The 254996-nt window shown below is 42.8% G+C and overlaps 2 protein-coding genes and 1 pseudogene across 23 annotated transcripts; 2 read left to right on the top strand and 1 right to left on the bottom strand.

Moving 5' to 3' along the window:
- Positions 1 to 21837: 21837 nt before the first annotated feature.
- ADIPOQ (adiponectin, C1Q and collagen domain containing) lies at positions 21838 to 32392 on the top strand. 2 transcript variants are annotated; one of them, XM_014843352.3, is made up of 3 exons: positions 21838 to 21992; positions 29023 to 29229; positions 30100 to 32392. In XM_014843352.3, exons 2-3 carry the CDS (start codon positions 29031 to 29033, stop codon positions 30618 to 30620), a joined length of 720 nt encoding a protein of 239 aa, XP_014698838.2. In that variant the 5' UTR covers positions 21838 to 21992; positions 29023 to 29030; the 3' UTR covers positions 30621 to 32392. The 2 variants fall into 2 exon arrangements, with proteins under 2 accessions (XP_014698838.2, XP_070365360.1); XM_070509259.1 differs by having other exon boundaries at positions 21984 to 22248.
- Positions 32393 to 75201: 42809 nt separating this feature from the next.
- Positions 75202 to 188762, top strand: ST6GAL1 (ST6 beta-galactoside alpha-2,6-sialyltransferase 1). Of its 21 annotated transcripts, XM_070509245.1 has the most exons (11): positions 75490 to 75810; positions 77263 to 77459; positions 78148 to 78260; positions 101367 to 101496; positions 161463 to 161598; positions 165366 to 166022; positions 166740 to 166928; positions 168943 to 169040; positions 181666 to 181764; positions 182968 to 183142; positions 185815 to 188762. In XM_070509245.1, exons 6-11 carry the CDS (start codon positions 165416 to 165418, stop codon positions 186054 to 186056), a joined length of 1410 nt encoding a protein of 469 aa, XP_070365346.1. In that variant the 5' UTR covers positions 75490 to 75810; positions 77263 to 77459; positions 78148 to 78260; positions 101367 to 101496; positions 161463 to 161598; positions 165366 to 165415; the 3' UTR covers positions 186057 to 188762. The 21 variants fall into 21 exon arrangements, with proteins under 21 accessions (XP_070365350.1, XP_014698843.1, XP_014698844.1 ...); XM_070509249.1 differs by lacking the exon at positions 166740 to 166928 and having other exon boundaries at positions 75202 to 75810; XM_070509251.1 differs by lacking the exons at positions 78148 to 78260; positions 166740 to 166928 and adding an exon at positions 76198 to 76410 and having other exon boundaries at positions 75350 to 75810.
- A 29404-nt stretch (positions 188763 to 218166) lies between these two features.
- LOC106832586 (large ribosomal subunit protein uL24-like) lies at positions 218167 to 218594 on the bottom strand (annotated as a pseudogene).
- Positions 218595 to 254996: the final 36402 nt, after the last annotated feature.

The raw sequence follows: 254996 nt of genomic DNA, 5'->3' as shown, positions 1-254996 counted from the left end.
AGACCCTGTGGTTAATAAATGATCACATGAGCAAGAAGTGGCAAATACATTGGAAGACTAGGTAAGACGCATGCACTCCAGAGGGCAGAAAAAAAGCTCAACAAAGAGTCGGGGTCACTGCATCAGTGAAGTTTTTAGAGATCCAGTTTGGGGCAAGCTGGGACATATCCTCCCATCCCCACCAAATTAGGACAAATTATTATCTTACATCTCACACAATGAAGAAGAAAGCACAATGCCTGTCAGGCCTTTTGTATTCTGGAGGCAGCATATTCCATATTTAGAAATACTACTGTCACTTGTTAATGACAAGGAAAACTGCCAGCAGGAAAGGGTTCTGTAGCAGATTCAGGTGGAGGGGCAAGCATCCTTGCTGCTTGGGCAATACAACCAGTGTGCTGTACAACCAGGGAGACTCCATGGTATGAGAGTTGGGTGAGAAAAGATGCCACATGGAGAAGAACAGAATCATAACCTAAACCCCTGGGGTCCTGACACAAATCTATGCCACCTGCAGCGGCAAATCATTCAGAAAAGAGGTCCTTAGGTGCTATTCGGCCCTGGTAGAGACTGAGCATCTAACCATGTGACATCATGTGACCAAGTGTCCAGATTTGTCCATCAGGTTCTGTTAAACTCACCGAGCCTTAAGGTTGGGTGGAACCAGTAGCATTCCATCAGAAGATGGAAGTGGTAAGTCTGGGAACAGCCATGTGCAGGGCCAGAGAACACAAGACAGCTGCATGAGCAGGTGGCCCAGGCTCCCATGTCACCAACCACTTTGTACCAGTGCCTCTCTCTCAGCTCACATTTATGACTGTGTATTAGTTTTCTATTGCTGCATAATAATATTACCACAAACCTAGCGGCTTAAAACAACATGTATTTATTATTTCATAGTTGTTGTGTCAGGACTTGGGGCATGGCTTGGCTGGGTCCTCCTCTTCAGATTTTCACAAAACTGCAATCCAGGCATTGGCTAGGGCTGTGATGTTATCTGAGGATCAACTGAGGGGAGATTCACTTCCAGGCTCACGTGGTTATTGTCAGAATCCACTTCCTTGCAGACTTCCATATTGAGGGGTTTGGTTTCTTGTTGGCTGTTGGCCAGAGGCCCCCTTCAGCTCCTTGTCACATGTCTCTTTCCATATGGCAGCTCACAACATGGCCACTTGCTTTTCGAAACCAACAAGGCACAGTGAGTGTCCTTGCAACATGGGTGTTACCATCAGATGCAGTGTATCACATACACAGAGTGACATACATCCCATCACCTTTGAAATTCCATTAATTAGAAGCAAGTCACAAGACTTGCGCACACTGAAGGGGGGAGGATTACCCAAGGAGTGAACATGTGGAGGCAGGGCTCACGGGGGCCATCCTAGAGTCTGCCTGCCACAGACTGCATGGAGGGTTCCCATGAGCAGCTGACAGAGGAGGAAAAAGGCTAAGCTTGGCTTGTGGATGGGTGAGTTGGTCTGTGGGTGCAAGACTAAAATGGACAGCTGTGTCTTGCCGCCTCACCTAGGCTTGGCCCTCAGGGACTGGAGTGAGGGGGTATTCTCCTAATGACAGCATCAGACAGTGCATCAGGTCATCCGCTTCGTGAAGGGAGAGAAGTGGCCCGAGGCAAGGATGCACAGAGACTTGTAGGTAGTGATGAATAGCTTGGTCAATTGTTCAGGGACTTGAAAGGAGAAAAAACTGGAAGATTGGGGATGAAGGTGTGTGGGGAAGAGGCATGTGGCAAATGGACCAAGGCACTGGGCATGGAGTGTGAACATCTTTGTAATATATGTTAATGCCCAGCAGACAGCATCTCCCATGGGAGAGGCACTAATCAACCAATCAAACAGAAAGACTCTTCCAGTTGTCCTCAGCCAGCCTCTGCCCTGGGCCACCCTCGTGTTGGTACAGTGAGATCAGTGGTGGCAGAGATGGACGCTGTGCATGAGTCTGTCAGCAGGGGCTGGTCTAGCTACTGCATTGCTCAAAGTCCAACCTGCCACATCCATAAACCAGTGAGAAGCTCTCCTCTCCCCTCAAAGCACCATCTCTCAAGGAGACCTACTAACATTTTCCCCACAAAGGAAGAAAACCTCACTTGCTGCCCCCAGAAATGAATTTCTACACTCTAAATTGTCCGAAAAAGTCCTTACTCCCTGGAATAATGTTTCTCAAAGGGTGACTCAAGGCCATAGCTTCAGAATCACTTGAGGGGCTTGTCACAAGTGCGGATTTCCAGGCCCTGCCTCAACCTATTGAATCAGAACCTCTAGGTTTGGTGTCTGGGAATCTGAATTTGTGGAATATGGAGGTTTTGGTCAGTGGCCTTTGACTACAATTCAATATTCTAACTAAATTTCTCCCAGAAAACAATCCAGTTGTTATGAGATGGGGAAAGAAAATGTAACCTTAGGAGTATCCAAATTGAAAAATCACTTTACCGTATCAGTAGGACAAAACTGTTACTCAGTTATCAATCCAGAAACACATTTATAGGGTTCCCCGTGAGCCTGGCACGGTGCTCGAGGTTGTGGTGGGGATTAAAAGCATAAAGTTTAGATATGGAGGAAAAAGTCCACACACGTAAAACCTCAGAACTGAAAGATAGGCCCAGAGGGTTGTTCCAGCCCCTTCTGTTGACAGACAGGCAGACAGAGGATCAATTTCACATGACTTTTCCGCGGCAGAACTGGGTCTCCTGAGCCTGGCTCACTAAGGAGGGTCTGATGAAATGTCACTGGGAGTGATGACAACAGCGAGGGCTCTAGGAATTCAGAGGGGCCTCGGGGCACTGTGCGAGGGAGGAGGAGTGGGGGCCTTGGACTGGTTCCTGAGATGAGATGAGACTTCAGAAGCCAAATGCAGACTCGGGGGCATCAGGCCCCGGGGGAGGGAGGTCTCAAAGGTTCTGAGATCAGGAATATCAGGACCTCACGACTGTCTAGCACTCTACAAAGCTCTGGCACATACGACATTACCACCCCGGTTCATTTCTTCACCACCTTTAACCTGGGGTTGCTGAGCACAATAACTCTGGGCAAGGCACAGAGGGACTCCAGCAACACAAGTCTCAAAGATGACAGGAGGGACTCTGGCAGCCACTGAGGGATGTGGAGACAGGGCCTCTGGAGACAGCTGGGCGGAAGGGACCTTGTGCCCAGAGGGAGTTACAGACTCAGAGAGGGCTTGGGCAGGGAAGAGTAGAGCGCAACCCGAGGGGTGGGACACAGCAGCGCAAGACAAGGAGGGAAGCAGGCACTGTGGTTTGGGACAGCCTCCTCATTTGAGGCCTGACCCCTGTGACCAGGAGGCCTAGGGAGACTGGGAGAAAGATCAGGCCCCCGGGGAAGGGCGCTGGCAGCAGGCAGCAGGCAGCTTTGTAGGGGCAGCACAGTGCGGGGGGTGGGATCGAGGCAAAGCCCCAGGCCTGGCAGAGGGCCAGAGCACTAGGACAGAAATCACGGCCGCAGGCCCATCCCTGAGACTGAGCAACTCGTGCCAGTCACGTGGGTAATAAAAGGAGGACCCAGGAACCCCTGAAAACCACTTAGCTGCCTCTAAGGGAGCACGTTCAGTGATGATTGGGAGCCTAGCTTGAGAGGTTTATGGATGGAGTGGAAGGAAATGAGATTGAGAGAGGGAGGTGGGCCTCAAATGCTGGGCTGAGCAGTGTGGCCTGTATGCTGGTGTAGGTGGCAGGAGCTGCTGGAGGTCAGCATCCGGTGTCATTCTCATAGCTGGGACAACATCTGAACAAAGAATGCCATTGCTGTCCTGGGGATGTGTGAGTTTTCCCCAGCAATTTATACAGTCTGGGCTCATCTCTTTTCTCTTGTGGTGCACAAGTGGAAGAACGGAGAATGGTGGGCGTGCTGATATTGCTCAGCTCAGTACTAACAGAGCTGGCTGTTGAAATTTGGACGGACCCAGAGTCAAGGCCCTTAGGGAACACAGCACAAGGGGCAGAGAAGTGGGAGACGATGCGAGGGGCCAGTGAGCCAGGACTGCAGAAATGTTTTCTGAATGTATGAGAGGAAAAAAATAAGATCAAATATATGCACTTATATACATATAAGGACATGGTTATAAGGCTTTATGTGTGTGGTGGACTTATTCCTTTTAACATCTGCTTACTCAACTGTGTGTGTAAAATACATTAAATTGGCTTCAATTTGAGTGCTGATTTTTTTCTTTCAGCCTGAAATAAGCTTCTGCATGAAGCATGCAAAAATTGCTGGCTTGGGTAATACTCCTTTTTTCATATCAAATATTTTGAGAGTTTATGTTGATTATTGATTTTCTAAGTTTAGTGCAAGGTGATTTTGATTTTTATAAGAAAGATACACACGTCCAAGATATACTCATCTAAATGTACGAATTTAAACTCTGGTTCACAGAGCAAAACTTTGCAAAAGGTCCTGATCCAGCCAAGTAACCTAGATCAGTCCTGAGACTCCTTCCCTGAAATCTAGGTTGCTAGTGGGACCGATTAGGCAGAAATTAGCCCTGTGGTTTCACGCCCACCAGGTGGCAGTCATTAGGTGGCAGTAGCGCAGTGATTAAGTGCCGGCGCTTGAGGTCCTAGAGATCCACAGCCAAGCCAAGCTCCTCCCGTTTGGAGCAATTATCTACCCTCAAGGTACCCTAAATTCTTAATTTTGAATTTTACAAAGTGGAGGCGACACCTTATATAGTCTCCCTGCGACAATTCAGGGAGAGGGACCTCCCAGCACAGCGCCTGGCTCATGTAATTTCTCTCATGTTAGCACAATGGCACCGGCCAGTGTTCTTCCGCACGAGTAGGAGAAAGCTCTGGGCTCAGGTCCTTAGGCAGAGCAGCTCCAGCTCCCCAGGCAAAATGACCGTGTTTATATGCTAGAAATTGCCCTAAAATTCGCATATACAATGTTTTCCTTTCTTTTCCATTAGATGAGAGAAAAATCTGCAAGGAACCAAAACAAAAATATAGATCAACCATTGAAAACCTGGGCAGGAAGAAGCTGCCTGCCAACTAGCAGGATCCAGAGTGTTTCCATTCCGCCATCTAGCGGACAAGAAGGGAAAAGAGAAATTTAGAGCAAAATACTTGATCTTGATTTCCTTGTCGACGTCTGTAACTTACCAGAAATGTTTCCTGATTAGTACAATTTAAACTCTCCATTGAGTTAACTTATTAAGAGATTCATTTAACTTTTTTAAAGCGAAAAAACCTAGTATTCTAAACTTTAGGCGCTAAAACTAAGTTCCCTAAAATGTTTATATTTACAAACTATGAGTTTCGAGAATACTCTGCGGTAGGAAGAGAGAATGCTTCTTATCATCATGGATTTTTCTGGCCCACTTTCCCCGTTTATATGATCCATCTGTACATAACACTCTTTGCATTCATTTTGGCACATAGACTAGGAGTAGCCCAGAGCCTCGGAAGGGTATGTCTTCGCCAAAATACTGAGCGGAATCAGTGGGAAAATAAAATCATTCATTTTCCAAAATGTACACTAATTTAAAATGTTAGTGTAACCAAGATGAATATTCGTTAAGGCCTGTGTGCTTGAATTCATCTTTTGCTAGTGTGTGTATGCACACATTTCCTCTGTTTTTATTTCTAAGGTAATTTCCTTATGTGTCTATGAGGATTTCCATTCTGTCTGGAATGAAGACATTGGCAGCCAACTCTCCCTAAAAAGCTAGTGATAGCAGCATACCTGAGGTAACCAGTGCTGTTCCGAGACTAGTTACTCTGGTTACTACTAATAATGGTAATAGCAGGTGCTATTTATTGGGGCTCCTGTGATGCGCCAGGCACCATTCCTGATGTACATACACAATGCAAATCTCCCCCCAAACTCCCCCAAATAGATATTATCTTCACTTTAGATGAAAAGCTGATGCTTGTGACCCAATTAGGGGAGGAAGAACTATTCCACTACCCTCTAGGTCCTTCTGGATGGGCTAAGAATTAAATTGACATGAAACAGAAGAACAGGAGAAAATTGAAGTTTAATAACATGTATACATGGGAGAAACACAAAAAATCTGAATAACTTGCTGAAATGGCAGAAGCCACCACCTTAAATACCATCTTCAGCTAAGACAAAGGAGGATGTTGGGGGTAGTGGTTTGGGACTTCAGAGGGGAGGAGTGCAACTCACATGGAGATGGAAAAGCAAATGTTTAATAAACAAATGTTTGCGGGGCCATCTGTAGACAATGTGATGAGAGAGAGAGAGAAAGGGAAGAGAGAGAGGGAGGGAGAGAGACCTCTGATAAAAATGGGCTTAGCAAGGATCCTCCCAGTCTTCCATACCCAGAGTTATCTATGGTGATGGCCTGTACTGGGACAGGCTTTCTATCTTAAATTCTTTTAGGCAGTTAGGGGAAAGGTCAAAGTTTCTTTCAGTCTTTTGTCCCTAAAAATAATCAAGCCAAAGAGACACCTGTTGGGGCGGCCAATTCTGATCCCCCACAGCCGCCATGAGCAAACCCTGGCTGTGCCCAGAGCCTGACGGTGGTGAATAATCACTGACTGGCTGGCTGACCCTTCCAAGTCAGTCTCCTTTCCTGGAAAACGGGAAGCTTTAACTAAGGGGTGTTCTCTAAGGCTCTGCCTGATTCTAAGAATTCCTCTGCTAGGAACTGCAGGGTTTCCAGAGGTGAAAAGATTTTGTCCCTGCTGCCAAGTAGCCCAGGGTTCAATGGAAGAAACAACACTGTGGGCACACACAGAGTGGGTGTAGCATATGTTAGAGCAGGTGCCCTGGAAGGGGTGGTATGGCAGGCATCTGTGTGACCTCCCACCACCTTCCACAAAACACCTTTCTCCACTCTGTCCCCACCTTCTTGCTCAGTCCTTCCTCCCATGTCCCTACCATTTCCCTCTGCTTCTCTTTCTTTTCTTTCTCCCTCTGCCCTGCCCTAGGGTAGTTTTCTAACTGTGAGTTTTAATTCATCAGTAGGTCATAAACTTAATTCCATGAGTCTGGATCAGCATTTAAAAAAATGAAATAACAATACAAACCATTAAAGGCCATCACTCACAGTGAGGGTAATACTGTTGGGTAAAACTTGTTTTTTTTCTTTTTGGCGAGGAAGATTCTCCCCAAGCTTCCATCTGTGGCCAGTCTTTCTTTATTTTGTATGTGGGTTGCTGCCTCTGCATGGCCACTGAGAGATGGTGTAGGAACCAAACCCGTGCTACCAAAGCCGAGAATGCCGAACCCAACCACTAGGCCACCAGGGCCGGCCCCTAAAACTTGTTTTAGTATGTGTGTTTGCATGTGTGTGTACACTGTGTCAAGAGGTAAACTTTATATCTTATTTTAAGACATTAAGAAAACCCTGCTCTAGACTAAAATGGGGGCCCACACCTTCACCTGTGGCAATACCAGCAAGGAGGCTATCTGTGATGACAGTTCCCAGCAGGGAGGTGGCATCTGGGTCTTGACAGCACTGGGAGCATCATTCCTCTTTCCAGCTCAGGCAAATCCTTACCTGGAGGCAGGGAGCGACCTAGATGACCCTGAAATAATACAGTCAACAAGCCGTGCATGTGAGAGCCCCTCTGTGCCAGCCATGTGTGGGGCTGATGTCCCCTCCTGCTCCTGCAGGGCCCACAGTAGAGAAGGGAGAAGCGGCAGCACCAGGTCATCAGTTTACCCAGGTGCCATCTACCCTGCGGAGTGGCTGGACCATGCTGTCAGGTCTCTCAGATCCCGCGTTGCCTCCCAGCCCTGCCCACCCCAGGCTGGGGGTGTCCGATGGCTGACGGAGACCTCAGGGCCTGGCCTACCTCCAGCTTCCCCACGGTGGCTATGGGGTCCCTGGCACCCGCATTGTCTTGGGCGCTGAGGTCGCAGACCCTGGGACGCGGCCCTTCCGTTCACGCGGCGGGTGGTCAAGGGCGTGCTTCTCCCTCCCTCCCTCACAGCCTTTAGGCAGGACCGCCACCGCTCCGTCCTCACTGCCCCTGGAGTAAGGGGCCCGGGTGGGATGACCGCCCTAAAGAGGCGTCTCTCGGGGTGACTGCGGAGGCCCCGCGTCACATCTGGAGGAGGGCGGTGGGAGGGACCTCCCTGAGCCATGTCTGCCCCGCCCTCCCCGCCCTCCCCGCCTCACCCCTACCACGTCCTGGGAACCAGAATTGAACAGACTTTGCTTCAGTCTGAGAGGACTGTGTCCCTCCGCCCAGAAACCCTCAGGCGCCGGGGTGGGGGGGGTTTCTGGAGGCCTCGAGGAGGGGGCTGCCCAGCTGCCCCCGCGCCCTCGTGTTGCTCAGACAGCCCAGCTGACCCACTTAGGGGAGGGCCTGGGCCCCAGCTCGCCGCAACGTGGGGACCTGTAGGCAGCACGTGGGGGCTGCCACTTAGTCGCTGCCTGCTCCTGAGACAACTGTGCCCAACAGCAGGCTCCTCCCGCTCCCTCTCCTCGGCCTTTCCCCTGCCCAGAATGCCCTCCCTCCCCACCCCTGCCCACCTTCAGAGCCTCCCCCCACCCTCCCCTGAATTCTCCCCCAGGGGAAGCTCTCTCCTCGCTCAGGTTCCTGCGCTGTGGATTCCCACCCGACCCGCAGCTGGGTCCGCCTCGCCTGCCGGCACCCTGCGCTGACTGGGGAGCAGGGCGAGGCAGAGACACCGTCTGACTTAGCGTGTGGGGTAAAGAACAGGAATGCTGCAGGATCCCGCCCCAGTGCTTACAGGTCAGAGAACAGGGCCCAGTGAGCATCCCCTCTCATCTCAGTTTCTCGGCTGTAAAATGGGGCTGAGGCCCTTACAGGGTTGTGTGAGGCTTAACTTTGACAAACGGCTGACATCCCGGCAGGCCCAGAGCAGCGCTCAGTATTGGTGGGGGTTGCTGTTCTCCAGAGAGTCCAACAGCCCCTGGTACATAACAGGTGCACAGCGGCGCGACTGATTGGTTAATAAATCAGTTCACTGGAGAGAGGCAGGATGTGCTCCTCCTTCTGGTTTTCCCACGGGGAGAGCAGTGACACGTGGCAGAGGCTGCCAAGGAGATGGGAGACAGGCAGTAACCAGGGCAGAGGAACCGAGGCAGGCAGAGAGGAGGGTGGGAAGGAAGGAGAGAAGTAAGGAGGGAAGGCAGGACGGTGGTCAAGCACAAAAGACGATGAGCGTTTTCTTGGAGGACAAGAAGGTAGGGCCATGAGCACCCTGTGGACACGTCTTCTCGGTCAGGTACAGAATTTCGAGCTGGGAAAGGGAACCTGGAGATCACCACCCGCCTCCCCCGCCCGGCCCCAGGTGAAGCAGCCCAGGTCCTGGGGGGGCAGGGTTAGAGATGGTAGAATGGCTTCCTCCAACAGGCACTGCCTGCTACATCCTGCCATGGGCAGCAGGGCCCCTCCCCCCCTCGCCCCCACAGCGGGCCCAAATTCTTGCCTTCTTTCCCCAAGGCTGCTCCGGCAGGGAGTTTGTCTCCGTGGAAACTTTTGACGATTGTGAAGGTGCAGAAGATACGGAACAGGAGAGCAGTGCTCTGAGTGCAATTTATTTCCTTCTTCCCTCTTTCATACTCTCCCTCGCTCCTAGTCATCAGCTTCTCCTGCCTCCTCTTCCGCTCCCGTTCCCCCCCCCACTCCTGTTCCTGATTCTCATCCGTAAGGATTTGGCCTAATCCAGGAGGCTGAGGTCACTGGCTCTGCAGAGTGGCTCAGCCCATACCAGCCCAGCATGCCCCACATCACTCATCTCCTTAGCAAAGCACGGTTTCTGGTCATGACTAGGGGGCTCCTGCTGGGATCCTCAGTGACCCGGTGGAGAGCTGGGGTGGGCCCTGCCCTGCCAGTGGGAATCATCGTGTGTCCTGGGCCTGGGCACCCCTGCACTGCTAACTCTTAGGGTGCACCACTGTCCCCTCCCTTCCAGCTCTCAGGACTTTTCCAATTGGACGACAGTTATGAAGGCTGTTCCTCCAAACCTGCTCTGGAAACGGGAGAAAGCATCCAGGGAGAGAGAGACGACGATGAAGAGGAAACCTGAGTGTGAAAGAGGAAAGGACAGTAAGCAAGCGAATGTCAGCCATGGCTTCTCTGACTTTCTTCTTGGAATTTCGGGGCAACAAACAAAACTGAGGAGACCTCAGGGTGTCCACTCGCCCCTGCGAGGAGATGACTAGTTTCTGGGCAAAAGCAGTGTGGGCGAGGGAAGGATGCCCGAGGCCTCCTCCCCAGAGAACTGACAGTTCTTTATTTTCAAGATTGCTTAGCTTTAGAATTACTATCAGTCAGGGTCCAAACACTGATAGAGACACCATGCTGATTATTTTAATGGAAAGAATTTAGTATAAAGAATTATGACTCAACTGTTGGAGGACTAAAAAGGTGAAAAAAAAGGTACTGAAGTATCATGGAGATTTAACTGCAAGAAGCAGCTGCCAGCCCAAGGCTGAGGGAACAAAGGGAAGAGGTTGGAGGTGGCCTGCGTGGCTCAGGCCCTCCCTCTGAGGAGGAGGCACTGCCCGGTGGGACAGGAGCCCCAGGAGCTCGAAGGTCTTGTGGATCTGGACACAGAACTCTGAGGGGGGGCCCTGCCAGCTGGTGCTGGTGTCTGAGGAGGTGTGATGAGGCTGGTTATGGAAGTGTTGGGAGAATGGCAAACTGCAGCTACTGGAACCAACTGTTGCTGTCAGGGTGAAGAGCAGTTGCTAGGGGAATGCTGACAGGAACCTGGGCACACAGGGTCCCTCTCCTCTCCTCCAGCCTCTGGTCAGTCTGCGCGATGGGCCAAGCCTGACCGGGAGCAGCTGGCAAAGGAGGCAAGTGGCCCCACACCAGGACGCAGAGAACAGAAGGGCGGGCTGGAAGCTGAGAAATCACAGCCAATAACCAGCACTCTGAACTCTGGAGTTACTTGGTTTTAGAGTTAGTTTTGGGTTTAGTTAGTTTGGGAATTGTTAGGGTCACTTTTCACTGGACTTGGGATCTGGCTGAGTCTTCAGTCCCCTGATGAGTTTCTGGAATTGAGTGGGCCAACAAACACCGAGAGGAGTGTCTCCCATGAGACTCGAGAAAATCACTTTGGAATTCAAAAAGAACAAAAATAAGTGTCTCAGTTTGTTCATAAGAAAGCCCTTTGAATACGTGACCAAAAAAGGGCAGAGACTAAGGGACAGACTGTCAGGGAGGGGCTCCTTGGCACCATCGTCCAGCAGAGTGTTCTTCTTTGGAATTTTTCAGAAAGTAGGATAAAAACAGTTTTTTAGGTATGTTATGGGGCCACCTTCTCCCACCCCCTTTCCTAACAACAAAATATCTTTGTTTATAGATACAGGATATATTTTAAAATTTTTCAGAAAGTTACTGTCTTGTGGTTGCTCTATGGAGGGCAGGATCACCTCCGGCCCAGCCACATTGTTCTGATGCACATATGACTCAGGAGGATATGAAAAGGTCTCTTACTCACAGGATGAGGCTTGGTGGGCAGGGCACCCAAGCTGGTTGGAAGTGGCTTGGGTAAAGGGACAGGTGAGTGGCTTTGGTTTTATTGTGGTTGGGGTGGGTCCAGAGTGGAATTTCCACGCACAGGCAGGGATTTGTGTGGTTTGAACGTTCCCTCTAGCACTGAAGGAAGGAATAGGCATGCTTTCTTATCAGCTCGCCCAAATGTGGGGCAAAAGGGGAGAGAGAGGTGGGATTTGAAAGTTGTTGGTAGTTACACATCAAAAATGGAGCCAGACTCTCTATTACAGCTAAGCTATGTTGTGGGGCTACTCTCTCCTTGCCCACCCCATGTCTAAGTGACAAAGTATCTTTCTTGGGAGATAGAGTATGTTTCAAATTGGTAGACTACAATTGTTATTTGCACAATAAAATAAAGTTCTTCCCAAATCCATAGGAAATCTTATTTCCTTCTCTCTCTTTGTCCAACCCATATTGCTCCATTTTGACCATAAGAACATTTATTTATTTGTCTATGTATTCACTCATTTCATTCAACACCTATTTCCTGAGCACCCTTGCCGTAAGGAAGGTGCTGGCACCAGGAGAGACCAGGGAGGCACGAAGATGAGTGAGAAGCTCTTAGACCAGTACAGACATGGAAACAGATCATCACAACATGGTGTGACAAGTAGTATGGGGGCTCAGAACCCTGCCACTGACTCTTCGTGATGCAGTCAGGGAAGGGGTGATGTCTGAGCTGGGTCTCCTGGAGCAAGCATTTTGTCCAGGTGAGAAGAAGGAGAAGGGCGTCCTGGTCTTGCACAGGCCCAGAGGCGGGGAGGAGCCATGCACGGCAGGGAGGATGCATTGACAGAGCTCGCCGGGCCACAGGGTTCAGAAAGGCGCTAACATTAAGGGCTGGCCCTGGTGCTTGGCAGACATGGCCTCATTTGGACCTCAAGGCCGGTCTGTGAGAGAGTAGGAAGCAACCGCAGGAGTCAGTGCTCTTCCTGACCTTACTGTTCCAACCACAGTTCACCAGGCCCTCTGACTTGCCATTTCTGGAATTCTCCAGCTTATTCCTGGCTTTATTGTGGTCTATCCACTCCTTCCTACTTACCGTTGGAGGTGAGTCCTTCCCTCCTCCACCTTTTGATTCCTGCTTCTTAAACATCCATAGGGAAGGAGGGTTGAGATCAGCCAGCTGTGAAGTGCAGGTGACATCAGAGGAGGAAGAGAAGAGGAGAGCAGAGGAGAGCTGCTGTGTGGTCTCTGAAGGGAGTTCTGCAGACCAACACTGTGGGGAGTGGGCTCTTGGCATAATTGATCATGATCCCCTCCATCCACATTCAGCAACGATTGAAAGGTTGTGGAGATGGCCTTCCCAAAGTGGGGGCCTGCTTTAGATCCAACCCAGGCTTGTGAATCAGCAGATTGGGATTTTTTTTAAAGCACAGAGCCCTTTGCTGCAATAACAGCATTGGACATGACTACCCAGTCGAAAGAAAGGATAGTCCTGCACCGTCTATGATGGCATATTTTCACATTTTTTATAATACATGTTTATCCAGTCAGTCTTGAATATAGGTTTCTCAGCAGACTTCTCTGCTTCAGTCCCTCCAGTTACCTTATCAATCACAATATACACATTTCTCAATGAGAGTATGTAACAATTAGAGCTGGATGGAAGAATCTTCAAGATTCTCACTATTGCAATAGTCAGAAAACACAACACTTGGATCCCTTAAACACTTTTGACCATTGACTAGCCAGTCACCCACTACAGAAACAGCCCACAGCTTTCTCAATCCTTTGGACCTCAGTCGTTTTCTGAATCTACAAAAATGGCCACACTTGATGGTGCTGGCAGAGTGCAAAGTGTTGATATCTCTCCGGCCTCCCAGGAGGAACCTCTCCACAAATGTCACGTCCCAGGTGGGCCACCAGAGGAGCCACTTCAATCCCAGTCATCACTGCTGATGTTCTGGGGCGCTGCCCCCAGGTACTCCAGGATGGGCCACTCTGACCTTCCCATCTGGCCCATTGGTCCTTGTGTCCTCTTCTCCGGGACCTTGCACACAGTAGCCACTCAGGAAATAGTGGCTGAATGAATTGTGATTGCAGTAAGATTTTAAAGCCCTTTGAAAGTAAGAAAAGAAAAATAAAGGATGACTCTTCTGTGGGTACAGCTGTTGTCATCTTCCCGTTTGTTTAGATGAGAAAGAATACAGAACAAGGAGATCAAAATCTCCTCAAACTTTTGGAAGAATTGTTCATATTCTCCATGGTTTTATAATATTGCCTGTCGTCTTCTAGAGACAACATGCTCTGACCAAAGAGGTTGGACTGGAGGCAGGCTTGATTCTGTAAAATTTGGTGGTGTTCTGAATGTATACTAAATGCTGGCTGGGCATCGTGCAATATTTAGAGAAAATAGAAATCATCTAAATCAGTATTTTCCAGATGTGTTTTTCAGAACCAGTAAGAGAATACAAGAGATGAGCAATTTTCTCGCTCAAGTTGTGACATAGGAAAAAAAGAAAACATTTACCCAGGCACAGAAATACTATAGGGAGGAAACCTGCATACTTTTATTAACCCTTTCATTTCACAAACTCTTTGACTGCAGAGCTCTTTTCTTTGTGGAATGCCACATGCCGTGTCTGTTAGTGAGGTGCTGCAAGAAAGAGACCCAACAATATAATGATTTAAACACTAAGTTTATTTCTATCTCATGTAACAGTCCAGGGCAGGTAGGGAGACTGCTCTGTTCCATACACTTAGTCACGATTCCCAGGCTTCTTCCGTCTGATGGCTCTGCCATCCCCTAGAATAGCATCTTTGTCTGTATGGTCAAAACTGGGTCACAAGCCTATAGTTAATAATATGTATTGTATACTTGAAAATTGCTGAGAGTAGATCTTAAGTGTTCTTACTACTCTCCCCCACCGAAAGAATTACCTATGTGAGGTGATGGAGGTATTAATTATCTTCATCTTGGTAGTCACTCCACAATATGTATGTATAGCAAATCATTGTGTTGTAAACTTTAAATATATACAATCATATTTGTCAATTATTCCTCAATAAAATTGGAAAGAATACATAGTTTCATGTACACACACATGCCGGGAGCCGTGGCTACATCATTTGATGGGCTGTTTGACAGGGTCCAGCCGATTAACGCCTAGGGGTGCAGGGTCGCCCCTTGGTGAAGAATAACCGGCCAGCCCCTCATATAGTTCTGAAACCTGTGCTGCTTCTAATTGCCCTTCATTCCTTTTCCTTTCTTAACCTCCAGTTTTCACTCCTTTGGGTGGCTGCTTGGGAGGCACTACCTCCTGGGAAAATTAGATATAGTAAGAGAATGTGACCTCCTGCAGGTAACTTTCAAGATATTTTTCAGTTAATTATTGGAGGAGCACACAGTCCCATTTGAGACAATCAGAAAGAAATCCTGCCCAGATAAGATGTCGAATTAGGTTTATGGCTTCTGTCTGGTTAATGTTTCCTTCTCCCTCCAGTTCTTTGTCTAAATATATATATGCATCATCCTTCTAAGTTTGCTGGTTAATTGGATGATCAAGAAGTATCTATATATTATTCTTGACCTTCTGCTTTCTGTTAAAATGTTTAGGAGAGGTTTTCTCCTAAAAGCAATAAATAATAAACAATTGATGAGTAGAAGGGCCGAGGGGTGCAAGAATGCCCCTCGGTGAAGAATGGCCGGCCGACACCCCTGATATTTTCTGAATTATATGCATGCTTTCTATCAAGGTTATGTCTATACTTATTTCTGTTTTTTATTCTTGAAGATATATACTTTAGCTTAGCTTTTCAGCCCTTTACTTTACTAACAAAATGATACTTTCTCCGGCAGTGTACTTAAGGGACCGTTAGCTCCACAATCTAAAAGACAAAGGAATGCTTCCACCCACTAAAGGGCACGAAAAAGTAAAGATGTTTAACTGCCCGCTGAGAATGCAGATAGCCCTGGGGATAAGACACCCTGGAGTCGCCTTTTGTTCCCATTAACCATCTACACTAATGGCATAAATGATTGAGGGAGGCAGGAATGGCTCCACCAGGATGCAACCAGACGGACTGCTGTCCTGTCCGGAGGCCTGGACCTTCTCTCTTTGATTTAACTTTACCATGAATTACAACAGATGCCTAGGTACCTATCTCCTTTAGCTTAGAGACAACAAACAGTAGTTAATTGCGGAGAAGACTACCATTAACCTTATGCTATATAGAATGGAATGCTAATAAATATTCTTGTGCTCGATTTTTTTTACTTCCTTATCTCGCTGAGAATATTTGTAGAACCATTTCTGTACTAATCCTGAAAAATATATAAACGACACTTGTGCACAGTAAAGTCGGACTTGCTAACACCAACCCAAGTCTCATGTCCTCTTTATTTTCCCCTCCCTCAGTTTTTCGCTGACGCCATCTCTCCCGCGGGAACCTGGACTCTGCCGAGGCTGGACCCCGGCACACACACAAAACCCACAAAAATCTCTCCCCCATACTGGGTCATGGGCATATCTGTGTTCTAGTTCACAGGTAGAGAAGAATTTGAAGGATCACATGTGCACTCTTTTAAGACTCGGCCTGGAAGTAGCACATATCACCTTCTCTCACATTCTGTTAGTCATATGGTAACTTCTAGGTTCAAGGAGAGCTAGGAATTATAGTCCCTAATAATGGAGACCATTTTCCAGCTACCAGTCCATTAATATGTATCATGGCCACCCAATCAGCCTGCAGTAAAGCAGAGACTAGGATCCAACTCTTCCAACTCCTGATCCAGAGTTCTCATTGCTACACTAGCATTTCTGTACTCAGCAAATACATATGGAGTCCTCCTGTATGCCAGGTTCCATGTCAGAGTACGAGCCTGGAAGTTTTATAAAACACAGTCTCCTAATTACACAATTACTTTAGTATCAGGCTTTATTAATGGATAAACGTTCAGATGTGACTTTAATAGTCATATTTTATAGCTTTTCATCATGCTGCTTTTATTGGCCAAGAGGATACATACTCTTGATGAGGAATAAACACACACAATGAACAGCATTGAGAATCCTGATATAGACCCCAGTGCATTTGAAAAGCGAGTATATGAAAATGACATTTCAAATTAGAACTGAAAAGATAAATATGCATTAAAATGAGTGTTGGGTTCACTAAGAATATAGGAAAATAATAAAGCTGCATTTTATCTCATGTTTTAAAACAGGAGGAATTGCTTATGCAAGACTCCAGACGAGGACCAGATTTTCCTCAGCTGAAGCAGGAAAACTCACACGACCCTACCCAGCCTGGAAATCCCCTACTTATGTACCAGTAGATAGTGGACCAATCAAAGACTGACAACTGTACTTGACAGGCAATCCGAAAGCTTCCCTCTCTTCTAAAACTCCCACCCTGAACGAACGCTCACCAAAGACTGTCTTAGGACTTCCTCTTTTCGGTCTAGAAAACTCACCTTTCAGGCTCCTTCCAGTCCCCACTGGAGTGAAAGTGATGACAGTGACTCCCTCACAGTAGTAAGCTTTGAATACACAGCCTTTGATTAACTCTATAGGTGATCTCGTTCTTTTGACAAAATAATTACAGGTTGGTCAAACAGTGAATTAAAAGAAAATGAAATCATGAACATTCTAGAAGAAAACAAATTTTAAAGAAAGACTTTGGCATGGGAAGAACCTTTCAGGCAAAACACAAAATCCAGAAGCCAAAAGGCAAATGTTAAAAAATTAGGCTAAAGAGGAAGTGGAAGATTTTTGTATAAAACATTTTTTAAAGGCAAAAGATACATAAATTTTCAAAACATATAATAAAAGATTAATTTCCTTGATATACACAGAATTTTTAAAAATTAATAGAAATAGCTCAACAGGAAAAATAGACAAAGGAAATAAATAAACACACAATTCACAGGAAAATAAATGCAAATAACTAATAAACACAGAAAAGTAACTCATCCTCACACTTAATAGAAGAAATAGAAATTAAAATGAGATACTTTAAAAAATCTGTAAGAATATCAAATATTTAAATGTTTGACAGTATATTAGTGAACATAAGGAAACAGGTGCTCTGATACCATTGGGAGCAGAATACATCACTAGTGAATTTTTGAAAGTCAATTTACGACAACTATAAAAATTTAAGATGTACGTCCTCCTTGATCCTGTAATTCCACCTCTAGAAATTTATCCTACATGTTTGCTCACACAAATGAACAAAGATACATATATTTAGGGATATTCAGGTTTTCATGTATAGGATTTTGTTTGGACATTCTGTTCATTTCTTTGGGATAAATGTTCAGGAGTATGACTGCTGTTTAATCTTTTAAGCTGCCAAACTATTTTCCAGAATGGCTGTACCATTTTCCATCCCCAGTGGCAAAGTAGGAGTGGTCCATTTTCATTGTGTCCTTTCTCAAATTTAGTAGCCTCACTATTTTTTATTATTTTTCTATCTTTAAAAAATTTTGTGCTCTCTACTTTCCCCACTTTTTTTTTTTTTAAAGCATACAAAGTCTATAGTTTACAGAAGAGTTCACTTTTGGTGTTGTACATTCTATGGGTTTTGACAAATGGATAATAACATGTATCTACCATTACAGTATTTCTTACTGTATTTAATTTTAGCCATTCTAGTAGGTGTATAGTGACACCTCATTGTGATTTTAATTTGCATTTCTCTAGTGGCTAATAATGTTGAACATCTTTTCATGTGCTTACTTGCCATCCATGTATCCTATTTTGTGAAATACCTTTCATGTCTGTTGCCCATTTTCTAATTGGATTTTTTTTTAATGTTTAGTTTTGAGAGTTCTTTATATAATCTAGATACAAATCTCTTGTCAGATATATAGTTTGCAAATATTTTCTCCCAGTCTATACCTTGTCTTTTCGTCCAATGAACAGGGTCTTTCACAGAGCAGAAGTTTTAATTTTCATGAGGTCTCATTTACCAGTTTTTAAAAAATGGGTCATGCCTTTGGTGTCGTGCGTAAGAACTCTTTACCTAGCTGTACTTCCCTCTATTAGTTTCCTAGGGTTGCCATAACAAATCACCACAAACTTGGTGACTTACAGAACAGAAAATTGTTTTCACTTCCTACTGTGGCAGGATATTCATTATTTATTTTCATGTATGCTATTTCCTGTCATCTCTCTAAATATAATAATAAGACTTATTCTTCAGTTTTGCCCCACTCATTTTTTTGCTATTAGCTTTGTTTTCTTGGCTGTAAATTCTTCTATTTGTTGAAGTTGTGGGCAGTGTCAGATCATGTCTCTTGTTACTTAGCGTTATATACGCTTTTTTTTTTTTTAAAGGTTGGCCCTGAGCTAACATCTGCTGCCAATCTTTTTTTTTTTTCCTTCTTTTTCTTCTTCCTCCCAAAGCACCCCAGTACATAGTTGTATATTCTAGTTTTAGGTCCTAGTTCTGCTATGTGAGACGCTGCCTCAGCATGGCTGCCTCAGCCTGGTGCACTAACTTAACCACTCAGCCATGGGGCTAGCCCCTATATCTACTTTGCTATAATCCCCTTTGTATTCCTTAAGCTGGGTGTCTGAAATGACATATCCTAGACTCCCTTGCGAGATGAGTTCCAGTTAGATTCTGCAGATGGGAGACAATTGTGCAGATTGAAAAGGGAAGATGGGAGAAGCCATTGTGTTTCAGGCTGTGCCCTTGGCAGTGTCAGTGGCCCCAGCTCCTGTTCAGTGCAGTGGTGGAGCCTCCAGCAGTACTAGCAAGTGAGTGCAGGTTTCTAAGCCACAGCCCAGGGGCAGAGCTGCTTCCTGATCGCTGGGCAACACCCGCTCCCTCCTTTTGTTTCTCCAGCTTTTCCAAAATTATTGTGGCAAATTCCTTGACTAAAACAGTATTTTGGTGTCAGGAATGGCCCAAGGACACAGGCTTTCGAAGATGTGAACAGGGTTGCTTATCTGAACTGGCCTTCTTGCCAGTGGAAGTGGGTTACTGTGAGTCTAAAGCACCAGTGGCAAAACGTACTTAAATTAGTATAGAAGATCGCCTCTGATGAAGTGCAATTGTAGCCAAGTCTTTGGAAGAGATGAAGGAATTTTTTTCTTTCTTGCTGCATCTAGGAATCTGGGATGGAGTGAAGGCTGCAAGGTGTGCTTACTCTGCCATCTTGCTCCAATCTTCTGTATTATTTTTCAAAACACAGTGATTATGCTTAGTTATTCCAATCACAATTACTTTTTAAAAATCACAATTAAGCAAAAATATATGACAGTACTTAGCCAAACTTATGGGAAACTTAATTATGTGTCCTGCTGTTTCAATATTCCAGTTCACATACTGACAGGAGACTGAGCTGTAGCCATGATACCTGGAGGAAACGATTACCTTTATTTGATTATTTCATTCTAGGTAGTAACACTTCTATACTGGGAAAAAGACTAGCCTCAAGGCATTTCTGGCTGAACGTTTTTAAGTTACAATCTCTAAACCAGTATGCCACAGAATTGCGTCTTTCCACATGAAGGCCTTAGTGGTGGATGGCAGATTTCCCTGAGGCCTCAAAATGACAGGATTTCACAATGTCACTGGCTGACAGCCAGACCCAGTACAGTCTTGGCGTGATTTCTGCAGCTAAAGTCATTCCACCTTGTGCAATAGTTAAAGTCTGCTGTAACCAGCAGCATTCCCATAAGGTCGGAAGAAGATACTTTCTGTGCCAACCCCAAAGCTGTCCTGAAGTACAGGCATGACTCTTGGGGTCTCATAGGCCATCAGGAGAGGTGAAGGACATGAGGTATTAGAAGGCACATGGGTTTTGTAGTCAGACAGATCTGGGTTCAAACTTGGGATCTGTGCCTTGGACAAATCCCTTCACCTCATTGAATTCCAAATACCTGATCTGTAAAATGGGAGACAATCGTGGCTCTCACCAAAGGAAGATTAACTATGCTCACTCATTCATTGACTCAACATTTATCATTGCCTACCTTGTACCAGATCTTATTCTAGGGGTTAAGGGACACAACATTGCAGAGGCAAAGGGCCTGTTCTCATCAAGTTTACATTCTAGTAAAGAGAAACAGATGGGAACACAAACCAAAAATAAATACGAAAATGCCACAGTAAAAATAAAGCAGTAATGTAATGAGAGTTGCTGCAGTTTCTCTGTGGTTCCTCCTCAGTCCCATTTTGGTAATGGTAGAACGTCATTTTCATAGGCCCCTTGTCTAAGCCAGTGGGCCCTTCGAAGGGGACTCAAGACTCCAATCTCTATGGCCTGATGTATCTTCTCTAGACATATTTGCAGGAGGCCAAGGCCTTAGATCAGACTTTTACTTTACTTTGCTGGTGGACTTTCAGGTTCTCTGTGGCCAGTGGAGGTGGTATTTGGGGGCAGGCAGAGGCTTGCCCAGCCTCTGCCTGTGAACATTCTGTTTCTGAAGGTATTGTAGAAGTTGTTGCTGGGATCCTGAGCCCTTGCCAGGGTCATGATTTAATGCATCAGAATTCATGGCTTGCAAGAACCACCTCTGATCCTTCTCTTCAAAAACGGAATGTGGGTTTGCCAAGAAAGAGTCAAGGTGATGAATGTTACCACTTCAAGCTTAGGCCTTCTAGGAACCTTAAGTGGGTGGCAGCTTCTGGTCCTCTAGGCCACTCCTAGCTCAGAGGTGGATTAGGCATGTGTTTAAGGCACTGGCAAAATGAGGACTCACAGACACATAAAAAATTGGCTTTAAAAACCTTATCCTGAACTTCGGAACTAGAAAATCTTGAAAGATGGTGTTCTATTATCACATTTTGTGTAAGTTTTCTGTTGTATTGAATTTGACTAGGAGTGGGGCTCCATAATCTTTTGGAATTCGAAGCTCTAAAGGTCTTAATCTGGCCCTGCCCCACACCACCCTAGAGACGTCCCCTCATCTCAGTTCTCAGAAGTAACACACAAAGTCTTTCCGAAATCTGGGATCCAGGCTGGAGAGTGGAGGGTGTGCTCTATTTCTTACTCTCTTGGAGTCCTCTCTGACTGTTCTCCCTTCTGAAGTGCTCAATGTCTGAACCACACAATCTCACACTTAATCATGCGTAATGAACAGGAGTGCAATGGTGGTAATTGGTGCCCCTGAATTATTACAGCAAATCTATAGGGGAGAGAGAGGTCTCCTGGCTCACTGGGCAGTTTATTTTACGTGAGGAAGTTTCTCCCTCACATGTAGAAATATCTTGTTTTCCTGCTTCTGGTCTTGACCCTTGCCCCAACTTCTGTTGCTGTTAGGAGGCAAAAATAAGGGCCAAGGTCTGGGAATACAAGTGTTGTGACTGAAGCTCCACTTGGCCTCCCAAGTCCAAGCTGAGTTGCACCAGGTTCCCTGGGGTGGAGACCTGAGGCAGCTGCCAGGGGCAAGTGCCCACCCATTGGTCTCTGGCCCTCATGAATTGGCCAATGGGAAGGGACAATGGTGAGGTGGGGACTGCCTGCCTCCATGAGTACCAGGCTGCTGAGGCTGGACCATCTCCTCCTCACTTCCATCCTGACTGCAGCGTGTGGTCTGATTCTACACTGGGGGTAAGAGCAATTTGATTAAAGTTCCAGGCTGGGCTGGGGGTGGCTGTCCTGCAGTGGAACCTCTGGCTGGGGTGTGCCCAGGCTTTCTTGTTATAGCAGGGTGGGGATGGATGCTCTACCCAGGCAAAACCCTGGCCAGGGCAGCACTGGTGGAGGCAGATAGGCCTTGGGCTTCTTCCTCGATTCTCCCACAGCTCCAGGAGAAAGGGCTGTTCCTCTGGTCAGACTGCCTGGGACCATCCCGAATGTTGCCTGGGTAAGCAGGATGCTGACCCAGAAAAAAGATTGGGGTCAGTGAGATGGGAGGGAAGGTGCAGTGATAGAGTCCAATTAGATAAGAGGAGAAAGGGATCAATCACTTCTTAGCTTGACCATGGAGACAAAGAAAGAAGCAGGTGAAGAGGCAGCTTGAGAAAAACCTGAGCTCTGATCTCAGACTGGGTTAGGAAGCCAGCTCTGCTGCTTGATTCCACTCAGCAAAAATTTGTTGAGCAGATTCCACGTGCCAGACACTGGGTCGGGTTTATGAGATACAAAGATGAGTGAGATGTGGTGGTTGTCTATAGATCTGGGGGTGTCTGTAGGTATGGGGTTATCTACACAGATGCGGGGTATCTCACAGGGTGATGAGAGGTTCAAATGAGATAAAGTGAGCAAGGGGCCTGGCATCTACTGGAACTTGTGAAAAATCCTATTTTTAGAAGACATTTTCTGACAGAAACAACCAGATCTACCTGGCCTTTGCCAAGCCCAATCCTGCTTACCCCAGTGAGCCCAGCATTTGAAGCATCCTGGTTGTTTTTAGCTGTAGATGCAGAAGGTCGGAGTGGGAAGGATTTTAGAGACCAGGCCAGCACTCATGTGCCAGAGGATGTGGGTCTCTGGTTGGGAGACGTCCTGGTTTTCAGATCAAGCCTCACAAGGGATGCAGCTGCCTCATTCCTGGTGCCTTCCTCCATTATGAGAAAGACCAGCTCCTCCTGACAAGGTTGAGGAGCGCTTTATACTGGTGGGATATGCCCAAAGGAGCGTTAAGAGCATCAGCTTTGTTCTTGACGCAGTGCAGTGGAAAGGGAGCCCTGTACCTAACTGGCGGCCTTGTTTCCTCCCTCCCTTAAGTCTGAGAAGAGACACAGGCATTGCTCTGTGTTCTTTCTAAAGTGGCTGCAGGGACAAATTTTTCCCTTACTCCTTTTCAAGCCAGGAGACACTTGGCTGAGGTCAGGAGGTAGAAGCTTTGGAGTAGAAGCTTTCAATCAGGAATTCCTTCATGTGAAGAGAGACTGATCCTAAAAATGTGGTGGAGGGATGCTCTGCTTTACTAGTTCCTTGAGAATACGCATGTGTGTGTGTGTGTGTGTGTGTGTTGGGCTTGGGAATGCTGACAGCTCTCCCAGGGCTGAGTGAAATACTGTCTCCCAGGTAATCCTCCTGGGAACCGGACAGAGCTGAGTTGATTCCTGGTTCTGCCATTTATTATTAGGTTGCACCATGTGGCATTGCTGATATTCTACCATTCTGACCTTTAAAAACAGCAATTTAGTATAATTCAACCCCACAGTTGCATGATTTTAAGCCAGCATCTTGGTGTCTTCGAGTCTCAGATTCTTCTATAGAGTGGAGTCAAAAGCAGGGCTATGGGGAGGATTGGATGAAATAAGATCTGGAAGTGCCTTATGCAATTTATACTACAAAGCACTCTTGCCAATTTCAAAGTGTTTTCATGTCCCTGATCTGACACGATCTCATTTAGCAGATTAAGAAGCTGAGCCGGACAAACCTTTTTAAAGCCGGTGTAACGTGTTGGAAAGCTCACTGGTTTGGAAGTCAGGATGGCAATCTCTCAGGGATCATTGCCTTAATCTCTCAGTTTTCCCATCTCTAAAGTTGGGGTCATTTTCCTTGCTTCATGGAGTTCTTGTAAAGATTAAAATAAATAATGTGTAAAACTCCCACTGTGGGTGCTGTCTTCTCTGAGGACCTAATAAATGCGTCCCTGTCCTTCCTCACAGCCTTCCATTTGCGAAAGCAGAGCAGGGGGGAGATGATTTTGGGAGTCCCTTTTGTCCCTCAGGGACTTTATGAACTGTCCTTTCATGCCCTTTCCTGCTGGAAAGATTGGCACTGGGTTTAGTGACCTCTTTCCCCCATTCTGCTGTCTGCAGCCAGTCCCAAAGGCGACTCCCTCCTTGAATTTCACAAGGTTTTGCTGTTGTTACTGAAATTTCAGCAGGCCAAAATGGAATTCCTCATACATTTTCACGTGTGAAATGAGAGATCCTCTGGCCCTTTAGGATGCAGAGAACATTATACTCACTCCCTGGTATAATTTTAAAAGTGAGCACCATGAAAGCCAGTGCAGTGGAAAAGAACTCAGGCTTGGACTTCAAAAGGCGCCTCTGCACTCTTTTCCTTGTCATCCTTGGCCAGAAGTTACTAAGCCTCTCCGGTCCTCGGATTTCTCTTGTGGGAACTGAGTCCTGCCTCCTGGAATTGTAGAGGTGAAGTGAGATTAAAGGGGTGGTGGAGGTACAGGGGTGGTCCTTAGCAGGTAGTCCATAAACATTTGTTTGCTTCCCTTCTCTTCACCTATATTTGGAATACTTTATAAGTTTACAAAACACTTCTTCATACTTTTAGTCAATTAGTTCTCACAATAATATTGTGAAATAGGCTAGGTAAGGATTACTGTCATTAATAATCATATTTGCAGACAAAGAGCATGAGTTCTGGGAGATGCGGTGGGGGCAGGTAAGTCACCCAGTGAGTTAATGGTGGAGCCTAGACTAGAAACCAGGTCACTTGCATCATAATCTGGAGAGCTTTTCACAGTATTCTGTCCCCCATCCTATGGAGTGAATATTAAAAGGCAGATGTGTGACCCTGGTGCTTTTCCCCTCTGGCTATGCCGAAGAGTCCATTGTTGGCTTTGGAAAACCAGAGTTGGGTTTCCAGCTCCTCTACTTCTACCTCTGGGATCTTGGACAAATCACGTAACCTTCCTGAAACCCGCTTTCCTCATCTCTAAAATGGGTACAGTCATAGTTCACCTTGATTGAGCACTGACATGTGCCAGGCACTGTTCTAAGTGCTTTATGTGGATTATGCCACTTATCCTCCAACAAACGGATGACTGAAACGTGTAACAGGTAAGAACAAATTATTTTCACTAAGCACTGAGATCACCGAGCATGTGTTTCCTTTTGTCCCTCATACTGTCTCTCAAAATGATTGTGAGAATTAAATGAGATATCAAGAGGTAAGGACTTTACAAATGACATTCTACACAGACAAAGCATTGTAAGTAGAACTTGGGATTTACCTTCATGATCCTCGTAAAAGCTTTCTTTACAGGCACAACTGAGTCTTAGATTATAGTCTGAGATTACAATCTCATTTAATAAAGTTTTCCCCTATAGAAATAGCAGTTTTCCGAAATCAAAGTGTAATGACTGCTATACCTAAATAAAGAGCACAAATCATTTTGGAATACATTTTTTGAAAATTGGGCACCTCTGTACTGACCTTCAATTGTTATCAATTGCTGATTTTCTTATCCAGAGCCACGTTAGAAGGCAACCTTCTTCTTCAATTGGAATCTGTTCTTAGCATCGGAAACTTCCTAGAATCATGTACCCATCTCCCCTCACTCCTCCTTTTAGTACCTCCACCCCATGCCACTGTCATGGAACCCAGACTGGTTGTCCCTGTTAGTGGAGAAATCTGTCCACCACATGGAAGTGTTGAGGACAGAATGCCTTCCCTTGGGCTGGGAGAGTAGAATCTTGATTTTTTTTTTTTAAGGTATGCCTTTTTTGGTGAGGAGGCTTGGTCCTGAGCTAACATCTGTTGCCAATCTTTCTCTCTTTTTTTTCCTCCCCAAAGCCACTGTACATAGTTGTATATCCTGCTTGTAAGTCCTTCTAGTTCTTCTATGTGGGATGCTGCTGCAGCATGGCTTGATGAGCAGTGTGTAGGTCTGTGCCCAGGATCCAAACTGGCGAACCCCCAACCGCTGAAGCGGAGCCTGCAAACTTTACCACTATGCAACCAGGCTGGCCTCCAGAATCTTAATTTTTAAAAGAGGAGGAGGAACAGAGAATTCTAGAGACCTTCTGACTTTTCACTCCCTCCAGTGGTTTGGAGTATGCCCCCAATTACCCTTTATCTTTGGGGCCTTCTGTAGATGCCTCCACCTCATTTTCTGTATTCTCTCCTCCTGTCCTCCGTGGAAAAGAACACAGCCTCATAGATTCTGCCCTCACCATTTCTGGAGAAAGCAAGCACAGAGCCTCTCAGAGGTCTTCTCAGGAATTTGATTGCTAACCCCTTAAGGAGCTAGGATAGAGGTGACAAATATGGGGAAAGTTTAAAGACATGAAATCTTAAAAGTTTCAGAACAAGTATTCTTCCTACATACAAAAAGTGCTTGGCTGGTCTCTCCTCCTTGGCTTCTCATCTAACTCGCCTCTTTTTTCTTATCTTGGGACAAGCCAAGACTAAGCTATGACTTCTATTTCCAGCAGCTATTGGGAACGCCCTTCCAAGCTCTCCAAATCCAGTAGAGGGCAACAAAGGTACCTGTAGATGGTAAGAGTGAGCCTTAGCTAGAGACTCATGACCACCAAGGGGCAGCATCCGCCTCCATCAGCTCCTGTCTCTGCTGCTGTGTCGCCTCAGTCTCTCTGTCTCCCCTCCTCTCTGCCTGACAGTCTCATTCTCTATTCTCACTTTACTTGTAAGATCCTGTTAGAACTTGATAGTTGATAAATGATGCATCAGATCAATAGAGAGGGAAAAGATTAATTTAATAAGGTATCTTTAAACAGCTAGTTTACAAATAGGGAGAAATTGAGTATTTTAGATCACAATTTACACCAAAACAAAATATCAGAGATGGATTAAGGAGTGAAATTTAAAATATATCAAACAACAAAGGAAAATAAAATAGAATTTTAACCAAACCCTCGCATGAATAAGGACTGTTTAACACTTAGAAGCAGAGAAAAATATCAAGAGTTGACTACATAAAAACTAAAACTTCTGTCACCTAAAAATCAGGATAAATGAAACAAAATAATCTGCACTCTAGAGAAAATAGTCACAGCCTATGTGACAAAGTGTTTGTATAAAGAGCTCACACAAATCATTGTGTCCCTAATAAATTAAGTGACAAAAACAACTAAGAGAGGTATCTTGAATGGGGACATTAAATTAGGATAGGAAATTAAATTAGGAAATAGACCTTTAATAAAATGTATGACTCATTAATGATCACAGTAGGGAAGTGCCATTTCTTTAGTTTGCTAAACTAACAACAACAAAAATGGTGTTTAATGATAATATCCGAAGTTGATAAAGTAGTTAGGTAGTGATGTGCACACTCACACACTGCTGGGGGACAGTAGAACAAACTGCAATTTGGGAATATGCATCAAGAGCCTTAAAAATGTCCATACTTCTTGTCCAGTAATTTTACTTGTGGGACTATGTCATAACAGAACAAGAATTTGGGGATAAACTATATGCTAAGGATATTTGTTATAGATTTTAAAACAATATCTTAAAGTGGAAGTAAGCTAAAAGTTCAACAAAATGGAAGTGCTGAAGCGTATTTTGGTTAAATCCATGTGATGGACTAGCACACACACATTTAAAATGATGATTATAAAAACTAGAAAATGACCAGGAAAAGATAGGGGAATAAAATTTCTATGTAAAGTGTGTTTTCCACTATGTTTAAAAACAAATAGAGAAATTCTTAGGATTGGGGATTGTTTTGTTTTTTGTAGTTTCCAAAGTGTTTATATTACTATTTTAATGAACACATGAGCATGTATTTGTGCATGTGTATATATGTGTATACGAAAGATGAGTTGATTGTGTCACATGGAGAGGGCATTATAGAGCCCCAGGTAATGGATGGGATTAGGGTGGGATTCCAGACACCATGTACATCTTTGGGGTAAGATTGCTAATTAAGATCTTGCCTGCATTCCTTACAAAGAGGCTATTTCCTGAAGCCAAACTCAATTTTGGAGACTTTGTGTAATCTATGAGACAAGCAAGCTGATGAAAAATAGTGAGTTTAGGGTAAAAAAGTACACATGGACTGTGTTTTGTTTAGAATCAGGTGCTTGGGATTAACCAACTTTCGAACTCCACAGAGGGTCTTAGTGATGCCTGTGGTCCAGGATCCTAGGACATATTTCCCCCTCTGTGGTGCTTTCTCTCAATTCCCTGGCAAGACAGGGATTGGGAGACTAAGAGTCTGGCAATCAGGCGTGGCAGGATAAGATCACTCTAATATCAGAGGTAGATGCTGGGAGGGGACAAGAGTCCCTATGCACGTAAAGGACTGCCTTCTGGGAGGGGGACCTAGAGAAGCAGTCTGAGACAGGGAGTCTCTTGGCCACCTATGCCACTTGAGCTTTGTGAATACATATTTCAAATGTACTCTACCCTCCCTGCTTCTTTCCCTCTTCCTTTCTCCTTTTCTTCCCTCTTCCTACCCTCCTCTCTCTGGCTCTCTTGCTCTTTCTTTTTTTCATTATAAATACTTATTTAATCCCTACTCTCTACTGGGAGGGTGTTAGGCTTTGCCCCCAGTGCTTGTAGTTTAATGGAGGAAGGAGGCAAGCCAATCAGGCATCCCAGTACACTGCAAGAAGAGCAATGGTGAGGGCCCTGGGTGACACAGAGGTGGGACAACCAACCCAGGTTGGGGAGGGAGGACCAGGAGGAGTTCCTGAAAGAGCTGACGTCCCAACTGTGTCCTAAAGGCTGAGTAAGGATCAGGCAGGTGAGAAGGTGTAAGTAAGGGTGGCCCAGGCAAAGGGTCAGTGGATATTCTCATGGGACAATGTGTCTCTGGTTGTCTGACTAGCTCAAGGAAAGACTATGTGTGTGTGTGCTTGTGTGTACATGTGTGTGCATGTATGTGTATGTATGTATATGTATGTGTGTGTTTGGGTTGGGTGTGCTGTTTGGGGTCTGCTCTCATGGCTGACAGTGCAGATTTGGATTCCAGGACTCAGGATGCTGTTGCTCCAAGCTGTTCTATTGCTACTAGTCCTGCCGAGTCCGGGTGAGGTTACCACGACTGAAGAGACTCTGCCCAAGGGGGGCTGTGCAGGTTGGATGGCAGGCATCCCAGGGCATCCTGGCCACAATGGGACCCCAGGCCGTGATGGCAGAGATGGCACCCCTGGCGAGAAGGGTGAGAAAGGAGATCCAGGTAAGAACAAGGTTTTTGGCTTCCTCCATCACAGACGTCTCCTGGGTATAGGAGGGCTTCTAGAATTGGACTAGGGCATTAGTTATCGACTCAGACCTAGTTATGGGGAAGAAGCAAAGCTTTTTTATGTGACTTACGAGCAACCTGAAGTGAATTCTGGGTTGGCTTTCTGGTGCTGAGAATAGATGTTATCTGTAAAACCAGTGCCATTGACTCTGCTCTATCTACATCACCCTCCCCATCTCCTTTCCCACCCCCACTTCCATCCATCCCTATTCCCAATCTGTTTATATTCTTATTTCTCCTCATTTCCACTTAATTCCCATTCCATTCAGTGGCATTCAACCACACCATGAACACCTCCTGCAGCTCACAGTCCTTCTCTTGGAGAACTCTTGGTCTACTCACGAAGACAAATCTAATGCACAAGGCTCTGTTAGAGGTTACTACAAGGAAGTTCACTCCAAATATGCCAAGTCCAACGTGGACAAATGTCCAAGGTATAGAACAGAGAGAAAATGCCCTCAATGCAGGCCTGGATTAAAAATGAAGGCTTCAAAGAGGAGGCAGGGCAGAGGGAACAGAAGAGCAAAAGTACGGTTGGTTGAGCCAGCACATAAAGGGTTGGGGGCATGGAGGGTCTATGATGGAGACTTATAGGAGAGAAGGTTAGCAATGAATTGATGGGATTCTGCTGGGGGGATGTGGAAAGAGGACGTGAAACTCTCCCCTTTGGGAGCTCCCATTGGTTCCTTGCTCTGTAAGTCAAACAGGTTGTGAGAAGGCTCCATAGGGACAGTGTTTTAGGCTGGACCTAACCTAGGCAGGAGTTCTGTCCCTTGTAGTCACTGAAGTCTGCTCCTTCTCTAGGTCTTGTTGGGCCTAAGGGTGATGCTGGTGAAACTGGAGTGCCTGGAGTTGAAGGTCCCAGAGGCTTTCCGGGAATCCCAGGCAGGAAAGGAGAAGCTGGAGAAAGTTCCTATGTATACCGCTCAGCATTCAGTGTAGGATTGGAGACCCGAGTCACCGTCCCCAATGTTCCCATTCGTTTTACCAAGATCTTCTACAATCAGCAAAACCACTATGATGGCAGCACGGGCAAATTCCACTGCAACATTCCTGGGCTGTACTACTTCTCCTACCACATCACAGTCTACTTGAAGGATGTGAAGGTCAGCCTCTACAAGAAGGACAAGGCTGTGCTCTTCACCTATGACCAGTACCAGGACAAGAACTTGGACCAGGCCTCAGGCTCTGTTCTCCTCTATCTGGAGAAGGGCGACCAAGTCTGGCTCCAGGTGTATGGGGATGGAGATCATAATGGGCTCTATGCTGATAATGTCAATGACTCCACCTTCACAGGCTTCCTTCTCTACCACGACACCAACTGATTACCACTAACTCAGAGCCTCCACCAGGCCAAACAGCCCAAAAGTCAAAGAACAGTCCACAGGTTTCCATTGTAGTTAGGAGAATGATTTTATTATCTAGTTGGAGGGCTCTGAACATTAGTCACTCATTTACTCATTCATTCATTTACCAAGTACCTTTAAAAAAATCATATATTGTGTTCCCAGTCCTGAAGAAGACATATTCCCTGGCCTCAAGAGTCTGGATGTATTGGCAATGAGAGGATGGTAACATTTACTGGGGAGTTTCAGATACATGACAAGATAAACTACAAGAAAGTCTTCGACAATGCTATTCTGTGCCCCCTGTTTCTCCTGATGTTCATGCCAGTCCTGTGAGGTACACAGGAAAGATATTATTCTTCTCTTTTTATACTTTGGGTCCTGAGGCTGAGACAGTTAAGTGAATACCTAAGGTCACATAGGTATTCACTGGCGGAGCTAGAAATCAAACCCAGGGCTGTGGCCCTTTTCCACTAGCCTGGGTCCTTTTTACAGAATATACGGCCTCTTTGGGGATGTTGGTAGGGGTCTCCCACCTAGCTCACCTGGCTCACCTTTGAATTTGCCTTCATCGTACGTTAAGCCTTTCCCCCAGCAGAGCTCCCTCAGAGAAGGTGGTTCTATGACTAGGTCTCATCCCAGAGGGATGAATCAGTGGCCCCTGCGCTATTCTGTACTCCTCTTCTCCGTGTCTTTCCTTATACTCTTCCCTCTGGCCCAGAAAGCCAACTCCATCTCCAAGTGCTGAAATCCTCCCTGTTCCTCAAGGCCACCTGGTCGAGAAGCTTCTCTGATGAGACAGCTCTTTCCTGCAAACCTTCCTCGCACACTGTTCCCCTGTGACCCTCCGCATGTGACCCTGGAGGAGAATCCTGGGTATGGGAGACAGCCTCCCACCAGGCCAGGGACAACTGCCTGGGGAGGACTGTGTTTCCTTTCCCTCTGAGTCTCCCGGCAGGTTTACGACAAATGCCTCACGAAGACCAGTCTCTTGAATCTCACATCTACCCAGAATTGACTCCATTTCAGTCTCTCCATGTAACTAATCCTTATCTACAAAAAACATTTTTATTTTAGGAACTCCCTGATTGTGAGCATCCAATCTTTGCTCCACTGAACAGTTGAATCTTTTCCACTGGGGTTAGGGATGATCATGCCTTCCAGAACACTTAAAGAATTTTCCCTCAAGGAGGTAGCTTGAGTCTGTGATGAAAAACCCACAAAGGAGTTCGGAAACCATTCTTTCCTTGAGTACCAGCTGGATCTGGGAAGACGGGCCTTCTGAGTCTATTCTTGTTCTTTAACAATTCCACAAAAAGAAAGAAGAAAAGAAAATGATAACAATCTGAAGTGATGGATATGTTAATTAGCTTGTTTGTGGTGATTATTTTACAATGTGTATGTATCTTCAAATTCTACATCTTAAATATACGCAATTTTTTACTGTCAAATATTCTTCAAAAAAATTACAGATCGTTGATAGTAATAAACAGCTTCTCAGGAGAGAATAGCTTGAGTAACACTCTTCAAAGATTTTAGCAAAAGCAGAATTAATAGGATTCTGGATAAATATAGAAGTGGAAAACCTATTTTTTGCTTACGGTTTTAAATTCTGAATGATTCCCTTTTATACGTGTACTGCTGTTCATTAACTATTATTTCTACATATAGAGCTTTGTCTCTTAAAATGCTTACCTATCATTATTTTCAAGTAAAGATACTGTCCAGCATTAAAAGCAGAAGCACTTGCATCACGTGCCTTTTGTTTTCATTTTTGGAGAAAGACATGGGGGTTAGAGAGGAACAAAGCGATAAACCTTGTGTTAGGCAAGATTCTACGTTGTAAACGACAGAAAATCCAACTCAAACTAACCTAAGGAAAAAAAGGTATTTCCTTGCATAATGGGAAATATCAGAGCTGTTCTGTCTTCAGGTAAGGCTTGAACTAGTGGCTCAAGCGATATCATCCAAGACCCTTTTCTGTCTGTGTTTCCACTCTGCATTCAGTGGGGTAGGCGTCCCTTTCAGGCTCTATACTGTCTAGTTCTAGGCTCTCCCTCATGATATCAAAAAGACTGTAACCTGGGTAATTGTAGGGCTCACTTCATTTGTTTCCCTTCTCTTACGGATCATAGTCCTGCACTACCTGTTGTCCAATATCTGAAATTTATTTTTCGTCTATTTCCTCCAGTTTTCTAGTTGCTTATGGTGGGAGGATAATTCCAGACTCCATTAATCTGTCATGGTTGGAAATGCAACCCCAGAGTTTTAATGATATTTCATCAGTTACAGTTCCAGCTTATAAATCTTTCGTTCTTTTTGCCTTCAGTACTATGAATAAGAAGACTTTAGAAAGTTAGTAATGGTATCATCATACACTTAGTATTGTGTTGTTAATGAAGTATAAAGGCACTTGCTTTTATGTAAGTTTCTGGTCATTTATCAGTGGAAGAACCATTTAACAATATTTTTTGATTTTTTTCTGATTACAAAGATAATGCATTTTCATCACAAAAAATTGGAAAGTACAGGACAGTTTCAAGGAAAAATAAAATTCAATCATAATTCTGCTTCCAAGAGACTATTACAGTAAACATTTTGTTCTACCAGTTCTTTTGTGTATATACATATATACATATATAAGTTGATAGTGATTTCTTAAGCTACAGTATTGGGGGACAGGGTAGGGTATCACAAATAACCCTCAAACTATAATTTAAACCAAAATTGTCAGAATGCTTTAGAATATAGTTTGAAGGTAAAGTAATTTAGTTTAGTGGATATTTTACATGTAAACAACCTATGCAATATATACATATATCGAATCATTATGTTGTACATCTGAAGCTAATATAGTGTCAAATGTCAATTATATCTCAATTTAAAAAAGCCCAGTGTGTTAGAGGAACGAATGTTAGCTTTCGCTATGGTACAAGGATAGTCTTTTCTAGGGTTAGGCTGACTCTTCCTTGGTTCACTTGCTCAAAAACTGAAGGAACTGTGGACTTTGTTTTCAACAAGTCTAACCACGTGTGACAAAGAGATAGCTGATTCTTTTTAGCCTAATCCCCATGCCTAGGAGTAGAAGGTCAGCATCTCCAATAATAAAAGAAATGCACATTAAAAATGAAAAAAAAAAAAAAAAACCCCAACCTTTGTTTGGGTTCTCAACACTTTTGGATTTGTGGCGTACGTTGCATTCTAGAAATTTTGGCAGCACTCAAGGAGAGCTTGCTGACTAAGTCAGGGGTCACTCCTCAGCAGTGGTGGCTCCTGTGAGTGTAAAAGCACCCTTCACTAGCACACTAATTATTTGGTTGCCTTCTATACCGCTTCACAGTTTGAGAACGCGAGGTTCCATGACTTTGCTCTCCTACCTAATTTCCAGTAAATGGATCTTAGTGAGATGAATCTGCTTAGGGAGTGGCGTTTTCCGAAATGTGTAATTTTCACAGCAGAAAAAGAGGTGTTTGAATGAAGAACCTCAGGGAGTCAGGTTAAGAATGGGATTATTTCTACAAGGTGATGCCTGTGCTGGGCTTAACTTCTTAAGAGCTTTCTTTTGGACTTTACCAAAAGCCTCGTTTCAAGCATTTCTTAAGGTTTGCTCTTCCTGCAATGTTTTAATTTCCTTAAATTTCTTGAGCCACTTAGTACAGTCTTTTGTTGTGGTGTAGGGGACAAGAAAGGGACAGGGCAGTCAAATAAGGTGAGGCTTGCCCTAAATCAACCTCCAGTGTTTGTGGAGAGGAAACAGTAAGCTGTGTGGCTTGTGTTCAGAAGTGTCTGACAGGGAACAGGAGGCCTGTGGCAAAGCTGAGAGAAGCTGCAAAGCCACTCCACTCACAAGAGGGCCAAGTGGAGTCACCTAAGACACAATGTTTGCTTTTCCTGTATTTCTCCTGGAGGAAACAGACCATTTAAAAGGGACAGGAGGAAGAGGAAATTTGGATTACATAATACAGTTGTTAAAAAATTGGAATCACACTGAACATTCAGCGTTTGCCCTGCCTTGTTAAGTAAATTGAATATTTTTCTATGTCATGGAATACAGTTTGTAAATGTGATTTTTATATGGATGCACAGCGTTCCACCATACAGATATTTCTCAGCCAGCCAGGGACCACTGCTATAATGGAATACCAGAAACTGGGTGACTAAAACAATAGGAGTTTATTTCTCACTGTTCTGGAGGTTGGCATGTCTGAGATGAGGGTGCCAGCACGGTTGACTTCTGGGGAGGGCCCTCTTCCTGATTTGCAGATGGCTGTCACTCATGTGGTGGAGAGAGTGAGTTTATCTCTCTGTGTCTCTTCTTATAAGGGCACTAATCCCATTCATGAGGGCTCTATCATCGTGACCTAATTACCTCCCACAGGCCCCAACTCCAAATACCACAATACAGGGGATTAGGCCTCAATAGATGAATTTTAGAAGGACACAAACATTCAGTCTATCGCAGGGTGTCACAGTGATTTATTTGGATGTTTATACCTAGAAATGAAACATGCTGGCAGATGTGTGTATAGATGGGGCAAAATGCTTGACTATTGACTATTTTGAAGAATGGTGTCAGAGCCCAAATAACTTGGAAGTCTCCACCCTGGGCTGGTTGGCTGAATATTAATTACGGCTGGAAAATAGAGATGAGGAGAATGGCTCACAGACTTATGGCTGTGTTTGAATGATGTTATTAACAGAGTAAACTTTATAAAACCCAGGCTTATGAAAGCTGAACTGTTTTCTATGATTTGAGCTTGTAGAAAACTTCCTTAATATGCCACTCCTGCACACACAGCTGTTGACTGGCTGAGGTCTGGCAAAGGGCGAGCCAGTGCTCAGTGAAGAGTTGAAGTAGCCGTTTTTTCTCAGATTCACACATTTCTTTCGACTTATTGGCAGCAAGATATTATCTGGTTCATAGTCTTGCTTACTTGGCAGACACCTTTTTTTTAGTAAACATGAATACATTAAATCTGAATCCTAAAGACAAAGACCTCACTGTTTTCTTTATTCATGACACAATCACAGTCACAAAAAAGGAAGCATGAATTCTGGTATTCAAATGAAGAAAAAGTTCTATGGAGTTGTTTTCCCATCCTGGAAAACTTTCTCTCAGAGAATAATTTTATGATGATGGTTCTATGAGCAATGATACAATGCTGTAAATGTTTGCATGCCAAACTCCTTTCAACGAGGCAGTGTTTTCTCTGGAAACTGGAAATTGTGACACAGTCCGGGCAATAGCATACTCCCTGTCCTCAGGAATAAAGGGGAGGAGCGCTGAGTGGCACTCAGATGTAATAGAGATTTAAGGTATTTCCAAGTAGTAACCTGATCAAATATAAATAAAAATATGCCACGATTTCCAAGATACAGCAGAAGAAGTTACCATTACATCCCGTCTTTTCCTATTATAGTTCAGTCTCATAAAAAATGCACATTTATTGAGAGAGATGTCTTTGAAACGTGTAGGGAATTACAGCCCTCACAGTGAGCACGAGAACTGAGATGTGAATCTGTTGTTTCCCTTGTTGTTCTTCAGTTATCTTCTTTGGACACAAGCTTCTCACCAGGCTGTGTATTATCCGTTGTATAAAGACGGATATTTTTCATTCTGTATAGCCACTGATGCAAGCCAACTACAAAATCCTTAAAAAGGGATCGTCAAGGGTAATTCTAATAGATTTGGCTGTTGCCTTAAGCACTGGCAGAGACTACCGGAACTCACTGATACTTGCATGCTCCTCTATATTTCCCCGCCTCCCCTGTAGTTAGGTGGGCCCCATGACTAGGTCCGGCCAATGGAATTGGAGCAGAGGTGGGTGTCACTTCCAGGCTGAAGTAATTAAGTGTCTCATGTGCCTTCCCACATACTGTGTTCTCCTTCCATAGTGACAGTGGAGGCCAAATGTTAGTGATGGATGATGGTCGAGTCACAGGGTGAAAGGAGCCTGTATCCCTGAATTACCCTTTAGAGGAGAGTCTCCTTAAAGAGTTTCCCAATTCATGACTATAACTTGCAAGAAATAAACCTTTATTTCGTTAAGATTTATTGTGTTATGAAATTTAAGGAGGGCATTTATTACTGCTGCCAGCATTTCTTATTCCTTTAGAATCCAACTTCCCACCTCCACTGTCAACTCTTAGGTAAACTCAATACTCTGTGTTTCCGCAAGACAAAACACAGCAAGTTCCTCGATACAGTCCTGAAAACAAACATTTAACTGTCAAAGAATGCATCTGATATCAAGCTTTTTTGTTCAAACTATCGATGTCACATTTCTCATAAATTTGGTGAGAGGATTTATCTTGCTAAAACTGATCTTTAAAATACTTTATATATTATTTTGGGGATATAGTATGATGATTTTTCTGATTCTTGCTTTATATGATTAAATTAAATATATCAATTTCATTGTGTTCTTTTTTTTAAGAATTAGTTCCTTTTAATTTGGACAAATAGATATAGATAATTTGTTTGGATTACTGTTATATTGAATAATTAGTAAATATATTCCATTGGTTATGTAATTACTGGCTCACAAGAGAGGATAGACTAGGAAAAAATTCTAATTAATTGTATACACTGTGCTAAAACAAGAGTGTGTATGAAAGAAGTTGACTGCACATCATGAAAGGATTTTAGACATTAAATGCTTTATGAAGAAATTCCCACAACAGCAAATGTTACAAACATGGTAATATATTTGAATATAATGATTTAGAAATGACAATAGAATATCAATTTGAATTGTTTTCCAAATATTAATTAATTGCTTAGGCATTTTCAAAACTATTGGTTAAGATACATCAATGTAAGATGAAATTTACAACTTTTATCTCTAGAATGACTCCTGGCTTATTTCCTTCACCCCTTTAATGCCTGCAATTCTGTTCATCAACCACCTATCAATGAGCATTTATTTATATATTTATTTTCCTATTTATTTATTTTTTTATTGCAGTGACATTGGATTCTAAAATTTTATAACTTTCAAGTGTACATCATAACATATTTCGAATTCTGTGTAGATTACATCATGTTCACCACCTAAAGACCAATTACAATCCATCACCACACACGTGTGCCTAATCACCCCTTCCGTCCTTCTTCCTCCTCCCTTCCCCTCTGGTAACCACCAATCCAATCTCTGTTTCTATGTGTTTGTTTGCCTTTGTTTTTATCTTCTACTTATGAGTGAGATCACATGGTATTTGACTTTCTCCCTCTGTCTTATTTCACTCAGCATAATACCCTCAAGGTACATTCATGTTGTCACAAATGGTCGGATTTCATCATTGCTTATGGCTGAGTAGTATTCCATTGTGTATAAATACCACATCTTCTTTATCCATTTGTCCCTTGATGGGCACCTAGGTTGTTTCCAAGTCTTGACTATTGTGAATAATGCTGCAATGAACATAGGGGTGCAAGTATCTTTATGCCTTTGCATTTTCAAGTTCTTTGGGTAAATACCCAGCAGTGGAATACCTGGATCACATCATAGATCTATTCTTAATTTTCTGAGGAATCTCCATACTGTTTTCCATAGTGGCTGCACCAGTTTGCACCCCCACAGTAGTATATGAGGGCTCCCTTCTCTCCACATCCTCTCCAACACTTGTTGTTTCCTGTCTTGTTAATTATAGCCATTCTGACCGGAGTGAGGTGATACCTCATTGTAGTTTTGATTTGCATTTCCCTGATAGCTAATGATGTTGAATAGCTTTTCATGTGCCAGTGGGCCATCTGTATACTTTCTTTGGAGAAATCTCTGTTCAGATCTTTTGCCCATTTTTTAATTGTGTTGTTGGCTTTTTTGTTGTTGAGATATATGAGTTCTTTGTATACTTTGGATATTAACCGTTTATCTGATATATGGTTTGCAAATATCTTTTCCCAATTGTTAGGTTGTCTTTTCATTTTGTTGATGGTTTACTATGCTGTGCGGAAGATTTTAGTTTGATGTAGTCCCATTTGTTTATTTTTTCTATTGTTTCCCTTGCCCGGTCAGACATGGTATTTGAAAAAATGCTAAGACTGATGTCAAAGAGCATACTGCCTATGTTTTCTTCTAGAAGTCTCGTGGTTTCAGGTCTTACATTCAAGATTTTAATCCATTTTGAGTTGATTTTTATGCATGGCATAAGGTAATGGTCTACTTTCATTCTTTTGCATGTGGCTGTCCAGTTTTCCCAACACCATTTATTGAAGAGACTCTCCTTTCTCCATTATATGTTCTTGGCTCCCTCATTGAAAATTAGCTGTCCATAGTTGTGTAGGTTTATTTCTGGACTCTCAATTCTGTTCCATTGGTCTGTGTGTCTGTTTTTGTGCCAGAACCATGCTGTTTTGGTTACTGTGGCTTTGTAGTATATTTTGAAATCAGGGAATGTGATATCTCCAGCTTTGTTCTTTTTCCTCAGGATTCCTTTGGCTATTTGGGGTCTTCTGTTGTTCCATATGAATTTTAGGATTCTCTGTTCTATTTCTGTGAAAAATGTTGTTGGAACTTTGATAGGGATTGAATTGAATCTATAGATTGCTTTAGGAAGTATTGACATTTTAACTGTGTTAATTCTTCCAACCCAAGAGCACGGAATATCTTTTCATTTCTTTGTGTCTACCTCAATTTATTTCAACAATGTTTTATAGTTTTTGGTGTACAGATCTTTCACCTATTTGGCTAAGTTTATTCCTAGGTATTTTATTCTTTTTGTTGCAACTGTAAATGGGATTGTAGTCTAAATTTCTCTTTCTGTTACTTCATTGTTAGTGTATAGAAACTGATTTTTGTATGTTGATTTTGTATCCTGCGACTTGACTGTATTCATTTATTACTTCTAAAAGTTTTTTAGTGGGGTCTTTAGGGTTTTCTATATATAAAGTCATTTTGTCTGCAAAGAGTGACAGTTTCACTTCTTGTTTTCCAATGTGGATTCCTTTTATTTCTTTTTCTTGCCTGATTCCTCTGGCTAGGACTTCCAATACTGTGTTAAATAAGAGTGGTGACAGAGGGCATCCTGTCTGGTTCCTGTTCTTAGAGGGATAGCTTTCAGTTTTTCCCCGGTTGAGAATGATATTTGCTGTGGGTTTGTCATATATGGCCTTTATTATGTTGAGGTATTTTCCTTCTATACCCATTTTATTTAGAGTTTTTATCATAAATGGATGCTGTATCTTGTCAAATGCTTTCTCTGCATCTATTGAGATGATCCTGTGATTTTTATTCTTCATTTTGTTAATGTGGTGTATCATGTTGAGAGATTTGTGGATGTTGAACCATCCCTGCATCCCTGGAATGAAACCCACTTGATCATGATGTGTGATCTTTTTAATGTATTGTTGTATTTGATTTGCTAGTATTTTGTTGAGGATTTTTGCATTGCTGTTCATCAGTGATATTGGCCTGTAATTTTCTTTTTTTGTGTTGTCCTTATCTGGTTTCAGTATCAGGATAGTGTTGGCTTCGTAGAATGAGTTAGGAAGCCTTCCCTCCTCTTCAATTTTTTGGAAGAGTTTGAGAAGGGTGGGTATTAAATCTTCTTTGAAGGTTTGGTAGAACTCACCAGGGAAGCTGTCTGGTTCTGGACTTTTATTTTTTGGGAAGTTTTTGATTACTGTTTCAATCTCCTTACTGGTGATTGGTCTATTCAAATTCTCTACTTCTTGATTCAGTTTTGGAAGGTTGTATGATTCTAAGAATTTATCCATTTCTTCTAGATTATCCAATTTTTTGGCGGACAGCTTTTCATAGTATTCTCTTATAATCTTTTGTATTTCTGAGGTGTCTGTTGTAATTTCTCCTCTTTGATTTCTAATTTTATTTATTTGAGGCTTCTCTCTTTTTTTCTTGGTGAGTCTAGCTGAAAGTTTGTCAATTTTGTTTATCTTTTCAAAGAACCAGCTCTATGTTTCATTGATTGTTTTCTTTTTTCTTCTTTTAGTCTCTATTGCACTTATTTCTGCTCTGATTTTTATTATTTCCTTCCTTCTGCTGATTTTGGGCTTTGTTTGTTCTTCCTTTTCCAGTTCCTTTAGGTGCACTGTTAGATTGTTTATTTGGGATTTTTCTTGTTTGTTGTGGTAGGCTTGAATTGCTATAAACTTCCCTCTTAGTACTGCTTTTGCTGTAGCCCACAGATTTTGGCACATTGTATTTTCATCTTCATTTGTCTCCAGGTATTTTTTGATTTCTTCTTTGATTTCTTCATTGACCCAATCATTGTTCAGTAGCATTTTGTTTAATTTTCACATTTTTGTGGCTTTTCTGGTTTTCTTCCTGTAGCTGATTTTTAGTTTCATACCATTATGGTCAGAAAACTTGCTTGGTATTATTTTGATCTTCTTAAATTTATTGAGATATGTTTTGTGGCCTAATATGTGATCAGTCCTGGAGAATGTTCCATGTACATTTGAAAAGAATATGTATTCTGCAATTTTTGTATGGAATGTTCTATATATATCTACTAGGTCCATCTGGTCTAATGTGTTGTTTAAGGCCAGTGTTTCCTTATTGATCTTCTGTTTGGATGATCTATCCATTGGTGTAAGTGGAGGGTTAAAGACTCCTACTATTATTGTGTTACTGTCTATTTCTCTTTTTATGTCTGTTAATAATTGCTTTATATATTTAAGTGCTCCTATGTTGGGTGCATAGATATTTATAAGTGTTATATCCTGTTGTTGGATTGTTCCCTTTATCATTATGTAGTGCCCTTCTTTGTCTCTTGTTAAGTTTTTGTTTTAAAGTCTATTTTGTCTGATATAAGTATTGCCACCCCAGCTTTCTTTTCTTTGCCATTTGCATGGAGTATCTTTTTCCATCCCTTCACTTTCAGTCTGTGAATGTCTTTAGGTCTGGAGTGTGTCTCTTGTTTGCAGCATATAAATGGGTCTTGTTATTTTATCCAATCGGCCACCTATGCCTTTTATTTTGAGGAAGATTAGCCCTGAGCTAACATCTGCTGCCAATCCTCCTCTTTTTGCTGAGGAAGACTGGCCCTGAGCTAACATCTGTGCCCATCTTCCTCTACTTTATATGTGGGATGCCTACCACAGCATGGCTCGTCAAGCGGTGCCATGTCTGCACCAGGGATCTGAACTGGCAAATCCTGGGCTGCCGAAGCAGAATGTGTGCACTTAACCACTGTGCCACTGGGCCGGCTCCATGCTCTGCCTTTTGATTGGAGCATTTAGTCCATTGACATTTAAAGTAGCTATTGATAAATATGTATTTATTGCCATTTTGCTACTTGTTTTCTGGATATTTTAGTAGTTCTTCTCTGTTCCTTTCTTCTCTCTTGTTCTCTTCCCTTGTCATTTGATGGCTTTCTTTAGCAATATGTTTGATTTCTTTCCTCTTACTTGTTTATTTATTATAGGTTTCTAGTTTGTAATTACTATGAGGTTCCTATATAATATTCTACGTATATAGCAACCTATATTGAGTTGATAGTCTCTTTAGCTTGACCTCTTTCTAAAAGCTCTACTCTTTCATTCTCCTCCTCCCACATTTATTTTTTTGAAATCATATCTAATTTCTTATTTTGTGTGTTTCTATCCATTACCCTCTTATCATTGAAATAGGTAATTTTAGTAATTTTGTCTTTTAACCTTCATACTATCTTCATAGGTGGTTAATCTGCTAACTTTACCGTATTTTTGCCTTTCAGGTCATTTTATTGCCTGTTTTTTTTCTTTTTGATAATTTTCTTATCACTTTTTGTGGTATTCTCTTTCCCACTTAAATAAGTCTCTTCAGCATTTTTTGTAGAACTGGTTTCTTTGTGATAAACTCCTTTAATTTTTGCTTTATCTCTCTTTCCATTCTGAATGATAACCTTGCTGGATAGGGCATTCTTGCTGTCGGTTTTTTCCTTTCAGCACTTTAAATAAGTCATGCCACTCTCTTCTAGCCTGTAGGGTTTCAGCTGAGAAGTCTGCTGATAGTCTTGTGGGCTTTCTTTTGTATGCCACTTGTTGCCTTTCTCTTGGTGCTTTTAGGATTCTCCCTTTATCTTTCATTTTGGACATTTTAATTATATGTGTCTTGGTGTGGGCCTCTTTAGGTTTATCTTGTTTGGGGCTCTCTGTGCTTCCTGTACTTGGATATCTGTTTCCTTCCTCAGATTAAGAAACTTTTCAGCTATTATTTCTTCAAATAGGTTCTCTGCCCCTTTGTCTCTCTCTTCTCCTTCTGGGACACCTATAATATGAATGTTAGTGTGCTTGATATTGTCCCAGAGTTCTCTTAGACTGTTCTCATTCTTTTTAAGTCTTTTTTCTTTTATATGTTCATCTTGGGTGGTTTCCTCTAGTATTTTGTCCAGCTCACTGATCCATTCTTCTGTATCATCTACTCTGCTATTGAGTCTCTCTGGTGAATTTTTCATTTCCAGTATTGTAGTCTTCATTTCCAGTTGATTCTTTTTTATATTTTCCAGTTCTTTGTTGATATTCTCATGGTGTTTATCCATTCTTCTCCCAATATCAGTGAGCATCCTTATGAGTTTTTGTTTGAACTCTTTGTCAGGTAGATTGCTTATTTCTGTTTCATTTAGTTCTGGGGTTTTGTCCTGTTCCCTTGCTTGGAACATATTCCTTTCCTCTTCATTATGCCTCTTTCTCTGTGCTTATATCTATGTATTAAGTGAGTCAGCTATGTCTCCTGATCTTGGAGAAATGGCCTTATGTGAGAGATGTCTTTTCAGGCCCAGCAGCGTGCTACCCTCTCATCACCAGTCCAAATGATCCAGAAGTGATGCCTGTGTGGGCTACTTCTGTCCTTCTGCTGTGGTAGGGTTGCTCTCACTGCAGGTACCCAGGGAGTCTAGTCTTCCCTTCCCTGGCCGGCTGTTTGTAAATCAGGTTTGGGGAGCTCCAGCACCATTGTCTACAAGCTTGGATAGCACACTCTTGTTTCAGTTTTCCTGTTAATTGAGTAGGCCTCCAAGGTAGCTGGTTGCTAAGCTCAGGGGCTTACAGTTGCTGTAGGCCTCAGGCCTGCAAGGCTGTCGTCAGCTTTCTTAGGATTGCAGCTCAGTGGGGCTTGCCCTAGGCATGGGAGCACCCAATTGTTTCAGTCTTTGGAAGGTGGGGCTGATCCTCTTCATAGCTGTTTGTGAAGCACAGGTCTTCTGCCACTGATAAGCCCCACCTCCCACAGGTGCACACACACTGTCAACACCTTCCTGGCCCATGCACACTTCCCAACCCCCTGGAGCGTACCCAGTCACCCCACTGCAGAGGCCCTCACCTCTCCACCCACACCCCGCAACAGTTCACCTGATCCTCACACAGGCCCTGCCCCACAGAGGTGACACACATGCCTCCCTGTAAAGGATCAAGGTGCTGAGCCTATGCATGCTGAGAAGTAGCCAGAGGGCTTACTGTTGGGTGAGGCTGGTCCCTAGGGTGGGCAGCCTGCCCTGGCTGAAATGGATTAAATCTCTGCTCTAGTGGGTGGGGCAGACTCCTGGGCTAACAGGCCAGGGGAAGAACTCCAGTGGCACCTGCCAGTGTCTGTGTCAGCACACCTGTACTAGGTCACAATGATGGCTGCCACAAATGTCTCAGTCTCTGGAAAGGTCTCACCTCTCACCAAGATGCACCCAGAGCCTACCAGGTGTGCCTCTTTTCCCCAAAGGACTGTTCATCTTTCTTTCTGGTGATTTTAAGTTGCTCTCTGAGATGGGTGAATTTGTACATGGGCCCTTTAAGAGCTGGCTTTATTCTGCTTATGTTGGTAGTCATTAGTAGCCAGTGAAACCAGATAGTAGGACACTCATCTCAGTTGTGCTGAGTCTGAAGGATGCTTATAGCAGTAACATGCCCCTACTAAAGTCCCCACTTCTCCAGGGATGGCTGCCTACCTTAGGGTGGCTCCCACCTGGCTGGCTATGAAACTCTGCAGCTGGTAAAGTTGGCTTTTTTTCTTTCCAGAAGGAATTTCTGCCTCTTCTGCCTCAGTCAGCACTGTCCCATGTTTTGAGGGTTCTTTTTATCCAGTTTTCAGTTCTGTCTCTGGGGTAATTTTTCTAAGAATAGTTGTAACCTGGTTGTGTTCATGGGAGGAGGTGAGTTCAGAGTCCCCTATGCTGTCACCTTGATGAGATCTCCCCTTACTGTGTTCTGAAATGAGTGCTGTAACTTTCAGTTGTCTCTTAGATACATTTGAGAAATCCTGTAGTCTTCCTAAGGCTAGAAAGCACGTGTAATAACTAGATGGTCTTGAAACATAAAATAATGATACTGTTTCCATTCATTCATTTATACATTCAACAAAAAAATATTGACCACTTACTATTAGACAATATCTGTGCTGGGCAGAGTACAACTGTGCTGTCCAATTTAGTAACCACTAACCACACGTGGCTTCATAAATTTAAGTTTAAATTAATGTAAATTTAAAAAATCAGGGGCCAGTTCCATGGTCAAGTGGTTAAGTTCATGTGCTCTACTTCAGTGGCCAGGGCTTTGGCCAGTTCTGGCCCTGGGCATGGACATGGCACTGCTCATCAAGCCATGCTGAGGTGGCGTCCCACATAGCACAACCAGAAGGACCTACAACTAGGATATACAACTATGTGCTGGGGGGCTTTGGGGAGAAGAAGAAAAAGAAGATTGACAACAATTGTTAGCTCAGGTACCAATCTTTAAAAAAAAATCAGTTCTTCCATCACTCTAACCATATTTCAAGTGCTCAATAGCTACATGTAGCTAGCAGCTACCTTATTGGATAGCACAGAAGAATAGTACCATCATCCAGAAAGTTCTACTAGACGGTACTTATCTAGAAGGAAGATAGACATATAAACTTATATTTCCCCCTTAATTTAATAATTGTTTCCATAAAAATGAATAAAATATGGTTAGGAGCTAAGAGGGGGAGATGCTGCCAGAGAAGTCAGGAAGTCTGTGTGTTGGAGCTAACATTTGAACTGGTCTTAAAAGATGAGAAGGAATTTGCTAAAATGAGAAGGAGCAAGGGAGGACATGCCACTAAGAGCGGAGAGCAGATACCAAGTCATAAAGCACCAAGAGGCTGATAGGCAAAGCGAGAAGTTCAATGTGGCTGGAGAGAAACCTGCATAAGAGAAAAGACCAGAGGTGAGGCTGGGTGTGGCAAGAGCAGGCAAAGAGAGACTGATGGGGTAGGAAGTATTTGGACTTTATCTTTTGGTGATGGGAAGCCAACAAAAACCTTTTAAGCAGGAGCATAATATAATAAGACTGGAATTGTATTAAGGTCACTTGCCAGCATTATTGATGTTAAAAGACTAGATTGGAGGCTATGTGTTATGGATCCCAGCAGTGAAGACAAAAGTAGTAGTAACTGAGTTGAAGAGGAAAGACTCAATTCTAGAGATATTTCTATATTAGAATTATAAAGTTAGGATATAATTATAGACTAACTTTTGCTGCTTAATTCAACAGAAGTGTTGGTATGAGTCAGGTGAAAGGAGAAGTGTGAGTGTGTGTTAGGTGGGGGTGGGTGTCTCAGCTCTACTCACAGAAAACGAACAGACAGGGCTTGGCACACACCTCTATCTTACCACACTAGGGCTGTGCTCTTGAGAAAGTGGCCTGAATATCAGTTCATTGCAGAAAACCCTTTGTGACCTTCCTGACATTTGGAGTTACAAGAAGCCCACTTCCTCTTAGGAAGTCCTTTAGTTAAAAGGACTCTTTGGATGTTACCTCTGTATTGAGAATTATTGCCTTTTAATGCACTTGTTTTGTCATCTTAAATATCCATTGTGTACTCTGAGGTTTTTTAGCTCAGGGCTGTGCATGTGTTGAGGCATGATGTGATGAGTAACAGGGGGTGAGATATTTGGAATTCGTGTAAACATGAGCCTTATGAAAATGTCTAAGGCTGATAGGTGCCTGTTGGTGAAGAGCTTTTAGGAGTTGATCACAGCTGATGAGAACCTGGTTCCTCAATAAGGATGAGATTCCTGATTTACTGTTCAGTCTATCTAAGTAAATTTTCAGGTCACTTATGGTTTCTCAGAAGGAGTGAGAAGTGTTTACAGTAGAGTACACTGGCCAGACCAACCAGACACACCACTTCCCTTTGTCAGCTTATCACTGGGCCTGGTTTCCTCTCCAACTGGGTAAACTTCCTTTTCTTATCCCTGTTTTCTCTCAAAATCAGCACTTTCCTAATGATTTCCTGTTTCTGACCAAAGTCTTCCTGAGATCACATGTGAAATCAAGCAGGAGAAATTAGTCAGGCTGCCATGGCGAGAGAATTTGAAGTCCCAAAATGTGTCTCGGTTATGGAAAGTTCAAGAATTAGAAGAAGGTGGAATGTGGGGGCCCTCAGCCTGCTGTCCGTTCCTTCCCCACAGGACTATCTGTGGTGACAGGAGACACTCAGCTTTCCAAGCAAGTTTCTGCACACAGCCCAGTGGAAAAACAGCCTTTAAGCCCCTCCTCTTAAATAGAAAAGGATTAAAATTAGAAATAAACGTTTCTCATTTGAGAATGTCAAGCAGCTTCTAATTAGTGTAGTCTCTAAAATTGAAGGCTAAAAATGCTTCAAAGGCTAAAAATGCTACATTTCTGTTGCCTCCTTTATGCCATGGTATTTTTTCCTGACCACTAACAATTTTATTGCAGGAAGAGCCTTCTAAGTATCACAAATTTGATAGCTTATTTTTCTGACGTGCAGAATAAGTCTTTTTGTTTTGTTCTGTTTTGAATACTTTTGTTACATTGTTCATAATCTTACCATAAATCTAGTGGGAAAACTGATGATGAATTCAAACTCTGTTTGTTGATGTAAAACGTTAAGTAGTAAGTTTGCTAATCCTTTCTTACAGGTGCTTTCTATGAAAACCTGTAAAAACTTAATTTGTCATGGGGTTAAGATGAACACTTTACTTTGTCACCTTTTTCTTTCATGGTAAGGAAGATTGGCCCTGAGCTAACATCTGTTGCCAAACTTCCTCTTTTTTATCTCCCCAAAGCCCTAGTACATAGTTGTGTATCCTAGTTGTAAGTTACTCTGGTTCTGCTCTGTGGGACGCCACCACAGCATGGCCTGATGAGTGGTGTGTAGGTCTGCACCCAGGATCCCAACCAGTGGACACTGGGCCACCGAGGCGGAGCATGAGAAATTAACCACTAGGCCACAGTGCCAGCCCCTTGTTACCTTCTTATAGCAGTAGAAATAAAAGTGATTCTGGTCGTTTTCCTGAATATTAAACATAATGGAAAACTCTCACTTTGTTTAAATTGGTTTTGACAGCCCCCAGATCGTCCTGGCCTCTATTCATATTAACACACAGTGGCTGAACTGGTGATGCTTCCTGAGACAGGTTGTACTAGACAAGTAATGAGCTGGGGTCAGTTCAACAGCCAAAGGATCAATCAAAAAGTATCAGTACACCAAAAATATAATAATTTTGATGTGCATAAACATACAAGGTTCTTCATTGTAGCAATGTTTGTATAATAGCCTAAATGCCCATAATAGAGAATTAGTCAATGAATTCTAGTAGCTCTAACAGAGTAGAATACCATGCAGGCAGTAATCAGGATAATGCAGTTCTATATTCATTATCATGAAAAATTTCTATAAATATTTTTTAGTGAAAAATATATCATTTACATGAAATATATAGATATTACATATATTTATATAAATTTAACATTATACAAGTGTGCGTGTGTGTTTTGGGAGACCACTGCAAAGATTTCCAACAAAATATTAGCAGGAGTTACTTCTGGGGGTTAGTATTTTGTTCTTTTAAATTTTTCGTACTGTTCTATAGTCCTTGAATTGGCTACATAAAATTTTCTACTATAATAGAAAAAAACCAATAAAGGTATTTTAACATCTTTGTTTGTTTTATCACTCTTCATGAGAGCAGGCAGCTTGGAGAGAGGAAACCCAGGAGAGGAATGGGGGTGGGTCATTCCTGCGGTGACAGAGGGAAGCCTCCGCTATAAACCGGAAGTGGGTGTGATCGTCCCCATTGACAGACCTGTACAAGGAAGCTGAGGCCTTCCCAGCACATTCTTTCCCACTTTCTATTGGACGTCCTACCCAACTACTTGATGTTCCAAGTGGGCGACGTTTGAAATTTTCTGTCTTTTAATTAATTTATTTATTTTTAAAGATTGGCACCTAAGCTAACACTCTGTGCCCAGGATCCAAACTGGAGAAACTCTGGGCCACTGAAGTGGAGCACGTGAACTTAATCAATAGGCCCCAGGCCGGCCCCAATTTTATGCCTTTTTATCTGCCTAGAATGGCTTCTTACCTAGCTGACTTTCATAAGTACTTCAAATATCACCTCCATTTTGAAACCTTCCTGGGCTGCTCCAGGTAGATATGGAATTGCAAATATTTGTTTATACATCAGTTAACTGAGCTAGATTGTGGATGTCCAGTGACAACCACGGTGATGGTGATCATTCCTTGTGATCCTAACCGTAAAAGAACCGGAAAAAGCACCCTGTGGTATAAAGAATGGTGAATGCTATGGGTGGTAGGAAGACAGGATAGGAAATACTGCAGTCACAAACAGTCGGGGACAGATAAATGGTTATGCTGCTCAGCCTCTATGCAGGGTAGGAGAAGAAAAATGCTCAAAATGTCAATCCTGAAGTTTCATAAAATATTTAAATACATGAAAAGTCCCTAAACTTTGTCTATAATAAGTTCAAGATAGTATTTTTCACCTATTATATTAAGAACAATCACATAGTTTTAAAACACAGCACATTGGTGGTATTATGCCGAAACAGGAACTTTTAAAGCTGATTGGAGTGTACATTGGTACTTTCAGAAGGCGATTTGGCAGTATCTGTCAAATTTTAAATCCATTCATTTTCAGCCAAGCCATTCTACTTTTAAGAATCTATCCTGCCTCTATCCATACGCATGTGTGAAATGGCATGTACACAGTTACTGACAGCATTTTTTGTAGTAGCAAAAGTTGTGCAAGAAAGGGTTAAATAAATTGTTAAACATCCATGCAGTGGAAGACTCCGTAGTGTTTAAAAAGGATAAAGCGGCTTCAAGTGTACTGGCCTGGAATGATCTCTAAGATGCAGTTTTAAATGAAAACAGCAAAGTGTATAACAGCATATACAATCCGTTAAAATTGTGAATAAAAAGGGATGTATATATATGTATATATAGTCTTAGTCCATTTGGGCTGCTTTAATCATAGACTGGGTGGCCCACAAGCAACAGAAATTTATTCCTCACAGTTTTGGAGGCTGGAAGTCTGAGATCAGGGTGCCAGCAGGTCGGGTTCTGGCATGGACCCTTTTCCAGGTTGCAGACTGCTGACTTCTTGTGTCCTCACATGGTGGAAAGAGAGTAGGTTAGTTATCTGGCCTCTTCTCATAAGGGCACTAATCCCATTCATGAGGACTCCACCCCCATTCATGATCTAATTACCTCCCAGAGGCCCCACCTCCAAATACTATCACTTTGGGAATTAGATTTCAACATATGAATTTTGGGAGGGAAACAAAATTCAGTCATAACACACACGTATACTGCACTCAAAGATATACATACACGTGTTGGTTTGCCAGGGCTGTCACAACAAAGTACCACAGACCGAGTGCCTTGAACAACAGAAAGTTACTTCTCACAGTTCTGGGGGCTAGAAGTTCGAGATCATGGTTTTGCAGGGTTGGTTTCTTCTGAAGCCTCTCTTCTTGGCTTCTAGACGGCGTCTTCTGCCATTGCCTTCATCTTGTCTTTCCTCTGTGTCTGCCTGTGTCCTAACCTCTTCTAATAAGGACACCAGTCATAGTGGATTAGGGCCCACCCTAGTGACCTCATTTGACCTTAATTACCTCTTAAAGATCCTATTTCCAAATTCAATCACTTTCTGAAGTACTAAGGGTTTGGTCTTCAACAAGAAGGAGGGAAGGGAGGAGGGAGAATGACGCAATTCAGCCCATGACAGTAATGTACGCAATATAGTCTAGTATAGCTGTTAGAGGGCTACACAACCAATGGTGGCCATGTTGGCTCCTGCGGGAGAGAACTGTTGGACCAGGATCAGACAAGGAGAAAGACAACACTTTCAATCCTTTTGTACCTTTTGAAGTATCCCATGCAGGCAATACCTATTTAAAAACTTAATTAGGTAAAAATAAGGGAGAAAATTGGAGTCTCTCAATCCTTTCCTTTTTGTCTGCATTTTAAACATTGCTTTTTTCTTTGCTGAAAATGAATGGTTTATGCATTAAAATCAGCCTGAAAGGTTTGGCTCTGAATCCTTTTGCATTTCTCTAACCTAGGAAATCATTGTTTTGTGCAATTCCCAGCAACAACCTGCTGTGACTTATCCCACATAAACTACCTAGTAATCTATCTTGGAACAGATTCCTTTACGTCAATGGGACGATGGTACAAATCCTTCTTATGGATCTCCCATCACAGCCAGTATAACTCCTTTAAAGTCAGATCCTGTCACTCCTCTGTTCAAAACCCTGCAAAGGCTCCTGTTTTACTCGGAGCAAATGCAAAGTCCAGAGTGTGGCTACAAAGCCTGTGTGATCTGCTCCTCGTTCCTAGTGACGCCCTGTGCTCTCTGCCCCTTGCTCACTGGCCCAGCCACCCTGGCCCCAGCTGCACCTGGAGGCTCCCACCTGAGGGCTCTGCTGTAGCTATGGGATTGCTGTCCCTCAGATGCCCATCGGTCTGCACCTTTCAGATTTGTTCCATCTCCATTCCTTAAGGACACCTCTCTGCCTCGGCCACTGTGTTTACATCTGCAACCTGGCCCCTCCCTCCACCCTTCTTCACTCCCTCAGTCCTGATTCCTCTTAATGCTCAAAATTTTTCTGTAGCACTCATCTCCTTTTATTGTCTGTCTTCTCCACTAGAATGTAAGCTCTATGAGGGTAAGAATCTTCGCCTGTCTTGTTCACAGACGAATCTCAAGCACCTAGAATTGTGCCTGGCACATCGTAGGCACTCAATAAATATCTTGAATGAATGACTAGTAACCATGTGCCTTTCTTGAGCCTAAGGAAAGAGCCTCTGTGTCCTAGGCCTCTGTCCTGCCAAACCCCTCATCATGAAACACAAGCCTCTATTTAGTATGATGAACAACAATTATAGTAACCTCACCTCAAATGTTAGGCCCCCTGCTAGGCACTTTACCTGTTGTCTCGCCTTGTGATTTCGGTATTAAAATGTGCTCATTTTACAAATGAAAGCTGTAGGAGAGGAAGAACATTTCCTCTACCCTGTGGGTCCTTCTGGCAGGGCTACAAATTAAATTGACTTGAGACAGAATAACAGGAGAAAATCAAACAAAGCTTTATAACATGTCTACATGGGAGACACTGAGGAAAACTGAGTAACTTGCCAAAACGGCAGAGGCTGTTTTCTTAAATACTGTCTTCAGCCAAAGACAGAGGAGGGTGTTGAGGGTAGTGGTTTGGGGTTTTAAAGGAGAAGAAAGTGACTCACAAGGAAATGGAAAAGTGAATGTTTGGTAAATAGAACTTTGATAAGAGTGGGCTTAGCAAGGATCCTCCCAGTCTACCGGATACCCAGAGTTGTCTATGGTGATGGCCTGTCCTGGGGACAGGCCTTTATCTTAAATTTCCTTTAGTCAGTTATGGGAAAGGTCAAAGATTCTTTCAGAGTCTTTTGTTCTTAAGAATAATCAAGGCAAGGCAAAGAGACACATTTTGGGGTGGCCAATTCTGATCTCCCACAAGGCTTGTAAATGAGAAGCAACCAGCTCAGGATTACCAATTAAGCAAGAGCCCCAGGCATTTTACATAAGACTTTCTGTCATAAATTGAGACCTTTCTGGAAGCACCTCTGTCCCTCCCTCATCTTCTCTCTCAGCCACTAACTGGCTGCCCATCCGCCTTCCTGAAAATAAAATCTGCTTTCCCCTTTAACAGGAATTTAATGAGAGAGGCGGGAGTGGTTAACTGACGGCTATGGTCATCTCAGATAAATTTCATGATAGAATCAGATTTGTGCAGAAGTTTCATTCAACAAACATTTATGAAACTCCTGCTGGGCACCTGGCAACATGCTGGTCTCTGGCTTCTTACGATGACCCTCCAGGAGACTTGCAGAGAATCACACAAATCACTCCTCAAACCCCACCTCTATTTTAATTTAAATTTTCCTGGGCAAGGGCAAACCTGGTCAGTGTGAGCCCCAAATCTGGATGAGCAACGGATGTCCAAGGCTCAGGAAGCCTCCACCTTCTTGATAGCCATCGCTTTTCTTTTTTGCTGGCAAAGATTCGCCCTGAGCTAACATCTGTTGCCAATCTTCCTCTCCTTATTTTCCTCCTGAAAGCCCCAGTACATAGTTGTATATCCTAGTTGTAAATCCTTCTAGTTCTTCTACATGAGCCACTGCCACACAGCATGACTACTGACAGACGAGTGGTGGGGTTCTGAGCCCAGGAACCAAACGCAGACCGGTGAAGTGGAGGACACTGAACTTTAACCACTAGGCCATCTGGGCTGGCTCATGGTACTCTTGGTTTTAAATTATTTCAGGTAGGAGTGGGAGTCAGATATGATCTAACACGGCAGAAAAATCCCCCAAATGTCTCTTACCAGGGAAGGTCTTATGCAACTTCTTTAGAAGTAAATCACCTACCTAATTATGGATACCTGGGGCTATAATTACAGATAAAGAGCATTTCCAAAGTCTGAAGTTCTTCCTGCTTCCTTCTCTAAAGCCCCACTGGCAAACCTCCTGGGCTGTCAGGATTCTGCAGAGGTGGGCGAAGCAGGCTGGAAGGAGTAGGCCTGACCACGAAGCCCTGAAGCCTGGGAGAGTGCGGGATGGCAGTCATGGAGATGTCTAGATGTCCCTCCAAGGGAAGCCTTGCTGCCCGGCTGCAGGACTGGTGAGCAGACAGGCTCCAGTGGTCAGCTCTGTCAGATTCTGCCTCGGATGTACAGTGGCCTCACGGGTGGCCACGCCCCTCTGGGCAGCCTGTGTCCAGAGACTGAGCAGAGTGAGATAACCTCTGTGTGTATCTGAGACACTGACAGTCCTCGCTCCAGAGCTCCCATCAGGTTCACAGAGCTTGTTAGGCCCGCATCATAGTTTAACTTGTTCCTCGGCCTGATCCTGCCCTCTCCCTCTTCCTTTCATAGGTGTTGATCCCTAATAAACATAGTGCACCCCCAAACTCCATTTCAGAGTCTGCTTCCAGAAAATCCAACCTTGATGATGGGTCAGGGTGGGGAGTGCCTTGAGAGCTGGCCTGGTTTGCGTCTCTAAGCTCATCTCGTGCAGCTCTGAGCTCAGCCAACACCTCTCCCATACCTACCAGCTGAGGGGGGCTTTTCCTGTTGCTTTAGGCACCAGGGCCTGGAAAACAGCAGGCAGTAATAACCTCCCTTCTAAAGAGAGCTGCCAATTTAAGTACAGCTGCCTTCCTGGGGCTTATTAAGAGATGGCAAACCAGCCCTGCGGCCCCCAGCAATGACCACATACACCCTCCCGCCAAGCCTGGGGAGGAGAGAGGGTGGAGGGGAGATGGGGGATTGTCAAAGGCAAAGAGCAGAGTATGCTGTTCATGATGAGGAAGGTCAAGTGGACGTGCCTCACCTTGGAGGGCTGTGCACTGGGCCAGGTCACCCAGCAGAGGGGCAGATGGCTGAGCGTGAGCCATGGTGGGTGGAGGAGTTGAGCCAAGCTGGATCTCCCATCTGGGCGCTCTCAGAAGAGTTCTCATGTGAGCCCACGACAGACTAGCACTTGGACATCTGCCACACAGGGGACGAATGGGCCAGCCAGCGTCAGCAAGAGAGGCAGTGACTGCAGACAGGATTACATAATGGCCAGTTAGAGAGAGGACTTTGTCCCCCTTCCCCCCCTCCTGGCTGTCCCTCACTGGAAGTGCTGGTCGTCATCAGAATCCCAGCTCCAGCCTGTATAGGTGAGTCTGAAGTTTTAAACTACCTTTAATAAACCAGAAAGAAGGATTTGAAAGCCTGCGGTTGAAGACAGTAATTGAAAAAGAAAAGAATTTTGTGTTTATGTCCCACGAGATCAAATTTTAGAATTATGCCACCCTCCTTAAACTTCAACTGGATCACCTGCCACCTCATATGTCTTCAGAAAAGCTTGGGAACATCAGGAGGGTGTCATCTCTACTCTGTCCCTCCAGCCTAGGATCTTTGATGGACTATAGATCCATTCTTCTCCTTTTCCCTTCAGTCTCAGCAGTAACAGCGGTTGGTTGAGCATTTACCATTCAGCAGGCAGCATTTTAAATTTTAAATTCTTGATGTGTATTAACTCATGCTGTGTTCACAACCAACTCTCTGAGGTATACACTACTGCTCTCCATATTTTCAGAAGAGGAGATTATGGTACAGAGAACGTGAGTAGCTCGTCAAGTCTCTTATCTAGTGTCTTAGTTAGCTCCTGCTGCTATAACAAATACCACAGCCTGGGTGGCTTAAACAACAAATATTTATTTTTCATAGTCTGAAGCTAGGAAGTCCAAGACCAGGGTGTTGGCAGATTGCGTGTCTAGTGAGCACCTGCTTCCTGGTTTGTAGACACCTGTCCTCTCCTTGTATCTTCAAATGGTGGAGGGAAGGAAGGAGAGGGAGAGAGGGAGAGAGAAGAGCAAGCTTTCTTGTCTCTTTTCAAAAGGGCACTAATCCCATCATAAGAGCTTCACCCTCACTCATGATCTAATCATCTCCCAAAGGCCCCACCTCCAAAGACCATCACTTTGGGGATGAGGGTTTCAACATATGAATTTTGGGAGGACACATTCAGTCTATAGCACTTAGCAAATGGCAGTGACTAGAATTGAGTTGGATAGTTCGGTTCCAAAGGCCTTAGGGGCTTGCCTTCTACACCCCTCTGTCTCCTGTCCTCTGAAAATCCTGTCCACTAGAAAATCCTGTCCTCTGGCATTCTTGGGGGATCTTGTTCTACTGTTTAAATCTCGCTTTTCTGAATTTTGAATTTCCACTTCACCTCTGGCCTTCTTCCCACCCATCGAATAATATGACTCTTCTAACTTCTGCCCCACCTCAAGCTTGTTGCTTAAAGAGCAGCTGCTTGATTTAAAGTCAAACTCTCCTTGACTCCCCCTCTTTCTCTAGAACTGCTCCCAGCTGGTCAGTAATGACCCAGTTGATGTCTTTATAATATTTGTTGCCATTGACCCCTCCCTTCTTGAATAATCTGCCTGGCTCAGTTTCTGTGACACCACTCCCTGTGAGATTTCCCTTCCTCCTGGACACTCTTTTTCTGACTCATAGATTGGTTTCTAGCTGTCTTGCTATGTTTTCCTGTCGGTGCAAGCCTGGACTCCATCCTGAGCATTCTCAGGGTAATTCTCTCCCTTTGTAATACTTTTCTTTCCTGGGCCTTCCATTACTGCAGCAATGCAAACCCTGTATTTTCAGACAGCTGCACTTCAAACCCATAGGTCTTTGCCTAATGGTCTGCTCCACCACAGCATCCCTCAGGCAACCTAAACTTGACGTTTCCAAGACTGACACATCATCTTTCCTTTAAAGCCTGTTCTGGACATAATCCCCGTCAGGAGAATAATTCCGGGACTGGACCAAGACTCTCAACCCTCACCAACCATGTGCCAAGTTCTATCACTTCTACCTCTTGAACTAGTGAAAGTTTGGGTCTCTGGTTCCTTTTCCACTCTTAAAATCATCAAGGATCCCCAAAGCTTCTATGTATGTGAGCACTTTTTAGAAATATTTACTGTATTTGAAAGGAAAATGGAGAACTTTTGAAATATTTATTTGAGATAACAATAGACCCATCGCATATTATCATGAATAAAAGATTCTTATGAAAATAACCCTATTTCCCAAGACAAAAAAAGTTAACGAGAAAAGTTGCATTGTTTTTCATTGTTGCAAATCTCTTTAATGTCTAGTTTAATAGAAGACAGCTGGATTATGGTATCTGCTTCTGCATCAATCTGTTGCAACACATCATTTGGGTTGAAGTATATGGAGAAAATCCAGCTTTGCCCTGATGAGTATTTGGAAAAGGGAAGGGTGTTTTAACAGCTTTTTCAAATAATTGTAGATAGTTTTCTTTGATCTACACCAAAGCACAAGAGAGAGTTTCTTAAAGTTTAGCTGCAATGTGGATTCTGAAGCCGGGCAGTGAGCTTTTTGTACTTGGTTATATTAAAATGTGTCGGTCTATTTTATACTGGGAATGGATCTTTTTACCCATGTATGATTTTTTTATATTGTACCTTGGGTTTTTGGAAATATCGGTTCACTACGTTATGCACGCCCTTCAAATGTTGACACGCTTTCGTCTACGATATTAAATAATCACATTTGATGTTATTATCACTGTATTAGTTTCCTAGGGCTCCTGTAACAAAGTATCACAAACGGAGTGGCTTAAAACAACAGAAATTCATTCTCTCACATTTCTGGAGGCCAGAAGTCCGATGTGGAGGGTTTGGCAGGGTTGGTTCTTTCCTGAGGCACTGAGGGAGAACCTGTTCCATGCCCATCTCCTAGCTTTTGGGAGTTGCCAGCAATTCTTGATGTTTCTTGGCTTGATTTGACCTGACATGACTTGACTTCAATCTCTACCTGCATCTTCACATGGCCTCCTTCCCTGTGTGTGTCCCTGTCCACCTATCCAAATCTCTTTTTACTTCTAAGGACACCAGTGATTGCATTAAGGGCTCAAGCTAATCCAGTATGATCTCTTTTAAAATTGATCATATCTGCAAAGACCCTACTTCCCAAGAAGTTCTCATTCACAGGTATCAGCAGTTAGGATTTCAATATGTCTTTTGGGGAGACACCAATCAACCCATAGCAATCACCACATCAGAAAATTCTTTAAGAATTAGGAAGCTGCCATGTTCACAGTGATGGATGCAAGTTTTCCAAAGTTCTAATTTTTGCCTGAAAACTCAAATTTCGTTATTGGTAACAAATACAGCTAGGAACAAATATGACCACAAAAACAAGGACAAGTTGTTTTCCTTAAAGTGGCAGGTTCACTTTGTTCATGGTCAAGAAAATGTCTCCCAGTTCTCGAGTCTGAATAATCTTAGTTTATCAGTCATTTTTTTCAGGTGAAAATGATGTTCCACCAAAATAGTGGTCAGTTTGGCTCATAACTTACTTGAAAATGTATTTTTCTTTGAGACAACCATTGTCTTTTTCTCTGCAACTGACGTGCTTTGTGTATTCTTTCTATTGCATCATACAGAATATTAAAAAGAGGTGTACTCAAAAGCCAAGATTTAATGAAGTTAATAATTTTCATAGTTTCATCAAGGACATTTTAAAGAGACACTGACACTTTTTTCTGTGAGTGTATGATGGTGAAGAATGCAAGATTATTAGTGGGCATTGGTGCCTTCTTGATTGTGCTAAGACACTGGCAGTTTTGCCCATTATTGCTTTTGCACTATTAGTGCAAATATTGATACAGGGAAAAAGTCAAATATTGCTTTAATATTATTGTGAAAGTAGTTTTTTTTTTTTTGAGGAAGATTAGCCCTGAGCTAACATCTGCTGCCAATCCTCTTCTTTTTGCTAAAGAAGACTGGCCCTGAGCTAACATCCATGCCCATCTTCCTCCACTTTATATGTGGGAACACCTACCACAGCATGGCTTGCCAAGCCCGCACCCAGGATCCAAACCGGCAAACCCTGGGCCACTGAAGCAGAATGGGTGAACTTAACCACTGCGCCACGCCACCAGGTCGGCCCCAATGTAAAAGTAGTTTTGACCTGGCAGCCCACCTGAAAGGGTTTCTGGGACCCCTAGTGGTCTATGGATCACACTCTTGAGAACCATAGTCCTAGACAGCTCTCTACCAACTCTGCCTCTGCCGCAGGGCCCATCAGTTCTTAGAAGGACTGTTGCAATAATCTTCACCAGTTCTCTGTCTCTAGAATTTTCCTTCTAACTAGTCCTGTGCACAGCAGCCACTGAGAGCTCAGAAAGGCAGACAGCAGCACATCGCTCCTCTGCTTCCAATGGGTTCCTGTTGACTTCCAAGCCCAAATTCCTTGGCATGGCATGGCATAGGAGGTAGTCTCTGATCTAACAATGACTTACCTTCCCACCTCTTCTCCAGCCGCATTCCCACATGCCATTCAATTCAGGAACACCAGTTATTTTAATCCATCATGTGGTTCCCTGCCTGACTAAGCCTTTCTTTAAAAGTCAACTTCTGTCCCCTTCTAGGAAGCCTTCCTTGACTGCCTTTTTGGATTAGCAGCTTTCTCTTCTCTATGTTTCTGTGCTATCATATATTTAATGCTATTGTAACATTTCTAATGATGTACTGTTGTAGCAGTGAATAATAACAATTACCATTATTATAATCACAAACATTTATTTACTACTTATTATTTGCTAGACATGGTGTCAAGCACTTTAAGTGCAGTACAATTTCTAACATATCTATTACTCACATTGAGACATGAGTCCTTTAACCCCAGGGTGCAGGAGGTAAGATAACAAAATAGTGAAATGCATGGTTCTTAAAGTCTAGGAGATGTGAGTCCACATCTCAGCTTCAAGCTATGTGAACTCAAGTTTCTCATTTCCCTTTCTCAAAAATTTTTGCCTTTACCAAGGTGACATATCTTATACAGAACAAGGAAGAAAGCAACAAATGACCCCCAAATCCTACTACTCAGAAATAAAATCATTATTTGAGAACATGATTATAGGTATTTCCTAGTGGATTCATATGCTGGAATGATAGATGAATAAACAAAAAATTATAGCTATAGTATTATATTCCTATATTCCATATTCTATTGTTTAAAAGTAAAAAATATAACCATAACAATAAAAAGCTAGTGAAATGCAAGGCATTGCTGAAATACAGATAAGTATTTCTTCATGACAAGGGATATTGGGGTATTGGTGGTGCCTTTAAACCCCTCTACAGTAGGGCCCCAGCTCGGGCCCAGCAGGCTGGGAATTGACTCACACAGGTGCTTTGCTTGGCTGCACACAGTTTATTTAAAGAAATAGAAGCTGAATGCCTTGGTGGGGGCAGGGGCGTACACACTCTAATTTACCGGATTTCTGCTCACCCTTTTTTTGTCTCACACTGGCCACTTCACATGCTCACTGAGCCATAAGAAAGGGTGAGGATGAAGCACATGGGCTGGGGAGCCAGACTGCTTGGGTTTGAATTCTGATTCCATCATTTGCTAGCACTGGGGCTTTGGGTAGCTTAGTTAACATCTCCGTGTTTCATTTCTTCTTTTGTAAAATGAGGCCATAATAGACTCTTCTTTATGGGATTATTGACAGGATTAAATAAATTAATATGTGTACAGAGCTTAGAGCAGTAAACATATGGTAAATAATCAATAAACATTTGCTATTATTACTTGCTATCTGGCTCCTGTGCTAAGGTTAAGGAAAAAAAAGGATTATAAAAACGACTAAAAATTGGCATTACTATGCTTTTAAAAACAACATATTTTGATTTTAGATACCACCAACTGATGGCCTACTAGAAAATACGACTATTGTGCTCTTCCCACCTCCCTCTCCCCTCCTACCAGTTTTTGCTCTTTAATTGTTTTAAATCTTATTGAGTTCTTTCCCTCAATATTCATTACAATGACCTCAGGTCTTCCTTCCAGGGAAATAATCTGATGTTCAGCTGCATCTATTCTGTTACTTGTTTATTTTTCTAAGTTATTTGTTAGATGCGAAGTAGGATTTTGCTATGCACTTTGTTTCTTCAGCGCTTTAACCTCCCTTTTTATCTCATGCTGTTATTTTATCCTTTTGTCTTGGTGGTCTTATTTTATTAAAGTCGCATTCTTCATTAGAATATCTACGTCTGAAGAGTGATGAATCCATGATGAGTATTCTTCTGTTCCTTGGTTTGGGCTATGTTTTCTTCCAGATTGGATTAATTTTTTTCTCTATATGGAGTGCTTTCATGGCTTCTGCCCTTTCTCTTTTTTATTTAGCCTGACATTAACATGGATTATTTGGTTTGATCCAAAATATGGGTGGTTTCTCCTTGAAACCCTTCCTGTCTTATCTAAAACTCAATTGTCTTCCTTTCAGAACTATAGCTTGAGAGCTGCGAGTTGCTTGCTGTCTACTTTCCTTTAGTTTTAGGGCATGAGGAAGGGATGGGGCTGCGTGCAGCCCTTGCTGGAGGATCCGGGACCTGTGCTTTTCTGAGATCCCATTAAAACGTCCAGTTCTATTACCCATGCCATCCAGCTGGGTGTGTACCCCACTCCTACGGGCTTGCCCCCATCTAGCAGTGATCTGGAAACTGGCAAGCCCTGGGTGCCCTTCTTCACTCCACCGTGGTCCTGCAGTGATAGATAGGAGCTTCTGCTTCCAAGCATCTTCTCTTGACTTTTCTCCAAGCTGCCTCTTCAACCCTCTCAGTCATATTCTCTCCAGTTTGGAACAGGGGGTGGGGCAATTCCTGAAAATCATCAGGATTTTTCTATTTCATCTATTTTCCTCCATACTTCTTCTAGATAAGGTAAGAAGGAGATCATGATGCACGTGGCAGGCACCACAACAAAACTCTGTTCCTTTCTTGGACAACTTCTTTTCAACATTCATGGCATAAGGTTGAACCTCTTTCCTTGTTACTGCTGGTGAGTTGTTAAAAATATCTTTATTTTGTGTTCATTTGGGAAGATATTTTCAATGAATACAGAATTCTTGGTTGCCAGGTGATCCCTGTTCCTTCCACCAGTACCTTAAAGATGTTTCACTGTCTTCTGATCTCCATAGTTTCTAGTAAGAATTCAGCAGTGATTCAAATGGGTCTTCCGCTATGTGATGTATCATTTTTTCCCTCTAGCTGCTTTCAAAAACTTCTCCTTAAGCCATTATTTCTTCAAGCTTTTTTTTCTAGCCTCATTCTCTGTTTCTTCCACTTTTAGAATTCAAAATGCATGTAGGTAGACATTTTCATATTGTCTTACAGGTCCCTGAGACTCTGTTCATATTTTTCAATGTTTTATTTTCTTTCTGTTCTTCAGATTGGAAAATTTCTATTGATCTCTCTTCAAATTCTTTGACTCTATCTTTGTCAAGTTCATCCAGAGAATTTTAAATTTTAAATATTATATTTTTTAGTTCTAGAAATTCCATTGGTTCTGTTTAAATATAGTTTCTATTTCTTTGAGATTTCCTGCCTTTCATTCATTGAAAGTATATTTTCATTGACTTCACTGAGCATGATTGTGAAAGCTGCTTCGTGATCCTTATCTGCTAATTCTGACATCTGGATCGTTTTAGGGCTGGCCTCAGTTCACTGTCTGTTCTCCTAAGCCTTGACCATATTCTCTGGTTCTTTGTATGTTGAGTAATTTTGAATTATATCTTAGACATTATGAATTTGATGTTGTGGAGATTCTAGATCCTATTATATTCCTCTGAAGTGTTGATGCTGTGTTTTAGCAAGCAAATAAACTTAGGTGGATTCAAATTGCAAAACTACCCTTTGGGGAGCGGCTCAACTCTCAGCTCATTTCCTCTGTCTTTAGCTGTAGCTGCTTTGAATCAGCTGTATGCGTGGGTGCTTCAGGATCTGACAGAAAATTGGTCAGAGTTTATACACAGAATTGGGGGCTTTCTCTCTTTGGATCATTTCTTTCTAATATTTCCCCAACCCTCTTACTGTCCAGCATATTCCATCCTCTGGTTCTTTAGACCAGAAAGACTATAGATTTTTTATCAGAGTTTTAGCCATCTCACATGGTGCTGACCACAGCCTGTTCCCAGGCTAAAAACTACAAAATTGGGAAACTCACCCCTTGTCACTACATTCTTCCAGATTCGACTCCCTTCCAGATTCTGTCTGCTTCTCTTCACTCTCTTGCACCTTCAGGTTGTTGTTTTTTGCGTTTTGTCCAGAGTTTATAGCTGTTATCTGTGGGAGAGAAGGGTCTGGTAGTTGCTTATTGGTCCATATCAAAAGTGGAAATTGCTGGTGATTTCTTTTCACTATTTTTTTGCTTTTACTTTTGCTGTTCATTCTATAAACGTTGGGGGAGAGGGATCTACTAATCTAGAGTCATTTTGCCATCTTTACCCAGAAATTCTCTTGTGCAAATGTCTTATGCTTTCTGAGCCTCAGCATTATAACCCATAAAATGGGGGAAACAGTCCCTTCTTTGTGAAGTTGTTGTAAGAGTTAAATGGGATATTTCAGGTAAAGCTTTTTAGCACAGGACTTGGCAGTTAAGATTATTACCATTATCTTTGGTGTCTGTATCCCACCCCTAACATTGTGCCTGATGTAAGAGGTAAGTAATGATTGTTGAATAAATGAATTAGCTGCATGAAAATGGAGAAGGAAGAGAATGGATATAAGAAATGGTGGAATTACAGGAAAACTGAGGAGATACTTCAAGGCTGGCATTTCTGGGCAGGTAGCAGACACAGGCCGGCGGCCAGGGAGCTCATCCCTCTGGCCAGGCTTCTATTACACAAGGTGTTCTCTCTAACTAGTGCGGTGATTCATTATGCAAGCTGCAGCATGAGGCCCAGCCTTTGGAACTAGGTGAAGAGTCTCTACTACCCGCTTTTTCACACTTTCCAGGAGGCACAAAAGAATTTGGGGGGATTTTTGGAGCCTGAGGGGCATTCACCTGGTTTGTGAGCAGTGGAGGAAATGCCTGAAAACTGCATTTATGCGGAGCAGTATCAGAGACAAAAGGAAGAGGGTTGGGGATGGGGGCGCCTCTCATTGTCCTGACTTTAGGGAGGAATTATTCCCCATGCGAGAGGGCTGAAGTGCCAACCCTCAGCAGGCAGTTACATACTCCAAGACCATAACGGTGTCTACCAGTACTGAGGGGTTAGGGTGTTCGGGCACGGGCAGTGGCCATGCTGCCACTTGTAGTATCTGTCGGGTCACTCTGAGAGGACGGCAGAGTGAGCAAGGTCCTGTGCCAGGGGAAACTTCACCTGAAAAAGTGCAATAAGACTTTAAAAACTATTATTAATTAAACTGTGCACCTAAAGATGGTTGAATGGCAAATTTTGCTATATTTTACCACAATTAAAAACAAACGAAATTATTAAAAGATAGGGCTGGGCTGCTGGCGTCGTGGTTGTTTGTGCACTCCACTTTGGGGGCCCAGGGTTCACCTGTTCGGCTCCTGGGTGTGGACCTACACACCGCTCATCAAGCCATGCTGTGGTGGCGTCCCACATAGAGGAACTAGAGGGACTTACAACTAGGATATACAGCTATGTGCTGGGGCTTTGGGGAGGAAAAAGAAGAAAGGAAGAAGATTGGCAAGAGATGTTAGCTCAGGGCCAATCTTCCTGGAAAAAAAAAAAAGGTCATACAATTAATTCCTTAAAAAAAATACATGCACATTTTAGACAATTTGAAAAATTGAGAAAGATTTAAAGAAACAAAATTACTTCTATTTCTTCCTTCTAACATTTTGGTAATTTCTTTTCCTTTTTTTTTTATATACAAATACATTTCTTACTTAGTTGAGATTGTACTGTCTATAATGTGTGGGTTTTTTGTGCAATTTATTGTAATCTGAGCATATTTGTCACTAAGTATTGTTTGAAAATATCATTTTAATGGATTCAAAGTAATGCACTTTATGGATTCATCAAATTGTATTTGTCTCTGTGGCTACTTGGGCTGTTTCCAATATTTTGAAGAAAAAATAACACTATAACAAATGTCTTTAAACATAAGTCTTTGTCTGAGAGATCTTCTGAAAGTGTAAAAAATGTTCTTCTCTTTCTTTCATCCGCGCAGATCCTGTGCTTCCTGAAATACCTGGCCCAGGTGTGTCTCTGCTAGGAAACCTGCAAAATTTCAGCCTGCAAAAATTCCTTTCTTCTCTAAATCCAATTGCATTCATTCATTCATTCATCAAATATCATTTGATAGCGTATCAAGTATGTATATGTTCATCAAATATTAATTTCTTCTCTAATAATGTGATTGCTTAGTATAATTACAGCTAATGTCCATTGAGTACTTACTCTGTGCTGGCATTTGTTTTTTTTTAGGAAGATTAACCCTGAGCTAACATCTGCTGCCAATCCTCCTCTTTTTGCTGAGGAAGACTGGCCCTGAGCTAACATCCGTGCCCATCTTCCTCCACTTTATATGTGGGACGCCTGCCACAGCATGGCTTGCCAAGCAGTGCCATGTCCGCACCCAGGATTTGAACCGGCAAACCCCAGGCCGCCAAGAAGCGGAATGTGCGAACTTAACCGCTGCACCACTGGGCCAGCCCCTGTGCTGGCATTTTTTAAAGTACTTTATATGGATTATCTCATTTCATCTTTACAATACTATTTGTGTTTTACTTACGGGAAAGTTGAGGCACAGAGAAATTAAGTAACTTGTCCAAGGTTGCTCAGCTATTCCTTGGGTGACCTGGGATTCAATCCCAGTCATCATGGCTCCAGAGTCCATTAATTGCGTGAACAATTATACATGCTGCCTCAACTGGACTGTTCTAGGGCCTGGAGATGGAACAGTGGACAAAGCAAGTATACTTCCTGTCCTGTGGAGCTGACTTAAAGCCTGGGTGCCCCACTTAGCTCTGGATCCTGGAGATCTTGAGCTGTTCCCTCATGGCTGTCTGTGGGTAACTCCTGCTTCTACATCCTGTGCACTCCTGCAGGGCTGGGGCCCTGTCTCCTCCTGCCCTGCACCCCCAAGAAGCATACAGCTAGTGCCCAAGGGCTACTCAGCAATGCCTTTAGACTGATAGGTGGAAGGGAGCAGAAAGAGATCTCAGCACCTAGAAGCCAGCTTTTGCTTTGAGCTCTGTCACTGGGCCACACAGGAGAGGTTTCTCTACCACCCTGGTGTCCGTTTCCTCATGAGGGAAACAAGATAATCTTTGATACTCTATGAATGTAGTAAAATCTCCCAGGAATACCGTAGGTTTTTCTCACATGGTGATGAGCAGCCAATAGCACAAGATCCTCCTGTGGTCTCTAGCTCTCTGATTCAGTCCAAGGCCTAAAATTTCAGGGTTAAACGTGAGAAAGCTGTCTCCACATTGCTTCTTTCTCAGTATGCCCAGCTGTGAGCAGGAATCTTTAGAAGCTAAAAAACAGTGCTAATTGCCTCATGGACATGTGTCTGTTTCATAAAGTAGGCGTCCTAAAGGAGGCGTCTGTTTGGGCTGCCATAACAAAATACTGTAGACTGGGTGGCCTATAAAGAATATAAACTTATTTCTCACAGTTCTCGAGTCTGAGAAGTCCACAATCAAGGCACCAGCAGATTCAGCATGTGGTGAGGCCAGCTTCCTCGTTCATAGATGGCCATCTTTTTGCTGAGTCCTCACTTGGTGGAAGGGGCAAAGGAGCTTTCTCAGGCAGCTTTATAGGGGCATGCGTCCCACTCATGAGGGCTCCACCCTCATGGCCTAATTGTCTCCCAACGGCTCCACCTTCTAACACCATCACCTTCGGCATTAGATTTCCAATTTGAATTTTGGGGGGATGTAAACATTCAATCTACAATAGGAGGTAATCACAGTTATAATGTTTAATTTTTAATGGGACTAAAAGAAGAAAGAAAAGAAGAAGGAAGAGGAGAAGAAAGTTTCTTACGCGAGGCCATAAACATTTGTTTTTTTTTCTGAATTGGCCTTAGGGTTAAAAAAGTTAGTTGTTCACCTCCTTTTTATTGGGTTCACATCTAATAATTATAATGGCTACCATCTTTTGAGTACTTGTTTGATGCCTGGCACTGCACATAATGGCATTGTTGCTGATCCTTACTATGATCCTTCAAGGAATACAGCACCCCTGTTTCACAGGCTCGGAGGGGTGAAGGGCCTTTCTCAAAGCCACCTGGCTAATGAAAAGCAAGGCAGGGACCAAACGCCGCCTTGCTTGGCCCCAAAGTCTGCTGAAGCCCCATCATAACACAGAGTTTGCTACTGTCTCATCAGCTATTTAAGGAATGAGCTGTGTCATCTGATGGCGAGGCACACCACAGAGGCGTGGCCTTTTTGGAGTTTTATTGAAGACCTTGGAGAGGATCAGAGAGGAAAATGTCAGCTGAGAGGAGCAAGCCTGCTTCCTGGCCATGGATGGAGCCAGGAGGAACTGCCACTTCTCCACCCCTGTGATCCTGGGTCCAAATTTGGGGAATGGCTAAGTGAGGAGAGAAGATTCTGAACTGAAGCAATTCACTTCTCTGAATCTTTAAAGAGAATTTTGTCCTGATTTGTGCATTTATTTATATAAAACAAAGAGTGCTTCTGCGAAATAGCTAATGAGTGTTTTAGTTGAAAGAGTATTTAGTTATACATGTAATGAATGAAAAATACATGTGGTCCCAGGAAATTCTGCAGGTGTTTATAAGACTTTAGAGAAGGAAGAGATCATTTTGGACTTAAGGCTTCCTGGACAAGCTTAGGGTTGAACTAGACCTTAGAGGAGGGTAGGAGGGTTGTGTTCATGAAGGCAGAGCGAGATGAAGGGGTCATTTCAGAGGAATGAAAAAATAAAGGCAAGTCCTAGTGGCAGAGATAATGAGAGATGAGTCAAGTGATCCCCACATCACTTTGCCTCCAAGGAAAAACTGATGAGCATAGTGGTTAAAGAGTGGCTTTGAAGTCATGCACGTGTTCGTTCAGTCCCAGCTTTGTCAATTACAAGACATGTGGCCTTTGGCCAATACTCAAGCTCCTTAAGCCTCAGTTACTTTGCTTCCAAATGCAGTGAATGACGCACATTGCACAGGCTCTTTATGAGGATTAACTACCACATAGTTCAGTTCCTGGTTCAGTAATTTGAGGAAGTCATTATTATCTCTCAGATCATTCTGGAATATCCAGATGCTAATCTTAACATGCTCTATTTCACCTCAGTAATCAAGAACTGAGAATTATAATTTTTTCTAGCTCATAAGATCTAAGCAGCAGTAAAGCTACCTCACCCTCTAGGCTAAAAACACTGGGGTAAACAAAACGTATTATCAGAAGTCCAGCTTCTGTCTCAGATGAGTGACTTCCTTCTTCCCAGCAACGATAACATTCCACTAGGCTTCTGGTCATTCTCTACCATCTCCATTTATCACTTTATGTGTTTTTCTTAGCCCTTTGAAGAGACAGGCTGAAAACCCAGCCTAATGATCCCTGACCACTATGGAAAGTCAGAAAATAATGAGCAGGGCCAGATTCCTCTCAGGAGCCTCATTATGGGAGACTGGCCCACAGCAATTACTGCTTTTTCTTAAGTCTTTGGTTCTCTCTATATTTTCTGGGCTGCCTTGTAGCCCCTTATTAGCATTTACAACAGAGTCAGAAGATGTGGGCTCTAGTCCAGACTCTGCTGCTTATTAGCTAGGCGATCTTCCGCAGGCCATTTGAGTCTCTGGGCCTCAATTGAGTTATCTGGTAAAATAGAGACCAATTGAAAGATGTATAGGGAAGTGTCTTGGAAGCCCTCTAAATGAGGAACACAGTGGGTAGGTTAAAATGAAACAGGTGCCCTGTGCCCCTTTCTCCTTCCCCAACCATCAGATGAGGCCTAGATGCTGCAAATAAAAATCCCTTCTGTGTAGTTCACTCCAAATGTAGACTTATGACCTTTGCACCTATTTTGGGAAAGGAAGTAAATTTCCTAGTAGCCACTCTTCCTGTGAGTTTGAGAAAGGCCTCACAGAGGAACTGGCCAAAGAGATGTGATAGATGATATCCCTTGCTCCCTGGAATTACAGGCCACTTGATGGGACCCCAAGCCAATTTGATACAACCCTTTTATAACAATGGCTATATTGAATACAAGTGCCTCTTCTCATCCCCAAGGACTCACAAACACACACACATTTCCTGCCTCAGTGGGCTTGCCCTGGTGTCCTTGGCTTCTGGATGGAGTCATTCAGAGACCTTCAGGTCATGACCTTGTGGTGCTCTGAGCCATTTAGGTTAGAGAGATGTAGGCTGTGATTATCATTATAGACCACCTACTTGCTAATTGAACTCATCAAGGAAGGTTGTAATGCATAATGCCACATCATTCAGGGGCTACTTCCTGCACTGAACCTTGCCAGTGCTCCCCAAATCCCTATCTGATTTCCCTTGCACTTAGACATTGGCAGAGCTGGTTACTGGTTAATTCAAATCACCAATCTCCTTCACCAGCTACTGATAGGGAATGCTGTGGTTGTCCATTCAGAATTCTCATGGGAAGCTACCAAAGGTTTTGCATTGTACGTTATACAAAGAGAGGTTGGAAAATTGATGCAGTTTCCAGGAGCCATTTGAACTCTGGGAACTATCCCAGTGATGGGGAAATGTGGCCTTTTCCAAAGGTTATTGCCCTGCTGTTGGTGGTCAAATGACTACTGGTGATAATCACCAAGAATGTGGCTGAGGCTGCAGCCACGTCTCCACTGTCTACAGCTCCTAGTCTCTTCGCAAAGGGTTCCTCATCCAGGGTAGTATTGGGAGAGAAGTCTCCCCTGGTCATGGAGCACTGCCTCGCTCAGGCGTGGCTGGTGGCTCTTTAACCTGCAGAGGAACTTTTCTGAGACAAGTTAGAAAGAGCCTTAGAAGTCACCTAGAGACTTGTCTGCAAATCCTGCTGACCATCAACACTTCCTGAAGAGTATGTTCACCATTACAGACACCCAGGGTCATCCCCAGAACCACTGAATCTTGGGGAGAAAATAGAATTTATATTTTTAACAACTTCAGCAGGTGATTCCAAAGGTCGGCCAGGTTTGGGAACAACTCATTTAGCCCAACTGCCCTTGTTTCATAAAGCAGGAAAGGGTAAGTGCCTTGGCTGAGGTCTGCAAGCTGGATCGTGAGAGCTGGGAGTAGAATTCACGTCTGTTGACTTCTAGATTGGTGCACTGTCTGTTGTGTGGCCTCTCTCATAAAACATTAGCTCTCTTTGGGGAGAGATGGTAAAATACCTGTGGGTGAAGCACAATAAGCAATGACATAATCCTTTGAATGTCTAAGTCACCGAATTCAGCACTGGCCATTAGCTTACTGTAATTAATCAAACGCCTCGGTTAAGAATCCCGCTTCACCACTTATTCCTGCGTGACTCTGGTTAAGTCACTTACCTCTTACTTTCTTCGCCTATAAAATATGAATAACAAAATTAATAGTATCTACTTAACAGGGTTGCTACACGGGTCCAGTGACGGAATGTTTGAACAGTGCTTATTGCAGTGCCTGGCATGTGGCAGGTGCTCAGTAACTGTTAGCTATTATTTTTGGAGCATTTACCAGGTACCAGACACTATCCTAAGAGCTTTATGGATGCCATCCCTAACGTCACAGCACTTCTGTGAAGCAGGCATTCTTGATCAAGCCATCCCAATGAGGAGATGAGGAGGATTGACTGAGCTTCTACTCCTGTACTGGTCATTTGAAATGAGGCATTTTGTAACCTCTGTCCACAGAGCGACATGTAGAAATATGTCATGGTGAAGATATCCTCCTGAAGGTAACGATTGGGAAAGTTTTGTAAATCTGACTAAAGCTCCTTGGAGCCTGACCCTTGTTCGTCTTGGTGTCTTCTATTCATCCCGGTGTTCCTTGACCTAGCCTAGATCCTTTTTTGGCCCACAGTGCTCAATACATTCTTGTCAAATAGAATTAAATATCATCTTTTCAAGTTGATCAGACACTTCCTCCCAAAGAACATTTTTGTCCTGGGTCATCCATCTTGAATTTCTTACTTCTTAATGTCTTATCTTGGCATTCAAATCCCTTCACAATAGAGTTTCAATCCACGTTTCTTCCCATCATGCATGCAGTAAATGTTTATTGCAGAACTTATACAGTGCAAAAACTGAGAACAACCTTAACGTCTAGCCTCAGGAGAACGGTTGAATAATTTATGATGCACTCATATTGCTAATAGCCAGCACTTACTTGGTGCTTACCATGCCATGTATTGTTCTAAGCACTTTTCATGGAATTAACTTGTTTAATCTTTAGAACCACTCTGTGAGGTAGATACTACTATCCTCAATTTACAGGTAAGGAAATAGAGCAGAGAGGTTAAAAATTTGTCCAAGGTCGCACAGCTAGGAGGTAGCAGAGTCAGGACTCAAACTCAGGCAACCTGACTCCAGAGTCAGTACGCTCAGCCGCTAAACTCAGTTGTCTCTGGTACGGCCAATAAGTGGTGTAAGAAACCACTAATAACTAATAAGTAAGAATGTTTGCCTTGCATCTAATCAAGGCTGAAGTGAACGAATAAATTTATTGTTATATATAGGAAAAGCTTATGATATACTCTAAATGGAGAAGAAAAGCAGGATATCACTTATAAATATTAAGATCTCAACTACAGAAAGCTGAAGAAAACTGCACAGGAAATAACTAGAAGAAAGTAGGTCAAAAGGTTAATTCTGCTTGTGGCCCATGAGATGACAAATTTTTTCCCCTTGCTTCTTTATATTTCTCCGACTTTTCTAAATTTCCTAAAGCAACCTTTATCTGTTAAATCAGGGGGAAAAGCCCTATTTAAAATAGATTTTTAAAAACAAGAGACTGTACAGAGATCGGTTTGGGACAAATCATCAACAGGCGTCAAACACTGATTTTTTTCCCCCCAAACATTTGTTAATTTCAAAGACATTTCATAGACCCACACGCTCTCTTGCACAAAGCCTGACCCTTACTGCAGGTTATTCTGGCAGTCATCCTCAGGTCATAAATACTCAGGAGGCAGCTTCCACTTAGGTTCTGAAAGAAGTCTCTTAAAAGAATCCAATTTCCTGAATCTTTTTGAGAAAATTTATTACAAGGATCTTTGATTTCTCTGTATTGCCCCTGTATTTCCTGCCATTGCTGGTGCATCTGGTCTTCTGGGCATAGCTTATGAGTCCTGCCCCCAGGCAGCAGGGCAGCAGTGGCCTGTGAAGTGTCACTGACAGTTTGATGGGCTTGTCCAGCCTTTTGCAGCCCTGGGTACAGACACTGTACAAAGGAAAGAGGCCTGGGTTTCAAGGCACAGCTCAACACTTACTAATAGACTTCAAGCAAGTCACTTTACCTCTGAGCCTCAGCGTTCTCGTCTGTCGATGGAGATGATAAAGAGTCATACCTACCTCACAGGTTATTGTGAGTCTGAAGAGGGCTCAGGTGGGATAAAGTCTGTGCCAGCTGTTTGTAAACGTAAAGATCTATATTCATGTCAACTGTCTTTCTTTAATTTTTGTAGCTTCCCATTTTGTTTCTCACACCTTTTTGAGTCACTGACAGAGGCTAATTAAAATTACTTAAAATTAAAATTAATTAATGTTAAAATTAAGGGAGACATCTAGAGGAAGGACCTGGGACGGGGAGGGAGCTGGAGGAGCATCTCGGGAGGGCGAGGGATGTTGAGGAGGGAGTGTAGAAACGTGAGACAGTGACTGTCAGGAGCAGAACTTTGGAGAAAGGGGTGTTGTAAGCAGGGATCCAGGAAGCCTTGTCTCTGGGTGTTTGGTGTCACGCCATCTTGTCTCCTTGAGAAACTTTCTGTAGGGACCTCTCTCACTTTTTAACGTTCTTGGACTGAGATTTGTAGTCGAGCTCTTGCTCTGTATGCATTAATCTCACGCTAAGATAAGCGTTAAGGCAAGAACAGGAAGAGTAGCTAAGGATGACTTACTATGCTAGAGTTCCAGAATAATCCCCTTCCCCCAAGTGAGGATTATGCAAGAACATTCACATAGACTGCCTCGCACCCAGCAGATGTCCAGTGCACGGAAATTATTTTTATTACTGAGAACCAAGCGATATTTTGCTAAACCATGGGTGATTGGAGAATGGAGACTGGGTTTCTCCTCGTATCTCCTAGGACAGGGCTGACAGTGAAGTTGATTGGGTGAAGTGCAGTCCAGCCACACATGTGCCCACACAGTATGTCCCTTCTCTGACCCACCCTGATCACACCACACCCATACTCTACTCTGAAGTCCTGGAGCCACCAGGCCACTGCTTGCTGTACTAGGGGCTGTGTGGCCAGCCATTTCCCCTGTCGTGTGGCTGTGGGCTTCCCATGAGGCCTCTTTAGTGTCTAGCCTCCGCCCTCTAGTGTTCCTCTGCCTTGCCCTCACTCCAGGCTCCACTGGCCTATCTGTGCAGGGACTGCAGGAGCAGTCCCTGGGTGCTTAACTTAGAGATGCTGTTACTCCATTTCTATTTTCTGTCTTGGGTTCTATACACTTAGCTGTCCATAAGTATCTTTATCCTTGAAGCTGGCAGCACTGAGGACCAAGGTAGAAGGCGCAGACAACCCACAGAGCAGTTCCTTTAACCCCCAGCCTACCCTTATATTGGACAACAGTGCTGACAGTAAGCAGAGAAGAACTGTGAGAGCTGGTTAAGGGTCTCGATGAGCATCTATAGTAGGGTGAGAAAGAAGGGTTTGGGAGGATATTTTCAACTGCCTGTGCCTCCTTTTCCCTCCACAAGACTTCATAATAACACCACCTCTAATTCAAGAATGTTATGAAAATATTGTTTGCGAGTGGATCACTGCAAATGTTATAAAGTAGGGCATTATTTGTATTAACCAGTAAACTGCCTAAAATGATGACCAAGAAAGGCATTACCTAAAATATTATTCATGGACAAAGGCTGAGGTCATGGAGGATGGGGTCGGGCAGGGGGTTAAGACGGTGTCCAGAGGGAAATATGTATCTGGACTTCTAAGGAAAACAAACGGTCAAGGCAGGGGCCCAGAGACAATGGGTAGGCAAGCCTCATAAACAGGTTGGGGAGGACGGGACTGTCCCCCACCTAATGGTCCAGGCTCCTGCCTCTCACTTACAGGTCAGAAGGCCCCAATTGGCGAGGGAGGAACAGCCCCCAACAAGAGTAACTCCACAGCTGGAAATTTGCCAGGGACACTCCTACTTGCCTGCTCATCTGCCCGGAGACCCAGAAACTTCTTGGGCTTATCATGTTGTCTGTGGTCATGTCAGTCCTGCAAGCTAAGAATACAGAGTGAATTTTTTCCCCTGTTTTCTCCATAATTTGGTTGGAGTTCTTCTGGTAAAGAGAACTGTGGAGTGGGGACTGGAGCACCTTCTAAGAAAGCCTCTCCTCTGTTTCTTGTTCTTGGTTCTTAAGCAGTGTTGACAGAAAAGTGATGCTGAGGAAGGAAATGATTAAGGCTTTTAATGAATGTGGAAATTCTGGCTCTTTCATTTCCAAGGTGACTTCAATTTCCTCATCCACACAATGTGGCTAAGGCCACCACCTATTTTATGACCAGGAGAGACGATATAATAAGCAAAGGGCTTTTGCTAGCATTATTTGGATGTCCTTTTTCATTCTCTCTGTCCTTGCCACAGCTCCTACTATATCTCCACTGACGGCAGCTTCCAAGCTGGTCTGTGCACTCCGTGCTTGCAGTCTCTGCACCTGCCATCCATTTCCCAGGAACCTGCCAGAGAAATCAGTGTAAAACGCAAAGACACATGTCATGCCCCTGCACAAAAATCTTTTAATAGCTTCCAATTTTTTGCAGAATAAAGTCTAAAATCTTCATCGTAGCATCCTCCCAGAAATAGTCTTCAGAGTTTGTCTGCTTCCACTCATTCACTCATATACTTTACTGTTACGAGCGCCTTCTAAATGCTGGACACTAAGCTAAGCACTTCACAGAGATCATTTCACACAATCCTGAAAACAACACTATCTTTACTATCCATCATACAGAAGAGGAAAGGGAGGCTCAGAGAGGTTGAGGAACTCACACAAGAGCGCACAACTAGTTGGTCAGAGAGATTCGAATTCACTGTGTTTGGCATCCCCTCCAACTGGAGCTCTTTGTACTGAGCAATAATGCCTTCTCAGGGGCTGGGGAAGGCCAGCAGGACGGCAGGAGACATCCTGGGGGAGGATCTGGGGAGGGAGGAAACAGCACCTGGAAGAAGGGTGTTGGGGATGAGAGGAGGGTGCCATCTCCCCTTTCGCAGGTTGTTGGTAGGGAGCGGCCACCTCCATTTGGAGAGAGAGTTTTGGACCTGGGCTTCATGCCCTCTCAGTGTGCACCTGACCTTGTGTTTCGGGAGGACGCAGGCTACCTTCCACTCTCCAGGTCTCCTCTCCCCCGCCTCAACCCCTTCCCTTCAAACAGGGAGCCTGGTGCTAAGTGGGTGCTCAATAGACACGATCTTTGCCTCTGGCAGACACATCCTCTCTACAGGGACTGGAGCGGTGGCTTCCGGCCGCTTCTGACCCTCCTTTGGGGGATCTTCTGTCTTGGGGAAGTGGCCCGGGGCTACCAGGAGCGGTCAGTACGCGCTCAACAAGCAGTTTCCTCACCTTTCGCTGGAGCCCCGGGGAAAGGAAGGAATCTGCTCCCTTCACCACCCTCCCTGAGCTCTCCTGCCCCCGCCTGCAGACAGCCTGGGTGGAAGTCTCTGCGAGCAGGCTCGCCGACACTCCCTCTCTTCTGTGATTGCCCTTCGAGAGCACTTAGTACTGTCACGCCCGAGGTTGAGAGGTTCTTGCCAAACCCTGTGATGTTGTTTCACGTTCTATAGAAGAATTCGAGGCTTCAGAGAGGTTAAGTGATTTGCTCAGAGTCATGCAGTCAGTAGCAGAGCCAGGATTTACGGTTCCCGCTTGTTAGGACAAAAAGCCCGAGAGTGCTGAATTCAACCCTCTGGGGTGTGGAGCAGAGCCAGCATTTGGGGATCCTTGCCCCGCCCCGCTGGCCCTCCCCCTCGTCCCTCGGTCAGCCTTCCTTGAGAGGAAGCAGGGTCCCAGCATCACGCTGTACTCTAACCAGGGACCCCTGTAGGCCCGAGGCCGGCTCGCTAGCAACCTCCACAGGGCCCGGCCGGTTTGGGGCGCGGTGTGCCGGGGACCCACCCCGTCTTCCCGACTATTTGCATAACGGAGGCGACTCGCTTCCCCCGTCCCGCCGCCGCGCTCTTCTTCCTTCCTTCCCGGGTGTCCTCCACCCCTCGTCTCCTGTGCCCTGCTCCATCCCAGCAGACCCCTCCTCCCGGGACTCCCGCGCGGGGCTCCCAGCTCCTGGGCTCTCCGGAGCCCGGAGGCACCTGGGGGAGGGGAGTTCTGGGCAAGGCCGGGCTGAGGAAGACGCCGGGGGCACTGCCCGGCGCTAACAAAGGGAGCCGGCTGCCGGGCGGCTCGGGCGCGGAGCGGGCGGAGCAGCCGCAGCCTTGGCGGCCGAGAACGCGGCGAGTGAGTAGGGGCGCGGCGGGCGGCGGCGCGGCCCGGGCCCCCGGGAGGAGTGATGTGGAGGGGCGCAGGAGGGGAGCGGAGAGGCGGGGCCCGCGGCGCGCCTAGGGCGCAGGGAATCAGTGTCCATCGCCGCCTCAGCCGCTTTTGCCGCGAGGGCTGGCCACGTTTTGGCTGGAGATGGCTGTGTATTTGTCCCGGCCGAGGGGTCGCCCTGGCCTCTTCCGGGCTCCGCAAGCCTGAGGACCCACAACAAACCCACGTGCGCGCGGCCCTCCAGGACCCCGGCTTTCTCAATGGCACCGTCAGTATGGGGGGTGGGGGTGGTGGGGAGAGGGGAGGAAATTGCACAGTCCCGGTTGCTTCAGAGCCCGCCGGCTGGATTTACAGACCCGGAAACTGAGGCCCGCGGCGGGGGTGGGCACAGGCACCACAACAAACGCACAGGCACCACAACAAACGCACGTGCGCCCAGCCCTGGGAACTGGGCGCGCCGGAAGCCCTTTGGAGCAGCCCTGCGGAACTGGGCTTTTATCTCCGCGAGGGAGGGAGCGGCCCAGGGGGCGCCACTTGCTGGAGGAGGACGACAGAGACATCTAAAAGGTACCACTTGGGCATCAGACCAAACCGCCAGACTTAAAAAGACAAAAACGAAAGACGAAAGCAGCTACAAAAGGATTACCCAAGGCCGAGAGTCTGTCCCCGGCCAAGGTGCATTACTTGATGTAACCTGGACAACCCTTCACTTCCACTTCACGGAGATTTCTTGGAGATGGGAATTGAATTAAGGGTCTGTGGGTCTCCCTCCAGAAACAGACTGCGCCTAGCGCACCATTGTCCCTGCACTCCGGCGCCGGCCTCTGTTGGCAGATCGTGAGCGCCTCCGCAGTCCGATTTAAACTGCGCCCTGCGCAGTCTTGGGTCTGGCTTGCGCTTTACCTTGTAGGTCCACATGCCTAGGCAGCCCGGGTGTCATTGGCCCCTTTTGGCTTGTTATGTATTTTTACAAGCAAGGCCAGCCGAGGCCTCTTGTTGTAGGTGGGGATGCTATTATTTTCAGTTTTATCAGAGTTTATTTGAGAGAAATGCCAAGGTCCAGAAAGGCCTCTTGTTTGTTTTGCTTTTTCTTTGCTTACATATGCTCAGCTCAGCTTTGCAGATTTTAGTTAATCAGACCTGTTCAGGCAGCCGTGAGATGGTTGGGGGATGATCTGGCCTCTTAGGTGACGGTGTTGGTGCAGGAGCGCGCCCCTACGCTGGAGGCAGTGGGTGGGTGGTGTGCGCACGGAAGGAGGTGCCCCTGCCTGATGTGCTTGCTGAGCTGGGGCTGCGGCTTCACCTTGGTCAGCACCGCTGGAGATTAACCTGTCCCTGGGGAGAAATGGAGGGGCGCCAGCTCTATACCACTGACACTGAGAATCCAGAGGGCATACGGTGAACTCTCTTATTTTACAGGTGGGAAACCAAGGCCTGGAGAGTTCAGCCACTTGTCCAAGTTTAAACCGAGTGAAATCAGCAAGAGAGAGAGGACGTGAGCATGGGTCTCCCAACTCCCACACTGCACCACCGTGCCAGCAGCTGAGGCAAAACCAGGGTTCTGTGGTTGGCTTGAAAGGCAGTGGCCTTAGGCAGAATAGAGTTAAACAAAGAAGGTAATTCAGATTGAAGGCTGCACCCTTCCATTATCCCTTTCAGGAGTTCTTTATTCATTTGAGAAAAGATAGATTTAATAATTCCTTACTCTCCTTCTAACCTTTCATAACTTTAGTTATTTTTCTCCCCTGACTGCGCCCTTCCCCTCAAATGGGAATAGGTCCAACTGTGGAGCCGTAGATGTTTTGCCTCTCATTCCTGGGCTAGGAGGCCTTTGTTTGGGCATAAGCAGGGGCTGTTGACATCAGGCCAACTGAGAAGAAAGTGTCTCTTAGTGGGCTACTCCTGAGCCACTTGTGTGAGAACAAAGCATTGTTTTCATCGATTTTATTAATTTATTTTTAATGAGAGTTCCACAGAAGTACCTGCTTATTTTTGTATTTGGCAGAGGAAAAGTGGAAAAACCAAAAGAACACTTCAAGTCCTGGCTTCCCCAAAGCTGATGTGCTGTTTCACCCTGTGCTTATCTCCTCGCTACACTTGTTTCTTTTCTCAGAGTTTCTAGGGTGTTTCATCACCCTCCCCCCACCTCCCCCCCCCACCCCCCCCCCAGGAAACTTAGCCCTGAGGTAACATCTGCTGCCAATCCTCTTCTTTTTGCTGAGGAAGATTGGCCCTGAGCTAACATCTGTTCCTGTCTTCCTCTGTTTTATACATGGGATGCCTGCCCCATCATGGCTTGATAAGTGGTGTTGGTCTGTGCCTGGGATCCAAACCAGGGAACCTGGGACACCGAAGCAGAGTGTGTGAACTTAACTGCTGTGCCACCTGGCGGGCCCCCAGGATGTTTCATTTTTGAGGTAATTCCGCGTGGCACTTGAGTATAGTTTTCTCATCAGGATGCTTGCCCTGTAAGGAACTTCAGAAATTGGCCACACTCTTTTATTTTTCCAGTTGGGAAAACTGAGGCCCAGAGAGAAGAAATTACTTGCCTAAGGACACACAGTGAGGTGTCTGCTCTTAGTGCCTGTTTTTGTGTGAAAGGGAAACTGTTGCATCAAGCCAGCTGTTGTTGGCACCCCAGAGTAAAGTCAAAGTTATGATGGTTGTTATAACAACACCCTTTAAGTCAGAGAATGAATTCCTTAAGGATTTAAATAGGTTTTGGTTATTAAACAAAGCTGTGGATCCCAATGGTAGATATGGTGAGGAGTATTATAGTTATCATGGGGGATCAGTTTTCTTTAGTATTTACGAAATGGTCCGCTTTCCACTTGCCCTGGGCTCCCACATATTCCTCTGCCTTGTGCTTCCCCAGTAAGGAGCTGCTTTGTATCATGATCAAGCGAAAGGCAGCGAGAAGTCAGAAGAGAGAGACTCCACTGAGCCCTTTATGCTACTTACTCTTGGGCTCCAGTTTCCTTCTGTGTACATCAAGGGTCCCTCCTGCCCGGTCTGTGCACAGGCTGTTCTAGTGGAGTGGAAGATGCTCAGGCCAGAGAGTCAGAGGAGCGGGTTTGGGTCCTCTCTCCTCTCTCTTGTGTTCCTTGAGAACCAGCTGTCTGTGTCCATGTTGTGTAATGTGAGGGGAAGAATGTGTATGTATCTCCTGGTGGTGTTGTGGGTTTTAAGTCACGTGATACATGCGGAGGACAGTTCAGATCTCTGGGCAAGCTTTGGGTGCTCACCAGCTTTTTAAGGGGTAGAGAAGGATGGTGGGAGAATAGCAACCCCACAGGGTAACCCTGTGCTCACATTAGGAGACCCTACCTGGCTACAAAGAGGTGTGTATGTCTCCCAAATTGTAAAGGGGGCCTTTGGATAGTTGTGAAGTGTGTGTGACTCTGAGGTAAACAAACCTATTAAAAAACAAGTCAAAAACAAAACCAGACCTTTCAAAGCCCAAGAGTGTGCAATCTAAAGTTCCATTCATTCATTCCACGTTTACTGACAAGCAGGCAGGCTGGGAGTCGGGGGGAGCCTGTGCGTGGCCTGGAGTTACAAAGAACCAGACACATTCTTTGCCCCACTACCCTTGCTCAGAGCACATTTGGATCACCCCTTAGAAATTGCTGTCAGGAGCCCACAGAGAATAGATCTAATTTATCTCAATATTGACCTCTGGGGGGAGAGTCCCCTTTTCTTCATGAGTGAAGTCAAGAGCAGGTGGTAAATGAGAGAGTGGGAGAAGGAAGGCTTCAAAGAGAATGTGGCTCTCTACAGTGTGAGGATGTGGTTGTTTAAAAAAATGACAGGAATAGTTCATTAATGAAATTCACAGTACTCTTCTGGAACATCTGAGAATTTGCTCAGACCTGGTATCAGTGGTTTGTTCAATAAGAACTGAATTGGGGAAAAATAACATTTTTCTGGCCTGTCTGCTTGTATGCTGAAACTACATGATGGCATTCTGGCTCCGATAGATGTAGTTTTTATAGGCTTATCTGTATGAGTAACATAGCAATGCAGTTTCATCACATTAAAATACTGGGGTGATTTTCTAAGTCGTTACTAAAAGGGTCAGGTTAGTCTTCAGAATCAATTTGGTGATTTAAATTTTATTTATCATTCTGATTATAAAAATACAGCATGCTCATTTAGAACAATTTGGAAAGTACAAAAAAGTACAGAGAAACAGAAAAAACTTCTGTTATTCAAAGGCAACCACTGTTAACATTTGGCATTTTTCCCTCTGACTTTTTTTTTTAAATGGATTTATTTTCTCTGAATGGTTGAGAATAAACTGTATGTGCAGTTATCTCTATCCTTTCTTGTGTAAGATTCTCATATATACATATCATAGTTGACATTCGAATTAAAGCTGCATCTTTTCATTCATCACCAATATCAGCCGCTCAGCATCTCCAAGGTCACGTGGTCCATGGGATCTGATCCCTTCAGTGATCATTTCAGATGAGGGCCTGTAGAGGAAGGAGCCTTCAACTTCCTCCCCCTTTCCCACTCCTGCTCAAGTGTTCCAACACCAGCCATTTTTATTTTATTTTAGAAGAAATCTAAAGTCTAAGGTGGAGGGAGAAGGGCCCTGCATGTGGCCTTGGGTTCTAATCCTGCCCGTGTGACCTCCAGCAACTTTACATTAACAGTTTCCATCTGTATTAAATAAGCAACTCCAGGATCATTTATTAATCCAGTGCTCACATATTCGAGTGCCCACTCTAAACCAAAGATGCATAAGAAGAGTTCAGCTTTTAAGGAGCTCACAGTCCAGTGGAGGAGGCAAGGCTAACAAGAGACTAGTGCAGAATGTGGGACCACGGAGGAGGGCAGCCGCCCAGGACTGGAGCAGGGGGGATGTCTTCCTAGATGAGGGCCACCGTGGGAGACTCCAACCACTTCTGATTTTTCCCTATTGTAATCAACACCGTGATTAACACGTTTGTGAACAAATCTCTGCCCGTATTCCAGATAATTTCCATAGGAGAGCAAGTGACTTCTGAATTTCTTTGAGACCATTTATAAAAATTTGGCGAGTATCAAATGAGGTAATCCATGTGACAGCCCAAGCAGCTCAGCATTAGTTGGACCTGAATCAGGACTTGAATCCAGCCTTCCCTCCCCGAAAGGCAGAGTTTCCATGTGGAATTAAGGTCACAGACTGACAGTCCCACTGCGCCAGGATTCATTCAGGGAGTGTGGCCACCAGTCTCTCATTCCCAAGATGTGGTTATTGCTTAGAAGAGCACCGAGTGCACAGAGCACCCCAAGCTTTGGATCTCTCCCTCTCCCCTCGCACTTAGTCCCTTCCCTCTGATTGATGGATGAGGGTGAGGAAGTCTGGAGAAGCGAGGGCCCTGCCAGCTGTGTCTGAGTAACAGGCCCTCTCTGAGGCCCCTTTTCTTCCTGGGAATAGGTGGATTTCCCTTTCCGCTTCTAATTTTGATGAGTCTTGGTCTCCTCTAACTACCTATTGCAGCCATGGAGAAATTTTTGACTCAACTACAAGGGGAAAGTTGATTTAATTTAGTAATTAAGTTAAAGCCCTCTCTTTAATCTGCTGGGACTCCCATTATGCCAGAGCCTGCTCTGTGACTTGTGGTCTCAGGCTGTCACTAGCTAGCTGTGTGGCCTTGGGCAGGATGTATTCCACCCTGGATGTGCCACCTCAGGGACTCACTCAGCTCTCTAGGCCCCTTCTGGCTCTGAGATCATCAAGTTGCAAGGGGGAAAAGGTATATATAAGGTCAGGGGGCTTCTTCACCCAAATAAGAAATGGAATCTGTTTGGTTTTAGAATATTCAAATAGGGTAAGAAATTGACCCCCTCACCTTTTGCTGTTTCCCTCAATCCCCCTTCTCTCCGGAGTACTGTTTGCAGTTTGTGGTGATCCTTCAGCCCCTTTTGTATGCATTTATGTATGTGTTCATGGTTATATGCGGATGCATTTTAAAAGCTTAGTAAATGCATTACGTTATAACTGCCACAAACCAGTCTTTTCCAGTTTACTATATTAGTTGGTGTTCTTTCCAATCAATATGTATCTTATTCTTTTTTCATAGCTGCATCGCGTTCTATATTATGGATGTGTTTACTTACCCAGCCTTCTGTTGATGGATATTTATCTATTTTCATAAAAATATATTTCTAAGTGTATTTAGAACTTGGATATATAGAGCAATGGTTGTAAAATGTCAGTGGTTAAATGCAGCCAGTCTATCAAGCTCTGGAAAGGGTGGTGAGAGAATGGGCCCAGGGACGGAGGACCACACCCTGGAAGGCTGGATTGAAGGGCTCCTGGGAAGCTACTAAGAGGCTGATTGTTTGGATGGAAGGTTATTTTTGGACAGAGCCTGCCTCGTTGGGTGCCCTCGGCTGCAGATGCTGCATCGTCACCGTCTCCTATTCCTTCCACCACCCCTGGCACTTCCAAGTTTGTTTCTGTTCCCAGGGTCAGTGGGGACCTAGTGGGAGGACTGGAACTTGAGTGATAGTGAGGGAGGAGAGAGAAGCAAAGGACTATTTGATCTCAGGCTCCGGAGGAGGGAATGTGCCGGTCTGCTCCACTCTGTCTGGTTGTTCAGAACCATCTGGAGTGTTACATCGCCCTGCGTCTGATACTGATCATGATAAAATGAAGCAAAGCCAGAAATGAGCTACTTGGAAGACAGAGGTTTAGGGCACCGTATTGGAGGTGGAATAAATGTGGAAACTGGGGCTTTCTAGCCTACAGGAGATAAAATAAGAAGCCTCTTCTTCATGTGGAAGAAGGATTTGAGTCACACTGAGTGGCTGCTGTGGAGGGGGAGAACCAATTTAGGGTGGGGGAAATGTTGCAAGAGGGCAGTTAAGGAAGAACTTACTAAACAGAATCGTGTAATGAGCTATGGCAGGAGGCAGCAAACTCGCTGTCATGCAGGTATCTGAGCACAAGTTGCAAGCGGACTTCCTTGCCATCAGAGGCTTCCTGCTTTGCAGAGAGGTTGACCTAAATGCCTGCTAAGGCCCCTCCCAACTTTGAAAGCCTGTGACTGTAGGGCAAGAAGCAGAGAGATACAAAATAGGACTGAAGGGCTGGGACAAGTGACGGACGATGACTGGAGCAGTTTCACCTGCTCTGCAAAGGTGGAATAAAATGGAAACCTTCAAAGGAGGCCTAACCATTGTTTTCCCTGGATCTTGGCAACCCTCCTCCTGTTCTGTCCTTGGCTTCAGCTCTGCTTGACTTTATATTCATAAATTATTTCCACAAGAATAAATATATCACATACACTTTAGATGACCAGGAAGTCTGGCAACCAGAAAAGAACTACATGTCCCAGGAGGATGATTGTAAATTTTTTTCATTACAGTCTTTCTAAATTTGTATCCGTCTCCTGGTTTCCCTAGCACAGTGCTGAGACGTCACTCAGCTTTAATTTTAGGAACACTCTACCCTTTGCAGCCTGTGGAAGGTCCTGTGAGCTGGAGTTGACAGCGCCTGTGAGCTGGAGTTGACAGCGCGCACCATGTTTAATGCTTGTCCTTTTCTTTCCTGTGGATGAGGACTTAGTCACAACCAAGTCTTGGTGAGGGAAACATGGCAAGTTTACCATCTTCTGGACCTTGACTGTGCACCTGGCCCTGATGAGGCACTACGTATGTTCTCTCCTCCAGTCCTCATGGCAACGCTTGGGGTCTTGGTTTCATTAGCTCCATTTTGCAGATGAGAAAACTGAGCTTCAGAGACGAGGAGAGACTCACCCAAAGATTCACGGCTGCTAAGTAGTGAAGCTGGCGTTGGGTGTGGCTCTTTCCCTACATCGTGTTACAGGTTTTCCCACTGCTAGTAATTCTCAGTCCTTTGGGTTTGAGAAGTGCTTCATCTTCGTGTTTCTTTGGGGGCTTGGCTGAATTTCTCCTTACAGGGGCTGATGGAAACTTTCTACCATTCCCCTAAGAACATATGAATGAAAGACTCCTGGGACAGTCATGTGTGACTGGCTTGGCATTTGGATCCAGCCTGCGTTTGCTCATTGCCTTTTTGGTAAGAGTTGTTTGCATCAAGCCTGGAGTTGTTTACATCAAGCCTGGTTTTTTGTTTTTTTGTTTTTGCTTGCCCTTTAAAGCTATGATATCCACCTGTACTCGTTATCTGGTTATGACTGGGAACAAGCACACTGGTAGTGAGCATGGCCACAGATTGGTGGGCACTACTGCTTGGCCACCGTAACTGCCTTTAGCTTATAAATGGAACTCACTATCGGCGTTGTTAAGGGCTTATCTTGCAGCTGTGCTTCTAGGCAATTAAACAGTTTCTTCTCTTATAAAGTTTATTCAACGTTAATTTGCTCATTAAATATTTGTTGAATGGCTATTATGTGCTAGGCGTTGGAAATATATACATAAAAAACACACATTGTAGATATGTACACACATATTCAGTGTGACTAGCGAGGCCTTGGAAGTAAGTGGCAGACAAACTTCCTCTGTCACCCTCTTCCTCTTTTCTGAGTCCTTGCTTTGTTCATGCATTCAACAAACATTGAGTGCTTGCTGTAGCCCAGGCACAATGCTCATATTTTTCTTTTTAAAGATTGGCGCCTGAGCTAACAACTGTTGCCAATCTTTTTTTTTTTTCCTTGCTTTTTTTCCCTAAATCCCCCCGGTACGTAGTTGTATATTTTAGATGTGGGTCCTTCTACTTGTAGCATGTGGGATGCTGCCTCAACATGGCCTGATGAGCAGTGCCATGTCAGTGCCCAGGATCCAAACTGGTGAAACCCTGGGCTGCCAAAGTGGAGCTTGTAAACTTAACCACTTGGCCATGGGGTCGGCCCCTCAGTTTTAGAACATAGACTTAACTATTCCTATAGTTTTGTTCCTTCAAGAACATAGCTGGAGGTGGACACGCAGGTATTAATTACAACATAGTGTGATGAATATTATGATTTGGCTGTACACAGAGGTTGGGAAGAAGGTACAGTGAATTTGGGAAAGCTTTCTGCAGGAGGTGATACCTAAGCTGGGTCCTAGAGGGCAGTAGCTGTTAGCCTCTGGGAAAAGGGCATTTGAAGGAGAAGGGTCTGCAGGAGCGAAGGTGTGGTGTGAAGAATGGCTCGCTGCGTGTACGAGGGAACCACTAGCAGGTTGATGTTCCTGGAGAAGAACACATAAGGCAGGAAGTAGTGGGAGATGGGGCTGGAACCATTAGACACCTTATCTCATGTAATTGTCATAACGTCCCTATGTGGCATGTGCTGTTATCACCACCATTTGATAAATGAGGAAACCAAAGGCAGAAGGAGGTTTGGTGACTTATTCGCAGTCTGATGGCAAGTCAGTTGAGGTGCTTGGAGTTGAATGTGGGCCTGCTCAGCCCCCACAACAGTACCTGCAGGGGCAGGTTGGGAAGGTCTGGCTTGCTGGCTAAGGTGCTTGTTCCTTCTCTATTAATCTTTCAAGGGTAATACCCTGGCTGAATCCTCTTCCTTTCAGCTGACTCATGGCTTACATTGGGACCATGGATCTGGTGTTGAAGGCCTCTTCTGAGTCTTGGTTCTTGTTTTTGCCCTCCTTTTTTATTCAGAAAATCAGTAGTCCAGAAATCTTCAAAGAAAACCTTTATGTGCCCAATCGTGTGTGACAAGGGAGAAGGAGAAGATTCATCCCCTTTCTCAAGAGTCCCAGGTTCCTTTAGTAGCTCAGGTATTACCTATGAATCCTTTAGTTCAGAGAAGCCCTTTGGGGAGTGGAGAGGGAGCTATCAGTGTGGGCTGGAAGAGTCTGGAGCAGGTGGGCCTGGAGCTGTCCCTTTGAGGATGAGTGGCATCAGGAAAGTAGAAGTCATGATATATGAGTAAAATTATTCTGTCCCACCCAATGATAAATGAGATACCTTTGATCTACTCTCCTCACACCCCTCCCCCTGCAAAGGGAATTTCTGGGTCAGAGTTCGTTCTTGGGTTGGAGAGGCAGTAAGGGTATCGTTCATTCACTCAAAATAAAGTTTGTTGAAAATCATCAATTGAGCGCTCAAAGACAAGATGATGAAACTACAGAATGAAATAAAAAGGGCAATTACAGAGCTAAGGAAAAAATTGAGGATACAAATATCATTAGAGAAAAAGTTAATAAAGGAACAAAGTAGAATCCATTGAAAATTAGATTACTAACAGAGAGGGAAGGCTCAAGGAAAATCACAGTACGTGCTGAGAAAAAAAGATAAAGAAATTAATCAGAGATCTAAAGGTCCTAGAAACATAATCCCTCAGAAGGGTAACTGGGGTATCTGTGGAGGCCCCAAGTCACTTCTCCTCATGCTCCGTTGACCGAAACTCAGTCACATGGACACACCTGGCTGCAAAGGAGGCTGGGAAGATGTCTCCAGCTGGGTGCCTGTGTGCCCTCTTACAACTCCGGTTTGGGGAAGGCCTTGTATTACCAAAAGGAAGATGAAGAAAATGGATATTGGGAGCCATTCATCTCCAAATGGCATGGGAAAAGGTCATGTTGGCCTCAGACGTCATCTGCAGCAGAAGAAAAACTTGAGAACATACAGAGTTTTGAGGGAAAGGCAGAGTGACTGGAGACTTTTATGCTCAGTTAAATCACTCTGCAAGGATAAGGCAGGTAGCCATTCTCATATGTGCAAGAACTCAGGGAATATAGCACATATGAGCCCTTCTGGAAAACTTGTTTGATGATGAAAAAGATTAATCAAAAGCACACTTAATGAGGCGTGGTTGAAGGTCATTTGGTGAGCCCTTGAGCCACTCAAATAGAGAAAAGCTAAGCAAGGGTGGGCAGTGAGGCTAAGGAATAGAATGTGATGAAGTGAAAAGAATGTATCGGGGATGGAGAGCTGATGGGAGAGGTGGGAGGAGCTTTCCCTCTCAGACTGTCTAAATGGTGTTAAAGTGAGGTCTTCAACCTTTCAATTAATTTTTTTCTTAAACTTGGTGGGATCTTTAAAGAAATAATATCTGTTTTGGTGGAAAACATTTATTCAAAGTTCATCTTTGTTTTACTTTTATGAGAAAGTAACAAAATAAAATTTAAAAATAAAGAATACCTATTATATTAAACAATTCCATGCATCCTGCTTTCATGCTTTCTTTTATCCTCCACACTTGTATCCATACGTTAATGTAGAGACGTGAAGAAGGGAGGGATCTTGGGTGACTTTTAGCTCTATATAATTTTTTGCATTGATTGATCTTTTAAAAAAAATAATGAGCTGATCTTAGTGAACAAAACCAGTAAGGCTAATCTAATAGGTGTCATTAGAGGCCTGCCCCGTGGCCGAGTGGTTAAGTTCGCACGCTCCATTTTGGTGGCCCAGGGTTTCGCCGGTTCGGATGCTGGGCGTGGACGTGGCACTGCTCATCTAGGCCAAGCTGAGGCGGTGTCCCACATGCCACAACTGGAAGGACCCACAACTAAAAAAATATACAACTGTGTACTGGGGGGCTTTGGGGAGAAAAAGGAAAAATAAAATCTTTAAAAACAAAATAAAATAAAAGGTCTCATTAAATACTAATCCTCAGAGTGTGGAGAGCAAGGTGGGAGATAGAAATAGATGAGCAAGACGTTGGTTTTTCATGGGGAAGTTGGTGAGTCAGTTATGTAAACACTGGACTCTAGGAGCAACAAAACACTTGTCAATCAGATGACCAATGGGGTGTTGGGGCCCAGAGGACAATGGGGAAGCTTTCACAGAGGAGACAAATTTGAACTGGATTTTGAAGGATGAGAAGAATTCTGATAGGTCGAGAAAGGACATTCCTGGCGTACGGGGCAGCGGGAACACAAACTTGGAGGAGTGAAAGTATGCGGCACGTCTGGGTAACCGTGAGTCATTTGTTATGGTTGGACAACAAAGGATGAATGAAAGAGTAGCTAGAGTTCCTTAAGTGCCCATCGTGTTCCAGGGATGACACACACATATCCATAGGCTGCCCAACAACCCTGTAGAATGGGTAAAATGATCCCTTCTGGACAGATGGGGAAACTGAAGTTAAGAGAGAGATTTATCTGCCCAAATTCACACAGTGGTGAGACTATGATTTGAACCCCCCGAGCTGCCTGCACGCCAAAGCCCATGGTTTCTCTGCTGTGCTATGGTTTGCAGTGCACAGAAGACCTGAACTAGCCACCTTTGTGAAACGTAAAATATAAAAATACAAATAAATACAAAAATATTTTCATAGGTAAATGTTTTATATATTTACATATATATGGACCTATGAAATGTAAATATGTTTTACATGTAAATTTTATAGGTAAGCTTTTAGGGAAATATGAAAGGCTAAATTATGGTTCATACTCTGCTGTCCAGCAGCTGTGGGGCCCCGAGCTACTTAATCCTAATTTGAATTTCTTTATCCATGAAAGGGGATCATAATCGTGGGACTGGCTACCTTCAGATTTGTTTTTATGTTCAAATTAGATCATAGATGTGAAAAGATGAGAGAGTATAAAAGAGCCACACAGAAGGGTTTGTTGTTGCTGACACAGCCCTTGCTCTTCTGAGAACTTACAGACATCTGTTAGAGCACCCACAGGTGTCTGTAAAAACTCCCACAGGCATGGACGGGGTCCCTGCAGGCTTGCAACAAACAACTTGGTCAACAGGCAAGAAGCTGTGCTCTCCTGACTCAGATAACCAGCTGGGGGCTGTGGTGGGAGGCAGTGGAGTGGGAGGGAGGCAGGCACTCGGGCTGGCTTCATCACCGCCGGGCTAGAGAAGGCTCCTGCCTGCCTTCCTGGTTGCTGGGAAAGTCTGGGCCAGAGAGTTGAGTCGGGACAGCTGTCAACAGCTTGGTGAGTTATACTGGGCAGAGGAGGGTGTTCCAGACGTGCTAGGCTACAGGAAGGAATGTCGAGCTGCCAGGCGAGCAGGCCTCTGCCAGGTCTGTCTGGTACAGGCTCATGGTCTGGAAAAGGGACAGGAGAGACAGAGTTGTCAGGGACTCTGGAGCAGTCTTTATTCTCCAGGAGTACTGATGAGGACACGGCAGGGCCTGGCCTCTAAGAAAGTGGGCTCTGACACAGCACATCACCATGGGCTGGCAGCCAGACCTCAGCCCTGAGCTAGAGTGGCCTGGGGCGACTTACCTTGGCTCCAGGAAGGATCTGGATTGTTCTAGGGTCTGGATAGGGCCTGATGTGCCACTAGGGGTCCAAAAGCCCTGTGATGTGTGTGTGTGGTGTGTGTGGCGGATGAGTGGGGTTTTAGAGAGCCAAGCTTCTCCTTACTGCTGAAGAGATCAGTCATTCTTCATCCCGCTGGTCTCTGCTATGATGACACAGCCTTAGCTCAGCATCACTCGGGATGAGCCCCTCAAATTCATAGCACCCGGAGGAAAGAGAAGACCTTCTGTCTCTTACCCTGTGCTTACTATGTTATATGGAGTTAGCCATGTTCGACAGTAGCCTCCTGGATGGCAGGATGCTGACTGGCTTCTCTACACAGCCGGGGCCCAGTGCAGTGCCCAGCCCTTCGGAGGCCTCATGGAGTGAGCTCAGCCTTCCCGATGCTCGCCATCTGCCCACTGAGACCAGGACGCATTCCACCACCAGTGAGCATGAGCACTGCTCTCCAGGGAGGGTCAAGGTGTGTGAGCACAGTGGGGGCTGCAGGAGCCTGTAGTGGGGAACACTCTGCCCTCCTGCCCCACTGGACAGTTCTTTTTCTACTTGTCACTTCCAGTCTTGGGAGTAAGAGCCAAGAAGAAGATGAAACAGGGAATATTCTCTCCACTGCTCCATGGAGCTGAGCCCTGGCGGGGAGGCAGATTTGGCACTTGGCTCGTCTTCTCATTATCCTCTTGGGAACTAGGGTCATAGGGCTTTGTCCCAGGTAAGAGAGGGAGGACAGCCTTGAGGGAGCTCCCACAAAAGCAGTTAGGCTGAATCATCCTGTATCTGAGCTTTGTCAATTGTTTGGTGTTGGGAGGATGTTGGCCCAGGGCCTGGGCTGGGGGTGGTTAATGACAGTGTGAGGAATAATTCTCCAGAAGATGCTGCCTGCCAGAGGGCTTGTGGCAGTTCCTTTTTTGCTCTACACAATGAACATCTTATTTTGGCCTATAAATTTGGAGGACAGGAAAGAACAGGTAGGGAGGAGATGGATGGAAGGCACCGCCCAGGGAAATGCTTCTGCACAAGTCCTATCCTTGTCTCCCTAGCCAGTCCTGGTGACTCACAGTGGAGGCAACTCTCTGCCTTCCCCGTCACCATCTACAGGGTCACCTTTCTCAGAGAGCGCTTGTCATATGGGAGAAAAAAGCCATACGCTTTGCAGCCAGACAGACTTGAGTTTCATTCCAGATGTGCCACTTCTCAGCTTTGAGAACTTGGGAACTTAACTTCTCGCACTCTCAGGTTCTCATCTGTCACCTGTATTAATCATTCCTATCTCACAGCGTTAGTGTGAGGACCGTATAGTGCTTCTTCACCTGGTACTGGCGCAGAATTAGTGAGCAATACATGGTAGCTATTTTTAATATCATAGCACTTGTTAATGGTCATTCTCAGTTATGGGTCACCTAGTGGGCCAGACACTCTGCTAGAAGATACGGGAGCTCCAGCCTCTCCCTGGAGGAGCCCCGTCCAGGAGGAGAGACGGGCGTGTGTGATCAGGGCCCAGATGAAGGGGAGCTGCATGAGTTGCTGCCCGGGCAAGAGGCAGGGGCAGTGCGGGGTCAGGGAAGAAGAAGTGAGACCCCTGAGGGAGGAGTTTTCCAGCCAGTTAGGGTGGGGAGGGGTGGGGAGAACAGCAGGGGCAGATAGAAAGAGGCTTACAACTGGGATATGGCATTAGATCCATCCATTAGTGGGGGGCAGGAGCTGACAGTAGGGGCTCCCGCAACAGGTGAGCCCACGGGGTTTACACCCTCTGCCGGCATTCAAGCCCACGCGGTTTAGCTCAGGATGGAGTCTGCAGTCTTTTTCCAGCAGGTGGGTGGACATGGACAGGAACCCCGCCAGGCTTGCTTGGGGAACAGGGTGTTGAGGTGGCACTTGTCATCACAGAGATCTCTCCAAGCTCAGGGCTAGGATCCGGGGTGGACCTCCCCAGAGGGAGTAGTACAGATTACCAGACAGGAATTACCTGGTAATTGTGGAATCTAATAAAATGCAGGCTCCAGGTAGTGTCGACTGGAGAAGCCTTCACAAAACACTGGCACAGAACGGTGGTTATTAAATTGAGACATGGGGAGAGTGGGTGGGAGGGGTGACCAGCGAATTCTGCAGTTGTTAGGAAGCCCAGTGATGCCATGTGCAGTGCTCAATGTCACAAAAGAAAGAACTAGACGAGACCTCTTTGATATTCAAAGATACACATTTGTGGTTTCAGTTGTCTGCAAACGACTTCAAAACCCTATGATGTACACAAATTGGATGAATCATTTGGATGAGATAAAAACAAAGTTATATTTTCTAGAAAGATGGTGTATGTCACTTAGCTGGTGATAAAAATAAATATAGCCGCTTTCATTTACTTAACTCTTACCACGTCCACGCATGTTATGTGCTGCACAGGTGTCTCATTTAACTGTGGCTAAATCCAACTGTCTCTCTCCACCGTGCCTGCTCCACACAGCTGACTCTGGCCGTGGAAAAGCATGACCATCCTGACTGGTCCCGCCCTAGTTCAGGATCGTGATCCTTGTGTGGACTTTGGGGTTGTCCGTCAGATCATCTCTCTCCATTTCCTTGGTCCAGTGGTTCTCAGCTTTGGCTCCTGTTAGCATTACCAGGGGGACATTAAAAAAAGTTCTGCTGTCTGAATTCCACCCAAAACTAATGAAATCAGAGTCTTTGTGGAGTGGACCTGGGCATCAGTATCCTTTTTGAAAGCCCTGCAGTTGGTTCCAACGGGGCAGCCTTCATTGGGAACCCCTGCTATTCTCTCTCATCTAGATGACTGTTCCACACCTTCTTTCTCTTCAAACCTTGAACTCCTCCTTTCCCATCCTGACTCTCGGTCAGAACCTAGTTTCTCACCTACCTGAAAAAATAATGGCAATCAGAGGAGAACTTTCACACCTTTCCACCACCAAATCTATGCCCATATATTCTGCTTTCTGCCTATTACTGTGGATGATGAATTGTGTCTGCTCCTATTAGGACCAACCCCTCCACTTGTGCACTGTATCCTATTCCCTTACTTAATTTAGGGCACGACTCCAGCAATTCTCCCTTCTTTTTCCCATGTTTCTCTCTCTCTTCCCATCTATCTACAGCTGTTGTTTCTCCCATTGCTACCCATCCACACGCATATGCACATGCACATCTTCTCCTGACCTCATCTACCCCTCCAGCTATTGACTCATTTCCCTGCTCTTTGAAAGAATCGTCTGCACTTGCTCCCTGCAGTTCCTCTCCTCTGATTGTTTAAACCCAGCCTAATTAGTGTTTTGCCTCCATCACTCCACAGAAACTACCCCTGTCTGGTTCACCAGTGACTTCTGTATTGTCAAATCCAATGGTCAAATCTCAGCCCTTGTCTTGATTTATCAGCAGCATTTGATGTAGTTGCTTCTTCCATTCCCCTTGAAAAAGTTTCTTCTATTGGCTTCTGGAATCTCTCTCTCTTTGGTTCTCTTCTTCTCTCACTGGCATGTCCTTCTCAGTTTATCTTGTCAGCTCCTCTTTATTTGTTCACGTTGGAGAGCCCCACGGAGTAGCCCTCGGCCTCGGCCTCTCTGTCTCCTCAATGCCTGGTGATCTCCTCATATGCTGACAACCCTCCATTGTATCTCCATCCCAGGCCTTTTGAATGCCGCTCCCACATCTCCAATCATCTACACAACAAGTTTCCTTAGTGTCTAACGACGTCTCAATGATGATGAAGTCAAGACTGAATGGCTGCTTCTCTCTCTCAAACAGCCATTGCTCTTCAGTAAACGACAACTTCTGTTTCCAGTTGCTAGGGCTTAAAACTCTAGCATCACTTTTGACTCTCATTCTCTCGTGCTGCAGCTGTTTGTCAGCAAACCATGTCAGCCGTCCTTGCAAAATAGATCAAGAAATGGACTTCTTGTTTGATCCACCAAATTCATGCTGGTCCAACTAGATCCATCTCTGCCTTTTATTTTTAGAACAGCTTCAAAACTGGGCCTCCTGCTTCCATTCTTGCTTCCAGGGTCTCTGCTCGGAACAGCAACTAGAGTGATCATTTTGGAAGATGTAGTATCATGTCATTTTTCTGCTCAAAAACCAACAAAGCCTTCCCATTTCACTCAAAGTCAAAGTTCTTAGAAAGGCCTACGAGGTTCTGCGTGATCTGGCCCTCAGGTCCTCACAGACTTTGTCTCCTAGTCTCCTCTGCCTCTTTCATTTTATTTCATTTCACTAACCTGGCTCTGTAAACATACAGCACATTATTACCTCAGAGCCTTTGCATTTGCTGTTCCCTTCAGTTGGAACACATTTTCTTCATATATTCTCATTGTTTTCTCCTTCTCTTCCTTCAGGTTTCTATTTAAATGTCGCCTCATGAGAAAGGCTATTGTGAACACTTCATGTGAGATAATAATCGGGCACCTGCCTGCTCCTGAGTCACACCTGGCTCTCTCTTTCCGTTTTATCTTGCTTTTTTTGTTATTCAGTAGCACATGTGGCCATCTGACTTATTTACTCTGTGTCTCTTCTCACTAGGAAGTTATTTCCATAAGAGCAGGGATTTCATCTCTTTTGTTCATAATTATTTTCCTAGGACCCAGAGCAATGCCTGAGGAATAAAAAACACAATACATAATTGTTGGCTGAATTTAACTAAATCCTCACAACACTTTAAAATTAGTTGGAATCACCCACGATTTATAGGTGAGGAAATTGAGGCTCAGAGAGGTTAAGTAACTTTTTCAACATATCACAGCTCACTGGCATAGAACTGGAAGTCAAACCTTCCAAGTGCCTATGCCAGTTCACTGTCTCCCTGTTGAGCTGGGCCTCCCGCCAGCACCCACATCTCGACCTGCCTCATTTTGTCCACATCTCATTGCAAGCAAGCGGCCCCAGAGTAACAAAATCCCTGTGAAAATGCCCCCAGTGTGACTGGAGGTGTGGGAGGTGCACGGGAAATGCATGCACACACTCCCTTATCTGCAATTTCCAAATCCAAGAATCTGTGAAAACCAAGGTTTATTCTTACCCTACTTGGTGGCAAGACCTGACCTGGATTGATGTGAGGCTATTTATAAATCTTTATTTAACCTACTTAGTATAAATATTTGTTTTGCTGCAGAAATATGAATTCCGATAATTATGAAGAGCCACCCTGACCGTGCTGCAGGCGTTACTTCATGTATAGTTTAGGCAATATATTACTTTTGTAAAATAGAAAGAATTCCGAATTCTGATGCTTACCAGGCCCCTTAAATTCCTGATAAGCGATTTTGAACCTGTGTTAATGCTTTCCTAAATGTCTGGCATTTGAAACTATGGCTATAAAAAATTTTTTTTTTCCTGGTAGCTAAAATTTCTTTTAAAGGATCTTTCCAGGAACATGCTCAACTGTAAGATCTGATTAAGATCAGGCACAGTGGGCCAAGCTGAGGAAGGCATGCGTGAGATGCCTTTCTAAAACCAAGCGAATGAATTGAAGTCTGCATGCTGAACCATGAGGCCACCCCTCCTCCACCTTCTTTTTCTGTTGGTTCCCACAGTGCCGGCAAGCTAGCATTATATGCCCCTTTTCCCCAGTCATGAGATTAGAGGACTCTCTGCATAAATTTAGCAGCCCAAGAGAAAAGGCCTGTAGATGTTGACATTTAGAGTTCTTCAAATAAAATGGACACATTGCTCTCAGTCTGCCCCTGGTAAGATCCACCCATCCAGCACCTCTGCCAACGCATAGGGAGCTTCCACTCAGCCTTCAGTGTCTCACTTCAAAATTTAAAAAGACAGCTAAGTATCATCGGATATTTGAGAAAAGTTTAAAACGTGAATAACAAAACCCAACAGGGATGAACAATAACAACAACTTAAAAAGAAACTCACAAGAAATAGAGACAATGTAGGGAGCAGAAGAAAACTTCACAAAAACTGTAATTATTAGTGTCATAGAGACAAGAGAAGATATCACATTAATAAAATAAAGACCGTGTGCAACAAAAGGAGTATTCAGAGAATAAGAAAGAGCTCCTGGAAATTAAAAGTAGGATAGCAGAAATAAATGAATCAGTAAAGGGTTTGGAATATAAAGTTGAAAAATCTTATAGAAAGTCAAACAATAAAAGGCTATAAAATGAAATATAAGAAAGGGTCATTCTAAGACATTCAACATCTGGATAGCAGGACTTATAGAAAAAGAAAATAGAGACAGTGGAGGGGAATAATTATCAAAGAAATAATACAAGAAAAATTGTGAGAACCAAAGGATGTAGGCTTCTAGATTGAAAAACTCACTTGAGTGTCTAGGGCTATAAGTGAAAAAAGACACACACAAAAGCATATCATTGTGGGGGGGAAAAAGAAACCTAGACGAAAAGCTTATAGACACAAGAAAAGAATCAAAACAAACCTCAAACTGATTACAAATAAGAATAGAAATCTGATTGTATGGCAACACCAGAAACTGGAAGACAGTGGAGCCATACCTTTAAAATTCTGAGAGGAATTTATTTCCAACTGAGAATTTATATCTAGACAAATTATTAATCAAATGTGAAGGTAGAATAATGTTGTTTTGGTGACGTAGTGGTTAAGTTCGTATGCTCTGCTTTGGTGGCCTGGGGTTCGCAGGTTTGGATCCTGGGCATGGACCTACATACCACTCATGAAGCCATGCTGTGGCAGCATCCCACATACAAAATACGGGAAGATTGGCACAGATGTTAGCTCAGGGCCAATCTTCCTCACCAAAAAAAAAAGAAAGAATAATGTTGTTTTCAGATATGAGAAGTCTCAGCTATTTTACCTCCCTTACATCCTTTCTGAGGAAGTTACTATAGACATGTTCTTCCAAAATTAGGGAGTAAATTAAGACAGAAGAAACAGGTTCTTCCCTTAAGCCCAGAGAACAACCAGCTCAGGTTGGAGTAGGAGGACAGAGGGTTCCAGGAGGGAGAGCTTCAAGAAATTAAAAAAAGGAACTAGAGGCCAGCCCCCTAGCCGAGTAGTTAAGTTCATGTGCTCCGTTTTGGCGGCCCAGGGTTTCACCAGTTTGGATCCTTGGCGTGGACCTAGCACCGCTCATCAAGCTATGCTGAGGTGGAATCCCACATAGCACAACCAGAAGGACTTGCAATTAGAATATGCAACTACTTACTGGGGGGCTTTGGGGAGAAGAAGAAGAAGAAGAAGAAAAAAGAAGATTGGCAACAGATGTTAGCTCAGGTGCCAATCTTTGGGAAAAAAAAAGAACTATTGGAAAGTCGAAGGCTGAATTAGTGACAGGCACATAAAAAATTAAGCAAACAAACAAAAGAGGCAATCACGGACTCCAGAAATGACAACTAAGGAATATATGTGAAAGGAATTAATCATAACACACTATATGGCTCAGCCGTGAGCAATCATTTATCTGGTCATAATAAAGTAATTTCTAGGGGCCGGCCCTGTGGCCGAGTGGTTAAGTTCCCGCGCTTTGCTTGGCGGCCCAGGGTTTCGCTGGTTTGGATCCTGGGTGCGGACATAGCACCACTCGTCAGGCCATGCTGAGGTGGCGTCGCACATGCCACAACTAGAAGGATGCAGAACTGAAATATACAACTATGTGCTGGGGGGATTTGGGGAGAAAAAGGAGGGGAAAAAAAAGATCGGCAAGTTAGTTCAGGTGCCAATCTTTAAAAAAAAAAAGAAAAGTAATTTCTAGTGTTGACTTAATAAGAAATGGTATAACTATATTAGGAGAATGTGGGAAGTAGAAGAGGTATGTCGGATGGTGGTAAAAGAGCCAAATCCTCATTTTCTGTAGTAGGAAGTCCATGAAAAATATCAAACATTGAAGAAAAACAGCCATTTAAGCATGCTGTGTAGATACGCTCAAGTCACTCTAGAATTAGATGAGTTGCAAGTTATCGCATTGGGCAGCAGGGGGCAAGGAGGGGCAGGGCATATGGCAGTCACAGAAGAGCTTCTCTTACCTGGTTCTCTGAAAATAGATTCTTACATCATTTCTCTTGTTGTCAGAACTCGTGTGTTCAGTGCTCAATTCATCTTTAATTTCAGCTCTTTTATTGAAAGGGCTTGGCCTGGCTCTACCCTAACGCTGGAGGGAAGAAAGGCCTCAGGGAGACAGGCCACTGTGTGGAATTGTGGCTTGTCCCTTACCAGCTTTGTGCCTTAAGCTCGGTTTCCTTACCTGAAAATGGAGAAAACACTCCTTGCCTCATTGGATTGTGTGAGGAGTAAATAAATAACTTAGTGCATAAAGTGCCCTGCACAGACTACTTGCTAAAAACTTTAGAGAAAAATAATAATAAAGCAACACTGTGGTGTAGGACAGGAGCCCCATAATGTTGGGGCTGGACCCCACAGAGGAACCATCCAGAAGAGGGGAGAGCTCTGGGAGAGGAGGGGAGGGCAGAAGTAATCCAGGAAGTCTCCAGATTTTAGCAGAAGTTCTCATTGTATTTTGAGTGCAGCGTCTTCTGATCTGACTGCAGGGCTCAGCAAAGTTGTGGAGACCCAGATCCTGGGATGTTTTATGCACAAGGATCGATAAAAGCTCTTAGCTGATTTAGCTTCCATATCCAAAGACGATCAGCACAACTGCTCACACCCCAGATCATGTGGAATAATTGGTCGGGGTTATCTTTTACCCCAGGGCTCCTGTGTGCCTTGTGGTGATTGCTTATTTAAGCCAGGGACCTGGGGCCAGACACTTACCCCTGTGACAGGCTAACCCATTCTCTGACTCACAACCAGCCCTTTAGTAATGGTCCGCGGGGTGCTGGGCCATGAAATTCTTAGGGTGTGTGTTCTTAGCTCATTTTATGGAACTTTTTGGGGTTCTTTGGTTCTTGGTGGGCTCTCTAAATCCTGGCTCTGGTCTGTGGTCCCTGCCTCACACATTATTCACCTGAAGGAAACTCTTGCTAGAGGTATGAGGGAGTTAATGAGGCCAAGGCAGCCTCTCATTTATCTGCTGTCTTCCTGATAATCATCTTCTGAAGCTTCTGGGTCTGACTGAGGGTGGAGGAGAAAGGGGATTAGCTGAGGAGCTGCCAGGTGGGGGACAATGCAGGCAGCAGTGAGGGCAGGAAGAGAGAAAGCAGAGAATAGGCTCCGAGCGCGAGGAAGGAGTTGAGCCAACCTTTGGCTGGTTAGGCCTGTGGAGAAAAGTAATGAAACTAAAATTTAGATGTCAAGCCAGTGACCCTTGTGGGATAGGAGGTAGGTCAGGGAGCAGGAGACACACAGATTACAGTGAGGTCATGAATTAAATGGGCACCGTATTAAAACTGCAAGAAAGCACGTGAGGATATAGGTGGCTCCGGAGCAAGGAGGATGCAAGGGGACCCTGTGATCAGCTGATTTGTAACACTGATAAGGTGATAGGAGGACTTAGTATGCATCTCTGTTATTATTTATTTCTCATGTTACTACAAAGTACAATTTATACTTGCAATCCAGGATTGGGACATTTAGTTGTCTTATCTGTCAAAAGCCCAGCCACAAACTTTGGAAGGAAGTTTAAAAAAAAAGGCTTTGAGCAGCCATCATGGATGTCCAGAGCCCTACCACGAAGCCGTCCTTGGGTGATGGGACAGACCCTCTGCTCTCACTCAGCTCCATTAGATTTCAGTGTGGCAGGGCTGGCTGGGACCCCAGAGCCTCGTTAATCAGGCTCTTCAGGGGTTTATTGGTGGGACTCCTGGGGAAGCTAACAGAAATAAAAAGTAGGAACTACAGATGAGCCTCACTGCCACTAGGAAGTCACCAAGTATCTGTTCTCTCTAGGGCTGCACAGTTTCCTGTCTGCCTCTCTCTGGGCCTCTGCTCTTCTCTTTGTAGGCCAACTTCCTCTCCTTCTGCAGGGCCCCACCATCCTGTCACTTGGTCTTGTGCACGGCATTTGCTTCTCATGGTGCCCTTACTATTTTTCCTTAAAGCTCCTGGGTCTACCACCAGCTGACTTTAGTCTTTTTTCATAGTTGCATTTTAAAAGTGTTTGATTGTTCCAACTCCCTTATTTATGGGTGAGTTGCTTTTAAGTCAAAGTTCCACTCTTTGTCCATCAGGGGAGTCCCAAGCGTGTGAGTGGGTGGGGAACAGGGTAGGCAGGTAGAATGACTTGCCTATTTTAGTAATGTTGGAAGTCTGCAAGCCATCTTCCAAAGGATTTAAAAAGCACTAATGGAACCCCACATTCCCATACTGGTCTGCAGATTGCTGTGGCTGGAGTGCGGGGTGCCTGGGGTGGAGTGGCAAGTTTCCTCAGGGTCTTTGCCTGGGTCACAGGGCCACAGAAATCTATTAAGTCTGTTTAGACAGATTTCTTGGTGAATTATCCATCTCCCACTGAAGGTTTGGCCTGACTAAAAGGAGGGATATGAGAGGCTGGCTAGAGAGAGATGGATAGTGGGGGCCTCCTTCCTGTTAAGGAGGCAGGTGAGTCTGCAGTCCGGTAGTCTTTCTACCCCCGGAGTACCTTGCTCCTGTTCCCTCGGGAATGCTCCTTACTGGCAGGCTCCCAGGCGGCCACCAGTTCAGCTGTGTTTACAGCTAGACATCTCTTCCTGGATTGGCCCACTTTCCCCACAGTGACTCTGGTTCCTGGTGTTTTGTTGGCATTAATTATAAAAAGCAGCAAAGTGCCCAGTTGCCGCAAGTGACTTTTTATTTTTCCATCTCACCTGATGCCTTTGTCATTTGCACTGTTCTGCCCTGAATCTTTGTGAGACCTTGACATTTCCACCCCTTCCACCTTCAGCTTCAGTTTCATCTGATGTTAGTTCCTATCAGCATCTGCCCTCTCACGGGATGACTCTTGTTTGTCTTAGGATCTCAGAGTCTTTTCCTCCTGGACACCGTCCTTGTGTATTACCACTCCTTCTTTGTTCCACAGTGGATTTATCACTTTTTTCCTCACCAATTCTTACTCATGCACCCCCTAACCCCATGCTTGATTAGGGGACCTCATTTTATCATCATAGATCTGATCTTAGACTTGGGCTGAGCTGAGGGGGAGTGAGAAATGAAAACCCAGATTCCTGGAACTCCACACTCATTTCCACTAGAAATGTTACACATGGTGACCAAGGATGTGGGTGAGGGAGGGACTAGGGGGCTGGGGAGAGGAGTGTTGGAGGAACGGGCACATTTCTCCATTGCTGGGAGGAGTTTAGATGGTACAGTAATCCTGGAGGTAGCCTGCCAAGACGGTTCAAAAGCCTGAGAAATTTGGAATCTCTTTGACCCAGCAGTTTGTCTTCTAAGACTGTGCATTAAGGAAATAACCAGGGATTTCACCAAAGATTTAGTTTTAAGCACTATTTGTAACTAGCAAAAAAAGTTGGAAATGATTTAAATGTCCAGTCTTTGGGGGCAGGGTACAATTTATGCTACAGTCACGTAAGGACATCTTATGTAGCCATTAAAATGATGCTGCAGATGACTGCCGATGACACAGCCCTAAACCATGCCCAGCTTTATTTAATCTCTGTAAAATATCCAGATAATAAAATAAAACCAGGAAGGGTGTGTAATCTGTAGTTATCTTGGGTGGAGAAAAAACAGTTAACATTTTTCCTTCTTTTGACTTAATTATATTTTCTTAAATTTCTTTGGCACTAGGAAAAACAATAACTACTTTAAAAACAAATACTACCCACCCAGGCAGCTATAATAACTTTATGGGCTGGAGATTTAGGCTCAGTTAAAAATGCTCCCCAAATGAATTAGAAATTGAATTCACATTTGTAACATTATTATTATTATTTTTTTGCTGAGGAAGATTTGTGCTGAACTAACATCCATGCCAATCTTCCTCTATTTTTTAGTATGTGGGTTGCCAGAACAGCATGGCTGCTAACAGCAGTGTAGGTCTGTGCCCGGGAACCGAACCCAGACCACTGAAGCAGAGCATGCTGAACTTAACCACTAGGCTACCGGGGCTGACCCCACATTTGTAACATTATAAATGACATCCTGTAGATCAAAGGGAGACTGTGAGCAAGTTTGATGTATTTGTTGATTGAAATCAGTGGTCCACAAGCCTTATCTAAACAGAAGACTTGGGGCTGGAATGGTAGTTTTCTTATTCCTGCTTTTATTATGAGCAAAAGCAAGTGGCACAAGGATTCAGTGACTACAGTAGTTTGCTTTGCTTAATCCACAGCTCACTCTGAAATTGCCCAGGAGTAGGTCTGGGTGAACAGACGGCTAGGTTGAGCCCTGGGAAGGAGGCTGGCTCCTTCAGGTGAGGGGTGTAGTTCCAGAGGCTCTGAAGTGGCAGGAGTGACCGGGGCTGGGAGTGGGAGGAGCAAGGGTGCACAGCCTCCTGCCTGGATCGACATTTGTGTCTCTGGTGCTCAACCCGTAACTTTGCTTTGTTTTTTTTACCCCTGCAGGCAGGGTAGAGCCCGCTGTGCAGAGCTCTGTGGTGAGCAGCCCAGAGAAGAAGCAGGGAAGCCATGGAGCCCAGCTGAAATGAACTGGCCTCCCTGAGCCTTCTCAAGCCCTGGTCTGTCCAGCGCTGAGGTAAGACCCCTGGAATCCCAGCTTGGGGACAGAGAGAGCAGAATGCCTCGTGTGGTGAGGTGGTGTACACCTCCTCTAAGGCTTTGGAAAGAAGGAGCAGTTGTTTCTGGTTCAACCCACCAGGAGACAAGGCCATTTGGTGGCCAAAGAGGCTTTGAGTTTTCTGAGCTGGTCTGTTGGAATCTTAATTGGGAGTTGTATTTTCTTAGTTGCTTGTGAAATGTGATCTCCAAAGGGAGTAAGTTTCTCCTCCAGGTAAGACTGCACCAGATTCAGGTGAATGCATAACTTAGGTGTGCCTTCTCTGTTCTGCAAGGGAAGTCGAGCTGTTGGGAAACACACTCTCTCTCCCTCTCTCCCTTCAACCAAAGGAGACAGTGACAGAAATTATGTGACGAGGTTATTGCAAAACATTCCACTAAGCTCACTAAAAAGACTTTCCTTACCTAGATATGTTGTGATTTTAAAGGTAGTATGTGTTCCTACGACATTTGAGATAATACTGATGTGGAAGAAAACAAAACATGTTTGAAATCCTACCCCTGTTAACAATCGTTCAGGTAGTTCTCATTAACATTGCTCTTGAATCTTCCACAGCACATGGACTTCTCTAGCATGCGACGAGAGAGGTGAGGCAGAAAGAACACTCAAATAGGAGCCACAAGAACTTGCCTCTAGTCTGGAGGTTTTTCAGAGCCGGTTTTCAAATAGGAATTTTGCAAACTGGCTTTTAAAGATTGTTGGCAGCTTGAAATTGGCCATGGTGGGAAAATTTGCACTATGGAAATTAACCATTGCTGCAAACCAGGGCTTGTTTATTTGGAAGGATCAGATTACCAGCACACCACCTGTCCAGGTGCTTGCTCCACCACCAACAGGCTGGGGGGGTTGGGGTAAGTCACTTCACTTGTGCATCCTTCTGCTTCCTCTTCTGTGATCAGTATGTGCTCTATAAGCATTAGTTGAATGAATGAATGAATGAGATTTCCGTCCTTATCTTACATAAGATGGTTGTAAGGGTCCTGTAAGACAGTGAGGACGAAATGTTTTGCATACTGTGAGGCTTCCTGCCCCCGTAGGAGGTTTAGTTGATTGGGAAACCTTTGGTTTATTGACAGAGAGAAGTCAGCTGGCTTCTTGGGGAGTCTGTGAATTACTGACACCCTTTGATAAAGGCAGATGAAAACTCTCCATTTACAGACTGACATCTGGGGCAAATTTCCTTCCTGGAATAATCAAGAAGTTAGAGCAGTGTGAAAAGAAAGCCCCAGTGCTGCTAGATGTAAGAGCCAGGACTGAAATGAGAGCTTTTGACTCATGAGCTTTAAGGGGTGGTGATGGTGGGGCGGGTGTCGAGGGGTGAGAGAGGGGAGGAGGAGGAGAAGGGGCACTTCCTGCCAAATGTGAAATTTAAACAAAAGCCTTTTTCTTCAAGGCCCTGCTGTCAGCAGATTAGAGCTAATTAAATTAGCGGAATGGAGCTGCAGCCTCTGCCCTTCACCCTCTACTTTCTGAACCTCTTGGCCCCCTCTCCGCACCTCCTTCCTGTATCCTGAAGGAGGGGATGGGCGCAGGTGGGGCATCAGTTAAGCACCAGTTTATCTTTGTAGAATTGTAGTTCAGAAAATTATAAAGGTGGCGAGGACTATAGAAGCCATCTGGTCTCACACCCTTATCTTAAGAAGTCAGGTCGCATAGCTGTCTGAAGTGTATTATGTGCTCCTAGGGAGGCTGGCAACCAGGCTAGGGGCCATAGAACACTGCTCCTGAGCCCACCTGATCACTGAGCCCTTGCGTGGGACTGGCAAGGGGACTTGGTAGATGGGTCCCAGGTGCTAGCCCTGCCTATACCCATCTCAGCCGCTCCCCTGTATCTGCTGCCGCAGCCCCAGGACTCTTCATGAGTACACTTCATGAGTGCTTCTGTGGTGTGCTTGGAATTAAGCCCTCTTGCTCCTCTGGGGTTTGGCCTTCCAGGTAAGTGAAACCAGCTGAGAAGTTCTTCCCTGAGGACCTTTATGTGTATGTATGAGGAAGGGAAGGGAAGGGTGTTGACTGAGCTCAGGAGGGCTCCAGGCACTATGCTTTGTGCTCTGTTTGTATGAGCTCATTTAATTCTGCCACGACCTAACAACGTAGGTATTTCTATCCCCATGTGGCAGATGTGGAAATTGAGTCTCGCAGAGGTTCAGAGACTTGCCCAAGATTTCACAGCTCACAAGCAACAGGGATGTAAGCTACGCTTGCCTGTGACTGCCACAGCTTCTGAAAGTTAGTGAATGCTCTTTACAGCAGTACTTGCCTACGTGGGCAGGAGTTCCCAAATCCAGTTCCGACAAGCAGGGTCCCTTCCCTCGGGGAACATCTTTCCAACTCTGAAGCTATGCGAACAGCTGCAGCTCAAAGTGCTTGGAGTTTTACAAAAGACCGCACTGTTCCTTGCAAATCACAAGGGCTCTTCCTTGTATAGTAAGATAGCATCAGAGCTGGGAGCATCCATTAAAGTTCTTTAACGTCGTCCCCTCATTCATGTGACACCCCAGGAGGTGAAGTGGCGTGCTGGTGGCTCCCGGTCTCTCACCCAGAGCTGGGGTCTTCCCAGTCTCTTGACTCTCAGAGCTCCTTCCAGGGGGACATACTGAGAGGGATGTTTGGTTTTCCTTCCTGTTTGGGTAAGAGATTATTTCTCTGGCAAGAGGGATTTAATTCAATCCCAAAGATATGCACTGAAAGCCTACTGTGTGCCCACCCAAATATCCTGGCTTGTTTGGACAAGAGATTCTGGCCCAGCCTTGGGCATACAGGTGTGACAACGGACACAGGGAGGAGCTCCTCTGCGTCAAGACTGTATATGACATACATTTGCCTGCAACCACTCATCTCCAGCCTTTCCTGCAAGAATTCTAAAGGGTGAAATTATGTCTCAAATTGCCCTGTGTGTCTCAGGGTTCTCAGACTTTTCGAAATAGAGTTTTAAGTGCTCAACCTGCTAACTGGGGAACAAAGAAACAAATAGTGGGTCAGAGGAAGATCCTTGTAGAGGCTGGGGCTGAGGAGAGGAGGCAGAGTGGCAGAGGGAGCAATTTGAGTTGGTACTGCCAGGTGGGGGAGGTGTCCTTGCCTGCAGAGTTGGAGTCGATGGGGGAGCTGAGTGTCCAGGTTCATGGATAAGCAAGAGTCCCTTTCATCTGTGGCAGCTTCTTAATGAGAAAAATCTCACTTCAGGGGGCTCAGAATGTGAATCAGGGCTGAAAGAGTTCCTTGGAGAGCTTGTTGGTTGGCTTTCACATCCTGCATCTGAGGAAATGGAAGCTCAGAAAAGGGTAAGGTCTTGCTTATGACACAAGTGGAACTGGAGTCTCTTTCCTAAATGTCTAGTCAGTGTCCTTCACATCAAACCCTCTGGCTGCAGAGGGAAGAATGTCCTGGGGAGCAGGTACAGCCCTCTTCCTGCCTGAGCCTGTCTGGTCTAGTACCTGGGATGGGCTGGGTTTGACTGTTGGAGGAATTTATGGTCATGGCACCCTGGAAGGGAGAGGTCCAGAGGTCCCTTGGCTTCTCAATGATGCCAGCCTCTCACCCTCCTTCTTTCAGATACTTCCTAGAGGTCTGGCTCAGGCCAGGGGCTATCACCTGTGACTTCATGCTGGGAATTTGCCATTGTTGGAAGGCATCACAATACAGAGAAAGTGCCCCAGCTTTGGAGATACTTGACCTGGGCTTAAGCTTGGCTTGACCATAGCTGCTTGACTGCCTGGCCTTTCTGACCCAGTTCCCTTATCTGTAAAATGGGTTGAATAATATTTACCTTGAGCGAAGATTAATAATTATTTATATAACATTCCTCCCATAAAGTAGATGTCTGTTAAGTGGTACCCACTATTATTATTTTTTTTTGCTCCTGAAACATTATGTATATTTATTATTTGAAATGAATTTTGATCTTTCTAGTCTACCTTTTTCATTAACTTTTAAAACTTTTTGTTGGTTCATAATAGTTTAGATCATTGTGAAATTTTAGTTGTATATTATTTCTTGTCCGTCACCATGTAAGTTCTCCCCTTTCCCCCTGTGCCCACCCCTCATCCCCTTCCCCTAGTAACCACTGAACTGTTTTCTTTGTCCATGTGTTTGTTTATATTCTACATATGAGTGAAATCATATTGTGTTTGTCTTTCTCAGTCTGGCTTATTTCGCTTAGCATAGTTCCCATCAGGTCCTTCCATGTTGTTGGAAATGGGATGAATTTGTCTTTTTTATGGCTGAGTAGTATTCCATTGAATATATACACCACATCTTCTTTATCTAATCATCAGTCGACAGGCACTTGGATTGCTTCCATATCTTGGCTATTGTGAATAGTGCTGATATGAACATAGGGGTGCATATGTTACTTTGGATTGTTGATTTCAACTTGTTTCTGTAGACACCCAGTAGTGCGATAGCTGGGTCATATGATAGTTCCATTTTTAGTTTTTTGAGGAATCTCCATACTGTTTTCCATAGTGGCTGCACCAGTTTGCATTCCCACCAGCATTGTATGAGGGTTCCCTTTTCTCCAACGTCTCCAACATTTGTTGTTTTCAGTCTTAGCGATTATAGCCATTTTAACAAGCGTAAGGTGGTATCTTAGTGTAGTTTTGATTTGCATTTCCATGATTATTAGTGATGTTGAACATCTTTTCATGTGCTTATTGGCCATCTGTATCTTCTTTGGAAAAATGTGTGTTCATATCCTCCACCTATTTTTTGGTTGGGCCGTTTGTTCTTTTGTTGTTCAGTTGTGAGTTCCTTATATATTATGGAGATTAATCCCTTGTCAGATATATGATTTGCAAATATTTTCTCTCACTTGGTGGGTTGTCTTTTTGTTTTGAGCCTAGTTTCTTTTGCCTTGCAGAAGCTCTTTAGTCTGATGAACTCCCACTTGTTTATTTTTTCTTTTGTTTCCCTTTTCTGAGAAGACATGATATTTGAAAAGATTCTTTTAAATTCGATGTCAGAGTGTACTACCCATGTTATCTTCCAGGAGTTTTATGGTTTCAGGACTTATCTTCAAGTCTTTGATCCATTTTGAGTTTATTTTTGTGTATGGCATGAGATAATGGTCTACTTTCATTCTTTTGCATGCGGTTGTCCAGATTTCTCAACGCCATTTTTTGAAGAGACTATCTTTTCTCCATTGTATGTTCTTGGCACCTTTATCAAAGATTAGCTGTCTGTAGATGTGCAGTTTTATTTCTGGGCTTTCAGTTCTGTTCCACTGATCTTTGTGCCTGTTTTTGTATCAGTACCATGCTGTTTTGATCACTATGGCTTTGTAGTTCATTTTGAAGTCAGGGATTGTGATGCCTCCAGCTTAGTTCTTTTTTCTCACTATTGCTTTAGCAGTTCAGGGTCTTTGGTTGCCCCATATGAATTTTAGGGTTCTTTGTTCTATTTCCGTGAAGAATGTCATTGGGATTCTGATTGGGATTGCATTGAATCTGTAGATTGCTTTGGGTAGTATGGACATTTTAACTGTGTTTATTCTTCCAATCCATGTTCTTGGAATCTCTTTCCATCTCTTTATGTCATCATCTATTTCTTTCAATAATGTCTTATAGTTTTCATTGTATAAGTCTTTGACCTCCTTGGTTAAATTTATTCCTAGATATTTTATTCTTTTTGTTGTGATTGTAAATGGAATTGTGTCCTTGAGTTCTCTTTCTGTAAGTTTGTTATTAGAGTATAGAAGTGCAACTGATTTTTGTTAGTTAATTTTGTACCCTGCAACTTTACTGTAGTTGTTAATTATTTCTAATAGTTTTCTGATGGTTTCTTTAGGGTTTTGTATATGTAAGATCATGTTGTCTGCAAACAGCAAGAGTTTCACTTCTTCACTCCCTATTTGCATTCCTTTTATTCCTTTCTCTTGCCTAATTGCTCTGGCCAAAACCTCCAGTACTATGTTGAATAAGAGAGGTAATAGTGGGCATCCTTGTCTTGTTCCTGTTCTCAGAGGGATGGCATTCAGTTTTTCCCCATTGAGTATGTTTACTGTGGGTTTGTCATATATGGCCTTTATTATGTTGAGGTAATTTCCTTCTATCCCCATTTTGTTAAGAATTTTTACCCTAAATGGCTGTTGGATCTTGTCAAATGCTTTCTCTGTGTCTATTGAGATGATCATGTGGTTTTTATTCCTCATTTTGTTATTGTGGTGTGTCACAGTGATTGATTTGCAGATGTTGAACCATGCTGGTGTCCCTGGTAGAAATCCCACTTGATTATGATGTATGATTTTTTTGATGTTTTGCTATATTCAGGTTGCCAATATTTTGTTGAGGATTTTTGCATCTATGTTTGTTTGTTTGTTTTTGTTTTTAGTAATGATATTTTTGTTATAGAATAATTTTGCAAGTATGTCTTATTTTTCTAACTTTACACTTCATATATCTTTGAATTAATATTAAAAGACTCAATTTGAGATTATTAAAAAAATAGCCAAGTATTGTCTCATAGTAACATTCTTTTGTTCTTTGAATGGTGGAGAGGTTGAAGCAGTAAGTGATTTATACATACTTAGAACAGTGCCTCCCAAACTTTGATATGCATATGAATCACTTGGGAATTTTGTTAAAAGGCAGTATGTGATTCTTTATGTTTGGGGTGGGGCCTGAGAGTCTGCATTTCTTTCTTTTTTATTGCAGTAACATTGGATTATAACATTATATAGCTTTCAGATGTGCATCATAATATATTTCGAATTCTGTGTAGATTACATCATGTTCACCACCCAAAAACTAATTATAGTGCATCCCCTCACAGGTGAGCCTAATCACCCCTTTTGCCCTCCCTCCTCACCCTTCCCCTCCGGTAACCACCAATCCAATCTCCATTGCTATGTGTTTGTTTGTTGTTGTTTTTATCTTCTACTTATGGGTGAGATCATATGGTATTTGACTTTCTCCCTCTGACTTATTTCACTTAGCATAATACCCTCAAGTTCCATCCATGTTGTCACAAATGGTCGGATTTCATCATTTCTTATGGCTGAGTAGTATTCCATTATGTGTATATACCACATCTTCTTTATCCATTCGTCCCTTGGTGGGCACCTAGGTTGCTTCCAAGTCTTGGCTATTGTGAATAATGCTGCAGTGAACATAGGGGTGCATGTATCTTTATGCATTTGTGTTTTCAAGTTCTTTGGATAAATACCCAGCAGTGGAATACTTGGATCATTTGGTAGATCTATTCTTAATTTTCTGAGGATACTCCATACTGCTTTCCATAGTGGTTGCACCAGTTTGCACTGCCACCAGCAGTGTATGAGGGTTCCCTTCTCTCCACATCCTCTCCAGCATTTGTTGTTTCCTGTCTTGTTAATTATAGCCATTCTGACTGGAGTGAGGTGATACCTCATTGTAGTTTTGATTTGCATTTCCCTGATAGCTAATGATGTTGAGCATCTTTTCATATGCCTGTTGGCCATTTGTATATCTTCTTTGGAGAAATCTCTGTTCAGATCCTTTGCCCATTTTTTAATTGTGTTGTTGGTGTTTTTGTTGTTGAGCTGTATGAGTTCTTTGTATATTTTGGATATTAACCCCTTATCTGATATACGGTTTGCAAATATCTTTTCCCATTTTGTTGATAGTTTCCTTTGCTGTGCAGAAGCTTTTTAGTTTGATGTCATTTGTTCATTTTTTCTTTTGTTTCCCTTGCCCAGTCAGACATGGTACTTGAAAATATGCTGCTAAGACTGATGTCAAGCAGCGTAATGGCTATGTTTTCTTCTAGAAGTTTCATGGTTTTGGGTCTTACATTCAAGTCTTTAATCCATTTTGAGTTGATTTTTGTACATGGTGTAAGGTCATGGCCTACTTTCATTCTTTTGCATGTGGCTGTCCAGTTTTCCCAACACCATTTATTGAAGAGACTCTCCTTTCTCCATTGTATACTCTTGGCTCCCTTGTCAAATATTAGCTGTCCATAGATGTGTAGGTTTATTTCCGGGCTCTCAATTCTGTTCCATTGGTCTGTGTGTCTGTTTTTGTCACCGTACCATGCTGTTTTGTTTACCATGGCTTTGTAGTATATTTTGAAATCAGGGAGTATGATACCTCCAGCTTTGTTCTTTTTTCTCAGGAATCCTTTGGCTATTTGGGGACTTTTGTTGTTCCATATGCATCTATGTTCATCAGCAATATTGGCCTATAGTTTTCCTTTTTTGTGTTGCCCTTGTCAGACTTTGGTATCAGAGTGATGTTGGCCTCATAGGATGTGTGGATGTGTTAGGAAGCATTCCATGTTCCCTAATTTTTTGGAATAGCTTGAGAAGGATAGATATTAAACCCTCTCTGAAAGGTTGGCAGAATTCTCCAGGGAAGCCGTCTGGTCCTGGGCTTTTATTTTTTGGGGTGCTTTTGATTACTGTTTCAATCTCTTTCCTTGTGATTGGTTTATTCAGATTATCTGTTTCTTCTTGATTCAGCTTTGGGAGATTGTAAGAGTCTAAGAATTTAACCATTTCCTCTAGATTGTCCATTTTGTTGGCATATAGCTTTCGTAGTATTCTCTTATAATCCTTTGTATTTCTGTGATATCTGTTGTTATTTCTCCTCTTTCACTTCTAATTTTATTTATCTGAGCTTTCTCTTTTTTTTTTCTTTGTAAGTCTGTCTAGGGGTCTGTCAATTTTGTTTATCCTCTCAAAGAATCAGCTCTTTGTTTTGCTGATCCTTTCTACTACCTTTTTTTTGTTTCAATTGCATTTATTTCTGCTCTGCTTTTTATTATTTCTCTCCTGCTGACTTTGGGCTTCATTTGTTCTTCTTTTTCTAATTCACCTAGGTGTAGTTTGAGATCACCTATTTGGGATTTTTCTTGTTAAGGTGAGCCTGTATTGCAATGAATTTCCCTCTTAGTACTGCTTTTGCTGCATTCCATATGAGTTGGTATGGTACATTTTCATTTTCATTTGTCTCTAGATGTTTTTTGATTTCTCCTTTAATTTCTTCAATGATCCATTTGTTGTTCACTAGCATGTCGTTTAGTCTCCACATCTTTGTCCCTTTCTCAGCTTTTTTCTTGTAATTAATTTCTAGCTTTATAGCATTGTGATTGGAAAAGATGCTTGTTTTATCATTTCAATCTTTAATTTATTGAGGCTTGCCTTGTTTCCCAACATATGGTCTATCTTTGACAATGTTCCATGTGCACTTGGGAAGAACGTATATTCTGCTGTTTTTGGATGGAGTGTTCTGTATATGTCTATTGGGTCCAACTAGTCTGGCTTTTCATTTAATTACACTGTTTCCTTGTTGATTTTCTGTCTGGATGATTTACCCATTGATGTGAGTGGAGTGTTGAGGTCCCCTACTATTACTGTGTTATTTTGAATATCTCCTTTTAGGTTTGTTAATAGTTGCTTTATGTACTTTGGTGCTCCTGTGTTGGATGCCTAGATATTTATAAGTGTTACATCTTCTTGCCAGAGTGTCCCTTTGATCATTATATACTGCCCCTCTTTGTCTCTCTTGTCTTATCTTGAAGTCTACTTTGTCTGATATAAGTATTGTGACACCTGCTTTCTTTTGTTTGCCATTAGTATCATCTTCCATCCCTTCACTCTGAGCCTGTGTTTGTCGTTGGAGCTGAGATGGGTTTCCTGGAGGCAGCATATTGTTGGGTCTTGTTCTTTAATCTATCTCACCACTCTGTGTCTTTTTATTGGAGAATTCAATCCATTTACATTTAGGGTGATTATCAATATATGAGGGTTTAACGCTGCCATTTTATCACTTGTTTTCTAGTTCTCCTGCATTTCCTTTGTTTCTTGTCCCATGTGTTTTGGTCTACCAATTGAGTTACGTAGTTTTTTATGTTGGTTTCTTTGTTTTCTCCTTATTTATTATGTGTGTCTTCATTTTTTTTTTTGTTTAATGGTTACCATGGGGTTTGTATGCAAAATCTTGTAGATAAGATAGTACACTTTCTGATGGCCTCTTATTTCCTTAGACTAACTGATTTAGACCCTTTCCTCTTCCCCTCCTTTGTTGTTTTGGTCACATCTCATTCCATCCTGTGTTGTGAGTTTGTGGTTAAAAGGACAAGATTATCTTTGTTTTTGTTGTTTTCCTTCCCTTTATCTTTAATGTTATACTTGAGTATTTGCTAACTTGTTCTACTGTATAGCTACAATTTTCTGATTTTTCTACCTCTTTATCACCTTACTCCATGCTTTGTAACCCCTTACTCCCTTTTTTTACCCCCCAGGTATGAGGGCTTTCTTGAGGATTTCTTGTAGGGTGTGACTCATGGATATGAACTCCCTTAGCTTTTGTTTATCTGGGAAAGCTTTTAGTTTTCCATCATATCTGAAGGATATTTTGAATGGATAGAGTATTCTTGGCTGAAAGTTTTTGTCCTTCAAAAATTTGAATATGTAACTCCAGTCTCTCCTAGCCTGTAAGGTTTCTGCAGAGAAATCTGCTGAAAGCCTGATAGGGGTTCCTTTGTAAGTTATTTTCTTCTGCCTTGCTGCCTTTAGTATTTTTTCTTTGTCGTTTACTTTTGCCAGTTTTACTACTATATGCTTTGCAGTAGGTCTTTCTACATTGACATTTTTAGGAGATCTGGTAGCTTCTTTCACATTGATTTCCATCTCTTTCCCCAGGTTTAGGAAGTTCTCTGCTATTATTTCTTTGAACAAGCTTTCTGCTCCATTCTCCTCTTCTTCCTCTTGAATACCTATAATTTCTACGTTGCATTTCCTAATTGAGTCAGATATTTCTCAGAGACTTTCTTCATTTCTTTTTAGTCTTACTTCTTTCTCCTCCTCTATCTGGAGTGTTTCAATATGTCTGTCCTTGCTTATGCTGATTTACTCCTCTATTCAAGCATTCAGGGAATCCATATTTTGTTTTGTCTCATCCACTGTGTCTTTCATCTCTAATATTTCCAATTGGTTCTTCTTTGTAGTTTCAATCTCTTTTGTGAAGTAGCTCCTGATCTCATTGAATTGTTTCTCTACATTCTCTTTTAACTTGTTGAGATTTTTGATGATACCTATTTTAAATTCTCTGTCTTTTAGATTACATATTTCTCTGTCTTCAGGACTGATTTCTAGGTACTTGTCATTTCTCTCTGGTCTGGAGATTTAATATAATTTTTGATACTGCTAGAGGGCATGGCTCTGTTTTTCTGCATTCTTTTATTATTGATTGCTGTTACTACCTATCACCACTGGGTGGGGGAAAGAGCTGCATATTCTGAGCTCCTGTGTTCCACCAAGATCCTAGGTGCTGGAGCTAGCGCTGACGAGTGGGGGAAAAGGGCACTTTCTTCTGCATGCTCTGATGGGCTGGCTCGCTCTGCCCTCACTGTCTGTTCTCCTGGAGTGTTGGCTTGATGAAGTCACCCCCACAATAGCTTCTACCTCAGTAGGGGGCTTCCCCCTAGGCTGTGAGGGACCCTGGGGATCGTTGATGTTCCTGCTAATGGGGGGTCCCTCCCCACTTCCTTCCCTCTTGGAGGCCACGTGCAGTCCCAGATTGCAATCTTTTGAGTGGGGAGTGAAGTTTTCTCTTACCCTATCCCACCTTCTCCGAGGGGGGCTCCCGCCTCTCCACCCTCTAATGTATGGCTGCGTGGGTCTCTCAGATGTTTTTTCTGTTGCATAGATGTCCTCTCTTGGAGTATGAATGTCTTTTTCATTGTATCATGGAGGGGAGAGATCACTGGTAGAGCTCACTCCGCCATATCTTCCAACTTTGAGGTATAATTGACAGACAAAAATCTGCACGTATTTAAATTGCACAATTTGATGAGTTTTGACTTATTTATACGCTCATGGAATGCCCCCCCGCTGTCAAGTTAATGAACATAATTATTACACTCCAAAGTTTCCTCCTTCACCTTATCCCTCTCTCCTGCTTCTCTCTATGCCCTTCCCCCATTCCCAGGCAACCACTAATCTGCTTTCTATCACTATAGCTTAGTTTGCATTTTCTAGAACTTTCCATAAATAATATGATACAGCATGTGCTCTTCTTACATTAGCGTAATTATTTTGGTATTTGTGTGTATCAATAGTTCATTCCTTTATTGCTGAATAGTGTCCCATTGTATGGAAAGACCACAATTTATTTATCCATTCATCTGTAGCCAGACGTTTGGGTTATTTCCAATTTTTGGCTATTAAAATAAAGCCACTATAAGCATTTGTGAAAAAATGTTTGTGGGGACATATGCATTCTTTTCTCTTGGGTAAATCCCTAGGAGTAGAATGACTGGGTTATATAGTAGGTATATGTGTAACTTTTTAAGCTACCACCTGTTTTCTAGAGTGATTGTACCATTTTCCATTGCCATCAGCAGTGTGTGAGAGTTCCAGGTGCCCCACTTCTTTGCCAACACTTGATACGCTTGGTCTTTATAATTCTAGCTATTATAATAGGTGTGTGGTGATATCCTGTTGCTTTATTTGCATTTCCCTAAAGATTAATGATGTTAATCATCTTTTCATGAGCTTACTTGCCATCTGCATATCTCCTTTGGTGAAATGTCTGTTCAGATATTTTGCCCATTTTATAAAAATTTGGGATTGTCTTCTTATGACTGAGTTGTAAGAGTTCTTTATATATTCTACAAACTAATCCTTTATTGTAGATGTTTGCAAATATATTTTCCAATTCTGTGGCTTGCATGTGGAGATAGTACCAAGTAAACTGATAGTTAAATTCAGTTGAATAAGTGTTATGCACAGGAAGTACAAAGGAAGATCAGTAATCTTAGGATAGGAAGTTAGGGAAGCTTCTTGGAAGAGAACATATGTGAATTGAGTCTTAAAGAAAATTAAAAGCTAGCTAGGTAGTGGAAGGGCAATCTAGGTAGAAGTTTGTGCAAAGGCACCGAGATATAGAATGTCATTGTTCATGCAAAATTGGAAGTAATTTGATTGGAATGCTGGGATTTTGGAGTAGAAGGATGTGGACTGGAATCCCAGCTGCCCTGCTTACTGGCTGTGCATCTCTCATTTTTTTTTAACCTTTTTATTTTGAAACAATTATAGATTCTCTGGTAGTTGCAAAGATAGTACAGAGGTGTCCAGTGCATCTGTCATTTAGTTTCTTCCACTGGTTTCATCTTACATAATTATAGTACAATATCAAAACCAGGAATAGGAGACTGGTACGATGTATATATAGTTCTTTGTAATTTTCTCACATGTGTAGATTAGTGGAGCCACCACTGCAATCAAGATATAGAACTGTCCCCATCACCACAAAGATCTCCCTTATGCCACCCCTTCATTATTACACCAGCCCGGCCCCTCCCCTGTTTTTCATCTCTATAATTTTGTCATTTTGAGAATGTTCTATAAACAGAATCATACAATATGCAACCTTCTGAGAGTGGCTTGTTTTCACTCATCATAATGCATTTTGGGTCTACCCAGGTCGCTGAGAGTGTCGGCAGTTTGCTCTTTTTTATTGCTGAGTGGTATTCCATGGTATGGATGTACCACATTTTCACTATGGACCTATTGAAGGACATTTTGGTGGTTTTCAGTTTTTGACTATTACAAATAAAGCTGCTATGAACAACTGTGTACAGGTTTTTGTGCAGACATAAATTCTTGTTTTTATGGGATAAATGCCCAGGGCTGTAATTGCTGAGTTGTATGGAAAGTATGTTAATTTTTTAAGAAACTGCAAAACTATTTTCTAGAGTGGCTGTACCATTTTCCACTCCCACCAGCAAAGTAGGAGAGATCCACTTTCTCCACTTCCTTGTCAGCATTTGGCGGTGTCATATTTTTATTTTAGCCCTTGTAATAGGTGGGCAGTGGTATCTCATTATGGTCTTAAATTGCTTTTCTCTAGTAGCTAATTGTGTGACTGTTAACCATTTCTGCTCCTTAAGTCTGGCTCTGTGAATCTAGACCCCAGCCTGTACTTTTTAAGTGTGAGAAGCAAGGGGACATAGTGCTGTCGGTCTCCTGCCCCTGTTTCTGGAGCTGCCCCAGAAGTCTGACTTCTTTTGTCCTTTGGCCCAGCTGGCCAGTTTCAGGAGATCCTTCTTCATTGTCCTGGGTGACTCCTGGAAAGTGATATTTTGTAGATCTGCATAATTTTCCAGGGAGGATTTTTTTTTTTCCCTATAGATGAGCAAAGAACCTGTAAATGTTGATTTTTTTACTTGCTGTGGGGTAAGTTCTCTCTCTACCCTGTCCCTCCCTGGTGTCAGTGTGCCAGCATCTGTACTTACTGGCAGTTGAGATGAAGAAACCTCTGGAGCTGGCCCAGGAGGACTGTTTTCTCAATGTTTGGAAGTCCAAAGTGCCAAGGGAAGCTGCCATGGCCTCAGGCTCTCTCTACACTCAGCATCTTCTTATTCTTTCTGCTTTTAGGTAGAGAGGCAAATTTAATGCTCTGGAAAAAATAATGATAGTAGCTAACAATTGTATAGGACTTATTATATACCAGGTACTAAGTACTTTATATATATTAACTCATTTAATCCCCACAACAACCCTAAGAATTAAGTAGTATTAATATCTCCATTTTATAAAAAAGGAAACTGAGGCCCAGAGAGGTCTCATAGCTAGTAAGTGGCTAAGTTGGGATTGGCACCCAGACAGTCTGACACCCAAGTCCATCCTCTTAGTCATTACGCTATACCGTCTGTGTGCCAGGGTAGATAGAAGCTTGTGTGGTATGCACCTTGCTATGTGAACCTGAAGGGCCTCAGGCTCTCCCCTGAGAAGCATGTGGGAGGAGGAGGAGGGCTTGCCATGGGTGTTCCCTGGGGCATCAGCACTTTGTGATGTTGAAATGGGAAACAGAGTAGGTGAGAGGTGCTTTCCCAGCAGGAATGGGCATTCTTTGGAAGCCTGCACTGGGCATGGGCTGTCCAGGTGTGAGTGGGGCTCAGCCTCTGAAGACACAGATCTGTTCCCTGAGCCTGCTGTGCACTGAGGACTGGCTCACACACACTATGGGAAGAGGCTAGAGGAGGATGACATGGAGGCCCTGACCTTGGGGGACAGGACAGCACATGACCACACTGGCCCCCAGACTCTGAACCACCTGCCTGTGCAATAGTAACCTTGTCCTTGCACTGTAGGGACCCCCGCCTCACTCCCACCCATCAGGGATAACTGGGAAGGAGTGTTGGCTTTCTAGCCTGACAGATCTGGGTTCCAGTTGCAAAGCCTGAGTTTCCTCACCTGTAAACAGGGCAATAACAATACCTGGCCTATAGACTGTTGTGGGGGCTGAGTGTGGGTGGTGTAGTGAATTGCCCTAAAGAACTGTAGTTCCCTCTCCTTTCCACGGGGCTCTTTACAATCATCAATACCCAGCTGCATGGCAGTGCTGCACTGCAAGGAAGCAGGGTGTCTCTGTACCTTGCCCCAATTCAATCAGTGAACAGTGTCCATTCACTCATTCAGCATTCAACCAACTTTTAAAATGAGCACCTGCTGTGTGTTTGCTTCTGTACCAGTCATGATGAACACAAGAGTCATGGGTCTTGACTCAAGTAGCATATGGTACACAGAGGTAAATATTAGTTAAATAGTAACACAAACAAGTAATAAAATCATGTATTGTAGGATGCTGTGAAGGAAGTTCCGGGGTGCCATGTGAGCGAACCACAGTCTGAGGCCAACGATGCCACCTCAGGGAGATGATTCTGACCTGAGTTCTGATTCCTCAGCCTTGAACTGCTTAAGAGGCCCATGTGGAACATTCTGTAGGATCAGTTCACTTTATAGACTGGCCTGATGCCTGGCCACCCCAGAGCTCTCCCCAACTCAACAACCCAGACTATTCTGTGAGATTACCCGTACTCAACCGTTCACAGCTGCTGCTGATCTCATGGGGACTGAGACTTAGCTCAGAGCCACACATTACAGGGCTGGGTCATCTTTTTTTGCTGTTTGTTTGTTTTGAGTTGTGCTCATGACTTAGTCAACTTATGACCCAACTGGACACAGTGCACCATTGTGGTAGTTATGATCATCACACAGATGTTTTTTAAAACAACTTTACTGAGGTAGAGTCTATATCCTATGAAATTAACTTGCTTTAAGTGTAAATTCCATGATTTTTTTTTAGTAAATTGAGTTGTGCAACCATTCCCACAACCTAGTTTTAGAATATTTCCATCATTGGTAGGGTCATCTTTACATGGAAAAGGCCAGAAAATTATTTTTCATGGAAATACTTCCATAATTATTTTTTCTGGAATTAGTTCTGTGCTCTCAACAGGAGGATCTTATTAATTAATTCAGTTAGTATTTACTGAGAGCCTGCTGGAGCCCACAGTTGGGCTAGGGGCAAAAGGGAATAAAGAGAGAAGCAAGTGGAGATTTTTGCTTCCCTGCAGCTGACAAGCTTCCTACTGAACATACTGTCAAATGGAACGACTCGCATGAATGGGTCTCCTGGCAGCTGCAGGGCAGGTGTTTATTGTCTACCCTGTGGTTCTTAATTGAGGGAAAGGCAAGCACCTTTCTTTTGTAATACCTGGTATTGCATTGAAATTGTTGGCCAAGCAGAAAGAGGGAAGTGTGCTCACCAACATCTGCAAACAGCTCCAGGCTTCGGCAAGCCTGGATGCAGGATCTGGGAAGACGGGAGAGTGGGTGTATTGTTTACAGTGCAATCGACAGGGGGAATTGGGGTGAGGGTGTGCCGACGGAAGAAAGGAGCACGAGCATTTGCACACGCATTTGCGTGTGGTGGGGTGTTGCTTGGACGCTTTGGGGGTATGGTTGGGAGTGCAATCTTGTATGCTAGACTGAGGAATTTGGACTTAGTGGAGCAAACACAGAAGACACCATTTTAAGTCTCCAAGGAGGGGTGTGATCATTCAGAGCTGGACTTGGGAGAGTAATCTTGCATGAGGAGAGAGAGGGGAAGTGGGCCTGGGTTAGGAGGTTTTGGTGAGCATCCTAATATTAGGTGATATGGACATGATATGGGCAGGACAGTAGGGCAAAGGAGGAAGAACTGGGTGGGAGAGAAGATTCTGCCAGGAGACAGGAGAAAATCTCTCTGTCCCAACTTTCCTGGGTCCATACCTGCCTGCCCACCTGCCTATTGCACTTCAACCATCCCCTCAAACTTGGCCTGTCCAAATCCAGACTCAGGTGGCCTCCCCACACCATGGTTTCCCCTTGCCTGACAGGCTTTTCTCTCCCCATCCCACTCCTCGTGCCCAGGAGGAAAGGGGGAAGCCAGAGAGAAGCAAAACATGGTGCCCATGGAAGGCTGTGCCAGAGGAGGTAGTGGAGAGAGATTTCCAGAGAGGGAGATGCCAGATGCTGAAGAGGTGAGTGAGGATGGGCACTGAAGCAGGGCTGGCGTCTCAGGGCTGGTACTAGTGGGAGGCAAGCGAGGTGCCTGGGGTGCAAAATTGAAGGAGGCCCTCACATTCAGGTGCCAACCCAGTGCTTGCACAATCCTGAGAGTGAGGGCCTCCTCCAGTTTTGCACCCCAGGGGCCTCCCTGGCCTTGCCTAGTCCCGGGCTAGGTTCCTGGAGAGAACTGGGAGGTTGCTGGTGACCTTGGAGAAAGCAATAGCTTTCAAAGGGTTAAGGACCGAGGGTGGGGCTGTTTCTTCAGAAGAAAGCTTTCCATAGGAAGCTTCCTGAAGGTGCTGGCAGCCCACTTGTCTCCCTCCTCCCCACCCCAAGACAGCCCCTTAGAGTTTCCACACACTCTCTAGGATTCCTGGAGCACAGTTTGAAGACCATCAATCAAATCCGACCTCCCCTCTTCCCGCAGAGAATTCTGAGACCCAGAGAAGTACATGACTTGTCCAGTGTGACCTTAGAGGTCTTCCTTTAATTTCCCTTGATTGATCATCTTCAATTGTTTTACATTCTCTTTTTAGTCTTCCTCCAGTCTTCCCCCCACCGTAACTATGGGAAATGGAAGCCAAGTTGATCCTCAGGGTCTCATCTGTATTTGAAGACAGAGATCTAACTCTGAGAAGTCCATTTATTGAGTGCCTGCTATGTCCGAGCATTATTTTAGGTGCCTTTTTAGGTATATAGATTATTTAATTTTGATAAGAATTTTCCAAAGTATATGTCATTACTACATTTTCCTGATGGGGAGACTGAGGCTCAGAGAGAACAAATGGCTTGCTTAAATTTGCATGGCTACTAACTGGTGCTGCTGGATCTGATGCCTGTGTTCTCCCTCCACACCACATATTTCTCTGTTTCTCCTATTGACTGAGTGTCTTGGGGCCAGGCCCTATTTTTGGTGCTGATACAGATAAACACAAAAATCCTGCTGAGACCTACCCCGCTTGTCCTCCTGCTTGTGAGGGGAGATCAGCTTGCTCCTCATAAGGTCTCCTGTCGCAGGTGGCTCTGGGCTGCCTGTGGTGCTGCTGTGTTTTTTGGCTTTTGCTGAGATGAAATCTGTGGCCCAGTTCACTCCTCAGCCAACAGGTCACATGGACTCCTTTCTCTCTGCCTCTGGGTCTCTGAAACATTCCACTGAAACTACCCATAGGCAATATAGGCAGTTTATTCTATAAAGAGCTTGACCATCCTCCCTCCCAACACACACATGGTTTTTCCTGCCTTTCTTAGCTTTTATCACCAGCAGTTTCCGTCAGCCATCACCCCCTAGCAGAACTCTATTTCAGTTCCATGATTTAGCCCTGATAAAGGCAAGTTATCTTGGCCTCCTCTGCCCTAAGCTCCAGTGAGAATTTGGACCCAGTGTTTTCACTTGTCACTTTAGGCTGTTTGCCAGAGTTTGTGGAAAAAGGCCTGTATTATTAATGCCCTTGCTGGGAACAGCTGCGCCCTGCCAGCTTGTCATGCGAGCCCTCTGAAAAGCCCCGGGCTACAAGACCCACAGCTCTCTGGGGCCCACAGCTCTCCAGTGGGAAATATGATCCTATCCTACAGAAACTGCCAACAGCCAAGGAGGCAACTTGGAAGGCACTGGTCAGGTCTCACCTAGGAATTCACAGCAGCCCAGTGAGTATCTTGTTGGGCTGATTCCATCCTGGTGTCGTAGTGGGACCCGCTATTTATGGAGGTCTTTTAGTCTGATGTCCCCCTCCCCCAGAAGACAAAAATGAGGATATTAATAATCAGTTTAATATTGAGAGACCCATTATTCCTTGTGTGGACACTATGCTGGCCACTTGAAATAATCCTCAGAACTAGTCTTTGGGGTGGGGCTTATCTCTATTTGATAGATGAGAAAATAGCCCCCAAGAGATCAAGTGAATTACCCAAGGTCATGCAGGGAGCAAAGGGTGGGGGTGGGATTTGAACTCAGGTTGATCTCACGCTCCTTTCGTGACATTGTGAGCCACTAGACACAAAATATTTCCCCGGCTCCCCTTCAGGTTGTCCTTGCAGCTGGTCCCAACTCCTCCATCTTTCATCTTTGTCTCTTTCCAGCACTCTGAAAACATTTCCTGGAGCTTGGTATTCCAGTGGGTACTTGACTAGAGTTCAATATCAGCCAGACCAGAGGTTGGGGAGTAAGATGGTGGGGCTACAGGCCAGACCTGGGATGAGGAAAAATGGTCTCTGGCACCTTCTCCATCAACTGACATGTCTCCTTTTCACCTCTTCATGCCTCATCAAAGCTCCTTTTTGGTGCCAGGAGCTCAACAATGAGTTTAGAGAAAATAATCCAATAACGTCCGTTGCATGCTTAGCAAACCTCCACCAGTTCCAGTTTCTTGCAGGACAAACTGGAACTAGAAACACTTAGGTCTGGAGCAGATAATCCAGTTGAACCCCGTTTCCCATCGCTGCAGCCCTTATAGCCTCACAGCTTCCCATGGCTCATGGTTGGCCCTCAATAATTATTAGTGGTAAGTATTATGGTATGAATTGATTGAAAGGATATCTTATTATGCAACCATTTTCATCTTTTGAAAGTTCATTAGTCTTAGAACTAGATCTTCAAGATAGAAGTCAAGAGAAGTAGATTCTGGGTCAGTGAATCTATATTCTAAAACTCTACATTTAGAACAATCTGCAAATGGAATGAGTTGCCCTCAAAGGTCCCTGTTGCTTGTAGTCAACAGTAGGTGACACCACATATCAGGTGTGCTGGTGGAGGGGTCGGTTCTTCAAGGACCCAGTGCCGGATCAGAGTCTGCCTTATGCATGCACTGAGAAGGCCCTCGGCATGTTAAGGTTCCAGCAGAGGTGGAGTGGAGCAGCTATGCAAAGTCGGGAAGGATCCCAACCTGGGGAGGGAAAGCAGGAAGGAGGGATGGCAGGGGCCGAAGTGAGTAGATATTTTGGGGCCACCGCTCCCTGCTTTGTGTCCTGGGCAACCTGTACTGCAGTCTCCTCAGTAGCTTCTGAGCCTCTAGACTTCCAGTTCTGTCACCAGGGTGCTGAGCACTTTGTGTTCCTCAGGGACTGATGATGGGCAGATGTCTTTCTATCTCTTATCAGTATCCCTTGGTCTTCCTTGTCTTTGTTTTTAAGTTCTCAAGGTGCATCCTGTGAGCATGGAAATTATAGAATGTATTTGGGGAATTTTGTCCCATTGGAACCCAGAGAAAGGGTTGACTGCTACCCTGGTCCATTAACCTTGTGTTTCCAACCTCAGCCTGGATGACAAAACTCAGCACAAGCTTTCTTATAGACTGAGAGAAATCCATCTATAAGACCCTGATAGAAGCTGAAGGAAACCTACTGAATGATTGCCTTGGCTACTTCCATTCTAAGACCCATGATAATCACTGCCACTTTGAACACTGATTGTGTGCTGGGTGTTTTACATATCTTGTTTAATCCTCCTAATAACCCTATGATGTAGTTAACACTATCTCTGTTTTACAGATTAATAAACTGAAGCCTAGAGAATTCAACTAAGTCGCCCTAGGTGACAGAGCTAACAAGCAATGGAGTTGGACTTCAAACCTCGATCTATGTGACTCACAAATTAAAACTTAATGTGCCCATATTATTTTGCCTCATTGGAATAATAGGAAGTTTTGCTTCCCTGGATGAGGAAGAAACTTAAGGATTGGTCACTCTGACTGGTGGTAGAAAGCCAAGCTAGTATAGAGTGTATCAAAGGGATGGCAGCTCCTACATTCACATTTGAAGTCATCCCTAACCCTTATTAATGTGAATAACCGTGACCTTCCTCAAGTCATCTTTTGGTGATTGCAGCAGAGACGGATTTCTGCTTACTGCTGACTCTCACTGAGGCTCCATTAATGCTAAGAATGGTGGCTGACTATGTTGGGGAACATATGTTTACAACAGGCTGGGGCTCTGTGGCCAGGATGTTGAGGGCGAGGAATTTGACTGGTCTTGAGGAGTGATGACAGTTGGGAAGATGAAGTGAGAGGAAAGGAGTGTGAGCTGCGCACCATTTAATCAACCTTGAGCTTGAGATCAAAGAGTACCTGTGTGTATTAACCTGGATAAGGAGACCCTCTGAGGCCCCATCTCTGTCTGCCAACACAAGGAGATTGCATCTTCTGGTATATAGATCTGATGTGTTAGGGAAACAAAAATCCTCCAAGACTGGCAGAGGGATTTGAGGGCTTTCTCCAACTCAAGCTTTATGTTCTGTAACCATGAATAGACCTTAGTTTTTGGTTTTATATCACTTGCATACTCATGTTAAGATGGAGGGTCCTCCCCTTTTTGATTGCCTGTCTGTCGTCTCTTCTTCCAGCAGCTCCTCTGGGCTTCAGTTTGAGCTGCACCTCTCACATGCTGCCATTTCTCTCCTCTGTTATCCCTGACCACTGACAAAGCCCCAGTGGCCTGCCTCACTTCTCCACCTTCTGTTCAAAAACCCTGCTCACATCTCCTTTCCTTTTTGAAGGCTTCTGGCTGTAGCCAGCCTTCCCCTAAGAGTCCCCATCTTCATTTCTAACTCTAGCCAAGATGGTGGTCTTTTTCTTGGAGCTCCTTGTGTAAATGTGGTCAATATTATGTAGCTTGCTCTTTCGTTATAGAGATCTCCTTAGATTTATGAAGCTAATTTGTTTTCTGCCTCAGGTGTACTGTTTGTTTCTCAAAACTCCTTGAGGGCATGGACTGTAGTTTATGTGGAGGTAGTGATGATTATATTTTAATTTCAGTGTCTAGCAGGTAATAGGTAGCCAATAAAATTGTTTTTTTCATTTCTTCAAATGATGTTTGTTAGATACTGACCAGGGTCTGGGCACTGGACACAGGCATTAGGTATACGGAGCTAATTATTACTTGGTGGTTGAAATGTTTACAGTTTTAAGGGAAGACAGACAGGTTAGCAAATTAAACTTAGATTTTAATTTCATTTGAGCTATAGTTGAGGCTTAAGTAAAATTTATTGAGAGCTCAGATGAGAAATAATGGGAAAAGAGAAATGGAGACAGATAAAAGAAATGTTTTGAGCGTAGAAATAGTAGAACTTTGTTTCCTATTTAGTTTGATTCAAAACCTTTTAAGGGCTTGTTCTAGGGGCAATGAGGTGCCCGGATGAACAAGTAATCCAGAGCTCTCAGGGTGAAGGATGAGTTAAATATGGGGCAAGAAAGAAGGAAAAGTTGAAGATACCAAGCTTTGCAAGACAGTAAGAGACGGAGAGGGTGCAGGAGAGGATAATAGTTATTAACACACATAGGCTGCTTGTTACTACATACAGGGTCATTCACATGAATTGCCTCATTGTTTCCTCCTTATAACCCTAAGGGGTAGGTCCTGTTATTTTCTGCATTTTCCAGGTGAAGAAACATGCTCAGAGCGGTGGAGTAACTAGTTTAAGATCACATAGCTGGGAATTGGTGGAGTCAGGTTTAAACCCAGGAGCTCTTGCTCCACAGTAAACACCCATGCAGCTGGGTGGAGAAAAACTCAAGCAGCTGATCAAGAACTTCCAAAGGGCCCTCGGTGCTGATAACTCCCCCATGTATACCTCCAGCCTGGACCTTTCTCCTGACCTCTATGATTTCCTACCAGGCTACCTATTTAACACTCCACTCAACAGTCTAATCTCAAACTCAGAATACCCAAAACTAGACTCCTGATCTCTTCCCCTCCAGATCTCTCTTCTCTCATCTTCCCCTTTCTGTTGAAAGCAGCATCATCCTTTCAGCTGCCTGGGCCCCAAACTTTGGAATCATCCTTGACCCTTTCTTTCACACCCACAGCCAATCATCAAGCTTGATTTTCGAAGGATGTGTAAAATATACCCACTTCTCACCACCTCTCCTGCAACTACCTGGTCCAAGCCATGAGCATCTTTCACTGGGATCACTCCAGTGACCTCCTGATGGTCTGCCTGCTTCTACCCTTGACCCCTATTTCCGTCCCCCCAGGGCACCCTGAGCAGTCCTAGTGACATTGAATTGGATCAGGTTGCTCCTTTGCTTAAACCCTTGCAGTAGCTCCCATTTTACTCAGAGTAAGAGCCAAAGTCCTTACCGTGACCTGTAAGGCCCCACCTGATCTCCATCCTCTGTAACCCATTGTCTCTGTTCCTCTCCAAGCCCCTCTCCTTGTACCCTCCTCTTGGTCCTTTCCTTCCAGCCAGCTCACACCAGCGCACTCCCGTCTTGGGTCTTTGCACAGAGTATTGCAGGTCTCACTCCTTCACCACCTTTTATTCTTTGCTCAAATGTCTCCTCCTCAATGAGGCTGATTCTGACTGGCCTTGTAAAAATGGAAACCTGCCTCCACCCAGCACTTCTGATCCTCCCCGTCCAGTACTCTGCTCTGCTCTGTTTCCCATTACACTTAGCATCTTCTAAGATGCTAAGTAATTTACTTACTGCATTTACTCATTGTGTCTCACTCTGCTACAATGTAAAGCTCTAAGGGTAGTGATTCTCCTCTGATTTACTGTTGTATTCCAAGTACTAAGACTTATGCTGTGCACATAGTGGTTTTGTGTTATGTAGTGGGAATGAGTAGAGTGTAAAGTTTCCATATAGGTGTCCAGTTAGAAAAATTCTTTTTGAAAATGAGGTAGTCTAGAGTCTGGGGGAGATGCCAGAGGGGACTGGACATGTGGATGCAGGAATTGTCTGCATGGAAGGGGGCACAGAATTGAGGGGAGCCTACTGCTGCGGCTGAACTGGGGATGTGGACATTTCAGGCAGGAAGCTGGCCACCAGAGGAAGCTGAGATGGGGAGGGAGGAGGGGAACTGGGAGGACACCTCTCAGACATTAGAAGGAGGAAAGCCAGAGAGGCCACCCTGAGGTAGGGACTAGAGAGGAGTCTTTAGATGTTGCAACTAGAAATTCAATTTCAGTGGAATGATGTGGGCTGACTTCAATTATTTGAGGAACAAGTGGAAAGTGGGAAGTGTAAGCAACTTAATAGGCCCTGCCATAAAGAAAGAGAGGTCAGGTTGTTATTTGAGGAAGTGACTTATTTGGGGGATTTTTTTTAGCTATAAAAAATCTCCTGGGTGTGGGCGGGTGGGTGGAGGTGGGGAAGTGCACAGTAAGTGAATACCACGCAGACTGGCAAATGGAACTTGTGCAAATTATATCTGGTCCCTGGCAAAGAGTTGTTACTGAGTCTAAGCCCCTTGCACGGTGCCTGACACACAGTAGGTCCACAATGAATGTTTATTGAATACGACATAAAATACATAGAATTTAGTGACAGGTCACTGTATCAACAGCAACAAAAGAACAAAAATGTCTAATGTAGAGAGACTACTTTTTGAACACTGACTATTGCCTAGTGGCATTTCTTCCCCACTTGTGGTTTTGAGCAGCTGTATGTGGCTGTATTTTGGTTTCCTCTTTATGGCACAGTGGTTTTAACAGGTAATTTTCAAGTGACTGGAGTGACTAGAATGACCTTTTACTCTCGAGTTCTGTACAGATGTAAGGGACATGATGGTATCTTGGTCCTTTTGGGCTGCTATAACAAAATACCAGACTGGGTAGCCTATAAACAACAGAAATGTATTTCTCACAGTTCTGGAGCCTGGAAAGGCTGAGATCAAGGTGCCAGCATGGTGGCCCTCTGGTGAGGGCCCACTTCCTCCTTCATAGCTGGCACCTTCTTGCTGTGTCCTCACTTGGTGGAAGGGTCAGTAGAGCTCTGTGGCGTCTCTTTTATAAGAGCACTAATCCCATTCATGAGGGCTCCACCCTCATGATCTAATCATCCCAAAGGCCCCCCCTTCACCTCTGCGGATTAGGATTTCAAGCACAAACATTCAGACCATAGCAGATGGTAAGTCCGGGGAAACAAGGCGAACAAAAGAGTTGGCCAGGGGTGCAGAAAGACCACTCTCCATCAGAGCCTGCTGTTGAACCAGCTCCATCTCACACCAAGTCATGCCACCTCCCTGGGAACTGGATTTAAAATGATCTTAGTTTTCTTTCAGTTTTATAAATAGAATCATGTCAGGAAAGGAAGAAATAAAAAACCCATGACTTGCAAAATATATCAAGAACCAAAGTCTTTGTTCTTTTTCTTTTTAAAACAAGTGATATGTGAAGAATGCAGGCAGAATTTCCTGATTCTGGCAAATGACATAAAGTTCATGGAGGCCCTGGGAGAAAGCAGAATGGTTCGACTCCTATTTTGCTCCTTCCTGCTCTGAAAAGAGGCAGATTTGCAGACTGCATAGGAAAGAATGAAATAAAAAATCCCTAATATTTATTAAGTACCCTGTGTGCCTGGAACTATGCTGGGCATATGTGCATCCTACACCCATCCTTCTTAGGTAAAAGGCATTAGATCACTGTTTAATGGAACCTACCCAGGGCCACACAGCCAACAAATGGGAGAGAGGAGCCCATGGCTAGAGAGGAATGAATAGAAGAAATGTAGCTGCTTGAAGTCAGCCCGAGTCCCTAGCATCCAGCACAGTGTCTTATTCTCAGGAAAATCTTGAGAAATATTTATCAAAAGGAGTTGGTTGGTTGAGTGAATTACCAGGGCCCTGAGGAAACTTGCAAATATTTTTGCTGAAGTGCTACTGGAGGTCTTCAGTGCCTTCTGGAGGATGGGAGAAACCCAGGGAGAGAGAGATATTTAAATTTTAGGGAGAGATAATTACAAACCTTCAGCACGAGGCCAAAACTGAGATGAGCTATGTAAAATGCACAGCACATGGTAGTACTCAATAAGTGAGAACTGTGATACTTAAGGGAGTTATTAATTATTGTTAAATAAATCCCCGCTGCTTCTCCTCGCCCTGGGACACGAGACACGGAGTTCTACGAGCTGAGTCTTTCAATTTGAGGCTCCTATGGAAAGCACTGGAGCTTTTCTACATCCATAATGTCTTATTACATAAGATAAGATCTTTCCCAGTTGGCAGACCTACCCAGCCTCTGGTACCTCAGTTTAGCTGCTCTTTGTGATGTCTGCACAATGAAACGCACATGGCCCCATAACCTGTATTTTACCATCCCAAGTATCCCCTCAAGGGCTAGGTGATCCTTTGGGTGATCCTAAAACAGAGAGGAACTTTAATTTATGTCGATGATGATGATAATGAACTTAGAACTCTTCTATCAGGCAGTGAACATCTCTATCCCCAATAACTGAGGATTTATAATCTTATAAACAAATGGAAAATGCAGACTGGGTGGTAGTTCAGTTGGTTTAAACGTAGTGCTTCTGTAACTGTCCCTAAAGAATGCTAACTTTTGTCACTCCAGAGCATAGTGCCTATTCTCAGCTCTAACCTGTGATTTAGAGGGGTACATAGAGAGGGCTTGCTGATCACGTTTACGGATGCTGTAAAGCCAAGAGGGGTAGCAAATGTTGTACGTGCCACGGTCAAGGCTCTCCATAAGTTCCACAGGCTAGCAGAGGGACTGAGTGTAGAAAGATAGAACACAGCAGGATATATAGAAGATAAAATGTGAGCTCCAAATACCAATGGCTCCAGTAAGGCAGCCGGGAGGTATGGCTAGAGAGTAGGACTCAAAAGGCTACGGGAGCTTGATTTCACTGCATGCTCCACTAAGTGAGAGTCAGTATGAGGCTGAAAAGAACTAACCAGAAACTGAATTTTTGCATGGTAGCGGTGTCGTCAGTTTCCTCTTCCACCCTAGTTGGACCATACCCGGAAACTGTGTTTAGTTCTTTTAAGAGTGATGTGGACAAATGAGAGTAGGCTAGGAGGCAAGTGAACAGAGAGGTTAGGGGGTTCAGAAACTGTTACCTGAGGAATGGTTCAAAGACTGAGAATGTTTAGTTTGAAAAAAAAGGAGGTTTAGGAGGGTATGACAAACTTAAAGGATTATTTTATGGAAAAAAGAACAGACATTTTTTTATCCCTGGAGAGTAGAATTAGAACCTGCAGGTGGAAGCTGAGGGGTGTGGGGATGAGTTCAGTCCAATGTCAGGAAAAAGTTTGTCGTAATTAACATCTGGCTGTCTGGGGACAGGCCGCCTCAGAAGAGGAGGATCATGATTACATGTGTGAAAGTAGGTGCTGGCTGGCCAGCCCCTTTTTGTTGCTATTGAATGGGGAATTTGTTCATCAGGTGGTGGGTTGATCACCTGACTGTCCACTAAGGTCTTTTCCAGCTGGGAGGGTGTGCTGCGAGGCCTCGGAGAGCATTTAGGCCCCACACATCGTGCACAAGGGAACCCGGATAACAACGTTGGTGATCTGATGGGAGGCCGCAGTGTAGATGGCTTGAGCTTTGGACAAAGAGCTAATGATTCAAATCTTCCTGTATTTGACTTTCTCTGCAATTAATAAAAAATTAGAGTCCCAAAGTGCCTACGAGGTAGCATGTACTATTTGAAAAATAACAGCATAACTACAGGGCCCTTGAATTTGAGTGTCTTCTCCCACAGGATCCCAGGGACCTTGAGGACCTGCTGATGTCCTCCTAGCACTGTTCCAGCTGTCCAAATCCTACACATCCTTCCACGTCCAGGTCCAACCTTATTTCTTCACGGGAAGCCTTCCCTTACCCACCCTTATCTGTAGGGGCGGTCTTGCCTCCATGTGCGGTAGGCATGGGCTTTGGGGTTAGATGAGTTGGGTTTGAATCCCAGCTCTGTACTAGGTGCACAACCTTGGGCAAGGGGCTTAGCTCTTCATGTAAAGATACTCACCTTTATCTACAAAATGCAGGTGCATCTACCTTGCAGTGTTGTTATGATAATTGGAGAGAGACAAACTGCCAACATGGTACGAGGCACAAGGTTCATGGTCAGTCAATGGTGTTGATATTTATGATGGTTATTGATAGGCATCAGGCTCGAGAGCTGTATTCAGTCTACTCCAAGGATGGTTACCTGGAATGAAGAATTCCCTGGCCAGGGACTGTTGCAAGTGGGGTGAGGTTTACCAGCATCACCTTCTCCAGTCATTCTCTCTTAAACCATTATTGTCCTTTCCTACAGCTTGGTCTTTTCTGATTTCCTCTAAAAAAATTTAAATGAATAATATAAACCAGATCCTGGCTTTATCTGGATCCGGCTCACTCAGATACTAGTTCCAGAGAGTTCTGCATCACTGCCTATCATGGTTGCCTGTTTCCCACCTTCTCCATCCCTGCTTCTAGGTCACCTGCAAATAGCTGGGCAGGGTTCACAGTATTGACATGAATCACCTCGCCAGGCTCCTACCCAGTTAACCTAGTGGTAACTAATTGACTAGTTCTTTCTTTTTCTCATGTGGTCAAGACCTTTCGATTGAATTAATTTATAATAAAGGGTAGGCAGGTAGGACCTAGCCAGTTGCCCTCTCCTGGACTTGCTATGATTTGACTTTGCAGTCAGGCCAGGCATTTGTACTCTGGGTGAGTGTGATTCTCCTGTAGGCACCTCATTCATGATGCATTCATTCAGGGCACGCAGAAGTCATTACTTAGGACCCAGCCTGTACCTAGCAGTGTGGTAGGTTCATGGGCCTCAGAGTGACTCAGAGGACTAGAGTGTTCCTGAGCTCTGGAAGATCACGCCCTCGTAGAGGAGATAGACATAGAAACTGTGAGGGGGTGCTGGGATTGCGTCTGTACAGGGAGCTGGGGGAGATGGGGGCCCTAATCAGACTGGGGGTCAGGGAGACTTTGGCTCCTTTACTAAGTTACCTTATAGTCAACACCTTCTTTATGTCAGATCAACTGGCTCTTCCCACACATATTATGTCAAAGGATGCCTGTGGCTCCTCCCTGGATGGCCTGACCTTTCACAGCGTTCCCACCCTAGGACTGTCTCCTTTGGCCTCCCCACTGTCACTGATAAAGTGGATGCTCTTGTGACCTGGTTCCGTGGAAGCATGAATTAGTCACCTGATGGCCTCATCCCATACTGGACAGGGTGTGAGCTGCCCTGGTGCCTTCTGTGATGATCCGTATTCATTTCACTTCCTTTGCTCCTATCAAGGCAGGGGTTAGGGAGTTAGGGGTTAGCATTGAGCTTGTGGGCAGAAGTGAGTTCCACTGAGTCACAAAGCTTGGCCTCTTCTCATTTTCCCGCAGTAGAAGCCAGAGTGGGCTTCCATTCCCCAGCCGCCTCCCTTCCCTTCTGAGGACAGAGAGTGATCTGCCCATAATCCTTTGAGATATCAGTGGATCCCACCTATAAGCGGCCTTTTAGGTATCACTCTACCATCTCCCTCACCTGCACCTGACCTCCCATATGGCCGGATCGATTCTGAGGACAGGAACTCAGTTCCTCAAACTAAGTGCTTCAGTTTCTGCGGTGGCACCTGAGAACAGTTTCAGTATTTAGCCATAAATATCTTTTAAAATTGTAAACATAGTACATGACCACGATTTAGAACACCCACAACAAATGTTTGAGGACTACTTTCTTGAAATATAGGCAAATTTTGAATAGAAAGGCAAGTTAGACACGGTCCTTGCCCTTAAGGGGCTTACAGTCCACTATCTATCTAGGTCAGGTGGTTCCCACTGCTGGTCAGCACTTGTGAGGAGAACCCTTCCCTAAGGCCCTCCAAAACCACGCATCCCCTCTAACCCTTCAAAGGAGGATAGAGGATAGCTTCCTGTGACAGAGGATGGCTGTTTTCCTCCTTACCTGCTCCTCATGATTCCTGAAGCTGCCTATGGGCTGGGACTTGAATGTCTGTGTCCCCCACAGCATCTAGCTTGGGGTGGGGGCTCCCTTTACAGGCATTTGATAAACACCTGCATGAGGAATTGAAGTAGCAAGTTCATAAAGGCATCTATTCCAAGGTCAGTCTCCCTCTGGGGTCCCTGTGGTCCCTGTGGTCCCTGCTTGACTGGCCCTTGGGCAGAGCATATCCTTTGTCAGTTCACTTTCATGAACAGCCAATCTGACTCAGCTATTAAGTTGCCATAATAAGCCAGTAGACTTGAGATCGAAAGAAAAAACACTGTCTTACAGGACCTTTTTTTTTTCGGGGGGGCGGGGTGGTATGGGGTCACCTGCACTTCTATCATTCCAAACAAAAAAGTCATTTCCTTTTCTGTTCTCTCAAGCATGTCAGATGCATCAAAGGGAAGATGAAATGATGGCTAGAGAAACTCAAAGTGAAACTAAACAGGGCTACAAACTTGCAGAAGTCATCCTACAAGATCACAGAGTGGGGATTTTTCTCTGCTTTTCACTTAGACAACTCAACAATTTTTTTTTAATGTTTTAGTAATAAAGGATCTCATTCAATAACTGTGTCTTAAAGGCCTCATTTGCATGCAGGGATGGAGCATGCTAGAAAGGGTCATGGGGGGAGTGAGATTTGAATCTTTGTTCTGTCCCTTTCTAGCTGTGTGGCCTTTGGGAAATCATGCAGTTACTCTGAGCTTCAGCTTCCTCCTCTGTAAAATAATCAACCCGCACTGTTATTCAGAAGATTTAAGATGAAATAGAGAAGAGCATCTAGCACAGAATATGGGCTCAGTAAGTGACCTAATAAGAATGATGATAATGATACCAACAATTGAATACTACAGACTCTCTGCCCTCCATGTTGCTGATGGAGGTAGACATGGTTGTGCTTCCTCATCAGAGGTTGTCTTTGTGACCTGGACCACTCTGCATGCTCCTTATGGTCCACGTCCTTCTATGTGTTAAGATGTGGTCATCTTCTTCCCCTAAATAGCAGCCCTAATACTGGAAGCCCAGGGAAGGTCACCTCAGGGAAGCAGCATCTGAGCACAGAGTGGCATGTCAATTCAGGTCTACAAACTCAGCACATTTTTAAAAAGGGAGAGATTGAGAAGGAAAGAGAATAACTGAAACAGTGCCCACAGGTCTGACGGCTACTCAGCTTAATTTTTATTTTATTTTATTTTTATTTATTTATTTTTTTGAGGAAGATTAGCCCTGAGCTAACATCTGCTGCCAATCCTCCTCTTTTTGCTGAGGAAGACTGGCCCTGAGCTAACATCCATGCCCATCTTCCTCTACTTTATATGTGGGACGCCTACCACAGCATGGCTTGCCAAGCAGTGCCATGTCCGCACCCGGGATCCGAACTGGTGAACCCCAGGCCACCGAAGCAGAACGTGTGCACGTAACTGCTGCACCCCTGGGCTGGCCCCCAACTCAGCTTAATTTAAGGCTTGCACAAGTTCAGGTGGAGAGACATGAAGCAGGAGTTCCTTCCGTCTCAGTGGGCTGAGTATGCTGGAAATGATCCCAGTGTTGAAATATTTGCCTTTTTCCTGCTACATGGTACTAAACTCAAGATAATGATTTCTTCTGGTACCCTGAAGAAAGAATCGTCATCTCCTCCAGGGCCGGAGGATGACCCAGCTGTGCTGGAGTCACTGAGTGAACTTTTGCGTGGTGTTCAGGGTTGTATAAACAGACTGTGTATTCTGTGTTTTATGAGTGATTCAAGGTAGGAGGACTTTCTGTGTAACTTTCAGGTACTGCACGTGAATATCTGTACAAAATAAGATCTCATTTTGACTGACTTGTAATTCAGCTGTTCGTTTTTTTTTTATTTTACTGGTAAATGTTTCAATGGATATGTTTAAAAGATAGAGACTCTTTAAAAATAAAATCAATTACAATGTACTGTTATCATATTTAAATAATGAACAGTTCCTTCATCATATGACGGATTTCCCCACTTGTCATATGTATGTATGTATGTGGATGTGTGTATAGATATGCATACACATATATGTGTGTGCATGTATGATGTGTGTGTGTGTATATACATACGTATGTATAATTTTTAAAACTGTTCAAATCAGGATCTAAATAAAATCCCTGTAGTTCAATAGATTGGTACGACTTTTAAAATTCTGAAAATGCTTTTAATCAGTAGTTTCCTAAAGGAGGGGGACTTTTGACCCTGGTGCTGATTTTGTAACTAACCCTTGGGTAAGGTGTAGCTCCACTGTCCATTTATGCAGAGGTGGCCACAGGCCCACAGATGCCACCTCTACATAGATTCTGATCTATTCCCATCGCTCAACTGTCCCTCTCAGAAACACCCGTCTCCCAATCTTCTGTCTAGTCATTCTTAAATGAAAATATGAACTTTTGAGATTCTTCACTTCTTTAAATATTTGAATAACAATCGGAAGGACAAGTTCAGCTGCAGAAATCTCAACTTCAGATCTTCACCCAAGAGGCTTTGTGTGTTTGCTTTTCCTGCGTCATGAGGGTAGAACATTGTGTTTTTGATAAAGTGAGAGTTTGCATCTTAGCTTAAGTGGAAATAATCTGCATCTTATTTTGGAATTAAGAAGAAACACGTTATGACATAGAGGAACGCACTCTGCCACCCACCTCATGATGCAGCTTTATGATTTTCATGCTTGTTGGCCTTGGGAGGAGGTAGATAGAGTATAGATGGTAAGAGGCTATTTCCTGGCTAAAAATAGGAACAGGATGTTTTGAGACAGGGCTCCTCCCCCCTCGCGCCTCCCCCAGCCTTTCTGTGCAAATGGCTGAGGTTTACTCACTTGCCGCGGGTAGCGCTGAAGCTTCTGAGAGCTTATTGCACACATCCCTGAGTGGACTGAGGGCTGAGCTGGGAGAACCTGAGGTGACAAGGGCAGGAAGGCAATGGTGCTCCATCTGCAGGAAGGACCTCTCAACCAGGGCCTCTCATGGTAAGATGCATGTGGTTAGGTGGCCCATTGTACATCGTATGCTGATGTTTACCTTGAATTAAATGCCATAGCATTCCATACTCGTTCATACCTTTACACCCTTCTGTTTTGCAGATGCCTCCAAGAGTCCTTCCTGTTGGCCATTTTATGCATCTCCCCCACTGCCACCATTCTCTGCTTCTCCTGAATAAGATGCACCCTCCTCTTGGTCCCTGGTGCACTTACAGCTACTTGATTCCTCCATTATAAGCGCATTCTGTGTTTTATTGTCAGTTTTTTTGCAAGGCCATCTCCACCACTGTGCTTTGAGCTCCCTAAGCTTGACGCCTGGTACGCGGGGTGCGCCCAGTTTGTGTAGTGGTTTGAGGGGTCTGCCTGCAGCGCTCTGCTTTGGCTATGTTGGGGGGCATGTGAGAAGCAAGAGGTGTGCTCTTGGGAAACTTGTTTTTGGAGACATGAGACATAGAAAATAGTTAAATAACAGTACAAAATGGAAGGCAGAGGCTATCAGAGGAGGCAGGCAGGACGGCCCAGCCTCCTCACTGCGCACATTATACTACCTAATCCTGGCCTATGCATTTCCTTACAGTTTATCAAACTCTTTCACACGCCTTCTCTTGTGCCCACATCCACGGAGGGGATATCATTACCCCCTCTTTTGTAAATGATAGAAGTATGGCTCAGAGTAGTGAAACGACATGTTAAGGGTTACCCACTTTGTAATGGGAGAACCAGGACTGGAGCTCAGTCTTCTGATTTCTAAATTTAGTTTCCTTTCAACTCTTTGTTATCTGTCTCAGGCTGGTATCCTGGGGCCTGGAAAGGAGGAGGGACTCACTTGGAACAGCAGATGTGACAGAACACTTTAGACGATGCTGACAATGCCGAGCACTCTATGTGGCCAGTGAATGAGGAGGGAAAAATAGAGAAAGAACTAACGTGGAGCAGTGTTTATGTTCAACAGAAACAGAAAGCAAGCCACAAATATGGGCCGTGTATGTAATTTTAAATTTTATGATAGTCTCATTAAAAAAGTAAAAATAAACAGATGAAATTAATTTTAATAATATATTTTATTTAACTCAATATATCCAAAATATTATTTATTTTATCATGTAATCAATATAAAAATTATTAATCCAACATCTTACATTCTTTTTTTCCATATGAAATCTTCAAATTCTGGTGTGTGTTTTATATTTACAGCACACTCTATATGAATTAGCCCCATTTCTAGGGCTGGACAGCCACATGTGGGCAGCACAGTTCTAAGCATTTTACATATTTCACATATTTCACCAATATTGCAGTACTACCTAAGAGCTGAGGAAATGAAGATCAGAGAGGTTAGGTAATTTGCCTAAGGTCACAAAGCTAGAAAGTGACCAAGCTGGATTCTGACCCAGGTCTGTCCCGCCTCTTCCGGAATCTGGTGGAAAGGAGGAAAGCAGAGCTGTGTGATCTGGCCTGGAAGGGTGGTTGAATTGAATAGGTGGAAATGAGCAGCGGCCTTGATGTTGTGATGTTACCCCTGAGGGTTTGAGCTGCTGCTGGTGTTGATGGTGTTGTGTGTGTGTTGGGGAAGGAGGCCCAGGGCCAAAGTAGGGGTAGCCAATTTCCAAACTGTTGTTAAATTTGCCTTTGGGGACAGTGGCTCAGAGATCCTAGGGAAATACTGTAGAGGGAACCATTGTCTTCAAATGCACATGCCAAAGTGAAGGGGGTCCTTTCACTCTGTGAGCCTCTCTGGGCCGTTCACAACACTTTCCTTTTAGAAGTTGTGTGAAGATTTAGATTATAATACGCAGAGAGAGCTCAGCTAGCCCGGCCAGTCTGTGTTCGTCCTCCCCTCGGCTAAGGCAGGAGATCCTGTGGACTCGGCCCAGTTTTATCCCTTCCCAGGAAGACTAGATATTCTAGTAGAGGAGAAACTGGACTCGAAGGGCCACGGGCCTGCCCTGTGGGCAACCAAACTGGTTCTAAGTTTATTTTTCTTGTTTTATCCACAAACATTTCAATAGCAGTAAAGATACACCTTTAAAATCTTGGCATCCTGACATGTTACTGTTCATTTTACAATGTTCCCTTGTAATCATTGTCTGTTGGTGGGGAAAAAAGTTTTTAATATAATTATAATTTTCGTGTGGATGGAATTTATTTTGTTTCTCTCCTTATCATAAGCATTTTTCCATCTTTATAGTGCATGCAGTATGTCTGTGGCTTCAGAGGATATTGCTGAATTCTGTATCATAATTTGTTTATTCCTATGGCTAGATATTTAGGTTGTTTCAAAATTTCTTGACATTATATTTGGTGCTATAGCCTGTAACCTCATGTTTGTTTCTTTCTGTTATAATTAGATTACAAACGATAAATTTATCGTTTGTAATTATAATTCTATCAATTATAATGTTATCAATTATAATTATAAATTTAAAACTATTTCTTTATAAGAAATACTCCAGCCTTTGAATTCTAGGCCAATGTCAACCTACAAAAACAGAAACCAGTTTAAGAGACAAAGCGTTTATTTGGGATCCAAGAGTTGCAATTTGGGGAGCACAGATTCAGGTAGAAACCCAAATAGTGTCTTGATTACAGGAGAGGGGCTCAGGGATTTCATGGGAAAAAGGGAAGAAGATGAAGTAAGTTGTATTAAAGAAGAGTTCATGGGTGCTAGATGAGGTCAGGCTAGGATTGAACTTCATAGATTGGCTTGAGACCCAGTTTTCAGGCAAAAGGCTAGACTTGTCCTTCATTGATTGGTTGGCAATTCAGTCTTCAGCAAAGTCCGATTTCATCAGTCCTTACAAACAGGATATTCTTGTCCTTACTGACTTCTTGGAATGTTGGTGGTTTGGTCCAGTTTGGAAGATAAAGAAAACAAGCTGTGCAAGGCAGTTCCTCTGAAATGGCTGCTCTGGCTATACATATATTTATTTTTTCGTGAGGAAGATTGGCCCTGAGCGAACATCTGTTGCCAATTTTCCTCTCTTTGCTTGAGGAAGATTGTCACTGAGCTAACACCTGTGCCAATCTTCCTCCGCTTTATGTGGGATGCTGTCACAGAGTGGCTTGATAAACAGTGCTAGGTCCGCACCCGCGATCCGGGCCTGTGGGCTGCCAAGGCGAAATGCACAAACTTAACCACTACACCACTGGGCAGGCCCTGCTCTGGCTCTATTTTAATACAGCTCCACCCATGTCATCTTTCACACCAGAAAGCTAGAAACATTTTAAAATGTATTGGTTGCTCTGAGGTACTGCTTTCATTTTCCCAGCAATGAATATATGAGCTCACCAGTTTTGCTACAAAATCACCAGTTTTGGGTATGAAGATGTCCTCAAAGTTTTGTGAAATTTAACAAAGGTAAAAATGTGCCAGGCCTTTGTGTGGACTTCCCCATGTGCCTCTTAGAACCCCACTGATGTCATTGACCAGTGGGACAGGCGAGGCCACCGCCAGTGCAGGGGCGCCTTCCTCCCAGGAGGATGGGTTAAACGGTTTTCCTTTGCAGGCTGATGGTGAGAGGGAGGCCCGAATACCCACAACCTTCAAGTCTGGATGTGGCATTTCCCTGAATCTTAGTCTCCGCTTCCTACAGCGACGCATGCAGGACAGAGCTCCATTCTGAACTGCACGCAGCCTGCAAAAAGGCTGTTTCCTTCCTGTTTCCTTCCACACCCCTGATTGCACCTGGATCTGTCACAGGCTTTGAAGTCAGAGAGATGTGTGGCACTGGGCACACTGTTTAGTCTCTCTTTGCCTTGTGTCTTTATCTAAAATGGAGATGGCAGCAGTGTCTTCCTATAAGGTTACTGGGAGGATTAAATGTGTTTCTATTGGGAAAGGACTAAGCACAGTGCCCGGCACATAATTAGTACTCAATAAATGTTAGAAATGTGGGTTTGAATCTCCATTCTAACACTTTCTGGGTGTCTACTTTGGGCAAATTACTTCACCTTTCTGGCTTTGAGCTTCCTTATCTGTAAAAGGGGATTCTAGCACCTGCTAACAGAAGTGTTGGGGGTTTTAGTGAGATAATGTATGGAGGGCATTTAGCACAGAGCCCTCACATGAAAGGCCCTCCATTAACGTAACCAAGAGAAAAACATTGTTTTTTAGTGTTATTTTCTGCTCTAGGAAAGGGAGAGCTTTGTCCCCTTACACTGATCAAGCAGCAGTTCTGTTGTAGTAGTTCTCAGATTCTGACCATATTTGTTATTTTCGTATATTTTTAAGTCTGTGATGTGGGTGTGGAGCCATCCTGAAATCAGTGAGAGGCAAATCAACATTTTCATGTCCCTGAAGCTTTTAACAGGTTTTAATGAAGTCTTGTTTTTGAGGTTAATGTGTGCATAATGTAACAGAGAGAAGGCAAACTTCACATACTTAATAATTCCGTGACATCCCCCTACCATGGTTCAAAAGAAACTGTCAAGTTGATGGAAGGTATCAACGGTTTCTTTGTGCTCAGAAACACAGATCAAATTTCCTGAGTGATAAGGTAAAAAAACACATCCTGTAGGAAATACAAAGAAATGACCAAAGTGGCATTTGAACACAGCTCGTCCCATTTCCCCTCCTGTCTGGCTAACTCCTTCTCATCCTCATGTTTGAGCTCAGATGGGGTTCCCCCGGCAGCCTTCCCAAACCATCCAGACTGGTGGCTGGACTCTCCTCATGGTGACACTCTCTGCGAATGCAACCCTCTCTTACCTGTCTCTCTTCTTCTGGAGGCAGAGCCCTGCTTAGTGACCCCTGTGTCCTTGCTGCCTAGCACCAGGCCTGAACAGTAAAGCACTCCATAAGTATTTGCTGGCTGAATGGATGAACTTGCAAAAATCTGTCTGTGATTCTAGAAGGTGTGTGTATAATGATGATGGGTGGATCTGCAAAGTGAGGCAAGTAGAAGCTAAGTGCCGTTTTCTGTTTGGGCTGAGGAATAACGGAGGGAATAATATTTATGTTTGGAAAATGCATAGCACTTTCCTTTGCTTATACAGCCTTGTACTCTGTAAGGCATCAATTGTTTCCTCATCTCAGCTTTTTCTCACCCCTAAGCAGCTTCTCTCTTTCAACATCTCGCCATCTCCCATCTGTGCCATCCACCCTTGCCAAGGATTTGGGGTGAGGATAATTCTGTGGTATGTACATACCTAATTTGTAGCTTTCTGGTTTTCTGGGAAAAATCTGGGCCCCAGTCATATCAGCAGAAATGATGAATGTTTCCTTCTTCAATCCTCATGCCCTGTGGGTTAGAGAAGGGCCAGGGCCCCACTGGCTTTCCTTGGATGGCAGTAACTGGTGGAGTGGGGCACTGGGCAGGTGTAGGAATCATCTTTGTGTGAAATGAGGTTTGCTATTCAAATATTGGCTTTGGGGCCTTCTGCTTTGTCACTGCTCGTCTAGGAAGTCCAATATAACCTAATAATAGTATTCTTTGCTGAGAACTTGTTGTTTGCTCGACAATGTACTGGGAGCTTCACAAATAGTGTCTCAAGTACTCGCATTTTCAGGACCAATGTGACCCCTCTATATCTTCTAAGAAGCCTGGCCAGATGCTAAAGCCAGTAGCATGACACAGTGCTGATAGAAGGAGAATTTGAGAGGGAGCCAAGAAATCTGAGTTCCACTTTGGCCCTGTCATAAACCAATGATGTGGCCTTCTCTGTGGCAGGGGGCAGCAGTTTTCTCATCGATGAAAATGGGATGGGGAGAGTTTGATCAGATGCTTTTTAAAATTCCCTTCTGTTTCATACCATCATTGTGCCTACTCCAGTCCAGCCTGCTCTCTTCTTTGCCTGAATTTCTTTTGGATTGCAGGTCAGAGTGATAGAGTTTAGTAGCACTGTCTGTTCTGAGTCTCACCTCCTAGTAACACTCTGATCTCCCAGTGACAAAAACCTTATCTTGTTCCCTTAACTTCTTCCTAACCCTGGGCCTACCATGTTGGTGAGAGATGAGACTGTGAACCTTGCGTGAGGTCCTGAAACATCTTGAGTATGTGTATTTATTCTGGCACAGTTGTTGCCAGGTCTGGATCTTGTCTTTCTCACACTAAAAACTGAAATTAGTTGTCTGGGTCACTTTCAAATAACTTGGATTTTAAATGTGATGAAGTTCTACTTATTCATTATTTTCCCTTTTACCATTAGTGCCTTTTGTGTCCTGTCTAAGGAATCTTTGCCTACCCCAAGTTCATGAAGATATTCTCCTGTATTTTCTTCTAGAAGCTTTATAGTTTGAACTTTCACATATAGCTCTCTAGGATCCACCTCAAATTAATTATATGGATGGAGTGAGGTAGAGGTCAAGTTTCATTTTTTTCTTTCTCTGTAGAGGTATCCAGACATTCCAGAATAATTTATTAAGAAGATTTTCCTGGGCCAGCACTGGTGGCCTTGTGGTTTGGCATGCTCCACTTTGGTGGCCTAGGTTTGGTTCCCAGATGCAGACCTACACCATTCCTCTGTTAGTGGCCGTGCTGTGGTGGTTGGTGGCTCACATACAAAACTAGGAAGATTGACAGTGGATGTTAGCTCAGGGCAAATCTTCCTCAGCAAACAAAAAAAAAAAAGAAAAGAAAAAAGATTTTCCTTTCTCTACTGCTTTGCATTGTACCACTGTAAAAAAATTAAGTGACTGTATATCTGTGGGCCTATTTCTGGATTCTGTTCTCTTTCATTGACTCTTTATCTGTCTTCCACCAGTGACACGTTGTCTCTATTACTGTGATTTTATAATAAGTCTGGTAATGTAAATCCTTTAACGTTGTTCTTCTCTTTTAAGATTGCCTTTGCTATTCTAGGCCCTTTGTATTTTCTAATCAATTTTAGAGTTAACTTGTTAATTTTTACAAAATAGCCACTGGAATTTTGACGAAAAATGCATTGAAAGCTTTAGAGCAATGTATTAGTCAGGGTTCTCCAGAAAAACAGATCCAGTAGGATGTATATGTGTGTATATACACATATGCACGGATACACACATATGTACAGACAGAGAGGCTGAGAGAGATTTATTATAAGGAACTGGCTCACGTAATTATGGAGGCTGACGAGTCCCAAGATCTGTAGTCGGCAGGGAGACCCAGGAGAGCCAACGGTATAGTTGCAGTTTGAGTCTGAAGGCCTGAGAACCAGGAGAATCAATGGTATAGTTTTAGTCCAAATGCTGACAGGCTTGAGACCCAGGGAGAGTTGATGTTTTAGTTTGAGTCCAGAGGTAGGAAAAATCCCCGATGTCCCACCTCAAGGCAGTCAGGCAGGAGGAGTTCCCCTTTGCTCCTGGGAGGGTCAGCCTTTTTGTTCTGTCCAGGCCTTCAACTGTTTGCATGAGGCCCATCCACATTAGGGAGAATAATCTGCTTTACTCAGCCCACCAATTCAAATGTTAATCTAATCCATTACACCCTTATAGACGTACCCAGAATAACATTTGAGCAAATATCTGGCCACCCTGTGGCCCAGTCAAGTTGACATATAAAATTTACCTTCACAATCAATTTGGGGAAAAATTGGCATTTTAACAAAATTGAAGCTTCCAATTCACGAACACGGTGTATGACCCCATTTGTTAGGTCTTCTTCAATTGCTCTCAGTAGAGTTTTATAGTTTTCAGTAAAAAGTCTTGCCTATCTTTAATTAAATTTGTTTCTTGGCATTTGATGTTTTGTTATTGTAAATTATATATAAGATATATTTGCCATTTATTTGTGAACTTGTACTTTGAAAGAATACAGAACTTTTAGGAGGAGGACAATTCTGAATCTATCAGACAGCAGTGAAATTAGGAACTATCATTTTGGACATAACCATAAATCATTACTAAAATAGCCTTTACATCTGGATGTTTTTTGTTGCCAAAGTATTTCCTTCCTTCAGTCCTCACAAGGGCTCTCAGAAAGAGACAAGGGAACTATTATGATTCCTGCTTTCATATAAGAAAATTTGCTTCAAGTATGTTATCTAAAATCCCCATGACTGGCAAGTGGCAGAGTCAACATCAGAATTGAGGACTTTTCCTAAGAGAGAGGTCCTGGTCCTTATACCAAAGTCATTCTATATAAAGATGACCTTTTATGGCTGTTACTGAGATCATCCCTCAAAGGGGCCTGGCTTTATGCAGAACCTTCTGCCTGTGGCCTTTGTAGACAGTGTAGAAGGAAGGGAAGAAGTTAGCAGAGGGAGAAAGTAGACCGAAATGACTATCCAGAAGACACTAGAGTCGGGAGGGAGAGCAGGGTCACTGTTAGCCCGTCTAGCTCTTTGGTGTCTATTAGGAAGGATGCCATTCCACCAGGGCCAAATGCCTGTGTGCCATGAACAACTGGCACAATCGTGTGTGGCATCCCAGAGGGAAGACAACAAACACAGAAACCTTAATTATTCAGGAAGTAGTTAAGGATAGAGAACCTACATTATTATTTTGTTTCTTTCCTTTTGAGAAATTCATCAAAAGTACTTTCAGATGATTCAAAGCTACAAGGGAAGAAGGGACTCTCTTCCTTTTTTTCCGCCTTTTATAACCTTCCCACCATCTATCCTTTCTCTTTCCTCCTCTTCTTCCCTCCGTTACTCAGCTGTCACTTACTGAGTACCAGGCCCTGAGTGTGCAGAGATCAATGGAGTGGCATCTCTCCCTGGGAGCCTGTTAAGTCTTACAAACTTTTTGACTGCCACCAACAGTAAGTAATACATTTTATGGGATGGTAGTTACTTTTTTTTAAAAAGTATGTTTTTAGAGACACATACTGAAATATTTATGAATGAAATGACAGGCTATTTGGGATTTGTTTCAAAATAATCTAGGGAGTACAGGAGTGGGTTGGAAAATAAACAAAATAAGATTGGCTGTAGTTGGTAAGTATTGAATCTGGGTTATGGGTCAGTGGGAGTTCACTATCTGTCATCCATCTCTATCTATCTTTCTAATTATCTATTTGAGACAAATTTTCATGAAACACTACTGACTGTTATTACACGCAATAAATTCTAATATTTTGGATCTAGTTTGTCTATTTTTAAAAATCTGATGGTGATGCTCTAAGTTGATGTTGAGACTCACCAATGTACCAGAAAGTGCTTTTGGGTATGCACAGAGAGCTGGAGGACACAAGGGTGAGAAGGGCTGACCAAACAAGGTCAAGGGACAGAAGTCCTTGAGCAGTTTACATGGAAGAGGAGGCATTTACGTATTTGACAACAGTAGGGAGAGAGATTTGAGCTCAAGGATGACGGGCAGTGGTGCAAGTGGGGAATGGTGAGGTGGGATGAGTGAACCTTAGTTAGGTCAGTACAGCTGTAATGTGAAGGCTGGGGAGGAGTGGCAGGAGAAGAGGTTACAGATAGCAGAGCAGTAGCAAAAATCACAAAAGGTCTTAGGGGACAGCCTAAGGAATTTGGATTTTATTCTGTGTGTGTCAGGAAGACATTGGAAGGTAAACTGAGGAATGATCCAATTCCATTTGCCTTTTACAATGTCAGCTATGGGTAGGTAAACCAGTCCACCCTAGGCAGTCATGATTTAGAATAGAAAAATCCAGACCCAAAGGAGAACCAGTCCTGGAAGCCAGATCTTCAACCCACCTGAGGCAAATTATCATCCCACTCTGCCACATGGCTCTTCACCACACAGACACACAAATGGGGTCTTCCAAGTATTTACTGAAACAAAAATTATAGTCACCTTTGGGGCATAGTAAGAGGTGGGAATTGAGCCAACTGTCTGTCTGCTTTTTCCTGTTTCCTCTGTGGGGTGCCCTCATCTGCAGAGTAAAGTTATAGTAACCTGTGAGAGATTGCTAATAATCACTAAGACTTAGAATATGGCATTTTTCTAGGTGCTTTACAACTATTAACACATTTAATCTTCACAGCAATTCTATGTGGTAATTGTTATTATTATTTCCATTTCATAGTGGAGGAAACTGAGGTATGTAGAAGTAAGTGGCTTGCCTAAGGTTACACATCCAGCAATTAGTAAAGCTGGGATTTAGGCAAAGTCCTCTCTGTTAACTACCCTGATGCTTCTTGCTTAGGCTTGATTTCGTTCCAGCCATGTCTGTGAACCCAGAGGTTTGCACAAGGATAGTCAGGAAAAGATTTGGCTTTAAGCTTGATTCTCAATGTTGCCAAATCTGAATTTTCCCTAATTCAGAGGAAGAAGGAAGTTTCTCTAGCTGGGAGAAGAAGGATGGCTTCTTAGAAGGAAGTGGTATTTTAATGGAGCTTTGATAAATGGGTGAAATTTTGAGAAGTAAAACTTGCTGAGAAGGAGGGGTGGCAGTATGAGCTAAGATGAAGTCATCCAAGTATACCCCCTAACACTGTGTACAGCTAAAAACTGGACAGAATGCAAAAAAGCAGTTACATGAGAACTCTGAAAAGTAATAGCAGGTAGATAGGATACTGAAGTCAAAACTTGTCCCATAAAGGCCTTTGTCACATGGAATTGCATGATTGTGCTGAAAGCTAAAACTCTGAGAGAAGCCCATATCTCCAGCCAAAGGAACCAGGAGCCACTGGCAGCCAGAGAGTGTGAGAAAATTCCTGAGAAGAGAGAGCTGGAAAAGGGGACCCACTAACTCTGTGAATGGACTGATGTAAGTCCTGGGCATGCTACAAGGTGTGCCTTCATAGAGCAGACCCCCAGAAGCACAGCAAATGTTTTAAGAATTAACTCTGCTATTAACCACCACCCAAGTCCAAGATATACCCTTAAGTTGCCCATGTGACAGGCAGATCCAGACGACATAGCAAAGGCTTTGAAAACAGAACTGACAAGGAAGCTACCAGTCACAAAAGGCGAGACAGAACTTTCTATCTGAACCTAAGTGGGTTAATTATCTGCTAAAACAAATAAACAAAAATATCAACATTCTCCAGAGGAATTTAACAAGATCCAGAGTCTCACAACATAATATTCAAAAGTCCAGGATACAACCTAAATTTACTGAACGTAAAAAGAACCAGGAAAATCTGAACGATACTCAAAAGAAAAGACATTTAATAGGTGCTAACCCTGAGATGTCTCAGATGGTAGAATTATCAGACAAAGATTTAAAGTAGCTTTTTTAACCATTCTCCACCCTTGAAATGAATGAAATGATAGAATTTCTCAGCAGAAACTATGTAAAATAACTAGATGAAAATTTTAGAACTGAAAAGACAACATCTGAAGTAATAAATTCACTGGATGAGCTCAGTGGCAGAATAGAGATGACAGAAAAAAGTCAGTAAACTTGAAGATAGATCAATAGGAATTATACAATATTTTTTATAGTATATTCGTAAATATGTTTTTTATTGGAGAAACAAGGAACAGTGTCGTAGGATACTGTGGGACGACATCAGAAAGTTGAAAATTCAGGGGCTGGCCCTGTGGCATAGTGGTTAGGTTCGGCATGCTCTGCTTTGGCAGCCCAGGTTCACGGGTTAGGTTCCCAGGCACAGATCTACACAACTCATCAGTCATGCTGTGGTGGTGACCCACATAGAAAGTGGAGGCAGATTGGCACAGATGTTAGCTCAGGGCTAATCTTCCTTAAGCAAAAATAAGAGGAAGTTTGGCAACAGATGTTAGCTCAGGGCTAACATTCCTCAGCAAGAAAAAAAAAAAAAAGGAAAAGAAAGATATTGTTGCAGAAAAAGATATTTAAAGACAGAATGGCTGAAAGTGTCCCAAATTTGGTGAAAGACATAAATTTACAAAATTAAGAATCTCAGTGAGTCTGAAACAGGGTAAACTTAAGGACAACTGCTCAGCCACATCATAAACCACTGAAAACCAAAGATAAAAAAATATTGAGAGCAGCCAGAGAAATATGACACATTATGTATAAGGGAAACTTATACAAATAGTTGCAAACTTTGCATCCCAAACCATGTAGGCCCAAGACAGTGGAACAACATCTTTAAAGTGCTGGAGGAAAAGAATTGTCAACCTAGAATTGTGTATCCAGAAAAAATATCATTCAGGAGGGAAGGCAAAAGAAACATATTCTCAGATGAAGGAAAACCAAGAGACTTTGTTTCCACGAGACCTGCTCTTAAAGGAATTCCGGAGGAAGTTTTTCAAGCTTCAAGGAAATGATACCAGAGGGAAACTTTGAACATGAGGAATAACAAAAGAGCAAGAGAAATGATAAATATCAAACACAGTAGGTTCCTCATTAGTGAAAACACACATAAAAATACAAAAATAAACGAAAATAATTTAATTCCATGACACAGGGGTAACTACAGACTACTGGCAATATTTTGGATATATTTACTTCAAGTCCTTTTTCTCTGTGAGTAAGCATTTCTTTCTTTCTTCCCTCCCTCTGTTTCTTTCAACAAAGATTATGCAGTATATAGTTTTCTAATATTTTTATCGTCACATATTATGAAAACTTTCCTATTTTGTTAAGAAATCTTAATTATTTAAAAAAATTTTGATTTTTAAAAAATGATATTTTGGTTACATTTTTGAAAAGAGCACCTTTTAGAGATACATAGTGACATATTTATGGATGCATTGATATGATGTCTGGAATTTGCTTGAAATACTCAAGATAGGGGGCTGGATGGGTATTGATGAAACAAAATTGGCCATAAGTTGATGATTGTTGATGCTGAGTAATGGGTACATGATGGTTCATTGTACTACTTTCTATAGTTTTCTATATGTATGCAATTCTATATGTATGCAATGAAAAAACTTTAAGAAATCTTCATAAATGTGATTTTTAATTGTTTAATCATATCCCATCCTGTGGACATTCCATGACATTTGACTGCTTCTCTATTGTGAATTGAGGTTGTTTCAGGTTATACGTGGGCTGAGATAGAACTGCAGTCTTTGACAGCTTCTCTGATTATTTCCTTTTTAGAAATGTAACTACTGAGTTAAAAGAGAATGGACATTTTTAACGTTTTGATACATTTTGCCAAATTACCCTTCTGAAGAGATGTTCCACGTTATTTTTGCTCAAGAGGTATATCACAGTGCCCTTGTCAGCTCTATATCATGTATATTTTTATCCTCTATTAATTTGATACAGGGGGAAGGTAGTATCTTGTTATTTTAATGTTTTTTTCTTTGATTTCCAAGTGACATTGAATCCCCAGCCTGCCATTGAATTGGTCCCCCACCTTTTAGGAAGAAAGTAGGGGAGAAGAGTAGAAGAAAAGAGATTGATTGTCCCCTCTCCATTCTCCATTTTGAAGATGAGAGGCAAACGCAGACACGGGGAGCCCTGGGTTCAAATCCTGACTCTGCCACTTACTCCTGACTTTGTGCAACCTTAACTTCTCTGAGCCTCAGATGTTTTCACTGATGAAACAGAGCAGTCCTACTGGCCTCCATGAGTGTGAAGTAAGAGAGATTTATGGGAAAAAATCCTGGTGCACAGTGGTCAATGAAGTGGTCAGTGGCACAGTGGTCAGTGAAGACTGTAGCCTTTGTTGTCCTTGGGAACCTGAGGCTTAGGATATAAAAGCTGCTGTCCTGTGTAGAGGCATCAAGGAGCTCAGAGCTGGGTCCCACCGGCCTCATCCCCTGCACAGGGAAGACCCCCTGCAGGAATTGCTGCTCATGTTTGGGTCGCTGCCTCTTTACCGTCATCCTTAATGAGACCCCCTGTTGGGCAGTCTTTCAGTCACTGCTGGGCCATGGAGGCAGCTATCATAAGCCAGGAAATGCATCTTGGGGAATTGGGTGATCTTGGGGGAATGGATTCTGACTGCTAATAGTATTTATCTATTTTTTTTAATTTTTATTTTTTATTGCAGTAACATTGGATTATAACGTTATATAGCTTTCAGATGCACATCATAATATATTTGGAATTCTGTGTAGATTACATCGTGCTCACCACCCAAAAACTAATTATAGTCCATCACCACTCATGTGAGCCTAATCACCCCTTTTACCCTCCCCCCTCCCCCCTTCCCCTGTGGTAACCACCAATCCAACCTCTGTTGCCATGTGTGTGTTTGTCGTCGTTTTTATCTTCTACTATCTAATTCAGTGGAAATGCACCTTGCCGTGCTTGGCTCAGAGGACCGGGGTGAACTTCAGGTGGTTTTGTTTGGCAGTGTCTCACCTTAATCTTTGGAGCAGAACTCAGACCTAAACATGATCTTTCCAGGGCAGCTCAGCCAAGCTGAGGCCTCTGCCTCAACTCATGGCCCCTCCCTCGGCCCCCCATCTTCCTCCCTTCCTCTGTGCCCAGGCCCAGAACCCCTAAGTTGGACATGTTCTTGCTACACACACACCCCCCTTCCAGAAGGCTAACAACAGCTGAAACAGAAAAGGAAGCTGTGGCTCTGAATAACCTGTTTTTCCCTACCAAGTCAGAGACCACAGTATTTTTTTCCCTATTTACTGCAGCTGAATGGGCAGAGAATTATTCTCCTGAAATCAAGATTGGGTCCCCAGGCCTCAGTGCTATCAGCCTGCCCTGGTTTCACTCTGGGACCACTTCACTGATCTCCTGTTTTCTTCTCTGGGCACCTTCCAGTTGCAGGAGACCTCAGAGTGGTGCTGGGAGGTGGAGTGAGTGTGGCCTGTTTTCTAAGTTGAGGGAAAATCCAGAGAAAAGTCAGCAGGCTTTATTGTGAGAATTTGGGTCTACTGACTTCCTTCTCTCAGGGTGTGAACCCTCTGAGGGCAGCACTTCTCCCTGAGCATCTGCAGAAGGCTGTCAGGAGTGTGTACAAGCTCTGAGAGAATTCAACGATTTTGTGTTTTCATCTTGATGATGATAGAGAAATGATTCTTATACAGGCTCAATTCATTATTGAATGACAATGACACTAGTAGAAGAAACCTTTAGTGTCTTAAGTAAAAGTTTGTCAAAGTGTTTCCTTTTCCTCTTTCAAATGGGAGGGTACTTCATCCACAAGCTCTATTTCCTATGGCTTTATAGGGGTGATGAAGTCATAACACTGTCTTGGAGAAATTTAAAATAACAAATGTTTCATCTGCATAGCTTTCAAGCTCCTTCTCATGGATTATTTCCTTGTGCTTCACCACACCCCTGTGAAGTAAGGACTATTAAGCCCTTTTTACTGTGAGGACACAGAGGCTCACAGAGGAGAAGTGACTTCCCAGGACACACGGTGATCTGGCTGGAGAGCTGGGGCACCTCGCATCTGTGCACTGGTTTCAGACTTTGCTGTGAGTTCAGCCTTCCCAGTAACACCCTTTCGTTTCTGAGTCACGTGAGGGTCCCAAATTCAGGCTCTCTTTGCAGTGGAGCAGTGTTTGAAATAGTTAACACTGAAAGCGGCAGATACTGGTTTTGTTGAGACGAACTTCAAGGTCTCATGTTTAACCAAAGACAAATATTGACTTGTGACACTCCGGGAAAGGTCATCTCCCACTCTCAGAAATGAAGACTTCCTCCACCCACAGCCAGGCCCCATCCTTCTGTCCCTCCTTCCCTCCTGCCAGGTGCAGGTCTACAAGTCACCATATAAAAGTCCCCGCCATGTGCCAGGCACTGCACGCTCCTTACATCCAACCTTTACAGCAATCCTGTGAGGTAGGTGGTTTTGCACACGTTTTACAGATGAGGAAACTGAAGTCCGGCGCACTCATGTCATTTGCCTAAGATCACACAGTGATGAATAATGAAACTGGGATCTAAATCCAGATTCATCTGACTCCAAAGCTGGGTTCTCATGAAACTAGCCCTTCTTTTCCAGACTGGGCCTTGTCTGAGGGTCTTCCTCATCTCAGTCTTAGTCCTCGTCTCGTCAGCACTGGGGGGCTGCATTTAGGTTTTCTTGGCCTGTTGGCCTTGAGTCAAATCTGAGTTGAGATCCTGGCTCTGCCTCTTAACAGTGGGGTGCTTGTGGGTGAATCCTATAACCTCCCTGAGCCTCCAAGGGATTGAACATAAAAGATTTTTTTGAGAGAATTGGCAGAAATTTGAAAGTGGCTTGGTGATAATGGCATTGTGGTCGTGTATATATATATTCTCATATATTCTCTGGCAGAACTCAATATTTGTGTTTGTGTGTGTGTGTGTGTGTGTGTGGGGGGGTGTATTATAGAGATTTAAGCTCCATAGAAAATGATTTGAGGGTTTCTGTTCTCAGCCCTGCCAAGGATGGTCCCCAGCTAATACCATTCTAGATGCCAAGGAGCTAGGTTAATTTATTCCATAAATTGATGTTTTAGGACCTTAGGGCTTAATTTTCTTCTGGGACCCCAGTTGAGAAGAGTTAGTCGGGGGACCTGATGGGAAGTCTGGCCTTTGCTTTAAATTACTCCTGGAGAAAAAAGGGGGTGAGGGATAGATAAAACGAGGTAGGCAAATGTTGATAATCTTTGAAGCTGGGTTATGAAAACGTGGAGGTTCATTATGTTATTCCTATACCTTTCTGTATGTGTAAAAACTTCCATAGTGAATACTTGATTCTTTTTTATTTTTATTTATTTTTTTAAGGAAGATGAGCCGTGGGCTAACATCTGCTGCCGATCCTCCTCTTTTTGCTGAGGAAGACTTGCCCTGAGCTAACATCTATGCCCATCTTCCTCTACTTTATATGTGGGACACCTGCCACAGCATGGCTTGATGAGCTGTGCATATGTCCACACCCGGGATCCAAACCGGCGAACCCCGGGCTGCGAAGCAGAGTGCTCTTTTTCAAAGATTAGGAGGAGGTGAGATAGTTCCTCTTCCTGAGGAAGAGAGAGGGCTATTGCTTTTCTCTCTACTTCTCTGTTGGGGTTGCAGTGTGGAGGAAAGAGGGACGTGCCTGTTGTTTGGGAGGGGTGCAGTGTTTATTCAACCCTCCTTAGAAGCCCTTTTTGCTCCTTCCTCCTCTGCTCACCCCTGACTGATGGAGTGGCATGCAGAGTGGTCTTTAGTGTGGTAAGATTGGGGGAGATGCCGGCTGGGGCTTCTACTGCTTGTACTGGGAGTGGGCATTGTACAGAAAGGGAGCTGATGGGGTGTGAAGTGCCTACCTTCTGCCAGGTGCCCATCAAATAGGAAGGCAAATATTTCTACAAATATGTATCCACTGAAGGTGCAAGGTTGAAGACAGTGGCAGATGGCCTGTGATTTCCCTTGCCATGGCTCCATGAATCCTGAGTTCAGAGCAGCTGGCTCTGGTCAGGGACCACAGAGCAGCTGCCCTGTCTGTGGTAGAGCCTCAGCCCTGCACCCCCCCACCCCCATCCTGTTCTCCATGCTTTTAGAAAACCTCAGGGAAATGTACTCAGGCGTTTCCGAGGACTTAATAATCTTCTCCATCAGTGCCTGCCTAGCTGGGAAAAGATCTAATCTCTGTTAAGAGACCCTTTTTGCAGCCTGGACTGGAATAGCTGGGGCAGGCAGGAATGAAAGTCCCTTTATCTTCAGGGCTTTGATTTGGGCAGGATTCCCCCTCCCCACCATCAGGCTGTCAGCTGGGCTTGTCCTCGGGTAAACACTTGCAAATGCAACAGCTTTTTGGGAGCTTAAATCTAGCATGGCTTTCTATCACTTGCTTCTTACGTTCATCAACTACAAGTTGGTTTCCTGTTGCTTATCACGTTTCTGATTTTTGCTGCCCTTTTAAGCAAATCATAACTTGTCAGAAATGTTTTGACGTAGCTATTAACATTTTGATCTATGCTGGCGCCCACTGATAGAGCTCAGCGTCTAGGAGCTGGGATGCTGAGTCAGACAGCAGCCTGAACCAGCTCCACCTGGGACTGTAGGAGGTGGCTGGTAGCCGGACTTGCCTCTGGCACTATTGTTGCTCTGGGAATTAAATGAACTTTACTGAATTACGGGAGCTTTACCCTGTATAAAGTACCTAGCACATGGTAAAAGCTCAATAATTATTAGCCAAAACAAAGTGATAAAGTCTATCATTAAATTGTCACCACACCCCTGTGGAGGCAAATGTTAAAAATATTATTATCCATACTTTACAGATGGAGACACAGAGCTCACAGAAGTTGACCAACTGGCCTAACATCATATCACTGATAGAAAAGCCAGGATTTGAATCTGGGCTTTTGTGATGACACACCCTGAACTTTTTCTCCAAAGCCAGGGTTTCTTGAACTATTGGTGGTGAAATCAGGCTTTTTTCCAACCTCTCACACATCAATAGCTTTTAAAATACAATAAAAATGGATTATTAGAATAATGAAATGAAAAAAAGGACATTCAAAATACAAGCCCCATTTTACAAGTTATTAGATTCCACAGGCATAAAATTACTCTTTCAAATTACTGTAATTGTTGCTTACACTAAATTTCTCTACTTTTCTCCTCCTGAACCTCGATAAAGCTTCCTCAGACCAACACTTGTCTGCAAATATCACTTTGATGCGGGGTCGGTGAGCCGAGGAGTCGAAAGAAAGATTTCTTGGACTCTCAAGGTCTGGCAGTAGTCCTCTTTTATTTAGAGAATAGTGTGGAATAGCATGGGGACAGGACCCACGGGCAGGAAGAGCTGCCGCTGCCACCACTGCTGCTGTGAACATGGGTGGAGAGTAAGGCTAAATTTAAGGCATAGGTATGTGAGTTATCTCTTTACAAGACAAAGGAAAGAATATGTAAAAAGAGTTGTTAAAATGATATCAGTGCCTGTAGGTTCTGGTTATTGGGTGGTCCTATAACTTTTAGATAAGAATCAAACCGATTGAGTAAATGGCAGAAGTCACCTCTTAAATGTTATCTTCAGCTAAAGACAAAGGAGGATGTTGAGGGGGGAGCTCAGTTACATGAGGTTGCCAGACAGTAAACAACTTAAGTTCTTGCCTTTGGCATTGATTAAGAGTTTCTAGAGATAAGGTCATCCCCCTTCTTCCTGACACAGAGAGTGAGGCATCTTTACGGATGGAGATTTCCCTTTCAAATGTAAATGTTTCCCAACAAAGGGCAAGCAAACTCCACTCCTCAGAGTTGCTTTTATTAAAAGTAACCAGCCCCCTTCTCATCTACAGTTTTAAAAGTAACCAGCCTAAAATAATCCTCATCAACTTGAGTGGTAGTGTCCTAAGCTACCTGTTTCTCAGGCATGGTATATAGATGGGGCCACTTGCATCAGAATTACTTATGGTGCTTGCTAAATGCAGATTTCTGAGCCCCAATCCAGACTACTAGGATTGGAATGATTGAGGTAGAATTCAAGAATCTGCATTTTAACAAGTAATTGTAATAATTCTGATGTGCTCTAAGTCTGATCATCATTGCTCCCTGCAATGCTGCCTCCCTTCTGTAGATAACAGATGACAGGGTGAATAGTGAAGTGAGTGCAGTGTTTTGTTCTATACACTTCCATCCCACCCTATGTTGGTTGGTTGGTTTGTAAATTATTGAGGACTTCCTTTCCATAGAAATTCACTGACAGAACCTGCTTTCTGAACTGATTTTAGTGCACTTCAACAAAGATATGTTGAGGGCAGACTCCAGGCTGGGTAGAGGAGGAACAGACCACAAGGTGCTCACAACCAATAGAGAGTGAGTGTAGACAGAACAAGGTACAGAACCTAGGGGCACTTCAGTATATAGAGGTGGGGAGATAGGGTGGCACCAGCAACGGAGACTACTGAGAAGGAGTGACCAGTAAGGTGGAGGAAAACCAGGTGGTGGAAGCCAGGAGGAGGAAGTGACCCACTGCGTAAAATCCTGCTGAAGGGCTGAAGAAGATGAAGACTGCGTACTGACCATTTGATTGGCAACTTGGAGGACAAGGAGGTCTTTGGTGACATAGACAAGAGCCATTTCACAGAGATGGGGGAGGCAGGCCTGATGGAGTAGGTTCAAGTGAGAATGGGAAGAGGGATATTGGAAACAGTGACTATAGACAGTTCTTTCAAGGAGTTTTACGGTCAAGGAAGGAAAAGCAGGAGCTGGAAGGTGAAATGAGGTCAGGAGGTTTTGCAGGAGGGACAGGGACATGCAGTTTATTTAGAATTCATGCAATGGTTAAATATGTGACTTTTGTAAAGTCATATATCGTTTTCAGTTAATTCCTTCAGTAAAACAGAAACGATTGTCTACTGTAACTTTTCTCCAGCTCTTCCATGCTCTCCCCACTCCCAAACAATATTGTCTAAGGAGCATCTGCGAATCTGTCTTGTTCCTTACATAGCTTAATATGAATATATTTGAAAAAATGACATTGCGTCTTTTCATATTTGCTTTATCTATTTTTTGGCTAACGTATTTTAAAGTAGATTTCATCTGTAACTACTTCACATGCATAGGACTTTTTTTTTAAACATAACTGCATATATAATCAGAATAATACTATTATTATACCTAACAAAGTTAACAATGACTTCTTAATATCATATAAAACCCAATCTGTATTCAGATATCTCCATTTGTCTCCAATGATGTTTTCTTCAAACCAAGATTCAAGCAAGGTCTACATATCGGATATGATTGTGATGTCTTTTAAGCCATTTGTTTTTCATGCCCATTGACTTGTTGATGAAACTAGTTCACTTGTCCTGTAGAATGGCCTGCTTTCTGGATTTATCTGGTAACTTCTATATGGTGTCATTTAACCTGATCTTCTTATTCCTGTATTTCCTAAAAACTGAAATTGCATATAAAGGCTTGATCACACACAGGTTAAACATTTTGGGCAAGAATTTTTCATAAGGTGTACTGTGTGCTTCATATTGCCTCACATCAGAAGGCACACACTGTCTAGGTGTCCTGCTATTAGTGATGCTAAGACCGATCAGGGTCCAGTGGGGGTTGCCTCAATCAAGAAAGTTTTTTTTAAGGTAGGCGAACCACTAGTGTGTCTATATGCTGATGGGCATGATCTTTGAGAGAGGGATACCTATTGATACAGAAGAAAAAGGAGAGATTTTCTAGATGAATGTCCTTAAGTGGATAAGAGTGGGTGGGATCCAGGGGACAAATGTTGGATATTCCAAGTGTTGGATGTAGCCAATTCATCCACAGGAACAAGAGATCATTTGGGTGTAAATGGAGGTACGGTGGGTAGCTGTGGTAGGTGGCATGTGTGCGGAAGTTCTATTCTGGTAGCTTCCTTTTTTTCTGTGAATAAGTAGCAAGTTCATCAGGGAAGGGTGAGGATGAGGGGGGTTCTCATGGAGAGGAAGTCAGATAGTCCTCTAGGAGAGTGGCAGATGAATTGACTGGAAAAGTAGCATATGATTGTTGGGAAGCATTAAGGAGATACTTGCAGTTAGTGATCATGAACTTGAAGTGAAATCAGTAAGCATCGTTGTGTGATTTTTCTCTAGCCATGTTCTACTGCATGCTTACAGGTGTGGAGTAAGGCAGAGAGTTGGATTTAACCAGGCTTGTGGTTTATCCAACCAAGTGTAATGAGAGAGGTCAATTTAACGATTGCGCATGGAATTTAAGCTGGGTAGAAAGGGAAGTGAGGAAATGAAAGAAGTGAGAGACAGTGAGTATGTGATAGGCTCAACCACAGAAGATTGTTGGAGTTGGGTACGAATTGGATTAAGCTGCAAAGATAGGAGTGGTGATTAGAGAGGGGATGCCTGAAATCAAGACTACGGAGGGGGTATATTTTTTGGAAATGACAAAATCAGAGATAGGACCTTGGGAGTGAGTGGCTGTGGTCACAATCATTGGAGTAGAGGAGATCAAAGAACTGAGAGACCAGGGGACCAGAATGGTTCTGTAGATGGATGTTAATATCACCAAGAGTTATGACAAAATAGTGTTGAAGAGAATTATAGTGAGCCAGGAGCTAAACTATTCAAGGAATGAAGAAGAGTGTTCTGGGTGGAGGAGAAGATGACAGCAACAAGGAGGGTAGTAGGTACTAGTCTACACAGGGTTGCTATGAAGACGAAAGGAGTCAATGAATCACAGCCCTGATTATAGGCTCAAGACATCTTAGTGGTTCTCATTCTGAGTCTTTGTGGCTCCACAGAGCAGAACCTAAACCACTGGGTTTATTTTTACGGGGAGGTTGACTTCTCTTCATTTTAAGACCTTTCTAAGAAGCAGAGCTGCTCATACTGCTGTGCGTGACCTAGCGAGGTGGTGGATTTCCTGTCACTGAGTGTGTCTCGCAGACAAAATGAACTTCTGCAATGACAGTGCTGCAAAAGGGATTCTAGCAATTGAAGGTGATGGGTGAGTAGGGGTGATTCTAACAGTTGAAGAACACGGGGAGTGGGGAGGGGGATGTCAGAGCTAGCTTTATTCTTTCATTCAAACATGACTGAGCTCTTGACTGTCAGTTAGGACCCAGAGCTTGGCTAGATGCAAGGGATCATGAAACTTAAAGGGACTCTCAGGTTGGTTGGGACAGACCTGCAAACAGATGAATGTCATGTAGTCTGATGAGAGCCGGAACAGGCACTATGGAGTCGTGTCGATCTGTGTGGGGTCAAGAAAGGCTTTAGAGACCAGGGGTACTTGAGCTGGTAGGGGAGGCTGAGTGGGTGTGGCCCTGTGTGAGCAGGATTGGAAAGGATATTTCATGCAGTAGGAACTTTACATGCAGGGCTACACAGGCAAGAAAGAGCATGGGACATTTGGAGTGCCACAACTGAGTTACTCTGGACAAATTCTCATCTTTCCTGTTTGTAAAATGGTGATAGGAGTGGTATCCACAGAGTAGGGGCTGGTGAAGAGTAAATGAAGTGATGTGGATAATATTTGTCGTAGGCCCTATTGCAATCCCTTTGGGTATATTATCTTACTTGATTATTTAAACAATACTACTCTCAGATAGGCTCTGTTATTATTCCCATTTTACAGATGAAGAGGCTGAGTCTTAGTGGGTTGAGGAACTTGCTCATGGTCCTGTCACTGGGGAGAGGCAGAGTTTGGACTCTTGCCCAGATCAGTCTAATTCCAGAGCTCTTCTCTTAACCCCTAAGCTATAGTAAGTGCTTAGCAATTAGCTAGTACTAAATAAATGGTAGCTTTTATTGTCGTGATGGCTGAAGTTTCTCACCCAGAGAGTTGAGAATTCTGTTATCACTTCTGCAGCTGGTTGCAGATCACCACTGCTGTTATCTCCTGAGCAGCAATGACTTCTTTTGTTTTTTTCTTTTTTTGAGGAAGATTAGCCCTGAGCTAACATCCACCACCAATCCTCCTCTTTTTTTGCTGAGGAAGATTGGCCCTGAGCTAACATCCATGCCCATCTTCCTCCACTCTGTATGTGCGATGCCTGCCACAGCATGGCTTGATAAGCAGTGCATAGATCCGCACCTGGGATCTGAACTGGCGAACCCCAGGCTGCTGAAGCAGAGCATGTGAACTTAACCACTGTGCCAATGGGCCGGCCCTGCAATGACTGTTTTTGGAAGGCCCTCACCACCTACAATAGATCCAGATTGACACTTGTACCACTTTTGTTTAAACTGGTTGATGTTCGGAAAGCAAGAGTGGGAGTGATTTTTCTCTTCTTAGAGGGCAAGTTATTCCAGGCAGATGCAGTTGATGTGAGGGAGGAAGATCTGGGTTTGCTGCATTCCTCTGATGTATGTGCACTGGACCCAAACAAGAGTCTCATGCCCTAGCAGCTCATCCCTTGGGTGGATAGCAGCGAACCAGCATTCACAGGCAAGAGGCATCATCCAAAGGTTAGGTGACTGTCCACATTGTTCCCTGTGAGGATGCTGAGAAAGACCCTTTTCCATCTATGATGCCTAAGGTCAGCATAGACCTCTTCAAAGCTGGCAACCCTCCTCCTCATTCATTCATTCAACAAATAGAGCGCCTACTACGTGCTGAACACCTATCTAGGCACTGAAGATAGTAGTGAAGAAGGCTGACAAAGTGCCCACGTATGGAGTTTACGTTTTCAGCAGGAGACAGATGGTAATCAAATAATAATATGAATGCATGCATAACTACAAACTCTCCTGCCACCAGGGGAACTTACAGGACATGAAAAGAGGGACGGCTATCAGAGACATTTTCTGACTCTACCAGGAGGCTGCCAGGGAGCCAGTTCTTCTCTGAATTGAGAAGGCGAGCTCTGCATTTTTTGACAAAGTACAGATGGCACTTCTCACTTTTGTCCTGTCAGTCAGGCCCAGAGCCTGCCTGCCTGCCACCCTCCCAGTCGTGAAAAGCTGGGATTCCCCCAACCTGAACCTTGGGTCTGTATTGGAGGATTTCTTCCTAATTCATGGGGTGAAGCCAGTTTCTGGCCATTATGGCCTCCTCTTAGTTCTGTTAATGCTGCATCTCCTAGGACAGGCTTCGAGGCCAGCCCAATATTGTGTGTCAAGTGGATACACGAGGTTGAAATGTATTTTCAATACTGTCCCCAACAATTTTGCCTTAATTACTCAACTAACATATGAAGAATAATAAAGGAAGTCAAACTGAAGGGTGAGAATTCATCTCTTATCAGTTTGCTCATCAGGAAACATCAGTTTTGAGGTCTCAACCGTGTACATTTTTTTCCTAGGTATTTGGACATGCGTAACTATTAGTCACAATGATGTATGCACAGATAACATTTTCTGTTTCACTTTTTTTGGTATAATATTTTAAGCATTTTCTTCCCTATTGCTACTTAAATTCATACAAACTATATATATATATATATTCTATCTGGTGAATGTCCCATAGTTTAACTATTTCCCTATTGCTGGAAGCTTAGTTGTTAACCTTAGATTTGTCACCATTATAAATAATTTTGAAATTGAAAACTATTTTTCTTTTTTCAGGTACACATTGTTTTATGAAACTCATTCTTTATCCCATTAGTCCTCTTTCAATCCTTACCACAACTGTGTAAGGTAGGGAAGCATTTCACTTGTGAGGAAATGGAAACATCGAATCTTTTTTCCCTTTGAATTATTTATTCAGTTTTATTTCCTGGAAGTACAATAACTTGATTAATAGTCATTAGCTCTTAATTCTATGGCCTGATTACTTTCCAAACAGGTCAATTTAATTTCTGACATAATAAGAAATATTATACCCTTGAAATATACCAATTTTATTATAGTCTGTCCAGCAATGAAGTATTATCATTTTGAAAACTGCTGGCTAATGTAAATTGTATAAATTTAGTATCTTAAATATTCCAGTTACCTCTTTTGGGTTTCTCTCAAGATTATTCATAATTTCATATGCTTGTTAATTGTAATTTCTATTTTGTGATTTGTCCATTCATGTTGATTGCCTGTTTATTTTGGGAGGCTTTTACTGTATTAACCCTTTCCATACCTTTTAATACAGTATTTTTCATTGTACAGAAGTTGTTTAATTTTCATGCAACTGACTCTATTAAACTTTTCCTTTGTTATTTTTCTACTTTCCATCAGAAAGAAGAGCCGACAAATATAGAATTCTATTTGTAGCTTTGTAAAGTTATATTTTTATAGTATTTTTCTAACTCTGAGTAATGCATGTACATTTTAGAAATTTTGGAATATACAAAAAATTATGAAAAATGAAAACACATTATTCTACCATCCAGAGTGTATTTCTTTTTAAATTCTTTCTCGTTCTCACTTGTACGTTTTTAAAAATGTGTTTTTTTCTACATCAGACTAAAAAGCTTCTACAAGCCAAAGGAAACCACAAACAATATGAAAAGACAACCCACTGACTTAGAGAAAATATTTGGAAATCATATATCCAACAAGGAGTTAATTTCCAAAATATATAAAGAACCCATACAACTCAACAACAAATAAATGAACAATCCGATCAAAAAATGGACAGAGGATATGAACAGGCATTTTTCCAAAGATATACAGATGGCCAACAGACACATGAAAATATGTTCAACATCACTAATCACAAGAAAACGCAAATCAAAACTAAAATGTCTGACAGTACACCTGTCAGAATGGCTATAAGTAACAAGACAAAAAATAATAAATGTTGAAGAGGATGCAGAGAAAAGAGAACCATCATATACTGCTGGTGGGAATGAAAACTGGTGCCGCCAGGATGCAAAACAGTATGGAGATTTCTCAAAAAATTAAAAATAGAAATTCCATACAATCCAGCTATCCCACTACTGGGTAGTTATCCAAAGAACTTGAAATCAACAATTCAAAGAGATTTATGCGCCCCTATGTTCATTGCAGCATTATTCCCAATAGCCAAGACATGGAAGCAACCCAAATGCCCATCGATGGATGAGTGGATAAAGAAGATGTGGTATATAGATAAAATGAAATACTACTCAGCCATAAATAAGACAAAATCGTTCCATTTGCAACAGCATGGATGGACTTGAGGGTATTATGTTAAGTGAAATAAGCCAGACAGAGAAAGACAAACACCATATGATTTCACTCATATGTGGAAGATAAACAAACACATGGATAAAGAGAACAGATTAGTGGTTACCAGAGGGGAAGGGGGTTGGAGGGTGGGCGAAAGGGGTAAAGGGACACATATGTATGGTGATGGATGAAAACTAGACTGTTGGTGGTGAGCATGATGCAGTCTATACAGAAACTGAAATATAATAATGTATACCTGAAATTACACAATGTTGTAAACCAATATGACATCAATAAAATTTTTAAAAAAGTATTTTTTCTGGATTTGGATAGTATATTATATACAGTTTTATAACCTATTTTTTTCAGTTAACCTTATACTGATTGAACTTTCACATATCATTAAATATTCTTTGATAATAGATAATTTTTAAAAATCTGTTTAAAGTTTATTTTGGAATGAACCAAATTCTCTCTCCCCAAACCGGTGACTCAACCATCCTTTCTTCCCAGATTGGTCTCTGGTGCCTGCTTTCTCTCTCTAGTGTATTCTTTTCTAGTCTCAGTCTATTTCCAGGTTCCTTGTGCTGTTTGTGGACCCAGAGCACTACACCTCTTTCTCCCAGCCCTTGGCGCTTCCTGGACTGAGCCGCAGCCCAGGCCAGGGCCCACGGGGAGACTAGCGGAAGTATCTATCCATCCTGTTAATCTTTAACGCTGTCCCTGCTGGAAAACAACTCTTACCTCCCCTCTTTTTCTCTCTCTTTTTTTGTTTTTTGCAGATGTTTTTTGATTATCCTGAGGAAAGTGAGCCTTGGCCTCCAGACCCAATAAAGCAAACATCCCTCCCATGGAGAAGAGTGCTGGTTCCTGAGGACCTGGAGAGCCTGCAGCTCCAGGGGGATTAGCCAGAAGCAGGTAAGGAACACCTGGAGGCGTGAGCTCTATGGAGGCAACAAAGGGATGAAAAATGCGTGTGGTGTGGAGGAGTGTGCTGGTAAAAGTCACAGGGTCTCGGTGTCTAGCTACAGCTTTGCTGTTTTCTTCATGTGTTTTTTAGTCCTAATTCAGTGAGCGGTGGAGATAGGTGATTTGCCTGTTTCTTTAAACTACAAATATAAGATTTGAAGTTATTCTGTAACTCAGTCCTGCTTTTTTGGGTGCCTGCTATGTGCCAAGCCCTGCATTTGGTGCTGGGCATGTAGCAATGGGTAGACCAGGGCAGAGGCCTTCCTTTGACTGAGATTTTCTTTCTCTTGGTTCAGTGTTGGCTTGCTCTCTGTAGGTGATAATGTGAGTTGTTACTTCATTCTTCTAGAAGCCTCATGGGGTTGTAAGGATTCATTGATACAGTGCCATCAATTCAATAATCCTTCATTGAGTACCCACTCTGGCCCAGACACTGTGCTAGGGGCTGGAATTTCAGAAATGAGCCAGGAGGAGTTCCCCTCCAGCAGGAGTCAGCATGAAAAGCCAGCTTTACTAAACGCTAGATGGGAGCAGCAGGGAGTAAGAATAGTGCCGAAGGGGAGGTGGGTTTCACGGGAGGCCAGAAGCAGAAAGGTGATGCTGTTTGGTTGCCGGGCACATGGATGAGAGGAGAGATCGCAACAGTGCAAAGGCTTGGAGGCTTAAGAAGTCAGACTGGGATGTGACTGGAAAATTCAAAACTTTGTGTGTTTTCCCGAAGAATTTGGGGAGAAAAATTTGCTACTTCTTTCCCTCAGTTGGGCTGCTTACATGAAACTCCTTCAGTCCCTGTCTCTTTAGAGCAGCTTGAGAGATGAGAAAGGGTCTTAAAGCTCTAAGTGTCTATGATCAGAAGCTCCAGTGAGCTGGTAGGACTTGAAGCCTCAACAGAGGGTGGTGTCAAGAGACCTGGGAACCCTGGTTGAAACCTGATGTGAGGTTTCAAATGAGCGCCCTGAGACCATGACAGGGCACAGGCCCTGAAGGCTGAGGCTGTCTGAAGGTTGCAGGACTGTGGTTGTACCTGGCTGTTTGGGGTAGCACTTGTTTCCTGAGAAACTCAACCTTGAAGAGTAGATGCTGGCAGGAAGCTGAACACCAGCCCCTTCTGAGCCTCAGCTCATAAGACGTGAAGCAGGTCCCAACTCCTGTCTTCTTTCACTCATACACATAAAAGCGAAGCGCCAACTCCACCATTTCTAAATCACTTGTGCAACTTTGAAAATTATATACATTTCCTGAAGTTTTCCTCAGTTTCTTCAGCTATAAATGGAGCTAGTAAAATTTTTTCCACTTATCTCATGGGATTATACTGGCTCTTGTAAACCTAAGTACCGTGAACTAGCTACCTGAGGGTAGAGGAGTGCACACGGGTGATGGCTGGTGCAGCGCTGACGGTGAGGGCCGTTTTCTGTGATTGTCAGGCAGATTGACTTGTCTCTCTAGGGCTCTGATTTCTAAGTCCTGTTTGGTCAACACTGACTTTTCACTGTCCCTTATCACAGATGACTGTCCTCTAGTGCAAAGACCATGAACTTTGAGAGTCAGAAAGACCTGGGTTGGAATGCTGGCTCTAGCATTGATTAGCCATGGACTTCAGAGAAGCCCTGGAATCTTGCTAAGCCTCAGTTTCTTCATTTTCTCAAATGGGGTTGTTACTATCTATCCCATAGTGTTGTAGTAAAGATTAAGTGAGATATTTCAGGTAAACTGGCCACCATATAGTGGGCACTTCTCAAATGCTGCTGTCCATTCTTCTCTAGTTCTTCCTCAGCTGTCTTTGAGTCATGTGTGTAGCTGTGTGGGTAGCTGAAGAAGTTGAATTTCTTGGTTTTCTGATGATGCAGCGAGCCCCCTCCCCCATTTCATGATCTCATGTGTGAACGCTCCCTCTGTACATTTCATCACTTCCAAAACATGAGCAGCCCAAGGTAGGAACCTATCCTCCCAGAGCCAATGGTGCCTGAGGTCTGAGAAGCACTGTTTGGTTGGTACTGCAAGTGTATTCTAAGAACAACCTGGACGTCACTTAAAGAGTCTCAGATGAAGGACCTGAAGCTCAGGTTGATGAGTCTTGGCCAGTGCTCCACTCTGCCATTGTTCACTGCCCCACATCACCTCCACAGGGCCCTCATGCTGAGGACTGCTCTTTGGTCTCTGTTCAGAATACCTCCTGGGCCTTTACAATTACCTCGTTCAAATCCTATTAACACCATTCTTGTTTGGTCCTCCTAGCACTCTGTGAATGAGACAGGGCAGAGATGATTACTCTACAGAAACTTAGGCGCAGAGAGGTTAAGTGACTTGCCAAGGTCACCACAAATGGGGATCCAGGTTTCGTGACTACTCCTGCCCCCTTATCCCTGATATCCTTAGCAGCAGTTTCCATGGGAAAGGACTGTAGATCCCTAGTGGGCTAGCAAACTCTGGGGTGATTGCTTACATTCATTATGTAAATAAACCCAGTTATTTAGCAAAGAATTGAATGTTTAATGTTTTCCAAAAGATACAGACATTGTTTGAGTTCAAAGTACTTCCACCTTCTGTTCAGTTACACAATAAATTCTGAGAAAACAAAGTAGGTCTTTACCAAGATATTAAAGGGACTATTCAGGTTCTATTTCCTTAGTGAAATCCATTTTCCAGAACTTTCTAGTTCTGTGCATGAAAAGGACATGGATTATGGAATCAAGTACACTTGGATTTGAACCTCAGCACTACCATTTACTCGGCTTTGTGATCCTAGGCACTTCTCTTAACCTCTCAGAGCCTCAGGTTGCTAATCTATAAAGTGGAGATTATAACACTTTCATGGCTAGTGATGGTCAGGGCCTCTTTGGGCAGCTCAGGAGATGCCCTTCATATTAGGCTATGATAAACATGGTGCTCACTGGAGTTGTGCTTCACAGTGGCCCTGATTATGGTGAAATTAAATGAAATAACATCTTGTGTGCTTAATGCATCTTTTTTTTTCCATTTCCTTACTTGGTCACATGTCTGCTATCTTATCAAGATTTCTTATCTTTACCATGAGGTGAATCACCTTCGTGCCACTTCATGGAATTCTTACTAGGCACTCCATAAAACCAAATGTGATGTTGTGAAGCTAACCGTTGGTTTTCTTCTCACACAGGAGTCCAGCACCACAGCCCTTAGAGAGATGCAACACAAATCTATGGCATTGTGTATGGCAAGAGGTCTTTTTCTGGCAATTTTAAAAGGATGCTGGGCCCCTTAGGATTTTAGGGAGTTTGGGTTCTTGTGATTTAGACCAGCCAGCCTGCTCTTCCTATTCTTCTAGTTTTTCAAGCATGCATATCTTCATTTAACAGATAGTATATGGCCCTAAGAACCAAATGATGTTGCAAGATGTGGTTCCTCACCTCAAAAAGCTCAGCATGCAGTCAGGGAGCTAGACAAGACAACACAAAACTTAGATTCAGGGTATAAAAAGAAATGGTGGAGAATGCATCAAGTGTTCATGGCTCGGAGAGGAATAAGGGAGCGTCTGAGGACTGCTCTCTGAAGACATTCAAAGCCCAAACAGAGGGTGAATTTGTCTGAGACTTGCTGAAGTTTGCAGACCTGGTGGGAAGTAGACCAGGGCTGGAATTCAAGTTTCCTCACTCTAAATCCATTCCTCCCCCCACCTTTTGCCAATCACGACTTTTAGATTTTCTTTACATCGTTTTTTTGCCTTGTCTCACTTTTTTTAGGCTCGTTTTCCGCTCAGAACAGAGTGGCTTCCTTGAAAACATCTTTCATTATGATTCACTCCAGCTTGAAGAAAAAATTCAGCTTCTGTGTGCTGGTCTTTCTCCTGTTTGCGGTCATCTGTGTGTGGAAGGAAAAGAAGAAAGGAAGTTACTATGAATCCCTTAAATTGCAAACCAAGGAATTACAGATGCCGAGGAGTCCAGAGAAACGGGCCATTGGGTCTGGTTCCAAGTTTGCATCTTCAAGCAGCACCCAAGACCCCCACAGGAACACCCAGGGCCTCAGCAATCCCAGGAGTCCAGCCAAGGCCAAACCAGAGGGCTCTTTCCAGGTGTGGAACAAGGACAGCTCTTCCAAAAACCTCATCCCCAGGCTGCAGAAGATCTGGAAAAATTATCTGAGCATGAATAAGTACAAAGTGTCCTACAAGGGGCCAGGGCCGGGTGTCAAGTTCAGTGCAGACGTCCTACGCTGCCGCCTCCGGGACGAAGTGAATGTATCCATGGTAGAGGCCACAGATTTTCCCTTCAACACCTCTGAGTGGGAGGGTTACCTGCCCATGGAGGACATTAGGACCAAGGCTGGGCCATGGGGCAAGTGTGCTGTCGTCTCATCAGCGGGATCTCTGAAGTCCTCCCAACTGGGCCAAGAAATAGGTGGGTTCTGGTGTATTAAGGTTGTTATCTGAACAGCCAGTGCTCATTTGGAGTAGCTAGGCATACGAAGAGGACTGGAGCCAAGGGAACCCAGGATGGCTCCGTGGACTAGTGGATCAATGTTTTTCAACTTTCCTTCATGCGTCAGAGGTGCTACAGGGCCAGCTGAAAGGATGGGGATCCAGCTTCCCAGCATCTTTATCAGTTAGAATAGCTTTATTTTTATCTGTCTTAGATATTGGTGTTCTGTAAGATTTCATTAGAAAAGAGAGTTCCGCTGCTACCAATAAGCAAAACACTATAATTGACATTTAAAAATGATTGAAGCACAGATCTCTACTTTATCTTCAGATCCTGAAATTTTGTAATTTTACTGAATAATTAGGGACTAATTATCTTTTTTGGCCTCATCGATCTGGGTAATTTTCAGCTTTTCTTTTCAAAAGAATTCATTAGAGCAGGAATTCTTAACTTGGGGACTGTGGACCAAGTCCAGGGGTTCAAGGATCCCTAAAATCACATACAAAAATATCTGTGGATCAGATGTGTATAATGTGTGCGTGTAATATGCATATAATGTGTAAGTGTGTAAACCAGTCCGCGTTTTTCCAGAGAGCCCATGGCTTTGGGTTGGTTCTCTGAGGAGTCGGTGACCCAAAAAATTAAAAGTCCCCTGGTTAGAATATATCAATTTGCTTCTCTTGAAATTCTTCGTAGGTTATAACGATAGAAAATCTATCTATATTTGTAAACACATGTACAACACAGAGCTGTGGATTTGCTTAAGACTCCTTCGTTCCCTTATTTGGAGAGAATGTGTTTTCCATGGTGAAATGAATCAGAATAAAGAAAGCAGAGCACAGGAAGCCTTGCTCTTCTGTCAGGCTCTGGAAGGTACTGGAGCAGGTGAGGTCATATGTCTCCTTTTTTATTTCCTTCATATGACTGCCAGGAAAAATGGCCTGAAACTAAGCACAGGCTCTCAAAAGAAGAAACATAGACCCAAATTGGCTTCTCTAGAGCAGAAAGAAGTGGTGAGGTCACAGTTTGTCCCTTGCTGAATAGGCAGCACTTATTAATAAACGCTGCCAAGATAACCAGACCACTCCAACTTTTGCTTTTTCTTTTTTCATTTCTTTTGGACTTCGTTTTCTAGAAACTGAATGTGATTGGTTTTTGTTCATCTATAATGGCACTACATTTCTTTCTTTCTTCCCTACTTTTGCTCTGTAATGGTGATGTTTAGAATATCCCAGGTGTTAGCTGATCCTCTTCTCCATGTCGAGTTATCATTGTCTGCCTGGCGGGACTTGCATTGAAGTTTGAATCAGAACCTGATACTTCTATGAATTCGAACTCTAATCTTCATTTCTATGGCCTCCATAAAAACTTAGAGTGATTTAAATAAACATTAATTAAGACAATATTTTTTTATAGACTGCAGTTATAATTTCAAATGTGTATTTCCACGAAAGGACTTTGATCCTGAGATGTAACAAAAATTGTATCTTAGACCTCAAATGTTGTGCCTTTTATAGTGTATTTCCTCTGGGCAATTAGTCTAACGGGCATTTTAAGGCATTCATTTATTTGTTCTTTTATTCACTCATCGATTCATCAACAATACAAAACAGGAACATAGAATACAAGGAGGAAAGGGAAAGGAGAGGCCGTTTGTTGAAGGCCTCTGAGCATCGGCAGCATGCCAGGCCCAGAGCCTTTTCAGGACATCTGGAATTTGTCCAGCCTCTTCCCAGCTATTGAATGTATCACATGATTTCAAAGTGTTTGCTCTTACAAATAGTATTGCTAACAGTATTTTTGTGTAAATAACAAGTGACTACCACTGCCCTCCAAAAGGAGAAATATCCTCAGGAGTAGGGCTAGAAGACCAAAGTGAGATCAGTTTTATGGCTCTTTTTTTGTCTATTGCAAAATGGTCTCCAGCAGCCCCGCAAACTAGTCAATGGTGGGCTCAGTCATTTTCAATGATTTTTGATATGTATACATGTAAAGTATCTCAGATGTGTTTGAATTTTCATTTCAAACAATGGCATAATTGTAAAACAGTATAACCAATAGGAGGCACGCTCATTGTGCACCCGCTGTCTGCCTAGCAGGCCTTGCCCTTTTAATCCCGCAGCAATCCTGTGAGGTGGGTACCATGATTGTTCCCCCTTTTTGGATAAGCTAAGTGTTGAGGCTCAAAGAGGTTACACAGCTGGTTAATAGCAAACTGGGACTTGAAACCAGGTCCTTTGACTCAAAGGCCCCCACACTTAGCCCCTCTGCTCTCGCGCTTCATAGTGATTGTAGCTTTTTAATAAAATTTGGTATGATGAATTCCTTGTCAGTTTAAAAATCTCTTGATATTCTTCCTTACTTGCTCTCCTAGAGGAAAGGAGAAGAGCATTCTGAGTTGAGGCAAAAGCAAGAAGCAAAGGTCTCATGGGAAAAATTGCAGAGTGGCCACAGAGTGCTACAGGGTACTTTGCACTTGTGGGTTAGATCGAGCTTATGGTGGTGTCTTCATTTTTCTAACAGGGATAGAAATGTGCCCTGCTGGTGATACCAAGAGAATATTTGGTTTGCTCCTTTGGTAACCAGAATAGCAATTCCACTGGCCCTGTTCACTTTTATGCAGTGCCCAGGCACACGATGTCACTGAATGGATTTCTGGAATGCCATGATATTGACCTCATTAGCCCTTGCAGTGGCTGGGCAGACAGGTGGTCATCTCTGTCTAGGAGCCTTACCTGGTTGTAGCATTCAAATATGATCATTTTCCCCTGTGTACCATGATGGCATAAAGGTTAGGAAGCATTATTCTCTTGCCCCTCCCCTTCCTCCTCCAGACCTTCTCTCTTTCTGGATATTGCTGGTGCTCATCACCTCTTTTCTGTTTCCTTGTGGTTTATAGATGATCATGATGCGGTCATGAGGTTTAATGGGGCACCCACAGCCAGCTTCCAACAAGACGTGGGCACGAAAACCACCATTCGCCTGATGAACTCTCAGGTAAAATTTCTTCTGTTCAGATGTGGAGAGAAGGGCCACACTGGGGGCTCTAAAGTAGAATGTTGCTACTAGGAGCACATCAAAGCTGCTGGCGTAATTCAGTCCCCTGACCTTCCTGAGTCTCGGATTCCTCACTGAGGAAGGAGAAGACCGTGATTCCATGATACAACTGCTGATGTGTCCACAAGAAAGCCCTGGTGGGGTTGGTCTGCACTAGAGGTGCCCAGTGTCCGGAGAAAGCAGAATTCTGCTGTCCCTGTAGCTGCCAGGTCATATTCAGAGTGTTGCATGAGGGACAACAGAACAGAGAATATCCAGGGGGGAGTGAGGAGTGTTATGAAAAGCAAATGAAGCAATACATGTGGGAGTGCTTTATAAGCTGTACAATGTTATACAAGTATTATAAGACATCATCATCATTATGATTTTGTGTAATGTGGCATTAGAATTCGTGTGTGACCTCATGAATTCCCCTAGATAGTCTCCTGAAGAATTTCCAGGCAGCGTATGCTGATTTCTCAATACTAACAGAAACTTGAGAAATACTCCTGCCACAAAGTTCTGTTCGTAGATTTAATTAGTGGAAAAAAAATGGATTAGCCATATATCAAAAATAGCACGAGAGGACTGCAAACCCCTTCACCTCACTCACAACCACTGATGTTTGTCTTTTCTGAGTAAAGGTGTGAGCCTTGGCTGTTGTTATGTCTCTACACCTCCCCAGGGTTCCTGGGCATGGAGTGAATCCTGGAGGGGGATCGTAGGTGCCCTTCCCGCACTGTCCCAGGAGAATACACATTTCTCCTCTTCTCTGCCAGGCCTCCATGTCTCTGTTTCTCTCAGACAGTGATCTCTGCCCCGCCTGACCTTCAGGAACTTACTGGCTGGGCAGAAGCTGCTTCCTGCATGGACTACTTTCCACTTGAGGCCCACAGTCATGGGAACCTTTTTATGACAAGGACAGGGATTGAGGAACTTAATTTTTTTGTAAGCGGCCACCATCTTGTTTTCTATTCTTCTTCTAATACTATTATTATTATTAGAAAGTCACTTTCTGTCACTGTAATATCCTCCAGTAGCCTCTAGGTGCTTCCAATATCTGTTTATTGTTCAACCTTATATTTTGTGTTTTTATGTTACTTTTATTATAAATTATGAGGGAAGGTTAAAAGAAATAGATTAGTCAGTGAGGGACTCTCTGGAGCAAGTGGTACTTGAGCTGGACTTTGAAAGATGGGCAGGGTTTGGAGAAATAGTAGTAGGGAGGCATTCTAGAAAGTGGGATCAGAGCTGGATCAAAGCAGGACAGAGATGCATAGGAAATGAGGGAGACATTCAAGCAGGCCGGGCTGGTGTGGGAGTAGGGGCGTGGATTCTTATTGCCCTCTAAAAGGAGATGAAGCTGGACCCTCTAGCTGCTCAGACTCTGGAGAAGCTAGAAAATCAGGCAGAGGAGTTGGGACAAACTTTCTCTTCTTTCTCCTTTCCCTTCTCATGCCCCAGTCACACAAATCCTGGAGCTGGCGGGCACTTGAGGGGATATGAATGCTTAACCTCTACTTCTGTGTAACATGGTCCCTAAATATCCTGGAGAGAGGTTTATTTACCCTTCCTTCCTTCCTTCCACAAATATGGACAGTACTGAGGAGAGCATAGTAGTCGGTACGTAGACTTGGTGGTTAGCCTGCCTAGGGTTGAAACCCAGCTCTGTTCCTTATTAGCTAAATGATCGTGCATCTGTTACTTATACCTCAATTTGCTTGTCTGTAGAGAAGGGAGAATAATAGTACCTACCTCACAGCACTGTTGTGAGGAATCAGTGAGAAAATCTACGCAAAGCACTTAGTACCTGGCACTTATGTTGGCTACTTTTATATCTATGTGTGCAAACACTGAGCTGCGTGTGGAGGCTACCAATGGACTCAGCCCCTGTTCTCGTGTTGCCTACTGGTACCATCAATAGTCACACAAGGAAATATGAAGTTGTGACAGAGAACTCAAAGGAGAGGGTCAAGTTGCTACCAGAGCCCATAAAAGGGAAATTCTCCCTAGTCAAGGAAGTCGGCAAAAGCAAGGAGGTGATACTTAGCTGCGTAGGAGGAGTAGGAGTAGAGGATGAGAAGAATGGCATAAAGCTTTTTAAGAAGAGGCAATAGCGTAGGTAAGGCCACGTGTGGAAGGGAGCAGGGGAGCACAAGGACCAAGGAAGAGGTGAGTGTATGTATGGGGGTCATGGTGAGAGATGAGGCTGAAGGTAAGAAGGAACAAGTCATGGGGCTGGTTAAGTTTTCTTCTTTGTGGCGTGACCGGAGTTGCATTTTGTAAACCTCCTGGCTTCTGTCTGATTAGAGGCACATAGTGGAGGAGACACACAGTTAGGAGTCTTTGCAGTAGTCTGGACTAGAAATGCTGGTGGTTGCACCAGCGTGGAAATGAAGGTGAACGTGAGAAATGGATTTGGGAGCTAATTGGTATGTGCGGTCAATGGCTTTATGTTGGATTAGATGTGAAAAGTGAAGGGAGAGGGGCCAAAGGTGCAGCTGGATTTCTCTGTAACTGGCCAACCAGAAGTCACTGAGGTTGGAAGTACTTGGAGATGTTTTGCATTGTGAGGCCTAAGGTTAGAGGGCAGGGAAGAGATAAAAAACATGGTTCTGGATGTGGTGGATCTGAGTGCCTTTTAGACATCTAGGAAGAGATGTCAAGGAGGCAGTTGTACCAGTGGGGCTGGAGCTGAGTGGAAAGGTCTGGGCTGGAGATGAGGATTTATGAATTGTGTATATCCACATGACAATGAAACACTGGGACTGAATGAGAACACTAGAGAGAGAGTGTGTAGAGAGGAGAGAAGACCAACGCAGGAGCTTTGGGTAACCAAAACAGAGAGAAAGAGGGAGCAGTCGGCACTGTCAGATTCTGCTAAGAGGCCATTTGAGATGAAGACTGAAAAGCATGGTCTCATTAACAAAATGGAGGCCACTGGTGACCTTGGCAACAGCTGTCTGGGAGAAGCCAGACTGGAGTGAATGGAGGAGTGAGTAGGGAACGCAGTTGTGGATGGTTCTTTCAAGACGTCTGGCTCTGAAGGGCAGGAGAGAAATCGGGTAATAACTATAAAGACTTGAGGGTTCCAGGGCCAGTTTTTGTTCTTTTCATTTTTTAGATTGGAAAGAATTGAGTGTGTTTAAAAGTCAATGGGAAGACAGTCAGAAAAGGGCAAATAGTGTATGATTCCACTTCTATAAGGTCCCTAGAGTAGTCAAACTCATAGAGACAGAAAGTAGAATGGTGGTTGCCAGGAGCTGGGAGAAGGGAAGAATTATTGTTTAATGAATATAGGGTTTCAGCTGGGGAAGATGAAAAAGTTCTGGAGATGGATGGTGGTGATGGTTGTACAACAGCGTGAATGTACTTAATGCCGCTGAGCCATACACTTAAAAATGGTGAAAATGGTCAATTTTATGTTATGTATATTTTATCACAATAAAATTTTTTTTAAGTCAATGAGGAGAAATCAGTTGATAGAGGGAGAAACTCAATATAGGAAAAAGAGGAAATAATAAGTAAGTGATGGGGGTGGGGTGATCCAAAGCCCAGCTGAGGTTTAACCTCAGCAGGAGGGAGTCAGAAAGAAGAAGGACGGGAGGGGTGTAGCTGGAGGCAGTTAGTAGTGCTTCTGTTTTCTCTGCAAAGTAGGATGCAAGGCTGTGTTGGAGGGAGGTCGAGAGGGAGAGAGGTTTAGGCAAAGATGGTTTGAAACTGTCATTGAGGAGAGTGGAGGACGGAGTAAACCAGAGGAATGGAGTAGGATTTCCCAGCCACGCTGGCCACTTGGAGGTTGGAGAGCATGAATTGAGAGAAATCAAGCTCCGTTTGATCAGGGGATGCTGTGATCAGCAGAGCAGTAGGCAGCAGCAATAAAGAAGGGAGCATGGAGGAGCCCTGAAAATTGTCTTGGATTGGGGAGGCCACTCCCTCCTTGGGCGTCTCTTTGTGGTGTTTAGTGAGGAAGTACATCCCAATCCTGCAAAGATTCTGGAACTTTATTTAAAACCAAGGTAAGGTTGCCTGGGAATGAATAGACAGATTTTGATCAAATTCCTCCATGAGCACTTCCTACATGAGTGACTTAAGTTGCTTTATCTTTCTGAGCCTCAATTCTCATATTTGTAAAAGAGGAATAAGAAAAGTTACCATGCAGGGCCTTTGTAGGAGCAAGTGAGATTACTAAGTGTGGAACATTTCGCCCAGAGCCTGGTAGGCAGCAACGGCTCTGTAAGTGGTGGCGATGGTCACTGATGCTTGAAGGCCTGCCTCTGTCTGTTGGGGAATCACTGTGCTTTCCCAGAGCTCAGGCAAATGGACCACTTGTCTCCCTGCAGGGATGGCCACCTGGCTTGGGGCCAGTGGGGAGGTGCCTAGCAGAAGGGAGGTAAGACTTCTGTTAAAGGATAATTTTCAGAAAAAAGTAAGATCATGACTCTCATACAGATATAAAAATGAACACGTGTTAAAGAGTCTATTTTATTCATATGAGTGAAGCAGGCAGATGTTATAACCTGTTCAGAGGAAAAGTCAAAATAGCACAAATTTTGAATAAAGGAATGAAACTGGTTTTTCCGTGAGGTGGGCGGGAGGAGGAGGGTAGTCAATCGAAACTCTGCTGGGTCAGATTGAGTAAGCCGGTCTGCAGTCAGCTATAATTTACAGAGTCGTAGAACAGCCCCCATAGAATCACAATCTGATAAAGAGAAAGGAAGTGCTGTAGGCAATGCATAGTTTTCCACTGAAGCACAACATTTTTCCCTCCACTTCCAGATTCCTGTGCTCCCTCTGCCAGGGCTGAAAGGAGGGTGGCCCACTTCCCGGGGTACACTATCTACTCTCAAGAGAGCCTTTTCCAGTCCTCCTCGAGCACACTGACCCTCCTTCCTCTCTTTCCATAAGTGGCACTACACATCTGGGCTGTTCCTTGACCACTCTGATTGTGGGCAGCTCCATGACAATGCTGCTTGTGATACTGAGCTGTGACTGACACCGTTTGTTCCATCATTGCCCTTTTGCATCTTGATATCCTAGGAAGCTGGCAGTCCATCTTCTCTATCTTTTGTCCTGGTCGGTTATCTGCTATTTTGTGTCTGTTTCTGTGGATGAGCAAACTGAGTCCCCACCTGGCACCCAGCAGTCTCTGAGGGAATAGTTGCTGAGGCTTTGCTAGAAATCTGCCTTTTGCAGCTCATTCTCTTCCTAGATGGAGAGCTCCTCCTGACTGCTGCTGTCTTGTGAGGGTAGCTGGGCTCGTGTTTGTTCAGCTCCCCTCGACACGTGCCACAGGACAGCTGTGACAAAGCCATAAAAATAAAAAAGGGGGTTTTCTTATTGAGAAGATGGCTTTTTATAGGAACTGTGTCACACCGTGAAGTTTCAGCTCAGCAGATCTATTTGGGCGTGCATGTGCCAGGTGTTGTTATGAGATTCAACAGGAAAACCATATAGCTAAATATGAGTCTTTAATTCTGACTCTGAGTGTCAGAAAGTTTCGTGATAGTCAGCTGAGTTTCTCCTGTGTTCAGGGGGCCTGAGGGAGGAGACAATGGGCCAAGAAGGCCCGGTAGCTTCCTTAGAAGCTCTTGTACAGGCTGGGGAGAGAAAATCTACGTCCTGTGCATAGTGACAGAATGTGCTGACTGGACTTCAAGCAGGATTTTCCCAGATTACTTAGCGGGGCTTATCCTGAGATAATGGCTGGTGTCACTGATTAAATACTTCTACTCTCTTAAGGCCTTACATTTCTTATCTCATTTGATCTATATGACAACGCTATGAGCTGTCATCATCAACTATAACTTTATGTGAAGACACTTAAGCTCAGAGTTTAAGTGAGTTGCTCAGGGTGGTGCAGAAAGTAAGGTGAGATTTGGATCTCAGTTTGTTTGCCAGTAGCATTTAAAATCCCCTATGCTTTCTTTAAGCTCCAATTTTTTTCTCAAGATGCTGACAGACAGGTGTCTAGATGGATGGGGGCACTTTCCATTAACAGCAGATCTAAAAATTGCTAAGGTGAGCTGGGTGATTTTGATGAAACCCTTTCCATGCAGGATTTCAGCATCATGACTGGTGGCTGAAATTTAGACACCATGGATATCCTGAGATCCGGGACTTCTTGATTTTGGCCAGCAGACACAATTTAGGTCACTGATGTTTTCCAGAGCCAGAGAAGGAGCTGTGACTCGATATTGGACTCAGCTGGCCTTCTTATTCCAAAGCTCTGGGTCTAAGTGATTTTTAACATGTCGGAGCTGCTGTCAGTCTTTTTTCCCTTGGGTGGCCTGCCCCTCTGGTGTGCAGCCAGCTGCCCAGATTCCATTCAGCCAAGCAAATAAGCTCCCGCAAGAGCTGGTAGAGGGGAAGAGCGGAATAATGCAATGTTTTCCTCTCTGGACCAGCTTCAGCTGAGTTGAAGAGAAGAGACTCCCGTCCCCTCAACAAAGGCAGTTTACATCCCCCTAACTTGATACGCTGAAGCCCTAATCTCCAGTGTGATGGTACTTGGAGGTGGGGCCTTTGGGAAATAGTTAGGTTTAGATGAGGTTTTTGAGGGCGGGGTCCCCATGATGAAGGGATTAGGATCCTCATAAGAAGAGGAAGGGTGGAGAGAGACCAGAGCCTTCTCTTTTTCCACCAGTGCGGACATAGGGAGAAGGCAGCCATATGCAAGCTGGGAAGTGAGCCCTCACTGGGGAACCGAATCTGTTGGTACATTGGTCTTGGACTTCCAGCCTCTAGAACTGTGAGGAATAAATGTCTGTTGTTTAAGCCACCCAGTCTGTGGTATTTTGTTATAGCAGCCTGAACTAAGTAATACTTGAGTGTGTATTTCCTAAGAATATTGTTTCTTATATAGCCAAAGTAAAGTTATCAATTTCATACATTTACTTTGATACAGTAGTTTAATCTGTCTGCTTTCTAGTTTTAATTGATCTGTTTTTTATGGCTTTTTTTTTTTTTTTTTAATCCTAACAGAAAATCCAGTTCAGCAGCAGGTATCACATTTAGTTTTTATGCCTCTTTAGTCTCTAACCTGGAATATTTCCATAGCCTTTGTCTTTTAAGGCACTGACATTTTTTTTTTTTTTTTAAAGATTTTATTTTTTCCTTTTTCTCCCCAAAGCCCCCCAGTACATGTTGTATATTTCTCGTTGTGGGTTCTTCTAGTTGTGGTATGTGGGACGCTGCCTCAGCGTGGTCTGACGAGCAGTGCCATGTCCGCGCCCAGGATTCGAACCAATGAAACACTGGGACGCCTGCAGCGGAGCGCGCGAACTTAACCACTCGGCCACGGGGCCAGCCCCAAGGCACTGACATTTTTGAAGAATAAAGTTCTTCTTTAAAAAAAAAAATATTTGGGGTTTGTCTGATGCTTGCTTAATATTAAATTCAGTTTATGCATTTTTGGCTGCAAAACTACATAAATGATGCTGTGTCTTCCTAAGGGCATCACATCAGGAGGCAGCCACTGTCCATCTGCCCCTCAGCTGATTTTAATTTTCCTCACCTATAGGGGCTGTTATCCGATTTCTCCACTGTATGATTACTATTTTTCCCCTGTGGTCTCTGGGTGAACACTTGAATACTGTGCCATTATTCTTCTCCTCATCAAAATTTCCTCCTATGTTTAACATTCATTGATCACTTTTGCCTGAACCATCTTTACTATGATGGTTGCAAAATGATAGTCTTTTAATGCCAGCTTTCCCTCCTCTGCATCATCCAGTTGGCACTCAGAATTCTCCTATAAGCAAGAGCCCTCCCTTCTCCTCCTCCATTTATTTCTTCCCTCCCTCCTTCCTCTCTTTCTTCCTTCCTGCTTCCCTCCATTTCTTTATTTCTTATTGGTAAGAACTCATGGATTCCTATTTTTCCAATGGTTTATTATTCATTACTGTTCTGAATTACTTTGGTGTTCAAATTGTCCCAGAGTTGGCCAGTGGGAGATCGTTCAAGCTGGCTTTTGTTTCCCCATAGCATGCGTGCCCTCATTGTTTGTTCTTTTTTAGCACCTAGACTTTCTGGCATAACAAGATGTTCCAGTTCATTTTGTACCTATTTGTTGGGCTTTTTACTTTTCATCTTTATTGATTTAATTCTGAATGTACACACAAAGTATTCCGGATCAGAGACAGATTTCTTATTTAAATACCCTACAGTAAATAACGAATGCATTAGTCCCTGTTTACTCAAGTCCTGACTCCTGAGGCAGTGCAGTGAGAGCCAGGTCAGTTACCCTCCATGAGTAGCCAGATACCCCATAGGCAATGGACAAGAAATAAGTGACTCCTCCCCACTGCTTAGGAAAGGCAGGAGGTAAGCTGTCCTCTTCCCTTCCTGAAAAGGTCCCTTCTTACTCCAGCCCTTTGGTATATAAATAAACTCACCTAGAGATGTGTCTAAGTTCTGGGCCTCTTTCCTCCTGCTCCAGTCTTCCTGGCCTCCTGGAATATCTCCCTATTAAACTAGAGATACAGTAGTCTGGGCTATAATCATTGGCTTCTTGGGAAGATTTGAAAAGTTTTATTATGTTTGACTCAGAGCAGAGGAGTTAACTAGACAAATAGCTACAGACTGTATTCTCATGATCTCTGAAGCATCTCAGGAGTCTAGGGCCTTTTGCAGGGCACTGAGAGATCCAGGGAAGTTTTATTTCCTCATACCCTCCTACCCTAGCTCTAGGATACATCATTTGTTCCAAGGACTAAAAAATGGCATTAGAAACCATGATCTGGGCACTAGGTGTGTTCATGCCTGTTGAGGTGTCTTAGTTTCTTTCAGCAGGTAGAGCTAGGATATATATGCATGTACACACACACACATCCACCTATACATACACAATACATGAACACATGTATTCATTTGTTTACACATACAAATACATATACCTGTGTGTATGTCTGTACACATCTACATAGACATGCAAATATCCCAATTCTAGAAGTGGTAGACTCAAACTGATACCTTCAAATTCAGTCTATCCACATAGACGTCTTCCTTGACTTGCCCATTTGTATTCCTCTTCTTTCACGGTGAGAATCCTGCTTCTAAAAACATCAGTACATTTATTTGCCCAAATCTGTAGTACATCTAAAATAATTTGAAAATTGCTTTGCATATCGCTACATGAAACAAACCTACTGAAGAGAGTTCAGGATTTTTTTGGCAGTTCTCCTGTCCAACCCAAGATGGAGCTTATAAAGTCAAATAATGTGTACCTAAATTACCTGGATTAGTCCTTTGGTTTCTCTTTACTGAGATTATTGAATTCATTTGAAATTCAATTATAATTATTTTGTTTCAGTTTTAGGTTTTTCTTTCCCTTTCTCTTTTTAAAATATACAGAATATTATTATGCTTCCAAAACTCAAAACATCCAAAAAGGTATACTTGAGAAGTATTACTCACTCCTAAATTCCTTCCACTCTGTTCCACCATCCCCTTTTGTAGATAGCCAGCTTTATTGTTTACTGACTTATTCTTCTATGTTTCTGTCTGTAAAGATGAATAGATGTATATATGTTTTCTTAATTCCCTTTGTTTCTTACACAAATGTAGGGGATTATGAATCAATATTGTCTAGTGGGAAAACATTAGACAGACCTTGATTTGCATCCCAGCTCCATCCCTTCCTTAGTTGTGTGATCTTTGGCCAATTACCTAATTTCTTGGAGCTTCATTTTCATGCCCTGTCTGGGGCTTGGAAATATTGTGAGGAATAAATGAGAAGACGTTGTCCTGGATTGTTCTGTGAGTTTAACAAAACCACTAAGTCTTGACTCTATAGTTAAGATATGTCAGTGTCTACACACACACACACACAGAGGGTGTACTAGTTTCCTAGGCCTGCCATAACAAAACATCAGAGATGGGGTGGCTTAAACAACAGAGATATATTTTCTCACGGTTCTGGAGGCCAGAAGTCTAAGATCAAAGATCTAAAATCAAGGTTGGTTTCTTATAAGGGCTCTCTTCCTGGCTTGTGGATGGCTGCCTCTCTGTGTCTTCACATGGCCTTTCCTCTGTGCACATGTGGAGAGAGAGAGAGATCTCTGGTGTCTCTTCCTTTTCTTATAAGGACATGAGTCTTACCAGATTAGGGTCCCATTTTTATGGCCTCATTTAACCTTAATTACTTCCCTGAAGGTCCTATCCCCAATATAATCACATTGAGGGGTTAGGGTCTCAACATATGAATTTGGGCGGGGGACACAATTCAGTCCATACCAGAGGGAAAAGAGATTTGGGAAGAAAAAAGATCAACAAATTCACAGTGTAATAACTGAAGAATGCAATTATGGTTATTATTTTCTTTTTTTTTTTTTTACTATATATAGATGTGTGTATTCTTTCCTTACATTTTCCAAGTTTATGCAGTGAGCATTTCTTACTTTATGACTGGAAAGGTTACTTTAAACAGGTTTCTAAAACAGTAACATTCCATTTCCCTGGGGTAGCCTTTTCCTGGCAGGTGTTCCTCAGGGCTCTGTTGCTCTGGCAATGACTTAACGCTCTTCATCATGAGGCCCCTGGGATCGCTGAACTCAGGTCGGACTCGGCACAAGGTCATGAATACAGGAGCATTTGAGAAGAGCTTTATTCTCTCCCAGGTCCCTTCTGCTGCAGTTGGAAGAATGGCAGACTGAGATGTTGTCCAGGCATGGCTAGTCGCCTGCTGGTGATGTCCTGTGAATAAGGCACCTGAGGCCTGGAGAGGGGAAGTGACCCACCTGAGACCACAGAGTGAGGTGGATGCAGAGCAGGCCCCAATTCCCCGAGCAGTTTTGAGGCATTCTTTTTTTTTTGAGGAAATCTTTGAATCTCACATAAAGGGCCACTGGAATTACCGTGGTGAGTTCAGAGCCAAGTCCATTTAAGGTTGAGGTGTGCTTTGCTGTCTTTCCCATTACCCCACCAGATCCCAGCTGCAGCCACTTTGTGTTCCTCCTCTCTGGGTAAAACCAGCATTTATCTTCCCCTCTTCCCAGTTTCATGGATTCTTCTTTATAGCCTCAAGTAGCTCCAGTGAATGACCATTTCCCCACTGTGTACGGTGAGAACTGAGGATGGCCCAGATCCTGATAGTGGGCTGGCTTATTGAAACTTCTCATTTAATGAATTTGAATGCAGCCCTGTGGGAACAGAAAGAACATTCTGGTAGGAGCTGATCTGTGGACTCTGGTCCTGGCTCTGCCTCAAACTCAACCTTGAAGCCATAGACAAGTCTGTCTTCTCTCTGGACCTCAGTTTACCCATCTGAAAATAATGTATTTGGATTCAGTCCCTTGAGGATCTTCCAGCTGTGACATGCTACAACTCAGACAAGAAGCAAAATTCTCATGACACTTCCATATGCCTCATCCAGTGCTTTCTTTGACATCTTTCTCCCAAGAGCCGTGGGTGTCCCACCTTACCCTCTTTGTGTGAGGCAGTGCAGTGTGTAGATTAGAAGTGTGGACTCTGGAGCCAGGCAAAAGGGCTCCAATTCAGACTTCCCGACTTACTAGGCATATGGCTTGAGCAAGTTACTTGGCATCTCTGAATCTATATCCTTGTTTATAAAATGGACATATTAATATCTACCTCCTAGGGCTGTTGTGAAGATGAACTGAGATAATATACGAGAGCAGCTGGGTTATAGTCAACATCAATAAATGACATCTGTTGTTATTATTGTTCTCCTTTATTGTAAAGGAGAAAACTTTGATCTCTCTTGGGATTTCTGAGCACAGTGAAGCCACAGATCCTGGGAAAGTCTCAGGGTGCCAGAAGTTGCTGCCACTGGCCTCCTGCTTCGTATACTGAGAAAATTGCTGAAGAGGGGCTGTGGCAAGAGGAGATATTTTAAAAAATCTCAGTTCTCTCTCATGAGTATGTAGAAATCATAATAAATGAGTATGGGCAGGCCAGCCTGGCAGCCAGGACTGCGGGGAGGAGAGGAGCTGTGGCTGGTTCCCCAGCAGGTCACATGTGAGCATCTCCCCAGCCTGATGAGGGCCTTGTGTTTAAAGATGCATGTTTTTGTGTATACCACGGCCTCTCCATGCAAACCGACTGCTTTATATGGTGCTCAACCACAGACACAGCCACCTGTTCCAATGCTGCAGAAACCACTGGCTGTGTTGGACTCATGAGAGGTCGCATGTCTGTCTCCATCATGGCGTGTAAATACTGCATACCGGACTTCGTAGGTGATTGAAGGGATTTCCAGAGATCCTTTTCGTTATATGAGATTCTGACTTTAAACCTCACACTCCTGACCCCCCCACATGGTGTGACTACAAGAAACTAGATGCGGAGCCATTTTCACTGTACCCTCGGCCCACTAATCTCAAAGTCTGGGTAGAACTCCTTCTGCTCTATGACTGATCGATTGTGACAGAATGGCCTTTCAGGTCCACACAGTTCTGGCTGGCATCTTTGCCACCTTCTCACTGAGGTTAAGGGCGGCCCCCAAACTCAGAAGCCTTGTGGGCCTCTGGGGCCTTGGGTGGTACCTATGATGTATCAGTTATTACCACAAGCCAGTGTTTACATGGAAATGTCCAAGTGACAGCTTGTCTGTTTCTCCCTGCAGTTGGTCACCACAGAAGGGCGCTTCCTCAAAGACAGTTTGTACAATGAAGGCATCCTAATTGTGTGGGACCCATCTGTTTACCATTCAGATATCCCAAAGGTAAGTGGGTGTCTGTGGGGAAAAAGGGATTGAGTTTCCTGTTTGCCTACAGGTTTTCCTGAGTTCCTGGGTTTTAAAGTCCTGGCTGACCTGGGCCATCCCTGAGGACTGGCTATTTCAGTTTTAGAGCACCCACTTTGTCTGGACTATCAGTACAGAAGTGTTCCTGTCCTATACCAGTGCCCTCCATGCCCCACCCCACACTGCTGTGCATTGTCTCCTAATTGTGGTATGTTTCAGGAGTAATAGTGGCTGGATTTCTCACCATCTGGGATGGACTGTGTTCATTTAATACAATTATTCCTGATGAGCATCAGCAGGAATAGACAGTGGTGACTACTATTCCTATAAATAATATTACCACACTTGGCCCACACTTCCAGTTTCCAGAATTCTTCTCATTTCAGTCATACCATGAGGAAGTAGATAGAAGCATGGTTGTTCCCATTTTACAGATGAGGAAACTGGAATGTGGAGAGGGCGAGTCCCCTGTCCCAGGACTTGATTTACTGAGCAGAGGGCCAGGTCTGCACTAGCTGCTCTTTCAGGGAAGGAGTCTCGGGTCTGCTGGATCCCCAGCCTCTCTGGAATGGCCCTCTCACTGTTTGTCATGCATGTCACTTGGCCTCTCCCTGATATGGGCTGCAGTGACCACCGGAGAATGGCTTTAGGGAGGAAGGACAGAGAGAACTGTTCTTGGGACACTTAATTATTAAGTTGGACACACCGATAGCTGACAGGCTCTGGTGATCCCTCGCACCCTCACTACCTCAGTTTCCATAGTTTTCCCTGACCCCACTTAGAACTGAAATTTGTCCGGATCAGGCTAAGTACTCTGAGCCCACAGCCGTGCCCCAGTTCTCACCCCTTGAAAAGTGACAGGTGGGGTTAGATGGTGCAGGGGCGCCTTTCAGCTCTGACACCATTCCCGCACTCTATGATCATGAAGCCTGAGCTGTTCCAGGGACATCAAGCCCAAAATTCCCTGTGAGCACAGGCTACATGCTGGGTCCCCTCTGCCACCAAGTGAGAGCTGTGATATGGAAGAGAGGCCTGAAATCTGCTCCAAGGAAGAGGCTGCTCCTTAGGATCCTGCCTTGGTCCTCCCCCACCCCCAGGTCTTCAGACGAGGATGGCTGCCTGGGGGCAGCAGTGGTGCTGGCTCACTTCTCTCCTTGAGGAGACCGTTTCCTTCTTTTTCAGTGGTACAAGAATCCTGACTACAGTTTCTTTGATAACTACAAGAGCTATCGTAAGCTGCATCCTGATCAGCCCTTTTACATCCTCAAGCCCCAGATGCCTTGGGAGCTGTGGGACATCATTCAAGAAATCTCCCCAGAGGAGATTCAGCCCAACCCCCCATCCTCCGGGATGCTTGGTGAGTCCATGTCTGGGAAAAGACCTCTGGTGTTTGTTTCTAGAAGAGATTAGCTTTCTTCTGGGGTCTCCATTCATTTGTTCACCAAACAATAGCTAGGTTTTTCCCTGTGTTTGTACACTGTGCCAAGTTCTAGCTAAGATTCAGAGATCAATAAGATAGAATTTTCGCGGCTGGCCTGGTGGCGCATGTTAAGTAGCGGTCAAGTGCACACGTTCCGCTTCTCGGCAACCCGGGGTTTGCCGGCCCGGATCCCAGGTGCGGACATGGCACCGCTTGGCAAAAAGCCATGCTGTGGTAGGCGTCCCACATATAAAGCAGAGGAAGATGGGCACGGTTGTTAGCTCAGGGCCAATCTTCCTCAGAAAAAAGGGGAGGATTGGCAGTAGTTAGTTCAGAGCTAATCTTCCTCAAAAAAAAAAAAAAAAAAGAATTCTCTTTTAGGGTGTGCAGTGGGGGAGTTTAGTCAGGTGTCTAAGGTAACATTAAATTTGTGCAAGGAGGGAGTGACCACCCGGTGCCACAGGAGAGAGGACCCCTTCTAGGTGGACAGTCTGAGAGCTTCATGGAGGAGTAGCATGGGGGAGGGGCAGATCTGATGGGTGGAGATGGAGTAAAAGGAAGCAGAGACAGGAGAGGAGGTGGGCAAACAGGAGGAGCAGGGCTGGGATTCAGATGAGGCCAGCGAGGCACTTGCCTCAGGTGCACAATTTCAGGGGATGCCAAAAAATTCAGTAACAGGATAAATAATATCTTAATACACTATCTTTTAAAAAAATCACAATTAATTCAAAATTTTGTGATGAATGAAATATCAAAATTTTAAATAAAGATAGAGTCAGTAATAACATCATGCTGAGCCATGTTGGAATCTGAGGAAAAAGGAAGAATTAATAATACTTTGCTCAAAATTTCAAAAATTTGTTTAACCTAGTGAACAGCCTGGTGGCAGCTCTGAGAGAAGGATGGGGGGTGAAGCTTTACAGGGTGTGGGGGTCATGAATGGAGCTGTGGGAGCTGATGTGGGGTGGGCTGGGGTCAGAGTGCAGAGGGTCCCGAATGTTGGCTACAGAGTCTTCTTGGACTTTCTCGACACTTCTTGGCCCTCACAGTCTGTCTGCCCTTACCTCCCTTTCACTTTGAGTTTGGCTGGACCCTGGGCAATTTCCACGAGACTCCAGGCTCCTTATGTGCATGAGAAGGGCAGTGCCTTCCTCTGGGCCCCTGCAGGGCACCACCTGCCCACTGGATGGTCCCAGCCACTCACCGTTGTGTAACTTGCCTGCTCCGCTGCTAGACCGCCGGCTCCTTCAGGGTGGGGACTGTGCTGGATGACTCCTTGTGGGTCTGGCACAGGATAGCCCTGTGCTTAAGTGTTCCTTGAGTCAATGAACAGACAAGTGTTTAATATCAGAGGCACTCCTTATAGAAAGAGGCGGGGGCTCTTTCAATATCACATCTTCTTTGTAACTTTCTCTTCAGTTTTTGGATGGGTGCGTTTGGGGCTCTTTCTGGTGCCCTTCGGAACAGAGGTAGATGGGAGAACATCCTGGGTAACACTCTCCCATTGCTCTATTGCCCGCCTTGCCCATGCTCTTCCCTCCACCACCAATCCTCCCCACTTGCCCATCCCTCATGGCCACAGCCCCTGCCAGGCCCACACCAGTGCTTCCGGGAGGTTTACCTGAGCCCGCTCCCTCCCACAATTTCTGGAAGCACTTCTGATAGCCTTCATCAGTTAGTTGCAGAGGTGTCTTTTCTCCCCCATTGGACCAGGGGCAGCCAGAGGGCAGAGGCAGGGCTTTTCCCATATCCGATTCTTCTGGAACAAAGTTGCTGCTAGCAGTTTACAGTGTTGCTGTCAGAGAGAAGTGCTCGTTCATAAAGATTCCCTATATTTATGGTTGATAAAAGGGGTGTTAGAGCCGTGATCTTATTGCATCCTAACAGTGGCCTACGAGGTAGGAGGAGTGGGCACATCACCTCTTGGGGCATATGAAGAACCTGAGGCCCAGAGAGGGATGTGTCCTGCACAAAATGACTGAGCCAATTGGGGACGAGTGTGGGTGGTGGCAGGAGTCTTCTGTGCTGCCTCCCCGAGAGCACCAACCTGGCCACACCATTGGTAACTGAAATTGTTGTCTCTTGCCTGAATGAGCAGTATCCATCAATACAGACTATGGCATCTCCTGTTCCAACCTTCCCTCCTCCCAGCTGAAGGAAGAGCAGTCTTCCCTCCCCACAGCTTAGCGCCATCTGAGAGCCTCCTCCAGCGTATAAAAGTGCTAGAAAGTACTATCTACCTGTGATGGTTCTGTCTCTTCAGTCACCTTGGCCTCTCTCGTCATATAGCTTATTGACATTGATAAATTCATTGACTGTTTGATGGAGCCCTTCAGTCTGCTGGTGTCAGGGAGGACCTGCCGTGCACCAGGCCCTGGCCTACATGCTGGGGATACAAAAGTGTGTAGCTCGCAATGGCACTGCACCCTGAGGACCAGCCTGCTAGATTGGCTTACCCGAAGAACTCAGAGTGGGAGTCACAGTAATAAATAGGAACTCCAGATAGACATCTCCCCAAACTGGAGGTCATACGCTGTGGCTCACTAGGCAGAACTGTGGAGTCCTGGGGTGGGTTATTGGGCAGGACTCACCTCTGCTCCTCTCTCCAGGCATCATCATCATGATGACGCTGTGTGACCAGGTGGATATTTACGAGTTCCTCCCATCCAAGCGCAAGACTGACGTGTGCTACTACTACCAGAAGTACTTTGACACCGCCTGCACAATGGGTGCCTACCACCCACTCCTCTTTGAGAAGAATATGGTGAAGCACCTCAACCAGGGCACAGATGAGGACATTTACCTGTTTGGAAAAGCCACACTGCCTGGCTTCCGGAGTATTCGTTGCTGAGCAGGGGCTCCCTGGCCAGGTCCCCTCACCCTTCTCCACTGAGCGTTTTACAGCCGGTCTCTTGGCCACGCTAGGCCTGGGAAGACCATATTCCTACACAACTTCATCCTGTACTTTAGGCCTTGTGTCAGCAAGAGCCTAGGGGCTTCAGGAGCCAGGGGTCAAGGGACCAGGTCCAGCCTGCCCTGTAGCTGCAGTACGTGAGCCCAAAGCCTCCTGCACACACGTGTACACACACACCTAGTCCTCCCCTCCGCCCACACAGGTAAACGCAAGATCCACCTTTTGCACCAGGGCTTCCAAAGCTGAGCTGCTTTCCCCACCTGAATGATGTTATCCTCGCACACCAGCACCCTATACTGCTTGAAATCTGCCCTAGACATTGATTTCATATTTTAAAGAAATTCTCCCAGATTATGATCGTGCCTGGTACAGGGTGGCTCTGGGAAGCAAGTAAGTGGTATGGGGCATAGGAAGCATGCTTGATTTCTCCAGAACACAGTTGCTCCCCAGGTCCATGCCCTGGGAGAGGCGATGTTTCTCTCGCTCTGGCTGTTTTGGTTGGTCCCTAGCCTGTGTGCTAAGGAGCAAAGAGTCTTGATGAACTCTGAACGCTCCCCGTATGGAGATGAGAGGTACAGAAAGGTACAGGCTCCATCCTCAAGTTGTACACAGTTCAGTGGGAGAGACAGCGAGGTAAGCTTTGGTGTGCTCAGGGCGCTGGGGACTTGTAGAGAGACTGACTGGCTGTGCTGTCTGTCTGCACTCTCAGGATGGGCCACACACTTACTGTCTCTGTGGGTCATAGAGGGCTTCACAGAGCTAGGGGCAGTGGAGTGGAGTTTAGAGGAAGCGGAGAAACATGTCAAGCAGATTTTGTCTCTGTCATTTGAGTTGTGTTTTTCTTTCTGCCTTTATTACCCATATATATTCTTGAAGATCTGCTTAAACTTACAGCCACAACTTAATTTTTGAGGAAAACCCCTATGCGTGTCTGAGGTAGCAAGTGCAGCCCCATGACAGACACCAGGCAGACCAGATGCCAGCAGCCTGATTTCTCCAGGCTCGGCCTGGCCTGACCCTGTCCTTCCAGCTGGGTTTACACTCTGTGTCCACCTCTTCCTTTTTAATGTCCACCCCCAAAACTCCTCCTGCCATCTTGTTTTTCCCCCTTTAGAGAGCAGTCGGCTCCCTCCCAAATTACTTTTAAGCATTTTCTACTGTAAAAGTATCCTGACCCCATTTCTTGGACCTTCGTGGGCCTTCTCTGGAAAGTCTCTCAGGGAGTGGGCATGTGGTTCCCTAGAACTTAAAGTTGGTCCCGAAGGTCAGAACCTTAGAGATGCTAACTGATTCTCACAGGTGCATCAGATTGCCACACCCTCCACCCCCTCACAGCAGAGGCCCTCCCACTGTGTCTGCAAGCAGGCCTCCTGGATGGTTTGCTAAGCTCTTCCCCCTGTAAAGAATGCACTGGACTGGTCAAGCCCCTGGTGTGGAGAGGGTAAAGGACTTGCTCAAGTCCCAGAGTAATGCTGGAGGGCCAGGGCTCCTAGATGCAGGCTTCTGGACTCCTGAAGCTAACCCATGTGCTCAAGGGCCTCCAATGTTTGCGCTCCAGACCAGCCGTCTGCAAGCTGGACTTCTCATTTGCCGCCAAACCCTTGGCTTACATATGCAGTAGAAAGAGCCCTGGAGTTAGAAGCCCTGGGTTTTCAAGTTGATGTTCTTCTACTTACTAGATTTGGCACCGTGGGCAAGTTCGCCTCTCTGAGCCTCTGTTTCCACATCTGTAAAATGGGAGTGATGAGTCTACCTCTCAGGGCTGTCATGAGGGTTCCGTGCAACAGCCATCCTGATTCTGCACCTGGCTCATGGCAGGTGCTCAGTACATGGTGGTGTCCTTCCTTCGTTCACTAAGGACCTGCTCTGAGCTCACACTGGGCAGGACTCTCCTTTGTGGGAGGCCAGAGAGGGGGCCCTGTCCTCAGGGAATTAACTGTCTTATTGGGAGACAACAACTACCCTGCCTGGGGCACCCAGGAAACCATCCGAGGCAGTGGAGGGTGCAGAATGGGCCCCTTTACCTCCTCCCTGCCTGCAGCTCAGGCCCGATCTGCTTGGGAATGGGCTGAGCACTCGCGCCGCTTACTGCTGCGTGAACTAATCTTTTCCACCTCTCTGGGCCCATGAATTCCTGGCTCTCTTTATGTTCTGATTTGACACATTCATTGCAATCTTTGAATCATGAACATGAGTGCAGAGGAAGGTGGCATTCCATCAGCAGAAGAGAGATGTTGGTTTGGGACCCTGAGACTACACTGGGTAGATGCTAGCTTTTAATTATGATTAATATAAGGGATCAAGTTCATTTGTGTGATTTTAATTCTGTGCTCTCTCTATATGGAAGCTCCAGTAAAATAAGAGGGGTATTGATGGGCTGGTGAGCTGTTTAATATTTGCGACAGATAATTTAAAAATTATGACTGAGAATTGCAGGAAAGCCTATCTCTCTGAAGGGATTTATCTTTAGTAGCCATCTATTCAGCCTATATCATGATATCCTCTAATCCTTCCAACAATCAAATAAGCTATCGATATTGTTTTGGAGTTGGACATCAATCTCAGAAAATTCTAAGATTCTAAGCTAATTCTGAATTACCCAAAGATTATAAACGATTTTAAAATAAATGTGTTTTTTAAAAAGCTTGTCTCTCTCTCCTTACTTGCTAATGGAATGACTGCTGATTGGCAACTCTTGTCTCCAAAGAGGACACAACTGGAATCCTGAATCCCCAGATTCTCCCCACTGGCTCCTCTGGCCTTAGCCCCGCTTCAGTTCTCATGGAGAAGGCATGCTCGCTTATATGTCAGGATAGCATCTTTGAGATATTGACTGGTTTATTGAATTTTCTTCCTTTTGCTCTTGCTTGGACCCCAATAGCTAAGCTGCTGTGCATCCAACACCTCAGGGAAGGGATGCAGTAGGGCAGAAAGCAGAATGAAAGGAAGGTCCTTACTTTGGTTGCCAAAAGCCTAAAACCCTCAAAGGAATGATGTCCCAAGGGAATAGCCAAAATTTTTGGATAAAAATCCTGAGAAGAAGCAAATAAGGAAAGAAAGGATAATTCCTTTTCCCCATGAACTGCTCCCCTCCTGTTAGAGGTTGAATGTGTTTCCCTAGAATTCAGCTGTTGGAGTCCTAACCCCCAGTACCTCCGAGTGGGAACTTATTCGGAAATAGGGTCACTGCAGAGGTAGTTAGTTAAGATGAGGTCATACTGGAATAGGGTGCGTCCCTAATCCCATGTGACTGATGTCCTTATAAAAAGGGGAAATTTGGAGATAGACACACACAAAGGGAGCACTCCATGTGAAGATGAAGGGAGCGATCAGAGTGATGCTTCTACAAGCCGAGGAGCACCAAAGACTGCCAGCAAACCACCAGAAGCTAGGGGGGAGAGGCAAGGAAGACTCTCCTGCACAGCCTTCAGAAGGAGCCAACCCTGCTGACACCTTGATGTCAGATTTCTAGCTTCCAGCATTGTGAGACAATACATTTCTGTTGTTGAAGCCACCCAGTTTTGGTACTTTGTTATGGCAGTGCTAGCAAACGAATATTTCCCCACCCCTGCTTGTAACTCCCCACCTACAACAGAGTGCGCTGGACTGGGGCTGGGAAGATCAGAGGTGTGTGGCTGGCTGAGGACCTGGAGAAAGGGCCCTGTGCCCTGCTCTCTGGCAAAGCTCTGGCAAGGACCTGCAAGTCCTTAGAGGGTGAGGCTTATGATTCGACTCCAGGCAGATGGGACGTCAGGCTGCCTTGAAGAGATCCCATGCCTGGAGAGGCACGGAAGCAGCTGAGTGAACATCCCTCCCAGACGAGATCGTGAATGAGCGAAGCTTGAGTAGTGCTGAGTGGCCAGACTAACACCTGACCCCTGCACCCAAGGCCTCAGCGTTGTAAGTTTCCTGGAACTCAGACGTAATGCCTTATGGACTGAGATTGGGTTTCTGGGAGCTCAAAATAGACGTGCCAGAAAAATAGATTTCCATTAGTTTGGGAACTGAGATTTGTGCTTGCCACACTTACAGTGGCCTTGAATCTCTGTAAGGTCCTTTCAGCAGGTGAGCTGGGTGGGTGGCCTTGGGTGGCACTGCGGCCCTGGGTCTGGGTCTGGAGAGGAGCTTCTGCGACCTCCCCAGGCTGCCTTTCCCCTTGTTCCTACTTTGTTATTTGCTTTTTTTAAGGTATATATATTAGGGGTGAGGGAGAAAAAAGGGGGGCCGGGCTCCTTTTTACCTCACCATCCCTTTGGGAGAGGAAAGACACAAGCCACAAAGGGCAAGACCAATACAGAGAAACTCACTTACTACCTCTCTTCCCCCTTGCCCGCCCCCCCACCCCCACACCCCCACACCCAGTAGCTCTCCTCACTGATGGAAGTGCAACCCTCAGCCTCTTTGTTCTCACAGAATGCACCCCACCCTGGCCCTGTGCTGAGCCTGCCCCAGTACTGGCTCTACAGCCATGAGCAGGAGGGGGAGAAGGGGCACACTGGGACTCTGGGACTGCCACTCCCACCCTATTCCCTTGCCCCCTGCGTGGACTTTCCACTTCCCTTGTGACCCTCAGGGCAGCCTTCCAGGATGTGCTGTGATGTGATGGGGAGTACCTGGTCACTCCAGGGCCACTTTCCACTCTGGCTGGGTGCAGGAACACTCAAACCCAGCAAATTCATCCCTATGGGCTGGGATAATGGCATCAGTTCCAGGAGAAAGGAAAAGGCCTTATCAGCACCCATGACATCTCCCCATATGATGCATTTATGCCTCCACCTGGTCCTTCTCAGTGTTGATTGGAAACAAGTTTATAATGGGAAGAGGAATTCTATTCAGTCCAGCGAGTCCACGGTGAGCACTTACTGTGAGTGGCACTGGGAGACAGAGACGATGACTCACAGTGCATACCCTACAGGAAATGGGAGCCTGGGAGAAAAGGCCTGCCCTGCCTGTGTGTAGTGTTATGGTGCTCAGGTGAGAGAACAGCAATGCTATTTTCTGGAAAGCTAAACCTGAATAGTACAGTTATTGCTCTGAGGCCTGCATTCATAACTGCATAGAAGTAAAACACTCTGTAATGCCAAATATGAAGAAATATGATCATAGAAGGAAAAGCACGATAATGAAGTTATAGAGGAAAGAGATTCACCTTGACAGGGATTTGGGGAGCCTTAATGGGTGACAGTCTTGAGGGATGGGCAGGATTCCCTCATCTTTCTGTAAGTGAAATGCTTCTTCTGGTTATAGAAAGTAATACATATTGTCAAAAGAGCGCAAAATTACAAGGGGGAAAAGTCATTTCCTACACCCTATCATCTAAAGATAATCCCTACTAGCAGTTCCCAATTCTATTTTAAAATACTATATATTTTTTATCCAATTAGATTATATTCTTTTTTTTAATTTAAAAATACATTATAAAAATGCCTCCAGATCATTAAGGACCTCTTTGGACATATGCTTTGTAATGGTTGCGCAATATTCTATCATGAGGATGTGTTACAATTTCTACAGTTTTCTCCAGAGTTGGACATAGAGTTTCTTTATGCTCGTTTTGCCCCAAATAATCATCTCTGATTGCATTCTGAGGTGGGAGGTGGGTAGGATGGTAATCTTCTCCTTCTCATTGTGGCTGGAAGACTCAGAATCACCTTAGAGGAACTTCTGGGACAGTCTTAGAGGATCAGAAAAGACAGACGAGCAAATAAACCAAAGGCAGGATTATAAGATTGCTAGAAACTTTGTGACTTTTTCTGGTTTATTATTTTGTTATTCCTTCCTGTTTCTCCATAGAAATTAGAAGTAAAAACCTAGAAAAAGAAGAATCTGTATTAGTTATATATAACTATCTAATAAATGGTCTCAAAACTTAGCAGCTCAAAACAACAGTAAACATTTATTATTTCACAGTGTCTATGAGTCAGGAATCGGGGAGTAGCTTAGCTGGGTGCTTCCAGCTTGGGGTCTCTCAGAGACTGCAGTCAAGACGGCAGCCAGGGCCACAGCCTTGTGAGAGCTTGAGTGGGGCTGGGTGGTCTACTTTCAAGATGGCTCTCTGACATGGCTGGCTAGTTCCTGCCAGCTTATGGCAGGAAGCCTCAGTTCTTTGCCACATGAACCTTTCCATAGGACTCCTGAAGGGTCCTCATGAAATGGTGGCTGGCTTCCCCTAAAGGAAGTGATCCAAGTGAGAGCAAAGTGGAAGCTACAAGTTCTTTGTGACCTAAGCTCAGCAGTCATACACTGGCATTTTTTCAGTATTCTGTTGGTTACACAGATCAGCATTGTTCAGTGTGGGAAGGGATTACATTAGGACATGAGCACCAGGAGGTGGGATCACTGGGGGTCATTTTGAAGGCCGGCTACTACAATCTGCTCTGTTGACCCAATGGTACGCATCCCTGACACATGCAAAATATACTCACTGCCTCCCAATCCCATCCCCCCAGCTCCCCACCCCCTACAAGTTTCATTCCTTTAAAATATCAGCTTGAAGTCCAGAATTTCATCATCTAAGTCGGATAGAGGTATGGAGAAGGCTCCTCAGGTATAGAGTCTGAGATAAAACTTCTCTCTGTCTGAGGACGTGTGAGCTAAAGAGACAAGTCATCTGCCTTCCACATACCCAACTTATCATTGTGGTACAGGCACAGAATAACTACTGCAGACACTCCAGTTCGAAAAGGCGGAAAACAGAAGGCAACACAGAGATGTCCATGGCGATTCTGAAGTTCCAGCAGAACACACATTGGCAGTTCCTTGATTAGGACTCAAGGCCTGGGAATAATCCTCTATGTCTCTTTGCTTTGTCTTTTGGGTTATTGATTCTACCTTGAGTTTTCTTTCTTTTCCATGAAAAAGCCACGTGTCTGCAGCCACAATCTAACTGTAGATTGATGTCAATTCTTCTTTGAATGTTTGGTAGAATTCACCAGTGAAACCATCTGGTCCTGGGCTTTTCTTTGTTGAGAGGTTTTTGATTACTGATTCAATCTCCTTACTCATTATTGATCTGTTCAGATTTTCTATTTCTTCATGATTCTGTCTTGGTAGTTGTCTGTTTCTAGGAATTTATCTATTTCTTCTAGGTTATTCAATTTGTTGGCATATAATTGTTCATAGCTGTCTCTTACAATCTTTTATATTTCTGTGGTATCAGTTGTAGCGTCTCCTCTTTCACTTATAATTTTATTTATTTGGATCCTGTCTTTTTTTCTTGGTTAGTCTAGCTGAAGATTTGTCAATTTTGTTTATCTTTTCAAAGAACCAACTTACTTTTGTTAATATTTTCTGTTCTCTTTCTACTCTCTATTACATTTATTTCTGTTCTAATCTTTATTATTTCCTTCCTTCTGATAATTTGGGGCTTAGTTTGTTCTTCTTCTTTTCCTAGTTCCTTTAGGTGTTGAGATTTTTCATTTGAGATCTTTCTTTTTTCTTGATTTATGCATTTATCACTATAAAATTCCCTATTAGAACTGATTTTGCTGCATCCCATAAGTTTTGGGGTATTGTGTTTCCATTTTCATTTGTCTCGAGATTTTTTTAATTTTTGTTTTGATTTCTTCTTTGATCCATTGGTTGTTCAGGAGTGTATTATTTAATTTCCATATATTTGTGAATTTTCCAGCTTTCCTCCTTTACTGATTTCTAGTTTCATACCATTGTGTTCAAAAAAGTTACTCGATAACATTTCTATTTTCTTGAATTTTTTGAGACTTGTTTTGTGGCTTAAATATAAGCAGTCCTAGAAAATGTGCCATGTGCTCTTGAGAAGAATGTATTTTGTTGCTGTTGGGTGGAATGTTCTGTATATGTCTGTTACGTCCATTTGGTCTATATTATTGTTCAAATCCAATGTTTCAATATATTTAATTCTCTGTCTGGATGATCTATCAATCATTGTTGAGAATGGGGTATTAAAGCTCTCAACTAATATTATATTGCTGTTTATGTCTCCTTTTAGTTCTCTTAGTATTTGCTTTATATGTTTAGGAATTCTGATGTTGGGTACATAAATATTTACAATTGTTATATCTTCTTGATAAATTGACCCCTTTATCATTATATAATGACCTTCTTTGTCTCTTTGGACCATTTTTAGCTTAAAATCTATTTTCGTTGATATAAGTATAGCTACCTCTGCTTTCTTTTGGTTACCATTTGTTTGAAATATCTTTTTCCATCCCTTCACTGTCAGTCTGTGTGTGTCCTTAAAGCTAAAGTTAGTGTCTGTAGCCAGCATATCATTGGATCCTGTTTTTTTAATCTCTTCAGCCATTTTATGTCTTTTAATTGGAGAATTTAATCCATTTATGTTTAAAATAATTATTGATATGTAAGGGCTTACTATTGCCATTTTGTTGTTTTCTGACTTTTGTATATGCTTTTTTCCTTGCTTCCTCTTTTGCTTCCTCCCTCTGTGATTTGATGAATTTTTGTGGTGGTACACTTTGACTCCTTTATCACAATCTTTTGCATATCTACTACAGGTTCCTTTGTGGTTACCATGAGGCTTACATAAAATATCTTATATTTAAAACATCCTATTTTAAGCTGCTAACAACTTAGTTTCAATAGCATAAAAAATTTTATACTTCTCCCTCCACCACATTTTAGGTTATTGATGTTACAATTTACATCTTTTTTTATATTGGTTATCCAATAACAAATTATTGTGGTTGTGGTTATTTTTAACACATTGGTTTTTTAACTTTTAGACTACAATTGTTAAGTAAATTACACACCACCGTTACAATATTAGAGAATTTGACTTTGACTATATATTTACATTAATAGTGAGTTTTACACATTCATGTTTTTCTGATGTTAATTAGCATTCTTTTATTTCAGCTTGAAGAACACTCGTTAGCATTTCTTATAAGGCAGGTCTAATGGTGATAAACTCCTTCAACTTTTGTTTGTTGAAGGTGATAAACTCCTTCAATTTTTATTTCATTTCTGAAGGACAGCTTTGCTGGGTTCAGCATTATTAGTTGACAGGTTTTTTTCTTCCAATGTTTTGACTGTATCATCCCACTATTTTCTTTTGGAAAGTTTCTGTTGAGGAACATGCTTATCATCTTATGGGGGGGGCTCCCCTGTGTGTGATAAGTTGCTTTTCTCTGGCTGCTTTAAAAATTCTCTCTTCATCTTTGACTTTTGACAATTTAATTACAATATGTCTCAGGGTAGTCATATTTTAAAAATGGAGAGGAATCTGTCTTTCTACGCTTATCATGCTCTTAGCAAAGACTGCCAGGCAAAGTTAACTAAGACTAGTATCATTTTTTGGAAGCCTTGAGTCCACATAAAAAAGAACTCAGTGAAAAAGAGAAATACATCCAGAAAATGTGCCATATTTTACTTTTATTTCAGTAACACAATTATTACATGTTCACAGTAGAAAAATACAAAAATACAGATAATAGAAAAAGAAAAACATGTTTTGTTTTATTTCCTTCTAGATCAAAATTTGCCACATCTTTATTAAGGGGGAGCTAAATCAGCTCCTGTTATTAAATGTTATCTTTTCTATCACTTCCTCTGCACAGTGAAAGTAGCACAACAAAATCCACAATACTCCTAGAATTTTACTTTTATGCAGCTTGGACTAGGAAATTAGTGTTGGGGGTACATCGACTCTTTCTCGCATTCCAAAAAATTAACAGCTTTATTGAGGTAGAATTGACATAAAATGAACTGCACATATTTAAAGTGACAATTTGACAGGTTTTGACTCATGTATACACCTGTGACCCTGTCACCACAACCAAGATAATGAACATATCTATCACCTCCTAAAGTTGTTTCTTCATTTCCCTTCATAGTTCCTTCCTTCCGTCTCTCCCTGATCCTCCCTGTCCCCAGGTACTTTGAGTTTCCTACATTATAGATTAGCTCACATTGTCTAGAATTTTATATAAATTGAACTATATAGTTTGGGCCCTGTATCTATATCAGTTAGGATTCAAACAAAAAGCAGAACCAGTGGAGATGGGGGTGGAAACACACACACACACACACACACACACACACACACATTTTAAAGATATTTGTTAAAGGGAATTGCTTTATGCAATTGTGTGGGCTGATGAAGCAGTGTCTTTAAGGCTATGTCTCCACAACTGATGATGGAGCTTGAAGTCCACAGGGCAGGAAATCAGGAAGGGAAGATCACAAGCAGGCTGGAACCAAAAAGCATGGGCTGAAACTCACAAGCATGACCTAGAACCCCAGGACCATGAGCTGGAACCCTACAAGGACAGATTGAAACTCTTTTCCCTTCTTGTTGCCTCTGATCTTGGTAATGAAGGTATCCTGCAGAAGTCAGGGCCCTTTGTCTGAAGCCAAACACATACCTTGCCCCAAAGTCAGGAAAACCGGAGGATCTGGGGAAGGTAGAGGAATTACAGGCCCAGATGCTGCTTCACACCAACACAGAGTCAGCAGATCAGCAACAATGTGTGTCAGCTACAAAATGGCTGCTGCCTCCCTGTAACCCTCCAAAATTTAAAAATAATCTCCCTGGTGGCCCACCCTAACCAGAAACATGCAGGAAAGAAAAATTCTTGGACATATAGTTCAGACTAGCCAAGTTAACACATTACAAAAGCTGTTGCATGCTCTTTTTGGTCTGGCTTCTTTTACTTGGCATAATTATTTTGAGATTCATCCATGCTGTTATATGTATTAATAGTTTATTCTTTTTTACTTCATTCCATTTTATGAATAGTAGCATTTCATTGTATAAATATGCCATAATTTGTATAACAATTATCTCTGTTGATGAATATTTGGATTGTTTCCAGTTTGGGGCTATTATAAATAAAGATGCTATGACCATGCACATACAAATCTTTCATTTCTCTAAGGTAAATATATAGAGTAAAATATGACCTAGATCATATGATAGGTATATATTTAGCTTTTTAAGAACTACCATATTGTTTCCTAAAGTGGTTGTACTATTTTACATTCCAAGCAACAGGGTATGAAAGTCTTAGTTCCTCTGCATCCTTGCCAACATTTGGTAGAATGAGTAATTTTAGACATTATAATAGGAGTATAGTGTTATTTCGATTTTAATTTGCATTTCCCAGATGACAAATAATGTTCATTGTCTTTTTGTGTGCTTATTTACCATCTGCTTATTTTCCTTGGTGAAGAATCTTTTCAAATAATTTGTCCATTTTGGACAAATTGTTTGTTATATTATTGAGTTTTAAGCGTTCTTTATATATTCTGAATACAAGTCTTTTATCAGTACTTGTGATTTAGAAATATTTTTTCCCAATCCGTGGTCTGTTTTTTTTTTTTTTTTGTGAGGATGATTCGCCCTGAGCTAACATCTGTTGCCAAGCTTTCTCTCTTTGCTTGAGGAAGATTAGCCCTGAACTAACATCTGTGCCAATCTTCCTCTATTTTATGTGGGATGCCACCACAGTGTGGCTTGACAAGTAGTGTTAGGTCCATGCCTGGGATCCAAACCTGTGAATCCCAGGCTGCTGAAGCAGCATGTGGGAACTTAACCACTACACCACCAGGCCAGCTTCTGTGGTCTGTGTTTTTCATTCTCTTAACAGTGTCTCCTGAAGAGCAGACATTTTAAATTTTGATGAAGTCCAATATATCAATTTATTCTTTTATGGATCATGTTTTTGGTCTTATAGCTAAGCTATTTTTGCATAATCCAAGGTTATAAAGCTTTTGTGTTTTCTTCTAAAAGTTTTACAGTTTCAGGTTTTACATTTAGGTCAATGGTCCATTTTAGGTTAATTTTTTACATTGGTGCAATGTATAGATAAAAGTTCATGTTTTGCATATGGATATCAATTGTTCCAGCATGATTTGTTGAAAGGAACATTTTCCACCGAATAATCTTTGCACCTTTGCCAAAAAAATCAGTTGACCATACATGTGTGAATCTATTTCTAGACTATTTTGTTCCATTGGTCTATTTGTGTATCTGGATTCCAATTCCATACTGTCATGATTACTGTATTTTTAATTTGTAGTTTTTTTCAAAATTGTTTTGAGTATCTTAAATCCTTTGTATTTCCGTATAAATTTTAAAACGAGCTTGTCAATATTTACAAAAAAGCCTGCTAGATTTGGACTGAGATTGCAGTGAATTTATAGATCATTTTTGGGAGAACTGACATCTCAACAATATCAAGTCTTCCAATCCATGAACACAATGTATTTCTCCACTTATTTAAGTCTTCTTTAATTTCTCTCATTAATGTTTTGTAGTTTGCAGGGCATAAGTCTTACAAATCTTTTGTCAGATTTATCCCTAAAGATTTAATATTTTTATGCTCTTATAAATTTTTAAAATTTCAATTTCTGAATCTTTGTTGCTAATATGTAGAAATAAATCATATTTTGCATATTGTATTCTGTGATCCTGATAAATTTACTTGCAGGAGCTTTATTGTAGATTCTTTGGGATTTTTTACAAAGGAATTATGTCATCTGTGAAAAAAAGACAGTTTCTTCTTGCAGTTTTTTGGTGAGAAATCTGCTGTCATCATTTTCTTTGTTCCTCTGTGTGTAATGTGTCTTTTTTTCTTTTACTGTTTTTAAGATTTTTCTCTTTATCACTAATTTTGAATAATTTGATTATGATATGCCTTAGTGGAATTTTCTTTATGTTTCTTATGCTTGGGGTTATTTGAGCCTCTTGGATATGTGTGTTTATAGTTTTAATCAAGTCTAGAAAATTTTTGGCCAGTATTTCCTCAAAGATATTTTTCTCCTCTTCTCTCTTTTCTGCTTTGGAGATGCTAATGACATGAATGGTAGGTTGCTTAATGCTGTTACATAGCTGCCTGATGCTCTTTTAAATTTTTTTAAAATTCTTTTTTGTTGTTTTATTTTGGATAGTTTCTAGTGTTACATCTTCAAGTCACTAATCTTTTCTTCTGTAATGTCAAATCTGCCATTAATCCTATCCAGAGTATTTTTCGTCTGAGACATTGCAGTTTTCATCTTTCCTCTACCTTCTCAAATATATAAAATACAGTCGTGGCAATTGCTTTAATATTCTTGTTTGCTAATAATATCAACTGTGTTATTTCTGGGTCAGTTTTGGTTGATTTTCCTCTTCATTATGGGTAGCAATTTACTGCCTCTTTGCATGCCTGGTAATTTTTGATTGGATGCCAGGTCTTATAAATATTTTCTTTTTGGGTCCTAGATATTTTTCTAGTCTGATAAGTATTCTTGAGCTTTGCTCTGGAATGCAATTAAGCTTCCTAGTAACCATTTGTTCTTTTAGGTACTGCTTCTAAGCTTTTTATTTCTTATTCCTCAAGCATCACTGTTCTTTGTTATCTGATTTCCAATGTCTTCAAATCTATTATTTCACATTTTTTTTCTAGTTCTTTCATTGTTTCATGCAAGAAGGTAAATTGAGTCTCTTTTACTCTATCTTGGCCAGAAATTGAAGTATCTCCTTATTAAAAGCTGAAGTGAATGAACATGTTACAGGAGTTTTACTTAAGCTAAATCTGGGTTCATTCAACCACTAGGCTCTGTCTCAGAGACTGGAGAACGGATCTGATGGGCCTCTATTTGCCTCATTGATAGAGAGTCTCCAGAAAAGGGCATCAGCTGAAGGGGAGGGGACAGAGCTGAGGTGAGCCTGCCAGGCTCAAGTTCAAGGAGCCACAGCAGGAGGGGATGGGGATGCTGATTGTTCCATGGCCCTGTCCTATGGACTAGGAAGAAAGGACTATAGTGAAAGTATGGGGAAATCCTATAAGTTCAGGTCCCCTGAAATAGGTATGGGATATTGAAAACTCAGTGTGGCGTGAGCAGTCTGCGGTCCCAGTAATAGCGAATGTGGTGGTAAGGAGAGGCAGTAAGAATGGCTGGTGCCTGGCATTGGTGCTTATACAAGAAAAAAAAGAGGAGGAGGAAAGTGATCTTGTCATGAGGACAGGATCACTGCAGACCAATGTGTCTCTCAGTCTCATTTGGGTAGAGATTTGATGGGGCTGGAGCTTCAATTAAAGAGCCAAGGTCAAAGCATGAAGCAAGAGTTGGGGAAGAAAAATGGCTTCTGACATAGAAGTCCCATATGTGGTGTGTGTGCACACATATACACACAGGGCAGCAAGGAGGTGGATCAGGGAGCAACATGACAGTGGGAGCTCCCAAGTTGCTTTGAGCAACTGAATTTTTAAAGTCTTTAGGCTACAAAAGTGACCCAGTCTTCCCAGACATGAGATCTGGTCTGTCTGTGGTGATGAGGTCTCTCTTTGCCTCTAATGATAACATCTCTGTTCTGGGACTCTGTTCTGGACAGGTGGGCCTGTCCAGCTGAATAAACAGGGAGGACGGAAGGCTCAGGTCCTGGCATCGCCCAAAGCTCTAACTGTGCTTCCTCAGATGTTTGTTTTTACCTCTTGCCAAAGAAAGATCGAAAGAACCTTTAAAATAAATGGGGGAAAGTTACATAAAGTTCTTTATCAGGAAGCTCTGAAAACCACTTGCCAAAGATCTATCCAGAGGCACGATTAGATGAATGGAAAAGCCTAGTTGTAGGCACAGACATGAAAATGGTTGAGAGTCTGTTAAACTCTGCAGCTCAGGTCAAGACAAAGGCTGTGAGCCTTCATTAATCTCTGTGAAAGTAGATCAAAAGGGAAATATCTGCTGGGTCTTTACATGAATACCTCTTTTCCAAATGGGAAATATCCCATTCTTGGAACATATTGCATAGGGAAAGTGTGTGGCCCTGGGCAGCACTGAGTAATAAAGTACTGAGTAATAAAGTAATGTTTAACTGATAGTTCTAGGTGAAAGCAAAAACACAGAGTAGCCCTGAATAGCCAATTTTGCAATAAAATAATCCAACTGTAGTAGATTATAATGCTCCAGGCAGTGCTTACCCAGAGAGAGAGTTAGAGGCTTGGCATGTGGTGACCATGCTGATCTCACTGTCTGATATACTTGGCCAGCAGTTAGTAATCTCAGCTTTTTTCCCTTTAGTTTCTCTCATGTGAGTTATTTCTCATCAGACCATGGTAGATTCCATCAGAAGTCACACACAGCAGTATGGAAGGACAGCTGGAAGGACGCCAGCACTGCCAGCCCACTACTCAAGAGTGGTAACACTTTCTAAATTTATCATTACATTGAAGTTTCTACTATTGCCTAACTCAGCAATCTTCACTTAGGACACATTCTCTAGTCTAGACCTAAACTTAATTTTAAACTCTTGGAATCTAGTGCCTACTAATCCTGCCAACTATCTCTTTCCATCCTCTTCTTTCAGCACTTTTAAAAAATATTAAATTAGTCCTTTTCTCCATCTATATCCATTCACCCATTCACTCATTCATTCAACTGATAAATGTTGGTGTACAGATATTGTGCCCAGTTCTGGTGTCACATGACAGAGTTACAAAGATAATAATGACAACAATAATGACAAGGAGAGTGATGTCACCAAATGGAGACATAGGAAATCCCGGCCTCAGTCCTCACACAAAGACCAATAACTAGACAGCTAGCTATGAACAAAAATAGCTCTTGGAGAGCTCTGGAGTCCACTTAAGAAATTTTAGCAACATAGTGGAACAAAAAACCTGAGAATAACTGAAAAAGAAGAGAAGAACATAGCTTCATTTTGCCTACATCATCCCATCCCTCAAGCTGGCATTGCTTAGTGCCAAGAGGGAACTTCACAGCTAGAAATAGTTCCCCCAGCCATGGAGGAAGAGTGGGGTGAGAAACCAGCTTCTCCAGATGTTTGGGACAGCACACGAAGGATCTGCTTCAATTTCACTCCACCTAGACAGGAAGCTGAAACATACGGAGATGGGCTATGAACAAAAAGAAAAGCAGGGACTACTAATAATAGCCATTCAGCAAGAGTGATTGTGATTCACAGTGACCTGCTCTAGAGAGAAACTCAGCAGCTTTCACCCCTGAAGAAGGAACCAATGGCTAGCGCAGCTGCCACAGATCCTTTGCATATTTCACCAGCTCTCATCCTACAGGTTCACTGATGCCAGCCACCTGAGTCCCTTCCTGCTCCATTGCCCCTGCCCCGTGCTCTGCCAGAGCCTGGGAACCACACTGGCAGCCAGCTCAGGGCTCTGAGGCTGAACCAGTGCAAAACACCAGCCTAGACCCCTGCAGCTGACCCCCACTGCTGTGCATGGGCTCAGAGCTAGCACCTCCAGCTGTTCACTTGTACACTGCTGGCCTGACATCTATTATGGCCTTCACTGCAGTGGACACACCAGAGGGAGATTGTGCGGCCACAGGAGAACATGCCAACAGCCAGGGCCCCCACAGCTGCATGTGGGCCTAGATCAGGCCCTGTCTTCTGCCACTGGCCTGGACCACTGTAGCAAGGCCCTCCAGCTGTGTATCTGCATACCCCCAACCCAACTCCAATCACTGGCCTCCACTGCAGTACACAACCCAGGGGGAGATTGTGAAATGGCCCAGTTAGGGGAGCAAAAAGAGAAAAGAATGAAAAGACCCTATGAGACTTATGGGACACCATCAAGAGAAATAATGTATGCATCATTGGAATCCCAGAAGGAGAAGAAGGGAAAAAAGGGTAGAAAGCTTATTTTCAGAAATAATGTCTGAGAATTTCTGAAACCTGGGAAGAGATTTGGACATCCAAGTTCATGAAGCTAATAGATCACCTCCAAATTTCAATCCAAAGAGAGCTTCTTCAAGACACATTATAATAAAACTGTATAAAATCAAAGACAAGGAGAGAATTTTCAAAGAAACAAGAGAAAAAAATTTCTCTCATACAAGAGTACCCCCATAAGGCTATCAGCGGATTTCTCAGTAGAGAGCTTTCAGGCCAGAAGAGAATGGGATGATATATTCAAAGAGCTGAAAGAAAGAAACTGCCAACCAAGAATATTTTACCCCACAAAATTGTCCTTCAGAAATGGAGAGATAATGACTTTCCCTAATGAACAAAAGCTAAATGAATTCATCACCGCTTAAACTACTTTACAAGAAATCCTGAAAGGAGTTCTTCAAACTGAAGTGAAAGGAAGCTAATTAGTAACATGAAAACATACAACACACTGGTAAAGACAAACATACAGTCAGATTCAGAATACTCTAATACTGTAATATGGTGGTGTGTTGACGAAACTCTAGTATAAGGGTTAAAGAACAAAAGTACTGAAAATAGCTATAGCTACAACAATTTGTTAATGAATATACAAGATAAATAAATGTAAATCGTGATTAAAAACATAAAAGCAGGGAGTAAAAGGGTAGTGTTTCTGTATGTGATTGAAGTTAAAGTTCTTATCAGCGTAAAATAGACTGTTATACATATAAAATGTTTTATATAAGCCACAGGAACCATAAAGCAATAACTTACAGTAGAATCACAAAAGATAAAGAGAAGGGAATCAAAGCATACTATAAAAGAAAGTCATCAATTCATAAAGGCAGATAGCACGAGAGGAACAAAGGACAGAGAACTATAAAACAGCCAGAAAACAATAAGATGGCATTAGTAAGTTGTAACCTATCAGTAATTGCTCTAAATGTAAATGATTGAATTCTTCAGTCAAAAGACATCAAGTGGCTGGATGGGTTAAAAAGACAAGAACCAACTGTATGCTGCCTGTACTCAATGGGAAAAGTTTAGTCTCTTCAGTAAAAGGTCTTAGGAAAACTGTATAAACACATGCAGACGAATGAAATTGTGCCCCTATCTCATACCACTCACAAAAATTAACTCAAAATAGATTACAGACTTAAACATAAGAACTAAAACCATAAAACCCTAGAAGAAAACAGATGGAAAAATCTCCTTCACACTGGTCTTGGCAACAATTTTTTGGATGTGACACCAAAAGCACAAGCAACAAAAGCAAAAATTAATAAGTGGGACTACATCAAACTAAAAAGCTCCTGCATAGCAAAAGAAGCAACACAATGAAAAGGCAATGTACAGAATGGGAGAAAATATTTGCAAATCATATATCTGATAAGGGATTAATATTCCAAAATACATAAAGAAGTCATACAACTCAATGGCAAAAAACCTAACAGTTCAATTAAAAAATGGGCAGAAGAAAGAGGAACTGAATAGACATTTTCCCAAAGAAAACATACAAATGGCCAACTGGTACATGAAAAGATGCTCGACATCACTAATTATCAGGGAAATGCAAATCTAAACCACAAAGAGATTATCATCCTACACTTGTTAGAGTGTCTATCATCAAAAAGACAAGAGATAAGTGTCAGTGAGGATGCAGAGAAAATGGAACGCTTGCACACTGTTGATGGGAATGTAAATTGTGCAATCACTAAGGAAAACAGTATGAAGTTTCCTCAAAAAATTAAAATGAGACCTACCATATGATACAGCAATAGGACTTCTGGGAATGAAAGGGAATGAAAACAGGATCTTGAAGAGACATCTTCACTCCCATGTTCATTGCAACATTATTCACAATAGCCAAGACACGAAAACAACCCAAGTGTCCTTCAAAAGATGAATGGTTAAAGATGTGGTATATATATAGAATGTGATATTATTCAGCCATGAGAAAGAAGGAAATCCTGCCATTTGAGACAAGATGGATGAACCTTGAGGGCACTATGCTAAGTGAAATAAGTCAGATCCAGAAAGATAAATACTGTATGATATCACTTATATGTGGAATTTTAAAAACCTGAACTCATAGAAACAGAGAGTACAGAGGTGGTTGCCAGGGGCTGGGAGGTGTGAGAAATGGGCAGGTGTTTGTGAAGGGGTACACACTTCTAGTTATAAGAAGAAGTTCTGGGGATCTAATGTACAGCATAGTGATTACAGTTAATAATACTGTGTTATATACTTGAAAGTTGCTAAGAGAGTAGATCTTAAATGTTCTCACCACAAAAAAGAAATGGTAATTAGAAGTGATGAAAGTTTTAGCTAATGCTATGCTCTTAATCATTTTGCAATATGTAAGTGGATCAAATCGACACGTTGTACAGCTTAAACTTACACAATGTTATGTGTCAATTACATCTCAATAAAGCTGGGGAAAAGACCCAACAATGACAAACCCTTGTACAACACTTGCCACATCCCAGGAACATTTCTATGTATTTAACACATTAAATGTTAATCCTTACAATAACTTTATGAGAGGGTACTGTTATTATTCCCATTGTACAGATAAGGAAATATGATTAATAAGACAAGATCCCTGCTTTCAAAGGCATTTTTGGCTTAGTTAAGTAGTCAAATTACATGTTCACAAAAGAGTGAAGTTAACATTGTTAGGTCGCCTAAATATCAACAAAAGCTTGCAAAAGTAATGGCATAAGATGGTTTCATATAGGACAAGGGAGCGTGTTTTGCATCACTTAGATTCTCCCAAAATCAGTCTCTGAATTAAGGATTGGCTGGTTGTGACTGATTAAGAAAGTGCTGCCTAAGGCAATCAGTAAGGAATAGACCCAAGATAGGAAAGAGGAAGGAGCAGCAAAGGGGCACTTCCAGGTGAAGTTCCAGCTTCAGCCTGATCCCATAAAGAATGCTGGAGTGTAAATTGCACCTGAGAGTTTGTCCTGTCTAGAAGCAGGGAACCGAGCTTTTGAAGCCCCCACCAGTCAGTCATTGACTAATGAGGTTCCCTGTGGCCGGGAGAATGTAAAACTCCAGTTACTTTGGGTCTGACAATCAAGTGGTGGAAGTGGTGGAACAGGTGAAGCAGCTCCATTGCCAAGATCAAGCCTCTTAAGGTTTCAGGATTAAGCCACTTGCAGTAAAGCATACGGAAGCTGGGGGATGGCTGCACAGAACTGGTAAAAGAGGTCTGAGAGGATCTGAGGGTGGGTACTTACAGGATCTGCTCGATCTGCCTCTTGTACCTCACAGATGAGCTTGCCTCTCTCATTAAGTTCCCTCCATCCAGTCACAGTTTCTTCAAAATTCTGCTGGTTAAAGTTTCTGGGGGAAAACTTACGAGAGGTATGTTAATGAGATAAGTCACAGCCCTCACTACTGCAGTTGGTCCTGAGATTGTAACTAATCATTTGTCATTTTCTTCCTCTACCACCCTTTCTAGATTCCCCTTGCCCTTGGCTACCACTTCTGCTAGTCTTGGTGGTTAGCCTGGTGAGATGGTCCAGATCTTCAGCCCTGGGGGTCTGAGCTACTGTTTACCATGCCTTTATCAGGCCATGGCTCTGTAACTACCCATTCACACTTAATACTGGCCAGGGGAGTAGCAGGGAATGTCCCCGTGAACCTCCTGAGCACCAAACATCTCCCTACCCACCTCAGTATGTAGCAAAGCTCTACCTCCTCATGATGACCAGGGCCAATTCCCTCAATTGTATGGTAACTCATTTCTGTGTCTTTTGGTCTACTTACACTAGCCAGGTGGCAGCCACAGCTTTAAGTTTAATGGGATTCTTACGTGTCCCCTGGTAGAAGCATATGTATACTGGGAACTGGGACATTTAGACCCACAGAACCTAAGTTCGTGGGGACAAGAAGTACAAATTCTTCAAGTGGGAGTGATGATAAGTGGGGCCACTTCCAACTTCTACCAGTCGATGGCCAAACTCATATGTTCTACCTATTGATTACACAGGACCCAACCCTAACAGGGTATCACCTCCAAGCTGGTACCTTAATTGTATCTTTAAGAGGCTGATTCAACCCTCTGTTAGGCCAGCAGCTCCTGGATGATGTAGTATGTGGTAGGACCGGTGGGTCCCATGGTCTGTGTCCATGGCCCCACATCTAAGGCATTGTTATGCAGTGTTTCATGCTGTTAACTCAGATGCTCTGTGAGCCCTTAGATAGTGATCTGAGGCCTGTGGGGAGGAAAGGCAAACCCATTCCTGGAATATACATCAATCCCAGTCAGAAGGAAATGTTTCCCTTTTCAGAGTGGACAGGGTCCAAGGTAATCAACTTCCCACCAAGTTACTGATTATTCTACTTGAGGGCTGATATCATATTTGGACTAAGTGTTGTTTCTGTTGCTGATAGGTCGGACATTCAAGAATGTGAGCAGTTAGATCCACCTTGGTGAGAGGGAGCCCGTAGGCCGATAAATAGTATCTTCATCTCTGCCATCATTACTGCTATGTTTATGGTTCTATTGCACTATTGCACAAACACTGGGATGGCCAAGAACAGAGGTAAGCTGACATCCATTGGAAGAGTCACTCTGTCCAGCTGGTTTCTTAATGACTCCTTTGTGTGGATGCTTACTGGTGGTCATTAAACAAGTGGTAAAAAGATGCTTATATTTTGAGCTCACTTTCATAGGTTCATCTATATGCTTCATCTCTAGACTGCTTCATTTCTGATTTTATAATCTTTCTCCTTCTAGGCCCCTAACCATGGAGCCAAGCCATTCACTACTGTTCATGAGTCTATTTATACTTATCCTTTCCAAGGCCACTTCTCCACACAAGGTAGATGGTTGATTTTTGGTTAATACCAACATATCTGACAACCCATGAGTCAGGCCTGGTTATTTTCCTCCTCTGTCATTTGGCCAAAGGAAACTCCCCCATGAGGTCATGGTTGTTAGCAGAGAAGTATTGGTGCATTGGTCATGAGTGATGAGTGAGGACCGGGCCACCTGTTCATGAGATTACTTGTGCCCTCTGGACCAGCTCCAGCTGCATCCAGAATACACTACTTCTGTCACACGATGGCTTGCTGCTGGGCCTGCCTGACATTATGACTTGGTGGTTCTGACAGCTCTCAGCTCAGGATGGGCAGCTCTGATCCCAGAGTTACTTGATTTCCTAAGATCAGATGGTCTATCTCTATCAGGGCTCAGAATCATACCAGGAGTTGTTTTTTTGAATAGTGTATAATTCTATGCTGCAAATGGCATGACTTTTCTCTCTTCAATGTGTCAAGGACACTCAGTGATAATGATGAAATTCTACAGTAGTTATAATTACGATTTCCCTTGCATCTCTTAAGTGCTGAAGGTATTGAACAAGTTAATGCTGTCCCTTCTACCTGTGTCCTGTCTCAGTTAATCATGGGTAAAAGATTTAGTAACTGCAATGCTACAGCATGCGAGGGCTTAGTAACACTAGGCATGGAGTCATTTCCGTTTGGCCAGTGTATGGTCCAACTCCAGAATCTCATCCTCAGATTGTGCTTTCTAGGACAATTTCTGGTACCAGCTGTCTTAAATTGAGTTCTCTCAGAATCAGATCCTGAGTCAAGGATTCAGGTGCTAGTGATTTAATTGGGAAGAAACTAGTAAGGGAGTGGGAGAAGCAGGTTAGGGAAGGAGAATAGGCTAAGCAAAGCTGCAATTTCTGGTAAAGTATCAGCTTCAACCTGAATTTGTAGAGACTTTGGAGAGTAATTGACTCCTCATAGTTTGTTTCACAGCAAAGGAGCTGTGTGGGGGAGTAGAAGGTAGATATAAAACACCCAGGCACCCCCAGCTCTCAGTAAGTTAGCCCCATTGCCTAGGAGAGAAAGCCTCTGAAGGTCACAGGTGTTGGCTGTTAGCTGCCAAGCATGTAGCAGCTGGGGGATGGAGGTACATACTGGTAAAGAGGGTCTGGGCAGGGCACCCTTATGCCTGCTCTGAAGTGATACAGGAATAAATGCTCTGAGTTCAGAGAATCAAGAGATAACAAGTCAGATGGAATGGTCAGAGAAGGCTCCCTGGATGAGGTCAGACCTCAAGTAGACTTATTGAGAGGTAGTGGACATGTGACTTCAATAATTGTATGAACACAGGCCTCACAGTTATCTTTAGTGGGGCTGTCAGTAGTGACTGGAACACAAAAGGGACTGAGGGAAGGGATTAGATTACTACAGTAGTTGCTGTTGAGATTTTTTATAACGCTTTCTCTAGAACTTGTTAGGCTGGAGAAAAATACAGAGCAAAAACCCCAATATCTCAAACACCTACCCTTGCTCACTAATTCCTCCTTCTTATCTGTTTCAAGGCCTCTTCTAGGAAATGTCTTTTGGAGGGGTAAATGCTGAGCACCTTAGCCTAGTTCCCCTGCTCCCCCTCCCACTCCTGGCCCCTTATCTTTCCCATCCCTCACTCTATGCATTGGGTGCCCATCACCAGCCTAAGGGTTGGAAGTAAGACTGCACCCTCTCTTGGGACATGTTTGTATCAACTGAACAATTAGTATTCCCCTGCCTCCTCTGAGGGCTCGGAATTTGCTGCAAGTTCCAAGTCACTACTATCTGATGATATAAAACAAAACATGATGCGATGCTAAAAAAGTATAATAGGTAATGAATATGAGAGCTGAGAGACTAATTTTGTTCAAGCAAACAGGGAAGACTTTCAGAAGAATATAGGACCTGATTTGAGTCTTAGAATATGATAAGACGTAGAGAAGGTGGAGGGGAATTGCCTTCCAGGGAACTGCTGTGTGTGTGAGTGAAGCGATCTGGTATGGAGGGAAGAGACACGAGATGCCACATTAGTGCTTCCTAAGCTCGATCCTCAGATCGTCACATCAGTTTCAGAGCAAATGTACTCATTCTCCATTCCTTCTCCCCTGTCCCACCTCTCCATTCCTCTTCCCCAGGGGCAACCACTTTCAAATCTTTCAGATATTTATTATGGAATTTACTTCCATTTTTCTAAAAATATGGTTGTACTGACACTTTATTTTTCAGTTTTAGAAATTATTTACTACAATAGAAGATGAAAATTTAGCTATCTTACAATTCACCCCATATACACTTCTATACCCTACTCCCAATATTGTCTTCATGGTATCATATGTGGTTAAACCAATATCCAATGATTACATTTTTGACTATATAAATGTTATCTGTTAATAAGAGAATACTATGAAAAGCTATATGCCAACAAATTGGATAATCTAGAAGAAATGGATAAATTCTTGGAAACATACAACCTTCCAAAACTAGACCAAGAAGAAGTAGAAAATTTGAATAGACCAATCACCAGTAAGGAGATCGAAACAGCAATCAAAAACCTCCCAAAAAATAAAAGTCCAGGACCAGATGGCTCCCCTGGTGAATTCTACCAAACACACACAGAAGACTTAATACCCATCCTTCTCAAACTCTTCCAAAATGTTGAAGAGGAGGGGAGGCTCCCTAACTCATTCTACGAAGCCAACATTATCCTGATACCGAAACCAGATAAGGACAACACAAAAAAAGAAAATTACAGGCCAATATCACTGATGAACAGCAATGCAAAAATCCTCAACAAAATACTAGCAAATTGAATACAACAATACATTAAAAAGATCATACATCATGATCAAGTGGGTTTCATTCCAGGGATGCAGGGATGGTTCAACATCTGCAAATCTATCAACATGATACACCACATTAACAAAATGAAGAATAAAAATCACATGATCATCTCAATAGATGCAGAGAAAGCATTTGACAAGATACAGAATCTATTTATGATAAAAACTCTAAATAAAATGGGTATAGAAGGAAAATACCTCAACATAATAAAGGCCATATATGACAAACCCACAGCAAATATCATTCTCAACAGAGAAAAACTGAAAGCTATCCCTCTAAGAACAGGAACCAGACAAGGATGCCCTCTGTCACCACTCTTATTTAACACAGTACTGGAAGTCCTAGCCAGGGCAATCGGGCAAGAAAAAGAAATAAAAGGAATCCACATTGGAAAACAAGAAGTGAAACTGTCACTCTTTGCAGATGACATGATTTTATATCTAGAAAACCTTAAAGAATCCACTAAAAAACTTTTAGAAACAATAAAGGAATACAGTCAAGTCTCGGGATACAAAATCAACGTACAAAAATCAGTTGCGTTTCTATATACTAACAATGAAATAGCAGAAAGAGAAATTAAGAATACAATCCCATTTACAATTGCAACAAAAGAATAAAATACCTAGGAATAAACTTAACCAAAGAGGTGAAAGATCTGTACACCGAAAACTATACAACATTGTTGAAAGAAATCGAAGAAGATACAAAGAAATGGAAAGCTATTCCGTGCTCTTGGATTGGAAGAATTAACATCGTTAAAATGTCCATACTTCCTAAAGCAATCTATAGATTCCACTCAATCCATATCAAAGTTCCAACAACATTTTTCACAGAAATAGAACAAAGAATCCTAAAATCTATATGGAACAACAAAAGACCCTGAATAGCCAAAGGATTCCTGAGAAAAAAGAACAAAGCTGGAGGTATCACATTCCCTGATTTCAAAGTATACTACAAAGCCATAGTAACCAAAACAGCATGGTATGGTGACAAAAACAGACACACAGATCAAGGGGACAGAATCGAGAGCCCAGAAATAAACCCACACGTCTATGGACAGCTAATTTTCAACAAGGGAGCCAAGAGCATACCACAGAGAAAGGAGAGTCTCCTCAATAAATGGTGTTGGGAAAACTGGACAGCCACATGCAAAAGAATGAAAGTAGACCATTCCCTTACACCATGCACAAATGTCAACTCTAAATGGATTAAAGACTTGAATGTAATACCCAAAACCATGAAACTTCTAGAAGAAAACATAGGCAGTAAGCTCTTTGACATCGGTCTGAGCAGCATATTTTCAAGTCCCATGTCTGACTGGGCAAGGGAAACAAAAGAAAAAATGAACAAATGGGACTACATCAAACTAAAAAGCTTCTGCACAGCAAAGGAAACCATCAACAAAACAAAAAGACAACCTAACAATTGGGAGAAGATATTTTCAAACCACATATCAGATAAGGGGTTAATATCCAAAATATACAAAGAACTCATACAGCTCAACAACAAAAAAACCAACAATCCAATTAGAAAATGGGCAAAAGATCTGAACAGAGATTTCTCCAAAGAAGATATACAGATGGCTAACAGGCATATAAAAAGATGCTCAACATCATTAGCTATCAGGGAAATGCAAATCAAAAGTGTAATGAGATATCACCTCACTCCAGTCAGAATGGCTATAATTAACAAGACAGGAAACAACAAATGCTGGAGAGGATGTGGAGAGAAGGGAACCCTCGTACACTGCTGGTGGGAGTGCAAACTGGTGCAGCCACTATGGAAAGCAGTATGGAGTATCCTCAGAAAATTAAGAATAGATCTACCATATGATCCAGCGACCCCACTGCTGGGTATTTATCCAAAGAACTTGAAAACGGAAAGGCATAAAGATACTTGCACCCCTATGTTCATTGCAGCATTATTCCCAATAGCCAAGACTTGGAAGCAACCTAGGTGCCCATCAAGGGACGAATGGATAAAGAAGATGTGGTATTTATACATGATGGAATACTACTCAGCCATAAGAAATTATGAAATCCGACCATTTGTGACAACATGGATGGACCTTGAGGGTATTATGCTGAATGAAATTAGTCAGAGGGAGAAAGTCAAATACCGTATGGTCTCACTCATAAGTAGAAGATAAAAATAACAACAAACACACACATAGCAATGGAGATTGGCTTAGTGGTTACCATAGTGGGAGGGGGCAGGACAAAAGGGGTGATTAGGCTCACATGTGAGGTGATGGACTATAATTAGTTTTTGGGTGGTGATCATGATGTAATCTACACAGAATTTGAAATATATTATGATGTACATCTGAAAGCTATATAATGTTAGAATCCACTGTTACTGCAATTAGAAAAATAAGTAAAATTTTTTTAAAAACCCATAAATGTTATCTGTAGCTGAGTTATGTTTCAAGGTTACATTTCCTTTCTTCAAAACCTCCCCCCTGAGTTAATGATTACATTTTTTGCTTGCCTAGTGTTCTTTTGTAATATCACTGGTTTATCCCCAAATTCTAACAGAACTGTGAAACTTTTCTCAGTATATTTATTTATAAATATTAGATATTCTATTAGTTTCATTTTTCAAGGAGGGGGTGTGGGGGTTTATCCCTCCCGAACTGGTGTTCTCTAATCCTATGCTAAACAGGTGTTGTCCTAGAACTTCACTTCATCATCATCTCAGAAATTCCCTGTGTCCCTCTTCCCTGCGAATTCTGTTCCTTTTTTTCCCAGAACTGCTTCCTTGTTGGTTTACACCTCCTCATTTTTGTGGGATGTACCAAAACTGTAGTTTCCAGAGAGAGAGGGTACATGATATGAAGAGAGGGAAGTAGGGAGTGAAGTTGGGGATGGCTCAGAGAAAGCATCTTCTATAAGGAAATGTGAATTTATCACTTTGGGGTAATGCAAGAATATGCTATGTGCTTTTGGAAGCTCTTCCTGACACAGCAGTAAGTTTTAAACATACTAAATTGGAAAGGTGAGGGCCCTAGGGTAGATTTTTATATTCTTCAGTGCAGATAACAGGCTTGGATCTCATATAGAAGACATACAATCCCTCCCCCAACCACGAAAAGCAGGCATTAAAGAAGCTGAACTTTGCCACATTGACAGAAGAGGGCACCATTCAACTAAGAATCTTGTAAACCATCCCAAATCCACAAAAAGAGATGAAGAAAATGGAATAATCTACACAAGGCTAATTAAAGAAAAAAAAGAGAGAGAATCAATACATCTCAAGTGATGAAAATCCTCCACCATTCCAAAGGAGATAAAAAACAAAATAAACCAAAAAACCCAAACAACAACAAAAACCAACCATGACGTGGATGAAGACTGCAACACAACATTTCAGAGAGAACCAAACAACTTCAAATGTGTATTTGGAAATATGAAAAACTACCTTTCATCAGAAATTAGAAACATAAACTGATTTGGAAAAAAATGAAGAAATTAAAAGAGAGTTGCTTGAACTCAAGAAACAAGAAGCAAAAGAAAAATCATCTCAGAATTGAAAACTAAATTTTAAGAAAGTAACTGTTAGTTTCCTAGAGCTGCCTTAACAAATTACCACAAACTGTGTGACTTAAAATAATGGGAATTGATTCTCTCACAGTTCTGGAAGCCAGGAGTGTGAAATCAAAGTGTGGGCAGGGGGGGTCCTTCTGGAGGCTCTCTTCTCACTTTTATCACTCTCTCCTAGCTCCCATCTCTCTCTCCTGGCTTCTGGTGGCCACCAGCAATCGCTGGGGTTCTTTGGCTTATAGATGCATCATTCTAATCTCTGCCTCCATCTTCACATTACATTCTTTTCTATATGTCTTCTCCTGTTCTTATGACACTTGCCATTAGAATTTGGGCCCACTCAGATAATCTAGGACAGTCTTATCTCAAGATCCTTAACTTAATTACATCTGCAAAGACTCTTTTTCCAAATAAAGTTACATTCACAGGTTACAAATGGACATATCTTTTTGGGGACCACCATTCATCTCACTATGGCACCCAAGGATAGTGAACTCAAATGGAAATTTGATAAGCAACACTGAAGAAAGACAAGCAAACAACCAAGAAAATGAAATGAGATAAAAAAGTAAAAAGGATCAGAAAGGAAATGACTGACCCAGAAGACAGGCAGTGCAACATAGGTATAATTGGCATCCTTAAAGAGGAAATATAAAATAGTGGAACTATTATTTAAAAACTATAATTGAAGATAAGTTCCCATAAATAAAATAAAACATGAGTCTACAAATTGAAAGGATCTACGAGTAGCTGGGAAAATTAGTCTGAAATGATCAACTCTTAGATCACCTGATAAAACTATCTCATTCCTTCATTCTACATGTCTTTCTTTCACCAGGCTCGCACTGGCTCTATTACTGTAGCTTTATAGTCAGTATCAAAATCAGGAAGTAATGGGTCCTTCAACATTGTTGTTCTTTTTCAAAGTTGAGATATTCTAGGTCCTTTGTATTTCCCCATACATTTTATTATCAACTCATATATTTCTCCAAGAAAGACTACTATGTTTCTGATTGGAATTGTATTGAATTTATAGATAAATTTGGAGAGAAATGGCTTTTTAACAGTATTGAATTTTCCAATCTATGAATACAATTTATCTCTCCATTTATTTAGGGCTTTACTTTCTTTCAGCTGTGTTTTGTGGTTTTCAGCATATAATCCTGCACATATTTTGTTAGATTTATACTTAAGTATTTCACACTTTTGGAATGTTGTAAATGGTACTATTTAAAAATCTTGAACTTCCAATCATTCATTTCTACAATATAGAAATTCCATTGATATTTGTAAATTGACATGTATCTTTTGGCTTGATAACTTTTCTTATTAGTTCTAGTATCTGTTTTGTAGAATCTTTTGTAGACTCTTTGGAATTTTCTATGTAGAAAATCATTGCATCCCTGAATAGAAGCTGTTTTATTTCTTCCTTTCCAACATGTATGAAATTTCTTTCTTTTGCCTTATTGAACTCGAGTTTGATTGATGTTAAATAGGAATTTTGGGAGTAGACATCCTTGCTTTGTTTCTGATCTTAGCAGCAAAGCAGTCAGTCTTTCACCAGTTAAGAACGATGCTGTAGATTTTCGGTAGATTTCTTTATCACAGAAGGATGCTGTGTATGCTGAGTATTTTTTTTTTTTACCACAAATGCATGCAATAGTTTGTATTACTGTGTTTTTTACTTCTATCATTTCTCTTTGACTCTTTTTTATAGTTTCCATCTCTCTGCTGAGATTTCCCCTTTTCATACATGTTGTCCATTTTTTCCACCAGCGCCTTTAGCATGTTACAGTTATTTAGGTCATAGTTCCAACATCTGAGTCATATAGAAGTCCGATTCTGTTGATTACTTTGGCTCTTGACTATGGATTATAGTTTTGCTTCTTTCTGTTTTTTGCTGAGAAATATTAGCCCTGAGATAACATCTGTTGCCAATCTTCCTCTCTCTTTTTTTTTTTTTTTTGCCTGAGGAAGATTCGCCCTGAGCTAACATCTATGCCAATCGTCCTCTATTTTGCATGTGAGTCACCACCACAGCATGGCAGTCAACAAGTAGTGTAGGTCTGTGCCCAGGAACCAAACATGGGCCGCTGAAGTGGAGCATGCCAAACTTAACCACTAGGCAACAGGGCTGGCCCCTGTTTTTGCTTTTTATGTGTCATGTATTTTGGTTGAAAATCAGACATGGCATGTAGGACAGTAAAGACTGAAGTTATATGTCAATTATATCCAGTTTATTGATAATGTTGTTGAATTCAGCTATGTCCTAACTGATCTTCTGCCTGCAGGATCTATCCATTTCTGATAGAGGAGTGTTGAAGGCTCCAACTATGATTGTGGTCTTATCTATTTCTCTTTGCAATTCTATCAGTTTTTGCCTCATACAGTTTGATGCTCAGTTGTTAGGTGCATACACATTAAGGATTGTTAAGTCTTCTTGAAGAATTAACCCCTTTATCATTATGTAAAGCCCTTCTTGATTTCTGACAACTTTTTTTGCTTTGAAGTCTGCTTTACTATATTAATTTCAAGAACTGGAACTGGAAGTCTATACATTTTTAATATATTTAATTGTAGATCTAAGACTTCAAGTTTGGGTTCAGAATAATATACAACTGTTATATGTTCTGACAAATTAGAAATAATGCAATTAAAAATGGAAGGCTAAGGGAATGATAAAGATGAAAGCAGAACCTGCCTCTTGTTATACAGGCAATGCGTAAGAGTTCTGGGGAATGACTGAAACAAGGAAAACTGGATAGTAAAAGGTTAAATAGAAAACTGGAGAGTAAGGGCATTAAAAATATATAAGTACAAAGGTCACTAGTAGAACAAATACTAAATTAAAAAAATTTAAAAAATAAAAACCAAAATGCATTACAAAAAGAAAAACAGCAAACATAACATGCATGATAATTATCAAATAATATTATAGAGTTGAGACCCAATATATCAGTCATGCAAATAATTGTAAATGGCTTAACTTGCCTATTAAAAGAAAAATATTTTCAAAGTCAGCTGGTACAGATCTAACAATCTTTCTAACAGCTGCACAATATGTCATGGTTTGGCTGAACAACCCAACCTTTATTGATGAATATTCACATTATTTCTAGTTTTTCTTTTATGTCACTGTAAACAATTCTACACTGAACTTTCTTTTGCACAAGTCCTTATATCCTGAAATTTTTATTTCTATGGAATATATTTCTAGAAATGTGCATTTAGGTTGTTTCCAGTATTGCAGTGACAAACAATGCCACCACAAATATTCTCATGACACATATTTTCCTGTTGTTGGAGGTATAAATTCCCAGAAGTGGGGTTGCTGGATCAAAAGGTCAATAATTATGGACCTTTGTTGGATGTTTTTAAATTTCCCCCACAATGATTTTACTGGTATGCATTTTTTCGGACAACATATGAGAGTAGCTGTTTTCTCAGAGCCTTGCATCAGAATGTTATCATACTATTCAATTTCACCCAATCTGATAAACGAGAAATGGCATGTCACTGTAATTTTAATTTGCATTTCTCTGAGTAAAGCTGCATGTGTGTAAGGGCCATGTTTATATCTTTTGTGTATGTGTAGTCTGTTCATGTCTTTGCCAAGTTTGCTGTCATATGTGTACTCTGGGCTTCAGAGCCATCCATAAAAATGAGGAATTTGATCTGTTGCAAGATTAGGGTTTCCATAAAATAAGGAAGTCTGCCATACATGAGAAGAAAACTCATTTTTGGTGTGGAGATAAGGAAACCTCCTCATTGGTCTTCATAAAGACACTGAGATATATATTTATATTTTTAATATAAGTATAAATGAATATATAAAATAAATATATATCCATTGATATTTATACATTCATTAATATTTATATATTAATTTATATTAAATGAATTGTTATATGAATGTATTCATATATATATACACACACATATACATACATACTCATTTTAGCAGAACACATACTTCCTCTTTTTTTTTTTTTTTTTTGGTGAGGAAGATTGGCCCTGAACTAACATCTGTTACCAATCTTCCTCTTTTGCTTGAGGAAGATTGTCACAGAGCTACCATCTGTGCCAATCCTCCTCTATTTTGTATGTGGGATGCCACAGTGTGTTGGTCTGCACCAGAGATCCAAACCCATGAAACAGAACAGAGCATGTGAACTTAACCACTGTGCCACCAGGCCAGCCTCACACATACTTCCATTTTTAATGGAAGCTGCAGATAAGATTATTCTTGCATCATTTCAATTGTTTCTTTCTTACTTTTACTTTTACCTTTTACTTCCCTACTGGGTGACATTTGGCTTTATGTTCAAGGATATTTTTTCAGTTTTAGCCTAGTGATAACCACCTTGCTGGGGTGAATGCCCATGTGGGTAGTGGTGTCATTAGCCTTCTCCTGCTGCACTTATTCAGTATGTATGACATATATCTTCCTGTCACCTGGACCACCTTGCCAGTTTGTTGACCTTTGTAGTGTCCTTACACAAATTGCACCACAACATCCTTTCAGATGGGCATGGATTGAACATTGTACTTCTGTCTCAGCAACTTGGAAAGAGGGGAAAGCAATCTTCCATGACTGTGGGAAGGTACATCGAAATGCCTTTTAGGGCTCCTGCTCTAGTTAGAAATTATAGAGGGATTAAACTTCATTTGGTTACTACTGTTTCAGCAATGATCACAAGAGAAAAAAAAAAGCTGATATAGATGCTTTTACTTATCATTGCCACTGTTTTCTATGATCCTCATTAGCTCAAAATATCTGCCAGAGAAAAAGAGCAAGTGAGGGATTGAGCTTCAGGAGCAGCTCAGGCGGGGGCAGTGGACCAGTCCTGTGTAGGATGTGGTTGCCCAACAAGCGAGCAGCCAAGGAGGAGGGAGCTCTCCAGTGTATCTGGTGAGGTTGGTGCTGGTGCATTAGAGTTACCTTGACTTTATGGGCCCCCCCAAAAAGGAGAGATGATCCTTTGACCACAGATTCCATTAGAAGACAGACAACCTGTGCTCAGAACATAATCTGTCTGAAGCAGGAAACCAATTGTTTTGGGTCTGATGACTAAAATCTTTTCAGTTATCAATGCTACAGTGTAGTCAAAGCCCTTGGCACAGCCAGAAGACAGGTGTGCCCAGACCCCAGGCCCTTCCAAGGTAGAGCTTCAGCCAACCCAGCCAGCTCAACCCAAGTCAGAGTCAGGCTACTGGAACTCTGACACTCAGCGTTTCATGAAAAACTTGCCCTGTTTAGCTCCTCATGGTTTTTAAAGTTTTTCTCAATATCTTTCAAGACTCATAACCCCCTGAGGAAGGCAGCCTTTTATTTTCAGATGAAGTTAATTATGGCTCAGAGAGGTCTATTCCGGTAGTCAAATGTGGTACAACTGTTGGGAAGAGCCACAACTTCAAGACACTGGGCTCCTAGTCCTTGCTTTTTGTTTCTGGATTTATTCTGGCAGGATTCTTCCCAGAAGCAGGACCACTCCCATAAACTGAGAGTCCACGATTTCAAAACTGAGCCTGACATTTTAAGATTATGGGCGAAAAGCTTTGTTCAATTAGCCAGGTTTGCGACTGTACAGAAACTGATGCATAATTATATATATGGATCCTTTTTTTTCTTCCGCCACGACTTTCCCCAATGTGATGCCCACGAGTTCCTTCATCCAGTACAACCGCGTCAAGATGCACAGTCCAGGTGTTTCCTCCACTGTCCCACCACTGGGTTGTCTTTCTCTACTTTGTCTTAGGTCTCTAATTCCTGTAGATGCAGGATCCATTTTTAAGATTTATCTATGTGCTAAAAAATATCAATGTTCTCAGCCTTCTTTCTTTTCCATTTTTTTCTAAGTCTACAATTACACCCACTCATGCCTTTGACATTCACCTCAGATACATTTTTGTGCTCAGGGAAGCTACACATTTACAAGGTGGAGCCTCCCATTCAATTTTGAGAATAGAGAATTCCCTCCTAATATCAGAGGAGGAGATGCCGCTGACCTCTGACACCTTGGTACAGAGAAAACCATACCCCTCCTCTGGGCAGATGTAGCCTTGCACAAGGGTGTGGCTTGGCAAGGGAAATTCTGGCAGGGTTTTAGTCCCCATTAACTCTCTTGGCTAGGCATCTTTGTGTAATACTCAAATCGCACAATCATGTCAGGTAGCCCTGGCCCCGGGATCCATGCAGAATATGACCTTAAGATTTTGTTTAGTGGCTGACCAGGCAAGGAGATGTGGTCATCTCACAGTCTGTAATTACATTTGCAAGATTTCATATTTGCCCCTAGTCTATTTAATTACTTCCATGAGGGTAGGGACGCTGCTTACTCACTCCATATGCCAGTGCCTACTACAGTGCCTGGCACGTAGAGAGCATTCATTATTTGTTCGATCCTTTTCATAACTGTGGCTTCAATACTTTGGGAAAAGCAAAAATTTACCTCAAAACTCAGACATGAGCGCTGTCCATAAGTTCGGGTATGGCCAACATGGGATCCCTTATAGAGAAGAATGAAGATGGGCAGCCATTTCAAAAGCAGAGACTGCTAACTATAATAGTTAGCCAAGTTTACAAATTCTGGGTCAGAGTCTACAATTCCTTCTGAATACTGTCTCATTTAAATAGAGTAGCAACATAAATGACTAAATCTATGACTGGCCCTTTACTGATCACTGTGATATTTACACTTTATCAATAGCCTCCTGTTTCTTCCAGTCCCATTCTTGTCTCTTCCTCCAATCCATTTGCCATACCACAGCCAGTATGAAAACTAACCTGATTAAGGTATTTTCCAGTTCAAAATGTTTCAATGGTTTGATTGCTTAGGAAAAAAGCCAAAATCCTATCATAATTTATGAAACCCTATGTGATTTGGCCTCTGCTTATCTCTGCAAACTTATCTAGAGTCATTCTCCTTGCTTTCTATTCTCTAGCCACCATCCTTTCACTTTTTTATGTCTGTCAGTTTCACTGTTGCTCAGGGCCTTCACACATGCTATTTCCTCTGCCTAAGACACATTTCCCCCACCGCAATCATCACTTCCCTGACTCCCGCCCCTCCTACAGTTCTCAGCTTGAGTTCCGAATGCACACTGAGTGCATAATATAACGTGGGGCTCCCCTATTGCCTGGTAGTTCTACCTCTTAGCAGCCAATTCTGTTCTTTCATAGTCTTTATCCCACTCTGTCTCATTCCATTCATCTGTATAATCTGATTAGCATCTATCTCCCCCACTGCGGACTGTAATTCCAGGAAGGTCTGTCTGGCCCACTGGTATATCCTCAGCATTACCCAGGGATTTGGCATACAACTAAGACTCTAGTATTTATTGAATAAAGCAAAGTACATATTTTAAGGGTCAGAGAGACATGTTAACATAGGATAGGGTAAGATAAGTTGAGGAAGTAAAAGCAGACAAGAAAGAGCATCCTGATATTACAGCCAGGGCTCATTGCCATTCAGGTCCCACAAGCAGCTCAGAAGCAGCTCAGGCAGAACTCGGGAGCCCGCGGCAGTCTGCCTCGTTCGTCGGCTGCGCTGGTGTCTTGGCAGCAAGAGCAGGAGTCCCTCGGCTCCTGCTGCTCCTGACTTGATCTTGCTCTTCATTTCTCAGCTACGTTCTTTTACTCTTGTTAAATGTCCATCAAGAGGAAGATTTTTCATCTTTTAAAAAATTATTCTTATGAAAAAAGTTAATGCCAGCTCATTATAGAAAAGTTAAAAATAATAGAACACTAAGAAAAATTTACTATCCCATTCATCTAGGAAAAAAACAATAACAGCTTGATATAACAGACTTCCAGATAATTTATATGTACACACAGAAATGATCTTTCTATAAATGGAGACATTTGTACATACTATTTTGTCACCACAAAATTCATCTAAGTAATTAACACATGACTTTCCTGGGAACTTTGCAGCTTGTCATAATAACCCTTTATATTTGGAGATCTTAAATCTGTTCCAAAGTTCCACTATTACAAATACTACAAAATAGGAATAATTGGCTGAAAATAAATGGGAATCTAGAAAGAAAGTAATTCATCTCCACAAAACTTAAAATATAAATCTATACATTTGAAACTAGTAATGTGTTATAAAGCCACCTCCTATACATTCATATTACTACCATTTTAAAAGCTAGTAGCTGTAGATAATAATTTTTTTGATCTAATTGTCAAAATTGAGCAACTTGCTGTCTACTGAATTGCTTTCAGATTGTATGCCCCCACTCCACTGGAGGATCTTAGACCTCCCATTAATCAGAAATGTTAAGTTCTGACCTTGGGACAAAGGGTCACAAATGGTTATTTCTAATGGATTTAGATGCAAAAAAAGTCAAAGTCTCAGATGGTGAGGGGAAATTCTGGCAGCACAGTCCTCTTCAAACAATGCTAGAGATATGCAAGCCATATGGGTCTGTTGTGACAAAGGGATTTTTTTTCCAACCCTAAGGTGGCAGGGGTAGTGGTAGTGTGCAAAAATTATGGAGTCTGAGTTCACACATAGCATCTATCTGCCCTGTTAATCCAGCCTTTTCAGATGTGACACAAACTATTCTCTTGGCTTCCTCACATGGTCATCTTGCTGCAGGATGTCTATTCTATGTCCAGCATCTCCTCTAAGATGCAGGCAGGAAGAAGGGGAAGAAAGAAGGTCAAAAAGGCACATGCCCTGAGGCTACCCCCTTTTAAGGAGCTTTACTAGAAACCCCTCTCAACACCTTTAGTTACACCTCATTGGAAAGAACTGTGTCACACTGTCATCCTTATCTGTAGTGGAGGATAGGCAATATAGTCTTTTAGCTGAGCACACTGCCACCTCCATGAAAATCAGCCTTCTCTTAGTCAAGAATAAAAGAAGAATGAAGAGAGGAGTAGATAACTAGCAGTGGCTCCTATATACAATTTTAGAAAATACGGCTTAGGAAGACTTCTGGGAATTGCAGCTCCCAAAATAACCAAAAGGAAATGGGGGGAAATGTAAAACAGAGAAAGAAGGGGTTCTCAGTAGAAAGACCTATTGGTCTGGCTATTGAAAGATAGGGTGGAAAAAGCCCAAGTTGATGGGCAACCCATAAATATCATGGTAAGGAAATAACAAGAGAAATAATAAGAGAGTGTCAACCATACCATTTGCTCTTCAATCCTAATATCCAAACTTCATACAGTTCTAAGACAAATTCCTCTAGTGGGGAGGCCAAGGTCCCCAGATTAGAACACTTCTCTTACTAGGAACACTTGGAAACAGGAGGCTTTATGTGCAAGCAACAGACTAGTGAGTATGTAGGAGTATAGAGCGAAGTGTGGTTGAAACACAAATGTTTCATGGAAACCAAGCCAAAAGTGCCCTGCAGGAGTCAACAGGTCAACAGAGATAACAACAGATAGGTCTGGAAACCCTGAATGGGTAATAAAGATAGGAAAGATACACTACTATCTCTGCTCCATCCTCTTTTCTCCTCCCCATACAAAGAAGAACCTTTAGCTACCTATCATAGTTCATCCTAGTTGACCAAAAGACGACTTCAGCTAGCTATAGAAAGCATCTGGATGACCCTGTTCTACCCTTTGTATACAACTTCAACATTCGTTCTATAAAAATTTCTGTCAGTGGCTATTTGACTCCAACCACTTCAGACACAAGCTTGGAATGATGCAGGGGAAGAACTGGACTGGGCTGCTGCCAAACCAATGAGTCAACCATCCCCTCCCTTGAGAGCACTGGTTGTACTGGCTAGTTCTTGAAGTCATCCTCATTCAAAAGTCTTCTCAAAAAATTTTTTATTGTAGTAAGACAAAGAAGTGCAGTAGGACAAAGATGTGTATTGTACTATTTCAGGTATTAGTTCCCAGTGAAGAGGGTGAGTACTGCGCTCCTCTCTGGGGACTCTTTGGGCTAGGAGCTCTGACCAGGCATTGCCTGAAAGTTCAACGCCAATGACATAAAGCTGGAGCTGGAGCTAACTCTGCATGGAACCTTTTGGAAAGAATCTCAAAGAGATACCTGCTACCCACATTGAAAACAGTGAAGATAAATTCTGGAAGGGCTGGCTATAATAGCAATTTAAATAAGGTTATAGTCAATAGGCTAGCAGTCCTCATTCTAGTACAGCAGCACCGGTTATGAGGATAGTTCTACCTTGAAGGAATGATCGCACTCATTGCCCTGGACATCTCAAGTATTTCAGAGGACCTGTAGTAATTAACTTTTTTCAAGAAAACATGAAATTTCATGTGTGTGACTATATGCCAAGTTATCTAATTCGTCTAGAGGCTGCAGATATAGAATAATACAGATCCCAACTGCAGAAGATACATACTTTATTCCAGAACATTAGAGGGATGGGAAGTCATAGTACTAAGTAAAAAAACAGGCAAATTTCAGAACCTGGATAGCCTATGCAAAGGCTAAGTTAAAAAATGATAATAAATGGGAGGCTCATACTTCAGTTGTAAGAGAAAATACATGTGGGGACGGGGGCACATTAAACTTATCAAATCTCTATTCAGCTGGAACAGGGTTAATTGTAGTTAGCCAATTAACTGGAGCTGTCAGAGAGATGATCCATTTCCCACACACTGAGACACTTCCTGTTCCCTGCTGTTCCTCTCCTAAGAATGGTTCCCAATCCTATCTATAATATGTTTCTCTTGAGTCAAACTGAAGGGGATAGGCACCAGTATTTATAATATCAAAGATGCTCATAAAGGTCTTATACTTTAACATCTGTATTGCATACCAAAAATTAACCCAGAGGTCCACTCCGAGTTCTCTTACCTACTGGATATGAGGACCACATGCACACCAATGGTTGCCTGAGGAATACAGCAGGAGCTGCTCTTTGGGACTAACTAGACCAATACTGGAGCCACTAAATGGCTCCCCAAAACCTGTATTAGGCTCAGGAACAGAATTTACTATATAATTTCTGAAGCTCAGATTTACAGGGCAACCTCAGAGATCCATGATACAGCTACTATATATGACCAGCTATGCAACAGTAATGCTGAAGAAATGGTAGCCATAAGATACATGGTGGTCTAAAACCACACGGTCTAAAACCTTAAGATTATATTCTACCTGGGGAGGGAGGAAGACCATATGCTATTAAAGAGGGAAAATACCTACATCCTAGACAACTCCCCAAACACGTGGGATTCAATAAGATATGTCCATAAGGAAGGGGCTAAACTGAGTGAATTTCATGTGGTCCTGGTTTTCCACACCTTGTGGTAAATGGGAATTTGTAACAAGGAAGTTTATTATTTGTGAAAGCAATATTTCTATTCTTTCCCCACTCTTTTCTAAATTATTTTATTGAGATCATATTGGTTTACAACATTGTATAATTTCAGATACACATTATTATATATTAGTTTCTGTATAGACTGCATCTTGCTCACCACCAATAGTCTAGTTTTTCCATCACCATACATATGTGCCTCTTTGCCCCTTTCACCCTCCCTCCCACCCCCTTTCCTTCTGGTAACCACTAATCTGTTCTCCTTATCCATGTGTTTGTTTATCTTCCACATATGAGTGAAATCACATGGTGTTTGTCTTCTCTGTCTGGCTTGTTTCACTTAACATCATACCCGCAAGGTTCATCCATGTTGTTGCAAATTGGATGATTTTGTCTTTTTATGGCTGAGTAGTATTCCATTGTACATATATACCACACATCTTCTTTATTCATGCATCAGCTGAGGGGCACTTGGGTTGCTTCCACCTCTTGGCTATTGTGAACAATGCTGCAATGAACATAGGGGTGCATAAGTTTCTTTGTATTGTTCATTTCATGTTCTTTGGATAAATATCCAGTAGTGGGATGACTGGATTGTATGGTATTTCCAGTTTTAATCTTTTGAGAAATTTCCAAACTGTTTTCCATAGTGGCTGCACCAGTTTGCATTCCCACCAGCAGTGTATGAGGGTTCCCTTTTCTCCACATCCTCTCCAATATTTGTTATTTTTTGTCCTGGTAATTATAGCCATTCTAACAGGTGTAAGGTGATATCCCATTTTAGTTTTGATTTGCATTTCTGTAATGATTAGTGATGTTGAACATCTTTTCTTGTGTCTGTTAGCTATCTCCATACCTTCTTTGGAAAAACGTCTATTCATATCGTCTGCCCATTTTTTGATCAGGTTGTTTGTTTTGTTGTTTTTGAGTTGTATGATTTCTTTATATGTTTTGGAAAGTAAGCCCTTGTTGGATATACGATTTGCAAATATTTTCTCCCAGCTAGTGGGTTGTCTTTTCATTTTGTCCATGGTTTCCTTTGCCTTGCAGAAACTTTTTAGTCTGATGTAGTATCATTTGTTTTTTTATTTTTAGTTTTTTGAGGAAGATTAGCCCTGAGCTAACATCTGCCACCAGTCCTCCTCTTTTTGCTGAGGAAGACTGGCCCTGAGCTAACATCTGTGCCCATCTTCCTCTACTTTATATGTAGGATGCCTGCCACAGCATGGCTTGACAAGCAGTGTGTAGGTCTGCACCTGGAATCCAAACCTGCGAACCCTGGGCTGCTGAAGCGGAACATGCGAACTTAACTGCTGCACCACTGGGCCAGCCCCATCATTTGTTTATTTCTTATTTTGTTTGCCTTCCCTGAGAAAACATGGTATTTGAAAACATACTGCTATGACTGATGTAAAATAGTGGGCTGCCTATATTTTCTTCTAGGAGTTTTATGGTTTCAGGTCTTACATTCAATTCTTTAATACATTGGAGTTAATTTTTGTGTATGGTGTAAGATAATGGTTTACTTTCGTTCTTTTGCACGTGGCTGTCACTTTTCCCAACTCCATTTATTGAAGAGACGTTCTTTTCTCCATTGTGTGTTCTTGGCTCCTTTGTCAAAATTAGCTGTCCATAGATGTGTGGTTTTATTTCTGGGCTTTCAATTCTATTCCATTGATCTGCGTGTCTGTTTTATGCCAGTACCATGCTGTTTTGATTACTATAGCTTTGTAGTATATTTTGAAGTTGGGGATTGTGATGCCACCAGCTTTGTTATTTTTCCTCAGGATGGCTTTGGCTATTTGAGGTCTTTTGTTCTATATAAATTTTAGAATTCTTTGTTCTGTTTCTGTGAAGAATGTCATTGGGGTTCTGATTGGGATTGTGAGGAATCTGCAGATTGATTTGGGTAGTATGGACATTTTAACTATGTTTATTCTTCCAATCCATGAGCATGGAATATCTTCCATTTCCTTATGTCTTCTTTGATTTCTTTCAATAATGTCTCATAGTTTTCAGTGTATAGGTCTTTAACCTCCTTGGTTAAATTTATTTCAAGATATTTTATTCCTTTTGTTGTGATTGTAAATGGGATTATATTCTTCACTTCTCTTTCTGCTAGTTTGAGATTAGAGTATAGAAATACAATTGATTTTTGTAAGTTGATATTGGAGCCTGCAACTCTGCTGCGGTTGTTGACTATTTCTGATAGTTTTCTGGTAGATTCTTTAGAGTTTTCTATATATAGAGTCATGTCATCTGCAAACAGTGAAAGTTTTACTTATTCCTTTCCAATTTATATAGCTTTTATTTCTTTTTCTTGCCTAACAGCTCTGGCCAAAACCTCCAGTACTATGTTGGATAAGAATGGTGAGAGTGGGCACCTTCATCTTATTTCTGTTTTCAGAGGGACAGCTTTCAGTTTTTCACTGTTAAGTATGATGTTGGCTGTGTGTTTGTCACATATGCCCTTTATTATGTTGAGGTACTTTCCTTCTATATCCATTTTATTGAGAGTTTTTATCATAAATGGATGTTGGATCTTGTCAAATGCTTTCTCTGCTTCTATTGAGATGATCATGTGATTTTTATTCCTCATTTTGTTTATGTGGCTTAACGCATTGACTGATTTGTGGATGTTGAACCATCCCTGGAAACCTGGTATAAATTCCTCTCAATTGTGGTGTGTGATCTTTTAAAAATACTGCTGTATTTGATTTTCTAATATTTTGTGGAGGATTTGCATCTATGTTCATCAGTGATATTGGCCTGTAATTTTCCTTTTTTGTGTTTTCCTTGTGTGGTTTTGGTATCAGGGTGATGTTGGCCTTGTAGAATGACCTAGGAAGGGTCTCATCTTCCTCAATTTTTTGGAATAGTTTGAGAAAGATAGGTATTAAATCTTCTTTGAATATTTGGTAGAATTCTCCAGAGAAGTCATTTGGTTCTGGACTTTAGTTTTTGGGAGATTTTTGATTACTGTTTCAATTTCTTTACTTGTGATTGGTCTATTCAGATTCTCTGCTTCCTCTTAATTCAGTTTGGGAAGTCATATGATTCTAAGAATTTATCCATTTCTTCTAGGTTATCCAATTTGCAGGCATATAGTTTTTCATAGTATTCTCTTATAATCCTTTGTATTTCTGTGGTATCTGTTGTAATTTCTCCTCTTTCATTTTAAGTTTTATTTATTTGAGCCTTCTCTCTTTTTTTCTTAGTGAGTCTGGCTAAGAGTTTGTCGATTTTGTTTATCTTCTCAAAAGAATCAGCTCTTAGTTTCATTGATCCTTTCTACTGTTCTTTTGGTTTCTATTTCATTTATTTCTGCTCTAATTTTTTATTATTTCCCTATGTCTGCTGACTTTGGGCTTTGTTCTTCTTTTTCTAGTTCTCTTAGGTGTAGTTTCAGATGACTTATCTGAGATTTTTCTTGTTTGTTGAGGTAGGCCTGTATTGCTATAAATTTCCCTCTTAGTACTGCTTTTGCTGCATCCCATAAAAGTTGGTATGCTGTGTTTTCATTTTCATTTGTCTCCAGGTACTTTTTGATTTCTCCTTTGATTTCTTCATTGATCCAATGGTTGTTCAGTAGTATGTTGTTTAGTCTCCACATATTTTTCACTTTCCCAGCTTTTTTCTTGTAGTTGATTTCTAGTTCTATAGCATTGTGGTCAGAAAAGATGCTTGATGTGACTTCAATCTTCTTAAATTTATTGAGGTTTGCCTTGTTTCTCAACATATAGTCTATCATTGAGAATGTTCTATGTGCACTTGAGAAGAATGTGTATTCTGCTATGTTTGGATGGAACATTCTATATATGTATCTATTAAGTCCATCTGGTCTAGTGTTTCATTTAAGGCCACTGTTTCCTTGTTGACTTTCTGTCTGGATGACCTATCCATTGATATAAGTGGGGTGTTGAGGTCCCCTACTATTATTGTATTGCTGTGAATTTTTCCCTTTAGGTTTGTTAATAGTTGCTTTATATACTTTCGTGCTCCTGTGTGAGGTGCACATATATTCATAAGTGGTATATCTTCTTGGTAGAATGTCCCTTTTATCATTTTATACTGCCCCTCTATGTCTCTCATTACTATTTTAATCTTGAAGTCTGCCATCTCTGATATAAGTATGGCAACACCTGATTTCTTTTGCTTGCCATTTGCTTGGAGTATTGTCTTCCATCCCTTCACTCTAAGCCTATGTTTGTCTTTAGAGCTGAAATGTGTAAAGCATATGGCTTGGTCTTGTTTATTCATCCATCCAGCCTCTCTGTGTCTTTTGATTGAAGACTTCAATCCATTTACATTTACAGTGATTATTTATATAGGATGGCCTGATACAGCTATTTTATCCCTTGCTTTCCAGTTGTTCTATATTTTCATTGTTTCTTTTCCCTTGTTTTTCTGACTGCCATTTCAGTTTGGTGGTTTTCTATGATGATTTCCTCAGTTTTCTCTTTATTTATGATTTGTGGATCTGCTCTGATTTTTTGTTTAGTAGTTACCATGAGGTTTGCATAAAAGATCTCATAGATAAGATAATCCATTTCCTGATAGCCTCTTATCTCCATTAGCCTAAGCAGGTGTACAGAGTTCATTGATACTACCACCTTCCAAGGACACTGGGCCTGGGCCCCACACAAAGGAATGTGTCTGGGCTTGGGGCTAAAGGTGGCCACTTCGGCCTTGACTCTAAGGCACAAGTTGCAAAAAAAATATGTCCTGCGTCATGTTCCTTGTCTGGGCTGTCCACCCCAATGGACACCTGACAGGGCTTTAGAAACATCCCATCCATGGGAACAAAAAAGATAAAAACACCCCATCCATGGGAACAAGAAGAAATAACTCAAAATATCCAAATGTCTAAAACCCTGAGTTGGAACCCAGAGAAACCTTGGGATAAAAGGGAGTCACAGGCTTAGAATAATTGGGAAGTCTCACTGAGGAAAGGACGCTTTGCCTCAGACCTGGAAAATCGGCACTCCCACCCACCATACAAACCATTGGGACTTCCCTGGCTGATTGTGGTGTGGATGTTGTAAGTACTGATTTGTTGTTCCCCTTTATCCCTGATCCTTGTTCTGTTTCCCTTTATCAATAAACTTTGCTTAAACAACTAAGTAGCCTTGGCAGTACCTGTCATTCCTTGCCCTTTATGGCTGCAGGCAACAGCATGTTCCATCCTTCTCCACTTCCCCTTCTGAATTACTGTTGTCACAAATTATTCTTTTTTGTGTTGTGAGTTTGTGACTAAATTGAAGTGTTTATAGTTATTTTTGATGGTTTCCTTCCCTTTACCTTTGTGTTATAATTAAGTGTTTGCTAACCTATTCTGATAGAGAGGTTTAATTTTGTGATTTTGTCTTTCTGTTTATCTCTTTACTCAAAGCTTTGTAAACCTTTGTCTTTTTGTTTTGGGCATGTCTAGTGACAATGAACTCCCTCAGCTTTTGCTTATCTGGGAAAGTTTTTATTTCTCCATCAAATCTGAAGGATAATTTCTCCAGACAGAGTACTCTTGGCTGAAAGTTTTGGTCTTTCAGTATTTTGAACACATCTCCTAGGCTGTAAGGTTTCTGCTGAGAAATCTGCTGAAAGCCTGATAGGGGTTCCTTGGTAGGTTATTTTCTGCCTTGCTGCCCTTCATATTTTTTCTTTGTCATTGACTTTTGCCAGTTTTAATAGTATATGCCTTGGAGAAGGTCTTTTTGCATTGATGTAATTAGGAGTTCTATTGGCTTCATGTACTTGTAAGTCTAGTTCCTTTCCCAGGTTTGCAAAGTTCTCAGCTATTCTTTCTTTTTAAAATCTTTTAAGAAAGATTAGCCCTGAGCTAACATCTGTCACCAATCCTCCCCTTTTTGCTGAGGAAGATTGGCACTGAGCTAACATCTGTGCCCATTTTCCTCTACTTTATATGTGAGATGCCTGCCACAGCATGGTTTGATGAGTGGTGTGTAGATCTGTGCCTGGGATCTGAACCAGCAAACCCTGGGCCACTGAAGTGGAGCACACAAACTTAACTGGTGTACCACCAGGCACAGCTATTCTTTCTTTGAACAAACGCTCTGCTCCGTTCTCCCTCTCTTCTCCCTCTGCAATACCTATAATCCTTACTTTACTTTTCCTAATTGAGTCAGATATTTCTCAAAGAATTTCTTCATTTTTTAAAAATCTTAGTTCTCTCTTCCACCTGAAGCACTTCTATATTTATATCTTCTAATTCACTAATTCTGTCCTCCATAAGACCTGCTCTACTTTTCATGGTTTGTACATTATTACTATTATTATTATTATTATTTGCTGAGGAAGATTAGCCCTGAGGTAACATCTGTGACAATCTTCCTCCACTTCATATGTGGGTTTTTGTCAGAGCACGGCTGAAAAGTGGTGTAGGTTCGTGTCTGGGATCTGAACCCATGAACCCAGGCCACTTAACCACTATGCATGGGGCTGGCCCCTCTGCATTATTTTTTATCTCATTAATTGTGTCCTTCATATCCAAAAGTTCTGTACAGTTTTTTTTTGAAGGGCTTCAATCACTTTGGTGAAGTATTCCTTCTGTTCATTAATTTTATTCCTAAGCTCATTGAACTTTCTGTGTTTTCCTGTAATCCACTGAGTTTCTTTATGCAACTATTTTGAATTCTCTATCATTTAGATTGTAATCTTCTGTGACTTCAGATTTGGTTTCTGGAGACTTGTCATTTTCCTTCTGCTCTGAAGTGTTGCTGTAGTTCTTCATGGTGGGGGCAGGAGCTATGTTTTCTGATCCCACCATGTCTGCTGGTAATTGTGCTTGTGGAGCTGCTCTGCCTTCACACAGGCTGGCTGCAGCTGCTTGGCAGGTCTCGCTCACGCAGGCAGGGCTGTTGTGCTAGACAGGTGGGTCAGGCTGGGCTGTTGCACTAGGTAGGGGGCACTGTCATGGATTGACACTGACTCACAGGTGCGTACCTCTGGCTGCTGCACTCAGTAGGGGGGGCCCTCATGGGGGCTGAGCTGCTGCCACTCAGTAGGGAGTATTCACATGGATGGAGCCACAGTGGCATAGTAGGTGCTCCTGCAGGCCAGGCTACCACTCCAAAAGCATTCCTGTGTGGGCCAGGCTGCCCCTGCCTCCACTCACAGTCCCGCCAGCCACTGTATGAGGATCTGGGGCCTGGATTGTGGCCACCAGAGCAGTGGGGGTGGGGGCACTTCTCTAGTTCCTCTGCTTCCTGGGGACCCAGTCCACTCACCTTCAGATGTATAGCTGCATGGATCTCTCAGGCATCCTGTCATGCTGTATAGGGGGTCTTCTGTTGGTTAATGAATGTCTGTTTAGTTGTAACATAGAGGGGAGAGACAAAGGGAACAACTCACTCTGCATCATGCTGACTGCAATATTTCTATTTTTAAGTGGTGAATTATGTGAAAACAATGATGGCATCATATTGGTGTGGAGTCAACATGTCTAGACAAAAGTTATCAACAAAGGGGTAGATTGTGGTGGGTCATGAGTTGCCTTGTAACTTAAAAAGTCCCATGGCTGGAAAGCCCCTATGTTATATGGAAAGCACCCCGCTCCATTATTTGTAGTTCTGAACTGGAGAGTACCTACATCATGTGGTACAGTTTGACAGTCTGTATTCAAAACATGAACTTTAGGTCCAGTAATAACACAGCTAAAATATAGGTTTACTGGCTTAGATATCGATGACATTGCCCTCTAAACTGACAAAGAAAAAAACAGATTGAGGAGACTCAGTGCCCCTCTGATCTGGTGGGACTCCCATCCTGCACTAGTCTCATAAGCCCACAGATCCACGGCTCATCTCAGGGAGAGAAAAGAAAGGCACTGGGGAGCAGCACCTGCTTTCCCACCTTAGGCATTCTCTGCTCTAACTAGTCGGGTAACAGCCTTTATCTGAGATAAGCTAATGCTTATTACCATCAGGATTAAATTCTGACATTTATCCTGACCCATGGGCTTACAGAGGTCATGGGCTCAACCACAGCCAACCTTTACCCCCTTCACAGGATCTTGACATTTATTAAGTGACTGTCAAACATCCTTAGAGTTGCTTCAGAGTTTATCTGAAATAGCTATTGGAGTTGGTTCATTCCTGCCCCAAGCATGGCCTATAGGGATTGTTACAAATCCTAATTGTCAAGCACCAATTAGAGTATTCCAGATGAGGTATCTCACCAAATTCCTAACAACCTCTGACCTCTGGAAAGCCTAGAAGCTCATCTTGCAAATGGACACTTGTAGCATTAGTGTATTTCCACCTCCAATCCCCTTCAAAAGTATGTAAAGGTAAATATAATAGACTCATTCTTGCCCAGAAGAGATGTATTCTGACTTGTCATGGACAGGTTGGGAAGGGGTATTTTCTCTTTGAGAATCTTGCCTACTTAAAGGATCAACCTGACACAGGATTCAAATAGTAAAAAAAGATGATGCAACATACTTTTTTGGTGGAGAAGGAGGTGGTAAAAATATTATTCCATCAAATGCTTAGAACTTGATGGTAAATGAAGTTTGGGGCATTCTGTATGCTATCTCAGACAGAAACCTTCCGAGGGATAAGAGTGAAGCCACCTATGCTTCCTAAATTTGGTGTCTCCAGACTGGTTAAAGCTATGGAAAAATTAAACCTCATAAAAAGTACCACAAACTGCAAAATGAATCCTGTACCAGGCACATCTCTGTATTTCATGAGGCTTTGTGAAGCTGTGAGAAGCATTCCTTGGAACCCACCAATAGATATCAGATCATTTTGGAGTGGTTAAAGGTCATAAATATGCAACCTTGGGAATCTTTTCAGAAGGAGAGTTTTTGTACCAAAACCATCTTGTGTGTCCATGTCCTAAAGTTGTAAGCAAAAAAAAAAAAAAAAAAAAAAAGAAGTTTTTTCAAGGATATAAGCATCTATTATTTTTAATGTTTTCACAAAATACTGTACATTAATAATTTATTTTCCAGATTTTCCTTTTCTGCTAATGGTGGTTCAGGTTGCTCCCATCAGTCCTACAGCTGAAAACAACTAAAAAACTAGATAAAATATATTTAAAATAACCTCTCTCAAAGCATCAAAGACGTTATAAAATAGAAAGGGATTATCAGGCTAAAAGTAAAGAGGAGTCAGGAATCTGAAGAAGTAAATAAGCCTGCAGCCATTTTTTTCTCTGAAGGCACTAGCTAATCCCAGAAAACTAGAATGTCCATTTTGATGGCCTTTCAGGGTGCAGAAGGAAATAATCTGAAGAGAATTAAAACACAGTAAGAATCTCTGGAGTTGTCCAGAAAATATCCAACTTTGAGCAGGAGGTCCCAGACTGGCAGTGCCCCCAGGTGCCTGGCAGAAGCAAATGCAGATACCCTTTGGAGCAAAGCACTTTCATTATAGGCCTCACAATTATTCCCACAAAATGACCTTTCAAGTGCAATGACTAGCACTGAGTCAAACATACCCAGCATGTAAGCAAGTTAGAATCAGTGAACAAAACAGACAACAGAAAGAGATCATCAGAAACTCTAGGTGTAGATCCCAGCATCTGTGCTTTAACAGGCTATTCAGGGCATCCTGATACATGCTAAAGTTGGAGAATCACTTCTTTACACTTTGATCACATAAATATGCATCCCACAGAAAGGGTGTAAGAGTATTAGGTCTGAAGAAGAGTCCAGGGTAATTTGCATTTCTAACAAATTCCCAATGATGCTGATGCCAGACCATATTTTGAGAACCACGGGTTAAAAAAAGAATTACCAAACAAGTCAGGGTAGTTGTCGCCTGTGGGGAGAAGGGCTGTAATTTGGAAGTGATATGCAGAAATTTCCTGGAATGCTGGCGATTTTCTATTTCTTGATCTTGGTGGTGATTACACAAGTGTAATCATTAAATTATGTGTTCATATTTTAATGCATAACGAGCTCACTGGTTGTCCTTTTCCCATTCAATCATATAAGTCAAATGCTACCGCACGAATCCTATCCATTATTAACCAGCCACCCTCAGGTATAGTCAACTCCCAAAGCATAAAGTGTAAAAGTCTGTAAAGTTCCAAGACATAACTTCCTTCGCTTTAGTTTCTAATGCAATTAACTCACAAAATTAGGTATCTTTAAAAGTTAAGAAAAATTTAGTGTAAGTTTCTGAAAAGCCTACTTTAAGTTGTTTAAAACTCAGAGATACGATTCTATCTACCACCTTAGTTCTTTATTTCCAATGTAAAACTACCTGCAAAACTAAAAAACAACTATCCAACTTTTAACAAGAAAAAGTGTCAATGTAAAAAGTTACTTCTTTAATTTTTTCCCCCAAGTTAAAAGTAAGGAGAGAAAAATCCTACCTTTTACAGTCTGAACTTCCTACTCCAGAGAAGCAGAGATGCTTGCCTCTCTCCAAACACAATCCAAAAATGAAGTATCTAGTGCTGATCATAGTGACAATAAGATCCTCCTCTTTTCATTAGCCCTCACCTGTGGGAACAGCAATATTCCTCAACTGGCCTTAAATTTGTGAAAACTTTAAGAGAAAATATAGAAAGTCTTGTTATGGGAAGAGGAACAATGAAAAAAAAGTTGAAAATCACCTTATTAAACTTATCAGCACAGACAGTACTTTTAAATTCCCACTCATATATCCTCAAAGAGCACTAATGGAATCTGGGATGTGAACACCTGTTTCTTATGTGTATACGAAATACTTTTACTGGGGGCCAACTTTTCTATAAACTTCCAAAAACAGTAACATTTGCCATTTTTGGTTCACAGTACCACATATGCTATTACACAAGCCTTCACTTTTACTCTGTGAGGAAACAATTATAACAGTTATCATAGTTTCTGACTCTGGCAGCTAGTCAGTAGCTGCCTATGCCTTGTGATGTTCCAGAGAGGTAAATCTGATCAACCAAATGGTTCCCGCAGCCAGGTCTGGGGGTAGTGCCTCATCTTTGGCAAGCTATTGACTGAGGCTATGGCAAAAACATAGGCAGCTGGGCTTTGTTGTGCCCATAAGCATCTTGACAATGGTCATGAACACATCCAACACACATACACAGCTTTCCATGTGTGTGGTAAGACCTGGAAAGACCAGCTTTGCTCTGCTCCTTACTATATCTTTTGCTATCAGAGAGAACCAATGCACACGCCCCTCACAGCTCCCTCTTTCTTATACCATCACAATATGACTGTGTGGGTATGATGCCTAATCATTATTATATGAGCTGCAGGCAATGTGGCAAGATAGTGCTGATGGCTTAGCAAGGATTGTTCCTGGATCCTGAATGTTGGAGCCAAATGATTTGGCTTGTGAAAGGCAGTTATGGTAGCCATTTGAGTTAATATGCTAGAATTTCAGGATAATGTAGTTGAGGATAGAAAAGGCTTGGAAAGCTCCCCACCCTGGGCAGGCAGAATCTGAGTATCAGCAGCCTAACCAGCTCTCTTAGAAGTTGGGGAGATTTGAGAAGCCACATTCACTGAAAAGCCCCAACTCAAAGTTCTCTGCATCCTTTATTCATAATGTATCTTTCATCAAGCCTCACACCCAGTCTTCTGTGGGATCAATCAATTTAGAAAGTAATAATCATTTTTAAAAAAGGAATCACCCTGGTTTTGGAGTAGAGCTGATCCTATTAGAGCAAAGCTCTTTTTCTCCTTATTGTGGACAAGACCTTAAACGCTGAATTGGCCCTTCAAAAGTACATATTCATTCAAGTATTTTGAGTAGAAAATGCCAGATTATCATGACGCAGTGGAGCTTGTTATATTAAATTGGTTGTTTCAGTTGTCTTGAGAACGAGTACTACAGTAAGGCAAAAATAACATCATTTCAGGGGCTGGCCCCGTGGCCGAGTGGTTAAGTTCACGCACTCCGCTGCAGGCGGCCCAGTGTTTCGTTGGTTCGAATCCTGGGCGCAGACATGGCACTGCTCATCAAACCACGCTGAGGCAGTGTCCCACATGCCACAACTAGAAGGACCCACAACCAAGAATATACAACTATGTACTGGGGGGCTTTGGGGAGAAAAAAGGAAAAAAATAATATCTTTAAAAAAAAATAACATCATTTTATTAAAGGCCACAAGTTACACTAGATTACCAATATTCTAAACACTTCAGACCATGGTCAAAGTTATCTTTAAGAAGCCACCCTACAGAACTTCTATATTATTATATCTTTTAACACAAACTGAGTACTCTCTCCTTTTCCCAAATCACTACCATATGTTTTTTGCCTTTGTGAGAATATCAGGTTCACACATAAATGAGTGCCACTTAAGAGCTGTATAAAGTTATCTAGGTCATCCAATAGATGTAGAGAGGACTGCTTTCAGGTTAGGTGAAAAGACTTTATCCCATCCATAGTTAGAAACTATACTTTGTTATAATGATAACTTGACCTGAAAACCAATCACAAGCCCTCAACACATCCTACTCTTTCCCGAAAGTCAAGAGTCCCTGCCAACAGACTCCACAAAAGTTGTGGGTATACCTGTAGACTGTCTTGCTCTCCTGTGTGTCCTCTGGATTACAAGAAATGGTTTGGAGAGTTGTGGGATTTTCTAGTCACTTGTGAATCTCAATGTGCTTCACGTGAGTTGATAATGTCCATGTTGTCCCTTTTAAACCAAAGTTCTTGACACATAGCATTCATTGGTTTTATTCTCAATCACTTTATTATAAATGGAACTGACAAAATTTTTCAGCCTCAATTTCTTCCATATGGCAAGTGGCTTCTGAGTAATCTTCAATTTTGAAACAAAGTATTCAGGTATTTTATAAACAGAAGTAGAGATCTTCTTGCAAACTGTTTTTTCACCATTTCCACCATTACTGAGTTATCTGCATCACATGAAATTTCCATCAAATATATGACGGCACCTGTCTAAGTAATTCACACACTCTGTTGACTTGTAGTGACTCTAAGGCATCACTGTACCATTTTCTGAATCCTTTTTCTTAGCATGCCCTCTTTTAGCTTTCTGTACATCTCTGTTTGGTATATGACCTAAAATCAAAATGTTATTTAAACGACTTTTTTCACATATACACAACTTCCACTCCTATACAACCTCCTGTAGGCTGAAATCATTGCCTCTTCTGTGTCTTTGACCATTGTCACAGCAGTTAAAAGAACTCTGCAAACAGATTGCACGGGCTTAAGACCTAATGCTACCACATGCTATCAGTGTGACCTTGGACACATTACTAAACCTCTTTGTTCTTCAGATTTTCCTAATCTGTAATATGTGGATAATAATATCTAATAGCACAGGGTTGTTATGAAGTTTTTATGTGTGAGGATTCAATGTGCTAATGAATGTAAACTCTTAGGACAATTCCTGACACATAATAAACACTATTCAAATCTTAGCAATTATTATATCTACAGTCATAAAACCCCACAGCTGTTGAGATCATACATGCTCCTAGTCTTATGACTTCTGTGTTGGTTTTTATCAAACCATCTGGACCATTAAATAGGAAGCTATCCCATACACAGCCACCAAGCTCATCAAGAGGCCATAAGTATTTCTCTTGGATACTACTCAAGGATACTCAGAGGACTAACTGAGAAAATGATGGAGGCTTGATTCATCACACAAAATACAGAGCATTGCCTTGAGGCTGCCTACCTCATAGTCATTAGTGCTGGCTGGACTAACGAAGTCACAAACATTTCTGGCTCCCAGGATATCTGAAACAAAAACAAGACCAGATGTACCACTTATGGCAATATAAATCAAATATGGGTCCCCAGGCAGCTCATAGCAAGATTACACATGCATGTGCACACATACACAATTATCCAGTCAATATTCGAGTTGAAAGCTTACTGCTGTACTCAGCCTTCTTCCTCCTCCACAAAAGAGCATAAATATATTTCTTTAAAGTTTCACTAAAAAATGTATAGGAGATGGGAGTAAAGTCCAAATCTTGTGCTAGCTGAATATTGAATAGAGTTGTAGAAAGAATAGGTATGAATGCACCTCTTTAACTAGTGTTCATTTAAGTAATCAGATAAATCTGCTACAGACAAAAAAAATGGCAGAGACTAACTCACTTTTCTAATTATTTTAAGGAAGATTTAACAAGAATCCCTCTGCTTTAGTAAGAAACAAATGTTTCCCCATATGGCTTTTAACTATTTCAAGAACCATTTTTGTACAGATTCAACATACATAAATATTTTAGAAATTTGGCTTTTGACTAGGGTGTATAAGTCTAGAAAGAGTATCACTCTTACCTTAACAACCAGAAAAACTACAAAATAACTTTTCTTGAACTTATCAGAGAGCTGAGGCTAGGGTGATCAACTGGAATTTACCAGTTTTAGTGCTGAAAGTCCCATGTCCTGGGAAACTCCTCAGTGCCAGGAAAAGTGGATGGCTGGTCACCCTATCTAGGGTTACAGACCAATCAAGTAGCCTAATGCAAGGAAAGACTGCCCCGATCAAGAAGAGATAGGATGTGATCACTGAAGCAGAGACATCAAGTACCATATAAGGTAGTAAGAATTCAGCTAACATTGTTAATGAATTGCCAAAGGCCAAGTGTGGACTAGTATGAGAATATAGAGATCTTGGGAGCCTCAGACAAACAGGAAGTTTGCTCCCACTTTCAGTCTCTTCTCCCTGTTCTCTACTGGGTGATGATGAGAAAGATTTGGGACAAGGCAGGAAACCAGAGTGTCCCTGGGTGGTGAAGGCCTGTTAGAGGGGAGTAAGCTCCCATTGTGGGAAAAGCAAAAGTCCTGCTCCAACGCTTACTTACCTATGAATTATAGCTTTTAGCCACTGGGGAAGGAACAGCAAACTCTGTTGCCTGCAGGGCACAGGTAAAGGACCTTTGATATTGGGTAAGGGTGGGAGTAGGGAAGGGCAAACGAACAACTCCTACCTCTGGGTAAGGATGGGCAGGAAACAGTCTTGGCCCAGGATCCCATGCCAAGAAAAATTAGAGGACTCCTACACTGGAAGAGGGCCAGGAGACTCTCATCTTCTCAAGACCAATCAAAGATATAAGGCAGAATTTTGTCCACCTCTGGGAGATTGAGGGGCTGAGAAAGCCCCACTCTCCAGACCTAGGCATACAAGACTTGCCTAAGATGGGCTGGACCTGCATGACTGACAGTCTTCCGGCTCCCACTACCAAGCTAGCAAGCATCTGGTAATAATCAGGGGGCAAGGCAAAAGCATGGAGTAAGATCCCTTTGTGTTTCAGGTTCACAGGGAAGGCTAGAAGCTAAGAGTGAAATGGGAACACTGAGAAAGTCTTTTCAGCTCTCCATCCCATACCCTAAACATAAGGTAACACGAGAGAAAATCAAAACTAGTGGTGCACTGAAGGTGGAATAATAAAACCCAAACCCACCTTAACTACTGATTAGACTGATTAACGTCCCACGTTACTGACCTAGCAGCGGAAGAGACAAGCTTATTTCGAAGCATATATTCTCTTAATTTCCACTGTTCTACACAAGATGCCTGGCATTTGATAAAAAATTGTGAGACACATAAAAAAGGAAGAAAAAAATAACCCATTGTCAAGAGAGAAAGCAACCAACAGAACCAGACTCAGAGATAACCTAAGTGTTGGAACTATGAGAGAGGGAATTTAAAATAACTTTGATCAATACAGTAATCATATATACTAAAGGTTCTATGAAAGAAAGTGGATAACATGAATGAACAGATAGAAAATTTCAGCAGAGAAATTTATATCTCTCTATATATCAAATGGAAATGCTAGAAATAGAAAAGATGGTAACAGAGATGAAGAATACTTTCAAAAAGCTAATCAGTACATGAGATAGCTGAGGAAAGAGTCAGTGAACTAGAAAATATGTCAACAGAAATTACCTAAACTAAAATACCAAGAGAAAAAAGGGTGAAGAAAACAGAAAAGAGTATTCAAGAGTTGTGGGATAATATCAAACAGTCTAACAAATGTGTATTGGGAATCCCAGAAGAAGAGAGAGATAAAAGAAATATTTGAAGAATGGTTGAATCTTCCAAAAATAAAGAAATATACCAAACCACAGATCCAAGAAGGTGAAAAATTTCCAAGTAGGATAAATACCAAAAATTACACATGGGGACATAGCATATTCAAACTGCTGAAAAATCAAGGTTAAAGAGGAAATCTTGAAGGTAGCCACAGAAAAGAGACACATTACAGATGAACAAAGTTAAGATTTACAGCAGACTTGAAAACTATGTAATCCAGAACACAATGGAGTGACATCTTTAAAACACTGAGAGAAAAATACTATTAACCTAGAATACTATGCCCATGGAAAATACCTGTCAGAAATGAAGAAGAAACAGACTTATAGACTAAAAAAAGCAAGAAAATGTTTTATCAGATGACCCGCACTAAAATAAAGGTTAAAGAAACTTCATCCAACAGAAAGAATATGATAGCAAAGAAAACTTGGATCTACACAAAGAAATGAAGATCTTCAGAAATGGTTAAAATGAAAGTAAAATACAAAAGATATATTTTTTCTTATTTTTAATTGCTCTAAAAGATAACAGTCTAAAGCAGTGGTTCCCAACCAGTTTTGCCCCTCAGGAGACATTTGGCAATGTCAAGACATTTTCGGTTGTCCCAACAAGAGTGGGGGTAAAGATAGAGGTGCAGTGCTACTGGCATCTAGTGGGTAGAGCGGCCAGGAATGCTGCTAAACATCCTATTTCCTAAGAAGCTGAGACCATATAACAAATAATTATTCAGCCCAAAATATTAATAGTGCCAGATTGTTCTAGCCTGACTGATAAAAAAGAAAAAAGGCACAAAATACCAATGTGTGGAAAGGAAAAGGAGACATCACTACAGGTCCCAGGACATTAAAAGGATAAGAAAATATCGCAAACAACTATATGCTCATAAATTCAAAAAGTTAGATGAAATAGACAGATTCCTTACAAGATACAAACTATGAAAGCTCACTTAGGTACACAACCTGAATAGTCCTATTCTATTAAAGTTATTGAATTTGTAGTTTAAAAACTTCTAACAAAGAAAACTACAGGCCCAGATGACTTCACTGCCAAAAGTGAAAGATCAAGACAAGACCAAGCTCACTCCTCTTACTGTACATCTATTTGATATATGTCTTACTCAGTGCCAGGAGGAATGTTGGAGCTTCAACCTTCTAGAAGTGGCAGAAAGTCCAGAATCCAGGTTATTTAGTCAATGGCACCAGTCCTCCTCCTGACCCCCAAATTCCAGGAATTCCTTGATTCCTGGATGGAATCATACTTTGGTGGAGATAACTCAATCCTATCTTGGAGTGCTGACTTCATTATGGCTGAAAGGTGCAGTTGCACATTACAAGTTGGGTGAAATCATTGAAGCCTCAGAAAGGCAGTATATTGAATTGAGATTCTGTCCAACTCAACTTGCCAAGGCTTTTCTGCTTAAAGCTTTCTTAATCTCTTGCCTAGACATGTCTGTGTGATGGTAGGTCCTCCCACGGTGATGGGAGAGAGTCTTATTTCAGTCATCTGCAGGTGTCTAAGAGGGTGGAGATTCAGGTTCTGGGCTTTGGTCAAACTGTGGCTCATGAGGCAAAGCAGTTCAGGAGCACAGCTGAGACTGAGCCTCTTGGTTGAAGGAGTAAGCAGTGGGTAGGCAAAGCAAACTCTTGGGTGAGGTAGCTCACAAAGCCAAATCTTTCTGGGGGAAGACAAAATTGAATCATTCTGGAAAATGTGGTCAATATGAAAACGAACTCAATCATGCCAGTGAAGGCATCCCCAAAGAGAGAATGGAGAATGGCAGCAAATGCTCTCGCTGCAACCAGAGCTGCTGGGCAGATCCCTTTCACAGCAGTTCTTTAAGGCAATCCGTAAGAAATAGATCCTGTGTTGAGAATCTCACATGCTAATAGGCCTGGGCCTCAGTTCTCGTAAGTATGTATTTAGGGCTGCTTTCCAGGGAAGTAGTGGCTCTAGGAGGACTGGGTTAGGACCAGCATCCAATACACATTGATTTAGAGCTAACATCTTCGCTTACCACACTGCTTTTAAGAGCCATTCAAAACACCGAAGATTAAGATATTGGAGTCCACCCATTGTACATTCCATAACTAACGAAGGCTGCTCAAGCAAGAGCTTAAATTTACAGATAATGTGCTGTTCCTATCTATCCTTCAGACTAGAGCACCAGGCAATTTCTTCACCAGAACGAAATACTTTTTAAGGTGGTGTGACTGACAAAAAGAAGTCAGGTCAAGGCCGCCATAATCCCATAATTTGTGAACAATGTAACTTGGAGTGAAGGTTGGTGCGGTGACCACCCTCTCTCACTTCTTCCTTCCCTTCTCTGCAGTTTCTCTACAGTTTGCTTCTGCAAAACTGGACAAAACAGCCAAAGCAGTAGAAACAGCTCTGCCAGCACCTGCACTGTTCTAGTGGCAACAGCTGACAGAAGTTTGAGCCCTTCTGTCCTGTATAAATGACTCTAATTCTGCGATTCTAGACTGCCTGTGGTCAGGCTACAGGTTTTCACCTGCTAAGGCCTGTAGTTTGCGGTTAGCTAGTTTAGTAAGGTTGCGGGAGATGTGGGGGACAGGGTAAGGACAGGTAGGGGGACTTTCTGGGACATGAAAGGCGATGTGAGTTTTTTGGAGGAAGGCAGTCTTTCTGAATTTTTTTCTTTTTTTTGAGGAAGATCAGCCCTGAGTTAACATCTGCTGCCAATCCTCCTCTTTTTACTGAGGAAGACTGGCCCTGAGCTAACATCCGTGCCCATCTTCCTCTACTTTATATGTGGGATACCTACCACAGCATAGCGTGCCAAGCGGTGCCATGTCCTCAGCTGGGATCCGAAGGAGTGAACCCCGGGGCTGCCTAAGCAGAACGTGCACTCTTAACTGCTGCACCACCGGGCCAGCCCCCTGAATATTTTAAGTAAGTAGTTTCCAATACTCCAAAATCTGCAGAATAGTGCTCTCCAAAAAAACCATAATGTGAGCCACACATACAATTTAATATTTTCTAGGAGTTACATTAAAAAGTAAAAATGAATAAGAGAAATTAATTTTATTTTATTTAACCTAATATATCCAAAATATCATTTCAACATGTAATCAACATAAAAATAAGCTATTTTACATTCAAAAATGAGACTTTAAAATCTGGTGTGCCTTTTACACTTCTAGCACATCTTATTTCAGACTAGCCACATTTCAAGTGCACTCATAGTTTGTGGCGACAGCACTGGACAGCACAGCTTTAGAGCCTCTCAGCTTCCTTCTTTAAGTCTCTCGCTCCTTCCACGTCAAGTCACACAATGCAGACTCCCCTCTCCGCCCTGCCCCACCCCCGAGCCTGCACCTGCCCTTCCAGGGCACCTGTGAAAGCAGGCCCAGAGCGGAAGACATGATCAGCTGATTTCTCACCTGCCTCTGCCCTTAGGCAAGGAGCCAAACATTGTTGCCCTCACAGGTGTGGCACTTCCACGTTCTGCATATTCTTCTAAGGCCCTGAAACATAAGGAGGAGGGGTAGGAGGTGAGCTTTGGATCACAGAAGTCTCATGATTTCAGCAAGGCTCAGTTTAGTCAATAGAATCGTCCTTCCTGTCTCTTGATGTCTCAGTAGGGACTGAGAGGTCTAGAAAGGAATCCCTTTTAGCTATATTTTTATATAATCGAATGTCACCGAAGAAGGCCTGTGGGAAAAGATGAGAGTTAGGGCCACTACCAGGTGCATAATTTATTGGGTGCAGTGTAAAGTGAAAATCTGGGGCATTTGGTTCAAAAATTAAGAACTTCAAGATTGCAACAGCAGAGCATTAAAACAAGCACCGGGCTCTGTGTGCGCAGTGTCTTGAGCGTGGGCCCCACGTGACTGCACGGGTTGGACCTCTTATAAAGCTGGTCCTGGTTGGGGCTTATGTCCCTGGAGGACGCAAGGAAGTGGAGAGAGTTCCTGGACTATTCTTGAGGAACTGGACCTTGAAGGAGACTCCAAAATCGCGTCTACTGGAATTCACTGAGGAAGAGAAGTTTTTGAGCCAGTGGGAGCCTCTTGGAGAGAGGTAGTGAGGAGATGAGGTTGGTAAGTAAGACACTTGCCCTTTGCTGACTCAACCGCTGATTAATTGCTGGCACTCACATCCCGGTCATTCATCAGGCCAAGCTTCTGTGGCTCCTTGTTGGACAACAACAGACACCTGCAAAGGTGACTTGCAGGCCTGAGCAGGAATCCCTTCAAGGCGACTTCATAGTCAATCTTCCCCATCTCCAAGCCAGAAACGGGGTGACGATGAGCGACCTCCAGAGCTACTACTGTGGGAGTCTGTTAGCACTGCGGCACTGTTTCCCGCCACCGACCCTGCTCGGGTCCTGGCCAAGGCCGAGGGTGAGGAAGGGACTTGCCTTACCCCCGCCCAGCAGCGGCTCTCTCTGGCGTCGGCACTTCTGCTTCTCCCAGACTAAGGGGACGCAGACCTGGATCTGTAGGAGATTAGCGCCCGGGGGAACGGCCAGTCGGCCACCCCAGGCGCGAGGCACCACCAGGTTCGGGCGCAACCAACCCGAACCAGATCGATTGTCCTTGATGCTCGCGGCGGCGTCGCAAGGGGCGGCCGGGGACTCGCCACTGCCCTTGGTCTGGCCTGGCACTTGCCACGCTGTCGCAGGGGCCTCGGTGCCCCTAAGCCTCAGAGATCCCTCTTCCCTCGCTGGGGTCCGGGCGCGACAACCACCCAGGGCATCCGTCTTCAAAAGAAACTGGGGCCTGGAAGTACAGCGGGCGGGAGGGTGGTTTCCTGGGCGACAGGCCCCACCCCCGGCCGTGCTCCCGTCCACGCCCCTCAGAGCTGGCCCTAGCCAGCGGGCAGATTCAGTGAGTGATGCACTTTGGATCCGCTTTGGGTCCCCATTCATCCTTAGTCCTCCGACTTGCCGCAGCGCGCTATCTGCCGCCTGGCAAGGGCGCTGGGCGCACAGTGTGGCTTAATGCTCATCTGTTGGATAAACGAGTCAGATTTGCACGCCTTGGTGAGTGCCGGCCAGAGGCCAACGACTTGGGCTCGAGTGGGTCAACCAGGGCGGAACCGCCAAGGCATCAAGGGGACACCCTCGCGTCCATCGAGCGCCCACCGGGCTCGCAGAAACCTGGACCACCACTCAGCACCGCCTCTTCTTCGCTCACAATTTGCTCATCTGCCTGCCTGGAGTCGAGATGCCATTCTCATATCACGGATTTCTTATGCAACTAAAATTTAAATATGAGTCTCTTTATTTAAAAATAACTAACAAAATTAATGATTCCTGCTAATGCAATGTCTATGCTAATTTCTAAATTTACTTGAAGGAATGTCAAATCTTCTGTTACACACAGATTAGGAGTTTACCTCTTGTTACCTTTGCGGTAACTACAATAGTACATTGAAACCTCTTTTAAACAAAGTCTAGTTGGAGAGGCTATTGTAAGAAGTATCTTCTTTCCAAATAAGTGGACATGAAAGTTTGAGTTAGATCTAAAACTTTCCCTAATTACAGCAATTAACTAATGCAGTGGTAGAAGAGGAATCTTACCCACCTGGATTATCCTGCAAATATTGACTCGTTGTTTTACACCATCACAAATGGATTAATCACACAGATCTTTAAACCTAATCTTCATATTAAAAAATCGATATATTTCCAAATCTGATTTAAGCGTATTCTTATTTAAGTGGAATTTTTGAAAGGTGTTGATAAATAAGGTTAACACAATATAAATTTGTTGATAAATCTCACCATCACCATAATTTCCTTCATTTTGAGGAGATTGATCTTATGTTCTTGCAGTTAAAGGAAGACTTCAACTTTTCAAATGTATCTGGAAAAATGTCAATTTGGTATATCCCCTTTTTATTTTTTGATTGAAGAAAATAGCATTACACAGTCATTTGAAATAGTCAACAAAATATTTTTAAGTATTTTTCTTTATAGACCCGTCTGATTTTTGTATGTAGGCTAAGACATTCAAACTCTTATTTGTTGTTAATATGAGGTTTTAAAATATTCAAGGGGGTCCTCTTAGGGGATCCCTATTAACAAGGGGGTCCTTGTTATTAGTGGTTTTTATAACGTTCATTGGTTGGGACTTTTTAAGAGTCTCAGTGACTTAGTGTTGCTGATGAATAATGCAGCCAGTTGCCAAAAGCCTGAAGTTAGACACTACTACTCAACTGCAACTGGTGCTCAAATATTGATGCCAGAATGTGATTTTAAAAATTATTTTCTTGAAATAATGTGTGTGTCAAATGTTGACAACCCTATTGTATCCATTGTCGGTAATTTTGAAGGCAAAAAAAAAAAACCCTCAGCTTTTTAAAAATTAAATTTTTTAGTTTTAGGTAATTATAGATTCACATGATGTTGTAAGAAATAATATGGAGATCCTCTGTGTCATTTATCCAGTTTGTCTCGAAGGTAGAGTCTTGCAAAACTGTACTTATAATATCACGACCAGGATATTGAAATGGACAACTCAAGATACACAGCATTTCCATCGCCGGAAGAATCTCTCATGCTGCTCTTTAATAGCCACACCCACTTTCCACCTGCCCCCACCCCATCCTTAATCCGTGATGACTACTAATCTGTTCTTCTTTTCTATAGTCTTGTCATTTCAAGATTGTAACATAAATGTAATATAAATCAAAACATTCAGTATGTAATCTTTTGGGACTGGCATTTTTTACTCAGCATAATTCTCTGGAGATTCATTCCAGTGATTTCCTATATTAGTAGTTTGGTACCTTTTTATTGCTGAGTAGTATTCCATGATGGATATACCACAGTGTGACTAGTCACCAGTTGAAGGACATTTAGGCTGATTCCAGGTTTTGCCTATTCCGAAGGAAGTTGCTATAAACATTTGTGTACAGGTTTCTGTGTGAATAGGAGTCTTCATTTCTCTGGGATAAATGCCCAGAAATCTTGCTGAGTCACATGGAAGTTGTATGTTCACTTTTTCGGAAACTGCCAAACTGCTTTCCACAGCAGCCCTGCCATTTTATATTCCCACCAGTAAGTTATGAGGGATCCATTTTCTCCACATTCTCACCAGCATTTGGTATTGTCATTTTTTATTTTAGTTATTCTGATAGATATGTACGGATATCTCATTGTGGTTTTAATGTGCATTTCCCAGTTGGCTAATGATGTTGAATATCTTTTCATGTTCTGATTTGCAATCTGTGTATCCTTGTCAGTGAAATGTCTCTTCATTTGATTGTTTGGGTTTTTTTTTTTTTTAAAGATTGGCACTTGAGCTAACAAGTCTTGCTAATCTTCTTTTTTTCCCCTCTTCTTCTTCTCCTCAAAGCCCCCCAGTAGATAGTTGTATATTTTAGTTGTGAGTGCCTCTGTTGTGCTATGTGGGATGCTGCCTCAGCATGGCCTGATGAGCGGTGCCATGTCGCGCCCAGGATCCAAACCAGCGAAACCCTGGGCGTCTGAAGAGGAACATGTGAACTTAACCACTTGGCCACAGGGCCTGCCCCCTGGGGCTTTTTTTACTGTTGTTCCCACCCCCAGTTTTATCGAGGTTTAAGTGACAAATAAAATGGTAAGATATTTAAAGGGTATGACGTGATAATTTGATACAGGTATACGTTGTGAAAAGGTTCTCTGTATTGAGTTAATTAAACACATTCATCACCTCATATATTTACTGTTTGTTGTTCTCTTTTTTTGTTGAGAACATTTAGGTTCAACTCTCTTAGCAAATTTTAGTTAAACACTACAGTGTTATCAACTGTGGTCATCATGTTATACATTAGATCCTCAGACCTTATTCATCTTACAACTGAAAATTTGTGTCCTTTTACTAATCTCTCCTTATTGTTGAGTTTTGAGAGTTCTTTATATATTCTAAATACTAGTCCTTTGTCATATTTGTGTTTTGTAAATATTTTCTCTTCAGTAGCTTGTCTTTTCATCCTCTTAACAGAGTCTTTCACAGAGCAAATGTGTTTAACTTGGGTAAAGTCCAATTTGTCAATTTTGCCTTCTATGGATGGTGCTTTTGGTGTTAAGTCTAAGAACTCTTTGCCTAGCCCTGGATCCTGAAAATTTTCTTCTATGTTTTTCTAAAAGTTTTATAGTTTCACATTTACGTTTTTGATCCATTTTGAGTTAATTTTTGTATGAGGTGTGAGATTTAGGTCAAGATTTGTTTTTTTTTTTTGCCTGTGAATGTCCAATTGCTCCCATACCAATTAGACCTCTATCATCTTTGTTTAAAATAAAAAATCGTAACTTCAGTGAAACTGCAAAAGTAATTGAAGATTTGGAAATTAAATCCTATTAAGAAAACTATTTAAGCTAGACAAAGTAGTATTTCTTTTGCATAAGTATGACAGCAAGAGAAGAGGCATTTTTTCCAGTAAAAATCAAGGTATCATTTGAGCTAGTATCTACTTTTCATAGTGTATTCTACATAAATAATCCAAAAGGAGGGGAATGTTCTTTGTAGCATTATTTATAGTGAACATATATATCCATATCCTTATGTATATATCCTTATCCTAAAAGTACAATGTTTTAGGTATCTTCCCTGAGTGCTATTTTATGGAATCATTAAAAGAGATATGTATAGACTTATTATAGCAATGTGGGTCATGTGAAAATGCTTTTTTTTAATTAAGGTATAGTTGACATATAATATTGTATTGTCTTTAGGTGTATTCTATCATCTTTTAATCCCTTAAAACCTTAAGTAGGTCAACAGTAAAGCTTCATTATCATGCATTATAATTCAGGATGCTTTCATGTATAGTAATGAAAATTAGTTTGCGATTTATTTTTGGATATATCTCACTCTGTCATCGTTTCTTCTAAAAAGAGATAATTACTCAAGAGAATAGAAGACTTGCCTTTCTTTCCATTGTTATCATGATAGACTCTTGTACAGCTTGTAAGATGAAATTTTACCTAGTACTGTGGGATTTACATTTGCATCTTATTCTTGATTTTAATGAGAATGTTTCTAATCTATCTCATTTAGCATAAATGTTGGTTTGGGGATTGAGATAAATGTATTTTATCATACTAATGGTGGATCTACTGCTTACAGTTTAAAAGTTTTTATCCAGAACAGGTATTGCATTTTATCTACTGCTTTTCAGTGTCTAAGGAAATGATAATATATGTATACATTTATATCTGTTATGGTAACTTATATAAACAGAGTTTCTGATATTGAATTGATCTTTTATTCCTAGAATAAACCAGGTTTGGTCATGTCGTATTAGTCTTTTAATATGCTGCTTTGTTTGATGATATTTTATTTAGAATTTATGTCTATATTCATAAGTGAGATTATTCTATATATTTTTTCTCCGTAGTGTTTTTTCTTGGAGGGAGTAGTTCCAAAGTGGAAACTCCTTCCTTGTCTGTGCTCTAGAACAGTGCAAATAGCATTGGGATCACCTGCTTTTTTTAGGTTCAGAAATAGTCCCATGTGAGATTGTTTTGACAGATTATTTTTGGGAAGACAGGTTTTTGACAAATTTTAGATATATTCTGTGGCAACTGATTCATTTAGACCAATTTTCGCATATTATATTTTAATAAAGTTAATTTTATTAGAACATTATACATTTCATCCAGATTTTAAAATTTAGTTTCACAGAGTTTAGCGAAGTACTCTCTTCTATGTCAAGTTCACCTCTGCCTGCACTGATTTCCTCTATTATATCTCACTTGATATAATTGTGTTTTTCCTTTTTAAAAATTGGATTAAAAGCAGATCTTTTTTATTGCTTATTACCCTACCTTACAAAGAACCAGCTTTTGGACCCTTAAAAAATATTTTTTTTTCTGATTTTGAATTTGTAACATATCTATTTTTCCTTTATTATTCCTCCCTCTACTTTCCTTCTATTTATTTATTTATTTTATTGTGTCATAGTAGTTTATAACATTGTGAAATTTCAGTTGTTACACTATTGTTTGTCAAGCACCATATAAATGTGCCCCTTCACCCCTTGTGCCCCACCCCCCACCCTCCTTCCCCCTGGTAACCACTAAACTGTTCTCTTTGTCCATGAGTTTGTTTATGTTCCACAAATAAGTGAAGTCATACGGTATTTGCATTTCTCTGTCTGGCTTATTTCTCTTACCATAAAACCCTCAAGGTCCATCCATGTGGTTGTGAATGGGATGATTTTGTCTTTTTTTACGGCTGAGTAGTATTTCATTGTATATATATGTACCACATCTTCTTCTTTTTTTAAAATTAATTAATTAATTTATTTATTTTCAGATGTACATCATAATATATTTCGAATTCTGTGTAGATTACATCCTGTTCACCACCCAAAAACTAATTATAGTCCATCCCCTCACATGTGAGCCTAATCACCCCTTTTGCCCTCCCGTCTCCCCCCTTCCTCTATGGTAACCACCAATCCAATCTCCAATGCTATGTGTTTGTTTGTCGTTGTTTTTATCTTCTATTTATGAGTGAGATCATACGGTATTTGACTTTCTCCCTCTGACTTATTTTACTCAGCATAATACCCTCAAGGTCTATCCATGTTGTCAAAAATGGCAGGATTTCATCATTTTTTATGGCTGAGTAGTATTCCATTGTGTATAAATACCACATCTTCTTTATCCATTTGTCCCTTGATGGGCACCTAGGTTGCTTCCAAGTCTTGGCTATTGTGTATAATGCTGCAATGGACATAAGGGTGCAAGTATCTTTATGCCTTTGTGTTTTCAAGTTCTTTGGATAAATACCCAGCAGTGGGATAGCTGGATCATAGGTTAGATCTATCCTTAATTTTCTGAGGATACTACATACTGCTTTCCATAGTGGTTGCACCAGTTTGCACTCCCACCAGCAGTGAACAAGGGTTCCCTTCTCTCCACATCCTCTCCAACATTTGTTGTTTCCTGTCTTGTTAATTATAGCCATTCTGACTGGAGTGAGGAGTAGGCGATACCTCATTGTAGGTTTTTTTTTTTTTGAGGAAGATTAGCTCTGAGCTAACTACTGCCAATCCTCCTCTTTTTGCTGAGGAAGACTGTCCTTGAGCTAACATCCATGCCTATCTTCCTCTACTTTATACGTGGAACGCTTGCCATAGCATGACTTCTGCCAAGCAGTACCATGTCCGCACCTGGGATATGAACCTGCAAACCCCAGGCCGCTGAGAAGCGGAATGTGCACACTTAACCACTGCGCCACTGGGCTGGACCCCACCTCATTGTAGTTTTGATTTGCATTTCCCTGATAGCTAATGATGCTCAGCATCTTTTCATATGCCTGTTGGTCATCCGTATATCTTCTTTGGAGAAATCTCTGTTCAGATCTTTTGCCCATTTTCTAATTGGATTGTTGGTTTTTTTGTTGTTGAGCTGTATGAGTTCTTTGTATATTTTGGATATTAACCCCTTACCTGATATATGGTTTGGAAATATCTTCTCCCAATTGTTAGGTTGTCTTTTCTCTTTGTTGATGGTTTCCTTTGTTGTGCAGAAGGTTTTTAGTTTGATGTAGTCCCATTTGTTCATTTTTTCTTTTGTTTCCCTTGCCCAGTCAGACATGGTACTTGAAAATATGCTGCTCAGACTGATGTCAAGGAGTGTACTGCCTATGTTTTCTTCTAGGAGTTTCATGGTTTGGGGTCTTACAGTCAAGTCTTTAATCCATTTTGAGTTGATTTTTGTGCATGGTGTAAAGGAATGGTCTTCTTTCATTCTTTTGCATGTGGCTGTCCAGTTTTCCCAACACAATTTGTTGAAGAGACTCTCCCTTCTCCATCGTATGCTCTTGGCTCTCTTGTCGAATATTATCTGTCCATAAATGTGTGGGTTTACTTCTGGGCTCTCAATTCTGTTCCATTGATCTGTGTGTCTGTTTTTGTGCCAGTACCATGCTGTTTTGGTTACTATGGCTTTGTAGTATATTTTGATATTAGGGAATGTGATACCTCCAGTTTTGCTCTTTTTTCTCAGGAATCCTTTGGCTATTCAGGGTCTTTTATTGTTCCATGTAAATTTTAGGATTCTTTGTTCTATTTCTGTGAAAAATGTTGTTGGAACTTTGATATCGATTGAGTTAAATCTATAGGTTGCTTTAGGAAGTATGGACAGTTTAATGAGGTTAATTCTTCCAATCCAAGAGCATGGAATATCTTTCCATTTCTTTGTATCTTCTTCGATTTCTTTCAACAATGTTTTATAGTTTTCAGTGTACAGATCTTTCACCTCTTTGGTTAAATTTATTCCTAGGTATTTTATTCTTTTTGTTGCAATTATCCACTTACACCAATGGATAGATCATCCAAACAGAAAATCAATAAGGAAACACTGGCCCTAAAGGACACATTAGACCAGATGGACTTAGTAGATATATACAGAACATTCCTTCCAAAAACCACAGAATATGCATTCTTTTCAAATGCCCATGGAACATTCTCCAGGACTGATCACATGTTAGGCCACAAAACAAATCTCAATACATTTAAGAAGATTGAAATAATACCATGCATCTTTTCTGACCACAAAGGTATGAAACTAGAAAGCAACTACAGGAAGAAAACCAGAAAAGCCACAAAAATGTGGAGATTAAAAAAAATGCTACTGAACAACGATTGGGTCAATGACGAAATCAAAGAAGAAACAAAAAATTTCCTGGAGACAAATGGAAATGAAAACACGACATGCCAAAATCTATGGGATACAGCAAAAGTGGTTCTAAGAGGGAAGTTTATAGCAATTCAGGCCTACCTCAACAAAGAAGAAAAATCCCAAATAGATAATCTAAAAGTGCATCTAAAGGTATTGGAAAAAGAACAACAAAGCCCAAAATCAGCAGAAGGAAGGAAATTATAAAAATCAGAGCAGAAATAAACGAAATAGAGACTAAACAAACAATAGAAAAAACTAATGAAACCAAGAGCTGGTTCTTTGAAAAGATAAACAAAATTGACAAGCCCTTAGCTAGACTCACCAAGAAAAAAAGAGAGAAGGCTCAAATAAATAAAATCAGAAATGAAAGAGGAGAGATTACAACAGACACCTCAGAAATACAAAAGATAATAAGAGAATACTATGCAAAGCTATACGCCAACAAATTGGATAATCTAGGAGAAATGGATAAATTCTTAGAAACATACAACCTTCCAAAAGTGGACCAAGAAGAAGTAGAAAATTTGAACAGACCGATCACCAGTAAGGAGATCAAAACAGCAATCAAAAACCTCCCAAAAAGTAAAAGTCCAGGACCAGATGGCTTCCCTGGCGAATTCTACCAAACATTCAAAGAAGACAGTACCTATCTTTCTCAAACTCTTTCAAAAAATTGAAGAGGAGGGGAGGCTTCCTAACTCATTCTATGAAGCCAACATTATCCTGATACCGAAACCAGACAAGGACAACACAAAAAAAGAAAATTACAGGCCAATAACACTGATGAACAGCAATGCAAAAATCTTCAACAAAATACTAGCAAATCGAATACAACAATACATTAAAAAAGATCATACATCACATCTTCTTAATCCAATCATCAGTCGATGGGCACTTGGGTTGCTTCTACATCTTGGGTATTGGGAATAATGCTGCAATGAACATAGGGATGCATAGGTCTCTTTGTTTGATTGATTTCAAGTTCTTTGGATAAATACCCAGTAGTGGGATAGCTGGGTCATATGGTATTTCTATTTTTAATGTTTTGAGAAATCTCCATACTGTTTTCCACAGTGACCGCATCAGTTTGCATTCCCACCAGCAGTGTATGAGGGTCCCCTTTTCTCCACATCCTCTCCAACATTTGGTATTTT

Source organism: Equus asinus, chromosome 5, assembly GCF_041296235.1.
Source record: "Equus asinus isolate D_3611 breed Donkey chromosome 5, EquAss-T2T_v2, whole genome shotgun sequence".
In the NCBI taxonomy this organism is placed as follows: domain Eukaryota; kingdom Metazoa; phylum Chordata; class Mammalia; order Perissodactyla; family Equidae; genus Equus; species Equus asinus.
This window is presented reverse-complemented; position numbering and strand designations above follow the sequence as displayed.

What these genes read in the sequence shown, in the direction of transcription:
- ADIPOQ (XM_014843352.3), top strand. Translation starts at nt 29,031, where the DNA reads ATGCTGTTGCTCCAAGCTGTTCTATTGCTACTAGTCCTGCCGAGTCCG. An exon ending in GGGTGAGAAAGGAGATCCAG is followed by an intron (nt 29,230 to 30,099) that starts GTAAGAACAAGG and finishes CTCCTTCTCTAG; the next exon opens with GTCTTGTTGGGCCTAAGGGT.
- ST6GAL1 (XM_070509244.1), top strand. Translation starts at nt 165,416, where the DNA reads ATGATTCACTCCAGCTTGAAGAAAAAATTCAGCTTCTGTGTGCTGGTC. An exon ending in CCAACTGGGCCAAGAAATAG is followed by an intron (nt 166,023 to 166,739) that starts GTGGGTTCTGGT and finishes AATTCTTCGTAG; the next exon opens with GTTATAACGATAGAAAATCT. An exon ending in ACCATTCAGATATCCCAAAG is followed by an intron (nt 181,765 to 182,967) that starts GTAAGTGGGTGT and finishes CTTCTTTTTCAG; the next exon opens with TGGTACAAGAATCCTGACTA.